General features: G+C 33.9%; 39 protein-coding genes, 3 long non-coding RNA genes and 7 other non-coding genes across 60 annotated transcripts; 19 read left to right on the plus strand and 30 right to left on the minus strand.

Moving 5' to 3' along the window:
• Positions 1-4466: 4466 nt before the first annotated feature.
• Positions 4467-9365, minus strand: LOC103486360 (delta-1-pyrroline-5-carboxylate synthase-like). The gene is made up of 19 exons (XM_051084229.1): positions 9061-9365; positions 8905-8976; positions 8703-8806; positions 8164-8269; positions 7608-8047; positions 7364-7514; positions 7114-7278; positions 6947-7024; positions 6751-6840; positions 6580-6666; positions 6406-6492; positions 6206-6302; positions 6027-6130; positions 5878-5953; positions 5634-5784; positions 5411-5479; positions 5191-5257; positions 5035-5105; positions 4467-4943 (listed from the first exon to the last, which is right to left on the minus strand). The coding sequence occupies exons 1-19, from the start codon at positions 9118-9120 to the stop codon at positions 4862-4864; spliced, it is 2157 nt and encodes a 718-aa protein (XP_050940186.1). The 5' UTR covers positions 9121-9365; the 3' UTR covers positions 4467-4861.
• Positions 9366-12806: 3441 nt separating this feature from the next.
• On the minus strand, positions 12807-15598 carry LOC127149110 (glycine-rich protein DOT1-like). The gene is made up of 2 exons (XM_051084230.1): positions 15091-15598; positions 12807-13318 (listed from the first exon to the last, which is right to left on the minus strand). Exons 1-2 carry the CDS (start codon positions 15094-15096, stop codon positions 13049-13051), a joined length of 276 nt encoding a protein of 91 aa, XP_050940187.1. The 5' UTR covers positions 15097-15598; the 3' UTR covers positions 12807-13048.
• A 2705-nt stretch (positions 15599-18303) lies between these two features.
• On the minus strand, positions 18304-22522 carry LOC103486359 (PRA1 family protein A1-like). 2 transcript variants are annotated; one of them, XM_008444287.3, is made up of 8 exons: positions 22160-22522; positions 21602-21642; positions 21435-21513; positions 20723-20809; positions 20558-20646; positions 20335-20406; positions 20126-20249; positions 18304-18646 (listed from the first exon to the last, which is right to left on the minus strand). In XM_008444287.3, exons 1-7 carry the CDS (start codon positions 22315-22317, stop codon positions 20146-20148), a joined length of 630 nt encoding a protein of 209 aa, XP_008442509.1. In that variant the 5' UTR covers positions 22318-22522; the 3' UTR covers positions 18304-18646; positions 20126-20145. The 2 variants fall into 2 exon arrangements, with proteins under 2 accessions (XP_008442509.1, XP_050940188.1); XM_051084231.1 differs by having other exon boundaries at positions 18304-20249; positions 22160-22520.
• Positions 22523-22594: 72 nt separating this feature from the next.
• Positions 22595-22669, minus strand: TRNAV-CAC (transfer RNA valine (anticodon CAC)). The gene has a single exon. It is a non-coding gene; the product is annotated as a tRNA-Val (tRNA).
• A 922-nt stretch (positions 22670-23591) lies between these two features.
• On the plus strand, positions 23592-29571 carry LOC103486358 (serine/threonine-protein kinase ATG1c). Of its 2 annotated transcripts, none has more exons than XM_008444286.3 (13): positions 23592-24116; positions 24861-24981; positions 25103-25161; positions 25432-25496; positions 25802-25895; positions 26013-26093; positions 26190-26298; positions 26697-26769; positions 26851-27224; positions 27331-27686; positions 28189-28483; positions 28861-28931; positions 29112-29571. In XM_008444286.3, exons 1-13 carry the CDS (start codon positions 23874-23876, stop codon positions 29349-29351), a joined length of 2181 nt encoding a protein of 726 aa, XP_008442508.2. In that variant the 5' UTR covers positions 23592-23873; the 3' UTR covers positions 29352-29571. The 2 variants fall into 2 exon arrangements, with proteins under 2 accessions (XP_008442508.2, XP_050940189.1); XM_051084232.1 differs by having other exon boundaries at positions 23970-24116; positions 24847-24981.
• On the plus strand, positions 29465-33502 carry LOC103486357 (putative receptor protein kinase ZmPK1). The gene is made up of 2 exons (XM_008444284.3): positions 29465-29597; positions 30876-33502. The coding sequence occupies exon 2, from the start codon at positions 30984-30986 to the stop codon at positions 33402-33404; it is 2421 nt and encodes an 806-aa protein (XP_008442506.1). The 5' UTR covers positions 29465-29597; positions 30876-30983; the 3' UTR covers positions 33405-33502.
• Positions 33503-36218: 2716 nt separating this feature from the next.
• Positions 36219-38747, plus strand: LOC103486356 (putative receptor protein kinase ZmPK1). Its single transcript, XM_008444283.3, has one exon. It carries the CDS (start codon positions 36236-36238, stop codon positions 38660-38662), a length of 2427 nt encoding a protein of 808 aa, XP_008442505.2. The 5' UTR covers positions 36219-36235; the 3' UTR covers positions 38663-38747.
• An 850-nt stretch (positions 38748-39597) lies between these two features.
• LOC103486355 (putative receptor protein kinase ZmPK1) lies at positions 39598-42529 on the plus strand. Its single transcript, XM_008444282.3, has one exon. The coding sequence runs from the start codon at positions 39995-39997 to the stop codon at positions 42362-42364; it is 2370 nt and encodes a 789-aa protein (XP_008442504.2). The 5' UTR covers positions 39598-39994; the 3' UTR covers positions 42365-42529.
• A 1560-nt stretch (positions 42530-44089) lies between these two features.
• On the plus strand, positions 44090-48066 carry LOC103486354 (protein RETICULATA, chloroplastic-like). Its single transcript, XM_008444281.3, has 7 exons — positions 44090-45237; positions 45322-45420; positions 45841-46061; positions 46250-46319; positions 46402-46481; positions 46941-47005; positions 47640-48066. Exons 1-7 carry the CDS (start codon positions 44641-44643, stop codon positions 47831-47833), a joined length of 1326 nt encoding a protein of 441 aa, XP_008442503.2. The 5' UTR covers positions 44090-44640; the 3' UTR covers positions 47834-48066.
• Positions 48067-49793: 1727 nt separating this feature from the next.
• On the minus strand, positions 49794-50696 carry LOC127149111 (uncharacterized). Its single transcript, XR_007820460.1, has 2 exons — positions 50172-50696; positions 49794-50068 (listed from the first exon to the last, which is right to left on the minus strand). It is a non-coding gene; the product is annotated as an uncharacterized LOC127149111 (long non-coding RNA).
• MIR2111A (microRNA MIR2111a) lies at positions 50222-50321 on the minus strand. The gene has a single exon (NR_120771.1). It is a non-coding gene; the product is annotated as a microRNA MIR2111a (primary transcript).
• Positions 50697-53479: 2783 nt separating the features above from the next.
• Positions 53480-57493, minus strand: LOC103486352 (BEL1-like homeodomain protein 9). Its single transcript, XM_008444279.3, has 4 exons — positions 56622-57493; positions 54710-55026; positions 54520-54580; positions 53480-54415 (listed from the first exon to the last, which is right to left on the minus strand). The coding sequence occupies exons 1-4, from the start codon at positions 57147-57149 to the stop codon at positions 53882-53884; spliced, it is 1440 nt and encodes a 479-aa protein (XP_008442501.1). The 5' UTR covers positions 57150-57493; the 3' UTR covers positions 53480-53881.
• A 10157-nt stretch (positions 57494-67650) lies between these two features.
• LOC103486350 (aldehyde oxidase GLOX) lies at positions 67651-69635 on the plus strand. The gene has a single exon (XM_008444276.3). The coding sequence runs from the start codon at positions 67836-67838 to the stop codon at positions 69522-69524; it is 1689 nt and encodes a 562-aa protein (XP_008442498.2). The 5' UTR covers positions 67651-67835; the 3' UTR covers positions 69525-69635.
• On the minus strand, positions 69611-74194 carry LOC103486351 (protein NRT1/ PTR FAMILY 5.6). Its single transcript, XM_008444277.3, has 4 exons — positions 73873-74194; positions 72013-72230; positions 71378-71922; positions 69611-70656 (listed from the first exon to the last, which is right to left on the minus strand). Exons 1-4 carry the CDS (start codon positions 74024-74026, stop codon positions 69807-69809), a joined length of 1767 nt encoding a protein of 588 aa, XP_008442499.2. The 5' UTR covers positions 74027-74194; the 3' UTR covers positions 69611-69806.
• Positions 74195-83872: 9678 nt separating this feature from the next.
• Positions 83873-85510, plus strand: LOC103486348 (uncharacterized). Of its 4 annotated transcripts, XM_051084233.1 has the most exons (7): positions 83875-83967; positions 84107-84373; positions 84493-84553; positions 84667-84836; positions 84908-84968; positions 85082-85119; positions 85216-85510. In XM_051084233.1, the coding sequence occupies exons 2-6, from the start codon at positions 84242-84244 to the stop codon at positions 85096-85098; spliced, it is 441 nt and encodes a 146-aa protein (XP_050940190.1). In that variant the 5' UTR covers positions 83875-83967; positions 84107-84241; the 3' UTR covers positions 85099-85119; positions 85216-85510. The 4 variants fall into 4 exon arrangements, with proteins under 4 accessions (XP_008442496.2, XP_050940190.1, XP_008442497.2 ...); XM_008444274.3 differs by having other exon boundaries at positions 83873-84373; XM_051084234.1 differs by lacking the exon at positions 83875-83967 and having other exon boundaries at positions 84077-84373; positions 84670-84836.
• A 1002-nt stretch (positions 85511-86512) lies between these two features.
• Positions 86513-95568, minus strand: LOC103486343 (rop guanine nucleotide exchange factor 7-like). Its single transcript, XM_008444268.3, has 7 exons — positions 94677-95568; positions 89272-89388; positions 88222-88376; positions 88055-88129; positions 87689-87982; positions 87274-87609; positions 86513-87196 (listed from the first exon to the last, which is right to left on the minus strand). The coding sequence occupies exons 1-7, from the start codon at positions 95176-95178 to the stop codon at positions 86852-86854; spliced, it is 1824 nt and encodes a 607-aa protein (XP_008442490.2). The 5' UTR covers positions 95179-95568; the 3' UTR covers positions 86513-86851.
• Positions 86631-86702, minus strand: TRNAD-GUC (transfer RNA aspartic acid (anticodon GUC)). Its single transcript has one exon. It is a non-coding gene; the product is annotated as a tRNA-Asp (tRNA).
• A 1638-nt stretch (positions 95569-97206) lies between the features above and the next one.
• On the minus strand, positions 97207-98361 carry LOC103486344 (universal stress protein PHOS32). Of its 2 annotated transcripts, none has more exons than XM_008444269.3 (4): positions 97992-98361; positions 97779-97888; positions 97577-97695; positions 97207-97472 (listed from the first exon to the last, which is right to left on the minus strand). In XM_008444269.3, exons 1-4 carry the CDS (start codon positions 98164-98166, stop codon positions 97382-97384), a joined length of 495 nt encoding a protein of 164 aa, XP_008442491.1. In that variant the 5' UTR covers positions 98167-98361; the 3' UTR covers positions 97207-97381. The 2 variants fall into 2 exon arrangements, with proteins under 2 accessions (XP_008442491.1, XP_050940192.1); XM_051084235.1 differs by having other exon boundaries at positions 97988-98329.
• Positions 98362-102049: 3688 nt separating this feature from the next.
• Positions 102050-104189, plus strand: LOC103486345 (uncharacterized). The gene is made up of 5 exons (XM_008444270.3): positions 102050-102482; positions 102580-102864; positions 102979-103261; positions 103369-103488; positions 103594-104189. The coding sequence occupies exons 1-5, from the start codon at positions 102177-102179 to the stop codon at positions 103704-103706; spliced, it is 1107 nt and encodes a 368-aa protein (XP_008442492.2). The 5' UTR covers positions 102050-102176; the 3' UTR covers positions 103707-104189.
• A 3860-nt stretch (positions 104190-108049) lies between these two features.
• LOC103486346 (uncharacterized) lies at positions 108050-109748 on the plus strand. The gene is made up of 5 exons (XM_008444271.3): positions 108050-108361; positions 108458-108745; positions 108847-109078; positions 109156-109278; positions 109376-109748. Exons 1-5 carry the CDS (start codon positions 108161-108163, stop codon positions 109486-109488), a joined length of 957 nt encoding a protein of 318 aa, XP_008442493.2. The 5' UTR covers positions 108050-108160; the 3' UTR covers positions 109489-109748.
• Positions 109749-112261: 2513 nt separating this feature from the next.
• LOC103486347 (18.1 kDa class I heat shock protein-like) lies at positions 112262-113607 on the minus strand. Its single transcript, XM_008444272.3, has one exon. It carries the CDS (start codon positions 113053-113055, stop codon positions 112453-112455), a length of 603 nt encoding a protein of 200 aa, XP_008442494.1. The 5' UTR covers positions 113056-113607; the 3' UTR covers positions 112262-112452.
• A 1916-nt stretch (positions 113608-115523) lies between these two features.
• LOC103486342 (uncharacterized) lies at positions 115524-120001 on the plus strand. Of its 2 annotated transcripts, none has more exons than XM_008444267.3 (3): positions 115524-115948; positions 116710-119435; positions 119521-120001. In XM_008444267.3, exons 2-3 carry the CDS (start codon positions 116730-116732, stop codon positions 119803-119805), a joined length of 2991 nt encoding a protein of 996 aa, XP_008442489.2. In that variant the 5' UTR covers positions 115524-115948; positions 116710-116729; the 3' UTR covers positions 119806-120001. The 2 variants fall into 2 exon arrangements, with proteins under 2 accessions (XP_008442489.2, XP_050940193.1); XM_051084236.1 differs by lacking the exon at positions 115524-115948 and adding an exon at positions 115992-116110 and having other exon boundaries at positions 116195-119435.
• Positions 120002-120179: 178 nt separating this feature from the next.
• LOC103486341 (uncharacterized) lies at positions 120180-121486 on the minus strand. Its single transcript, XM_008444265.3, has 3 exons — positions 121319-121486; positions 120974-121160; positions 120180-120806 (listed from the first exon to the last, which is right to left on the minus strand). Exons 1-3 carry the CDS (start codon positions 121349-121351, stop codon positions 120244-120246), a joined length of 783 nt encoding a protein of 260 aa, XP_008442487.2. The 5' UTR covers positions 121352-121486; the 3' UTR covers positions 120180-120243.
• A 3109-nt stretch (positions 121487-124595) lies between these two features.
• Positions 124596-128718, plus strand: LOC103486340 (phosphatidylinositol:ceramide inositolphosphotransferase 1). The gene is made up of 12 exons (XM_008444264.3): positions 124596-125180; positions 125319-125408; positions 126224-126310; positions 126399-126467; positions 127083-127163; positions 127327-127398; positions 127593-127653; positions 127753-127852; positions 127934-128029; positions 128117-128163; positions 128252-128373; positions 128474-128718. Exons 1-12 carry the CDS (start codon positions 125148-125150, stop codon positions 128555-128557), a joined length of 942 nt encoding a protein of 313 aa, XP_008442486.1. The 5' UTR covers positions 124596-125147; the 3' UTR covers positions 128558-128718.
• Positions 128719-130131: 1413 nt separating this feature from the next.
• On the minus strand, positions 130132-133493 carry LOC103486339 (uncharacterized). 2 transcript variants are annotated; one of them, XM_008444263.3, is made up of 3 exons: positions 133417-133493; positions 132333-133066; positions 130132-130850 (listed from the first exon to the last, which is right to left on the minus strand). In XM_008444263.3, exons 2-3 carry the CDS (start codon positions 132788-132790, stop codon positions 130613-130615), a joined length of 696 nt encoding a protein of 231 aa, XP_008442485.1. In that variant the 5' UTR covers positions 132791-133066; positions 133417-133493; the 3' UTR covers positions 130132-130612. The 2 variants fall into 2 exon arrangements, with proteins under 2 accessions (XP_008442485.1, XP_050940194.1); XM_051084237.1 differs by lacking the exon at positions 133417-133493 and adding an exon at positions 133307-133407.
• A 12549-nt stretch (positions 133494-146042) lies between these two features.
• Positions 146043-147447, minus strand: LOC103486338 (uncharacterized). The gene is made up of 3 exons (XM_008444262.2): positions 147172-147447; positions 146761-147087; positions 146043-146506 (listed from the first exon to the last, which is right to left on the minus strand). The coding sequence occupies exons 1-3, from the start codon at positions 147236-147238 to the stop codon at positions 146355-146357; spliced, it is 546 nt and encodes a 181-aa protein (XP_008442484.1). The 5' UTR covers positions 147239-147447; the 3' UTR covers positions 146043-146354.
• A 4131-nt stretch (positions 147448-151578) lies between these two features.
• On the minus strand, positions 151579-154598 carry LOC103486335 (uncharacterized). The gene is made up of 7 exons (XM_008444259.3): positions 154196-154598; positions 153852-154095; positions 153133-153333; positions 152357-153047; positions 152167-152273; positions 152030-152089; positions 151579-151939 (listed from the first exon to the last, which is right to left on the minus strand). The coding sequence occupies exons 1-7, from the start codon at positions 154373-154375 to the stop codon at positions 151926-151928; spliced, it is 1497 nt and encodes a 498-aa protein (XP_008442481.2). The 5' UTR covers positions 154376-154598; the 3' UTR covers positions 151579-151925.
• Positions 154599-155082: 484 nt separating this feature from the next.
• LOC103486336 (uncharacterized) lies at positions 155083-158538 on the plus strand. Of its 2 annotated transcripts, XR_007820461.1 has the most exons (4): positions 155083-155421; positions 155677-156081; positions 156362-156859; positions 158013-158538. It is a non-coding gene; the product is annotated as an uncharacterized LOC103486336 (long non-coding RNA). The 2 variants fall into 2 exon arrangements; XR_537077.3 differs by having other exon boundaries at positions 155677-156859.
• A 611-nt stretch (positions 158539-159149) lies between these two features.
• LOC103486337 (tubulin beta chain-like) lies at positions 159150-163707 on the minus strand. The gene is made up of 3 exons (XM_008444261.3): positions 160503-163707; positions 160135-160404; positions 159150-160047 (listed from the first exon to the last, which is right to left on the minus strand). The coding sequence occupies exons 1-3, from the start codon at positions 160894-160896 to the stop codon at positions 159371-159373; spliced, it is 1341 nt and encodes a 446-aa protein (XP_008442483.1). The 5' UTR covers positions 160897-163707; the 3' UTR covers positions 159150-159370.
• Positions 162985-163073, minus strand: LOC127149155 (small nucleolar RNA snoR27). The gene has a single exon (XR_007820559.1). It is a non-coding gene; the product is annotated as a small nucleolar RNA snoR27 (small nucleolar RNA).
• Positions 163222-163312, minus strand: LOC127149154 (small nucleolar RNA snoR27). The gene has a single exon (XR_007820558.1). It is a non-coding gene; the product is annotated as a small nucleolar RNA snoR27 (small nucleolar RNA).
• On the minus strand, positions 163395-163486 carry LOC127149153 (small nucleolar RNA snoR26). Its single transcript, XR_007820557.1, has one exon. It is a non-coding gene; the product is annotated as a small nucleolar RNA snoR26 (small nucleolar RNA).
• A 1088-nt stretch (positions 163708-164795) lies between the features above and the next one.
• Positions 164796-166304, minus strand: LOC103486333 (protein transport protein yos1-like). The gene has a single exon (XM_008444257.3). It carries the CDS (start codon positions 166302-166304, stop codon positions 166071-166073), a length of 234 nt encoding a protein of 77 aa, XP_008442479.1. The 3' UTR covers positions 164796-166070.
• Positions 165105-165822, plus strand: LOC107990617 (heme-binding-like protein At3g10130, chloroplastic). The gene has a single exon (XM_017044204.2). It carries the CDS (start codon positions 165105-165107, stop codon positions 165699-165701), a length of 597 nt encoding a protein of 198 aa, XP_016899693.1. The 3' UTR covers positions 165702-165822.
• A 541-nt stretch (positions 166305-166845) lies between the features above and the next one.
• LOC103486334 (fructokinase-like 1, chloroplastic) lies at positions 166846-168596 on the plus strand. The gene is made up of 2 exons (XM_017044203.2): positions 166846-167688; positions 167780-168596. Exons 1-2 carry the CDS (start codon positions 166846-166848, stop codon positions 168470-168472), a joined length of 1536 nt encoding a protein of 511 aa, XP_016899692.2. The 3' UTR covers positions 168473-168596.
• Positions 168597-168718: 122 nt separating this feature from the next.
• LOC103486332 (O-fucosyltransferase 19-like) lies at positions 168719-172434 on the minus strand. Of its 2 annotated transcripts, none has more exons than XM_008444256.3 (8): positions 171544-172434; positions 170976-171048; positions 170817-170887; positions 170641-170729; positions 170421-170553; positions 170087-170319; positions 169525-170001; positions 168719-169420 (listed from the first exon to the last, which is right to left on the minus strand). In XM_008444256.3, exons 1-8 carry the CDS (start codon positions 172099-172101, stop codon positions 169165-169167), a joined length of 1890 nt encoding a protein of 629 aa, XP_008442478.2. In that variant the 5' UTR covers positions 172102-172434; the 3' UTR covers positions 168719-169164. The 2 variants fall into 2 exon arrangements, with proteins under 2 accessions (XP_008442478.2, XP_008442477.2); XM_008444255.3 differs by having other exon boundaries at positions 170976-171051; positions 171544-172357.
• Positions 172435-179464: 7030 nt separating this feature from the next.
• On the plus strand, positions 179465-179558 carry TRNAY-GUA (transfer RNA tyrosine (anticodon GUA)). The gene is made up of 2 exons: positions 179465-179501; positions 179523-179558. It is a non-coding gene; the product is annotated as a tRNA-Tyr (tRNA).
• Positions 179559-179671: 113 nt separating this feature from the next.
• Positions 179672-182582, plus strand: LOC103486330 (E3 ubiquitin-protein ligase HAKAI homolog). Its single transcript, XM_008444251.3, has 4 exons — positions 179672-179826; positions 180084-180424; positions 180726-180784; positions 181339-182582. The coding sequence occupies exons 2-4, from the start codon at positions 180167-180169 to the stop codon at positions 182435-182437; spliced, it is 1416 nt and encodes a 471-aa protein (XP_008442473.2). The 5' UTR covers positions 179672-179826; positions 180084-180166; the 3' UTR covers positions 182438-182582.
• A 248-nt stretch (positions 182583-182830) lies between these two features.
• On the minus strand, positions 182831-185193 carry LOC103486331 (reticulon-like protein B12). 2 transcript variants are annotated; one of them, XM_008444254.3, is made up of 4 exons: positions 184661-185193; positions 184195-184375; positions 183405-183616; positions 182831-183327 (listed from the first exon to the last, which is right to left on the minus strand). In XM_008444254.3, the coding sequence occupies exons 1-4, from the start codon at positions 184725-184727 to the stop codon at positions 183158-183160; spliced, it is 630 nt and encodes a 209-aa protein (XP_008442476.1). In that variant the 5' UTR covers positions 184728-185193; the 3' UTR covers positions 182831-183157. The 2 variants fall into 2 exon arrangements, with proteins under 2 accessions (XP_008442476.1, XP_016899688.1); XM_017044199.2 differs by having other exon boundaries at positions 184195-184369; positions 184661-185070.
• Positions 185194-185543: 350 nt separating this feature from the next.
• On the minus strand, positions 185544-188500 carry LOC103486329 (ataxin-3 homolog). The gene is made up of 2 exons (XM_008444250.3): positions 188115-188500; positions 185544-186881 (listed from the first exon to the last, which is right to left on the minus strand). Exons 1-2 carry the CDS (start codon positions 188352-188354, stop codon positions 185841-185843), a joined length of 1281 nt encoding a protein of 426 aa, XP_008442472.2. The 5' UTR covers positions 188355-188500; the 3' UTR covers positions 185544-185840.
• Positions 188501-189320: 820 nt separating this feature from the next.
• Positions 189321-192782, minus strand: LOC103486327 (OVARIAN TUMOR DOMAIN-containing deubiquitinating enzyme 3). The gene is made up of 8 exons (XM_008444248.3): positions 192598-192782; positions 192349-192502; positions 192175-192262; positions 191683-191746; positions 190870-190975; positions 190708-190762; positions 190512-190565; positions 189321-189851 (listed from the first exon to the last, which is right to left on the minus strand). Exons 1-8 carry the CDS (start codon positions 192626-192628, stop codon positions 189720-189722), a joined length of 684 nt encoding a protein of 227 aa, XP_008442470.1. The 5' UTR covers positions 192629-192782; the 3' UTR covers positions 189321-189719.
• Positions 192783-192910: 128 nt separating this feature from the next.
• On the minus strand, positions 192911-193879 carry LOC103486328 (steroid 5-alpha-reductase DET2). The gene has a single exon (XM_008444249.3). It carries the CDS (start codon positions 193859-193861, stop codon positions 192986-192988), a length of 876 nt encoding a protein of 291 aa, XP_008442471.1. The 5' UTR covers positions 193862-193879; the 3' UTR covers positions 192911-192985.
• Positions 193880-195188: 1309 nt separating this feature from the next.
• On the minus strand, positions 195189-196647 carry LOC103486326 (uncharacterized). The gene is made up of 2 exons (XM_008444247.3): positions 196302-196647; positions 195189-195641 (listed from the first exon to the last, which is right to left on the minus strand). The coding sequence occupies exon 1, from the start codon at positions 196645-196647 to the stop codon at positions 196309-196311; it is 339 nt and encodes a 112-aa protein (XP_008442469.1). The 3' UTR covers positions 195189-195641; positions 196302-196308.
• A 1400-nt stretch (positions 196648-198047) lies between these two features.
• Positions 198048-201516, minus strand: LOC103486325 (probable anion transporter 3, chloroplastic). Its single transcript, XM_008444246.3, has 8 exons — positions 200941-201516; positions 199758-199984; positions 199312-199660; positions 199187-199231; positions 198932-199078; positions 198708-198845; positions 198597-198630; positions 198048-198513 (listed from the first exon to the last, which is right to left on the minus strand). Exons 1-8 carry the CDS (start codon positions 201385-201387, stop codon positions 198344-198346), a joined length of 1557 nt encoding a protein of 518 aa, XP_008442468.1. The 5' UTR covers positions 201388-201516; the 3' UTR covers positions 198048-198343.
• Positions 201517-211533: 10017 nt separating this feature from the next.
• On the plus strand, positions 211534-213882 carry LOC103486324 (protein OCTOPUS). Its single transcript, XM_008444245.3, has one exon. The coding sequence runs from the start codon at positions 211766-211768 to the stop codon at positions 213662-213664; it is 1899 nt and encodes a 632-aa protein (XP_008442467.2). The 5' UTR covers positions 211534-211765; the 3' UTR covers positions 213665-213882.
• Positions 213883-214782: 900 nt separating this feature from the next.
• LOC103486323 (protein NRT1/ PTR FAMILY 8.1) lies at positions 214783-217825 on the minus strand. The gene is made up of 5 exons (XM_008444243.3): positions 217643-217825; positions 217062-217205; positions 216763-216980; positions 216121-216674; positions 214783-215932 (listed from the first exon to the last, which is right to left on the minus strand). Exons 2-5 carry the CDS (start codon positions 217165-217167, stop codon positions 215101-215103), a joined length of 1710 nt encoding a protein of 569 aa, XP_008442465.3. The 5' UTR covers positions 217168-217205; positions 217643-217825; the 3' UTR covers positions 214783-215100.
• Positions 217826-220273: 2448 nt separating this feature from the next.
• On the minus strand, positions 220274-221383 carry LOC127149112 (uncharacterized). Its single transcript, XR_007820462.1, has 2 exons — positions 221237-221383; positions 220274-220747 (listed from the first exon to the last, which is right to left on the minus strand). It is a non-coding gene; the product is annotated as an uncharacterized LOC127149112 (long non-coding RNA).
• Positions 220628-223205, plus strand: LOC103486322 (laccase-4-like). The gene is made up of 6 exons (XM_008444242.3): positions 220628-220773; positions 221031-221182; positions 221266-221510; positions 221609-221737; positions 221832-222758; positions 222844-223205. The coding sequence occupies exons 1-6, from the start codon at positions 220678-220680 to the stop codon at positions 222972-222974; spliced, it is 1680 nt and encodes a 559-aa protein (XP_008442464.3). The 5' UTR covers positions 220628-220677; the 3' UTR covers positions 222975-223205.
• An 867-nt stretch (positions 223206-224072) lies between these two features.
• LOC103486321 (transcription factor DIVARICATA-like) lies at positions 224073-226456 on the plus strand. The gene is made up of 2 exons (XM_008444241.3): positions 224073-225144; positions 225928-226456. Exons 1-2 carry the CDS (start codon positions 224744-224746, stop codon positions 226322-226324), a joined length of 798 nt encoding a protein of 265 aa, XP_008442463.2. The 5' UTR covers positions 224073-224743; the 3' UTR covers positions 226325-226456.
• Positions 226457-239033: the final 12577 nt, after the last annotated feature.

Genomic DNA, 239033 nt, shown 5'->3' on the forward strand with positions numbered 1-239033 from the left:
TATTCGTCTCAAAGCAATAGTGATAAAAGAGATTTTTTTTTAGAGAGAAGAAGAATGAAATTTTTAATAGGTATAGGGGATCTAAGATGAATTGGAGACACGTATGGAGGAAAACCCAAGAGGGAATTAAAAGAAAGGAAGGTGGAAGGAGGGGGTCCGTAACGTTGGAGGGGGTTTAGGGTTTAGGGTACCCCACAAAGAAAGGGAGAGGTCTACTTTTATGTAGCGTACGGCGGGGGACCATTTTAACATTTGATAGGAGAGGAATGCATAAGGGACATAATTCAAAAGCATCAAAATCAGACATATTTCCCCCATTTTTTTCTTTCTTTTTTTGCTTTTAAGAGGGTTTTGAGTGAACTTTAAGCCACATACCAATACATCATTTAATAGTAAAAGCAACATGCCCACTCCACCACCCCCCCCCCCCCCCCCCCTCCCCCCTTTTTTTCGTCTTTCTCTACTTTTACTTCATCATTTAATACTACCTTTGTTTCACCGTTTTTTAGGAGCTAGTTTGTTTAATATAGTGTTACCTCCATGGATACAAGATTATCATTTATATTTGAAGTGCTTAATATGTTGTTTTTTTATTATTATTTAATTATTCTTTTACGGTTGTCTTATTAATAAAAAAAATAGTTTTAAAATATGTAAACAAAATTTGATATAGAAAGACAAACATAATTTTATGTTTTTGACGAGGAGTTTATTGATTTTGATTTTTAAAATTGTTAAATATGGAAATGTAGTGTTTCATTTATGTTTTTGTGTTTTGTCATTTGTTGGAGCATGAAACAATGGCCACGATCACTATCATAAAATAAAGAGAAAAAAGGTTAAAGAAAGAAGGAATAAGTACTTAATGGCCGTTCTTTTCACACCTAACACCAATACTTCCCTTATGAAATTCCCAACTCCTTTGACTTTTCTTTTTAATTTCTCTCTCTTTTTTTTTTTAAATCTAAATTTAGTCATTCAATTCTTTAAATAATTTTATTATATATTTTTCATAAATATTGTCTTCAAATTAGTTTTACAAAAATTAATTTTTCTCCAAATTAGTAAACTATAAATAATAACAATAACAATTTTCTTAACTAATACAAAAACTACAATTTTACCGTTACAAGAGATGGTTTTTATTAATATAAGTATCGATGGAGAGATTGAACTTACTACCTTTGTCGATAATACTAATTAAAAGAAAAAAGAAACTTAACAACATTGACTAATTTAAAGATTTATCGAAAAGAAAAGAGGAAAAAAAGTATGAGAAATAAATAGAACAAAATCTCAAGGAGAAAAATGTTAATTTTCACACCAATCAACACTACGTCCATAGTGTGGTGCTTCGTTATTGTTTGGTGCCTTATCAATAACAATAGCCCAAAACTTGAAACTCGTCAAGAAAATTCAATTTAGTACTATTCCCTACTATTCTATTAGACATACGACTAAAATTCAATCCAACAATATTTCAAAAAACTGATAAGATAATATAAAATATCCAAGCAAAACTTAGCCAATATCTTTTTAGTTTCGATCGATCTCTATAGTAACAATGATACTGTTAATTTTACATTTAGAATCATTAGAAAGATCTCATACTTAATAAAGAAAAATATGTGAATGGCCTCTTTATATTGGGCCTAATCTCACGGGCTGAATGTTTAAGAAAATGGGCCGGATTTAGACCCACACGCCTCTCTTAGCTCCAAAATGGGCCGGGTTTGAGCTCAAGAGTATTTGTATTATCGTACGGGACACTTGCAAATGTAATGAATAATAATAATAATATCAATAGTTTAGAAATTTATAAGAGTAAACAATTATAGTGTCAAACATCAAGGTAAGATAGATATCTATCCAACATGCCAGTTAAAGCTATATACATGTACCAATAAGTCCACCAAATTTAATATTATTTAAATTTCATATTCCTTTTGTATATATATAGAAATATACATCAAGTGAAGATATTAGTTTTAAAATAATGGATCTAGAAACAACTAAATTCAAACACATGACATAAAAAAGTAAGTTTTCTATTATTATAGAAACGGACTAAACGAGATGAATTATTACTATCAATATTATTATTCATTTATCATTGGAATTGACCATTTTATCCCTTTTAAGAAAAACTATGGCAATGGCAAACCGGTTTTTCTCATCACTTGAGATTTAGAATTCTTTTTTTTTTTTTTTTTTTTTCTGCAGCCGTTGGATTATCCCATGAGGTCAACAATGACTTCATCTACCTGCCCATGGCTTAGGACCACTCTCCCCCATTGGATTTATTTCACCCTTTTAACTATACATACACACATTCAAACAAATATCATATTAATTTTAAATTACCAATTTAATTTGACTAAGGCTCTCAATTTTCATCACTATTCATTGAGTTAGCAAATTAATAAGTTTTATCTAGAAAATTGGATTTTTTTTGTTTGGTTGGAATAGGATTAAAAGAAAAAAAAAAAAAAGAAGGAAAAAAACGCATTTGAAGATGACAAATTAGGTAATGGGAGTCATGTTAATCATGTTAAGCACCAACAATGAACCATAATTAAAAAAAATGTTTGGCGGTGAGATGCTTCATTTATACACCATTAATCAAACACAGAAACCTTTATTTTAATATTATCATGATTATCGTTAATATTATTATTTTAGTACATCAAAATCAAATCACTAACCTTACTACCTTACTTTAAAGCTACCTCTCTCCAAACCCTCCATTTTGTTTTAACCCTAAAAACCACAAACGCCCACATGTTTTCTTTTTCCAACTAAAGTCCATTGCTTCACTTCTTTTTAAATCACCAAAACAATTTTCCCCTTTATTATTTTTTAAATCCAAGTTTTAAGCTAATAATAATAATAATAATAATAATAATAATAATAATAATAATAATAATAATAATAATAATAACAAAAGAAAGAAGCATATGATTAATTAAAAAAGAAGTCAAATTGAAGATTAGAGTAAGATTTGGTGGGAGTGGGATAATATTGGGAGAGGATAAGGGTTGTAGTTTAGATAGAGCTTTCAATATTACTTTTACCAATGGCTTTGGCCTCTCGATTTATTTCTTTGTCTTAATCTTACGTGGCTTAGCGTAAACAGCTGGCCTCCTAACTATTACGCCACGTCATCACAACCCCCCCTTCTCTTCCATTTTAAACCAATCCCCCTCTCTTCCATTTTCCCTTCAACTTTCAAAATTCAAATCTCTCTCTCTCTCTTCCCTTTTTTCTCCTCTCCTCTCTGTGTCTCGCAAATGGAAGGTCTAATTCCCTTTGTTTACAAAGCTATTGTTCAATACAAGAACGAAAAACAAGTACCGGCCATCCGATCTTGGCTTTGCGATTCTCCTTCCACGTCCTACATCAGACTTCCCAGTGGTGATTCCGGCCGATTTCAATTCCAATCCGACGCCTCTCCTTCTTCAAAATCACCTACCTCTTCCACCACCGCCACCCAGATTCTGGTTTCTACCGGAGTTCAATCGCCGCTCCGCCATCTCACAACTCGACGGGTTGCTGCCTAATCCGATCGCCGGAGGTGGGTTTTTATCACAAAAATGAAAAGGAAAAAAGTGTTTAATTTGTAATATTTGGATTATATTTTGTCTGATTTAAACAAAAAAAAAAAAAGAAAAAAGAATGGAGTCTTGAAGTGTACGGAAAGCCGAAAGGCACCGACGCTTGGGATATGATGTGTAAATTGTGAATATTGATGAATCTATGGAAGTTTGGTTAATTGGGTTGTTATTATTTTGTTTTGGATATTATGCTTGGGACTGGGAGTAGTTAGATGTCAAATCCAAATGAAGCCATCAACAATAATAAAGAAGAAAAGAATATATAGTAAGCAATGGGGGAGAGTTGTTGAAAAATCAAAGGGAATATTAAATTGTATATGTACATGGAAGAAAAGCGATGGGATGTGTAGCTTATAGAGTGGCCCATGGGGGATGAGAGGCCTTTATGGGAGCTTTTGAGATATCTTTTTAGTGTAAAATGATCGAGCCAAGAGATATTTTTTGTTCTGTTTCCAATTGTAATTACCTCTAATTGGAGATCTTCATCCATCTCCCTGTTTGCATCAATGTACTGTGGTTGAAATTTCATTATCCTTGTGGGGTTCAACAATATTAAATAAACTTTTATAGAAGTAACGAATCTAATGTGTATATATAGGAGTATAAATACTACATGGTAACACAAATTTATCTGCCTAACCCAAGTATTTTCTTATTTTGTCCCCCTCTTAATTTTGATTTTAATGAAATCAAACTTTTCTTTTCTTCTTTTATTTTATTTTTGGTGTATTTGGTAGATGGGCAAATTTAGAACTAAATTTATATTAAGGGTCGGTGCTTAGTGATTGGTTTAGGAATAAGGTTAAAGGATGCAAACTACAAAGGAAGGGAAAAGTACATGGAAACTTTGACTTAAAATGAGAATACGAATGTATTAACTGTAGCAGTTTGCCTACGATTCTCAGAACTGTATAAAAAGTAAACCATTCTTTTTAAAAGGATTACACTTTTATCTATTTACAACAACAGTTTAGGATGCAGCTGTTGTTTCCAAGTGCATGGGCTTTTGTAAATTTGAATCTGATCATATATGTTTTACGATCAATAAATAAAACATGTAAGTAAAGGAAAAGAACCGTGACAAAGACTCTAATGTTGAGATATTAGCTCAATCTCTAGTTAACCATAAAATTTATTAAATTAAAAGGAAATGACTGACAAAAATAAATGTTTGGCAAGGTAGTGGAGAAGAAGATAACATATGAAACTTCAAGACCAAGACCATTGTTGTATATGTGACTACTTCATCAATTTTTCAGGGTGAGATCCCTGTGGATGTAAGCCACTCCTTTATCGCCATTCACTACTTGCCCACTTCCCCTCAAAATCCTACATTCACAGAACACAAAACATCACTACAATGGAATTTAAACTTAACCAAACCATATTTCTTTTAATATCATATTTAGAAATCATCTACCATCTTGTTGTTAACAGTCCTTCAACTCCTACTGGGCCTCGAGCATGAATTCTGCTGGTACTTATTCCTACCTGTCCAACCAAAACACTCAGAAATAAGAAAGTGGTAAAGATTTGATCTTGGTTTTTTGGCTATGAATATAAAGGAATGCCTTACCTCTGCCCCAAGTCCAAACCGAGCGCCATCGCAAAATCGTGTACTGGCATTGTGGAATACAGCAGCACTGTTGCAAAAAACAAGTCAGAGTGAGAAACAATGTGAAAAGTTCATAGATGAGGAATGGCTTACATGAAACACCCTTACACTCTAACCTCCTCTTGAACAATTTAAGGGTACTACTAAAAAGGTAGATGTAACTCGCAAGTTAGAACTATACCTGTCGACTTGATTCAAGAAAATTTCAGCAACTTCCTGATCTTCGGCGATGATACAGTCGGTATGTGAGCTGCCAAGATAAGAGTGCAATTTTATTAGATTTATTGTATATTTGTTCAGATTATTCAGATTGCGTATCTTTCTACATGTACAATAAATTTATTAATTTTGAGTTCAGTAGTTCAGGGAAGAAACAAAGTTAAAGATATGGGAAACTTGGTTACCTTCCATGTTCGTGTATATGGTCAATGGCAGCAAAGACATCATCCACAATTTCAACCGTGCAGGTCAGTGCATTATACTCATGGTGGAATGAACTTGCCTCATTGATCTTAAGTAATGCACTAGCTCGTTTTCCTCCATATAGAGACACACCTGTATGAAAAACCAATTTAACAACGAGAGCTTATTACCAAGACTTCCGACAATCCATACAAGATCCATTAAAAAAGAATTATTCATCTATACCTTCTTTCCGCAGTTCGGTAATGAGTTCAATAAGTCCTCCATTGTTTGCTAAATCTTCATGTACCAAGAGTGTTTCCTGAAAAACCAGAGGGAATGCAAATTATAGATAGCCCTTTGAAACTTCCTGTAAGAGCAAGAAACAAACAAACCATTGCATTGCAGGCGGCTGGATAATCAACTTTTGCATCAGACACTATCCGCTTCGCCATCTCTATATCAGCCGATTTGTCAACGTAGACATGACAGATTCCATCTATGTAGAGAAAAGTTAGAGAAATACTAAATAAGGGTTTGAAGATTCTATGATAGTGATGTCTTAATCTCTCACCCGAATGGCCAAGAACAGGAATCTTTGTGGACTCTTTAATCTGAGACACGAGCTTGTTGCTTCCTCTTGGAATCACAAGGTCTATCACATTGTCAAGCTGTTTGCATCAACAAGTTATAAGAAAGAACAAACAATCCATCAATATTCATTCATTGCTAACAAGCAACATCTAGTATAATCAACGTGTTTCCTCATCTCACCTTGAGTAGATCAGGGATCTCTTCTCTTGATGTTACAAGTCCAATAAGTTTTTCGCCAACAGTATCGGGGATGACTGAAGTGATGACCTAACAGAGATAGAAACTAATGTATTAACAGGAAGGGACTTTGAAATAATCTAATAATCAATCTCAAATGAACAGGCGAAAATAAACCTTATGCAAAGCTGCATTTGATCGTCCGGCTTCTTTTCCTCCTTTAAGAAGTAGACCATTTCCACTTCGTATTGCCAACGCAGCTATCTGTAAAGCAATCACAATGTGCTTAATTGCACTACTTCTAACAAGCAGAAAGATTGAACTGAAGGATGTGATATTCATCATTACCTGCACTAGAGCATCAGGCCGAGACTCGAAAACAACTAGGAGGACACCCAAAGAACATGAAACACTTTCTAAAACAAGGTCGCTCGCAAGCTGAATGGAATTACAGTAATATCATTATCCATAGTAGAGAAGCATCACAAATTCAAATAAAGTGGTAAATAAAGAAAAAGAAACAAGATTCGAGTATAAATCCTACCTCACTTCTTTTTAAAATGCGACCAATTGGTTCTTCCATGTCTGCAAGTTTACGAACAGAGTTTGCAAGAAGCTTAATCTGTAAGACCAAAAAAAAAAAAAAAAAACCTTTCTCAGAAGTCTTATTTTCATAGGCAAAAGAAGAAAGAATGGATGAAAAATGAGTACCCTTCCAGGCTTTAGAGCCAAACGAGATATCAGAGGCTTCTCATATCCAGCCTCCTCTGCAGCTTCAATATCAGCAGAATTCTCAGCCAAAATCATATTTTCATTCTCTTCAAGAGCATCAGCAACATCCATCAATATCTTTCTCCTATCTTCAGATTTGAGAGCCTGCACAGAAATAACAAAACATAAGTCCAAACCAAACACATATAAGAAAAGTGTTTATATAATATAAATTTACTTCTTTCACTACCTGAAGCCGTCTAGAACTTTCCCGTGCAGAGATCGCCATCTCTCTTGCAGAAACCTCTTTAACCAAAGTCCACAGATGGGCATCTTTGTGAAAGAGAGTTCCTTTCATCTCACCTTGGAGTACTTTTATTATGTTATCAGTGGCAAAACCACTGCAAGTGAAGAATTTAAATTGATAAAGCAAGGAGAGGAGTAAGGACATTAATTAATGGGTGAATTGAGAAGGATGGGATTGGATTAAAAACCTGGTAATGACAACAGGAATGCCAGCACAAGAAGCATAAACAGCAGCATTAACTTTAGCAGTCATACCACCTCTTCCAACTCTGGATTTGGCCCCAAATGTAATTTGGCCTAAATGTTTCTCTTTAACAAAAGTCTGGATTAGCTTTGAATTTGGGTCACTTGGAGGGCCACTATACAAGCCTTCAACATCACTAAGTAACACAAGAAGATCAGCTTTGAGTTCTAAAGCTAATAGACCTGCCAAACTGTCATTGTCCCAAAAGATACCAGAAGAATCCTCGTATGGAGTTTTCCTAGTACTAACTGCATCATTTTCATTAAAAATGGGAATGACCCTAAGATCTAACAATGCATTAACTGTTTCAGAAAGTTGTTGTCTAAACCCAGTATCACTAAAAACTGAATCTGTCACTAGAAGTTGAGAAGACGTCACATCAAGCTGCAAAATTGGAATTTACAAAACATTAGTTTAACAAATATATAGAGTATTGATTAATTTGTATCAATAAAGTCGTTGATTTAGTTTAGATCAACAAATTTATTTGTATATTATACCTGGCTAAACATCGTATCATAAAGAGCCATGAGGCTACTCTGCCCAACAGCTGCACATGCCTTACCATCAAAATCACCTTGTGGATTCGTCTGAAGATCAGCAAAGCTGGAAAAACATTCACTTTCAACAACAGCAAAAATATATCAAAATCACCAATCTCCTGTCTTTATTTGGTGATTTTGAAATAATTAAAATCACTTGCATTTTCAAAATTAGTCCACAGCATGCCTTTGATCTTTCCTAATCAATTTTAACGATATGAAAATTGTATTATAAAAAAAAAAAAAAAGTAATATCAAATATTAAGTGATTATAAGGTAATCCAAAATTTGAAAATCATTCCAAACATGATCTCAACTGGTTGAGTTATATATTCAGATTATTCCTTATAAATGATTAAAATGGCAGATCAGCAAAATCAAAATTAACAGTAATGATTTTAATTAAATTACAAGTGAGAAGGATAGGTTAAGTTAGGGGGATGGGTTGAGGTATTGAGTTAAGAGAGGAAAAGGAAAGAAAAGGAAGAGAGAAAAACCTGCTATTGGCCAATCTTCGATATCTGAGCCTTTGGCGACCAAGGCCCACAGCACCTGATGTTACCAAAATAACCTCGTACCCTCGAGAGTTCAATTCCTTCAGCTGTTCACCAATTCAAATTCATCTTTTTTTGTTAATTTAAAATTTTAATCTCAAAACAATAAATAAAAACAAAACAAAACCAAAGTTTAATTAATGACCTGCTCACAAAGAGCTCCAAGTCTTCCCAATGCCAGCCTTCCATCTCCACGAGTAACAACAGCCGTTCCAACCTATTTTTCATTCATTAGAAAATCCCAAAATGGAGAATGTATATATATATATATATATATATAGATATAATTAATGGATTGTACCTTAACGACCAGACGCTTCACTTTTCTAATGAAGGTTCTGGTAGGATCTATTGAACCCATAGATAGTATATATGTTTCAAAACAATAAAATAACGAGTTGGAACCGGGTCGACTCGGGACATACGAGGCGACCCAGGAGAGGAACACAACCCCTCCGCCACCCCAAAAAGAAAAGAAAAAAAAAAGGAAAAACGAAAACTAGAGAGAAGCCAAAAGTAGTGTATGTGATTTTATGAAGAAGCTGTTTATATATTATTATATAGACAATAAAAGAGAGCGTAGAGCAAAAAGTGGAAGGTTGAATTGAAACCCAGTCGTTTCTGGAGAATTTCAGGGCTTAAAAAGTGCAACTACTTATAAGATTTGAATGGATAGTGTTGTTTACCGATTGATGTCCATTCCTCAAATAAATACGAAAATAAAAGAGTAAAAATTATATATATATATATATATATATATATATATATATATATATTTTTTTTTTCATTAAAATAAACAACAAATACATTATAATTTTTAAAATAGAATCTTCAATAACCTTAAAAAAAGAGAAAGAGAAAGAGAAGATAGAATTTGAACCTTAACGACGATACGCCTAGCATTCTTCGTAAAAACTCGAGAAGGGTCCATTGGAGATCAGTGAGTGAAGTTAGAGTACTGAGAGTGTTGAGTTGTGAACTGCGCGGAGAAATATGGAGAGGATATTTAAAGGGTTTTTAAGTTTAATTAATGAAAATTAAAAGAGAGGGAAAGTTATATGAATGCAAAAAACCAAAGAAAGGGCTAACAGAAAAAAAGATAGGATTGGAGAAGAAGACAAATGGGGCTCCCAAGATTCGACCTCTCTCCTGCCTTTCAACGTGAAACTCTTCCTTCTTCCATTCTTAAAATTCTTTTTTTTTTTTTTTTTTTTTTTTTTTACTAATCCTCTTAATATATATATATATATATAAATATATATTATATAGATATATATTCATAAAACAATGAGATCAAAACCCTAATTTGAAAGATCGGAACTGAAGTTCAACTACTACGACTTCTTCTAAAATCGAAGAGTGTCATAAAAACCAAAGGAATTTGCTAACCGAACGATACAGTGAGCAACACAATTGCTTCCGATGATAGCTTGAGCTTCAAGTAACTTTATAGACTATTATTCATGGTGAATATATCTTCCTATAATTTTTTTTATTCCATTGTTTTGCTAATTTCCACTTTTTTGTATTAGAAATAATGAAAATAGTAGGAATCTATAGGTAAATATAATATCCATTTAAATTTAATTTGTTTGAATCAATCATCATTTTCATAATTACAACTCATACTTCCTAATCCTATTTCTATTTCGATTTCACCCGATATATAACTATCAGTTCATTTTAAAACTTTGTTATTTTAAGCGTATAAATATAACAAATTATTAAAATATTACTTAGTTATATTTAAAAAAAAAATATCTTATTTTAACTTGAAAAAGTTTTAACCCTCTCATCAAAATTAAACTCTTTTTTAAAAAAAACTTATGAAAGCACCATTTTAATTTTTCCTTATTCAATGCTCTTTTTTTGAAAAAAGAAAAAAATTATCCTATTCTAATATAACCTTTTTTAATTGAAAATTAGGAGAATTTTAATATATTCCAATTCTTAGGAAAAAAAAAACTATTTTTATTGTCTAAAAAAACTATATATTTCCACGAGTTACGTTGATAGATAATAAATTATTTTTAAAAATAAAATCAAATAAACCTATTAATTTCTGTTTGAATTTATTAATTAATTTATTTATTAATATAATCTAATAAGTGTTTTAGATTATATGGTTAGATATCATTAATTTGAATTAGTAGATATATTGGAGAGGTTAAGATAATTGTTTCTTTGGATTCTCTCTTATTTATTTATTATTTAAAAGAAATAGCAACTAAAGCATACATAGAGTATTACAATATAACATAGCATGTGTGTGTTAAGAGGATTTGGTTTGGTCCATTATTTGAAAATGAAATATATAAAGATGGAAGTCATTTTCGATTTATTAGTTTTGACCTCAAAGACAATATAGCTTTAAAAATAGCATGTGCTTTTTGGCTTTGAATTTGAGAGGGCAGGAGATTATTTGTGGTTGTGTGTACCATTGGATACACTAAATTTGTGGCTAATATTAACGAGAGGGATACCAAACCAATAATTATTTGCATCTACTTCTCTGCATGTTCATGTTAAAATGTGGATCTTTTTCCACGTGTCTCTCATCAAATTTAAACCCTTTACTGTCCAATTTTACATAAAATCCTACATATTATAATTCAAAATAACCAATTCCATCTTTATACGAAACATCTTTGCCCATAATATATACAGCTGAAATAAATTTGAAGAACGTTACATAAAAATCATTTTTCTTTATAATTATTAAGCTAGCTTATAATATAATTTCCTTTTTCCAACCTTATGTATTATTGATCAGCTTCGTAAAATTATTATAAAGTTTCACCTCACCAGCTTCTTGTTTTAAAAATCTGTATGGACACAGATTTAATTAAGAACAATGTCTTCCTTAGTAATTGTCTTGAAATCGTGGCGATGATGGAGGTTTGTAATTATGGTAACTCAATTAGAATTTGGCTATACAATATAGATAATTATTGTATTTGAATGGTGTTTAACGATACTTTGTTTAAGGGAAGATTGTTATTAGCAAATCCATATAAGAAAGTTATATATACTCCCATATATATCTTTATCCATAGTTGTCATCCATATAAGGGTATTGCAATTTTGAACTCAAAAAAAATATCTAACCTTAATTTATATTTATAACATATATTATTCTATTCTGAATGATTAGGTATATAGAATGGTTTTCAAGTGTCATTTTAGGAAATCACAAAATCACGTTTCTTTTGATTTTTAGCTAAACAATCATTTTATCTAATTCAATCTACACTTTTTCCATTATATTGTGATGGCTGTAGCGGTCCGTTGCAACAATTTTATTAGGTCGTTGTCATTTCTTTTCTATTCCTCATCTAATGATATTTCTGTATCTTGCAAAAGGGAGGGTGGAGATCATTAGAATTTGCCCACTTCAAGGGCAAAAGGGAGGGTAGATATTAGGGTTTGCCCACCTCAAGGAAGAAATATTAGGGTTTGCCTTTTCTGAAAATGAAGATGATTGCAAGGGTTCTGTACAATGAAGAAGGAAGATGAAAGATTTTGAGTTGGATTAGATAAATACATCATAATTGATTAAAATATAATTATGTTATGGGTTTTTGCAAATTTCTATTCAGTGTATTTTAAATTTATTTTGTCGTTTTTGAAAAAGAAAAACTATTTTTTCAAATCACAACCTGTGGAATGCTATGACCCTTTCCTGTTCTTCCCAACAAACCGGCCATACGTTAATAACAACATTTTGGGCCTAAGCTCATTGAAATTGGTAAGTATCATCAAGGCCCAATTACTTTCTAGCCCGTTAAAATGGGCAAAAATGTATTATAGCCCAATTATGACCCAAGGGAAAAATGAAATAAAATCCAATTATGGGCCAGCCCAATGAAAAAATCGATATCCAAAGAGAAATTACATAAATAGCCATATTGAAATATGCCACAGAAGTTCAAACCTATTTTCTATGCAAAGTGACAAATTCCTAATAAGTAGCCGTAAACTAGATTATGTGAGTTTGATTTAAATTTTCATACTTGATGTGCTTAGTCCCACTAAAAAAATTCATCCTTGATAAAATGAGTTTATAATTCGGATCTTTACCTTTTCTTAATACATAATTTGTTGTCCAACCACATTCATTTAGTTAATTTTTTAATTTGTGAGAAAAATTTGGGTTGAACATCAAGATATTAAAGTAATAATAATTACACCATTCTTGTTATATACAAAATACTCGATAATATATTATATATGCCAATAAAAAGAAGGCTATGAGGATGATCTCGATGAACGGCCGCACCGGCACAATCTCAACCACCACCACAGCCACCACCGCCGCACTCTCCACCACCACAGCTTCCGCCATGTTCCCCAGCATCAACTAACGCAGCTGCAGCAACCGCAAAACCAAGCGTCGTCGCCGCCAAGGCAACACCACCATCATGATCAGTCAGAACAGCCAAATTACCATTTCCAGAGCCGGAACCACCACCTGCCGCTCTCCCTCCGTGTCCTCTCGGCGGTCTGAATTTCCGGCCACCTTTGTGCCCATCTGTTTGATTATTGCTCTTTTTCTTCTTCTGCGCTCCAAAACAAATACAGTAATTCATTGGTGACATTACTCCAAATTTGAAACACCCAAAAGGATCGTTAATGTTTGAAGATTCAGAAATGAGAGCACAAACTTATATGTGAAATTTGAAGTGGTCTTTTAAGAAAAAAAGTAAAGGTATACGAGTGGAGTTGATTTGAACTTTTCGTTAGTTGACTTTTTTGCGTTGAAATTTCTTGGGTTTCAAGGAATGTCACCTCTGACTTGGCAGCCGGTCAACCCTGAATTTGATTCATCGAAGGATTTCCATAATTAAACCCTTAAAATTTATGATCAATCAATGGCTTCCATTTTATTCTTAAATAACTTTTGGAAGGAAGGATGATTAAATATTTCAATGTAATGAAGGCATGTAAAGAAATTTAATTTAATTGCTTCCATTTCTCATTTGGGAAATCTTGAGTTATTATTCTTATTATTATCCTTAATGTGGTTAGGTGTGTGAGTAATTATCGATTTAATGTTAAAATTAATTCAAGAGTGGATAGGAAAATTTCAACCCTTAATTAAAGAGAATTTTGGGATCTGTCAGAATATATTTATTCATTTGAGAACAGTCAAATTTGGATTGTATATTGAAACAATACATTTTTGGCATTTCATATACCCAAAAAAATCTTCAAACATTATAGTGACTAATTAAGGTTTTTCTTTACTTCCTAAAATAATAAAATTTCTCCTCACCCATTTTTCTTACCATATACCTTTAATTTCTATTTTATTTATTACCAAAACAATTATTTAGGTGCATCTAAATAATTCTAACCAAAATTTAAAAAAAAAAAAAATTGAATCAAAGAATTAAGAAACACAATACTTTGTAGTCAACCTTTTGTTATCCAAAATATTCCTAAGAAATATATAGTACTTAAAAAGATGATTATACTTAATAATGAAATAGAGAGAAAAATAACTTAATAGTTAAGAATGGATACAGAAAGGTATTTTGTTTCTTTTGTTTTTGAAAAGTTCATTTGACACTCCAATTTTGTCTATTAGCATATCACCCAGCCTGGAGACTTTGGCTAACCTCCTCCTTACTTTATATTATTATTTATACACAAATTAACCCCAAATCACTCATCACTCATCACTCATCACTCATGTCTCATCACTCTATTCTATTTTAACCCTCCATTCAAACATCTAACTTTTTGAGAAAAATAGTATAGCATCCTTGTCTATTTGATCAACAATGGTTAAAGAATAGAGTATTGAATTTGAATTATCAATCTAAATCAAATGTTTTATATAGAAAGGTTTTTTTCGACCATAAGACTTGGAAAATAGAAGTATTTAGGGAAATAACTTAGGCCTTAGGGCCATTGGCAATTGAGTGGGTGCAAGTGGTTGGTTCCAAATCAATCAGCTTTCAGTTCAAAATCATTGAAATTCAAGGCGGCTGATCAGCTCCCGGAGCCACTCTGTTCTTTTGGCTGTAAAGGTGTCAAACAATTCCGGCCTTCAAATTGAATTGATTACAATAATCTTTTTCGTTTATTTCAATCTGGTAATTAGAAGTGAAGCAATTCTATGCAGATGGTGTCACCATCAAGAGGAAAAGCGAAGGAAAAAGAAAAAAGATGACTCTGAATTCCGGTTTCTATTTACAATAGATAATAATCAACAAACCAAAACACCCCATCACAGCAAAACAAAAACAAAAGAATCAGATATGAAACTGAAAAAGAAAAACATATCTATTTCTGTATCTATATCCGTGTTGTAAAATTCAAACACCTGCATAACCGCCGTCGCAAGTGCAGCTAGAATTAGCGGCGGAGGAGTCGTGGTGGTGGCGAGGATTGGTGCTTAGACAACAACACAAAAGGCCTAACAACATCATGAAACACCAAGCAGTGGCCACAGCCTGTGCCCAATTTGAGTAATTCTTGTCCATAGGCTTGCTTCTTGTTTGTGAATGATGTTGGTTTTGAGTGTTTCATAGTGATGGCGTCGAAACAAGTGTGAAGATGGGTTTATTGCTATCGCTGCTCATTACAAATAGAAGGTTTAAATGAATCAAATGGAAATAGGAATGGGGGAAGAAATAAAGAAGGAATCTGTGCTGTTTATAAAAAGGGAGAAAGATGGAGTAAATAGAAATGGATGCTGTCTGCTCAAAAAGAGAGAGAGAACATGGGCTTTAGCTCAAAGAGGCTGAAATTAACATGGCCCAGCCTGTGCAAACTTTGTTTGTTGGCACCCCATTCATGTATAACTCAACTGATTCTAACATATATTTTCGATCGGGATAAAAAATTTGTGTTCAATTGATTTAAATACACTCTCGTCCGAGTTTAGAATCTTTTACACACATAACTCCCTAACGAGAGTGTTCATCTTTTAGTTAGTGTAATATGTAAACACATTTTTTTAATGAATATTTTTCCCTTTTGGGATTCTTATTTATGATTTGGTATAAATATAAATACATGAGGTTTGTTGGAGTGAAGTATGGAATTGAAGTTTATATCATTGCATCGATAACATTAGAATGATAACAAACGTTTTACTAATGGGATATCGAATCATAGAGCTCGCGAATTTAAGTTGATTCTTCTATAAATGTTGCTTATGGATTCTTGATGGGAATAATCTGAACATAAATATGTATTAAGCATCAAGATCTTTTTAGTGCGATCATAGGTTAAATGGTAGTAATTATTACTTAAATTTGAAATTTTAATGTAAGGTATTATTACTATATATTTCTTTAAAAAATAATAATAAAAATAACCACACACACAGCTTGCAAATGGGAACTTACTTTTTAATGGTACTTTACACCCATGGAGGAGACTTGACCCAAACAACTCTTTTTTCTTTTATCACTCATACCATAACTTTATTGATGGGAAGAATTATTCAGATAGGGAAGATTCATTGCAAAAATCCCCTTTCCATTTTGTTCTTTGCTGGAAAGCTTTTAAAGCATCATTATTTGAAGTGAATAAAAAAAAACAGGGATTTATTTACAACAAGGATCTACAAATTTGTTATCATTGTAACTCTTTTTTTAAAAAATAAAAATAAAAACAGAAGAGTAGAATTTAGACAAAAAAAATTCAAAGTTTGCTAAAAATTTAAAACTAAACTAGATAAATACGAGCAAATTGGTTGGTTTCTTTGATGTATTAATTAATTGGAAAACGAACAATAATAATAATAAGGGGTTGTTGCCTTAGTATGTGAATTAACACGTGACACCCATTTACTTCTTCTTGTTGGATATCCTTTCCATTTGCTACAAGAAGTCTATGTCTAGAAGAAGGAAGAACTTCTGATATTAAAAATAATGGAACTTTGTTATGGTTTTTAACTTTCAGTAAGTTTACGGGATGGGTTTCTTGAAAGCAAACGTTTAATCAACTTGCCAATTGATACTTGGCTATGGCTTGCCTGTAAGAACATAAAAGGGGAGACGAAGTAAAGAAGAAGATATTCTTTTATTATATTATATTTTTCAAGTTATTAAACCAAATCAAATGAAATCACACTCTGCTCCTCATTGGCAACGATGTCTAGTATTTGGGCACCTAGTAAAAACTTCAAGAGATTTTTCTATGCTCTTAGTTTTGACAATCATAAACTCTCACCATTTTAATCAGAAATAATTAATCACGTCTTATTTTAGACTCGTAAACCACAAAATAAGTTACCAAGGATGTAAAGGAAAAACACATTTGAGGAGTGGGAAACAGAGAAGAGTATGCCTATTTAGACAAGAAAAAAAGTTTGCCACAGTTCTAGTACTTTCTTTCCCTCCAAAGTTGGAAGGGGGAAAAGATATATTTTTAATAAAAAATAATTATGTTCCCTCCAACGAAGAATTATTCAGTACCATGAGAATAGTTGTAAAAGAAAATGGAGCTCAAGTTGAGGATAAAGCCAAGATAGCATAAAACTTTCCCGACCACACTAGAATGCAAGAACGAGCCAACTCACAGAACAAAGATTTTGAGAATTGAATGAATGAATCACGTGGCAGGTCCTCGTGGCTACTTCTCAGCATCAAGGTGGACCTCGATGCACAGTTTTTGTTTATGAAGCACAATTGAAGAACGACAGACAGGCAATGTCGTAACGCAAAAGGAAACCAAGAAATAAAATAATAATAATAATAATAATAATAAAGCAACTCTTTGAATAATATTTTTATATACAAATTCTGAAGATTACACTGTTAAAAGTTTAAACAGCATTCCACAGATGTCAGCTACTAAAACTAATTATTGTATTCTTCAATTTAAGGTAGGTAACCAGGACCATAGTTTTAGTGCGAGTGTGACGGTCTCGGGAATAAAAGGAGATAGCTTTTACTTAAAATATTCACTCACTAGCTTTCGGTATAAAGGTAACGGAATAACCTTCTTCCATACATTGGAGAACAAGTGTCATGGTTTCAACCCAGATCCTTTTAAGAAAAAAGTAACAATAATCGAAGCTTTGGACTTTTCAGCCCCGAGAAATTTTCATTTTTTTCCTAATGGTCGAGAAATGACAGGAAAATGACTAAATTTAAGATAAAATAATAAGGGTAAACATAGTGAATTGATGTCCAAGTTTGCTCAACCTCAGAAATGAATTTCTTAAAATCTGCCTTTTGAAACTTCAATTTTTTTAAAGAAAGGAAACTAGAGATATTATTAGTTACCTGGTCTCCGTCAAGCCAGCCGTTGTCATAGTTCACTATTGGAAGGGCCTTTCTGCAAGAGACAAAATACAAATAGCAATCTCGAGAAACACGTAACCAAAATATCAAGTATGCAGGATGTAGTTGTACCTTAACACGCTGGGAGATCAAAGGAGGAACTATCCAATGAAATATAATCCCATCGATAGTTTAGAGTTTTTAGAAGCTTAAAGGTCCTTGAGCTTGAATCACAAGAAATGGAAATGGGAGGCATGTAAAGGTACACATGTTATAGTTATTCAACCATAATTCGCTCATGAAATGAACCGTTCTTTTACTTTTTAGTGAAGAAATAAGAAAGTAATAAAATTCATAACTAAATGGGCCATTTTGTGTTTTCTTTCTAAGAATATTCACTCTGCTTCACTGAAAATCTTCCACTGTATCTAATTCTTAGTCTTTTCACAATACAGATGACAAATGAAACAATTACATCCCCAGAAACATGAGCCAAAATTTACAAAATTTGCAAAATCTGGCATATTTTGGCAGTCGTCACTTCAGACTTTCCATCCCAGCAAATTGTTCTTAGAGACAGCAGCGTAGCAATCAGGTGAAGCACAGATTTACAGTATGAACACCATAATTAACAAAGGACGCCTGTACAGAAAAATTGATAATACCAATCTTAGTAGCAGCAAAAGCAATATAATACAAAATAAATATTAGAAGAAACAGCAGAATACATAGTTGATCTATAATTATGATACTTGACTGATGAACTATGTTCAAGTTGGAATCACGTTATTAAGTTGTACAAAACATTACGGGAAATACATTGTTGGAGGACAAGGTGACATCTCGGATAAATGGTCAAGCCACATACAGTTTTTAATCACAGCATTTTGCTCACTGTAGGTCACCAAAATCATATGCAAGTAAAAGAATCAATAGCAAAGATCCATAGGCGAATTTTACTGGTAATTTGTCAAGAAGATGCGAAAAGTATGGGTAAATATAGATGGCTCTTTCTGTAGATGAAAGCTTACTTCAGCTTCATAAATTATCAATCCCCCAACTAAGAGGTGGGAAACATTGTACAACGTGTATATCAAAAATTCGGTATGAAGTTTGACTGTTTGAGTATGATAGAATCAAACGATTAAATATAGTACCGCTACTGCAAAAACTAAATGGGATTAACACACGTTCAAACCTAAGCTTCCTTTTAAGTGCCTCAAAATTTCATCCTATCACAACTATCTTCAACCCCATCGATTATTAGCAAATACAGCTACCCATAACATTTTCTAATGAGCAGCCTAACAATTAGATACGGCCTCACATAAGGAAGAAGATAATAAAGGTTATAACATATTTCAGTTCTAACATAATTAAGGGCCACTATAATGAAGATCGCATCTCACAAATTGACAGTTCTTGGACCAAAAGATCCGGACGCATATTTAGTATTTGTTTCAAAAATCATTTTTGGATCCCGTAATATAAACAGTAGAAACTCTTCACATTCAAAATTCCAAAAAGCAGAATTATACCCAAAAGAAAATTGATCTTCTAAATTTAGTTTTATGAATAACTATTTTATGCTATAAACTTATTTCATCTTTGTTACAATTAAAACACGTGTTACATAACATATCATAAATTATACCGATATAGTTATTTTACAACATGTCAACATTGATGTTTTGTAATGTTAATATGATAATATATTAATTACTAGTATTTGAGATTCAGCTAGATAGTTAGCCTGACTACCATTATGAGTTCAACATGTGGGATGGAGATTTGAACCTCTTGATCTTTTGCTAAAAAAAAAGCATGCTTTAACCAACTGAGCTGTATTCAAATTACAAATACTTGCTTAAAAATTTATCACTAAACACACTGAACAACTTCTTAAAATTGAGATTCAATTTCTGTGAACCATAAAAAGGGTTTTCAGAAGCACTTGGAACATAGAATATTAATTTTTTTTTCCAATTCCATTGAATCCCTTGTAGAAATTAACAAAATAAATTTAATAACACACGCCCTTGGAGATGCAATAGAAGCAACAAAAGAACAAAGGTAGTACACCAAATCACAAATATAAAACTGAAGACAGAATATACTCACATTCTACAAAGTCCAGGTAACTACAGTTCACTATAATTGCGCCAAACAGCACGGAATTCCTCACGGAATGTGTTTAGACGTGCTTTCAAATTAGGTGTTCTGAAGCTTGCATGAAGCAACGTTGCTGAGAAATTTGTTTTGGGGGGTGTGAGAAATCAACCATGAAGACTTAGAAAAACAGACAGATTCTTTATATGAAGCTAACATACCGAGAAGTCCAAATGAAAGTGACCAAAGTACAGTCAAAAGGCCACAAGAAATGAACCAGAGTAGGAAACTCACTACATCAAATGGGGAAAAAGTTCATAAGATGTCTAGCATAAAAGATAGATAACGTTAAAGTTCAAATTCAAAATAACATAAAAAGTCTGATCGAATTATGCACTCCAAGATGATACAAAAACTTAAAACACAGATAAAAAGTATCCTTACCAGAAGAGAACACCAAGACAAAAACCCATCGAGGACGTCCGCATATGTATATTGCTCTTTTAGCTGATGGACGTCCACGGATAACAGGCCTGAAAGATTATTTAACAAATATGAGATCAAAAGTGATGACTAATTGTATTCATGTAAATTGATGAGGATGCATACGTAAGAGGAGGCCTCATCTTTGCAGCCATGTGCGGAGAGAATTGTCTAACAGTTCTGGTTACTTTTTCACTGAATGTGCCTGCAAAACTATGGTAAAAAAAATTTATTAAACAATACATAGCAATCATGAAAATTCACAAAGAATTAAAACAAAGGATCCATGCACGTCATTACGTTATCTACATTTCAACACATGACTCCTTGATCAACAGATACAAAGAGCATAATAATACATTAGCAAAAAATTTATACCTGCATTCTTGCTGACCTGGTTAACAGTGTCATCAAGACCTCTAAAACTATAAGCTACATCTTCTAGATTTTTTAAACATTAATTTATTGGTGCATTTCTTTCAAGCTTGAATTTGTTGATGGATTAACCAACAAATGACTGAACCAGAAAATCCCACTTTGAAATAAATGGAAAGGCACGAGAAACAATAATTTACCTTGATATTTCACAAGGATCATCAATGTTCAGACATATTGTGAAAATAAAATAATTAAGCAATTAACAAAACGTATAGTTAGTATGTCATTAAGTACAATCAGTTTACCCAGGTATTTTGATGAAAACGACGCAAAAAGAATAAAGATGAAAATTCCGTGTGCAAGGAAACTTGAAGCCAAAGAATAAACGACATTCCCATCACAAGAAAGGCTGATGATATTAATTGCCAACCACTGTGTCTATATGAGGCTATCAGCTCACCTGTCGTTTAGAAAAGCGATGCTGAGTGCTGTGAGAAAAGCAGCAACAATAGCAAGTGGCCTTCGTAGAAAACCCAGGGCTGTTTCAACAATCCACACTTGAGAAAAAGCTATACTGATAAATAAATAAATGTACACATGCATGCAGATATAAGACAGATTTCTCACCAAGAATGAAAACGATCATAATGAAATAGTTGGTTCGGTAACTGCGAGTGCAAGAAATTAAGATTCAAAATTAGTAGGGTGAACAAAGCACAGAACCGCAACCAGTTTATAAATGAAACGAAGTGACACAAATTTCAGTATGGTCGCCTAACTAAGTTTTGGAACGCATCAGAACACGATTTCCGAGGAAAACTGAAAGAAAAATAGAATAAGCAACGCAAATATAGATTTCAGCGTCTTTGGCTAATAAGTAAGTTCACAAACTCAAACAGATGAACCGAACACGTCAGTCATATAACTTGATTTTCCCTTTACAAGTTGGAGATTGTGTAATCATATTCCATTTCGCTTTCAGAGCATATAATTCCGTGCGGACTTGATTCGTGAAAAGCGAACTAAACCGATATGTTAGACGTTACCATTAAAAAAAACCTTTTAGTTTAATCAGACTCACTCAAACAATCGTGGCTCTCAGGAAAAGTTCATGCCAAAAAGTACACATATATACAAAAAGATATGCAGTTAACTCAAATGAATTGAAGGAGAGAGTGATCGTACTAATAGAGATTGCACTTGAGACGGCTGTTCCACTTGGCGGAAGATCGGGGGATGGTGAACCTGGAGAAGAACTCGGAGATAGGGCGAGGAGGCGATGACCAATCGACTTCTCGAAGCGCATCGACGAGATCCTCGGCAGTAACGTTTCCCCAATCCATAGGTGGCTATCTCGAATTAGGGAATTGGTGAAACGATCTGATTCTGAGCTGCTATTGAGGGCGTCGTAAACCCTAAAAGGAAAGCAAGTGCTCGATGATAAGAAAGAAAATTGTTGAAGCAATTGAGAAAGACAATTATAGTTTGGACTGTGCAATAAAAAGAAGGGAAGAAATTGGAGTTTTTCCTTCCTTTACCAAAATGAAACCCACCAGGTTAAGAAATTGGTAGCGTTTAATCAAGAAAGACACGCGCGCCAAAAAAGAGAGGGAAAAAAAATGTCTGAAGCCCGGGTTCGAACCGGGGACCTCTAGTGTGTGAGACTAGCGTGATAACCAACTACACCACCCAGACGTTGATGAAATAAATGTTGAGCTCAGCCAATTTCATCCGCTGGTTTACCGCATTGCGAAAAAATTACTCTAAACATAATTTTTTAATCATTCAAAATTAATTTAATATTATATTTTATATTTTTAAATACAATTTTCATATCATCAAATTAATTGTGTGATTGATATTGTTTTTGAAAATAACATTTAATTATTTTAACCATTTTATGTTCTTATTTTTACCTCTCATATAATTGTATTTCGAATTTGTGCTAATTAAGAAAGATAATTTTATCTTTTAGATGAGGTTTTAAACTTTGGTACATAACGAAATATGTATCTTAGATTCTATGTAACAAATGAAAAATTTTAAAATTGAAACGTGAGGGGTTAATCTTTAAAAAAATATTAACAAAATTTGAAAAATTGAATTGAAAATAAATAACAATGAACACACATGTATATTCTGAAGCACTTTTGAAATGATTTACTTTTGGACCAAGCTGATGGTGGTCAAAATTAGAATTTTTCCGTAAAAAGAAAAAAAAAATAAAACTTTGTTTCTTTATTTAGACAAAGATATTTCAACTAAAAACAAAAACAAATAAATAAGTGACGTTAGGAAAGTTTCAATTTACTTTGACAAAGAATTTGGTCGGAAAAATAGGCAGAAAGAAGAAGAGTGTCTGGATGCCGTTGGATTGGGAGATGACACGGACGAAACGGTGGAGGTGGGTGTAGAATATAATTGGCGTAATGCCCGTTCTTTCATCTAATCTAATGAATCAAATATAATCTAACAATTAATAATCTAAACTTATGTGTTTCAGTTAAATCGAGAAATTAAAAAAGAAAAAAAGGGCGCCATCAAATCGAGGAAGTCGCTGATCATTAGTGATCGGCGATTAAATAAAAGAAGGAAAAATGTTTTATCATTACACGTCAAGTTAATCATCAATTACTGTCTGTTTATGCTTTAAACAAAGCCTTCCATCATCAACCAACCCCCCCTCCCCCTCCTCTCTCTCTCTCTCTCTCTATATCGCTCTAGTTCCACGTTTCCTTTCAAAGTTCAAACTACGAATTTGATTTGATCCATTTGGAAATCCGTGCACGGTTCTTCAAATTTCATCTTCAACCTGCAACTTTGGTGGTTGGGAGGAGGAGGAGGGAGTTTTTATTCCGGTTTCGAGTCTTGGGATTTCAATCTGCTAGGGCTTGGCCGTATGGCTCATTCTACAGGGAGAACTCGGGTGGTGGCGGACTATTTGGTTGGTCGGCAAATTGGGTCTGGTTCATTCTCGGTGGTCTGGCATGCGAGGCATCGAGTTCATGGAACGGAGGTGGCGATCAAGGAAATTTCTATGAGCCGCCTCAGTAAGAAATTGCAGGATAGTCTTATGTCCGAGATCTTTATCTTGAAGAGGATTAATCATCCTAATATCATCCGATTGTTCGATATCATTGAGGTCAGTGTTTAGCTCTTCAAGTTCTTTTTGTGGATGCTTAGAAAACATATAGATGGTGTTGAAAAGTTCATGTTTTACTCTGTATTTTTTCTCAAATTTGTGTGCTTTTAGAGAAGCTTTAGATAACATTTTCAAGGATAAGAAACAAGTTTTTACAAGATTGTGCTTGGTTTCTGTTGACATTAAATGCTTCTGAGCACATTATACTGACAAGGGTTGTTCGTGTTTGGGGTTCCAATTTGATTAACCCCTGATGTAGAAGGCAGTTGGTCAATAAGAGTTTTTGGAAAGTTGCTGAGTACACTATTATTTATGAATCTTTGCAGTATGCAAAAGTTCTTGCATGCTAGCTAACTATAATAATATGGAGTAGGAGGGAAATGTTTAGTTTTTCGAGCTGTTCAGCTTCCTCGCTTTATAGGTGGGATACGGAGCAGTTTCTTGGCTGAGCTGATTTGGTGTTGGGTAAAAAGGTGTGGACGGTCCAATGTGTGTCATCATTTATAGGGAATTAGTATTATTTATTTTCCGCTTCACGACAATCCGTTGCACCAGTTCATGCAGTCTTACCTGGAACATTATGGTTTTATTTTGTAATTTGTTATTTGGGGGAGGATTTGGAGTGGAGGTCGTAGGAATTGGTGATTTTTGAGCCCTTCGCAATCTTCATCAGCTGAAAGAGAAGGCTTGAGAGAAATTTATTGTGTTCTTTCGCATTTCGTTGAGACAGTTATCTCCATTCAGGTTCCTGGGAAGATACATCTGGTACTGGAGTACTGTAGAGGTGGGGACCTTTCTTTTTATATTCAGCAGCGCCATGGAAGAATCCCTGAAGCCGTTGCTAAGCACTTCTTGCAGCAGCTTGGTACGTTTAACACCCCCCCCCCCCCTTTTTGTCGTCGTCGTCGTTGGGATTTGGGATGTGTGGTGGGATTTTTTTGCAGCTTCCTTGAAGTATTGATAATAGATATTTTTGCAAATGGCAGCGGCTGGCTTAAAAATTCTTCGTGACAATAATCTTATACACAGAGATCTTAAACCACAGGTAAGACATGAGTAAACTTCATTTTAAAGTTTTGTTGAGCTTATGCATATCATAGCAAGATAACGATGGCAAGCTAGCCTTGTGGAATGCCCGGGGGTTTTCTATGTGAATAAAGGACAAGTGGTGTTTATTTTGGCCAAATGTTCAATCCCTACGTGTCATTGTTTTGTTTCTTAATAAATATTCAGCACGTAAGATTTATGATGGGTGAGTATGCTTTTTAGTTGTTTCATTGTTGACATGCCTCAATTTCTTTTTGTTGGGGGGCAGAATCTCCTGCTTTCTACAAGTGAAGAGAATTCGGTTTTGAAGATTGCTGATTTTGGATTTGCAAGGTAGAATAGATTCTTCCCCCACTTACCCTCTACAAATTTATTTAATTTTTATTTTCTTTCTGTGAAATGGAACTATGTCATATTTTATGTACTGGTCTGCGCATATTCACATCCAGAAGAGCAAGAGAAAGATAATTGTGAATGTCTGTTATCAGTCTCACCTGAGAAGTACTCCACTTGTCATCAAGATAAAGATTGTTGCTTTAAATAATGTTGGTCACTCGTTGAAATGTATCATGTCCACATCAGATGATTGTACGATGATCCTATCATCTGAGCCCTATGTTCTCCAATTTCTTTTGTAGATCTCTGCAACCTAGAGGACTTGCAGAAACCTTGTGTGGCTCACCACTTTACATGGCTCCAGAGATCATGCAACTTCAGAAGTATGATGCCAAGGTAATGCCCATGCATTTGCATTCTTTATGAATTTGTTATATATTTTATAAGAAAAGAAAAGAAGAGTCATTATAGGTAATCAAACTTCATTCTATCAACCGTGAACTGCATACGCAGGCAGATCTCTGGAGCGTTGGTGCTATATTATTCCAGCTTGTAACAGGAAGAACTCCATTCACAGGCAACAACCAAATACAGGTATGATTCGTTTTGTGTTCTCTTTTTCTGCATGCCTGGAGTCTTCATTATTTCGGAGTACCATCTCATACTATATTTTTATTACGAATTTGGCAGTTGCTTCAGAACATTGTCAAATCAACCGAATTACATTTCCCTTCGGATATTAATGACTTGAGTAATGACTGCAAGGATCTGTGCAGGAAATTGCTGCGTCGTAATCCAGGTATATAACTTTTTTGAAAACTTATTCTGACTTTTTAAGGGTTTTGCCATCTGAAGAGCAAATGTGTCTGCAGCGTGATGAAATTATCTGTCTCTTTTCATACTAATGGAATAGAGTATGACGTGAATATTATTCACTTTTCCTGAATTTGGTCAATTTTCTTGCCAGAATTCTCCCTCTTTTGTTGGTTGCAATTCCCTCCCGTTACCTTCTTTTTAGTAGCTCTAGTAGACATTTCTTGACTTATGTTATATGGAAAGGAAGTCGTATATTGATTTGATGGAATTAAACTCTATTTGTATTACATGCCTATATCCATATGTATGCTAAACTCCTACTAACTTTATAGGATTTCTTCTCATTTAGTTTTATTCTGTTCGTTCTCATTTTATATGTAGTGGAGCGATTGACATTTGAAGAATTTTTTAAACACCCCTTCCTGTGTGCTAATCAAGCTGATGAGTCGTTGAGGTAAGTCAAGAAAGATCTTCGTTTTTTTCAATCTATGTTTATGTTATCAAAATAATAGAATTTAAATCCATATCCTTACAGAAGTAAGAGGTCATCGAGATTACTGGATGAATTTCCTTTTTCAGAATCTGATCCTGCTAGTAAAATGGAGGAAAATTCACAAGATGAATATCTACCTTTCTCTCTAGATGATGACTCTAGTGGTCCTGAAGGGAGTCCCTCCTTAAGGAGGATGTCGTCAATGAAGTCTACTTATGGATTTTCCCCTGATAAAAAAGTTGATAGAGGGACCAGAGGTACTACTTCCAGGCACAGCAGCGTTCCAGATAAAATGGAAAGTGCTACTCTGATTTCAGATACGCGTGTTCAGTTGGAAAGAGATGTACATTCTGATAGAAGTTTGAACAGTGTTTTAGGATCTGTGAACCCACGATCAGTGAACAATCGGCCTAGAGGTGAGAAGTATATTGTTTCTCATCATCTTTTTGGGATTTATTTGTCTAGGTCCAGAATGTCTTAATATGTACTTTCTCCCTTTAAATTCTATTTCCTGAATCACAGTTGTGGATTCGGTGGAGTCGATCGATCAAGATTATGTTATTGTATCTGGACCCCCCATGGATGATCCCTCATCAACCTTGCCAAGTGCTTCTAGGCCAATCCCTTCTCACAAATCACAGAGTCCCCCACAAACATCAATAAGTTTAGGTACCGCATTAACTGCACCGATGCCCATAATTGGCAGAGCTACTACTACTACTAGTAGTTACCGAATGGGAAGCTTGGGAAGTCAAAGTTCTGCTCCAGGGTCAATGGATATAGAAGATACTTTGGAACAGCCATCTGCAAATTGCAGAGCAAGGGTCAAGTCATTGCAGCAGTCTGCTTCCACCATTACAGAATTAGTGAAGGAAAAGGTAAGTTGATTTCTACGTGCAGCAACTAAATTCTTCCTTTTACCATTCAATTGTGAAGTCTGAGAGATGCTTGTCTTTTCTGTTTGGATGCGGTGGGGAGAGAAATAAGATATCTGAGACATGTATTTATTTTTTAATAAGAATTAACTGTCTGAGATATATTATTTACAAAGAGTGGAGGGGAGAGCGTAACTACGCTATTTTCCAGTCTCCTTAAGACTGGAGTACGCAATCCAATGCACTAAATTGTTGCAAATATCATGTTCCTCCCAGTTGTTCAACAGATTTTCTCATGTATTTTTGTTTGCTATGCAAGAATCTCTTTCATTCTCCCAGTTCCACGGATGAGTAATTAAAACTAGCTCCAAATGCCCTTACGTTTTTTTTCTTTCTTTGATGTGCCAATATGTGGACTATCACTTTGTATCATGCAATGCTAAAATATAATTAAAAGTACTACATATGACATAAGAAACTTACAGGATCATATTTCTTTAAAAAGATCACTGCAGGTAGACAGCTTGAAGCATTCTCAATTCAGCTTGTTATTCTTGCAATATGGAAAAAAGCTTTGGACATATGCCATACACAGGCTGCTTCAGCTTTAGAAGGAAGTCCCGGCCAAGGCTCTGCAGAATTTAGGAGAAGCCTTAGCAAGAAGCAAGGAAGTCCTCTTGGAAAGGAATCTCGTCTTATTGTTAGCCCACATCAGCCAGTGGACATCTCTTCTCAAGTTGAGAGGGAGTTTCTTCGGGAAGTTGAATATGCTGAAGAACTTGCCAAGGTTGTTGAGCCCGGTAAGTTTTTTTCTGTGAATTTTTTCCACTAGTACTGAAAGGGTCTGCTAGGATTGTACTTCATTTGCCAGCCTTGGATTTAGCTGATCTAAATTTCAGATAAAACAGCCAAGCTACTGAACCCCAAAATTCAACCACAAACTATATATCACACCAACAATAAATAAACAACAGAATGCAAGAGTGCAACGTGTGCTCTCCAAGAATTGGTTGGAATGCAATAGTGCAGATCTTATGCACATTTTCTGTTCTTCTGTTAGCTGCATGGCAGAGACTCAATTTGTCCTCGTCTACTATGAATTGTTATTGATCTTGGTATTGCAAGCATATCACGAGAGTCAAGAAAGCTGACTTTGTTTTGTTACCGGTTATTATAGGTAAGACAGAAATGCCAGATGCAATAGAGACGGTATTTCAATCAGCTCTAGCTTTTGGGAGGCATGGAGGCGTGAGTACTCATAGTCCTAATCTCGATGAATTTTGAATCAACAGTTTTGCTAATATAGCATATCAGAAAGCATTCCTATTATAATACCATCATTGCGTTCCTTTGTTAGTAACAGCTGAGGATGCGATGCCAATTAAATCTTTTGACTGATTTCTGGATGTAATGCATCAATTGGCACAGGTTGAGGAGCTCATGGGTGAAATGGAAAGTGCAGCTGCCTTGTATTCAAAAGCTGCACAATTACTAGTTTTCCTTCTCGTGGAAGCACCATCTCTCATTCTAAATCCACCATTTTCACTTACGAATTCGGACCGATACAGGCTGCGAAGTTACATTGAAATTCTTTATAATAGGCAAGGTTACTTGAGGTCTCAAAGATTGGCTCTTTTGAAGTGTGAGAGTCAACAAAGTCCTCCCTGAAAGAAAGCAGCCAGAAACTTTGATTCTGTTCAGCAACGAGAGCATGGTGTGTTGTAAAATCATTTCTTTGTACAGTGTAAACAGTATTGACTATTCTTTTGAGTGATAGGGAGGAGGTGGGGGCTGTGTTTCTTGGGGTGATTGGATCTCTACAAGACTGTAACGCAACGCTCGACTCTTTGTATTAGTGCCATAAAGAATGGTGTTCAAATTCATTTCATCTCTCTTTGTCTCGACTATTTTGAGGTATATATCATCACAAGTACTTCAATATCAACACTTTCTTATAGAATTTTGGATATACTCGAATTTTGCCATTTTTTAAAAATTAAAAAATAACCATATACTCTTTCTAAAAACTTATAATATTAACCATGATCTTTTTATAAACGGTGTAGTAGAAATCTTTTAGAATTTTGGACATAATTGGCCCTTAGAATGATGTGACGATGACTATAAATAATGTTGCTCTATTATGTGTTAATTGAATGTTGCTCGATTAACATAAAATTTACATTATTGATCTTGAGATTAAATGTTTGATTTTTTTCTTGTCAAAAAAAATATTTGTAAGGTTTTTTTATTTTTAATCGTGTGCGTGGATAACTCTAAACACAAATTTCTTACATTATGATTGCTTTGGTAAACTCTAAACACAAATCTCTTAAATTATGATTGCTTTGGTGAAAGAATTAGTATTATAGTTGAAAAATGATAAAAATACGTAATAAATAACAAAAGTAAAAGTATATATTTTTTTAATTTATAAATTTGTTGTTTAGTTTAAAGTCAAATCTCAATTTCGATAATATCACATTAAAAAAAATGCAACAAAATGTACAGAAACTAAACTAATTTTAAACACAACTTTTTTTGTGCGTATAAAAAAAGGTGTAAAATATAATTTCAAATAGTTTATTCCCAATAATCGAGGGTTAGGATCAACTATCCTATACATAAATTATATACAATAAAATATTATTCATCAAGTGGCTCAAGTGGATCATCAAGTGGAGTACTTTTCCCACCTCTTTTTGACATCTTTACCCAATTTAAACCTCTCTGTTTGATTTTTTAAAAAAATTCAAAAGCACAAGAAACACTTTTTATAAGATAATAGATAATTATCTATCTCATTTTCAATTGATTCATACTATTATGGTAATTCAAACTACATATTGTACGTATACGATTCATGCTGCTTCAATTTATTTATAATTGGGCTGGTTTTGACGTTGGTCGCTATCTAGGAAGGGAGGGGATGGGTTTTCTTTTTTTGAAATCATGATCCTCTTGAATATTTAACAAATCTTTTAGTTGACTTTGATGATTGTAGCCCATTGGAAACCAATTCTTATTAAATTACTCATATATATATATATATATATATATATATATATTTTAATATGAATCCATTGCTGCAAGTGGCAATGGATCGATATGAAGTTCTTATGTAAAACGTTCCAAACATAAATTATTAAGACAGAGCAGCCATGTCTGACGTTTTACCTCATTTTGTTCCAGGCGGCCAATGCTAATGCCCATCCCATTGACCCCAATACGACCAATGTTCGTTTTATTTCTTCTTGTCTCTCCAAATTCTTTCCTCAATTCTTTACTAACTTGACCAAAATGTTCTTTTCTTTTCCGTTTCTTTCTTCATTACTTCTTGCATCCACCGCCGTTTGGGCGGCTGCTCCGGCGGGGTTGCAGAGTCTGACTCCTGGAAACTTCATAGCCGTTGAGGACGAGAATCAGTTCTTAATATCCCCAAATGGAACTTTTTCATCTGGGTTTTATCCTGTGGGCAGCAATTCTTATTGCTATTCAATTTGGTACACAAATAGCTTCGAAAAAACTGTTGTATGGATGGCCAACAGAGACAAACCAGTTAACGGCGAGAAATCCAGATTGACACTCAACGTCGATTCCAATTTGGTTTTAACCGATGCAGATGGCACAATTGTTTGGTCCACCGATACAACTTCTAATGGTGAAATTCAACTCCAACTTCTTGAAACTGGAAATCTCGTGGTAACGAATCAATCCCAAAATTTCATTTGGCAGAGCTTTGATTTCCCTACAGATACTCTGCTTCCACAACAGAGGTTCCTCAAGACATCAACTTTAATCTCAAAGCAAAATCGAGGTGTATATTTATCAGGATTTTACTGCTTCAAATTCAACGATTACAATGTATTGAATCTTTTGTACAACAGTCCTTCCCTTTCCGGTATCTATTGGCCTGATACAATGGTGACAGTTTTCGTCAATGGTCGATCTCCATATAACAGCTCCAGAATTGCAATTCTAGACGAAATGGGTGGGTTTGAATCCAGTGACAAATTGAAATTCAATGCCACGGATTATGGGTTAGGTCCGAAGAGGAGATTAACGGTTGATTTTGATGGGGTTTTGAGATTATATAGCTTGGATGAATCAACTGGCAACTGGACAGTCACGTGGATTCCTTCAGGTGCGCGTATCGATCCTTGTATGGTTCATGGGTTATGTGGGGATTATGGTATTTGTGAATATGACCCATTACCGGCTTGTTCTTGTCCTCCCGGTTTCATTAGAAACGATCCTTCAGATTGGACTAAAGGGTGTAAACCACTTATGAATTTGACTTGTAATTCTATTAATCCTTCCAAAGAAATGGATTTCATTGCTCTTCCTAATACGGATTACTTTGGGCATGATTGGGGTTATGCAGATAAATTCTCCATTGAAATGTGTAAGAATTGGTGTCTTAGTAGCTGCGAGTGTACAGGATTTGGATATGCACTCGATGGTACAGGACAATGTTATCCCAAAATGGGTCTTCGTAATGGGTATCGAAAGCCCAGTACGGCTGTGCGTATGTTTATTAAGGTCACGAAAGATGAGTACTCATCGTCGTTGGCGCTACGACATACAACAAACGAATTGAATTGCTCTGCTTCACAGATTGTTTTAGGAACAGAGCATATGTATGCAGAGAAGAGTAATAAGTTTCGATCAATGGGGTTGTTAGTTGGAGTGGTGGTTGCTATTGGGATTAGTGAACTCATTTTCGTTGGCTTTGGTTGGTGGAATGTCTTCCGTCAACGAGTGAATGAAGAATTGGTTAATATGGGTTACATCGTATTAGCCATGGGGTTCAAAAGATTTTCATACGATGAATTGAAGAGAGCTACTAAAAATTTCAAGCAAGAGATTGGGAAAGGAGGGTTTGGAACTGTTTACAAAGGAGAATTAGATGATGGAAGAGTTGTAGCAGTGAAGAGATTGGATGGTGTTTTACAAGGAGAAGCAGAGTTTTGGGCTGAAGTTAGCATAATTGGGAAGATTAATCACAAAAACTTAGTGAAATTATGGGGTTTTTGTGCTGATAAACACCATAAAATGTTGGTTTATGAGTATGTAAAAAATGGGTCATTGGACAAATTTCTATTCTCTGATTCATCTCAAGTGTTGGGATTAGAACAGAGATATGAGATTGCAGTTGGAACAGCAAAAGGGTTGTCTTATTTACATGAAGAATGTCTTGAATGGGTTCTTCATTGTGATGTCAAGCCTCAAAATATACTTCTTGATGAATCCATGGAGCCAAAAGTTGCTGATTTTGGGATGTCGAAGCTGTTTCGAGAGATTAGTGAAAGTGGTTTCTCAAAGGTGAGAGGGACCAGGGGTTATTTAGCTCCAGAGTGGATGATGAATCTTAAAATTGATGCAAAGGCAGATGTTTACAGTTATGGGATTGTTGTATTGGAACTTTTAAGTGGAAAGAACGCATATGGTTTTGAATCGTCTACTGTTTGTAAAGATGGTGGAAGGGATACAGATATGGTGAAATGGGTAATGGAAAGAGCAGAGAAAGGTGAGGTTGAGAAAGTGATGGATCCGAGATTGAAGGTGGAAGATAAGCAAAATAAGAAGAAGATTGAAATATTGTTGAAAGTGGCTTTGTTATGTGTGAAGGAAGATAGAAATATGAGGCCTGCTATGAGTAGAGTTGTTGAACTCCTTACTGGCTATGAAGAACCAAGCTCACATGGAGATGTTTGTTGATCCAAAAAATCATTGGAAAAGCATTTAATACTTCCAATTAGTAACTTTTGTCTAACAAAAGCTCTATTCATTTAATTTCAAAGTGCTTACCTTTTATTTCTTTGGTATCAATATCTCTTAGAAAAACAACATTGTTTTAAGGATTTGATTATCAATAGTAACAGAAGAAATGATATCGACAAGTCAAGTTGAAGGTAATTCATCTGGTCAAACATTTATACTCTGATTTAAAACTTGGTAGACTCACAAAACACATACTTTACTTAAAATGGCATAATGTAGTTAATTAAGTTCTAGACATATTGGATTTGGATTTTGAGCTCTACTTTGACTTTGGGCTTCTTTCAAGTGCTCTACTGTTTCGGGCCTGTTTATTGTGTAAAAAGAATGTTCAAAATCATACTTTTTAAAAATCAAAATTAAAGGAAGAACTAAGACAATTCATGACTAAATCATGGTGCAACACGTATTCGTTTGTAATTTTTTGGATACGTCGTTATTCGTACTATTAATCTTGAACTTAAAAGTTCGATTTCTTCTAATCAAATATCATAGAGAAACGATAATAGACAAACATACATCAAATCATGTATGAACGTATGGCAACTCATCGTTAGATTCGATCTTGGATATAAAATATATATATATAAATAATCTCTCAATTTATCGGTAAGATGGTAAATAAATATCTTACAATAAAAATCGCTTTTTAACTTTTTTCAAGTTTGAAAGATTTACATAATTCACGTGTAGTTTGATTTTTTTTTTTTTGACGTGAGATTTTCAAGGAAAGTTAGTGAGATGTTGTGATTTATAAGGTTCAACAATAAATAACACTTTAGTTGTGTTTGTATCAGTAAATAAGACATAATATTCTATCATTTATCTTATAAATAATCGGAGATTTCTTTATATTTTTGGCTAGTTGTTCCGAGATTTTTTTTTTTAATTTAAAGAAAAAACATCATTGATTTGTTGATTTGAATGGAAAATTGCATAGTTTATTGGTAAGAAAAATAACACGCTATTTTATTTATATAAAAAAAAGGAAAATAGCAATATTAAAAGTTCTAATTTGTTTTCATATTATTGGATGTGATTCAATTGATGATACTAAAATATTATTAATGAGAATTTCTCTTAACCATTTAATAATATGTCCTGTACAACTGTTAATAATTTGTTAGTCAATAAAAAAAAGTGGATTTGTCATTTGCATCTCTTTCATATGAGAATTTCCAATTCCAATTAAGAGGTTTGAATAATAATAATAATAATTGAAAATTCTAATTTTATCGATCAGCCTTTGAATATAAATAAATAAAATAAATAACAAAAACTAAAATTTGACCGTTGACTTCATTTAGTCTTGTAGATGGGAGATGTAGTGAAATTAGGACTTCCTAATTAATTATATAGTTAAGATAATTACATACATGCAACTAATTTTTTTAGGATAGCAAAACTTATTATTTGATTAAGATGTTTTATTATAAGGAACTTTAGATCTTAATAAATAACCTGAGAGGATTTTTCTTTTTAATATAATTTTATTAATGATTTATTTTCTTATTTACTTTTTTTTTTTTAATAAATTTGGGTCTATTTAACTAAAGTCTAATCTTTAGAAATATCATATAAACTCTCTAATCTAATGATATGTATTATTTGATATTCTTCTCTTTAATAAAAATAATATCCTCCTACCAATTAACACACTATTAGTAATTAATTACGTAATGAAGAAAAAGATTTGTTAAAAAAAAAAAAACATAATTCATCTAAGGTAGTTCTTATACGATCAAATTCAAGATCAAAATTTTAGTCCTAATACCTTGGTAAAAAAACACTTTTTGTTCATAAACCTTTACGAAAATAATACTTTATTTGTCAAACTTTAAGTCTAGAGATTTGGTCTTTTAATTTTTAATTTGATGGTAATTTAATTTCCAAATTTAACACGTAACAATTTAGTTCTTATACTTTTTACGAGGAGAATTATATTACATTTAAGTACTTTTGATTATCTATTTTGGATATAAAACATCGGCGCTTTTGTGATAATACTCTCTCTAAGATCAATTTTCTTTTTGTTGGGCTATTGGTTAAAAAAAAAATAGCTGCATCACTCTCAAAGTTGTAACAAATTAATTCGTACACAAAATTTCATCAAAATTAAATGTTAACATTTACTATTTGATTTTGTAAACTTAGTAACAAGTCTATCGAGTCTCTAATTAGATTATTTCAACCAATTTTATTTACTATCCTCTTGAGTTAAATAGCTTTTTTTTATTATTATTTAAAAAAAAAACTACTTTATTAAATCCTAAAACCAAATTTCACCATAAATACCAAATTGGTATAAATTTATAAATAATCGGATATTAAAATTCAAAAGTCTAAATTGTTACCAAATTTAAAATTATATCCAAGGGAAGAACTAGGGGAAGAACTTGCAAGAACTTGCATCAGTATCTCGGTTTGATTCACACTCCATGAAAAATATTTACCATCGGAAAAGAGGAAAAAACCAAGTCTTTGTAATGCCTTGAGAAAGGGCAGATGTATAGAAGAAGAAGAAGAAACAGCATCAATCTCTGATCTGTCCATCAATCCTTCAAAATATGAATTTTTGTGGAAAGTCAGCCATTAGTGACAATGGCTGCCTCAAGTTTGACATGATTTTTGTTCCAACTTTTTGCCGTTTCCTTCCCGTCATTGACCAAGAAATAATATCAAACTCTCAAGTTTCGCACTCAGAAACACGTCTATAATAACGCTGAATCTTTGTTCACAGAACAACCCATCTTCACAATCCTCATAATATAATGTTGCCTTCGTATTTCTTGCTTTCTCTTCTTGCTGCATTCTCCTCTGCTTTTGCAACTCCATCTTTAATGGGGATGAAGAGGCTAACTTCAGGAAACTCCATTGCCGTTGACAACGAAAACCAGTTCCTAATTTCTCCAAGTGGAACTTTTTCATCTGGGTTTTACCGTGTTGGCAACAATTCGTATTGTTTCTCAATATGGTTCACAAATAGCTTCGATAAAACTGTCGTATGGATGGCAAACAGAGACAAACCCGTTAATGGAGAAAAATCTCGATTGACCCTCAATTTCGATTCCAATTTGGTTTTAACCGATGCAGACGACACTGTCATTTGGTCAACCGACACAACTTCCGACGGCGAAATCGAGCTTCGACTTCTCGAAACGGGAAATCTCGTAGTGATGAATCAATCACAACATTTCATTTGGCAGAGCTTCGATTTCCCTACAGATACTCTTCTTCCAACTCAACGTTTTCTCAAGACATCAACTTTGATCTCAATGAGAAGCCGAGGAACGTATTTATCAGGCTTTTATTACTTCAAATTCAACGACGACAACATTCTGAATCTCATTTTCAATGGCCCTTCACTCTCCAGTATCTATTGGCCTTATACATTGGTACTCGCCTTTGTAAACGGCCGAAATCCTTACAATAGTTCAAGAATAGCAATTCTTGACGAAACAGGAAGCTTTGAATCCAGCGATGGATTCCAATTCAATGCTACAGATGATGGGGTTGGTCCAAAGAGGAGATTAACGATGGATTATGATGGGGTTTTGAGATTATACAGCCTTGATGAATCAACTGGAAATTGGAAGATCACTTGGCTTCCTGGTGGGCGAATTGATGCATGTATGGTTCATGGGTTATGTGGAGATTATGGAATTTGTGAATATAATCCATTCCCAACTTGTACTTGTCCACCTGGTTTTTCTAGAAACGATCCTTCAGATTGGACAAAAGGGTGTAAACCCCCTTTTAATTTCACCTGTGATTCAAATTATAATTCCAGTTCTTCCAAGGAATTTGATTTCATTCCCCTGCCTAACACAGACTACTTCGGATATGATTGGGGTTATGCACCAGGTGTGCCTATTGAAATATGCAAGAACATTTGTCTTACTAATTGTGAGTGCGCTGGTTTTGGATATGCAATGGATGGGTCAGCACAATGTTATCCCAAAACCGCTCTGCGTAATGGGTATCGAAAGCCCGACACGGCGGTGCAAATGTTTATGAAGGTTCCGGAAAGTTTGGGGAGGAGTTGGCTGGAGTTAAAATCTTCTAGTGAATTGAATTGTTCGGATTCGGAGCTTTTTTTGAATACTCATGTGTATGGAGAGAGAGGTGATAGGTTTCGATATATGGGTTTGTTAATTGGATTAGTAGTAACTGTTGGAGCGAGTGAGCTTATTTTCATTGGTTTTGGTTGGTGGTTCATTTTTCGAAAGCGAGTGAATGAAGAATTGGTTAATATGGGTTACATAGTATTAGCCATGGGGTTTAAAAGATTCTCATACTATGAAATGAAGAGAGCTACCAAAAATTTCAAGCAAGAGATTGGGAAAGGAGGATTTGGAACAGTTTACAAAGGAGAATTGGAAGATGGAAGAATTGTAGCTGTGAAGAGATTAGAAGGTGTTTTACAAGGCGATGCAGAGTTTTGGGCAGAGGTTAGTATAATTGGAAAGATAAACCACAAAAACTTAGTGAAATTATGGGGCTTTTGCGCTGACAAGCACCATAAAATGTTGGTTTATGAGTATGTGGAAAATGGGTCATTGGACAAACATTTGTTCTCAAATGATTCAAATGAAGAATTATCGTTGGGATTGGAACAAAGATACGAAATTGCAGTTGGAACTGCAAAAGGTTTGTCATATTTGCATGAAGAATGTCTAGAATGGGTTCTACATTGTGATATCAAACCTCAAAACATACTTCTTGACGAAGATTTGGAAGCGAAGGTAGCAGATTTCGGAATGTCGAAACTGTTTCGAGAAATCAATGAAAGTGGATTCTCAAAGGTAAGGGGAACAAGAGGTTACTTAGCTCCTGAATGGATGATGAATCTTAAGATTGATGCAAAGGCAGATGTTTATAGTTATGGGATTGTTGTGTTGGAGCTTATTAGTGGGAAAAATGCATCTATTTTTCGATGGTTAGGGAGTGAGGAAGAAGAGGAATGTACAGATTTAGTAAAATGGATAATGAAGAGGATTGAAAAAGGAGAGGTTAAGAAAGTGGTGGATCCGAGATTGAAAGTGGAAAACGAAGAGCAAAACAAAAAGATGGAGATATTGTTGAAAGTGGCCGTTGAATGTGTAAGAGAAGATCGAAATTCGAGGCCTGCTATGAGTCAAATTGTGGAACTCCTTACTTCCTACGAACAATCCAACTTCCATGGAGATATTGAATAATGTTTAGTTATCTTGTATAAAACATTTCAAATCTTACAAATATATAAAAACTATCAATATGCATGGATATTGTGTTTGTATTTAGTGTGTTATGTTTTATTTGTAAAATAGATATCAGTGATATTGGTTTCTTCAATAAAGACATCGAAAATTGATAAACATCAACAAATGTTTTTGACTGTATCCGATAATTATATAAAGTTTTTGTTAAAATCCTTCTCTACATCTCTATCATACTAAAAAATTGCTATTCATCAAAAGAAAGTTCTCTAAATCTATATGACCGAGTGGATAAATACATAAAATTTACTGTGTTATTCAAAAACTTATAATACATGGTTTTTTTCTAAAAAAAATTCTTCCTATTATTTTTATTCAAAGACTTAGAGAATAAAATTTTAAAATATAAATAAGTGAATGTTCTCTACTGACCTATGCATATATCATATTAATATGAAAGATATTAGATATGAACTAACTGTATCATCATATCAATGTGATGTGATACACATTTATATTATTATATATCATTATGTTAGTTAGTAGGAGAGAATAATAATTATCTTAACCTCCAAATTATATTATCAGTTTTGGAAAATATATTTAAACATTGGAACAGTAAGTTTTATTTTCAGAATTGGAATGAAATAAATGGAGAAAGAGTAGTAGCAGTAAAAGTCGATACAAATCCTGGGATTGCAAGAAGGTTAAGATTTGTAATTTTTTTCCCCATTTAGTTCATAATGTCAGAATATCGTCACATTGATTTAATAAATATACATACATACATACATATATATGGATTTGAGAGGAAGAAAAGGACGTCCAAACAGAAGAATGATCATATATCATACAAAATAAAAGTGGCCCTAGACCCTAATAAATATAATGTAGCTTTCTTCCTCCAGAAGTGGATATGACACTCATAAATGTTACCATTTGAGAACAAAATATCAAATGCTATTAACTTGACCTAAGTTAACGGTATTATAAATATTTTGTTATCAAGAAGACAATGTAATGATATTGTTGTACATTTTGTGTACAATCTTCGCAGTTTTGGTCTTATTTTACCAAAAGACATAGTGGGAGACAATGGTTCTCATGTCTCAACCAACGAGTCTTGGTCTGTTTGCATTCTTAAACCTAAACTTAAGCCTAATCTAAAATAGAAAATTAACATGAGTCAATCCAATTGAATGAAGTTTAGTTTTGCTTCTTCCCGACGGTGACGGACATTGACCCACAAGAAAGAAAGTCAAGCTCTCGCATGGATATAATTCCAAAACTCCCAAGTTCGTGCTTCCAAGTTCTAAATTTAGTAATCTCACAATGTTTATCTCTGCCCTTCTAATTTCTCTCCTTCTTTCACCATCGTCGGCTTGGGCTGAAGCAACGACCCTAACTCAAGGAAACTCCATAGACGTTGAGGATGAGAATCAGTTCCTAACTTCCCCAAATGGAATCTTTTCTTCAGGGTTTTACAAAGTGGGCAACAATTCCTTCTCCTTTTCAATATGGTTCACAAAATCTGCTGATAAAACCGTCGTTTGGATGGCAAACAGAGACAACCCAGTTAACGGAAAGAAATCCAAATTGAACCTCAACTTCAACGGCAATTTGGTACTCATCGATGCCGATGGTTCGTTGACATGGTCTACAAACACCATCACTACACAGCAAGTTGAGCTTAAGCTTCTTGACAATGGAAATCTTGTACTGGTGAATCAAATTGGAATTTTTCTTTGGCAGAGCTTCGACTTCCCAACAGATACTCTTCTCCCACAGCAACAATTTCTCAAGAATTCCACTTTAGTCTCCATTAAAGCTCCAGGTACTTACTCATCTGGGTTTTATTTCTTCAAGTTCAATGACGACAATGTTCTAAACATCATTTATAACAGTCCTTCGCTTTCTAGTATCTACTGGCCTGATCCTGGTAAGAATGTGTTTGAGAATGGTCGAACTCGTTATAACAGTTCCAGAATAGCCATTTTGAACGATATGGGGAGGTTTGAATCCACTGATAACTTGAATTTCAATGCTACTGATTACGGGTTTGGTCCAAAGAGGAGATTAACCATGGATTTCGATGGAGTTTTGAGATTGTACAGCCTTGTTGAATCAACTGGCAATTGGGAGATCACTTGGCTTCCTAGTGGACAGTTAGATGCTTGTTTGGTTCATGGGTTGTGTGGAGAATTTGGGATTTGTTCGTATAATCCATTACCTACTTGTACTTGCCCCCCGGGTTTCATTAGAAACCATCCATCAGATTGGAGTAAGGGCTGCAAACCTTCTTTTAATTTGAGCTGTGATTCCAAGGATTTGGATTTCATTCATCTTCCTCGTACGGATTATTATGGTTATGATTTGGTGGGTTACGCCAGAGGAGTCAGTGTTGAAACTTGTCGGAACTCTTGTCTCAACAGTTGTCAATGTTTGGGGTTTGGATATTCAATGGATGGCTTTGGAGTATGCTTTCCTAAAGGAGCTCTTCGTAATGGGAATCGAAAACCCGATACCATGATTCTAATGCATATCAAAATTCCAAAAGGCAGACCAAAAACGGAGTTGAAGGAAGAATTTTCAAATGATTTGAAATGCTCTGCTTCAGAGATTGTTCTAAACACAGAAATATTCCTAGAAAACAAAATTAGATTTCGGTATATGGGATTATTGATTGCGTTTGTAGCCATTGTTGGGTTCATTGAGTTAATTTTCTTCGGTTTCGGGTGGTGGAATGTCTTTCGAAAGCGAGTTAACGAAGAGTTGGTTAACATGGGTTACATTGTTTTAGCCATGGGATTCAAAAGATTCACATACACAGAAATGAAGAGAGCAACAAGAAATTTCAAACAAGTAATAGGAAAAGGAGGGTTTGGAACAGTTTATAGAGGAGAATTAGACGATGGAAGAATCGTGGCAGTGAAGAGATTGGAAGGCATTTTACAAGGAGATGCAGAGTTTTGGGCAGAAGTAAGCATAATCGGAAAGATAAACCACAAGAACTTAGTGAAATTATGGGGTTTTTGTGCTGAGAAAAATCATAAGATATTAGTTTATGAGTACGTGAAAAATGGGTCTTTGGATAAACTTCTATTCTCCAATTCATCAGAACCATTGGGATTGGAACAGAGATATGAAATAGCAGTTGGAACAGCAAAGGGTTTATCGTATTTACACGAAGAATGTCTAGAATGGGTTCTTCATTGTGACGTGAAACCTCAAAACATACTTCTTGATGAAGATTTAGAACCAAAAGTGGCAGATTTTGGAATGTCAAAGCTATTTAAGGAGATCAATGAAAATGGATTCTCAAGAGTGAGAGGGACAAGGGGTTATTTAGCTCCAGAATGGATGATGGATCAAAAAATTGATGCAAAGGCAGATGTTTACAGTTATGGGATTGTTTTGTTGGAGCTTGTGAGTGGAAAATCTGCATCTAACTTCCAATCATCTTCAAATTCTAGGGATTGTAGATACAGTAATTTGGTGAGTTGGATGATTGATAATGTAGAGAAAGGGAAGATGGAGGATGTGATTGATCCCAGATTGGAAGAAAGTGAGAAGGATGTTAGAAAGATTGAGATGTTGGTGAGAGCGGGTTTACTGTGTGTGAAGGAAGATAGAAATTTGAGGCCTGCAATGAGTAGAGTTGTGGAACTTCTCACATCCTTTCATGGAACAAGCCCATTTTGATGATACCATTCCATAGTGGCCCCCAAGAAAAATACTTGTAATCACTCTCCTCCTAATGAATCCATTCTTCTTGTACCTTAGGCTATGTATAATATTTATTATTATTTTTTGAAGTTACTAATATGCTAGACCATCTTAATTGATACTAAATACTTATATTTAAAATTCAAGACTCAGAAACTCCTTCGTCTCTAGCAAGAAGTGACAACATAATTGTATCAAAACGAGAGATTATGTTGATGTATCATATAGTTTGATGCATGTTCATTCCCATCCAAAGCCCTGAGATGGCTTTTCATTACTTTCTAAAAACGTAGGGTTTTCTTTTTCTTATGACTTTTCAATTGCTCCAAAGGAGAAAATAGATTGTGATTCCATGTCGAAAGCAAAGAAAAAGAAGAAGAGAAAAGGATATTATTGGGAACATCAATTCAATGTTGGCAACTTGGCATTTTTGGTGGCTATTCCGCTGGCACAACTTGGCCCTTTGCAATGCTATCTGCCAATTTCTTCTCTCCAATGTCACACTCAGTTATCTTTTCTTTCTCTTTTTAATTTAATATTCAATATTCTAATTACATTCTTAAATTATTCAATGCTTGTAACATCAAAGTGACGTGGTTAATATCTCTTAAATAAATCTACAAAGCTAACATAGCAATGTAGCATCAATATAACGTTAATAGGTTCAATTTCTCCTAAAAAATAAAATAAAATATCTATTTGGTAAGTAACTTTGAGATTGAGATTCAATTTCATTGCAATTAAAAATTTTCCAAAACAACAAAAAAATAAAATGGTGAGATTTGTGTTCGAGATACAAATTATTTTAGTTTGAAAAAAAAAATAATAAACATTATAATAAATAGTAATAATAAAAGAAATATTATACAATAACAAAACTATAAAAATAGAATTTTTGAAATAGTGTTGATTATTAGTTAAAGTTGAGAGATTATTTAATGTAACAAAAAATAATTATTATACTTTAAAAATAATTTTAGTCTTGAACATACTTTAGTATATATAATTTAAATTCATTTGGGTTTGATACATGTAGTACAAAAACTATCAAATTTTTATCAAAAAATAATAATAAACTTTCAATTTGATGGTTCTTTAATAGTTTGCTCTTTTTTATATTGTACTTTTTATTCTAAAAAGAGTTATGAAAATTTAAACTTTTTGACATTTAAAGATGCAAACAATATTTTAATATATATATATATATATATAAGTTAAGTTATACTTTACATTTGTAAGGATTGTGTTAGTCAAATATATTAAAATAACTATTTAAAAAGGTTATGATTTCAACTAAAAATTATCTTTTTATTAATATAGTTAATTAAATTTTAAAAATGATAATTGATAAATAATCGAGACTAATATTACAACTTTATTAATATTAATACATGACCTAACACATTGATAATACTTCATTAGAAATCAGTAAGGTTTTCGATGTAAACGACAATCAATAGGTAATTTATGAGGTCTGACCAAATCTTTTTATATTTCTTAGGTATGATTGAAACAAGAAAGAAATAACAATAAATAAAAAGAAAATTATTATAAATGATAAAACCATAGAAAATATTAAATTTTTTTAAAGAAAATTAATAAATAAATATATATAAATTTAGAAACTAAATTTATAATTGAAGAAAAAAATAATAATAAAAAGGTATGATGGCATGCAGCGGGACCGCAAGGCATGTTGCGATTGCCACTCAACAAACAAATAGCGCCACTTTTTGGAGTTAAAAATAGAGGCGGAGGAAAAACTAGAATCTCATCGCATATCTATTTCATATAACTTCTTAATACCTTTTCCGGCTTTCCTCCGACGTCTCCCCCACCGCCACCGCCGATATAGTTTATTCTATTCGCTCATTGTATAGCGGCGACTTCCGTTATCGAATTTGTAATCGCTACTGCTCTTTTTTTTTTTTTTTTTTTTTGGCTTCTTTGGGGAAGCAGAGGTATACTGACTGTCTGCATAACTTATACTCTAATTTCATTTACTTTCTTAGCTATGTGTCTTTATTTTCCCGTTCGAGTTCTTCGCGTCAGTGTTTATCGGAAGAAGAACTATAATCTGAATGTCTGATCCTACTAACTACACCGTGATGGTTAAAGAATTTTATATTCTATTGCATGTTGATTAGAAGTTTAGGCGTGATTGTATTCGTTAGTCTGGAATTTTTCTTGGCTTTTGGTTCTCTCTGCTGAAGTTATAGATTAGTCGATATTTCGTAGTTGAATTCTCTTACATGGCGGTATTTGGAACATCGTGTTCTGTGGAATTCGGGAATGAAGTAGTTTTGGGGAAGATGATGTGGAGTAAGGGGGTGGCTTTCGGCTGTGGAAGCTTTAGAAGTGTGGTGAAGGAAGTTGGATATCCATTATCGGATCGAAAAGGTATTGGAAGGAGCATAACTGTAAAAAGGAAAAACAAGTTCTCGGTTGTGATGAATTTTTCGCAGTCGCATTTGAATTCGGACGCTCCAGCAGCTGCTGTTAGTGTTACTCTGTCGAAGGAAGAAGAGGACGCCATTAGAGGAAAGGATTTTAGAAGTATGGAGATGTCAGAAGTGGACAAGGATAAACATGACGGAGAGTTAATTGATGGCGACGGTGGCAATGGAACTTATAATAACGGTGGAGGAGGTGGTGGTGGCGGCGGTGGTGATGGCGGGGATGACAGCAGAGGAGACAAAGAAGAAGAGGAATTTGGTCCAATTATGAAATTTGAGGAAGTGATGAAAGAGTTGGAATCACGAGGGGTGACTCTTCCTTCTGATATGTTAGAGGCAGCTAAGAGCGAGGGAATTCGCAAGTTGCTGCTGCTTAGATATTTGGAGATGCAGGTATTTAAAAAAAGAAGAAGAAGAAGAATCTGTATTACATGTTTTACCATTTCTGCTTAATAATGTCCTTGTTGATTATTGAAGGGTTTAGGCTGGCCTCTCGGCTTTTTGATGAGATCCTGCGCTTTGATTCGAAACAGGGTTCTGGCGGATCCATCATTTTTCTTCAAAGTCGGTGTGGAGGTCGATTAGCTCATCCTCTTACCATATTTCAGTATTTCTTGCAAATTTTTATCTGATAAATTCAGAGATATGAATATGACGTCAGCAAAAATAATATAAATTGAGAAAGTTGATATCTTAATTGAATGATCTGATTTAGTCTGATAGTTAAAGCTAAGGCCAAATCTTGAAGGTCCTACATAGCAAATTCTACATACCATGACTTCTGGAAGTAGAAAAAATTGGGAATTTAATTGGAAAAGCATACAGATGTTAAATGAGATAGATTAGGTTTGCATCGTTGATTGGAGATTTACATGATCGCGTTTCACAAATATGGTCGGTCCTTCTTTACTTTTTTTTCTTTTTTGTCTAATATTAGTTTCGGTATAACTCTTGATGTCACACAGATTTTTAAAATTACTGATTTAATATGGGCAGTTAGTTATTGATTCTTGCTGTGCTACTTTTGCGGAAGTTCAAAAGAGAGGCAAAGATTTCTGGACAGAATTTGAGCTTTATCTTGCTGATATTTTGGTTGGCGTGGCAGTTAACTTTGCTTTGGTTGCCCTGTTGGCACCTTATGCTCGTTTTGGGCAACCATCTGTGTCGAAAGGTTTCCTTGGACGCATTCAACATGCTTGTGAAGCACTACCTAGCAGGTTCCTAAGTTATCTTATAGTATAAAATCGTTATATTGCAAATTTGGTCCCTATTGTGTTTGGAGCTAGTTAGAATTTAGTCCATAAAATCCTGTAACATTGTAGATCTCTGATGCTGAGTTGTGTTTCTTATAAATTGTTTTATTACTTTTGAAATCAATAGGTTTAGAATTTATCTTTATGTGTAGTGTTTTTGAAGCTGAACGACCAGGATGTAGATTTTCTGTACAACAAAGAATTGCCACATTTTTCTATAAGGTGAGGTTTACATATACTATTATACTATTAGCCAGATCTATTTTTATCTCTTAGCAGCTTATTTTGATACTTTTCTTTTTAGGGACTCGTGTATGGCGTAGTAGGATTTGGATGTGGTATAATCGGTCAAGGCATTGCAAATTTAATAATGACTGCAAAAAGGTTATATCTACTCTTTACTAATGTTATTGTTATTATTTGTTACATGATGATAATTTAAGGCATTTCATAAACTACTGCTCCTTTTTCATATCAGACACATGTAGTATTATTACTTGTTGCATGATGATAATTTAAGGCATTTCATCAACTGCCGCTCCTTTTCATAACAGACACATGTATAGGTTTATGCATATATATAGTCCGTACTATGCTATTGAAGTGTTCCATACAAGGTTTGGCATAATAACTGGATGTAAGACTGATACTAGAGAGATTATTTGTATAGATTCACGAGATCTATTTAGGACCCTAGCCATACATTTTTTTCATCTACATTGGCATCACTGAGCTTTTTCCTCAAATTTCTTTTCATTTACGCAGATTTTGGCACATTTCTTTTGCATCATTGAGTGTTTTGTATTTTTATTTGACCCTTACCCTTTTCCTTTTCTATATCAGGAGCATAAAGAAATCTGAAGATGAAGTACCAGTGCCCCCTCTCTTTAAGAGCGCAGCTCTTTGGGGTATATTCTTTCAACTATATACTATCGTATTTCCCTGGGTCTGAATGTTGCTACTTTGCTTATTTCTATACCCTCACTAGATAATGGCTTTGTATGTCTACAATGATATGTTGCATGTTTATCATTTGTTTATCTTGCGTTCCACATATGTGAAGCTTGTGACAGCTACTTCTTTCAGACGCAAGAACTTATCTGATATTCTGATTTGATCACATGCACTCTTTACTTCGGTTAACATTTTCAAATTTGGATAAGATTTTATTTACTCAGCTGAGATATGAGTTCTTGATATACTGTTGGATCCGTTAGCTTGTGAAAGCTTAAGTATGGTTTCCGTATTTCACTTGACATACATACTAAACAGAGAAGTTAACCTCTCTAGCCAGTGGGATTTATCCAAGTTTCTTATGGGGTCCATAATGTTCATGCCAATTCCCTTGGAGTTTTGAGATTGTTTTTCATTTAGAGTTCTCTCATTCTTGGTATTCTTCCATTTGTAAATTTGTGTTTTGTTTGTTTCCCACTAAAATTTGTTTTCTTGACCCGAACCTTTCATTCTTTGTATTTTTCTATTTGTAAAGTAGTCTTTTGTTATTTCTCACTCAAATATGTTCTCGTACACCCAAATTTGCAGGTGTTTTTCTCGCATTATCTTCAAACACGCGATACCAGATCATCAATGGACTGGAACGTGTAGTGGAATCATCTCCACTAGCAAAGAATATTCCAGCAGTTGCAATGGCTTTCACAGTTGGCATTCGATTTGGCAATAACGTGTATGCTGGAATGCAATTTATCGACTGGGCTAGATGGAGTGGAGTACAGTAAGACCATCTAAACAACAATAAGATACCATTTATGTCTCCTAGGAGCCAAGAAAATAGTTCACAGGAAAAAAAAGGGTGCTGCACTCTAATCGCCTATAATCTCAATTCATGAAGACCATCCCCTCAACCCCACAGGTGTAACTTATGCTTTTGACATTTACTGTAATATCTCCGGAGAACTACTGTAAAATTAATATCTTCCAGCAATAAAAAGGTTAGCGTAATTCACGAACAGCCAACTTGGTTCATTGCATTCTTTGTTGTTAGCATGCTGACATCAAAGCTATGATCATCAAAACATCTGCTTGAAAAACTTTTGCTGCATGAATGGCTCGAGAGATTTCCACGCACACATTTTAAGATTCTAATTTCTCATATATTTTTCTTAAGAATATACTTTCAAGATGTTTGGTATGTCTCGTGTCTTGACTTATAGCACTGAGTTGTGAGGTGCAGCAACTCTCAACACAAACGCAAACCCAAGTAAAACAAACATCCCTTTCTGTGATTTATGAGGCCACCAATCAAAACGTCCAAGAATTAAATCCCAACATAGATTAGTATGTTGTTGTATTGTATCACACAAAAAGTATATTTCTCCGAAGATATTTTTTGTGTCACAACTGTATTGATTTAACTCCTACTAATGCGAACAAAGTTTGCTAATTTTGTTGTTTTAAAGGTGAAAGAAAGGGGGTTTTATGAGCAGAGCAGAGAGCAACCACGGAAATATCATCATTTGGCTTTGAAGCACAGCCACCAGATTACTCAAGTATCCTCCTTCTATTCAAAAAAACATACTTAATTTCCCTGACATTAGGCTATAAATTTGTAGAGCTTCGTGCTCGCAGGCTTTTGCAGGCTGATTTGGTACATAGAGAAAAGCCAACTTGTCATTGCTTTTGAAAATGTTGGAGGGCAAAGCTGTGGTCCGCGAAACAGACATGCCACAGGGGATCCAGAGCCATGTCCTTGAGTTGGCTTATAAAGCACTTGATCAACACGAAGTTTCTGACTGTCAATCTATTGCACATTTCATCAAACAGGTTTATTTTCTTTTAACATTCAGAATCTTCTTTATGTAGTGGTTTAAATTTATATTTTATTAAATTAATTATATGCTCTTTTCCCCCTTCTTTTTTTTTTTTTTTTTTTCATAAAAGGAAGACATGTCCTTTCGTTGCAATAATAGTTTGAAAAGATTCATTTTTGTAACCTGTAAAAAGTTGTAGATACCCTTTTATGATATAAAGAAGATATGCCTCATCATTCACAGTAAACACATCAATAAACAAAGTTACCTTTTCCTTTTAAAATATTCGAGTGTGCCTCATTTTCAGATACTATAAATTTCTACTCACACAACACGTAGATGATCTATGTACACGTCATCCACTATCTGATCCGATGAGATTAAATCTGGAATATACTTTGTGTGGATGATGTTTGAATCGATTTGTCTGAAGAGTAAAGGGACATCGTTTTGAATGAAATGACTCAGGAAGTTCCCATGTTCATCATTTCTTCCTTTTTGCTGGTCTGTGAACAATCTCAGTATGATAATGAGAAAAAGTTGCTCGATATCAAATTACGAACTAACAAGTGGACCGACCCACGACACGTTAATGAAAGACTACCAAATACTATCTATATTAAATTGCATAGTTATACGACTTTGTGCTTTGATAATTAGAGGTTTGATGAAGCTTATGGCCCAGCATGGCATTGTGTGGCCGGCAAAGCGTTTGGAGGTTGCATTACACATCTATGTGGGAGTTTCATCTTCTTCCATGTGGATACGATGGAGTTTCTCGTCTTCAAGGACGGAAGAGACTGCTCCAAAAGTGTCGAAGAGACTGTTGGAGTTTGCCGGAAATATTAATCTCAGTGATCTTTATTTACATCTTGTGATATCATCCATTTGCAGAGACAAAGGATAACGAGTTTACACACACAGTAAGTAGGGTATGAAATTTGAATCTCCAATCTCAAGAGGGGCACGTGTGAGTTACCGCTTGAGTTATGTTCACCTTAGCTTTATTTTGTGTTTGTTTATTGCATTAAAAGTGGAACGAGTAATAATATAGAGGTAATACATGTTGATGTGGCTGTAAGTGAAAGTATTCGAGTCTTCTAAGCAAAGATGCTTAATAAAACAAGCTAATTAGCAAAGAAAACAACAATCATGTGGTGTAACAAATTAAACCATTACATCAACATTTGAATCAGCAAAATCCTACAAGGGTATAGAAGAAGAAGAATCATCACATCACCATCACCATGTTCAAATGTTGAGAGAACATAATTTAATAGAAGAAGAGAAGGAAAAGCAGAGTTACCTTGAGGAAGAGCAGTGATAATCTGATTGCCAAAATCCAACATTGTCAGCAAGGAAGAGGTAATCTGCGACCCGAGGGCTAGAAAAGAAAAGCCATTTTTTAAAATTCATTATTCTGATCTAAACCTCAGGATGCAGATTACCTTATCCTTACCCAATAGAAATTACAAAATCTAAGATCACACAACAGAAAACTATTTTTTAAGAAGAAAAAAAAAGATGGCAGAGTAGAGAGTAGAGAGTTTTGACTGAAGAAGAAGGTTTGGTTTTAGAAAGGGCTGAACTTCATATGGTAAATTCATTTGTATTTATAATGGGTTTTCCAAGCTTGAAAAATATATTCCAAAGCATATAAAATTTAAATTTTTATTTTTTAGGAAAAGGTGCATGATAAGGTGCTCTATAAAATTATGAGTTGGGTTCTCATGTTCTTCCCTAAACCAATTGTAAGGAGCAAGAAGCTTTCCTTTTTCATTTTTTTTTGGGACAGTGATTGTTCTTTCTTTGACCACATCTTTTGAAAAAGAGAAGAAAAAAAATTATGGAGATCAGAGAGATCTTTACCCTATTTATCAACAAAAGATTTCTCTACATTTTTTCTTCACTATTTTTTTTTTCTTTTTCTTTTTCCTTTTCCTATTTTCAAAGTTAATGTTATCTTATTCATCTTCGCATTCAATTGCTAATTGTTCATGTGATTGTGGTTTGGTTCGCATACATACGTCATGTTATAATTGGAGAGTTTTAATTCCTTAAGGAAATCACAACCACATAATAATAGAAATTAATTTTCAATGTGAAAACGATCATCGACAGAATATTCTAACTATTTTTAGATGACATGTTGATATTTTTCTTTTGTTTTTTTAGTTATTCTAAGCCATTTCATCAAAAAAAAAAAAAAGTTGTTTATTTATTGAAAATGTCTCTATAAAAATGGGAGCTAAAAGCTTATTTTACCCGACCTTTTCCCATAGGCAATGAAGACATTTTCAATAAAGATACATTTTCAAACTGCAACGTTAAAAAGATTTTGATTCTTTAACTTTACCGTCGACGATATAATCCAAAAATAAATAAAAAATGTTCAAGTTCTTTGACTTCGACGTTAAGTCAAGCTAATTTTGACTAAAAAAAGTCTTAGACATCATAAACCATCAACTATAAATACTCTAGTCATTTAGACTCCTTTAACCAAATTAACCGTTAAAGCTCCAAAACCTACCATTTTATACTAAAATATGGATTCATTATTACAAATTGTTGTATGTATTGAACGACAGATGTTGAGTTGTTGAATTAAAATATTTATTGATCAAATTATTTTAAGACTATGGTAGTACAATTTGTTGGATATGCTTTTTTTCTTTATTAGTTGCCAAAAAGTACAAATTAGTAGGAAAAAAGTTAGCTTTTTCTTTTTTCATTTTTTTTTTTGTTCTTAGCTCATTGATTGGGTTGAATAGTGAATTAAAGTTGATTTGTGGTTGTTATGTTAATACACCAACGTAAAGAATAGAGATTCGACATATCTTTGGTTCAAGCAGTAAAGAGAGCGAGCTAGCTAGGCCCACTCTTCTTTAATGAAAGAAGGCCCAAATTCCTTTTACCACACTATGAAACTGAACCTATCAGCCCAATAAATGGGTTCGACTCGCTCACCATACCTCAAACTCTATCGACGATATATTTTTATCAACGGTTGTTGTTACTAAATTTAATATTTTAAAAATATTACTATACGTATCAATATTTCAAATCTAATTGTTATATTTACTAGAATATAACGTGGATGTTCTTATTGTTAGAATCAATTACAAATGCATAATAGTACATATAGAACATATCTACATATACACTATTGTCATTATACGAAGATATGATGATATGGTAATTTACATTACATTAAACATTACTTGGCCCTCAGTTGTTTTATAGGATTTCATATTATTGTTTATTTCATAGAATTGGAATTTTACATTTTAAAATTCATTAAAACCTATAAGACAGAACTCTTTTTTTCAATATTTTGCAAAAATATAAGATTTTTATGTCTGAGAAATTGAATAACGAAATTATAGCTTAATTAATTTATAAATTAATATAAATTGTTTATTATTATTATTAATTTTAATTAATTATTAATGTAAATATATTACGTAGACCTAATAAATTTCAACTAATATTTCTATCAATAATATTGTATGTTATCTTAACTATTTAATATAAGTTATTATTATTAATTTTCAATATTCTAGTTACTTTAATTATTTTTAATAATTAGGTATGTTTGAATGTTTTGCTATCTTTTAAAATGATCCTAATTTAAATATATTTAGTTAAAATGTAATTCTTTAATTTTTATTTTATTTACTAAATAATTAATTAATATAACAATAAATTGATTTAGGCTAAAATTTAATTGACCTCTAGCTTTTAGTTAAATGATTATTTAATTTGACTTTCCCCTAGTCATTGGATTAAACATAAATATTTAACTTTTAGATATTAATTATCATTCAAATAGGGACATTAATTTTCAAGACCTTTAAATTTCAATTATTCAAATTTTAGATATTTAATATTTTATACCTATAAAAATATATCTACAATCCAAACGTCCTCTATATATATTATAAAAATAAAAAAAGAAAAAAAATGTCAGGCTATCCAATTTGAAGTAGGGTTAAGAAAAACTGTCAACATTTTCTATCATCACTTAGAGTACCTGCTCTATCTTAAAAGTTTAATAATGTAAACCATGCTTCTAAGTACTTTTGAATATAAAGATGATTGATGTCTTGAATAACATTTTGACAAATGATACTATGATCGTAACCAAAAACTTTATATTCTAACTTTTACCCAAAGTATGTACTTAATCATAAACCCACACATACATCCCCATCACCCATCAAGAACAAAACAAGCGTATATAAGACATGAAAAATACCCACATTTTCCACCAACAGTTTGAAACCCTAATTATGGGGGTTTAGATGAGCACTACTATGAATTCTCAGTTTCTAACCAAACCAGCAGTAAAAAAGTATACTTTATTCAAAAAGTATTTTAAGCATATGGATTGATTCAAAAGTGGGAAGCTTTTCCATTGGTGCTTTGTTGCCACCAATTCAAATACCTATGATTACCCATAAGCGAAAGAATATATATATATATATATATATATATATATATATATATATATATATATATATATATATATATAATTCAACTCCACGAGTAACCATAATATGAAACTTTCAAATCCCAATCATAAATGCATAGAACACAAACAGCAAGTTAGGGTTGAAAATTCTAACAACCATTACTGTTATTAATATATATATTATATAATTGATCCAATAATAGGCAAAGGCAGTGCACAAATGCCAATGAACTCACACCACCTACTCATGTTCATAACCCTTTTCTTTTGTTCTCTCATTCATTTCCAAATTGTTACACAATGGCAAACAATGGCATTTTGGGTCATTGCAATTCTCCTTTTTGTTTTAAATTTCTTTTTCTGGTAGGACTTTGGAGGTAAGCCATTTACAGGTTTTGAATTTCTTTTGCTTATGCTTCTTCTCTAGCAGTGCTCATCTAAACCCCCATAACTTTTATATGTTATATAATACAACATCACTACCAAATAATATTCAACTTCTCGTTTCCTCTATCATATTAAACTCCAAATACCACATTCAATCAGCCCACAAAGTCATGTAAGAGCTGACCTCCAAGAACATCTCGACTAAAATGTCCACCCATCACATACCCATCGCTGTTTCCTTGTATTCCTAGGCCAAAATGTCGAGTGGCTGCAACAGGGAACCCTACAGGGAAGGGTTCAGAAAAGCCACCTATACCATTATTCTGATGAAGACCAAGAGTTAAGGAAACTCCACCATTGTTACCCGCCATGTTTACGTTTGCTCCAACATGGGGATGGCTTGATAAGTTGTAGGATACATTCAAGGGCTCGTCTTGGTTTCCCATTGGCATGTCGGGAGGTTCATTCCGAGTGCGCTTGGGAGGAGTGTCTTGAATTTGTTGAGTAGATGTAGAAGGGTGTTCCACCGTGAGCGAGTTCGATGGATGATGATCGTTTGCTCTGGTGGTGGTTCGATCTTCTTTATGTAAATTCTTCTGTGTTTGTTGCTGCTTGGTTTCAAGCATGTATATTTCTTCAACCATTGGCTTCCAAAGCCTCACTCTTGCATTAATGAACCAGTTAGATACCTGTCTCAAAGAGTACAATTATTGTCTTTTTAGAGCCAAAAATAAATAAATAATGCAAAAATAAACATGACAGAAATTTTGAAATGACAATATATAAAGCGGACCTGACTACGAGACAGACCAGTCTGTTTTGCCAACATAAGCTTGTCTGTATCAGAAGGATAACTGTCCCCGAAAATACAAAACAAAAGCAATCAAAATTCTTCATAGCCAAAAGACTAAACCCATATATTCACATACTTGAGATACAAAAAAAAAGAACTATAGTTAGAGTTAGAAGAAGAAGAGTCTCACGGATGCAAGAAATGTTCGAACAACCAAGCACGTAGAACAGTTACTGCTCGTTCAGGAAGCCCTCTTTGTGGTCGCCAAACAGGCTGATGGTCGAGAAATCCAGGGTTCTGAACGGACCTTTGATTGTAGTCACCATGAGTCTTTTTATTGAATTGAAGTTGGTCTAGAATTGCATTTTTCAAGCACTTGAAATGTTTGTACATGGCTTTTATAGCCTGGTTGGCATATGGCGCAGCATTCCCGAGCCCCGAGATGTACTCAAATGATGTCATTACTTCCTGGATTTGTTGATAGTACTGCTTATATTTTCTGTAAACCTAGATGATGAACATCAAAAAGACACTGTTAATTTTCTATTAACTTACAGATGATGGAAAAATAAGAATTAAAAGGGTTCAAAGAACCTAATTTCACTCATTACTCTACTTGGGGTAAAGACACATCAGTCCCTTTGAATGCTTACTTACGTTGTACAAGCCATGAGCAAGAAATTGGTCAACAGATTATCAAAAGTACATATGGAAGTAACAGTACACTAAAAATAAACAGTATTCTTTTTTTTTTTTTGTGTGTGTGTATGTGTTTGTGTGTGTGTGTGTGAACTTTTATTCTTCTGTTTGGATGTCATAAATTTGACCAGACGAAAATTTATGATATTCAATATATTTAGATATATTATAAATCAACCCTTATCAGAAAAGGAGAAATATTAACTCTTGAGAGATAAAAATGCATTAAATGAAAAACAAGGGATTTAATGCTCGGTATAAATGGAAAAATCATGTGAAATAGTGCTAATTAGTCTTAAAATTATAAGACCCAAATTATGTATAGAATTTATGGTATATAACCAGTTTCATGATACTCATAAATCTAACCCCACAAATATGTTATTGAGAAATGTACAAGTATTACCACATTGAATCCAAACGTATGTATAGTATATTTCTCCATAGTATATAGAAAATAGGAATATATTTATGCTCAGACCCTAAAGTAAATAGATAATAGTGAGTAAAACATATAGAAAGTTATTATCCCCAAAGAAAAAAATAAAGAATAATGGAGTGTAAATATAACATTCGGTATATTGTTCATCGTAATTATTTTGTAAAAAGGGGGGGAAGAAAAAAAATAGGAATATATAAATGCTAATAACAGCTTTAAAGAAGTATAAATCTTTATAGAAAATGGATTCCACCAATCACTTTGATTAAGCACATTATGCCCAGACTTGGTAAAAAGAAAAATATCCTTAGAGGGTAGCAACTTAGTCAGACACACTTTAGAAGGCCAACAATACTCATTTGTGCATATATTCCTTCTAATCACCTTTTTCAAAAAGATAAAAACTACGTGAATGAAGAAGCTGCTACAACTACAACATTAATCAATCCTTTTTTAATAGAAGAATCTAATGCATAATAACTAAAGCAGAGAATACAAAAATATTAATAATAAATAAATAATAATAATAAGTTTTGCATCTTGCATGTTAATCTAGTCATAAACAAAAGATTGACATCAACATCACATAATCAAAGGAATCATTTCCATTTCCCTTAATTAATTAATTAATGCCTAAAAAAAACATGCAATCCCCCCCCCCCTCCTCATCCTCTTGAATTGAAAAAAAAAAATAGTGCTTATTGGGCTCCATGAAGAAACAACAATAATAATAAAATAATAAGTGGTAATACTTATTTGGAAAAAGAGGGGGGGGGGGGGGGGGAGTAAGTAATTAGTGATTAGCTAGTAGTGATATGCACTAAGCAAACATGATAATTGCAGATTAAAGGCAAGGCAAAAGTCCCTATCTGATGTTTAAAGGAAGAAAGGGGGGAAAACCCCCAAATTAGAAAAGAAAAACCCCAAGTTAAAGTAAAAGGTGTGAAAGATAAAGGAACAGTACCTCATCAAGCATTGAGAGAAGGGTTGATTTATGAGGAGGAGTAGAAGAATCGGAGGAAGAAGGAAGAGGGTAGTGATGGTCAAGAATTGGAGAATGGGGGAAGGAATCAGAGGAAGGATCATGGATGAAAGAAGAGGAAGAGGAAAAATGAACAGAATCACAGAGGTCTTGAAGCAAGTGATGAGCAGGCTTAAGGAACCTGGAGCCTTTTAAAATGGAAGCGTAGCCGGTGAAAGGGCCGAGAGGGAGAGGAGGGGTAATAGGAGAAGCGAGAAGATTAGGGTGAGAGGAGAGGGAAAGGGAAAGAGGTTCGGTGGGGAAGGAGTGGATTTCAGGAAAAAGAGGGGATTGGATTTGGGGGTCGAAAAAAGGGTGGTGGTGAAATTGGAAGCGATTGGAAGAGTCGGACGAAGAAGGGTCGTAAAAAGGTAGGAAATTGGAACGGTGGTGGTGGTCGGGATGTTCACGGAGCTTGTCACGGCGGCTCTGTTGAGGGACATGGTCGTAGGATTCAATACCCTCAGCCATCAAAAACAAATTTTTACCCTTTTTTTTTTTTTTGCTTATCTTTGAGAAGTGTGTGTGGGGGTGTGTGTGTGTGTATGTGTTTTGCACAAAAATAAAGATCTTTCTTTTTCACTCTGCAAACTTTTTCAACTCTTAAAAAGAAGGAGAAGAAAAAAAAATGGTTTGGGATTGAGGAGTAAGTGTGTTTGTGTGTTGGGAGTGGGAGTGGGAGTGGGAGTTTTGTGGGTTTGAGGGAAGGAAGAGGAAAGAAGAGCATAGGGTTTGGAGGAAACCGGAGGGAGACCGGGTAATGCCGGTAATTAATGAACTAACCTGCGCGGCAGATGTTTCTGACACACCCTTTGAGGTTTTTTGTCGTTTTTTATATTTTTTTTTTTTCTTATTTTAATTTTGGAGGGTTATGTTATGGTGGGTTTTCCTATTTAATTATTTGGTTGGATGTCTATGAGAGGGTGGGTGTGGGTTTTGTGGGTCATTCTTTCTTCTTCTTCTTCTTCTTCTTCTTCTTTTCTCTATGCTTCTTTTCTTTTTTCCTCTTTTCTTTTTTTAAATTAACCCTTTATAAAATATATTTTCACTATTTAATTTTAACACTGTTCATATTTTCATCTCTATCTTATGTCAAAAGAGTATAATTCAATTGCATTTGTCTTGTACTACTTCTTTTGGAGTTATAATTTCAACATTTTCAAACCCACTTCTTAATTTATGCACATAACTTCACAAAGGTTATTTTTCATTTTCATTCTACACTTTTTAATTACTTTGATGCTATGCTCTTATTTACCTTATTTATCTTATGTAAAAACAACAATTTTGATTTTTTTTTTTTAATTATAGTCCTCGACATTGAGAATAATCAGCAATTATTTGTTTTTAATATTGATATAGATTAGTACGGGCCTTGATCACTTCGATGTTGTAATCAATTCGTAGTCAAATTAAAAAAAATAAGAAAACAATGGTGTGAACAACAAAATTTAGTTAATAAAACTACCGTTTAAATGTTTAGTTTTTAAAAAAGAAAAGTATTATCAAACTATACCTAATATACAACTTTTTATATGTATACTTTTATCCAGATTATTGAGACGTTTTCAAAATTGAAGTTAATTAAAAGAGAAATTAAAGATTAAAAACTTGTTTTATCTTTAAACTTCGACTGTCAATTCAAATTCTTTTCTAAAAAGGGTTGAAAACAAATATAAAAAATGTCGTGTGAAAACATATACAATTTTCAATGTCCAGTGATTTTAAGACTTGAATAGTTACTTTAAAAAGTTCACTTTTATAGATAAATGCAAAAGGACCGAAAATAGAAAATGGTTGAAATTTAAGAAAATTAACACACATAATGCTAGTTTGAGCAATAAACTTTCTATGATTCATCTATAGTTTTGACAAACTTTATGATGTTTTAGTTATCCATACAAATAGAAGTTAAAGATTTTATATATATATATATATATATATATATATATATATATATATATATATATATATAACAAAATAAAAGCTAAAGTTACACCATAGAAGAAGATACTATATATCACTTTACTTATTTCCAAATTTCTAGAAATTTTGTGCACAATAATTATCGTATGGTAATGAAATAACACAATCACTGTAGTGATAGAAATAGTGATATTTACTACATAAATAATTTCAGTAATGGAATCTTTACGTGAAAAAAAGAAAAAGAAAGAGAAAAAGAAAAAACAGAATTTGCTGTGTTACAATTTCTCTCTTTAATCATTTTCAAACAATAATGTCCTCAATCGAAATTCAATAATATGAACAACCTTTCAACTCTTTACCTTCACTTTTGTAACCATCTTTTCTTTACATCCATCTTCACTCAAAATCTTCTTTCCTTCCTGCAAACAGTACATAGAAAGGGGGAAATTTATAGGAAATATGCATTGAATTGTATAATTGAAATATTATATTTACCTAAACATTGATATATAAAAGAATATAATATATAATATTATTAGAAGAGGCATTAAGTTAGAGAAAGTTTCAAGACAGCGATGTGATAGCTTGACTAAAACTAAAACTCCATACTAAAAAACCAGAATATATGGAAAATGAAAGTAATAAATAAATTAAACAATGGGTCCCTTGAAAAGTAGTCTATAACTGGATTGATGGAGATTAGAAAATTTTAATTATGTATTGATGAAAATTTTTGAAATTTACTTATATTGTGTAATGTAATTCCTAATCAGCCAGAAAACTAAAGTAGGGCTAGTTTGGTTTAATTGGTGTTCTATATTAAAGTGACAACCTTTTTCCTTGTCAATCACACTCAAACAAAACCCTTCTTCAAAAAACCTCTGTGTCTTTCTTTTCTATTTTGTTTTTCTCTTCTAATATAAACTTGTGTGTATTTCAATTCCTCTATTATTTTTTATTTCTTTGGAAAGATACCAGCCTTTGTTTCTTTTACTTTTTATGTTTGTTGGAGAATATTTAGATTTACTTTTTATAAAAGTGTATTTTCCCACAAATAATCTGACTTCATTACTTACTGTCTCCATTTTTTGTTAAATTGATGATATCAGATGTTGTCTTACTTCCTTTCTAATCTAAGTGCTCTTGTTTTGCAATTATGTCGTTGAAAAACGATTTATATTAAACCTCTTGATTACAGTAACTAAATAGTAATATCTTGAGATTATGGATTCAAAATATAGATTAGGGTTGCATTATTTTCCACTCTCTCAGAGATCGCTAGATCCAATATATAAAAAAGGTGTAAAAAGATATAAGTTTGAAAAGGAATTAAATTTGGATGGAAGATTTCCAACCAATTACCCACCTTACCAAAAAAGAACAGAGAATCATAAAGGAAAAAAGATGGGCCAAAATCTAAACATATATGATAGAGATAGATACACACTTTTAGTCCCCTTTCTTTCACTCTCAAAGTCTCAACTCATTTTTACCCTAAAAAGATTGAAAGAAATTTTAGTACTTACAAGATATCTCCCTTTCTTTTTACCCAAGTGAAATCTGTGTCAGCTTTTGATATCTAAACCCCATCAAATTATGAAGTAAAATTAGGAAGGATTATTAAATATAAATGAGAATGAATTAAGGGGTGTGGTCAAAATTCAAAATAATGATGATTAAGAGAGAGAAAATATGGGAAAGTGTGAGATATATTATAGGGTTTAGGGTTGATCAGTACACTGTTATTCAATATTGGGAGAAGAGTTATAGGGATGTTCAGGTGATATCGTCATTTATATATATATCTATATATTCTTTCTTCCTATCTTTCTTTCTTTATTTCTTTCTTTCTTGGATTGCAAATCTTTTGCTTACGGATGAGCGCCCGAATTTAGCGCCTTTCCACGGAACGGCGTTTCAATTTTCATGCACATACACTTCTTTCAACTTTACTTACCATCCAACAGTTTCTTCTCTCTTTTCCATACTGTGTTTTAACTGAAATAGTTTTAAATTCTACTTTCGTTTCTTACACATAGTATATAATATATTTTTACTTTAGAGTTATGTTTTATAGTTAATCCTTTATAAGAATTACTATGAATCAAGTTCTACATCCATCCTATTAAATAAATCGATAAATAACCAAGAAATTTTGTCAATTTATTAAATAAGTTTATGTCAACATATAAATATAATCAATACATTGAGTAGGTGGGCTAAAATGTTAATGCATCAAAATGGTAAGATCAAAATCTTAAAAGCAAACCAAACTTTTTTTAGTTAACTAATAAAATATTAATTTATCATTTAATCTTAGATTAAAAATTAAAACTCTAAATTTTTAAACATGATTATCTTATTTAACAATTTAGTCATTCAAATATAAAAACTACACATTAATAAAAGTAACGAAATCATACTAATATAAACAAAATTATGTTTTTAAAAATTCAAAACTAAGACAAACATAAACAAAATTATGTTTTCAAAAAAATTCAAAGATTAAAATAAACATTTTTTAAAATGTATGAACAGAAATAGAACAAAATATGAAACATTGAAAGAAACGAAAACAACCCGATCTTCTTAAATCATGATTATCCATTTTAATATCTCTCTCGGAAATCCAAACACACAACAATTCATTTTGCTTTGTTATTTTTGTTTTAGCTTTACGCCATCCACTTTGCTGTCAAAACTTTTATTACACTTCTTTTACCACCTACTTCCCTTCATCCATGGATCAATCTATGCCTTCTTATCTCTCACTTACACCTGCTTTAATACTAAAATCTTTTCTCTTCATAATCCTTTTACGCTTTGAACAACCCTTTACCACACTAAAATAATTAATTAATTAATCTCGTTACGATATAATGAAGAATGTTAATTAATCTAATTATGTCATCGTCGTGAAATGGAGATTTAACATGTAGCACATACTATAAAGATGAGGATATCACATGTTATATAACAAGGGTAGGAGAGCTCAAGTGTCATAACAAATACCATAACAAAGAAAAAATTGTAATTACTTAATCGTGTATGTTAAGTTTTAAGGTAAATTGTATTTGGGTGGCAAAATGGTTTAGGTATTTTGCAAAAAAATGTCTTTAAGGTTTGTGATTTTGCAAATATAGCAAAAATAATAAAATTTAGACTTGTATATTTTTTAATTCCAATTTTTCTCTCTTTTCCTTTTGGAGCATCTCAGTTCAGATCTCGGTGATCCTTGTGGGAAGTGTATACACTGTCGTTTCCATCTCCGGTGATCCTTGCGGGAAGTCGAAGCATAAGACTCTGATAGCTAAAGAAGGCGGTACGGATCCTTGTTGGAATAACTATTCGATGAAGTTGACAACCGATGAGGCTGTAACCATTTCTTTGACGATTAATTTTTCCAGATTGTTGGCTAGTCATAATGTGCTAGTGTCTGAATTTGATGTTCTAAATGATGGGCCATCAAAGGGAACACATGTAGTGGATGACACTGGTGTTCTTAGTTGGGTTACGAAATCGAAATTGAAGAGGTTGTTGACGGATTTGGAGATAAGGAAGAATTTTCATATTGATTTCGCCCCTATAAGTTATTTTCTTTTATCTCCCTTCAAAATTCTTGAGAGAGAAACTAAATTCTTGAGGTTTGAGAAAACTAATGGGTCTTGAATGTTCATTTTACTCTCTTGTGAATCCAAGTGTATAACTATTTTCTTAAAGAGTATCCTTTACAGTGGAATAATTCTAATTTAGAGGAATTTGTCGATGAACTTAATAGATGTTTATGAAATTTTGAAAATGTATATAATGTGCATTATCAAAAGGTAGGCATCATTTAGATTTGTAATGTCTTGATTTACCTTAGCTATTCTAAGGTGATCTTGGTTTGAGATTTGAAAGAAACACCCAAATTTTGTGTATCAAAGTTGTGATATTCTTATATTATATGTATTAGTTAACTAATACGCTTACTACATGTCTTTTATTTTTCTAAAATTGTTGCAGTTCATTGTAGTTGTGGTTAACCTTGCAATAATTGTGTTTTCATAGTGGTCAATGAGATGAGTAACATTGCTGTGTGGATTACAAATCAAATTGTGTTTTGGTTGATGAAATGATATCATTGTTTGATTCTTTTGTGAACTTGATATGTATTGAAATTCAAGTCAAGTCATGTATTGAACTTTTGAGTTTTAATTTGTTGCCTATATGTAGTAATTATGTTACAGTTTTTTAAGATTGTAAACATACCCATAACAGCTGTATCAACAATACATAAAGTGTATCATGCTTAGTGCATCAAGTGTATTTCATTAATTGAGTGTATCAACAGTTTAGCAAGTGTCTCAACAACATATTAAAGGTTTCAAACTAATAATATGTATTAATGAAGTTTAGCAAATAATTAAATGTATTAAATCTATCTAGTGTATCAGCAAACCACAACAAGTTTATCAACGATATATAAAGTGTATCATTCTTAGTGCATCAAGTGTATTTAATTAATTGAGTGTATCAACATTGACCAAGTGTATCAACAACATATAAAACGTGTCAAACTAATAATATGTATTAGTGAAGTATTAGAGAGTAAAAAAAAAATGTATGAGTAGTATATCATTGAAACAAATCAAGTGTATCAACGGTACATATTGATATATTAACCGTATGTATTGGTATTAGTAATTATCTTAAATTTTAGAAAGAAAAAAACATGAAGTGACTAAAGGATACTTCGAAATTTTATATTTTTTAAATGTGGGTTGAATTTCAATTTTGCTATTTTTACAAATATAAAAATAATATACTATGAACCTAATTTATGATACTATAATCACCATATTTGCTACAGCGACAAATTTTAAATACTATAGGATAAGATTTAGTTTTGTGATAAATTTTGGTAAGCACACAAACTAATTATTTATTAAATATAAAGAGAACTATATAGTATATATATAGATATATATAGAAGGGGAAAAGAAATACTGTTGTGACGGCTGGAGATAGGGGAAGTGATGGCGTCAGAAGGGAGGGATCTGAGGGACTGTGTAGTACTCCTAAATATTCACACACACACCGAAATTATTTTTCGAATCAATTCTAACCTTTTTTTTTTCTGACTCCAATCGTACTTACTTCTCTCCTTTGGGACCGTCCGATTTTTCACTCTTCGGTTTTCCAACTCCCAATCACCTTTTTTTCAATAATAACAACAATAATAATAATCTGCTCACCTTAATTACAACAAATTAAAAAGATGAAACTGCTTGCAAAAAATTAATACCAACTCTCTATTATTCTATGTACAAACATGCAGTTCCAAGTTAATTGCAAAGGGAGAGAATAATGATGATAAAACTTGGTTGTCAATACAAATGGTAGAAGGTAATAAAAGGGACTCAACCCAACTCTATAAAGAAAAAAAAAAAAGAAAAAGAAAAGCTTTATTCTTAACATAAATAGGTGCTTCAAAAAATTTGAAATGGATAGCAATTAATTATTGTTAATGATATATTGGGGGTGTGCGAGGCCCCATATGTTATCATAATCATAATAATCTTAATATTAATCTATCATTATAGGCCTCAGGTCTGACACTCTGTCCACCCCTTTTCAATGGTTATCATTATATAATACTTTTTCCTAATTTCCCTTTTCTCTCTTTTTCTTTTTAATCACTCCCCCTATTAATTACTTTCACCATCACCTCTAACCATCAAATCAAATTGAATGCGAGGTCACGTGTAATTGAGATCAGCTGATCAACCTAGAGTCTCGTGATAAATATGAGCTTCAACATTTTATCATTTTTTCTATCGGCCCAATCAATCTCCCCTAATTTTAATGGGCTCCTTCAATTCCCCATAAAAGAAACTAAGCCCAATTTGAAAACATGTTCTGGTCTTCTATGATTGACCTACACGAAGGTTTTCAATTGGGTTTTAATTAATTTCTCCATTTCTGTCATTTTCCCTTTGAAACGATGAGATACTGTATTTCAGATGGAAGTATTCATAACGAAGATACGGTCTCATCGATCTACCGCTGTAATATTTTATCGATAGGAAAACTTGATTGTGTAACAGTGGTGGTTCAATTAAGCCTCATGCATATGAATTTATTAGTTCCTTACATACTCATGCAATCCCACAAATTAGATATTGATGAATGAAAGAAATAAAAATTTGTAGACAATCAAAGTAGAAGCATTCATTTCATTTCTAGAAAAAAAAAAAAAAAAAAAAAGTTAAATACAAAATGAGTGGACGATCACTCAAAAGAGAGTTGATGGTAGTTTTGTCATTTTTGTTTCACATTTTGATTGATTATTTGAAATAAACAGGCTCGGTTACAATTATATTACTTCTGAAAATTTCGATGAGTAAATACCAACAATCACTCTAGTTTACAATTTTGAGGCATGCTTCCATTGTTGGTGAAGGAGAGATTGGGTTTGGACTTCCTAAAATAGAGATCTCAATTCTGTACTACTCTCAACTCTCAACACACTCCTTCCCTTTTTCTCTCTTCTCTGCATGTTGCAATCATTATAATTATAAGAACAGTGGGAAAACAAAAAGAACAGCAGGAGCTCTAATGAATCTGTGCTTATTCTTTGATTATGATTAATTTCATTAATTAATTACAATCCTTCTCCTAAATCAAGAACGTATATGCACTCCAAAAAGAATGTTCAACTTCGTACAGTGGAAGCAAAAAGAAGGGTGATTAACGATCTCTGTAAATCTTAGTGCACTATATAAATCTTGGGGAAAAAGGATATTATTTTTTAAAAATTGGTTACCAACGATGAAAAGGGAAGATTTTGGAACGCCGGTGGAAGCTTTCGAAGAGGAAGATTTTCTTTATGATCGACAGAAGAATCATTCACTCAAACTTGATCATCAATATTATATATATCCTTCATTCTCTTCTTTTTTCCACCTCATTTGTTTTCATCTCCGTTGGAAATATGACAAAAGTTACACATTGGTTAGAGAAAATATGATGTATTTGACACACATATATATATTGGTGAAAAAAATAGATAACCCTTTATCCGGTGAAAGACAGAAATTAATAAGATCCTTTTCTGTTGAAATTTGCTTAGGAAAAAGAAGCAGATTTCACTGCAAGAAGACAAAACTTGGTGATATTCTTTTCAACAACTTTTAGATTTGGATCCTCCTTAAGTGAAAGCCTTGGTACTATTTTATCTTAACAACACTTTCCTCATCACATCCAAACCATCAAATCAAATTCAATGGCACGTCACGTGCAATTATGTCACCCTACATTCTCGTCTAAATATGGGCTCAATGAATGAAAGAACTAAGCCCAACGTTGTATTATCAAAATAGACAAGAACATGGATCCTAACGCTATAAACTAGAATCTAAAGGAATATGTGGAAGGAAAATTTAAAAACTCAACCAACCACCACGATCCATCAAGTTTAGGGTTGAGCGCTTCGGTTGGTATTACTGCTAGTAGGTATGGTATTGGAAGTCTATGTGACTTTAAAATTAATGATTCTTAATTGTAAGTTTGTGGCCGGCGGGGAGCGCCTTTATGCAAATCAGAACAAAGTCCTTTTAAATCCACAAACTGACTTCCTCTACTCTTTAGAATTCGGTTCCATTCCGTTTAAAGCAATATAACATTTCGTCGGTTCTCAAAGCATTGTAGGACAAAAATACCAAAAGCATCCTCCATTATCCCTTTTCTTTTCTTAAATCAATTAATTCACCAACAGCCACACCCAGTTGACTTATAATAATATTTGAAATTACTAAGAAAACATAAACTCACTTAATTAGATGACATTTTCTAGATAATCATAATTAATATAAATACCTTAATTAAATCGATTTCCCTTAGGTTCTACGATTCCCACATGACATCAAGTAAAAAGGAAAAAGAAAAAGAAAAGGGTCTTACTGCCCATAGCTTTATGCAAAGAAGAAAAGTTATGGGGAAAGGGTTTCGATGATTATTTAATAAATTGGGTGATGGAAGCTTAAATTTGAAGGGGGACGAGAAATGATTGGGATTTGTGATTATGAGTAAGGTGGTGAGGCCCCAATCCAGTTGTATGACGGCTGGATAAGCACTTTCATTCATTAATTTATTTAAGGACGGTTCTTCTTCTTGTTTTTTTTATTAATCATGACAAATATAACGGTAATTAGCAAGTTTATTCCATGAAAATGTAAAATCTCCCGAGGACAAAACGCCCCTGAATTTCTATAAGGATGAAGGGGACTACTTTGATAAATGGAACATGTTTTGAACAATTGCAATTGGGCAGTCCTCCCTCCCTTACTCATTCTCAATCATTTTCCCACCCTATCCTTCCCATCCCTTTTGTTGGGATGATACACCTACATTTCTCCTTGACTAACATCCACACATTTTCATTTTCTTTTCCATCCCTAGCTATCTAACACATACACATATAAGTCTCTCTAATCTAAATCAGGTCCTTTCAATATTTCAATTATCAAATTTGTAAAATATATTCATATTTCATTCTTAGAATATTAATTACCATCCATATCATTTCATGATCACCATATCCTTCCCTTTTTGAAGGGGAGAGATGAGTTTGTGTGATAAAAGAAAACAGGAGTTAAGTCATATAAACTTTTGATAGTATTGTATGTTCGTATGAGAATAAAACCTCTACATTTCTACTTAATTGTATTACTTTCAGGACTTTACTAAAAGTATATATTCAACCCATTAAAAGGATGCTTTTTTCTTTTTCTTTTTTCTTCCACATATATATAGACAAGGAACTAATTAACCATCGTTTCCATTCACAAAAATAGATAAAAAGAAAATGGACGTTTAAATGTTACAAACATACAAATGAGTGTAATTTGGAAGTTGTTTTGGATCAATAGCTACTGTATAATATATGAAGATGAAGAAGATATCTTTAGAGACTTTAATTACCTTATCTCCGAAATCATGCAAAATAATAATAAATTGTAAATAGTGGCAGCCGCCTAGGTGTCATTTTCAGGGTTTACTGTCTGACGTGTCATATTAAGTAACTTCAATGGACAGGGACCCACATTTCTAACCGTTTGTAAGTGAAACGAGGAATTTTCAACGCCACCAACGGTCCACATTTGATGACATATTATAATATAATAACTAATAAGATATAGATGACATGTTATTTAAATAATAATAACAAAACTTCAATTTTCCATTATGAGTCCTTTTTTTTTTAAGTCTCGAGTTACTCAATTTTGTCACTCTGTTATCGCACTTTTCACTCTCTCTTCTTCAATGGATTTTCCTCTCTCCCTCCCCTTTCTTCTTCTTCTTCTCTTTAGTTTCTTCATTCTCAATACACGTGCTGACCTCCCTGGCACGTGGGAACTTCTCATTCCCAACGCCGGTATCGCCTCCATGCACACTGCCGTCACAAGGTTCAACACCGTCGTTCTCTTAGATCGAACTAACATCGGCCCAACACGCAAAATGCTCCGCAAAGGCCATTGTCGCAATGATCGGTATGACGCCGTTCTCAAGCACGATTGCTACGCCCATTCCGTCGTCCTCGACCTTCAAACCAACCAAATCCGTCCTTTAACCATCCTTACAGACACATGGTGCTCCTCCGGCCAATTCCTCCCCGACGGCACTCTCTTGCACACCGGTGGCGATATCGACGGCCTCAGAAAATTCCGGAAGTTTCAACCCTGCGAACCAAATGGCGCTTGTGATTGGATTGAGCTCTCGGAACCGGAGTTAGCCGATGGGAGATGGTACGCTACGAATCAGATTTTACCGGATGGCTCTGTCATAATCGTCGGCGGCAGGGGAGCCAATACGGTCGAGTATTATCCTCCGAGGAAAAATGGGGCGGTGAATTTCCCTTTTTTGCGTGACGTGGAGGACGGTCAGATGGATAATTTATACCCTTATGTTCATCTTCTTCCAAATGGGCATCTCTTCATCTTCGCAAATAACAGAGCAGTTTTGTACGATCACCAGACTAATCAAGTGGTGAGGGATTATCCACCGTTGGATGGTGGGCCTAGGAATTACCCATCCGCTGGATCCTCGGTTATGCTCGCTCACCAAGGAGATCATTCAAGTGCCGTGATCGTGATTTGCGGAGGAGCTCAATACGGCGCGTTTATCCAGAGAAGCACCGACACTCCGGCTCACGGAAGCTGCGGACGAATCGAGGCAACCGGTTTGAACCCGGTTTGGGAATTGGAGGATATGCCATTTGGAAGAATCATGGGGGATATGGTGATGCTTCCCACCGGCGACGTGGTGATTATCAATGGAGCTCAAGCCGGTACTCAAGGGTTCGAACAGGCTTCGAACCCTTGTTTGCATCCGGTTCTATATCGACCCGATCAACCAGTCGGGTTGCGGTTCATGACTTTGAACCCCGGAAGCGTTCCGAGAATGTACCACTCTACGGCCAATCTACTTCCCGATGGAAGGATTTTAATTGCCGGCAGTAATCCTCATTTCTTCTATAAATTCGAAGCGGAATTTCCGACAGAGTTGCGAATTGAAGCGTTCTCGCCGGAATATTTATCGGCTGAGAAAGCCAATATCCGACCCAATATTGAGACAATTCCGGAAACGATAAGCTACGGCGCCGTTTTCGACGTATTGGTGTCGGTTCAACTACCCGTAGTGGGAATTGTGGAAGTGAATTTAGCTAGTGCGCCGTTTGCTACACATTCTTTCTCTCAAGGTCAACGGTTGGTCAAATTAGCCGTCACGGCCAGCGTCCCCAACGGCGATGGGCAGTATCGTGTCGGTTGTACAGCTCCAGCAAATGGAATGGTGGCTCCACCAGGTTATTACATGGCGTTTGCGGTCAATCAAGGCGTGCCAAGTGTCGCTCGCTGGATTCATCTATCTCTCTAAAAGTATTTTTAACAAAAAAAATTTATATATATTTATATTATAACAAATGTAAAAATAAATGTAAGTTTATGTTCTCCGCTCAAACATTTAATCAAATATTGTTCAATGCCATTACTATTAAATTTTTTACGAGGAAGAAAAATTGCATACATCTAGATGAGATTAACCAGAAATCTAATTAGCCTTCACATTCACATAATTAGAAAACGAAAAGCAAACATTTTTTTTTTTCTGAAAATAATAAGTTACTAAAAAGCAATAACATATAGCACCGAATCTTTTTCAAACCGCTGAGTCGGCGTTTGGACCCTTGTCGTCGTAGCAATCACCCACCGCAGTTTTTTGCACAGATTTGTATGTATAACGATGAGCCAAGAATACGTATACACACAAATCAACAGCCACAATCCCTGCAATTAGCCAATAGAAATTATCTAAACGACTACTGTTCAAATCATCCCCAAACCAACTCTTGCCACTACTCTTCTTAGTGATCCGATCCACAATTGTAATGATGAAACTACTAAGAAAATTTGCTGCACCATTGACACTTAAATAAAACGCTATCCCAAGGCTTCTCATTGAATCAGGAACTTGATCATAAAAGTATTCTTGTAGCCCCACAAGAGCAAACCCATCTCCAATTCCAATTATAAAAAATTGGGGGGCCAACCAAAAGACGCTCATTGGATGGGTGGTATGGCTGAGTCGCTTTCGCTCGACAAGGGCAGAGACAACCATGGTGGTGAAAGAGAAAACCATTCCAATTCCTATCCTTTGGAGGATGGAGATGCCTCGCTCGTTGCCTGTGGTTTTTCGTAGGAGTGGAACGAGGAGCTTGTCGTAGATGGCGACAGAAATGATCATGCCTGCAGCGGCCAAACAGTACATGGAGGATACAGGAATAACAAAGGTGTTTCCAATTTTTCTATCTAGTGTTCCGCATTGTTTGATGAAGAATGTGGATGCTTGTGCTACGCAGATTGAAAATGGTAAAGAAGTAATCCAAATTGGGATCATATTCAGAACGAGCTTTAATTCCTCCACTCTTGTAACAGTTGCAAGCCTCCATGCTCCTTCTTTCTCTTTTGAATTACCTCTCTCCTCAACGATAGCAGCTTTGTCCAAAAATCTGTACATTTACAATCTTTTGGATTACCCCACATGATCATACTAATTTCTTTTCATAATATTTTGAATTAGCTACCATAATTTTTTTTTTGGTAAATTTCAAAAATCAAACACAATTATAGGTCTATTCAAAGGTTAAAATTCAATCCTCCAACTTACTTAATATTGTTGAAATTATAACCTTTGTATAAGTTTGTAAGATCAATTTTTTATAAATTGGAGGTCTCATTTCTACCTTTATTATAAATTTGTAGATTCTATTTTAAAACTTAAAAGAAAAATTAGCCTATAAATACAACTACCAACATACTTGTTTTTTTATTTCTTGAATTTTGAACTTCAATGTCTAACTCTAATTTTTTTTTTTTTTTTTTAAGAACTTATAGATGTACAAAATATAGAATTTAAAAATTCATTTTAAGTCTGTGATTTATTAGTTTTAAATTAAAGAATTAAAATTGTAATCTAACAAATTAAACCGTAAGCTTTTGCTTTTGGTGGTGTTGTGTGGGAAGGGACTTTATCTTTGGTGGATGAGTAGCACTTAATTAAACTGGTGGCTTTTTTAGAAAAAGAAAAGTCACTTTTCTCTTTTCCTTTCATCTACTTGAAGATTCCTTTAATAAAGCTTTACCACCAAATTAATTAACTTTTAAACTTAAGGATTTAATAAAGTAAATGGTAAAAATAATAGAAATTATGTGTGCAGGGTGAGGTCTTACCTGAGATTCTTGGTATGGGACAAGAGCCTCCCCTGAAACTTATCCCCACTTTGAACTTCATGAAGTTGAGAAGAATGTGAAGGGTAATCCAATTTCCTCTTCCTAAAAGCAGCAACGATAACCTGAAGCAGAGGAGTTAAAGGGCTTCCTGATGGTGCCCTGTACCTATAAACTGGCCTTCCAAGAAGGAAGATTGCAAGAGAAATAGCCATAACCGAAGTGAGAATCACGCCACCCATTCCCCATCCCACATGTTCTTGAACGTACACAATTAAAGTGACTCCAAAGATAACACCAGCGCAAAGACCAGAGTTCCACCAATTGAAAAACGACATCTTTTGCTTTCTCTCTTCGGGGTGGTCGTCGTCGAATTGGTCGGCCCCGAAACTCTCCAGAGATGGTTTGTGACCTCCCGTTCCTATGGAGATTAAGTAAATTGCTGTGAAGAATAGAATTTCATGTACTTTTCTGGGCTCCTGACATGTTTCACCATCGCATGGCTTCAAACTTGGTACCAAAGTTGACATTGTAAGCAAAGATAACCCCTGTATTTTTACACATCCAATATCAAAGCCCAATTCATCACTAATGTTTAAAGATAATTTCATTACAAAAGAGAGGGAAAAAAGAGTTACCAAAAGATAAATGACAGTGGAAATGAGGACAGTGGAGAAACGACCCAAATAAGCATCGGCTAAGAAGCCACCAAGCAAAGGCATTAAAGTGGTGACACCTGTCCAATAATTCACATTTCTTGCTGCTGTTTTAAGGTCTTCATGTATGACTCTTGTAAGATATATTACCAAACTTGTTGCTATTCCAAAGTAACTCAACCTCTCGCTAAATTCAATAGCTGCAAATTATTCATCCAACAAAAAACAATATCCATAAATATATAATAGGCCAATGATCATGTTTCATTTTTCTTGTTTTTTAGTAATTGACTAACAATGTAAGAGAAATGTGTGTGTTACGTATCATGCCCTTGTCAAACACACAATGAATACTTTAAAAGATGATATGCTAAAGAATTGTATGATGTCATAAATGGCTACCCTCCTGTTTAGAGAAATTATTGGGGTTATTGTTTTTGTTTTTGAATGGTTGAAATAAGAATAGAGAAAAGTTAAAATCTAATCGATAGTCATATCCAAGATTATTCTTAATAAAGAGAGGGTGAAAATGTGTTTTTTTTTTTTAATTAAAAAAAAAAATACTCTGATCCATCAATCTCTATTTCAATTTCTCCACCTAAATAATTAAAATAAAGTTTCCAAACTATTGTTTTTTCAGTGCTGACGAATAATAAAACTTTATGAAAAATACAGTTTTGCTTTTAATTTTACCTTTTTATCTTTCATCTAAATTTCTAGTTTTGTTTTTTATTTGACTACTAATTTAAAATTGTTATATTCTCAATTTTTTTTTATTTTAATACTATATTTAAGTTTCAAATTTTAAACTTTTTTGAAACTTGATTTTGACGAGATACTAAAATAGTTGTCACTAATTTTCTATCATTATCAAAGTTAATTACAATTTTGAAATCATAATTATTTTAACTAAAACTTAATGTAAAAAACTAAAACGACAGTTAAAATTCAGAGATGAAAAGAATAAAATATTGATAGTGAAAAGACCAATTGAAAGGTAAATTAAAAATTCAAGGATAAAAATGTAAATTTTAAACCAAAGAGATTAGGTCAAGATTGAAGGTAAAATTGCAATGTTTAAAAAAAATCTATAAACTAAAAACCTCGAGAATAAAGAAGAAGAAAAGAAAGCATTTTTTTCCCAAAAACTTAACATTGACTCTTACTAAAAATTTGATAGATATTTGTTGTTCTCTTTATGATGCTTGTCGGAATAAGAATATTTGAAGACTTTAAGAACAGTTGAATGAAAAGATTAAGACAGCAGAGGCTCCAACACACTTTGATGTGATTAAATCTTTAATTATGATTAGCTTCATCAATTAATTATAACCCTTCTACTAATTAATTAAATCAAGAACTTTTGCACTCCAGAAAAGAAAGACTGCCCAACTTGGTAGGTCGTTGAAAGGAAAAAGATGTTTGTAAATCTAGAAACCACCTTAGGGAAAAAGGATATTATAAAATAATAAAAGAAAAAACGTAACATAGAATTAATAGAAGCATTCATTATTTGAATATTTAGCATATTTCCGAGGAATCCACTTGAGATTAATAAACTTATAAAAAAAAGAAAAAAAAAAAAGGGGAAGAAGAAAAGCAAGAATTTCAAACAACTTGACCTATTAAATAAAAAATAAAGAATGGGGTCTGTGTTGATGAGGTTTAGAAGTGAAACATATGGATTATGCAGAGAAGAAAAGAAGAGAAGCCAATAAAGAAAAATCATAAAGAAGTAAAGGATATATATTGGTTTAGACATTACGTGAAGTTTAGTTTTTTCTCTTTTTTTTTTTTTTTTTTTGTTTATAATAATAAATAAATAAAGATTAATTATTATACCGATGATGAAGAGGGAGGATTTCCAAACGCCGGTGGAAGCACGAAGGGGAAGGTTTCCTTTATGATCAACAGAAGAATCATAAACCCAAATTTGATCATCTTCTTCTGATAATTGATCTCTTTTCATCTTTTCCAACTGATTATTTGTTTTCATCTTTCTTTAGTATTGGGTTTAGAGAGAGAGAGAGAGAGAGAGAGATGTGGAATGGAAGTGTGGGAGATGTTGGTGAAGGAGAGATTGGGTTTGGACTTCCTTAAATAGAGATCTCAATTCTGTACTACTCTCAACTCTCAACTCTCAACTCACTCCCTTCCCCTTTTTATAAATCTTCAATTACTCATGCTCTTTTTCTTTTTATTTTCTATATTTTACACACCTACCCCTCAATTTCAATATTTCGTTAGTATTTTGTGAAGAATTTTTCGAAAAGATGAGGGACTTTGGTGTCTTTTTTTTTTTTTTTTTGAATATATATATATATATATATACATTGATTTTAGGTATATAGTTTTATGAAATAAATTTGGAGGACCCTAAAATTAGCAGAAACGTCATTTAAAAAGGGAACAGTGTTCTATATGCCGTTTTAATTTGTAGCTTTTTATTTCCCATTAGAATTTTGCATTTGGTTAGAGGGTGGGGGGCCATGGCATGACCATTAGAAATGAAGCATTGGACTTTCGCAAAAGAAAAAGATAACCAAACACCATTATTCCGACCAGAAAAATCAGACCCAGCCGAAAAGATTGAGTAATATTTCTTCATTTTTTTTTCATCACTATTCTTTGACCCTTTTCATGCCGACTTCCTCACTTAAGTTTTCAATCATTTAAATATTTTAAATAACAAAGTATTTATAAATATATATATATATATATATAAATATCATCAGTTATCTGTGTCACGATAAATTAGAAAAATACTTTATGTTTTTTTTTAAAAAAAAATATTAGGTACTAAAATAAAATAGAATGTTCGGAAAAAGTTTAAGAACCCAAAACTTTTAATTGAATAATACTTCTTCGATCTAAAAAAAGTAATTTGAAATTTTATTTGCTGCATGGTGTGTTCATATTTCAAATTATGAAATACAAAAAATGTGTATTTTTGCATCCTCGATTTCGCATTCCAACCCCATTACTCATATTCTGTAGAATCGAATCCCTATGTATATATTTTTATTATTAAATTTATATATAGAGTCAACTAATTAATATACATAATAATGTCCCTAACATCTATTTTCTTATAATTGAATAGTTGTTTTTATAAGCCATCGTCATTTTAGTCAAAATCAGCAACTAATATTTTTCTATATTTTCATCATCATGATATGAATATGATACACATTGTAAGATTTTGGAATTAATCATTAAATTTTTGACCTTAATCTATATACTAATTAAGTAATTTTGGTTTCCGAATTTTGAACCCTAAATTGGTGGGAAAAGAACAATTAGATTATTTATTAATTGATACGACAAGGGCTTTGTTGGTCAACTTTGAAAATAGGAGGAATATTTTGGAACATATGTTGAAATGGGAGATTTTAATTTGTTGTCACCATCATTAAATTTTAATAACTATGTGTTCTGCCGAACCCATGCACACCCCACATGCTAAATGAGCTAAAACACCCACTTTTTAATATATATTATCGTAGAGAATCCTCCTTCTATCATAAGAGAATTTCGTTTTAGAAAATGGAAAATGAAACAAAAAGGTATGAAGAAGATATTTGAACTAATAATGAATTATCCTAATGGCCTTGCTAACCCCTAATTCTAAACCCTAATCTAACAAGTTACAAATTTTGGAATTTAATTAATTGTGCTCTATATTAATTTTTTGAAGTACTAAAACATCAGTTTAAGTTTATAATTTGATAATTAAATTTTGTTATTATCGAAATAAGTTTCAAATATTTATTATTAATATTTCTAATTATACTGTATTGATGACTATTTATGATTATTTAAATCTATATTTAGGGGATATCGTTATAATTTGGTATTGATATCAAACTTTCTGATTTATGAATATATCGATTTATTAACAAATACTTAGACCCTTTTCTTAGACTTCCATTTTTTTAAAATTTTTCGGTATAGTCTAGTTACGTGTAGGTTCGGGATACAGAATCACATGTTTGTTTCAATCCCACGTAATATTCTAAATATTAAATTTCAATTTTAGCTTTTTTAACTCTTAACTTTGTAAAATTATGTCAAATAGATTTCAAAGCTTTTTCAATTTTGTATTTTTTTTAATTAAGTTGGTCTTTTGACCTATTTCAACCTTTTAAAAATTTCATAAGACTATCAAACATACACATGAAACTTTCTCGTCCTATTATACACACAAAGACCAAATATATATCTTAATTAATAGTTTTGTTAATATGATAATATGTGCACCCACATGCTTTATCTAAAAGAAAAAAGAAAGTTGAAAGTTGAAGTGGTCTATTTTGACATTTTTAAGTTTTAAAAAAATTATTAGATTCGAAAAAAAAAGATTTAGTAAATAAAAAATAAAAGTTTAAAGACACAATTAGTAGAAAAAAATAGAGTTAATATGGGTAATTTGACATGTAATTTAAATTAATTAGAACAAAATGCAATTTTCACATGGCAGATATGAATTTAATATAAATACGTACACATATACAATTTAGTGGACAACAAAGCCTTTTTTTTTTTTTTTTTTTTTTCATGATGGCCACACAAGATCTTTCCAATTTAGATATCAAATCGTGATTCAACATTCATAAAACACCGGAAAAAACCAGTTTGCGTCAACTCTAATTCACCACTAACATCACATTATTTCATTTCCTAATTTTATCATCTTCTTCCAATATTTTCCCTTTTAGTGCTCAGCCCTTCATCAACCCAATTTCTTCATCTTATTATTTAATATTTGATCCCATTAATAACATATGTTTCTATTCAATTATAAGAGTAGTCATAGAGTAATTAAGTTCGTTTGGTTGGGTTAAGGGGATTGTTTGGAATTAATCCTAATGTCAATTGAGTTTGTTTTAATATATTAAATGAACAACTACCACTAATTTCAATAATAAACTAGGAATCCAATAATACTTCTGTTATACATGCATTACTTTAGTCTACGTCGGGTTCATCTTTTTAATTGTTCTATGTATATCAACGTTGAAATGTAACCAATAAGCAAAAAAAGGTTTAGATTTTTAAGTTGAAGTGTTGTGATAGGAGTTGTAATAAAGAAATTAAGGCATGTGAATTTAATGTCTCTCTAGTTTCATCTTTATAGGTAGCTTTGAAGGGGTGACTGTCTACGAATGAGTGAATCAAATCATATCACAAAGAGAGAATAATAAAGTATATATCATATTAAAAGAAGAGAGGAAAGAAAAACTAAAGCCCCATCTTCTCAAGTTGAGTGGGAGATCCATTTCAGTCACAATCCACAACTTATTATTCTTGGATTAATTAGAATCTGTTGAAGGGAGAATCAAGTTGACAATATTGCTGTTATTATTATTATTATTCATTGGATTAATTCCAAATGTGTGTATATATATATATAAAAGAAAAGGAAAAAAAAAACAAATATGAAGATTGAAGTTTCGTTTTCAAATTAGAGAATCGTTTGAGAGGTAATGAGTTAATGGGGAGAGAATTTGAAATGTTTGGGTAATAATAATGGATGAAACATGTGGTTGGATTTGATCTATATATCTATGTTTGTTAAGATTTAGGGTTTTGGGCTTTATTTCTTTGCTTTGATTCTAACTTTACAGTTCACTGAAAATGAAACAACACTTTCAAATCTTAATTACCATTTCTCAATTGGTGAATTGATTCCCTCTTTCTTTTCTTATAATTCAAAATCAATCTTTTCTAATATACTGTATACTTATAGTACTCATTCACATTTATCTCCCCACATAAGCACCATGGCGAGTGTTTTATGAATTCTTTTTATTAGTACAAACTATTAGAGGTATGTTAATAATATGTATATTGGTTATTATTTTGGAATGAAGCATTACTTTTTCTATTAATAAAAGAAAATGTGAATTACTAATTTTACTAACTATTTATATCGATTCGACGGAGATCTCTTTCAACCTAATTCAAAATATTATTTTTAAACGTGAGTTTGTTATTTTGAATAACGTGGGTGACAACAATAATCCTTTTTTATTCTTTTGTATGGTTGCGATTATCATTTACTTTAAAAAAGAAAACGATACAATGTGAATACTATAAATATATCAACCTTAAATAAATATTTGAGTTCATCTACTAATTTTACTTTTCCATGGGTGACTTTTTTTCTTTAAATTGTCAATTTTGGGCAGATATTTGTGATATTTCCTAAAATGACAGCAAACAAATATCATTACAAGCAGAAACTTTTTGTGGGTACTCAAGAAATTTAATTTTCAACCATATCCAATTTCTAAAAATTTTGGTTTGTTATATATATAATTTTAATTAGTTTCAATTTTTCCTAAGAATAATAATATAATATAATATTGATATATTTTGAATAATGGATTTAAATATTAATATACATGTGTAGTAAGATTTTTTATATTGAATATGATTTGTTAAGTATAGATTTGAGAAAAATAATAATAATTAAGGAGGCTTTTTAAGAGGGAAAAAAAAAAAAAAAAAAAAAAAGAAAGAAGTGGATGACATGATTTGGACTTGGGGTCTTTTACATTTTGTCTTTATTGTTTGTTGAGTGAATTGACGAGGGATCATATCAATTCAGATTGAGAGATGGACCTAATGAATTAGATATAGAAAAAAGTAGAAAACAAAATTAAATGTACTTCTCCTTTTTAAAGTTCATAACACTCAACTAAACTAAATTAAAACTATTTTTTATTTTAAAAAAATTATTGATTTTTTGTCTTTAAAAATTAATAATCTATTGATTTATAAATGTTTAGAAGTCTAATTCACTTAAATTATAAATTTTACGTGATATTAGCCAGACAAAATACGTAGAAAGTGTGTATATTGTTGTATACTCTGTGGTTTAAATTGCGTTCATTTAATTTCAGATAAATTAACATGTAATGACCTAGTTACCCATGTCATTTTAGATGTGTTATGATAATTGCAACTAAATTAAAGTGATCCTTCATCTCATAATTTTTGTACTAATAGAAAAGTAAAAGCAATTATCTTTATTGGTAGGAATTTTTCTGATAAAAATGAAAACAAAATCATGAGAACTTATATTCCAAGTGGATATTACGATCTAGTTTTTAAAGATATATGTCACGTTCTAGGCGTTTATGTTGTCCTTAACAATAAAAACATGCAATTTTTTTTTCTTCTTTTCACCAACTTTTATCTCTGAAATGAAAAGACAGAATAAATATGTCAAATTTTAAACGAGCGTCTTTCTTATTTGGAAAGCTCTACAAATTTAAAACGAAAAGGTTGGAACACGTACACTGTTGGGTCATCAAACTAAATTTGGACATCGCATTATCTTCCGTTATATCGGTTTCTTTCTTGATACAAAAAGTTAGGGAAAGCTTGTATGTTTTTTTTTATATAAAGACAAGAAAAGATTAAAAAAAAAGAAGAAAAGTTCACAATGTTTTTTAACACACGTGATAAATACATACAAACTTACTCATTACTTCAATCGTAAAAGGCAATACTTTACCTCTTTTAATATTCATAATTTTCAATAATTTATTCATCCACACAATATAATAATTAATGTCATTGAAAAGTTCACCCCTACAAACATATACCATTCATTAACACTATTTTATTATCTATTAATCTGTTTTGATTACTAAACTAAGAGTGGGAATAACTTTCCCAAAAAAGATTTGGTTAATTTACTATTTTCTCGAAATATTTTGGGTTTCAATCACAGCCAAACATTTTCCATTTAAATATATGAAGAGCTCTTTAAACAAAAAAGAAATGGTTAATAAATTAAAAGATGTATATGAAAAGCTCGACAATGGATTAAAGAAAAAGAAAAGAGGGTGTTAATGGGTTGTTGTTTTTAATAACGTAAAAGGCAGACGACAGATAAAATTTATGTGTAGACTTAAAAGTGATATTTGAATTTTCTTTTAGAGGTGATAGGATATGATCATATGTGGTGGGAAGCAATGGAATGGATTGAATAGTTGAAAGAAAGAAAAAATAGATCAGAAGCACGAGGGTGAATTGAGTTTTGTGTGTTAGTGAGTGTTATTTGAACCCATTGGAGGGTTCGTCAATATTTGGTCTAAGGCCCCCACTTCCCTTCATATCAAAACCTTCTTTAATATTTTGACTAAGACATTAACCACTTCACCTATACCCACATGGACTGCCTTTTCTATCTTTTCTCTTTTTATTTTCACTTTTGCTGTCCCCTATAATTTTTTTTTTTATATGGTTAATTACATTTAATCACCTAATTTCAAAAGTTATAATTCATTCTATTGGTATAAATGAAATCCTCAAGATTTTGTATGTTTTTTAGAGTTTTGTTTTCCCTTTTTGATAGAGATTACGATTCTCTTTAGGGTTTCATTGATGGATGATAAATAAAATATATGAATTAAATTTTTTAAAAAAGAAACAAGTGGATTTACTCAATTATCAATCATTATGCACGTTAAGGAATTTGAATTCTCATATTCAATAAGAAAGGAAGCTACAACAACCAAAAGGAAAAAGCACAAAGATGAATTTATTAAGAGAAGTGGGTTTAACATGAGAGAGAGAGAGAGAGAGAGAGAGAGAGAGAGAGAGAGAGAGAGAGAGAGAGAGTTTTTAAATTTAATGAAGAAGAGTGGAAAAAAACACAACACAAGTAGTGTTCAAGTTGTTCGGACAGTTGAAGACCAACTATGCAAACAAAGGGAGAGTTATTACAAAATAACACATATGAGTTTTCCCCCAATTGGGCCACATACAAGGTTGACTATATGTAAGTATATGATTAAAAAAATCTAATTGCTATATTTCACACTTATCCCTTTCAACTATTTATTTGAATTATGTGGACTTTTGAGAATGTTCATGAGCAAGGAAGGACGCCGTGATGGGCCATTAGAGAAAAAGAACCCACTTCCTAAGCCCATTCTCACGGCCCACTTTGTTTTCTCCGGCAAGTTATTGGGCCTCATCACTACTATTTGTCGCGAAGGTGGCCATCCACTTTGGTGGGCTTCATAACTCAGGCCCACTTTTCGAACTCCTAACGCTTTGCATTACGAGCAATTAACCGAAAATTAATAAGAATTTCAGCAAAAACTACTTTTGGTTTTTGTCTTTTCCGTTTTGTTTCATCTTTTATTTATTTATTTTTTTTCCTGTAAGATCAAGTTTTGTGCAATTTGATTGATGTATTTTCAAAATATTTATAAAATTTTTAACATCATTTATACATAATAGAAACTCTTTTCTATCTAACATTTTTATTTTTATTTTATTTTGTGCAATAGAGAGATAGATAAGGGTTGCATGCACCAAGTTCTTTTTGAATATGAAGAGATATTGGGAAGAAGCAAATTGGGAATTGGAGTGTTGAGTGTCGTTTATAATTAATTTGTCCCATTCAACTCATAAACAACACCCATCATGTCCACCACCACCACCACCACCACCACCACCACCACCACCACCCCTTTTTTTCCTTTTTTTTTTTTTTTTTTTTTTTTTTTTTGACCTTTTCCCAGGTAGGCTGTTGTGTATGTAACGCTCTCCATACTTTTACCCATATTTTATATTTTATGAGATTCACATTAATCCCACCCTATATATTCCAAATTAATTCTAATCATTTCTTAAATTAACTTAAAAATACATGTTTTTAATGATTAATAAGCTTTTTTTTTTATTATTATTATTATTAGATGAAAAATTGAGTTTAAAAGGGTCAGAAATGTGAGACGAAGTGAAATGAAATAAAATTTCATTATAAACATGAATATATTTTAAATTATAAAAAAATTTAACTCATGAATAAGGAGCTAATGATTTAATTTTAAAATCTTTTTAGAATTATTTATGTCAAAACCATTATGAATAGCAAGAACAATTAAAACTATTTTTACCAATGAGCTATATAGAATTAGATAGGTTTTGTTATATCATCCATATTATCATTGATATTCTCAATGACTATTTTGAGATGAACTTTTTTTTTCTGTCATAAGATTGTTGCCGACTAATAAACAAAGAAGTGTAACCTTTTTACTATTATAAAAAAATGCATCCTATCTGTCAGATATCTATCAGTCCCTCGTGATTTTAGTGAGTGCAAAATTAAGGTATTTGTTACAGTAATGTATATGTTTCACATGCTAGGACTCTTCCTCAATCTTGTATTATTCACACTTGCCACTCTGTACTATCTTTCTTGATGGTGTGTTAGCTAGGAACAATGTGAATTAGTAAAAAGAAAATGCTTGCAACTAGTGCATTATGCACTCTATCTACCAAATGATAGATGGCGGTCATTTTTTATTATTCCCAAAGTGAGGTAAACGTTACTGTTATATATTCATTTGGAATTTAGATCATAGGTCGCGCACACAGAAGAAAAACCGAGATAGTAATGTGCACCTATTAATGAAAGTGATTTTTGAGAGAAAGGGTGAGGAATAGAAAGATGGAGAGATAGGGTTTTGTAAGTATGCGTTTAAAGGGAGGGACAGTGCATGTGACTGATTGAAAATAAGTTGAACACTTGTAACTCATGCATGCCCTCGAACCTTCTTCATCCCCTCCATTTTCAAATACCATGTGACCCCTCTTTCCCTTTCTTTGCTAAAAAAGCAGATTCTCTTTTCAAATGTTTGATTTCCCATTAACGTATGACCATCTAATGTTATTGTACAACGTCACCTTCTTCATTATATGTGTTGTAGGTAGTTCCTTTCTTTCCTCTAACTAATGATAATATTATTTTAGGACATCAATTATTTAGTTTGGTTGAAAGAATAGTAAAGAAAATTTATATTATTATTGGAGAGGGAAAAATATGATATGGGGGTGAAAGGAGTTTGTAATGAATTATCACATCACCGACGAAATAAAGAAATAATGAAAGAGAGTTGTTTGTACATAAAACTACCGACTTAAATTGGCATGTAACCAAAGACATGCAATTAAAGAAAAAATATAGACTCTCTAATCTGCATGTAACCGAAAACATGTAATGGTTAACCTTTTTCTTTTATATATAATAATGTTTAGGTTACTTGAGGTAAGACCCAAATTTTATGGGCTGACATTCGAGAGTTACTTTTGAAAGTTAAAAATGTCAGTGATTCTCAATTTAAACCGACAAGTTGAGTCAATAAATACATATCAATCGAAAAATAAATTGACCCCTCTATAACTTCAAGCATCGAAAATATTGATAACACCTCCATCCTCTCAAGTAACCGTAAGTGCATGGTAGAGAAAAAATTTATAGATGATTCTACTCACGACAATCTAAGTGGGAGAATAAGTAATCTCCGCCATATTCGTGTGGAGTACAATGATAAACCGACACTATATTACATTCGTGCTATCTATTTTCGGTACTTTCCTTAAAATGAGACTACTCTTTTTAAACAATCATTTATTATTTGAAAACGTTGTTTCAATTTTTACGTCATCACAAGAAAGTTTGAAAATAAATAGAATTTACCATATATACAAGAAAAAGTTAATTATTGATTGATTGATTGATTGAAGATGGAATCTAAAAACTTGTTAGGATTGAAATTATTGATACAAATTATATTTGATGTTTCCATCTTTTTAGATATGTATTGTGTTTGATAATATCTTGATAATGTCTCAATCATTATTAATTAGTTCTTCTCGGGACAATTATTATTATTAGTCAATTATAATCTATGGACATATGAGTTAGACAAATTTTTTATTTGAAAAATAAAGTACCTAATTTGAAGACACTCAACAAACTTGATTACATACAAAAATAATTTATTCAATCTCTTCCCACTCTCAAAATTCAGATTTCAATTACTATAATTTTTGAATGTCAAGGAGGAAAAAAAAATATCAAATGATCCAATTTAAAAAATTGTGAGATTGAGTACCAAAATTGTCAGTTATATATCTTAAGACTTATAAGTTTGAAATAGATTTTTTCATAACATTAAGAAAATTTGAATTTTCAACGTTCGTTGTGAACAGTTTGTAGATTTGAAATGAATAATGACAAAATTTATGCATATAATAATAGGTCGGTGGGTTGCTCTGCTCCAATTTGTTTTGTATAAATAGGTGGGTATGCATTACAATGGCTTTCACTAATCCTCTTCTTCTTCCCTACTTGTTATTTTGTTCCGGCGACGGCAAGTGATTCCTTTTCTGAAAAATGTCGGAGAAGAAAGCATCTGATGGCTCATCTTTTTCCTTCACTTCTGATCTCTTCGGGATCAGAGACACTTCTTCGCTCTCTTCTAATCACATTTTTGGCCCTGTTTTCTCTTCTTCTTCTTCTTTCAAGGTATATTATTATTATTCTTTTTGATCTAATTACTACTTTAATTCCCGTCGTTCTTTCTATATTCATGCACTTTTAAGCAGCGGGTTTAACTTAATTTTGGGGTTTTGTCTTTGGGGAAGGCCTCCCAGAACTCCGAAGTCGGTGGTAAATCACATGCTGTTTCGTACTCCCCCAAAACTGGTTAGTTGCATCACAAAAATTGTTGGACGAATTTATTGGAGATAAACTTTGTAAAATGTATCTCGCACCTAAATTATTGCTAACCCTGTTTGTTTGTTTGTTTGTTTGTTTAGAAGGCAGTTCCAAATATAAGGAATGCAAGAATGGGAGCACATCAAGCAGAGAGGTGGGTTCGTTTTATCAAGAACAGAGAACAAACCCATGTCATCTTAGTTCTTCAATCTACTATGGCGGTCAGGATATCTATACTGATCAAAATCCGGGAACTGGGTTCAACTCTTCTGTGAGTGTTGCATTATTTTCTGTCAAAATTATCCGTTGTTTGTTCTGAACAATAATCTTCTATGTTGCCAGTTGAAGAGAGATGGGGGAGAAGATGATTCTGGTGGTGCTTCCAGAGGAAATTGGTGGCAAGGTATATGCCAATAAGATGTTTGATTAAATGTCACAACCATTTCAAAATATTTCCTGTCTTTTTTTTTATGGAAACCGACTTTCGCTTATTTATTTTCATTCTATTGAATGCAGGGTCTCTTTACTATTAAGAATCTCACCCTGCCATCAAGGTTTTACTACAAATCCTTTGGTTAACAGCAAATCTTAAGCTCAAAATGCAAGTTAAATTAGCTATTTGATCCTCTTATTCACATGCTCTTTTGCAGATGCAAGATACATTCTATTACCATTAATATAATATATGGAGATCAATTATACAGGATTTTACCAGCCAAAATGATAGTCAGGACGTCTAATTTTAAAGTTAGAGAGGTTCAAAATTTTATACGTAACATTTGTGGATGTTACACTATCATGATATTGGTTATTAACATCATTCCAGCAAAGAACTAGAATGTTGTTTATCAAGTTGTATTTGAAGTCTGTATATAATATATATATATATATATTTGGTAAGAAATGGATATGAAGACGAGGGAATCTGGAATTGTTTGCGCATAAGATATAGTCTTATCCTTATCTTCATATACCCTCATCTCAGCTTTTCTTATACTTTAATGACTTTATCCATTGTATAATTCTCAGATGTTTCTTCTATTGGTGTAAATGTGCATAAATGTGTTTTGAGGTAATTTACCAACATCAGCATATACATTCTTTTAAAGTAAAAAAGGTTGCGTTTTGAAATTCTACCTCCAATTAAAAATACCGCCAGATGTTAAAAGACATCTTTACGTGTGAATTGGACTGATGTGGGTTGTGCTTTACATGATAAAGTTGAATATGAGGTCAATTCGTCTCTTATATCGATCGTTGAGAATGTGAACATATCGATGTCGATTGATGGGAGTGTAGAGGTATAGATCGATAAGAATGTGAACATATCGATGTCGATATTCATTGATTATATTTTCTAAGAGATTATGATTTGGTTGAATTAAAGGTAAAAGAAAGAAAAAAAGAAGTTCAAATTGTATCGTGTGATGTTTGCATGCTTACAAATTATATCTTCTAAAAGAATTTTATAAATACATTATTCGTAATCATATAAAAGCAAAAACAATAAAGTAGTGTTCCCTATGAAAGAGTTTAAGCTCTTTAACAAAATGAAACTTGACATAATGGAAAAAGAACTGCAGTTGTTATATAAAGGGATTTGTATTTGGTGAAGGAGGTGTTTATGGTTTTCAATTTAAATTTACTGATTGTTTATAAAATTAAAAAAGAAAAGTTATGAGGTACAAAATAATAGTTATATGAAATGATAAGAAGAAAAATTAGGAATCAAAGAAAAATGTAACATAAAAAAGAGACGTAAAATTTAATAGTAAAAAGGCAAAAAGGAGGAAAGGCATAAAAGGGGATACGTACAAAACTTGGAAAGATGTGATTTTGGAGGGCAAAATAAATGGAGATTATTGAAAATGTGAAGGGCAAAAAGAAAGTCCTTTGAAGTATAATTTAGACTAAATACTTAAAAATATATAGTATACATTAAAGAAATAAAAAAGAATAATAATAAAGTGAACAATTGTAGATTTTAACATTTGGCACTTGGGAGGGTCGAACCCGTCTCCTACAACTTCGAGATTATAAGAAGGAAGATAAATATAAAAAGAAACGCCGTTGCCGGGGATCGAACCCGGGTCACCCGCGTGACAGGCGGGAATACTTACCACTATACTACAACGACCGCTTGAAATTGGAGGGTGCATTTAACGTAATAATGAAGTATATTTCTTAAACAAATATTCATAATGATAACCCAAATTTACAGCAGATGGAGTGTGGTTTTCCTTGAACCTTTGTGTTGTGTTATTCTACAGAGAATTTAGTAATTAGTCAGTTCGTCAAATCTTGTGGTTTGTTCAACTCAGATTTCTCAGATTCTTCAAGACCACATTGGGGAGGTTTGGGTGTAGGCGATCTGGTTCCAACAAGATCGACGGCCGAAAAACTGGGTTTTATGAATTTTGTGTTGTAAGGAGAAGTAGAAAATGGCACGGAGATTTGTATTCGATTACTGCTATTATGAGCAACAATTCCCAGTTGGGAAATCCCAGGAATTTGATCTGAATGCTTCGTCAATTCATTCACATAAAGCAGATCCTCAATACGTGCCACAATGTTATAAGCCAAGCTCTCCAGCACTCTCGAATAGCTCTCTAAAATAGCCTTCCCAACATCCTAAACAGAAAAAATGAAACCAAAATTTATTTGAAAATTCTCAGAATGGTAACAGAGAAAGAAAGAAACACACCCACCTTGTTGTATTGGATTTTGCTCATGTCTAGGCTTGTCTGAGGGAGATTAGGAAACTGTTGCTTGAGACAAAGAAGTACTAATTCTGCTCTTTCAGCTAATACTTCGCTCTTGTCTGCATCGATCATTAGTTCTTTAAGCATTTCCCAAGATGATTTTGAATTATTGGAGGCTATTCCTTTGCTGCGCCATGCATACATTGCGCTCTCAACTCGGTTGGCTATCTCTATGGCTTGGTGTTCGGAAGATATGTCTAGACATTCCAATAACCAAGCAGGGGAAAATTCATCTGAAGAAATGTACTTGTAAATCGCTTCTCCCAAGCTAGCTCTTCCATTCTGAAACAGGGTATCGATGATGTTGATGTTGATGTTGCATTAAATGATATAATTTGTTTAAAATATACAATTGGCTTACTTTTGGAAGAGCTTCCAAATATGAAATGGGGACGTCCATGTCAGCTAAAGTAACAGAGTTGATGGCCATGGCAGCTTTAAGAATTTGGTTAGTGCAGTCTCGCTTGTGGTGTAGGTGCCTTGTTGAAGCTTCAGAGAGGCCTCCATTGGGAACTCTTGGAATGGGGAGCCACCATTTGTCGTCTTGGCGCTCGAGAAGTTTACGGAAAGAGGAAGAGGCATCGGCCTGATCCGTGGCAAGGATCCCTTGATCAATGTACCAGAACTCAGAATCAACAAAACTGTCCAACATATCCTGCAGTGGAAATTATGAAAACTTTAGTAAAGAAGACTCAAAAGTGGGTATTTAGTTTAAATATGAACTTACGAGGAGCATGTGGTCTAGTTTGCGAAGAGCTGGGAGATTGACGTAAAGATCTGAACGGGGGCGGCAAGTCATGATCTGATGATGAAGAAAATAGAAAGAGTATTAAGTTTTTTTTTTGGTAATGAATAGAATAGAATAGAATAGATTAGAATTGAATTGAAATGAACCTCAAGCTTGGTTCCATCTGGGAATGTCTGCCAAATGGGAATCAATTCAACAATGTGATTACTAACACAAAGCAAAAATTCCATTTCTCTTCCCCACATTGCTTTTCTCTCTGCCTCCAAAGGTTCTAATCTCCATAACTGTCCGAATACACTGCCTTCAAGTTCAACAACCCAACCATCAGAATTTTCTTCTTTATTTTTGGGTTAAAACTTTTATTATTTTGATAAACAAAATCATATGATATTCTTGACCTTTTAAGTTGAAGTATACATTTTAACCAATTCTCACTTACTTTATCAGAATCAGAACATAGTCACAAAATAAGTTGGCAAAATTATTCGCTGAGCTGAAGAAGAAAACAGTTTACTAATAGTATCCTAATAGGACAAAACATATTCATAAAAATTATAAATAATTAAAAACTCAAAGCTCATTTCTCAGACAGAAGTAAATAAGTTCGCAAAGATTTTTCAAATCTACAAACAAATAGACAATAATAGGTGGGTTTCAAATTTGAACTCATCCATTCATCCCTGTATACTTTAACTAGAAAAAAATAAACCTAACCAAACAATAATAATTGACATGCATTCCTTTCTTTGACGTAGAAGATTCAAATTTTAAAAATTGTCATAGAATTTTGAGTATAGTTTTTATTTAGTCCAAAAATTTCTAGTCATATTTTTGTACGTGAAGTTTTATTTGGTTAGTTTAAAAAATGTTATATTTTTACTTTAGAGTTCGGTAAGAGTCATTCGTGTCTTTTTTTTTAATCACTCTTTGGGTTTATTTCAATTAATTAATTTAAAATAACTACAATTATATATTTAGTGAAAACTAGTGAATGGTAAGAGATTTTTAGTCTTGACATGTTTTTAAAAGTAGTGTGTGAGTTTAGTAGAAATTGAGAATACGATTATATTGCAACAAGGCGTTTTTGGAATGGAATGCCCTGAAATTAAAAATTCAAGAATAAACACGAGTTGACTTGGGAAACTTTTTGATAAAAATATATTTTTGCATGAAAAGATTTAAAGGTGTTGGCATACCACAGAGGTTAGTAATGGCATTGGATATAGCCAAAGCAGTACAGACTCCATTTCCACTCCCTGACATATCTTCACCCAGCAACAGCTTTGAAAACCTCTCTTTCATCATCTCCATTTCTAAAATTCATCATCAAATTTCATCACCACTGTAACTTTATTGATGTTTCTGTATTTCTCATATAAAATATTACAGCATACAAGTATATTTATACACAAAATTAAGGTTAAATAAGGGAAGAATAATAGTGTTAAATACAGCATAATCTCCTCCATGATATTTGAGCATAATCTCCTCCATGATATTTGAGCATAATCTACTCCATAATATTTGCTCTAATTTCATTAATACCCTCCCTCAAACTCAAGATGGGAGTGTCGAGACCACCTTGAGTTTGTGAATTAACTGAGTGAAACGAGGAGAATGGAGAGCTTTGGTGAATATATCCGCAGGTTGATCGGTGGTAGAGATGGGTTGGAGATGAAGTGTGTTGCTCTGTAGGTGGTGGCGAACAAAGTGACAGTCATTCTCAATATGCTTTGTTCGTTCATGGAATACATCATTGTGTGCAATCTGAATAGCACTGTGATTATCACAATGAAGAATAGTGGGTGATGTCTGTGGGGCCCCCATATCAGTAAGAAGCCAACGCAGCCAAATTAATTCTGAAGTAGCATCAGCCAGTGCACGATATTCAGACTCTGTGCTGGAACGGGAAACAACAGATTGTTTCTTACTTCGCCAGGAGATAAGAGCGTCACCTAGATAGAAGCAATAGCCAGTGGTAGACCGTCTATCAGTAGGATCACCCGCCCAATCAGCATCAGAGAAACCAGAGAGAACCAGGGAGGATTGGGAGGAGAACTGTAGACCATGACCCAAAGTACCTTTGATGTAGCGAAGAATGCGAAGGACGGCAGTGAAGTGAATTGTACGAGGGGCAGCCATGAACTGACTAACAATATGAACTGCATACGCAATATCTGGACGAGTCACAGTTAGGTAAATTAGGCTGCCAACTAGTTGCCTATACAAAGTGGGATCTTCAAGGGGAACACCATCAAAAGGAGTGAGACGCACATTCGGATCCAGAGGTGTTGAGAAAGTGGCAGAATCAGTAATACCAGATCGATTGAGGAGGTCAGACGCATATTTTGCTTGAGATAAATAGTAGCCACTAGATGATGAGGAGATCTCAAGACCAAGAAAATAGTTGAGATTTCCTAAGTCCTTCATCTCAAAATGCTTACCCAGGTAACATTGCAAATCAGATATGGCTTGAGGGTCATCACCTGTAATAATCATGTCATCCACATATAAGAGAAGGAGAACAATACCATTAGGCGTCTGACGAGTAAATAAGGCGGAATCATGAGAACTGGAGGTGAACCCGAGTTGTGTAATGGTTGAACTAAAGGTTGCAAACCAAGCTCGAGGAGCCTGTTTGAGGCCGTAGAGAGCACGACGAAGAAGGCATACTTTCTGTGGTGGTGGAGTAGTGCCAGGTGGTGGTTTCATATAGACTTCTTCAGATAGGGTTCCATTTAGAAACGCATTTTTAACATCCATTTGAAGAAGGGGCCATTGTTTTGCAGCTGCAATGGCTAGAAGACTACGGACAGATGTCATTCGAGCTACTGGAGCAAACGTTTCTTCATAATCAATCCCATATTCCTGAGAATATCCTTTAGCAACAAGACGTGCTTTGTATCGTTCAATAGAGCCATCAGAGTGCGTTTTTATTTTAAAAATCCACTTACAGCCAATAGGTTTCTTACCAGGAGGTAGGTCAACATAATCCCAGGTGTGAGTTTTGGCTAAGGCTTGAAGTTCATTATCCATTGCTTGCTGCCACAAAGGGTTAGTACTGGCTTCTTTATACGAGGAGGGTTCAACTAAAGACATGATAGTAGAAAAACAATGGTACTCTTTGAGATGAGAAGGAGTTTCTCTTACCCGGGTGGATCGTCGGACAGGTGCATGTTCAGGTTCCTCACAGGGGACAGATGGGAGTTCCGGGAGTGCGGAGGTAGTGTGCGATTCAGTGAGCTCAGATGTGAGTGGGGGACAAGATGTAGTGTTGGATGGTGAATCAGGAGTGGGAAATAGAGGGGTAGAGGGATCAGTAAAGAATGAGTGCGGACTAGATAGAGAGGCATGAAATGAAGAAAGACTAGAAAACATACGATGTTCCCAAAAGGTGACATGGCGAGAAATACGTAATCGTTGAGAGATAGGATCCCAACAACGAAAACCTTTATGTTCGGTGCCATAACCCAAGAAACAACAGAGACGAGCACGAGGTTCCAGTTTGGTATGTTCATGGGAATGTAATAACACAAAGCATGCACACCCAAAGACTTTGAGATGAGAGTAAGTTGGAGGAGTACCGTATAGTCGTTCAAATGGGGAAATATTGTGTATGACCTGAGATGGAAGGCGATTGATGACATAAACAGAGGTGAGGGCAGCCTCTCCCCAAAATTTTTCAGGACAGGATCCAGAAAGGAGTTGGGCACGAACAGAGTCTAAAATGTGACGGTGTTTGCGTTCCGCTCGTCCATTTTGCTGGGAAGTGTGAGGACATGAGCGTTGAATCAAAGTGCCTTGTTGTGCAAGGAAGGAAAGAAAACGAGAGTCCTTATATTCCATTGCATTATCTGTGCGAAGAATTTTGATTTTGCTAGAAAATTGTGTTTGAATCATATTTGCAAAATCAACATATATTTGATATAAGGAGGAACGGTTTCTGAGAAAGTAAATCCAAGTGAATCGAGAATAATCATCAATAAATAACACAAAATATCGATAACCATTAACAGTAGGACATGGAGCAGGTCCCCAAATATCAGAGTGAATTAGGCCAAAAGGTTTATCACATAAAGAAGCAGACTTAGGAAAGGACAAAGCAGGTTGTTTCGCCATTTTGCAATGTAAACAATCAAAAGTATTAAACTGAGAAACATTGTTTAAAAGACCAGTAGAAGTTAAACTACGAAGTTTATTAGAGGATGCATGACCTAAACGAAGATGCCACTGAAATAGAGTGTTATCAGTGACGGGAGCAGAGATGGCTGGAAACACAGGAGAATGTAGGGATGTGAGCTCAAATAATCGACCCACCTTCCGTCCCGTACCAATCACTTGTCCTGTCTGAGAATCCTGAACCTGACAACCATGAGAAGAAAAAATAATAGTAAGTCCGAGATCACATAATTGACCAACAGAAGCTAGGTTGAATGTGAGATTTGGGACATGATAGGTGTTGGAAAGTTTGATGGTGGGTGTATTAACGGTGCCAATGTGGGAAATAGACATGGAATTACCATCAGCAGAGTGGATCGGGGGAAGTGATTGAACAGGAATATGAGATGATAATAAGGAAATGTCAGAAGTCATGTGATTACAACAGGCAGAGTCAAGGAGCCAAGAGGTACCTGGGGTGACAGCAAGAGCAGTAGATTGGGAAGAGATCACCTGTTTCAGTAAATCATGAAGATCAGTCAACTGAAGACTCGAAGGTTCAGTGATGTCAGATGTAGCAGCAGCAACAACAGATGAAGAACCGGCTTTATGGGAAAATTTGGGTTTGTGTGAATGACCAGGAGGGCGGGGTGGGCGTGTTGGACAATTATCCAAAATATGACCTCGTTTGTGACAATACCTGCACTCAATAGTAGGACAGTTAGCAAACTTATGACCATGAAGTTTGCAATTCTTACAGAAGATGGTCTCATTAGCTTGTCGGAGATGAGTAGTTGCAAGGGCGACATCAGAGTGCAGGGAGGAGACAATGCCAAGTCTTTTCTCCTCAAATAAGATTTCTTGAATAGCAGCATCAAGAGATGGCAGAGGATTACGATGTAACAGAGCAGCACGAACGGATTCATATTCTGGTCGGAGACCCATTAATACTTTGATGAGACGAATATGATCAGGGCTAATTTTTGCCTGATCCAACTGAGTCCAAATAGGCTGAAGAGTGGCGAGATATTCATTCACAGATTGTCCCATTTCCTGATTGAGACTAACAAGTGTAGAGTGCAGCTGATAATAATGAGCCAGTCCTATAGACTGAAAACGTGTGTATAGAAAATCCCAGAGTTCTTTTGCACTATCAAAGGCATCAAACTGAGTGTGGATGGCTGGAATAGAAGTATTACCTAACCAAGTGATAATTTGGTGATTTTTGCTGTCCCAATCCTCAAGTCTTTCAATGTACTGAATATCCTCTGCACTGGTTTCATGGACAATAGGTTTGACAGGTTTGGTAATATCTCCCGTGACGATACGCCATAATTTTCGACCTATTAGAAAACTCCTCATTTGGTGGGCCCAGGTAATATAGTTTGTGCCATCAAGGATGGTGCTAATGGGGCGAGCTACGTCATTTTTCTCCATCTCGTCGGATAGAGGGGGCGGAATTAATTTCACGACTGATTGGACGAAGAGGTATACAGGAACACAGATTTCAAGTGGGCTAGTGGAGAGGAGTGGGCTAGTGGGCTAGTGGGGGTGATGTTTTATATGGTTTATATAGTGGGCTAGGAAGGCAGAAGTGGGCTAGTGGGCTAGTGGGGGTGATGTTTTATATGGTTTATATAGTGGGCTAGGAAGGCAGAAGTGGGCTAGTGGGCTAGTGGGCTAGTGGGGGTGATTTCATAAACACCTGGATCTGCAATGAAATCCTTCAGATCGGCGTGACAGCGGCAGAAGTGAGGGTTTTGAAATGGCGCCTAGTACGATCCGGAAGGCGGTCGGAGCTCTGAAGGACCAGACGAGTATTGAATAGACTAGTATTGGCGAAGGTGTCGGACCTTGAGGTGGCGATTGTGAAGGTAGTGGAATAGATCGATGCTTGGCGGCAGAGTCCAAACCAATAAGGCGTGTTGGTCGGCCGACGGATGAAGAGACAAAGAGTGAAGGTTGGGAGGACTCGGAGGCGAAGACAGAAACAGGAAGGCCGCGGGAGGACTCGGAGGCGGAAGCTTCGACTGGATCTGCTGACAGAAGTCGACCGGCAGACAGAAATCGGACGAGGACGGATTCGCGGATGAGGACGGATTCGCGGACGAGGACGACCGGCAGAAACTGATTCGCGGATGAGGACGGCGGCGGCGGCTAGGTTAGAAACTTGGCTCTGATACCATGTAACTTTATTGATGTTTCTGTATTTCTCATATAAAATATTACAGCATACAAGTATATTTATACACAAAATTAAGGTTAAATAAGGGAAGAATAATAGTGTTAAATACAGCATAATCTCCTCCATGATATTTGAGCATAATCTCCTCCATGATATTTGAGCATAATCTACTCCATAATATTTGCTCTAATTTCATTAATAACCACAAATCCACAATCAATCATTCATCTTGTGTTATTAACAAACACATCACCATACCTGAATCTGTTGACACTTCTTTCTCCACTCCGTCTTCTTCACCTTCACCCACCCTTTTGTGAAGAGGCCATCCCATTGAAGCTGCCGATGTTGAAGAAGAAGAAGAAGAAGAAGAAGAAGACGACTCTTCATCTTTCGAACTCTGTTCCTCCACCTCCTCCGTTTCCACAGATTTCAACAAATCAGAACTTGAATTTGAAGCAGTCTTTTCATCAGACACCTTGTGGGCATTCTCAAACACATCGCACTTCTCTTCTTTTGCTTCGATTTCCATAGCAACAACTTCCAAAAACGCAGAGTTATTCACCACCATTCCCCTGTACTCCAGACCTCTGCAGCAAAACCCAGTTGAGGATCGAGCCCTGTGGCAGAGTTTTCGAGCGGACTTGGAAACCCAGTTGCCCAAATTGGAAAATGGGTTGAAGCAATCGGAGGGGGTGGGGGAATGATTTGTAAGTGGAATCGGTTCGATGTGTTGTTGGTGGGTGAAAGTTAAGTCCATCAGAGTTTTTAACCAAACCAGAATATTGTGGAGGTTAGAAGAAGCAGCAGCGCGGTAAGTTTATAGTTTATATGCGTGTAAAAGAGGAAGAAATGATTATTGATACTTGCTTCAACTCATGAAGAGCCTATTCCTCCATTAATGTCAATGTTGTTTTCTGGTCCCCAGTAGGAAGATTTGAAAAGAACAGAAAAAAATTAAATGGGATTTTAGTAATTACGGTTGCTTTACTTTGGAGTTTGATTTACTTAAGAAATGTAATTAGATGAAGTATATGATACATAGCATTTTCATTTTTATGTTCTTTTTAGGAAGTAATGTAGTCTTGCAATGGACGGATCGTCAAATTGGTGATTAAACTTAATACCAAAAAATGGATACAAATTAGTATGTCTTTCATCATTACGAATTAGGATGCGGTTTGGTTGAAGACAACAACTGCAAGCAAAATTCCCATTCTAAATGGTTCCCATTGGTCGTGGTGGTTTGGTGGTTGATTTTCAGAGTGGCTTAGCTTCATGCAAAAGGAATTTTGAGGAATTGTGTTTTGGTAATTATAATCATATACCAAAAACACTAATGATATATTATTTTCAATATATTACATTAATATTGTATTCTATCAATCTTTAATATTACACTTAATTGAGTCTTATTCATTTGAAAATATTATAAATTAAAACATTTTAACATGAAGTTTGTAGAGGTCTGAAATTCATCAAATTTAAATTCCCTTAAATTATTAGTTCCTAGTTAAAGTAATATCATTTGTGAAATGCCTATAAGTAGATTATTTTTGCCCAAAAAGTAAAAGGTTAGAGCGATTTCATACCAACCACTGTGATATTATGTTTGATTTTAAGTTGATTTAGGTGGGAAGTTAAACACAACTTTGAACCAATTTTCGTCTTTGAAAATACAAAATTGAAAGCAACCAATTCCAGTTTTGTTTTGGTCAAATTTTACAATAGATTTGAAATTTTCAAATGAATACAATATTTTTATTCAAATATTTTTATAAAAACCATTTACTCTACACTACAAAATTATTAAGAAAAATATTTATTTAATTAAACATTAGATGAAATTCCACAGATATCTATAAAAGTAAATTTTATCCAAAAACAAGACCTAAAAATCTCACATTTTATTTATATGTATGTAAAAGTAGTTTACTTGTATTTAGATTAGATAATTTCAAACATTAGTAGAAAAAAATGGAAAGTAACATCATTAATTAAATTGAACATATACACAACATAATCAAATTTGAGAATTTAGCCTGTGAGATCCCATCAGGATATTTATGTCATTTAATTTTCTCCAAATCCAATGGCTGAAATTTTCTATTTTTCCCTCCCACTTAAATTTCAATTTAAATGGTAGAGTGAGTGGGTCTATTAACACCTCAGCAAGTAGTAGATATATCAATATAAAGCAGCTATATCTAAATTAACATATTCATTCTTACCAATATTAAATACTTGTTATGTAAATAGAAATTTCTCAATCAATTCTAGCAGCTAAAATCCAAAACACCCAAATTCAAATCTATGAAAAATGACAATACATCACCCAAAGATTATATAATCGGAGGGTTCCAAACAAATTTGATGGTAATTTGAAAACTTACCTTCATGGAATTTAACCTTACAAATAGCTTACACTAAAAAAAAAAAAGCCTAATCAAACACAAAACTAGAATGTCAATTTAAATGTCTTCAATGAGTATAATCACAACCCTCTCTTTTCAGAAATGAACAAAAAAAAAACCAATCAATAGATGGGCAGTCCTAAAAAGACAGAGCACATGGGGAGACATCCATTATATCAATATCCTATTAGCTAATAAGATAATGCCATTCAGGAAAAATATTAAAATCTTGAACATGAAACATAATACATTTGATTAGTAAATTAATTGCCATCAAATCCGCTGGCTGCTAATCAATCAACAATTACCATTTAATTGAGCCCAAGATTCGCTCAACTTGCAATGGATTAAAGAATGAGGTGAAGGCAGAGATGAAAATTTCAAATTCTTCAAATATTTTATTATCCTCCAAACAGGGAAGCCAAGGTTTTCAAAGACGCAAACAGAATTTTTTTAGAATTTTCAGGAGTTCAGTAATTGAGGCATAATATTTAGTAAATAAGGTCACTCGATTTAAGAACAAAACCCCGTAATCAACGATTTCACGCCTTAATGATGCGGAAAGTTTGAATCCTTGACGACTGTAACAGGGCAAGGAGCATGAGTAATCACGTAGTTGCTAACACTTCCAAGAAGAATCCTGTTTTCCGATCAGCCACCAAACAGAAATTTTCCCACTAAGCAATGGTTCATAATTTACAATAACCGATTCATCGTTCTCAGAATAGGAAAAAGAAGACAAACCTTCGAATGGTGCTTAATCCTCTGCTTCCCATTACAAGAGAATCCAGCTTCAGATCTTCGATTGCATCAACGATCTTCTCCCTCGCATCTCCCCAGTACAGCTTCGACACAACCGTAATCTGAAATCGCAGTTTAATTTCAGAATCACACTCACTTAAATATAGAGTTCAAATTCAAAATCTAAACCCATTGTAGATTGTACCTCTTTCTGTCTAGCTCCAGTGTCGAGAATATCGAGGGCATCGATGTCGATTTTGACATCGTATTTCTTTAGAACTTCAGGCTCTCGGAATTCCGACAACGGAATCAAAGCTGGCAAAAAACCCAAACCGATGATCGAGATTTACAAAAAGAGTAAACGAGAAAAGCATTAAAAAAAAAAAAGAAATAAAGAAACAGAGGATTGATTACTGACGAGAACCGGATTCAGCCCAGAGGCGATGGGCAGATTCGTTGAGTGAATTGGGGTTAACGTAGATGATGTAGAGAGTGTCACCCTTGTCGGCCAAGTTGTCAATGGCCCATTTGAGAGCATTTTTGCTGCTGTCGGAGAAATCCAGAGCCACTCCTATCTTCCGATCCTTCACCATTTTTTAGGTTTCTGGTCGTTGCTTCTTCTTCTTTGAGGCGTTTTTGTTTTATTGGTGAAAGGAGGAGCAGTGGGATTGAAAGGAAAACGTGAGGGAAGAGACAACGCGGAGCTCGAATTGCTTTAAAACGAGCAATAACGGGACAAGCGTCAGAGGGAAAGAAGGAACAATTCCTTCGCAAAGTTGATGTCCAGCTTCATATTGCATCTCTACCGTCCACGTTTCACATCCACTAATTGGACTCCAATCGGCCGTACGTCCCCGTTTTCCCCACTGCGACAAATAGATTTGGATAATGATAAAAAAAAATTAAATTGAAGTGAGAATTAAACTTTTTTTAATTCATAAATTTATCTACTCATAATCTATGGGCACAATTTAAAATATTTACAAAATGTTATAATAAAAGTTTACAGAGTTATATCTACAAACTAAAATATTTGAGTAGTTAAATGAGCAAAATAACAAAACAGAGTAGGAATTCAAATTTTCAAAAACAAAAAATATTAGAACATGGGAAGACCACGTGCATATCACGTGAAGAGTATGGAAATTTCCGATAAATCAATTGAATAAATTAATGTAATTAATCAAAACATTTTATTAGATAACTTGTTGGTATATGCAAAAGGCAACTACTCGGAAACTTCCCGTGCTGTCCTTTCTCATCATCATCATTCCATATCCATCCATTTCCTCACCACCCCTAATGAACCTTTTTCCTTTTCCACACTTTTCTTTTCTTTGAAAAACGAGTCCTTCCCTTCTCTACTCGTTTCTCCTAGTCTTTACAGCTTTGGATCTAATTCCTTTATTATGTTCTCAATTTTGAATTCTTCTTCTTCATATTCCCTTCTTAACTTGTTGTAATTTTTCAACTTCATCTTATCCTCTCAACTTTTAAACTAAATTACGTTATTTTTATTCCATGTAATTAAATGAATGAACATGGTTCAACTTAAAAAAAAAAAAAAAAAAAGTATTATCCACTTTGAAGTTAGAGATTTTTTATTAGAATCCATAATTAAACTATAAAATGGGAGGTTTATAAGACATTATTTGATGATGGTGAAAATTCTGAATTAAAGATGATTTAAATATGAATGTAGACACACTAAGGAACTCGTTTAGGAAGTGGGCTTAACTTCATGGTCCATGCCCTTTATGTAGACAAATGTCCTTGACGGCCCATCAATTCATTATATAAATGGGCCTTCCCGACCCAACCCATTCATAATCTCCTTTAATTCCCATCCTGTTCGACTACATGCCCTTTTACAAATACTATTAATCACACACGTGCGAAGCCCGTGACTTTAATTTCGCAGAATACAAATAGAGAATCTTGTGGACATAAAAACAAAATAAAACGCATTTGAAATTTTGTCGTAATGGCAACAGGTGAATTTGCTTTGTCTTCATTTTTTTCTTTTCAACATTCAAATAAAGTTATATAGTTAAATTATGGAATGGGTGAATTCATATATCTTTTTTTTTTTTTTCTTTTTTTGACGTTCAAATAAAGTTTATAGTTAAATTATTTTCAACTTCAACAAATAGGAATTATTTTGACAGTGACACCTGCCAAGGAATCTTGATTATTATAGATGTAAACTTTTTTTATTTATTAAGAGAAAAAAAAAACACCACTAAAAATATTCTCAAGGAGTGCAAAGTATGTTGACTTTCATACAGGATAATCCAAAGGAGAAAAAAAATAAAAAAGTTTTCCAGATTGATGATTAATTTTGAAAATTAGGTTGATTATGAAATTCTCGAATAAAGCGACAATTTTTTTTTTTTTTTTTATCAAATACTTTTTTAGAAATTAAAATTTGATTCGGAAATTGGGTAAGAAATAAAGAAAGGAAGATGAAAACATTAGACATTAAGGAAAAGAAAGAGAAAACAAAGCAATGATTGAACTAAAAACAAAGTTTGTTACCAAACGTCTCACCGTCTCTCACTAACAACTAAATGTTACGAACTGTCGGCCACCGTCACTCACTCTACACATTCATAATCCACATTTAAACAGTACCATATACTAAGTAACGTAACACAAACTAAATGTAGAACGCAAAACCAAAAAAATAAAATACAAAATTACCACACCAAATATTGCTTCTTTTTTTTTTGGTTTGAAATCGTGAAATTTGAGTGGAGTGAGTCACGTGAGTGGAACGCGGACAGATAGTCAAATGATTTTATTTCCTAAATCAAAACAATCCTTTGAAGAGAAACTTAAAGTACTGTCCTAACAAAGATTTGTGCTTTTAATTTGATTTATAAGCTTAGTGTCGGCGACGTTTCATAAATTTAATGAACAAATTGGTACCTCCATGTGGCCCTCAACCTGGCGTTTTGTCCCCTCATTTCTTATAATTAGTGAATTAGTAAAAAGAAAAAGAAAAAGAAAAAAAATAATAAACCTCTTAGTTAGAAGCTTTAAAAAAAGAAATTAAATATGAAATGGGGAGCTGGCTTGTCAGATATACAACTATACCAATTTGACTAATGGGAAAATGGTAAAGAAAGCAATACAATATGAATTATCATAATTTAAATTCCTATGTGTATATGTGAATTTGAAAGAGCCACCGAAGGAAGAGCTGGACTCCACTTCAGTTTCAAATTCTTTTAATTCTTACCCTTTTCTTTTTCTTACCTATGCATAGAACATAGAACATAGTACATAGTACATAGTACATTCACATACATACAATTATATAAATATTTGTATATATATTATATGCTTTACCTTTTTCTAATATATATATATATATATATATATATATATATATATATATATATATATATTATGTTTTTATAAATTGAACACTGCGACAATCCTTAGATCTTGCAGGCACGAAGATCCACAAAATTACAACAACGACTATTGTACATTACTCCCACCCAAAAGTCAAGTCTATTGTGGATTCAATGTCCCAGTTTTCTAATATATTATGAATGTATGACATTAAATATTTATGTGTTCTACGTCATATGTGAGATGAATTGGTATTTTAATTAAATTAAAATAAAATTTTATGACATATTAAATGAAATGATAGAGATGTTACTCATATAAATATAATATTAATATTAATATTTTAACTTGTCAATTAAAAATTTTAAATGTTAAATTTATTTTTTTTAAAGATGTCACCAATTTTTTTTTTTATTGGGGTTAGGATTTACTCCAACCAAAGTCCAATTTGAAGGAAAATCGAAAGTCAATCATTGCAAACTAATTAACTACATAAAACGGAGGGGGAAATGCTCTCTCAAACGAAAGTGTTGATTTTATTAATTGGTGTGTGGTACAAAGAGTTTTAGTGTAGGTTAGGGAGACTAAATTGAAAAGAGAGAACCGACAGAAAGGTTGAGTAGAAGCTTAGAAGGATGAGAAATGCATGCAAGTTTTTTTTTTTATGTGGATGATGGTTATTCTTATCTGTAGTTACAGACAATTAAGATTGTTTTTTTAATATGGAGATGTCAAAGGTTGTTCAGGAAATTGAGGGTAGTGTGATTGTTGGAACTTGGAAGCCAGTAAGAGAGAGAGAGAAGGGGTTAAGGGGAGTTCGTGGCGTGGCGTGGCGTGGCGTGGCTACCATTTCTTCACTTTCTAGATGGGCCACCGAAAAACCGACCCGAAAACTGGCGCAAGCTTTGTGAAGGGACGCTTTACGATTAAATCTGCACGTACTTAACTAACCTTACATTCATCACTCCCTCTCTCATTACTTTCTTTTCTTTTCTTAATTTTTTTATTTTTATTTTTATATTATATTATATTATTTTATATTATTTTATTTTATATTATATTATTTTTTTCCTTTTTTCTATAAAAATTCGTACCTTTTTTTTTTTTTCCTATAAAGAATCCATCTCTTTCATATCTCTGCCCCCTTCACCTTCCTCAATTCCCTTAGGCTTCGCGTTACCTCTCTTTCTCATTCCCACCGAGTTCCATTTGTTCGGTGACTTTCTTTTCAACCGTGCTTATGGCTGAGAATCTAGACGACGGCGAGTTTTGGCTTCCTTCTCAGTTTCTTGTTGATGATGATAACATGTTACACCAAAAGCCTCGTGCTACCACCAACAAGAACATTGACCAAAACTGCTTGGGTTCCACTCCTTTCCAACCCCTTCGCTCTTCTTTTCCACTCGAGTTTGGGACTTTTGGTGGCTTTTCCGATTTCGGTTCTTCTGGTGAATCTTTGAAGGGTTCAAGCGAGACGGAGAGTGATGAGGAGGAGTCTGTCGCTGGCTTGACGACTCTCCGTGTGGCTCGTTCATCAATTGATGATGTAGGTTTTAATTCGAACCTGACTTCTCTCTTTCTTTACGGTTATTTGGCCTAATCTTGGGTTTTTTTTTTCGTTTTTTTTTTTTTTGTTTTTTCAGACAATGGTTTTGTCCAGATCTCCACAATCGACTCTGTGCGATATGGGGAGTGGAAGTGGTTGCAGTCAAGTTTCTAGTCGTGGAAGTCCAAAAGGAAACTGTAAGACTCAATCTCCTCCGGCTACGTGGGATCTGTTACATGCGGCTGCAGTGGAAGTTGCTAGGATGCGAATCAAGGAGAGCCATGGGGTTCTTCATCACAACAGAGGAGCATCTCAAGTCTCTGTTCCGGTGAAAACCTCGACGACCGGCACCGGGTTTTACCAGCAGTTGCAGGCTCTACAAGTAAATATCTCAACTCCTTTATGACGATTAAATTATTTGGTCAATTGGGTACCTGTACTTGCGTTGAATTATCAGCCAATTTTGATTCCTTATCGTATTAATATTCCTGGGCAGTTTCAGCACCTGCAACAGAAGGAAATTATGCAGCGACAAAACTTGACTGTCGGTGAGCAGATAAACTCTCCAGCGGGGTATCAACATCAACACATCCATCAAATGGTTCCGAATGGAGTGAGAGGCTGTAGGGGATTTTCGTCACCTGCTTGGCTTCCACCGCCTCAGGGCTCTGGAATGAGGACTCTGTTTCTAGGAACTGGTGGCAAAAGAGAATGCGCTGGAACTGGCGTCTTTTTGCCTCGACATACCACCACCCAATCTGAGCAACGCAGAAAGCCAGGTTCATACTCTCATCCTTATTCATAAACCTAAATTATCAAGCCTCATAAGTCATCAATTTGGTAATGAGTTAAAGAAAACCATGCGTTTCGTTTTTCGATCCCACAGCCTGTTCTACGGTTTTGGTTCCTGCAAGAGTGATGCAAGCCCTGAATCTTAACTACGACGACATTTGCAGTCAGCCCCACCTTCAACCCGTGGCTGGCGGACGATTCGATTCAAAGAACGGTAAATTTACACAACCTCCACCACTAATTGTTAGCAGAACAATCCTCTCCCCAGTTTCCAGAAACTTATCTTATTAGTTCTGTTTTGGTTATTGTGATGTTATAGATGTTCTGCTGAGATTGGAAATGAACCGTGGAGGAAATTATCAAAAACACAACAGCCGTCGGCAATCACCAACAGAGCATGAAATCAAGCTTCCCCAAGAATGGACTTACTGAAAGGAAGACGAAGATACATAGAAAGGGTTTTAGGATCGTTATGGAATTTGATGAAATTTAGATTTGGATAGTAAACATTACAAAATTGGGAAAAAGAAAAAAAAGAAAGTGGGAATGATTTGTGGTTAGATTTAGAAAGAATAAGAGTTTTAGTCTTCCAATTAGGAAGAGGAGATGAATTGCTAGGGTTAGCTAGCAAATATCAAGTATAAGGTACAACAGGTTTTTTTGTTCTTTGTTGGGTGAAGGGCTATGGTCACTCACTCAAAGTGATGAACAAGGGTGGATGGAAAAAAAATAAAATAAATGTATTTTCCATCTCTTTTGTGTCGATAAATATTTTTTCTTATAGATTCTATAGAAGTCATGTGCATAGGGGGGGCCATATGGGAACATTTTTGGGACTTTCACAAGTCCTCCCTCTCCCCATTTGTGTAATGCATATAACAAAATACATTTCAATAATAATATAGATTGATGATACACCCATTTGCAATTACTTTATTTCATTAGAATGAAAATGATTGATTTAGAATAAAGGGGGTTTTAATTAATTGAACAAATAATTTGGACTAACAAAGTAGGGAGTGGAGGGGAGAATAATAGTTTGCTTAAGAGAGAAGAATCTGTCACCACTTGGCTGCCCAACCCGTTAGGCCTTCGTTTCCTCCACTGCCTTTTGAAAGAAGAATCAATAAAAGTGTAGATATTCAAAGTTTGATTACGTAGCCCACGTAGTACGTGGCACTTACTTTTCCACGTGGTAGATATCAATCTTCACTTTCTTCTCTTCTTTTACCGGGGGATAAGACCACTTTTTCCTTTGATTTTTGTTGGAGATTTAAAGTAATTAGAAAAGGATGAAAATATTAATCAAAGCAATTAGATCAGAGAGAAAAGAAATAAAATAAAATAAAAAAATAATAAAAGGAGAGAGAATTTAGGGAGGTGGAAAAAGAAAAATAAAAAAAAGGGGGGGGGGGGGGGGGGGGGAGGGTAGTGGGGGCGTAGTAAGGTAGTTATTGGTGTGTTACGTGGACCGACATTAACTGTCATCTGTCACTTAAGAACGCGCACATGGCGCGCACTATGGATGTTGGCCATTTACGCGCATGCTGCCCCCTTTACTCCCTCTCCCCCTCTAGATTCCATTTCATCTCCTTCAAACTCCCTCTCCCCCTCTAGATTCCATTTCATCTCCTTCAAACTCCCTCTCCTCCAGACATATAAAACTCAATTCATTTTCTAGACTTAAATAAACTTAGATGTTCATATATACTTCGTTTTTAATTTTGAATTTATACCATTTCCCCCAAACTAACCTACAAATCATGTCACCCTCTCACTTTGTTTGATGCTCTAATTCTTTTCATTATTCTGGGGTCTCTTTTTATTATTTTTCTTCATCTCACCGCTTCCCACCTAACAAAAATGGAGTTTTCTGTGGAATAGACAACATTTTTTCTTTCTCTGTTAAACAAATAATTACGAGGATTTGGGCTTTATTTAGTGACAAGTACTAAAGAAAAGGGAATGAAATGGTGCAGCCTGGCTTCCTTGCCAACTACACAACTTAAAATCCGTACGACAATTTGACTGGTGGGAAAAGGGAAAAAAAAAAAAAAAAGAAAAAGAAGCCAACAAGATCAAGTTTTGGGAATTGGGATTTTAGATTTTCACATTCACATTATCATTATTATTATTATGATTATGATTATGATTATTATTATTATTATTCCATTTTCTTTACAAAATTAGAATCCTATGAGAATGAGAGAGCCACTGGATGCATGGCTGGACTCCATTTCATTCTCTCATCTTTTTAGAGATTTTGATAAACCTTTACAAGAGGGCGCAGTGAAAAGATATTTTTGTATTGAGAAAATAACAAAAATGGGTGTTAGTTATGTGTGGTGTTACACTGTTGGCAACGAAAAAGTCAAATCTAATCTAATTGTGGAGTGGAGTCAATGTCAGAGTGTAGTTGGACCCGACCCGAAAATTAATCCAAATTACGCGCCATTTATTTTGGCTAATTGGCGGGTAATATATATAAATGAGTTCCCGAAATTCCGGCGCCCTCTTTCCGGTTCCGTTTCGAGCGCGTTTTCGGTCATTTTAAGTGACCGACGACGATGCCTCCACTAAAAACAATAGAATTTGATGAGAAATGGAATCGGACGTTACAACTAACCTGAGAGTCATAATGGCCTAACCCAACATGTGTGTTTCTGAATATTATTGCTTTTGGCCCTTACTCTTTTTGCACAAATGCAATATAATTGACCATATTTTGGTGTAACCCAAATTCAATGCTTCTCTTTCCTTTTTCTTTTTTCTTTTATTCACTTCTTTGGAAAAAACTCGGTTTCGTGGAGAATCGTGCCATATGCTTAAGATTCCCACCTCATTACTTCCACATAATGAACTCCCTATCTCTAATCTCTATTTATCATTTTCATTTTCCATTCAATTAAATCTGATTCTTCTTTTTTCTTGTATGTGATGGGGGAATTAATTTACATATTGGTTTCAAATATTTTAATTATCACCCAAGTTGATATAATTGTGATGATAAATTTGAAAAACAACAACATCAAGTAGATGGCGCAACATAAGAGAATGTCAACTAATCACAAGGTTGCTATTTGTACTAAAAAAAAAAAAAAGACTATCACAAGGAGTGATTTAAAAAAGAAAGAACCTACATGAACTACTCTATTTATAACTCTATTTTCAATGCAAATATATTAAAACCAACCTTATTGTATACACCTTTGTAAATTTGTTAAAAGTTGGTCTCCCAATATAGAAAAATATCACATACTCCAATGTTATACAATTTACGTCTAAGGCAAGAGTGAGTCCACGCTCAAAAAGATATTGGAAAAAATACAGGAGGATTGTACATTCCACAAGAAAGATCTAAAGAAAGGATCTTTCATGCATATCAACTTATAAGATATCAAGGTCATATCAAAACATTAAACACTTCGTAATGAAATCCAAATTGAACAAGATCTAAACATCAACAAAAGGAATTAACGAAGAAAATATTGTTATTGTTTTGTCGGTCTTTTTATTTTTCTTTTGATTTTAAATGTTTTTTGTATACTTTCCCTTGAGAGTATCATTTTCCTTTTAAGAAAAATGACTTTTTGAAGAATGTTCTTTTGGCCAGTCAACTTCATGTGCCTAATAAGTTAGTTTCATGGGTCAAAACAAATTTTAAAGCAAAGGAAATTGTATATGTAAAAACGAAAGTTATTTATAAAATAAAATTAGCAAATAAGATTAAAAAAAAAATCTCCCAATAACCACTTTTATACGGTTATATAATGTGGTAATAGCTTATCCTTAATTATATATTTCACTTCTGAATGTACGTTTGTGTATAATATAATGAGCTAGTTAGAGAATAAGTTAAATTTTCTTACTTAATCAACGATATAAATTTTAATCCAATCTCAAGTAGTTTTTGTATTTCAACAAATGCATCATTAAAATGATCAAATGGCCGAATAATGACACTTTTTTCTATATAAAATATGATATTTAAGGTAATACAAAAGAAAAAAAATTGAAATCAAAACTAAACCTACAATTCATGCTTAAAAACTTAATGTTAACAAATTAGCAAAATCCCGAGACATAAATTCCAAACTCAAAATAGAATTATATACATCCCAAATACAGACTTTTACATGAAAAGTTATGCCATTCAAATGTTATATTCTAAATCTCCAACAAAGCAAACTTTATGTTTAGTCAACCGATGGGTTTAGAAGTTAGGGTGTCGGTGTTACATTGTACACCACATATTAAGTCTTCACTTTTTCCCAACGCCAATCTATCTTCATTCGAAATTATCTCCAAACATGATCATAATCAGTCATTCAAGAACAGAGCAAATTAAAAGTTATCAAAACACCAATCTGATTCATATCATAAAAATTAGTTTTGATTCGGTTGGGTAATAAAAGAGTCGGTTAGTATTAAACCCTTTGGTTTCGCTCAATTTGGACGCTTTTCCATCACAGGGTGCATTGGGTTTTTCTTTTCCTTCTTTTCTCTTGCAACACGCATAGCTCTCTCACATTTAATTCTATACCCACTTTTGCAGTATGAAGAATGATATAATTAAGCTTATTGCATATGTACTGGTATGGCACCCAATTTATCAATTTCTTGGGAATTAATTGTGGAAGAGAAGGAAGTGAAATACTTCGACTTATGTCTATGGGTCACATTCAAAAAAAAAAAAAAAAAAAAACTTTATGATGCCCCAATATACTTTTTTTTTAAAAAAAAAAAAAAAATAGCTTTTTTCTTCTTCTATAAAGAATCACTCTCTTTTCTATCTTTGTCCTCTTCACCTTCTTGTATTCCCTTCATAGGCTTCGCGTTTCCTCTGTTTCTGATTCGATAGTGTGTTCGAGTGTTTTCCTTAAACAATGGTCGTCATGGATGGGAGTTTGGACGACAATGAGTTTTGGCTTCCTCCTCAGTTTCTTGCTGATGATGATAACATGTTACACCAAAATGACCAAAACTGCTTGGATGAATCATTGAAGGGGTCGAGCGAGACGATAAGAGAAGAGGAGGATTCTGTCTCTGGTTTGATTCTTCGTATGGCTCGCTTCACCATTGATGACGTTGGTTTCAGTTTCCAACATAATTCCTCTGTTTCTTGTAGTTTTATTTTATCTGATCTTGGGTTTTCTTTTCTTTTCTTTTCTTTTCTTTTCCAGGGATGGGTTTTGTCTGGATCGCCACAATCTACTCTGTGTGATATGGAGAGTGGAAGTAGTTGTAGTCAAGTTTCTAGTCGTGGAAGTCCAAAAGGTAATTCGAAGGCTCAATCTCCTCCGCCTATAAGGGATTTATTGCATGCGGTTGCAGAGGAAGTTGCGAGGATGAGAGTCAATGAGAGCCATGGGGGGGTTCTTCATCAAAACAGAGGAATATCTCAAGTCTCTGTTCCGGTGAAAAACCCGACCACCGGTACCGGATTCTACCAGAAGTTGCATGGTCCGCAAGTAAATCTCTTAACTGCCTTATGGTGGTCAATTGGGGATTTGTATTTGTTTTGAATTAACAACTCTATTTGATTCCTCATTGGATTCAAATTCTTGTGCAGCGACAAAACTTGACTGTTGATGAGCAGATAAATTCTCGTACGAGAAATCAACAGCAACAAACCCATCAGATGGTTCAAAATGGAATAAGTGACTATAACGGATTGTCCTCATTGGAAAGGCTTCCACTGCCACAAGGTTATAGAACTGAAGGAGGCAAAAGGGAATTCGCTGGAACTGGTGTATTTTTGCCTCGACATACCAACGCAGAAGCTGACGAACGCCGAAAACCAGGTTGGTACGAATACAGAAAACATCTAAATTTGGTGATGAGTTAAATCAAATCATGAGTTTCTCTTTTTGATTCACAGCGTGTTCAACGGTGTTGGTTCCAGCAAAAGTAATGAAAGCTTTGAATCTTAAGCTTGACGACATTTGCAATAATAATCCCCATCTTGAACCCGTCGACGGTGGACGATTGAATTCAGGCAACGGTAAAATTAGGAACTCTTTATCACCAATTACGATCAAAATCGTTTCAAGAAATAAATAACGATTAGATGTATTTTTGTTGTCGTGATGATTTGCTAGATGTTCTATTGAGGCTGCAAATCAACCGTGATGGAAATCATCAAAAACGCAACCACCGTCGAGAGACATCAACGGACCAGGAAATCAAGCTTCCCCAAGAATGGATTTATTGAAATGATTCAAGAGTCATGGAATTTTATGAAAATGAAGATATATGTAAGTTGGAATAAGAATTTTGGTATTCTAATGAGGAAGAGAATTGCTAGGGATAGCTAGCAACTATAATGTACACATCAAGTTTTTTTTTCTCTTTTGTTCTTTGTTGGGCGAGGGATTATGGTCAGTCACTCATAGTTATGAACAAGGGTGGATGCAAAAATAAGTGTATTTTTCATCTCTTTCTATGTCAATAAATTGTTCTATATTCTATAAACAACAATATTGGGGATAGGCATCTCATTCTCTATGTGTATTAATTTGACATAAAAACTACGTTTTTTTTTGAGGGGGTTGGAAATATTTTTGGAAGTGTCTCAAGTAATCCGACTCCCCCATTCATAGTATTACACAAGAGGACATTTCAATAACTCTATCCTTCATATGTGCATATATATATTTAATTACGAGAAAAGATCATAATTAGAACATTTAAATATATGTTAGGATGAAGTGGATGAGGATATTGGGAGTTGACAGAAATTGGAATGAAAATGATTGATTTATTAAAATGGTTAATTAATTGTTTTGTGAGTAGAAAGGTGCATAATTGGTTAAGAAGAAGGAATATGAGAGGAAGAGAAGAATAGTATTAGTAAAAGAGGGAATACTCTCCACTTGCCTGCCCTCCCTCTTTGGCTTTCCTCAACTGCCCTTTTGCCTCTTTTGCCTTTTCAACAAGAATTAAATAAAAAGGTAGATATTCAATGTTGATGACGTACTCCACCTACGTGTCACCAACTTCTCCACGTGGCAGATATTACCATAGTAATGCCTTCCATTTTCTCTCCTCAACTCCTATGCTTTTTTTACATTTATGAATTGAATCCTCTGAATTTCTTTTTCTTTATTGTTCATGTTTACGTTTTGTTGCTTTTTTCGTTATTATATCCATTTTCGTAACATTCACATTTCCTCTTCTTTTACTAAGATAGATATCTTCTTTTCTCTCTCTCAATTTTAAAAATTTCCATAGATTTTTATTTGAGATTAGACAAATCTAAAGCAAAAAGGTGGAATCGAAATCCAAGCAACAACAATTCCCTTTTCTTTTTTTTTTTTTTTTTTATTATAAATAAATGTAAGTTTTTAAATTTATATGATAGATTATCGAAACTTTAAGTTAACCAAGACGAGTTGGGTGTCAAACGCACCGAAGTAATTATCACAAACTTGAGTTACATAAGGAAGAAAAAGTATGCATTTAGATGGTCAATGGGCTTTGTTATTGGGTTTGTGAGCATTACACATGAAAGCCCACAATCCAAGGCCCATTCGAGGATCTTATAGGACATCCTTTCTTTCGCCTCGCTTTTTGAAAAGAACGAAGCCCACAGCATGGCCACCCACCGCAGCCAAGAAGATCCCACCGTTGAACGACATCACTGCTAGCATCACCATGTAACTTAAACCCGTACGTACTGCGTGTATCGCCGTTTGCCCCACCACCTTCCACACACTCTCTCCGTTTTGTTTCATGAAGTTGCAGGAATTAAGCCATTCCACCATCACCGCCAGAACGAACACGAATATCACTGCCAATGCGTACATCCCCGAGTTCGTTCCGGGCCAACCGGTAAACAGAACTTGGGCATCGTGTCCCCAGTATAAAGACTTGTGCGCCCCTGTCTTTTCGGCCGGATTGGTCTCCGGTGACGGTGGCGGGACGGCACCCAGGTTATGATGGGACGTCGTTTTCATGTTCTCGAAGGATGAGACTATTTTAGGCGAAACAAATGGGGGGTTTTTAAGATCGAGATTTTAGAACTACGTCATACAGATGCCATTACTCACCTTCAAGCGATTCCCCTGCAAAGTTTAAATCAGCCTTCTTCCCTGCTGGAAATTTAAGTTAGGTTCCAATTTCGTTTTCTTTTTTTTTTTTTCCAAATATATATATATATATATATATATATATATATATATATATATATATTAAATTAAAGTGTAGAATAAACATAAAAATATATATTTTTTACATTTTTCAATCAGCTAAAGCATTGATGCTCAATTGGAACAACACAAATAATTCCCAATTCTAAGACTTTATAAAGAGAAAACATATTTTGAGTTATTTAAGTTTGGAACAAAGTAATTTGAGTTCACTTAACATAAACTTCTTATTTCAATAAAATACTTATTAATTAAAACATTAACGTGTAAATAGCCAATTTAGAGTTATATATTTTACATTCAATTAGTTATTTATCTTTTTTGGTGAGGCTAAAAATAGACAATTTAAGGTTGAGTTTAGTTCTTGTTTGGCCATCGACTTTACATAAATACGATCTCTCCCATCTTCATAGCACACATTGTACGGACCCAAAAAAAAAATTCGCTTGTGGTTAATTGATTATCCTTTATGGAAAGCAGGGTAAAATTGGAATTTTAACTGTGATTTATAACCATGTCATATTCGAGGTATTTTGAAAAGAACAATATTGGAGTTCCAAATCAGATTGAAATTTGAAATTCTGTTTCTTTTTACTAAAGCCAAAAGGCCGTAAATGATTTGAATTTTGTGGCCTAAATCAAAGATAGGGTTGGAAGCATAGGTAAGAAAATAACGTACCCCAGACATGGCAAGGAATGATTGGACTGTAGAATGGACTGAAAATGATGGTTGGGCATTGCACGCAAATGTTAGTGTACTCAATTTTACTTTATAAATTTTTGATCAGTTAAAAATTCATGATTAAAACTTACAAAAGCTTGGAATAGGCCGAAGCATATCTTAAGCGTCACATATTCTTTCATTCTTGAAAACACTCTTTGTAAGAGCAAACATAATCAAGATTTTATTAATTCCCTAAAAGCAGAACATAGTGATAATCATTTTATTGTTTTTCTTTTTCTTTCTTATTTCAACCTTTAGTATTATTATTATTGTTTTGATATGCTTCATATGATCTTATGAGATTTTAATGTCCAGAAATTTGGACAACTCTGGCCATGGGCTTCCTAAATTGGTATTTAGGCACAGTGACCGTCAATACTCCGTTATACATTTCTGCCCTCACCTTATCTACATCGGCACCCTCCGGCAACACAATACGCCGGTAGATCCTTCCACTGCTTCGTTCCACACGACGCCAAATATCGATTCTCTCCTCTCTCTCAGCCCTAATTTCAGTGCTGATACACAGAGCTCCATTGTCTTCAATCTCCAGTTTCATTTCATGTTTTTTCACTCCGGGAAGATCTAACTTGAAAACGTATGCATCAGCGGTTTCCTTCCAGTCAATCTGAGCGTTTATGGCAGCAGAGGAATTTGGAGCAATGGAAGATCGGAAGGAATCAACTGGAACCACATCTTTCTCCGGAAATTGCCTGTAAGAATGGCGGTCTTCCACGTAGTACCGTTCCTTTCGATCGTCAAAGAATTTGTCAAACGCTCGTCGATCCTCGCCCTGGTAGCGTTCTTTTCGATCTTCAGGGCACTTTTCGCAGCCGGATCGATCCTCAACGTAGTATTGTTCCTTGCGATTGGTGGGGAAGAAGCTGCTGATCAAACGCGTCGACATTTTTTTTTTTTAAAGAGATTCAAATGTGTTGTGTGTGTAGTGAATTTGTTGCTTGCAGGTGAAGAAGGGATTGAGGTGTTGAATTTATAGGAGAGGAGGGATTACAAAGAGATAACATAATTTAGTGAAGTGGAATCGATTCCAGTGTTGATGGAAATCGCAATCGATTGATTATTCTTTGAAGTTTCTTTTTTTCAAAGATGGGTTTCAATCAAATCAATTCATGAATTTGTTCCCTTTGGATTGAAGTGACTTTGCTCAACCTCCCACTCCCAATGTATTGAGTGTTGTAATGAAGATATATAGGAATGGAATGGCAGCGCGTCGGAAGAAGATTGGACATGAAAGGGAATTGAATTCATCAGGGGAAGAGAATTTTGATTCCGAGTGGTCATTCATGAGATCATTACGAATTTTTCTCACCACTTGCTCATCGTCAACACACCAACACGCTACCCATATTCACCTCTGTGCTTGTAGCTATGGTTTATCTCTTGCCCATGGGCCTTCCCATAAGTTCACATTCATATAATTGTTATTAATACTTTATTCTAAAAATCAATGCATAGTACAAATTTCAAATTTTTTTATTAGTTAGTATTTTAGATTGATTCAACTGTTTGTCTTAGTTTTGTTATAAGGTTAAAAATAGCACCTTTAACATACTGTAACAATGAATTGCTTTTTTTTTTTTTTTTTAATATAATCTTTGTAATAGAAAGTTGTACTTATAGAGCTCTCTCAAATAGTTTAGAGATAAACTTTCCTTCTATAGTGACAAATTTGGTAGAAAAAGAAAATATATACATATATTTTAAACACCAAAAAAGAAATGCCTACTTACTTACAAAAGTTCAATATAACTAAAATAAAAGACAATAAAGAAATGGGTACATAAATGGAGGGATTTTGATTTAAAACAAAGTCCTTTTTTTTTTTTTTTTTAAACAAAAATGTTGGAGTTTTTTAAAAATTGAGAAAATAAGATGGGAAAGTGTGAAAGTTGAAGCAATGGAATGAATAGGTTGGAATATTATGACATAGGAATGGAAAAATAGGAAAAGGAATATTATTGTGGAGAAAGGAGAGGGAAATGCATTTAAAAATTGTATACTCGTTTTTATGATTTAACAATAATGTAGAGTGTAGACACACCCTTTCTTTCGTCAATTTTGGCGTCTACTCTCTACACTAACTCATATCCCCATATATCCATTCTCTTTATTTAATTCAATCAATTGCTTCTTATAAAATAGTTAATCTAAATCAAATTCAAATTTGAAACATAATTAAAAGAAAAATCCCATATAGGAACAATAATAATAAATATATAGATAAGAAAGAAAAAGGTTGCATTGAAAAAAAAAAAAAAAGGATTATGAGGAGAAAGAAGAAGAAGAATAAGAATTAATGATTAAAAAGAGATGATGTTGGCTAAAGAGGCATATGGAAAAACAGTTTGACCACTTTTTTTTTTGTTGTTCTCACTCATAAATATTCTTTTTTACAACGTGAATAAATTTGGTACAAAACGTGGTTTCAAGCATCACAATGAAATTGGACGTTCTTTCCAATAAAATTGCATGACAATTGTATATGTTAAGTTGGACTTTTGAATAAAATCGTAAATAATTACTTCGAGCAAATATGATTCAATAATTTTCTGCCTCACTCCAAAGCTTATTTTCCAAATGGCATACAATTACTGTAACACATCAAGTTGTAAACCATATATGTCTTTTTTTTTCTTTCCCTTCGTCCTCCCACTCCCACCATAATATTTTACAATAATTACTAATTTTTTTTAATCCCACCTACTAAATGAAGACAAATTAAATTTGGAAGTATCGTTTTGAGCTAATCATTGGTATTTTAATCCTACTTTACTACCTCGGGTCGTAGTTAATCGATCTTTACTTTAGCAAACTCCTACAAAGTGTTAAAAGTTATGTCAATTGTTGCTAGATTGAGCTAACTAAATTTACTTTAATATAATGGATGAAAACAATATTTGAATGCTAGTCTTGGGGTAATCTTAATCGTAACATTATTCAATAGTCTTCCACTTCCAAATAATTTTTCGTCCTACTAATGTTAATGTTAATGGTACATTTATGATGATAGTGTTTGTTTTTATACATTTAAGAAGAAGAAGAAAAAACAAATGTTTAGTCCACAAGAAAAAGGAAAAAAAAAAGCAGATAGAGAGACATTGGCTTTAATGGACGAAAGCACCAATTGTTACACTGTAAACCCCAATAACGGAGACCTGCTGACGTTAGCAGTAGGGCCCATCGGGTTTTAGGGATTCGCAATAAAAAGAAATAAGTCGTATTGTGGGTCCTACCTTTTTTATTTATTTGTTTATTTGCCGAACCGGCTATAGTGGGTTTAGCCGGTAGTCTAGCCTAGTCTCTTACCTTTTCCACCGTTTGGATGAGATGAGAAAACGGTGCGTTTTATCTTCATGCACAATTTTCGCTTTCTCTCTCCTCTTCTATCTAAGAAACTTCTCTTTCTCACTCTCACTATCAGAAGGATGAATTGGAGTTGGCTGACTTTGCTTCCTTCCTCTCCATCTTCTTCCGCATGAAGCAGAAAAATCTGAGAACAATTAATGAATGATTCATTCAATGGCGTTTCAGCGTTTTCTCTCTTTATCTTTCTTTCTTCTCTGGTGCCGCAATTCTTTGCTTTGCTTATAATCCACAACAGATTACAAGGGATTTTTATTCCTTCTTTTCTTTCTTTTTTCTTTTTTCTTTTCTTTTTTAATTTCCCTTCTCACCTTCAGTCGTAATCACGCTTCGGATCTTTATCGGGATCCATGGGTTTCACTTCATCCTAATGCTATTCATCTTATGAACCGCTGCATTTTCCTGGATTTCTCAAGGTTTGTTTGTCTCTTCATCTTCTCCATCCTACATTTCTTTCGCTTTCTTTTTCCTTGTGATCTGTTTTGCATTTGCTTGCTTCACGAGATGTTCGGAACCCGAAGGATTATTGAGAATGTTTTGCTTTCTTTTGCGTGTTGCTTTCTTCTTGACGTTGATTGGTAATAATGCTGGCATTCCTCATTGCTTTTGTTTTCCCGAAACGGTGATGTTTGGTTGGTGCCTGACTCTGTAAATTATTTCAGGTTCTTTGTCTTTTTCCCGCGGAACTGCAGTCCCCCCTCTCTCTCTCTCTCTCTCTTTTTTTTTCTTTTTGTTATACACATTTTGGTTTCTGACGGTGCTAAGGCGGTGCTTGAAATTAGTAGTTTGTATAAGATTGAAAAATATTTAGATCTGCGAACTTTTCTGCTTTGACTTCAGATCATTGTTAGATTTTGTTTTAATCTTAAAGTATACTCAATGTGGTCAAGTAAGGGGTGAATTAGAGGAAATTATAACGAAATTTCTTTTTGGATTATCTGTTGGTAGATGAGAGAGAGATATCGACGTTGTAATTTCTGATAAAAACAAACTCAGAAACTGCAGATGTTCTCACGGTAAAATTGTTTTGTAATAGCTTTGACATGTTGTAGAAAGACGTTCTTGAGCTTTATGTTTCTGATGTAAAATAGAAGATAAGAATGTTTTAGAAATTTGTCCGTGAATGGGGTATGTTTTGGTCGTCCACGTCTTCTGACATCGTTTAATGATGTAATAGTTTTCAGCACCTGCTGTAGTATGGGATCCAGCTTGGAGCTCAGAAAGAGCTCAAGCCACCACCGACGTAACACAAGGGCTGGGAAGGAGGGGGTCCTTCTCCCTCAACCAAAGCGGTGTCCATGTCCAACAGTACCAGAACAGTTAAAGATGAAAAGTTCTGTTCGACCACGGAGCGATTTGTATTGTGTGTCAACGAAGGAGACCAAAATTGCTCGGGGCTCGCAGGGCAAGAGATTCGAAGGGAGTTCAATTGGAGAGGACGAACTTGTTAGGCATATGTCAAACTTGCCAGGCTTTCTCCTTCATCCGGAGAGAACAGAAAATCTCCAAGAGAAGGCTTTGAATGTTGGGGTTCTAGATTGGACACGGCTGGAAAATTGGAAACACAAACAGTTGGGTTGCCCAACTAAAGGTAGAGATGGTGCACTGTGCAGTGGAAGTCATTTGTCATTAAAACAAACTACTGGAATGTCAACTTTCCCTCGTTTAACTCGGAGTGAAACATCGGATAAAGCACACTGTTCACGTCACTCTGGTTTGATCTCATCACATAAGGCAGAGGGGGCTCATCCTGTCAACTCTCTCCAGAATGCCAGTCCGTCCCAAGATTTCGATAGTGGTTCAAAGAATATAATGAAGGTAGGGCAAAAAATGCAAAGGAATTGCACTTCATCCTCATCGGGGGGAAATGTTTCCAACATGATGCAAGAAAGAGAAAGAAAGAAGCCATCTGATCGGACGTGGAGTTTAGAAATGGTGGATTCTAATTGCACACCATCCTCATCAGGGAGAAATGTTTTGATGCAAGAAAGAGAAAGAACCAAGCATTCAGATCAGACGTCCTGTTTAGTGATGCAGGATTCTAATTGCACCTCATCCTCATCAGGGGGAAATGTTTCCAACATGAAGCAAGAAAGAGAAAGAACAAAGCGCTCAGATAGGATATCGAGTTTAGAAATGGTGGATTCTTCTTTTCACGTAAGACATTCGGGAGTCTTATCTTGTTCTGAAGGAAGAGCAGACACTGTAGGTGGTAAAATGAATCATAGGGCGGAGAAGCTGATTGAGTCAAATATCCGGAAAAAAGAAGCAGACGAGAGGATGGTTTTAGTGAAAGGAGCGGTACCATCAAAATCGAGTTATGGCACATCACTTGGTTTGAACGATCATAAAAAGGTTGAAAATGATGAAACAAAGGAGAGAGGGGGAATGCTGTGCTCAGATATTGATCTCCCTTACGATTATTTCACATATAAGCAAGATGCCAAACTCGTACTAAAACAGAAGCCGAAGGATTTAGAGGACAGATTTCACACCATGTATTCCAGAACATCATTTGACGAGAATATGACAGAGGTTAACTCGTGCACTTATTCAGAAATATTTTCTCCCGAGGATATTCTCTCTTCTGAATGCGGTTCCGACATTCCCTACTCAAGTCCATTGCCTTCTTTAGCTGAGGTTGATCCTTTGATGGGCAGAATGCAAGATTCTCTAGTCTGTGATACTAGTGCAGAACTTTCATGTTCCGCATCCCAATTGTCCCCTTCCTCAAATCAGAAGCCAAGTTTAAGACCTTCTGGAAGTAAACAAATGGGAAAAAAGGACTCAGATGCTAAGCTTACCCATTCCGACCTTGTTGATACTCTTGATACATTGGATGATAAAACCGCTGATCCAGGAGCTAGAAAAGGTAGGCATCCGTCACCAATTCGTCGTTTGAGCTTCAGTTTAGGACGGATGGGGAGAAGTTTCAGTTTCAAGGAGAGTTCGACTGTACCACAATTAAGTTCCACATATACTTGTCCAAAATCTGGTCCGGTGATTTCTGAAAACACTGGTTCCTCAGATAGTTCAGATAAAAAGAAGGTAAGCGGACATAATAGAACAAGGTCGAGTCCCTTAAGAAGGTGGATAGAGCCAATACTGAAGCATAAATCCTCAAATCCTCAACATCCTATAGAAGGAAACGTCAACTCATTAAGCCTTTGGCCAACCGGCCTTGGCAGCGCTCATGAAAAGAAGCACAACGAATCACCAATGCAAGCCCTTTTACAGTTCACGATAAGTAATGGTTTTCCCTTGTTTAAATTATTGGTGGATAACAATAGAAATGTCCTTGCAGCCACAGCTAAAGATTTAACCCCGTCTGGGAAGAATGGATCAGGGCAGACTTACACATTCTACCTAGTTAATGAAATAAAAAGAAAGACCAGTAGTTGGATACGACCAGGGAATAGGGATAGAAGTTTTGGCTATGCCTACAATGTCATTGGACAGATGAAAGTGAATTCTGATTATAAAACAAATGAACACAGCTATGATAAATGTATGTTAAGAGAATCAACTTTGTTTGGTGTTGAGATGAGACCAGGGGATCGAGAATCAGCAATCATAGTGAAAAATAGAGAACTTGCAGCCATTGTTCTAAAGATTCCTACCGACAACTCAAAACACGATGGGAAACAAAGTGGTAGCGTTTTGATGGATAACTGCATGGAGTCTTTGTCAGAGGATAATGCTGTTGTAATACTTCCGGGTGCGGCTCATGGGTCACCAAGCAGCGGAGAGCCTTCGCCATTGATCAATAGGTGGAGATCTGGCGGAGTTTGCGACTGTGGTGGTTGGGATGAAGGTTGCAAACTCCGTATACTTTCCATTCCAAACAAACAAATTACATCCAAGGCGTGTCCTATCTCCAAATGCCTTGAACTTTTTGTTCAGGTAAAACATAAAAATTTGACTATGAACATTTTGTCGATTTATTCTTGTCGTCAATTATTAATTTTGTCTCTCCATTATGTTTCAGGGTGATCAACAAGATAAGCCCGTCTTCAGCATGGCACCCTTGAAGGGTGGGTTCTTTGAGGTTCGTTTCGATTCATCAATCTCTATGTTACAGGCGTTTTTCATATGCGTTGCAGTTTTAAATGGTCAAAATCCAGCAGATCCCTCAGAAGCAAGCAAATTTGCACCTGATGTAAAAATGATCAATTATTCTGATTCTAAAGGAATTAATAGTGTGCACGAAAAGCAGCTTGCTAGTATTAGATATGCCTCAAACCCTCCCCACTCTCCCGTCGGAAGGGTCTAATCTCTCGTTTTATGTTCCCATCTTCCTTTGCAGTGGAACTGAATATTGTTCTCTCATCCTCCTCCCCATTTTGTAGAATCTATATTGGCTTTGGCCAAGTAATTTTGCACTGCCCGGTAGCACCATTAAATCACCATCTATGTATAAAGAAAATAACATGAGCAATATAGTGGAGAAATTAGACAATATTCTACAACTTTTTTCCTTGTGTCTAATCGTTACTTGGTTGTCAAAAAACCAAATCAAAATGCCTCTACTAGAAACCAAATTACCCTTTTATATGTAGATAAATCAAAACAGACTTCTCCTCGTTCTCCACTGGTTTACACATATTTTCAACCCCAACTCAAAAGACGTCCAGGAAAATGATGGAATGATACAAAAGAATTCAATCTTCTTGAAGCGTTTGAATTAAATGTATGATTTGGAAAAGTTTTGTTACAAATCTATAGGTGAAGCATGGTGAATACAGATGAACCATTGACCATTAATTCTCTCAAATACGTTAGTAACAAACTGTCCCCCCCAACTGCTACCTTTCGTCTTCACCAATTCCACGCATGTAACATATCCAACATCTCCTCGTGCATGAACTTGCATGTCCTTTAGCTGAATCTCCAGTGGGAACTCATAATTTGCCCATACATACTCCCAGCTCGTTATGACATCGTCATACCCAGATATCCCTCTCATGCCCGGGTGCACGCAGCAAACACTATTTCCTCGTGCCCAAAGAGTTTGCATTGCAGCAAGATCCCCAGTCCGAAATGATTCGTAAAACTTAGCATTGGCTGTCAATACTAGAGTTTTGCTATCCTCTTGAAGAGCTTTCAAGGTATCTCTGATTTCTGCAGCTCTTGCGTAGTCTTCATTTGCAATGGCGGTTTGAAGGTCCTGCTCCAAAGTTTCTGCATCAAGTGTGATGCTTTCACCACTAGAATTCTCAGCTTTCAATTGATAGGGTCCAAATGAGAGCTTCCTAGATGCTTGTTTGCAAGGCCCTGTACTAGATATTAAACAAAATGCTATTTAACTGAAGAAATTGGAAGAAAATTGAAATTCTGTATGAAAGTTCATATTTCATAAAGGAAAGTAATAAAAGCTCAAAGAAATTTTAAAAGCAAATGATTAGGGCTCATAAAAATTACAAAACTTCAAGGAAACTTACTGAAATTTCCATCTCTTGAAACGACATGACGAAGATTAGTGGGCAAAAGAAATCCAGATCCTCCATTAGACGATTTAACCAGCCGAATTTCACATTGCTTAGGAAGAGCTGAAGGAACATGATGAAACACCGAAAAACTCTGCGAACAGCGTACGCTCTTCCAATTGCTGATAAAGGTAACGTAATCCTACGAAATCATAACATCACCAAAATATTTCAACTCCATATACAGCTAACATGAAAGGAACAGAGAGAATCGATTACGTTACAGCAATTACTGCAATTGAGAAAGAAAAAATGATATAAAGTAGAAAGAGAAGACGAAAGAGGAGAAGCAGAACTCACATTGCAGCATAAATTAGATGTACGGAGTGCCATGGTGGAGAAGATTTACAGCATAACCAACTTAATTGCTGGAATTAGGGCTTTTCTTCTATCTTCAAAGAGCGTCTACAATAAGTTCAGAAACTGGAGAAAGAGGAGAGATCTGGAGCTGTAATGGTGTTGAGAGAGGAGGGTAGTTTTGGAAACTTGAAAAAAGAGAAGGCGGGCTCAGTTGGAATAGGCCTATTGCTATAGGGCCTGATTGGGCCCATATCATTTGGTGGGCTCAGTTGGAATAGGCCTATTGCTCAGTTGTAAATGGCTAAAAAGGTACGCAGATGACAAAGTGAGACATAAATAATTAGCTCAAAATTCCTATGAAATAGAGATAACATAGTAAATGACTAAACCACCATAGTTGATTTGGGGTTTGAATCACGTGGCTGTTCTTCATCTTCAGGGCTTCAGCATTTTACAGCTTTATTTATTAGTCAGAAAAAGAAGAAGCTAAAAACGAAGTCGTTTTGTACTTTTGAGCTGAAAAATTAACATTGGCCTCTAACTTGGTTGTATGTTGCTTGTCTTAGAATCATGCAATTAGATTTTGAGTGCTGTTGGTTGGGTTTTTTTGCCTTTTGGTGTTGTTTTGTGTCAGCCTCACCATTCCTTTTCTTTTCTTTTCTTTTCTTTTTTTACCTCATTGGATACAAATTATATATCTATATATATATATTTTTTTTTTTTGTTTCTTTTAAAAGTCTATCTTCTTTTAATACAATTGATCAGAGTTCCCTCTCTTTTTACTCTCTGACTTGTCATTGCCTTACAAATAACAAAATTCTTTGTCTTCTTCTTCCTTTTTTTTTTTTTTTTTTTAACACACTGTCTCTCACCATGTATGTACAGAAAGAATGTCCTGTTTCTTAAGCTATGTTTTTAAACTTGAGATTAGTGTTCAAGTAATGAGGATGAGGGGATAATTTAAGTTTAAGTTTTATTATTTAGTTGTTACAAAAATGTAGGAAAGGAATTGTGAATTAATTGGTTAGACCTCTCCTATTAAGGAAATATATATTCTATAAAATAAGTTATCTCATTATTGACTCAACCTTAGTCCACAACTAAAATTGTCAATATAATAATGACGAACAAGATTTCTGTTAATTTTTCTTTTATTTTCATATATTATTCAATTCTTGCTTAATTTTCCTTAATTCCTTGTTTGAAAAGCCACTCGTATGAGATAATAATGGAATCAAATGATGTAGATATATTATGTTTTTGCTGTTTATGATCATATATACAAATCACATAAAGAAATGGACCAAAATAACATATCAACAAATTTATCATTATAAGAAATAATAGTAGATTAGAAAACAATAACATATGTTTATTTATTTAGAAAAAAGAAAAGGGGCCGGCAGCGATGATCTCATCCTCATCCTCATCCTCATCATCTTCAGGCTGGCAGAAAGAAGCGTTTGGTTGGGTCCAACTTTCTTAACTCCATGAATGCATGCCTTCCCCTGGACTTTATGGCCCCTTCTTTTTAGTTCTTTTTTCTATCTAATACTTAACCAAAAAACAAAAAAGAGAGATGAACAGCAAAAGTACTATACGCTTACTTGATATAATCCATATATACTTTAACCGATAATGTATATCTTTAGGTTTGATAGTTATATCTATACTTTCTTTTGGTATATATATATATATATATAAATTGATTATGAAGTATTTTGAATCTTTAATCTCAATCTTCTTTACAAAATGTCATCATTAAAATAATCACTCCATGTTTGATGATTTTACAAAATCTTTTTGGCTACTTATTGGGGTTTGGTCAAAAGATTTATAATAATAATAATATCATTTCCTAAGGTTCCGAAGAATAGTGAGATATTTTTTTAAAAAAATAAATAAAATAGTAAATTCACACCTAAAAAAAAATACATATTTTGTATCTGTTATGTGATCAACAACCACATGTAGAAGAATTACAAAATATGTAATCACATGTTCAAATGTTTACAAGATCCATGTCTAGTACCGCAAGGAAAGAGTATACATAGTACTAAGTATGAAGTTATGTGGTTGATATATATTGTACTAATTTGATCGAGCTTCGTTAAAAACCGTGGTAGACTTAAATTTTGCCTAAATAAATCGTGTTTAAGAGATTCCTACCAAAACTTTGGTTCTAGTTATTAGGTAAAGGTTTTTATCACATTCAATGATACATAGAGTTAGAATTTGAACATTTTAGGTCAGGTACGTAGATTTTAGCTTTAACCATTTAGGATAACGTTCATATTGATAGTTACAAATGTTGCAAAAAGTTAAAGATGGAATTTGACAATTAATTTTAGGCGAAAATTATACACTTTTATTGAGTTATCAAGAGCGAGACTTGTGTGAGTAGTAATTAATGGACTCCACCAACAACCAACTCTAGACAAAATTAGTTAGATTTATTTGTGATTTCGAATGAGTCTTTGTTTTAGAAGTGTAAAGCTCTTGAAGGTTAAGAATTCAAGAATCTCTCTAATTCCAACACACAAGTTCAATCCTATTAAGAGTTCCAAAAAGTTAAGAGTGTTTTAACAAGATTTGATTGGATTTTGTTGGAAACGTAGGGTTAAATTGGGAATGTTATTGCATAAAGTATGTGGTAGATAATTGAGGAGGGAAGATTTAAGTGTTTTTTTTGTGTGTGTGTGTGTTTGGCATTAGTGGAGGCCCTAAACCCTTAAATGAGAAGCTAGTGTGCATTTTTTTTCTTTATAGTTTTTAATGCAGCATCCAATTATTAAATAAAAATGAGAGTAAGTAAAATTTTGTTGTTTCCTGTTTTAGTAGAGGATGTAAGTCTTTATGTAAACAATAGGTTGGGTGGGGAGTAGGGAGTTCCCCAACAATTTCTTATTGTTTTTTTTTTTCTTTTCTTTAGAGCTATATATTGGTTTTTATGAAGCTGTCAAGTTGGGGATATATATGCCACCAAAAGTAATCAACTTCCTTCTCAAAAGACTGAACTTTGGGAGAATATATGCTTTCTATTTTTATTATACATAAGATCATTATTATTATTATTATTATTGTATATTTAATTTGATACTTTCACGTGAATGTATTTATATAAGAAAGAAAGAAAGAAAGAAAGAAAGAAAGAAAGAAAGAAAAGAAAGGGTATTTGTAGAAGTGGGCGTAAATTTAGGTATTTTAATTTTGGGGGTTCCCCACATCGTGGGGTTATTTAATATTTTGTTAAGAGGGAGAAATGGAAGTAGTGGTAGTGGAAGAGGTCAGACCCAAAACGGCAAAATCTTTCTTTCAATTTTCATATTCTTTTCTGTAGTAACAAAATTTTATTAATTAAATCAAATAAGCAGCCTTTCCCCTTTCTTTCTTTCTTTCTTTCTTTCTTTTCCCCCTCTCTTCTTTCCTTTTCTCAACTGTCTTTCTCCATTTCTTCGATCAATTTCTTTCCCTTCTTCTTCTTCTTCTTCAGTTCTTCTTCTTCCATCTACTATCTTCCATTATTCTACAAACCCTCTTTCTTTTTTTTTCTAGTAATGCCTTTTTTTGTTTCTCATCCATCGCTTCCCCTTTTGATTTTCCATTCCAATCGCTGACTTCGGTCTTGATTTTCAACTGGATCTTTGATTTTCTCGAACCGCCATTTTCTTTTCTTTTTGCTTCCTTTTGACCCCAATTACGGAAGGGATTATTTATTTTGGGTTTTGATTGATTCTACGGATTGTTAACGAGATATCCAAGTTTGCGATGTTGACCTTCAGATTTTGGCTTTGAAGTAATATGGAACTGGTGGTTACGCGCATTCAAAATGAATCTTTACATTGGTCGCGAAGCGTCAAAGGTAGGTTTCTTTACTTTTTTTTTCTTTTTTCTTTTTCTGAATTCATAATTTCTGAATTTTTCTTGTTTGTTTGTGTGTGTGTGTGTTTTCGAAATGATCTTTTCTTATATTTCCTTTTTTCTTCTTCCTTGTGAGAAGCTATGGAAAAGATTCTGCGCAGAGATTAGTACGGAGATCAGCCTTCTCATCGAGAATTGGAAATACCTTCTTGGTGGACTTGTTTTTCAGGTATTTCTTTCAATCTCTATTTTCTTTGAATCATCTTCGCATTAAAGCATTTTTACTTTTTTCTTTCTATTTTTCCCTTCTTTTAAAAAAATGTTGGTCGGCTTGTTTGTGGGCCCTTCGCCACTCATCTTCTTCCTAATGGAAAGATTATTCTCTAATGTTAATCTTAAAAGAATTTGGAGTAAATCAGATCCTTTATATTGTTACGAATTTTTGAACAGGTAGCCTTTGTTTACCCACCACCCACTCTCTTTTAAATTTGAATTGGTTTTGGTACTTCGATGAATCTATGTGATTTGTTTTCTTATGCAACCAAACATTTGGAACCGGTAAAGTTTGAACACGTAATTTGCCCCACCTTTTAAAATTGAATAAAGTTTCATATCTAATATTTGCATCCAGTAAATCCAAAGTAGAGGTGACGACTGAACTTTTATTATCTCTTGGAAATGGAACTTTTTCTTTTTATGAATGGCTGAAGTATGTGGATGCCTTTAATATATAATTCTAGATTTTTGTTACTCTTGAAAATTTTATGGTATTTGGCATCTTTAATTTTCTGTCTGGAGGTACAATTATGTTTTCTACATTGTCCAGAAATTTAGGAAATGTCCATTCAGCCATGTTTGGTCTAGCTAACTGGTTTAGGTAGTTTCTTGGTTTTATCTTCTCCTTCTTATGACTTGAGAGATACATTATTCTAATTCTAGGAACTTAAATACCTTACATGGTTCTAAGTCTTCTATCCTAGTCTTTTTCTCATTTTGTCTTCTTATATGCCTAAGCCTAATGTATAGCTTTTTTCTTCTCATCAGTACATACATGGAGTTGCTGCTCATGGAGTTCACTACATACATCGGCCAGGTCCAATTCTTCAGGACGTTGGTTTCTTCCTTCTACCTGTCAGTATCGATCTTTCTCACTCTTACCTTTCCCATCTTTTATTTTATTCTCTTATTGTTGTTTAAGTTTGTGAATTTTAATGTGTAGGAGTTAGGTCCGGACAAAGCTTACCTAAGTGAGACACTTTTCACATTCATATTTCTATCCTTTGTTGCGGTAAGTGGTAACTTGATGGCGTTGTATTTCAATTGTTATTCTAATTTCTTCCTACCACCCTGCATTTCCTACGTTGCACAATCTTTTTCTCATTGCTGTGCAACTGTGATCAGCGTCCTTGGAAATTCAAATCCTTTACCAATGAATCATGAATCAATTTTCCAGTCTAATTACTCCCATTTGCATAAAGGAAATTATGATGGACTGTTTTAGTATTTTTATTTTCACCGATTCTGTTAGTGATGAATTGCCGTTTGTCTGTTCATCTTTTTTTTGTACAATCTCTTAAACAGTTAAGTTTACTGATCACTCTGAGCTAATGGTTTTCATCAGAACGTTCTTCTTTTCTTTTAATGTTAGCAAGGCATATAAGTATATCAAGCTCTTGAGGCTAGGCATAACAAACAATAATCCACGATTCTTTTTGTTGTACTTAATGAGCCTGTTTAACTGGTTCCCTGTTTGCAAAAGCCCACTCGTATGATATTATTGTGCATCAACGTAAGTTGCAAATTGCCATTTATTTGTTTCCCATTGATTGAATTACTTCCTCCTTTTCCCTTTTCTTTGCAGTTTAGCTGTACTAATTGATTTTTTAAATAAAAATAATTGCAGTGGTCTTTCCACCCATTTATTCTCAAGAGCAAAAGGATCTATACAGTTCTCTTATGGTGCAGGGTTCTAGCATTTTTAGTTGTGAGTATGAGTATTCATTCCTTTATCATATTGAATTTGTTATGTTATGCATTTTCATTTTCTACTCTCTCATCTCATCATTTCTCCAAGTTGGTTATCTTGCTTAAAAACATTAGAATTTTGTTGCATCCCCTAATTCAGTGATTGAATCTGTTTCCACCAGGGTTGTCAAATTCTTCGTATCCTAACATTCTATTCTACACAACTGCCTGGTCCAAACTATCACTGTCGTGAGGTACATTTTAACATAATAATAATTATTATTGAATGCTCTATGAGTTTCTTTCCTTCGCACCCCCTCTTGTGTTAATTATTTTCCTTTGTTAGAGGCATAATTCCTAAATCTTTCTTTATAAACTATTTGTGCAGTAGTTAAAGTTGATCATTGTTTTAGCGTTGTAATTTATTAACTCTGGCTGCATTATACAGGGTTCAAAACTTGCCACATTGCCTCCTCCAGATAATGCATATGAAGTACTATTGATGAATTGTAAGCGTCTTGATAGTAAAAAAAAGTTTCATTCTCTGGTATTTGTTCTTCCTTTGAAACTGATTTTTTTACAAGTATTACTTTGCTGGTTCAATGCAGTTAGAGGTGTATTATACGGTTGTGGTGATTTGATTTTTTCATCACACATGATCTTCACTCTTGTTTTTGTCCGGAGTTATCAGAAATATGGCACGCAAAGGTATTTATCTATCGATAATACTTTTGGTCTTGGTGCTGCCATGCGCACCTGTAAATTACTTTGTTTTGTTCATTACTACAGATTTATAAAGCAATTGGCATGGTTGCTTGCTGTGACTCAGAGTTTGTTGATTATAGCATCCCGCAAACATTACACCGTAGATGTGGTGGTTGCATGGTAAGACTGATGTGTTCTTGTTCAGATCTTTCCATATCCAGTACCATCTCTTTTACCACTAATACGAAAGCGGTTGATTCCCTGTAGGTACACTGTTAATTTGGTGGTCTTTTTCGTCGATAAGAATCTACCAGGTTAGTTTTGTAATCGTGGCTTTATTGAAGTCCTGATTTTGGGATCCTGTAGAAAGTTTAGTTTATCTACTGGGATTTCATTTTGCAGAGTTGCCTGATCGAACTAATGGGACTGCTCTATTGCCACTAAGCTCGAAAGAGAGAGATACGAAGACCCGAGATGAGAGTCACAAGCTCTTGAATGGGAATTCCGTGGACCCCACTGATAGGGTATGTATGGTGAATAGTTCCTTTCCCTTTTGGAGTTGGGATTCTAAGATTACTCGTCTTCATCTTACTCTATCTAACATGTACTTTGTTGTTTGTTCAGAGGCAAAGGACTCATCAAGTAAATGGCAAGATTCCCGAAGATGGGAACGCTGTCCATGTTAATACCACGATGAATGGGGCCTAGCATAAACAACACAACTGCTTGTGGAGGATTGTTTATTTCTTACAATGTAGAGACTAATGGCTTATCTTGCCTATGGTTGGCTCCTTTTCCCAAGACTGGTAATCTGTTATATATCTATTTTATTGGGAAACGCAGTACTTAGATTTTACTTTCTTTACCAATCCCATTCCTTTGTTTATTACTTCTTTTTTCTTATTTGTTCTGAAAATTGTCGTTTGCATATTGGCAATTATTTAGGCAGGAATTAAGAGGGACTTACTGGACCCTCTTCTTTTCTTTTAGTTGGATCAAGGAATTAACATCATCTAACCTCTAGTTCATAGTTTTCTGTAAAAAAATCAACACCTTTTATAGATTACTGAAAGTTTATTGATGTTTTAAAATTTTGATTGTTGACTTTTGAGACATGCGAGGGGGGGTTGTGGAAGGCTTTGTTATTAGTGGTTATTATATATATTTTAAAAGGTAGAAAGAGAAGTTAACAAGCTGTGTATCTGCTTTGGAATGGGTTTAAGATGTGTATACATATGGGAGCACATGGCATTGCCTTATGCAATGGGTATGATGCCCACATTAATAAAATAAATCAATCCCTTGGTCAACTATGAAATTGTGTCTCATTCCTCAAATCTATTTCTCTTTAAACCTGTATGTACAAAAATACCTGCAAAAGTCACTTTCATTCTGATTGAAAATAAATCTGCTTACACAAATGATGAAAATATGTCCACCTCTGCTAAATAGTCTATCTCCGTTGCAGATCGTATTTCTTTTTTTAATGGTTAAAATACCATCACGGTGTCCCCTATGCTTTTTTTGAAGTTGTTTTATCATTGCTAATATTTTTCCAACATTTTTAGTTTTTATTATTAAAATCAATAAGACAATAATGTTATATTCAAAGATATACAAGATTCAAGCAACTGATTTTAAATTGATTTCAAGTGTATGGACTAATATTGAACAAACTTTAAAACCAAATGATATTCCAACAACCCATTCAACTATCCAAAGTACAAATTTTCTACCGTGACATCACAAAGCTATACTTAAAGAAAAATGGTAAATTTTTGGAAGGGCGGTCAAGAAAGTGCGTTTGAAGAAGACAAATGTTAATGCCAAGTCTTTTTCACCAAAAATCTGAGTGAAAAGAAAATCAAATTCATTCCATTTGGCTCCTCATTAGGAAGGAATATTTACGCCAACATCATTGAAAGAGAAAGGACAAGTCTAGATCGGATTCATCAAAATCGAGGTCTCCAAAGTTTTCAAAATTTATCCTGTAGTTTTTCGAAAATAGTGGATATATGATGGTAGTTGGAAAGAAACATCTCTTTCTTTGAACAATAACAGTGTTAACAAAGAAGTCTCAAAATAAAAGCCACTTTAGTTTTTGTACAGTTTCGTAGCTATCGAAGTTCCAATAAAAAGGGTAACTCTCCACCCCACAGTTTGATGAGTTTTCCTGACAAAATTTTGTTTTCATTTGACAACAGACAGGTCCCATCCCAAACACGCCTCGTCTTCCCCGACACCAGGACGAAACATGTTCCTGTTCTGGTCCACAAGGAAAATTGTTTGCTTTACATTTGAGCAAAATAAAAAAGGACACTCTCTTAAATTCCAAGCTTTGCTTTACAAACATGGAGAGACCTTGAGAAAGCACAGAGCTTGTTGATGGGTTTCTCCTATACATTATCGTAATGCTCAATAAGCAAATAGTTTAAAAAGATATCATTCAGAGAAACCATATTGAAAACTTATAATAATAAGGAAAAAGAGAGAGGATGCTTGTTGGAAAACTTAGAATCATCGTGGATGTTCCCGACTGAGCCACATTTCTCTATAACTTGGAATTGAATGGAAGTGCAATGAAGAAAACAACTTTTGAGGGGAATGTTGGAGTAGGTACATGTGTATTGGATGATAATCTATGTGAAGTTATGGACACTCTGTAGGCAATTCTCTGGAGGGCCTTTTGCAGCTGTAAATTCTGCAAGTTCCTTGTTCTGATTTTCCCGTTTCGATACTACTTTCTTCTACACAACAATTTGTTTACGAGGGCACATTGAAGTGAAACAGCCAAGATATAACGAAAGCAAATACCATACAGGCGAGCAGAAAATTCAGAAACCGGTGCCCACGCCAGAAACTATGGCTATCTGATGAGGGAATTGATGCAGCAACTGTAGTTGTCGAGGAGGCGTTGTTGGATTCATTAGACTGCTCTGTTAGCTCAACCTCATTTGGTCCGAGAATATTTCGAGCAATGGAATGACAAATCTCGCATGTCCTGACAATAAGATTCAAGAAGGTTAGGAATAATGATTAAAGTAGCTAAAGGAACAAAATGCAAATGCCCTTGTCCATTTTCCAGCATCGAACAGAAACTGAAGAATTGTCATTTGTCAAAACAAAAATCACATGGTGTAAATCTATCATGTAATACAGCCCGGTCCCAATCCAATGTCACCAATTAATAAAACATTTGATCGAAACCCACAATAAATAGTTGATTAAAGATGGCTAAAATCACCTATGTTCAGAATCTTTGTCCAGGAATAACACTAGGAACCTTTTTCTGAGTGGAGTCGAATCAATTGTCATTGAAATTCAGAGCCAAGTGCAAGAAACAAATTGTCTGTTTGTTTCTCGGTGATTAAAAAATAACCCTATTTCCTATGTGTGCTGACATATTCTATTCATTATTGATATTGGAAAAGTAATTTAACATCAAAGGAAATATTGATCATCATCTTGCTTCCACAACAGATCGCATAACCCTTAACCTTACATCCTGACAGCCTTAAAACTCTTTATGGACATCTTTCTTTTGGCTATATATAACAGCAGACGTACGACATTCAACAAACTCTACAACATTGTTTTCCCTGGAGAAGCATTATGGATTGTGCGCTTCTAAAGCAGCTCAGTACAATGAACTCTTAAGTAGTGACTTGGATTGAGCCAAGCAATTGGAACGAAAACTATTGTACTGTAAGGAAAGTCAGATCAAGGGCATGAATCAGATCGATGAGAAATAGATTCACTAGAAATGTACTGAGACAAAGTTCCATGATCAATATTAGTGGGGGAACCGACAGTTGGTTAACAGAAGATGGACTGCCGTTTGTTAGGAACTGAAGGAGTTAATTGAGTGACTAAACAGGTTGGGAAAACTGCAAACTTGGCATATCAAGAAACTAGAGATCTTAAAGTGATCTGCTGAGTGATCAATATAACTTTTCTCCACTTCAACTGAATTATGCTTCCAACAATGGAGTACCCACTACACGGGGCGGGGGGTGAGAGAAAGAAAGAGATTCCTAAGCCATCAGAAAAACGCCAAGGAAGAAGGAATAATCAGTGTAACTTGCTTGGAGATGCATAAATGCACTTTCGTATGCTTTACTCTTATTACTTGTCATACGTCTAAGCTTTTCCTCTAAGTAAGAATCCTTATATCTGCAACATTCAAGCTCACTACACTGAGGGGTTTACCTTAAAGCTAAGAAAAGGTAATGTTTAAGTCTAAAATCTCTCTCTCTCTCTCTCTCTCTCTCTCTCATTTAAATTTGTGAATAGTCCAACCCCATGAGGATTAACACAGAAGATGCTCACCACAAGAACAGACCAAAGAAGAGCAGCAAGAAAATAATATGAACTCAAAAGAACTAAGAAGCATAGCATAAACATAGCCCGAGTGAAAAATGTGATCAGAATCCATGGAAAGAAAAAACATCAAAACTTAATGAAAATCAAGGATTAGACTTACTTATTTCCTTTAATTTTGAACCAGGTTTCAGCACAATGCTTGTGAGCAGCAGCTAAATCATCCTTGCACGAACAACCCAATTCGATTGGGATTCCAGATTCTTGGCTATTACTCTCCAAACCCAAATGACAAATCCTGCAATCCCTCTCTACTTTAGCTGAATGCACCTTAATTTCAGTAATCCCATTTTCATTTTCAACCTCCACAGAACGATCCGAAACCGACGAAACTCGCCGAGAATCCGGAACAACCCCAACCTCCGGCTGAGAAACGAAAGCAAACCTATACTCGTCGTAAGAACCACCGTTGGTCGAAAAAAACTGAGAATAACACGAACCCTCGTCGGCGTCAGAGAAATAGACGCTACAATCTGCGCTCAAATCACTACCGCTGACAGACCGCCGATGATTCCCCTGTTCCAAATCAATGTCGGACTGGGAAACTTCCTGAGGCCCCATTTTCTTAACCCACAAGCTAAAACTCTTTCACAACCCCTTCCAGCACATATCAGAGAAACAATCGTCGAGGGTTCCAATTAATTTCTCAAAAGTCCAAACTTTGGCATTTAAAGAAGTGGGCTATTGGATTTGGTAACAACCCTTCAACTCCATTAATTGAACCTTGCAATATAGAATTGAAGAGGGAGTTAGAATGGATTTGGTAAAGAAGAAGACAATGGTTGGAGAGACAGCGGTTCTGTGTGTAATGTTGGAGGGGTTGAACGGAAGTGAGGACTGCAAAGATTAACAGAAACGTGCAATGGGTCACCAGAGAATTCAGAGGAAATTAGTGAGAAGAAAAAGAAGGAAGTGGGGGACACAAATTACAAAACGAAAAATGAAAAGAAAAGAAAAATTCTGAAACTTGAAAATTGATAAAGAGAAAAAGAAAAAGAAAAAGAAAAAGAAAAAGGTTCTGGAAGATCTGTTAGCTACAAAATACACAAGAATCTATGTTCTCAGTTGATTCCATACGTTTGATGACATTCTATGTAATGCAAAAATGCAAATGCAATCCATTTCACTTTCATCAAACATCTTGTTGATGCGAATGCCAAATGGATCATCTCCCAAGTGAAGCTTACCGGTTTCTTTAATTTTGTCGCTAACATTACATGCTTGTCTAAATCTTAATTCGTACCAAATGTGTTAGTCAAGCTTCGAAATTGATTCAACTATCAGAATCCATATATACACTCCATGGAAATTTTTAAACTTTTTTTTTTTTTTATCAAAATAGACTAAAAGTTGTTATAATTGGTTGACGAAAATATTGATTGCGGCCTGATAAGACCATAATTTATCATTTTTATTCATCATTTCTATACACTAAACCATTTACTCTAAATTTGGATAGGACAACTTAAATTTAAGCTAGCTTTTCGAATATAGTAAAATAAATCAAATTATTTATAAATTATAACAAAGTTTATGACTTTTATTATAATTCAAATAAATGTTTCAATTATAGAAATCGATACAAGTTTATCAGGGTTGTTTATCGGTATTTATTAATGACAAAAACTAATATAGAAGAGTATCATTGATTCTACTGTTGAGAGTAATTGATATTGATCTTTGTCATTGATAAAAATTAATACAATCATTGATAACTTTTATATATATATATATATAAAATTTGTGTAAATAGTTCGACACTTATTATATCTATATAAAAACGTCTCTACAAAATAATATGAAGTTTGTTCTTAAGTGAAATGTGTATCCTATACAAAACTCTCAACAATTCAATTTTAAAGTTTGAATGAGTTTACTTTGTGTTTTCTTTTCAAACACAAATTAATTAGAGTCCATAAAAAGATAAAAATTCATTTTCTACGAAGTGTAAATATTTTGACAATTTCTAGAAAAATAAAAATAGCACTCAAGAATGGTATTGACATATAATTATATATAAGCCTATAAAACTATACAATTGTATGTAAATAGAATCATAAAACTGAAAAAAAAAAAAAAAAAACTCCAACTATATTAATATAGCTAATTATTTAAAAAATGAAATTTCATCTCAACGAAGAAAAAACAAAATTTCCTTGAGAACTATAAGAGATTGAAATGTATTATGTTTGGATTAAGCGTAAATTATAATATTAAACTCATTTTGTTTCGACGGTTTTCAGTTAACCTTTATTTTTCATCGTTTTTTACTGCAGACAAATCAGATTACATTCAATCTCTCTCAAAAGGAAGGTGGAGATGTGATTGTTTTTTTTTTTTTGTTGTTGGTGGGAAGAGGAAAACAAGTCTTAATGATTAAAGGGGAGAAAATGGATAACTTAATGAGGAAGCTGCAAGTTCGATGTGGAAAGTACAAAACAAAAAGGAAAAAAGAGTGTAATGTGTTATGTGTTATTTCATTTGTTTCGTATTTTAATTTTGTAACCCAACCAACCCGAAGACAACAAAAACAAACCCAAAGGCAAATTTCTTCCTCTGCTTTGCAGCCCTTACCAAACTCTCCTTTTCTTTTCTTCCTTTTTCCGATTCCATTCATCTCATCATTCACTACATCCCTCTCTTCCTGATGCTTCCACGTCTCCTATTTAGTATTTACAACAACAATTTCTTTCTTTCTTTCTTTCTTTCTTTCTTTCTTTCTTTCTTTCTTTCTTTTCTAAAGTAGAACAAACAAAACTTATTATATACATTTCCCTATGTCTAAAGTGAAAAGAATATATCACACAGTTTTTTGTTGAAAATATGTCATTTCTGGAGGAATCTTAACATTTCTGTTCTAGACTATCTAAACGTTTTTTTTTATCCCAAAATTTGGTACATTTCTATTAACATAAACGTAACACACACACATATATAGACCAAATTGATTAATGAACCATTATATTCAAGGGAGACTCAACTGCTTCTTTGTTTTAGGAGAGAGTTCTTGTAGATGCAAATATAAACTCAAAACTTACAGATTATACATACATATGATACCCTTACTTATTAATATAATAACCTTTTATGAAGTCTATAAGTAGAATCTAATATCATATCATCATCATGAAAATACAGAAAGATTTTTTTTTTTTTTCCTTTTTCTTTTTCTTTTTTGACATTTTAACTATAGGCACAAAAGTAATATGACTATTTTAGAAAAAGGATTTTGAATTTCACTTTAATTTTATTTACAATTGGTTTCAAATGAAACCAATTTCCTAATTTAAATATGAATTAGAAATTAAAAAAGAAAAATCAATTATAACAAAGATGTAACTTCCTAAATTGAATTAAATTAAATTATATATATATATATATGTGTGTGGGTTAAGTGGAGGTGGGCCGTTTATTATTAGGGGCCCAAAAGTAAAGGTGGTCCATATTTTGTTGAAACGTTTGTGTGGACGCGACGACGTAGAGAGCAATTTCTTGATTCTTTTATTCTTTTTAATAAATAAATAAATAAATAAATAAATATAATTTTACCCTTTTTATTTTTCCTTCAAATTTTCTATTCTCATCGAAAGAAGTTGACGCATGTGTGTGGGGCCTCACTGCAGTACCACAGCCACACACATATATATACACACAATATATAACAAAAATTTGGTTAAATTTAAACACTTGTATGTTTGGTTAAATTTTTTTATAAAGGTTTATATGTGAATTTTGTTTAGTTTGTCATATAACAAAAATGTTTATACTTAACTCAATTTACCAATTTGAACTATTAAACATTATTACCTAATTTCATTAAAAGAAAAATACGTATCTCGAAACTAATTGTTTTGAAATTTTGAAATTTTAAAATTAAAAAAAGTTAAAACCAAGCATTATTTCTTTTTTCATATTAAATTTTTTAGATAATTTTATTCTAGAAGTTGAAGTATTTTAATCTTTAAATTCTTAATCCTACAAATAATAATTGATCTCCAACCGCAAAATATAATAATAATAATTTTTCTTAAATTATATATGTTGAACAGGAAATTTTGACCAATTAAATCACGCCACGTCATCACAGCAAAATTGAGATAATTATAATTTGATTGGATTTAGGTAGTCAAGTTTTCTCATACCCAACCTAGTTCAAGGCCCTAAAAAAATTGGGCCAAAGAAATAATGGACCCGAGCTTGCGCAAATAAGTGGGTCGAGTTCGAGCCCACCAAGCAAATGGATCCAAGCCCAAACCGATCGAGCAAATGGGTCCGAGCCTAAGCCTGTCAAGAAAACAGGTCCAAGCTCAAGCCCAACAAGCAAATGGGTCCAAGCCCAAACCCAACAAGCAGATGGGCCCAGGCCTAAGCCCGCCCAATAAGCAAATGGGCCCAGGCCTAAGCCCGCCCAACAAGCAAATGGGCCCAAGCCCACCTAAAGCCCATCGAGATTCTCTATAAATAGAGACCTTCTCATTCATCTTGAGGGGGGACCTTTGATGGAAGAGAAGAATCGAAGCTCTGAAGAATTGAAGACAAAAACTTCTGAAGCCTCTCAAGACGTGCAAGTTATCATCAACCTCGAAATCAACCTTCTGAAAAATCGAAGACTTGGAAGATCAAACTTTCCTTGAATTCCAGAAGATTGAAGCTCGAACTGACTTGTAGTTACAACTTCTTGAAGATCGAAGACCACGAAGTTTTAAATCTTACTTTTTGTATCCAAGAGAAAGAATCAAAGGAGTAAATATTAGAGATTGTATCCGCAATACATAAATCAATACAAAGTTCGATTCCACGAATTAAATTTCTCTTGAAATCTCGTGTGAACAATTTGGCACGCCCAGTGGGACATTCTCTACCTTTCATCTCTTTCTCTTTTCGAAGAACATCCAAAGAAAATCATGACATCTCAAGGCAACACTTCCAAAGCTCTCAGTGACATCGGCAAACGGCCAAACACTCGTAGCCGCTCAAGGGAGATTCAGTCATCTGAAGATATGCCTCCTTTTGACGTTGCAAAGAATATTTGGGAGCAAATCTCTAAGCCACCAAAAGGTGGAATTGTAATCAAAGAGAATCCTGCGATGGACGAACACAACTTGTTGTCTGAGCGCTCAAACGAGGAGGTTCCACAGCCAAATATAATGTCAGTTATGGTAACTAATGTGGATACAAGCGAAGACAGAATGGCAGAGCTCGAAAAAAAGGTTAATATGCTCATGAAGGCGGTTGAAGAAAGGGATTTTGAGATCGCATTGTTGAAGAATCACATTGAAAGTCGTGACGCTGCTGAATCAAGTCACACACACACTATAAAAAATACTGACAAAGGGAAGGCAGTTATGCAAGAAAGTCAACCACAAAATTCGACCTCAATTGCATCGTTGTCTGTTCAACAATTACAGGAGATGATTGCAAGCTCCATCAAAACGCAATATGGTGGACCTGCTCAAACTTTCTCCTTGTACTCCAAACCATATACGAAGAGGATCGACAATCTCAGAATGCCGAATGGATACCAACCTCCCAAGTTCCAACAGTTTGATGGAAAAGGCAACCCAAAGCAACATGTTGCTCACTTCATCGAAACATGTGAAACTGCTGGTACGCGAGGAGATTTATTGGTCAAACAGTTCGTTCGAACTCTCAAAGGAAATGCCTTCGACTGGTACATCGATCTGGAGCCTGAATCCATTGATAATTGGGAGCAACTTGAGAGGGACTTTCTCAACCGTTTCTATAGCACCCGACGTATCGTCAGCATGATGGAGTTGACAAACACAAGACAACAAAAGGGAGAACTAGTCATCGACTACATCAACCGATGGAGAGCTCTGAGTCTTGACTGTAAGGATCGACTCACCGAACTGTCTGCAGTGGAGATGTGCACCCAAGGCATGCATTGGGGACTTCTTTATATTTTACAGGGAATAAAACCTCGCACGTTCGAAGAGTTGGCGACTCGTGCCCATGATATGGAATTGAGTATCGCCAATAGAGGAGCAAAAGATTTCTTGATTCCAAAATCGAGGAGTGACAAGAATGAACTTGATGACACTAAAAAGATTGTAAATAGTGTCATAAAAGAGTCAATGGTTGTTCATGCAACTCCTTTGAAATCTTTCTCTAAAAGAAAAGAAACAAAAATTGAAAGAAAGATGATGGCGAAGGATGGATAACAGTCACTCGTCAAAAAGGGAGTCAACCAAATTCCATTCAAAAGGAGTCGCGATTCCATCAAAAGTATGCAAAATGAAGCATCTCCTATAAAAAGAAAGGAAGAAGGAACAAGAAGATGTGGAATCCTAAGCCCATAAAAGGAAAAGATGAGGACTTCCTCCAACTTCGACGATCGATAACTTTGGCAGAATTCCTCCCAAGAAGTTTCCTTGAGGATCATCCAGAAGAAATACTTGAAGTCACTGCATGTCATGCTGCCAGCATAGTAGAAGTCGACAACAATTATGGATCTTCTAAAGAAGTCAACAATTCAAATGAAATTAATCAAAGGACCTCTGTCTTTGATCGTATCAAGCCTTCAACTACTCGATCTTCAGTCTTTCAAAGATTGAGTATGGCCACGAAAGAAGAGGAAAACCAATGTCCAACGTTTATTTACACTCGAACTTCAACTTTCAAAAGGTTGAGTATCTCCACATCGAAGAAAGATCGACCTTCAACATCTGCTTTTGATCGTCTAAAGATGACAAATGATCAACAACAAAGAGAGATGAAATCTTCGAAGGCAAAACCATTTCGTAAATAAAATGATGACGATAAGATTCACAGTTGTGTCCCGTCACGCATGAAGAGGAAGTTGTCTGTTGACATAAATACAAAAAGTTCCTTGACTGTGAAACCAAGATTTATTATCTTCACCAATCCTACAAACGAAGGAGATGAACAAATTCTTGTTGAAAATAAAAGTTGTTAAATATGCAAAGCTCCTTATCGCAAGAGCTTAAACTGCATGGTGCTTCTAGCCCACAAGAGCTTAAAAGGTGAATGGCGGAGAAAAAAAAATTGAACTACGTTATGACTTGATCCCTATGTTATAAAAAGGGTACGTAGGCAGCTTAAAATTCACTTTAAGTTCAGTCGCACGTAAAAAAAAAAATATTATTCTTCATTGTGATGATGTAAGCGCATAGTAAATGATGCGTAAACAGTATAAAATGAAATTTAGGAGCAGTCACACCAGAATAAGAACATTCTCATCACCATTCAACAAATTCTTGTATTTACAAGAATACAACTAAAGAAAAAAAAAAAAGAATGGGGGCAAAGGGGGCAAAGTTAAAGCCTCCACTTGAAGTTCTTAAATTCTTCGCGTGTAGCGTTCAGGCTCTTTTGAACCGTAGCTAGCGCCTCTGTGGCCTCTTTTGTGACAACAGAGATGTTTAATTGTTTACCTTCGTAAGGTGCGGTTTCGCCTCTTCTCCAAAATGTTGACCAGCGAACTCTACTCCTCTTTGATATGTTGCAGACAAGGATCTTTCCATGTGTTGTGCCCAAGAGGATCTTCATCTTCATCTTCTCCCATGTGTTGCAGCCGAAAGGATCTTCATCTTCATCATCTCAAATATGTTGCAGCCAAAAAGATTTTTGTCTCAAGTATATTGTAGCCGAGAAAGTCGTCGTCTCATATATATTGCAGCCGAGGATGTCGTCGTCTCAAATATGTTGGCGCCGAGGAGGTCGTCCCCACAAATATGTTGCAGCTGAGAAGATCGTCGTCTCAAATATGTTGCAGTCAAAAAGATTTTTGTCTCAAGTATATTGTAGTCGAGAAAGTCGTCGTCTCATATATATTGCAGCCGAGGATGTCGTCGTCTCAAATATGTTGCCGCCGAGGAGGTCGTCCCCTCAAATATGTTGCAACTGAGAAGATTGTCGTTCTTAAATATGTTGCAGCGGAGAAGATCGTCGTCTCAAATATGTTACAACCGAGAAGATCGTCGTCTCAAATATGTTGCAGCCAAAAATATTTTTGTCTCAAGTATATTGTAGCCGAGAAAGTCGTCGTCTCATATATATTGTAGCCGAGGATGTCGTCGTCTCAAATATGTTGCCATCGAGAAGGTCGTCCCCTCAAATATGTTGCAGCTGAGAAGATTGTTGTTCTTAAATATGTTGAAGCAGAGAAGATCATCGTCTCAAATATGTTACAACCAAGAAGATCATCGTCTCAAATATGTTGCAGCTGAGAAGATTATCGTTCTTAAATATGTTGTAACAGAGAAGATCATCGTCTCAAATATATTACAACCGAGAAGATCGTCGTCTCAAATACGTTGCAGCCAAAAAGGTCGTCGTCTCATATATGTTGCAGCCGAGGATGTCGTTGTCTCAAATATATTATCGTCGACAAGGTCGTCCCCTAAAATATGTTGCAGCTCAGAAGATTGCCGTTCTTAAATATGTTGAAGCAGAGAAGATCATCGTCTCAAATATGTTACAACCGAGAAGATCGTCGTCTCAAAAATGTTGCAGCCAAAAAGATTTTTGTCTCAAGTATATTGTAGCCGAGAAAGTCGTCGTCTCATATATATTGCAGCCGAGGATGTCGTCGTCTCAAATATGTTGCTGTCAAGAAGGTCGTCCCTTCAAATATGTTGCAGCTTGGAGGATCTTCACCATCATCATCATCTTCGATGTGTTGCAACAGAGAGGATCATCATCTTCATCTTCAATGTGTTGTAGCGGAGGAAATCATCAACTTCATCTTCTCACAAATGTTGCAGCCGAGAAAATCATCATCTTCATCTTCTCACATATGTTGCAGCCGAGAGGATCATCATCTTCATCTTCTCACATATGTTGCAGCCGAGAGGATCATCATCTTCATCTTCTCACATATGTTGCAGCCGAGAGGATCATCATCATCATTTTCATCTTCTCATATATATTGCAGTCGAGAGGATCATCATCTCATTTTCATCTTCTCACATATGTTGCAGCCGAGAGGATCATCATCTCATTTTCATTTTCTCACATATGTTGTAGCCGAGAGGATCTTCATCAGCATGTTCATCTTCTCACATATGTTGCAGCCGAGAGGATCTTCATCAGCATGTTCATCTTCTCACATATGTTGCAGCTGAGAGGATCTTCATCATCATCTTCATCTCACATATGTTGCAGTCGAGAGGATCTTCATCATCATCTTCATCTCACATATGTTGCAGCCGAGAGGATCTTCATCATCATCTTCATCTCACATATGTTGCAGCCGAGAGGATCTTCATCATCATCTTCATCTCACATATGTTGCAGCCGAGAGGATCTTCATCATCATCTTCATCTCACATATGTTGCAGCCGAGAGGATCTTCATCATCATCTTCATCTCACAAATGTTGCAGCCGAGACGATCTTCATCATCATCTTCATCTCACATATGTTGCAGCCGAGAGGATCTTCATCATCATCTTCATCTCACATATGTTGCAGCCGAGAGGATCTTCATCATCATCTTCATCTCACATATGTTGCCGAGAGGATCTTCATCATCATCTTCATCTTCAAAGCAGTGCAGCGAAACCATCATCATCTTCATCTTCAAGGCAGCGCAGCGAAATCATCATCAACTCCATCTTCAATGCGGCACACTCGATAAATCATCATCAACTCCATCTTCAATGCGGCACACTCGATAAATCATCATCGTCTATAGAACAATCATCGTCGTCTCCATGCGGTGTAGTCGATAGAACAATCATCGTCGTCTCCATGCGGTGTAGTCGATAGAACAATCATCGTCGTCTCCATGCGGTGTAGTCGATAGAACAATCATCGTCGTCTCCATGCGGTGTAGTCGATAGAACAATCATCGTCGTCTCCATGCGGTGTAGTCGATAGAACAATCATCGTCGTCTCCATGCGGTGTAGTCGATAGAACAATCATCGTCGTATTTGTTCAAGCGGCAATCCATCCTCAAATTTGTTCAAGCGGCATCTCGATCCTCAAATTTGTTCAAGCGCATCATCTACACACTTCACTCGTATGAAAAAAAAGAATTTGTGGAAAAAAAAAAGGTTTAGCTTCACTCCTATGAAAAAGAAGGGTAAGTAAGTAAAAAAAAATTGTTAAAAAACATTGGGGTAAAAAAAAAAAAATTGCAAAAGAAAAAAGTTTGGAAAAAATGGGGACAAAATGGTTGAATTTTCTTTTTAACAAAATTGTAGAAAAAAAAAAAGAAAGAAAGAAAAAGATAATAAAAAAAGAAAAAAATTGAAAAAAAAAAAAAGAAGATGAAAACGTGAAAAAAAAAAGAGGGGAAAAAGTAATTGAAAAAAAAAAAAGAAGTAAGAAAAAAAAAACAAAAAATGAAAAAGAAAAAAGAAAAAAAATATATATATATATATAGAAAAGAAAAGAAAAGAAAAGAAATAGAAGAAAAAAAAAAAAGAAAATAAGAAAAGAAAAAAAAAAAGAAAAGGAAAAGAAAAGAAATCTCTCCAAAATTTTAAAAAAAAAAAAGGGTTTTTTTTCTTCTCTCTTCTCTGTCTCCTTTTTCTTCTTCATCTGTGCTCTTCCTTACCAATTGAATGAAAAAAAAAAATCTGTTTTTTTTTTTTTATCTATCACCTCTTCTTCCAAATCATGAAAAAAAAAAAAAAGAAGCACATCGGATTTTTTTTTTCTCTCCCAAATAAAGAAAAAGAATTGGAGGATCAAACACATATGCAATGAAAAAAAAGTTAGAGAAGATGAATTGGTGTGAATTTTGTTTGCAAGCTTCTTCCCTATTTATAAAGGATGGAAGGTAGCAAATCAAATCTTTTCTCAACAAACTAAATAAAAATCTTCTTAACAAATAGTTAGATTAGGTGAGATTATAGGAGAGAATTCCTAACCTCCTCTATTCTTTTCCTTTATTAAATAATAAAAAAAAAAAACCTCCTCTATTGTTTTTTTTTTAAAGATTAATTAAGAAAAAAAAATGACATTCTGTTTTTTTTAAAAGCGTTAAAAAAATTTCAAGTCTTATCCCTCCCATATCCTCTTCATAATTAAACCTTAAAAAAAAAAAAAAAAAACCTCAAGTCTTGGAAAAAAAAAATCCCCCGATTTTCTTTTCTCATCTATTAAAAAAAAAATGTTTAAATTTTATCCCAAATCATAAATGGATTTGAAATGAAGTAAAAAAAAAAATGGCAAACTTTTCAAATTTTATCCCAATTCGCTAAAAATTCAAATTAAGAGAATATGCAAAAAAAAAAAAAAAAAAAAAAAAAAAAAAAAAAACTTTGACTTAAATTCATATTTTGATGAATTGGCAATATTCCAATTTTATAAATGTTAAGTCTCAATTCTTCCATTAAATTCATTGGTAAAAAAGAAAAGGTTCAATTTCATTCAAGTTTTGGCTATATTCCAAAATAAATAAATAAATTGTGAATTAAAATCAAAATTCACTACAAATTTGATATTGGGCTATATCAAAACTTCATTTTTAATCAAACTTATGTCCAAACGCATAGTTTGATTAATTCGACATATTAACTGGAGCAAAAGTCAAGAACAAGATCACTTGTATTTTTTGTTTCAGCTTATCATTTTCGAGATTCATCCACCCATACACGTGTACAAATCTCGAAAAGGGGGCATTTGTTGAACAGGAAATTTTGACCAATTAAATCACGCCACGTCATCACAGCAAAATTGAGATAATTATAATTTGATTGGATTTAGGTAGTCAAGTTTTCTCATACCCAACCTAGTTCAAGGCCCTAAAAAAATTGGGCCAAAGAAATAATGGACCCGAGCTTGCGCAAATAAGTGGGTCGAGTTCGAGCCCACCAAGCAAATGGATCCAAGCCCAAACCGATCGAGCAAATGGGTCCGAGCCTAAGCCTGTCAAGAAAACAGGTCCAAGCTCAAGCCCAACAAGCAAATGGGTCCAAGCCCAAACCCAACAAGCAGATGGGCCCAGGCCTAAGCCCGCCCAATAAGCAAATGGGCCCAGGCCTAAGCCCGCCCAACAAGCAAATGGGCCCAAGCCCACCTAAAGCCCATCGAGATTCTCTATAAATAGAGACCTTCTCATTCATCTTGAGGGGGGACCTTTGATGGAAGAGAAGAATCGAAGCTCTGAAGAATTGAAGACAAAAACTTCTGAAGCCTCTCAAGACGTGCAAGTTATCATCAACCTCGAAATCAACCTTCTGAAAAATCGAAGACTTGGAAGATCAAACTTTCCTTGAATTCCAGAAGATTGAAGCTCGAACTGACTTGTAGTTACAACTTCTTGAAGATCGAAGACCACGAAGTTTTAAATCTTACTTTTTGTATCCAAGAGAAAGAATCAAAGGAGTAAATATTAGAGATTGTATCCGCAATACATAAATCAATACAAAGTTCGATTCCACGAATTAAATTTCTCTTGAAATCTCGTGTGAACAATATACTCTATATATATATATATATATATATATATTGTAATCTAAGGCATTTTTGTAGGGGCATTATTATTAACAACCAGTAAAAATGAGAGAAACAAAACAATAATAGTTTCTTTAACAACAAATAATGACATTTTTGTAATTTTCATATAAAATGAAAAAAGTTATAATTTCCCGATCAATCTTTAAAATTCATTCGGTAAAAATATGGTTTTCAACGATTTCTCTGAAATTGATTATTTTTTAAATTATTTTTCTAAAAAATACATTATTTAAATTTACCAAACACTTGCAATTTTTTCCAAAATAGTTTTTTTTTTTTTTTTTTAATTAAACACTTCAAAATTCAAACCAAACACACACTTAATTGAGATCTAATTGGATTCATGTAATTCAGAAAATATTATGTCATTTCGTAAATTAATTTCTAAATTACAAGCCTTAAACGTGATGTTAATTAAAAAGTTGAAACATGTAGAATAATGAAATTGAAGATAAAAGTTAGTTGCATTGGACATGCTTGTTCCTGGGCTTGAACCTACCCAATTTAAACCAACTCCGTAGACTGGCCCAATTATTATGGGCCGGACCAACGTCTCAACTTCAAATGGGAGTTGAAACAGGTTGAGCCCATTCATAACTATTATCCCTTTTGTTTTTGTTTTTTTTTTTTTTTTTTTTTTGTTAGGGGTAATTGTAATGTATCACACTTATAAAAGTTTGTAAATATAGAAAATCTATTATCATGAATGTTATTGTTAATAGATTATTGTAAAAAATAGTATTTAGAAGCTTAACTTTTAAAATAAAATTTAAACCATCCAAATTAAAGAACATTCAGAAAGTACAACATAATTCATTGAATTATAAAATAGAAAGAGTTTTTTCCTTAAGATAATTCACAATCGAAACTTCTTAATCATCGTGAATTAAGCTAAATTGTTAGTTGACAAGAATTTTAAAAAATTTGGTTATAATTATATTGTTAGAACTAAAACTAAAGTATAAGTTAAAAATAATAAATGAAAAGAAGAAATTAAATGGTTGTAAAAAATAAAATAAGAGATTGTAATTATTTGGGTATATAAAAGAATAATGATGGGGGCAGTTGTGTATAAGAAATGGGCAAGTTGGAATGAAGTGAGAAGCAGTCAAAAGATCCATCCGTGTCGACTTGGAATCGGTCAATCTCTTAAACATGAGTTGACATTCAACATTAATACAATATTCATAAAAACACTAATTTTAAACTTAGTTACTTGTATGACAAGAAATTTATGTATTCTTCAAACCCTTTTTTAAACAAAAACAGTACAAGTTAATTTGATCGGTATTTTTCTTATACAGCAACTTGTCTTTAGAGTCAATGGATTTAATTGGAGAAGAAAATAATAAAACAAAAATAAATCAAACAACGTTTTATTACACAACTCACTCTATGTGTGTATATATATATGTGGGGGGGGGGGGGGAATATTGAAAAGAAAAATAGTATATGGAAAAAGACGTAAATACATCGTCACGTCTCACGTATAGTGATATCAAAATAAAAGTGAATTTTAAAGAAATTCACTCGTTTTTTTAATTTCTCCCTCACAACCCATTTACCCATTCTATTTTATTTCCTCAGCTGTGTGTGTGTGTATACAAAGGAAAATTAAATTAACAATAATGACGAAACAATAACCAACCAAATAATGAAATTAACTTTCTTTTCACATCGGAGCTGGGGCTTCAGCTGCCGGGAATACTGCATTGATTTCTGCTGACGACATTGGAGCTGCCGCGATACCGGAGCTCAACAGCTCTGCCATGGCACGGTGTGGGTTCGTACGTTGTTTCTCACAAAGGTCGGGCAAGAATACTCCTGCAATACAAATTCAAAAATTTAACATATTTTTTTCTATGGTATATAAGTGTTATTGCAATTGAATTGAAGCAAGGTATTATGAAGCTTTCCCAATGCATGCAGAAAAGAAAAGTAAAAAGTAAAATTGATCGTGAAGGAATTTTTTTTCAAATCAAGAAATTTAGTTCTTTCCTTTTATCTCAAGTTAAAGGTATAAGAGATTGAAAAAGAAGAAGAAGAAGAAGAAGAAGAAGAAGAAAATATTGGCTGACCTTCTCCTGCGGCCATGTTAAAGTAGAGGTCAACAATGTTGGGACATTTCTGGTAGCAGGAAGGGGAGCAAAGCTTGGCAGTGAATTGAGGCTCGAGGAGGGCATCAGAGGCGATACCAACGGAGTTGCGGTCGAGGCCACAAGCATTGATGCATTGATCAGTCTCAATGTAATCAGCCATCCATTCAACCATAACCTCAGAGGTTCTACATTGATATTCAAATTTTCCTTCTTTCGTCTCTGATGTCTCCAACAAACATCTCTTTCCCGATGAGGCTATTGAGAATGCACAAACATCCACGGACAATTCCTCACACACAATCTCCCCTGTTAATAATAATCATCAATCAATTAATTATATATGAAAACAAATTTAGGTGATCATCAAAACTTAAAGAAATGGTAACGTACCAAAGGCTGCAGAGACGAAGAGAGATGAGATGAAAAGGAGGAAAGCCAATTTGTTGGGGATAGCCATTGAGAATATAGAGATGTTTGTGTGTGGCTAAGAAATATAAATATGGAGGGAGGAATTTGAGAGAGGGGGTTTTGTTTTGTGTATATATATATAAAAAGGAAAAAAAAAGGGGAATTTAATTGTGGAGAAAAAGAAGGAAAGATGAGTGTTGTTACGATATTCCAAGGAAAGAACTATAAATAGAGAGAAACAGAGCAACGCCGGCTTATAAAGGGCGGTTGGTCTTTGCCTTTTAGTTCCCATACCAAACGACGCGTTTTACAGGAACACGTTTGTGGAACACCCAATTTTATTTCTTTTATTTTATTTATTTATTTATTTATTTATTTATTATTATTATTATTATTATTATGTTTATATATATATATATATATAAATATATATTTAATAAAGTCTTGAAAGTCAAATTTTAATACTTATTTTCAAGCCATTCACGTTTCTTTGGCATTTGGGGTTTTTTCTTAAAAAAAAAATTGAACAAAAAAGATGAAACTGGAAGAATCACTTTCTTGAAGGCTTCCACGTCGAAGAAGCTTCCAGGGTGTACCATAATGCCTTCTCTTTTTCCTTTTTATTTTAATTTATTTATCAAAATAATTCTTGAATACAATATTTATCACCATTATCAAATGTAATTAATAATTTAATAAAATCTTCTTCTTCTTCTTCTTTTTTTTTTTCAAGTAATACCATACACTAGTACGAGAGAAAAAGAGTATTAATTAGTTTTTAATTTAGACATATAGTTTGTTTATTTATGTTAAGGATGTATTATGAGTTTTATACGAATTTAAACACACGTGAAAGTCGTGGATGTTTAATATCTTATTATTGATATATATTTAGTTAGCTTTTTGTTGATTTTGGACTATATTTTCTTAAATAAAGCCCATTTTAATTGACAACATAACTTCAAACAACTATATTTAACCCTTCTTGAAATATAAGAAATACATTTGGTTCAATAATTGTGAATTATTTTTCATTGGACCATATCAACTCTTGTCAATATATTTATAACTCCCACAAAATTTAGAGACTAATTTAGCCTCCATTTCCAAAACAAAAATGTAACTTACCTGCTTTTTTTAATTAAATAAATAAATATACACCTACTAGGTCTTTTTATATATATATATATATATATATATATATATACATATATAGCACCTACTAGGTTATTAAATATTATAAAAACTTGATTAACTTTATAAAACTCTTTTCATTTATCTTTAATATCTTTCTTTTCTTAAAAAAATGTCAAGTAGTGAAAGACTTTATCTAACATGGTAAAATTTTTGATGTATTGTTAAAAAAAAAACGTAAATTCAAGTGATTTATTTTACGTAGTTTTAATAATGAAAATCTAATATTATAGAATATTTTTTCTTTTAAATGTTATAATCTTAATAAATGTTCTTAATGATGAATAAAATTTGAAAACATATTGTGTGAGAGCTTTGTTTTGACTTCAAATTTTAGTGGTTCTTAAATTTAATATCATTATTCCCTTTTCAATGAAAAGCAAAATATTTTATATTAATAATATATATATATATTGTTTCCTTTTCTCCCTTCCATAAATTTTAGAGTTCCCTAATTGAACAATTGAAGTCCAAGAAATATTGTAACTTTTTTTTCTTTAACCTACGTACTAGACTTTGGTATAGAAGTTGTTTTAGCAAAATACTAAAGGGATATTTTGTCAATTATTTTGACTTTACATGTAATTGAAATTTGACGCTAAATTTTTTTTCTTCCAACTTAAAATCTATACGAATGGATGTCATTAGCATGTAGCAAATATTTCTAAGAATAAAATTGTTGAAATATGACTAAACTTATAACCTATGAGATAAAAAAACCTTGCTAATTACAACTAAACTAGGTACGTTTTAAAAAAGAAAATTCTAGAAACACATTTATCTTAATAGAAAACTTTTTTTTTTTCTTCCTCGTTTTGTCGATACATATATATACATCTCAACTAAATGAAGAATAATTAAGAAATATGATAAGATAGATTAAACATAGGTTGAATTAATTATGTTTGCATGTTTCTAATTGAGTGAATTTCAAGATTAAAATTCCTCTTTTGGTTGTTAAAATTTAAATTTTGTAACATTTTAATTGTTATCGTTGAGGATCATATATATATATATATATATATATATATAATAATAATAATAATAATGATAATAATAATAATAATAATAATAATAATAATAATAATAATAATAATAATAAAAGAAAATTAATGGCTTACCAAATCTATGCCTAATGGGTTATTTTCAAACTTACGTTGAATAGGTCCCTAAATTTAAAGAAAAAGAATTCTCATATATACTTAAGTTTTCAATTTCATGTCAATTACTTAGCTTCCTAAACTCTAATTGATAGTATCACAACTAATTCTTTTTTATACAAAGTATCAAATAAATTTTTAAACTTTGAATGTTGTATCTTTAATATATTCATAATATTTTTAATTTTGTATATGATGAATCTTTACCCATTCGACATATTTTTTTAATTCACAACTCATTAACACAATTTTAAAATTACGGTAAAATTTAATTTTCATGATCAAACTACTTTTTATAAAAAAAATAAAAATATAAAGAATTATTAAATACAAAATTAAAAGTTGATGAATTTATGAGACGAAAATTTTAAAATTTGAAACTTCTTAAATAGAATAAATAAATAAAATACATTGATATATTAAACATTTTTAAAAATCTAAAGATCGAATGGATACAAACTTGAAAGATCGAGATTAGACTTGTAATTCAAGTATTTTTATTTTTAACTTTTTAAATAAAAAAAATCATCTTCTCTCACCCATGGAACTAATATGAACTATTTTCACTTATTCCATTTAAAGTCATCTCTATGAGTCAACCAAATTGATAAACCAAAATATATATATATATATATATATATATATATATATATATATATATATATATATATTATTGATAGACACGTTGAGAAACTATGAGTATGTTTGAATTACCTTTTAAAGTGTTCAAATTTAAAATAAAAAAATTTAAATTATGTATCCTCCAAAGTTGGAATAATTTAATTTCCCTTTCCTTCCCATTTTTTCCTTTCTTCTTTTGGCACATGTTGATTAACGACTAAATGACTAAAATACACTATTTTTTAAATCTAACTAATGATAATATAAAACTATACCAAATAAAAAAAATATCTTTTGAAATTTAGACGTTAAAGGAATGTTTTTTTTTTTTTTTTATGAATTCAACCATATATAAGAATAGAGATTCAAACTTCTAATATTTTGTTCTATGATATCTCTTTCCTTAACTAGTTGAATTATATTAAATTAACAAATAAATACATAATTATAATGAATTAATCTAGTCGTAAATAAAGAACATAAGTTTATTAATTTAGTTATAAATAAACGACATAAGTTGTCTAAAAAAAGCAATAACATAAATTTATTAAAAACATAAACCTAAAGAGAATGAGTTCAATTAAAAATAACTACTTATTTAAAACTTAATATCATACAAAATTGAAAATTTATTATAAATGATAAAAAATATTAAAAATATTTACAAAATATAACAAAATTTAGAATTCAGAGATAATAAACACTATTCATTTGAATTAAGTATAATAATGTTTTATCAAATATCTATCATTCATAAATCTCATTGATAGATTCTAAATTTTTACTATATATTAATTTATTTTACTATATTTCAAAATAGTTGTACAAATTTCTTTAAAATTTGGGATTGTATTACAAGATTAATTAAATGGCATGAAATTTCATATTCTTATAGATGTTATTAAAAAATACCACTAAACTTGTAACGTATCTATAATTTTACTTGGTCTAAATTCACATAATTTATGGAAATAAGAAATGCAACCATTAATTATGCTCAATATTTAAAAGAAAATAAGGTTCAACCTCCAAACTTAAAATGAAGAAAAAAATAGTTGTTGACCGCAAACCTTAGATGGGCAGCCGGTTATGATGATATGCATTCGTTAGTTTGGATATAGCTTATAAGTTATAACAAAGGAGGCAAAGTTTTGACCTGTTATACAATTAGAAGACGGCATAGGCTTTTTATAATATGGGTATAAACATGGTTTCGACTATATGCAAGATGAAACATATGGCATTATATTATATGCTTTCAATATCATTTTATGAAGATTCATTCAGATGTCACTTTCTAGTTTCTCCACATGTAGAATTCCATATCGAAAATGACCAAGTCAATATCCAAGTTGATCATTCCTGTGGTAAAGTCTATCTTGTCCTTCGGTCAGGGAAATATCAAAGAAATCTCTTATCTAACTCATATGTACTGCATTTACATAATTTCATCGGAAAGCTCCATTTGGAAATTTACATTTCATATATTTCAAATTATGGAATGTAAGCACGATGAAACTACTCTTGCATATACAGATCATTGCATCAGTATTTCCAAAATTAAAGGGGAAAAGAATGCCTAGCTACGATGGGACTAATAATACAGATGAATGGTAATTTAATCTTACCAAACAACTTTCTGAAAGTGAAAAGATAGATATTTCCTTAGTAGGTTAAGAGTAAGTTTCTTGTCAGCTTCGGTTATCCCCAGTCGGTTTCTAGCAGAAGCAGTTGGGTTATGTCGATCACGGATTTAGGGAACTACAATTTCTTGGCTGTAATATCAAAAGGTAAGGATTTAACTATATGCATAATTTAACTAACACCATATAATGCACATAAATATAGGTTGCATATGGTTATACCTGGGCTTAAAATTCTTATGCATTTTGTTGTGGACTTCACTGCTGTCAAAGAGTCCATGCCTACAATGTTAAAAAATTTCCCTTAAACTTATGCATTGCTTAATGGAACTTCATGTATAGAAGATGAACTATATTACCTTCTGTATTTAACTCTTTTCCAGATAAAATTTGTGTCACGGTTGATGAATATTCTGACATCATTTGATTAGTCCCCACGTTACAGTCCATGGACTCGTGAGATGAGCTGGGAGAAGACATGAACAATTTATCAGATTAAGAGGTGAAGGATAGTTCGTGGGAATCGCTGTGTGATGAGCAGAAAATTACCCAGAAAGAGTGTCTGTAGAAGCACCCAAGGTTGGGACGGACGAACAACCAATTACTTCACAATCCATATCCAAATCAGCCAACATTTCAGTAAAAGAGAAGTCTTCTCCAAAAACATCTAGAGAAGGCAAGTCAATGTCAAATATGTCCAATTGCTTTTCAGACTCGGATGCATAAATTTCATTTTCAATCCCTTTGTCGGAGCTGATGGGTACATCTGAGACATCAAAATCTAGCCGCCCCTTCACTTGATCTCTCTTACCTTGCCTTTTAGCGTTTGTCTTGACAGGGGAAGGAGATAAAATGCTATGGTTCCTTTCCACGGAATAGTAAGCAACTTGTTTGTAAGGACTTATTGTCACTCTTTTTGAAGATGAAATTACAGTGCAACAAGTAGGACTAACGTCTTGTGGGGTATTGATGTTGCTGCAATCAGCAGCAGAGGAAATCTCATGGGGAGATGTAGACTTGTCACTTTGACAAGAATTGGCACGGGGCGGAGTCTTTGGACCAGAAGAATTGGTTGGAATAGAGAATGAAGGCTGATTAAATAAACATTTTACAACACTCGATCCTTGAACCACAGTCTCAGTAGGAGGACAGGTAGGAGACGACGACTGAATTTCGTTAGAGTGCCGAACCGTTGGTTGATCATTGCCAGCTTCCGTTGATTGGGAAAGCGCATCTGCATCTGCAATTGACATGAATTTCATTAGATATGATTGGAAAAGATGCGCCTCAATCATATTCACAAACAAATTGTAAAAAAAACTTGCCTTTGCTAGCCGACTTCTTGGTAGATAATTTATTTCGAGATCTCTTAGAAGCCGGAGGAACAACAATGGAAGTCTTGGAACTTTTTCTCTTGTTTGCTTCCAAGTCATTATAAACGGGTGTAATGAAACTTTGAGGTCCGCCATTTGAATTCTGAGGTGTGACCTCTGGACGAACAGGTTGTTTGATGTTAATGGGACAACCTGAGAGAAGTAGGTCTCATTAAAATTCACACAAACGTTTCAAGCTCACAATTTCCTAACAAAAGATAGCTTGCAGATTTTGCTGAATTAGGTGGGGAAATTAGTATAGAACAGTCTTAGAATGTTCTTCTGTGTACACAATTCACCAGCAGTTGGAAGCTCGCACAGACAATTAAAAACCTGCTTAGCAACCCAGTTATGACTGAAAAATTGTAGAAAAACCCACTCCCTAAAAGCCTCCAAGAAAACAAAGAACAACAGGCAGCCACCTAGAACTAGATTATAGCTTAAGTTAATAATGTTTAGAGGACTAAACGCATGATTCCACTACTGATGAGTTCAGAAATCATTTATGTCATTCTCTCCTGTACTGATCCAATTGAGTAACCCAATAAGGGAATTCCCAAATAATATCCATAGATTCAAACGTTTAATTAACCCTGACAATATTTCAGTGGTTCTTCCATTTCCAGAAAACAAATACTTTCCATTTAACTCAGAAAGTTTTAGGGCATTACCTACTGGAGATTCAGATTGACCAACAACGCCAACTTTATCTGGAGCAGCTGAAATCGAAGGCGTTGAAGACCTTCCACTGGAATTATAAGCACTCATGACAGTCTGCATACCCTGCAGAAGAGCGTGGACACGGATCTTCTCTTGCTCCAGATAACTTCTTTCTTGATCCAGAATCACCTTTTGCTCTTTCAAACTGATGTACTCGTCCAACATCGCTTCTAAGCTCAGCAAGCTCTTCGGAGCCTGAAAATCAAAACAATCAAATCACATACGGCGAATATAGAGGCAAACCCCAAGTAATGGGGGAAAAATCCTAGATCTCAAAATAAGCAGAAACAGGTACCTCTTGGATGGGAGATTTTGCAATAAGTGATGAAGCTTCAACTCTGAAAACAGAGCGGGTTTCCACGTAACTGTTATCGGAGAGATATCTATCAACAATGAAAGCGACCTGAATAGGAGTTACGTTGCGAATCCCCTTGGCAGCATTGTCGGATTTTCTAGCTTTGGTTTGCTTCCCCATTGTGGTCAGAAGCTGAAGGTTTGAGATGCAGATTGGAGAGAGGGATTGAAAGAAGATGAAGATCCGGCGATGGGAATCGGAGGGAAATAAAAAAGGGAAGTGGAAGATTTACATAAGATCGAAAATGGAGGGAAGCAAAAATTGGGGGTTTCTTCTCTTAAAGGAAAATGGAAAACGCGGGAGATTTTGAAATTTTTTGCGGGTAAGGTGTACGGGCGGTTACATCAACTCCCTTCCCGCGCACTGCTCTTTCCTTTCATCGGCCGAGCTTAAATTTTAAATTAAATAATAATAATAATAATAATAATAAGTTGCCTTTTTATTTCATTCTTAAATCTTAATAAATAAATAAACTACCTTTCTTATATTTTAATTTTTCAACTTTAGAACATGTAGGATAAATTTCTATACTGTTATTTTTTTTAATTCTATCGATTGTTTAATAGATTAACCTGGTCTATTTAGCAAGCATTTTGTTTTGAAAAAATTAAGTTTATTTTTTTCCTAATTTCTTATAATTAATTGTATATTTCTTTCTTAAAATAAAATAGTTTAATTCTTAACCATAACAAAATTCTAAAAGAGAAAAAAATAAAATAAAAAATATAGATGCTACTTTTTCTAATAGGTGTGGCCCTTGAAGAAGTCCACGAGCTCATTTGGTTCTATAAAGACTTGGTTGGGTTTTTTTTCCACCATGGGATGTGCGGGATTGGGATTGCTATGGAAATTTTATTTGAGGCCCAATAGTGGCCCATAGCGGGAAATTAGAGAGAAATTCACTGGCGGAGTACTGCACCAGGTCGCTGCTCCACCGTCGGAACCTCCGTCTCCGTCGTCGACACTCTCTTCTGATGTGGAAGCTCATCTTCTGTCCTCCGGTCCTCGCGCCGTTCAAATTCAACGTTACTATGCGAAGAGTGGGTGCAGAGACTAGCAAATCAAAGTTCGTCACAGGTCAGCAGGATGTTATTATGAAATTATGAGTTTTAGAGTGTAGTGAAATTGCTATGGCTTCTTCCACGGACGAATGTGTATTTGTAGAGGTATTTATTTACACACTTACACATATTTTAGAGAAGTCTAATTTTTACATTTTTGCTTCTAAAATAGTTAGCATGGTCTTTTAGTTTAACATTAAATACCAAATGAAGGCAATAATGATCTCTGTTGAGCCAATGCTTGCAGTGCCAAGTTTTTAAGTTCATTTGAAGGCATTGAAGATCTCTCATGATTGGCTAGATAACACGATTAACTTCGTGTTCCTAATTCAAATGCTTAAGTTGTTCCTCCATTTCCAGGTAGCAATAAGAGGAAGAAGGGTCAAAATTGAATCCCTGATCTGTGTAAACTGCATCATGGAGCTCTCAGTGAAACTTTGCCATCTTCACTATTTTAGCTACACTGGGAAATGACGGTTAGGGAGGTGTCCTCTCAATATGAAACATTTATGTTTTCTTATGTTTAAGATTTTCCTATATAAACTGATTTGTCAAGATGAATAATAGGTTGGTGCTCTATTATAAGATCAAAGAATTAAATGTGTTGCTTGGCACTTGATATATTTTTATTTCTGTGCTGTTAATGATATCATACCTCACCAGTGTTCAAAGAATTATGAAATTTATTTACCACTCGAGATTAATAATTGTCCTTGTTCTAGAGTTCTGCCTTACAGTAAGGAATAAGCTGTAATCTCAGGTAAGGTCAGTAAATAACTTATAAGCTTTTTTACTATACCGTCAGTTACTTCTATGTGTATAAGGAGAAGAACATGTTGACGGGTTTTGAATTCAAGAGGCATATAATCGCTATTGATTTTATGTGCACGAATGGCGTAATAAATTGACTAGAGAAAAGAACATTTAAAGTCGTCTGAACTCTCTTTCACTTGTACGGACAGTTATATGATATGATGTTAAAATTTACTTCACCCTTTAGTTTAAGCTTTTGTCCCTCCAATTAATATTGAATTTCATTTTTTAGGTCTTTGTTAGGAACCAAGATAGCATGGATGCTTTTGTCCCACGTTGATTAGAACCTAACGGTATTCCTCATATTTCAACTCACTCAAAAGTGAGGGGAGTGTTAGATGATGTCATATTAAACTTGCCTTCACTCATTAAGTTTTTAAGTTAATCGGTGATTTAAGATCATTCTTAAAATTTTGATGGGCTAAATTCTTGGTCTCGGAGTGCCAGATGTCTGAGTTGAATAGCTGATTTCTTGAAACATGTCCTGAAAAATGTTCTATCTCACAAATCATACCGGGCTGATCAAATAATTATTGTTATATCACTGTTTTAGTGCACTTTTCAAGTGTTGCAATTAATAGTTAAAAGCGTTACACCGTTCTTCCATGTAGTTATCAATGTGATCAGCTACTGCTCGTGCCTAATTTATGGATGTCCATCTCCTTGCAGTGTAGAAATAAAAAGTTAAATCAGTTGATGTTGGAAGAATTTATTGGAGCTAAGCATCCAGGTGAGCTACCTGCATTTTCTTCTTTTATCTTCTTGAGCCTGCAAGTTTGTGATCCTTGCATCATCGCATGTCTTTCTTTTTAACATCACAAAAAAGTTTAACAAACCCAAGCCAGTTGCATGTGCATAAGGTTTTCATGGACCTACAAAAAAAAGGTGTACGATTAGAATTATTTTGATCTCAAGAATATCAAAAGTCTATGAATAAGATTAGATATATACTTTTGTGACCTTATAATTTGAGTACCACTAGGAATGTTGTGATAGGAATGCTCACAATAATTAAAGTGTTAAGGGCATATTAGCAATTAGTTAAGGAGTTTGTTAGGGAACTTTGGTTATAAATACAACGACTGGGGAAGGACGAGGGTAAGCATTATTTTGTAAATCCCTTAACCTTGGTTTATTTTGTATTTTGGTTATCTTTTATAGTTCAATATATTTGAGTTCTATCATATTGCTTATTTGAATGGAATATTGGGATTTAGAAGCATTCGCAAATGGATATGTATCCCCAAATCAGTAGACAAAATTGCAGTAATTGGATGGGGAAAGCTTAGTGGTCCCTTCAGTCTATTTTTGGTTCACATGCAAATGTATTCCCTTGTCTTACTTTTTGAGATGTGTGACATTAAAGGTGTGGTTTCTCTTTGTCGAAGCAATTTATTTCAATACTTGTATGTTTCCCCTGATGTGTTTGAGTGTTGCTTCTTCCCGTGTTTCACCGTCTCAAATAAGTCCTATGGGTGGGGACTTCTTATTTCCAAATTTGATTAACAAATTGTTGTTATATTACAACGAGTTAAGCTTCAAATGCAACTTTTCTAAAGAAATTTATTTCCTTGTACTATTTGGGTCAAACCCCAACTTCTGTTCTGCATTTATTAAGGAACAGAAATGGGACTATGGTTGGTGCAATCAAGACAATTAGGATAGTTAGGTAGCACCTTCTTATTAATTTTCCTGTACTAAACTGTGAAAACATTTCCTCCTCTTATTGGTATATAGTAGCAACCTGTGTCTCGAGGTTCTACTTCTTAATCATATTTAGCACCATACATACTACTTTGGACTACTGCAACATTAATCTGATGTAATTTAGTTATCATATTGATGTGAATATCTGACTTGTTGCGACTTGTTTATATCCCCAGATACCTAAGAAGAACCTGGTTTACATCCCAATATATAGTTGTGGGTGTGAAACCGACCATTTGAAAGACAAGTGCCATTGAAGAGTTAGAGAAAAGGTTGAAGAAAAGCAAGGGCATCCCCTGCAGATAGCAGTTTTGTGATATTTTGTCAACAGTCAACAAAGACCGATAAAGTGAACTTTTTCTTCTTTCTGAAGAAAGTATTATATAAAAGTGAGATTGAAAGTGAGCTATCCAGGATAAACAGAAAAGACATGGAGCTCGTCCAAGAAAGAAAGCAAATCTGATTAACTTCAGAAGACGCTTGACGAGCAATGTGATGAGCATTGAGGTTGCTCAACCTTGGACAATTGGTGAACGTTTGAAATCTTCATAAGATCACTTGACACGTTTAAGCAAATAAATCCTTGTGGATAAGAGTTAAGTGACTCAACTGATCCTTTTGCTTTATTCTTGTAGAAAGGAATATCATTGCTTTATCTCCATGAATATACACACAATAATTGTAAATATCATTGCCCAAGCATTTCAGTGCCCTCTCTTTTTTCTCCTGTTATTTTCCCTCAAATTTAGCGACATGGTGAAAATCTCTGCTTTGCTTTCTTAAAGATCATCAGAAGTGGGTAGATCTGATCCAAAACAATCCAACACTGGTTGTGCTGTTCTCAACTCGCAGTTCCACTGAGTTAAAAAGTTAAGAACAACTTCTGAAGGAAAGAACCCACGTCAAGCTTATTTTTTAAGGCAACCCCATGAAATTATTGCCACTTTCGTCACACACTTTATATCGCTGGAAACAGCAAATGGGAATAGACTGGCATTCATAATAATTGTACACAGGACAACATACTACATGTAAACACAAATATGTTTGAAATAAACTTAAAATTGAATTTAAGAGTGCAAAACCAAAGAATGAACTAATACGTTCATACTTTCAGTGGGGTTTCCAATTCCCATATCAAATCCCCATATTTGCACGTTAGCAATTTCAAACAGGTTTCCAACTCCAATCCTTCAACAACAAACAACAGTTGAATGAATCATTGCAGAATTCATACATATGAATGAACGGAACCAAAGCCTACCTGTGGTGAAGTAACACACTTAAAATAGGAAATTTTTAAACAGAGAAACTTGCAGAATAACAAATTATACGAGCATATGTAACTGATATTCTTCATATTCCATTATCCAGATGACACAATTAAGAACCAAAAAGGAAAATGCAATCTTAATTGACGATATAAGGGCCTAAAACATTCTACAGCTATGAATTGATTTAGGCCTCCATAAATCCAACCCACAAACTTGCCAGAGACTGGCAATTGAAAGTTTAACACACATCTTCACAACATTCATTCATCTTGATCCGCAACATCATCTTCATCGTAGTATTCATCATCTTCAGCCGTAGCGTCTTGATACTGCTGATACTCAGAAACCAAATCATTCATATTGCTTTCAGCCTCAGTGAACTCCATCTCATCCATACCCTCCCCTGTGTACCAATGCAAGAAAGCCTTCCTCCTAAACATAGCAGTAAACTGCTCACTAACACGGCGAAACATCTCTTGGATCGATGTTGAGTTCCCAAGGAAAGTCGAGGCCATTTTCAACCCAGTTGGAGGAATGTCACAGACTGTAGATTTCACGTTGTTGGGGATCCATTCTACAAAGTATGAAGAGTTCTTGTTTTGAACATTGATCATCTGTTCATCAACTTCCTTGGTGCTCATCTTACCCCTAAACATAGCAGAGGCAGTAAGATATCGACCATGTCGGGGATCAGCAGCACACATCATGTTCTTAGCATCCCACATTTGCTGAGTGAGCTCAGGTACTGTAAGAGCTCTGTATTGCTGAGATCCACGGGAAGTGAGTGGAGCAAAACCCACCATGAAAAAGTGGAGACGCGGGAATGGGATAAGATTGACGGCAAGCTTCCTAAGATCTGAGTTGAGCTGTCCCGGGAATCGCAAACAGCAGGTCACACCGGACATAGTCGCAGAAATCAGATGGTTCAGATCACCGACTGCCCAACAAAACGAGAAACTATAAGAGAGAGAACTAAAAGAATGAGGAGACAGTGTAGATCTGAGATCTATTAATAAAAGCTTACAGCTTGGAGTGGAGAGCTTCAAGGTCCGGAAGCAAATATCGTAGAGAGCCTCGTTATCAAGTACCATACACTCGTCGGCGTTTTCAACCAATTGATGAACGGAGAGAGTTGCGTTGTAAGGCTCAACAACAGTATCAGAAACTTTAGGAGATGGGAAAACGGAGAACGTGAGCATCATTCTATCAGGGTACTCTTCTCTGATCTTGGAAATCAGCAGAGTTCCCATTCCAGATCCAGTACCTCCTCCCAAAGAATGGCACACCTGAAACCCTAAAAACCAGATCCAAACCATCTTGAGCAACTATAAACATACAAGAACAAAAAAAGAAAAGGAAAAAAAACCAAAAGTGTCGGTAAATTAAAAATACCTTGCAAGCAGTCACAGTTTTCAGCCTCCTTACGAACAACATCAAGAACAGAATCAATAAGCTCGGCACCTTCGGTGTAATGACCTTTAGCCCAGTTGTTTCCAGCACCAGACTGACCAAAAACAAAGTTATCAGGTCTGAAAACCTGACCGTAAGGTCCAGATCTGATACTGTCCATAACACCAGGCTCAAGATCCATAAGCACAGCACGAGGAACAAATCGACCGCAACTGGCTTCATTGTAATATACATTAATCCGGTCAAGTTGAAGATCGGAATCACCAGTGTACTTACCGATGGGATCGATTCCATGCTCAGCACAAACCACTTCCCAGAACTTGGCACCGATCTGGTTGCCACATTGTCCACCTTGGATGTGAAGAATCTCACGCATCTTTACAAGAAATGGGAAGTGAAATTGAAATCGAAACTGAAAACGAGAGAGAAAACAGAAAAAAAGTTGAAGGAAACCCTAGAGAGAGAGAGAGAGAGAGAGAGAGAGAGAGAGAGAGAGAGAGAGGAAGGGAGGTAGAGAGAGGGAAAAGGGGAGAAATGAAGAGTTAAAGAGAAAAGTGGGGACGGAGGGATCTTTATAGAAATAAAAGGAAATAACGGTTAAAATTATAATTAGGGGAATTTGAAAGAAATGAGCGGGAAAGAAGTTAGGGTTAATGCAAAGAAACAAAAAAGAATTAGTGAAGAAAGAGGAAGCCACATGCATCAACGGCGTTTGGTAAAAGTAACGGTCTGCCGTTGGGGTTTGCCTTCAAATTTTGAAAATAAAAATATCTGGAAACAGCTGGACTCCACCAATACCAAAATTATATTTATAATTTTTGAGAATTTGACGGACAAAATTTGGTAATATTTTAAAGGCCGCGCCCCGCTGTTGCTCGTAGCCCCACACCATTCATTTTTTCTTTTGACGTTTTCTCCCTCCTCTTTCTCTTTCTCTTTCTCTTTCTCTTTCTCTTTTGTATTTGATTTTGATTTTGATTTTTTTTTAGGTTGGAAAATATGTTTTCTTTATTTTTATGAATTTAACAATTTAACAATATATCTGTGATGTGTTAATTCATTAATTGTGACCGCACAACCAAACGATTCCTTCAACACTTTTTAACAAATCTCGATCTGTCATAAAACTATTTTTAAGCAAATTACTTTTATGGTAACATAGTTGAACGGTAGATCTGCTTCCAGATTCTTTCTTTTTCTTTTTTTCTTTTCTTTTATTAATCCAAGAATTTGTTGATGTAAGGGATGAAAAAGGGCAAAAAGAAAAAAAAAAAAAAAAACATAAGTGGGTGCATTGAGTTGTAATATTGATTTGTTACATTTGATATATATTTATATATATAAGAAGCATTAGACCTTCATAAATTATATTTTATTAGCAGATTCATGCCCGATACAAGTCCATAGTTTATAAAGTAATGTTATAACTATAGTACTAAATTATCTTGAACTTCTAAATGCATACGACATGAACAAAATATTGTTTTCTATTATCAAGCTCAAATTAAATGATACACATGAGCTCCGTTGATAACTATTTGTGAATTATAAGGTGACCAAAATCAAAGGTTGGAAGACTATAAAGTAATTATAATAACAAATTATATACTTAGGATTGTAAGATCTAAAGCTTGATTGGTCTTCAGATTTGTTTCCACTTGGCTTACAAAAGCTACGAACTGAGGGGAAGAAATATCTTCACTTCCCGAGGGTGTTGGAATCGCTTGTAAATACATACATAACCTATTGTTTCTTCCTTGATTAAGTAAAAAAATTCCTCATTTGTTTACAATAATAATACATGAAAGGTAACCAACCTAATAAACAATTTTCAAAAAGCTTATCTAAGCCTTGATTTAACAAAAACACAAAACCCTGCCTCCTTCCTATATTGGCCTCGCATCATAGGTGATCGATGTCAATGTCATACCGACAAAATCAAATAGCAAACCCTCAAACGGAAGAAAATGGAAAAGGGAAAAGAAACCCAAAGTACATACATTGGCACCAAGAATCAAGTAGGAACAAAAATAAAACTGATAAGTAAAACGTTTCTTTTGAATATTCAATCACAAACCCGGGAAGCAATAAAAACCATAGCCAGCTTCAAAATGGCACCAAAACCCATCGGCCACAAAATAACACAAGCATCTACAAATAACCTATCTCTTGACAATGGTGGATGTGGAGCCGTTGGTCATTAGATAACCATTCTTGATCCGATACTAGTTTATATTTTTTTATACACCGACATAAATTTCATCTTTAAACTAACCAAGTATTAAGAGTGTGAGGTCGTCTAACTCAACCTAGTGGAGGGACAAGGTTGTGGCCAAAAAGAAAAATTATGTTCAATCACAATTGGCCACAGTACCCACCAGAGTCACCAACCGACATAGATATGAAAAAAGATGTTTTAAAATGAAACTCATTCACCTAAAACTATACAACAAAACAATACAAGTTTGGATCTCAGAAATCATGGTATCATCAACTCCATATAGGAACTTACAGATAGATAACGCAGATTTCCATTAACATCACGGATCCAGGGTTTGCTTTAGTAAACAAACACACATAAAAAATAAACCAAAGGAACAAAAATGCCCAGATCTCTGAGATGCAATGAAACTCAGAAGGGAGACAGTTCAAACAGCCCAACCCCAACTACAGAAAATGAAGCAAACAATCGCGTAAGATAAACAGATCTCAGAGATGATCAGTTATCTTCAATTCCTAAAAGGAAATTGCAGATAGATAACGCAGATTTGAAATCGCATCATCGATCCAGATTAAAAAAAAAAAAAAAAAAAAAAAAAAAAAAAGCAATGCCTAATCTACGCAATCGAAGCTACTGACTCTTCTAAACAACAAATGCATCTCAGGAACAATATTCCCCATGATTTTCTTCACTGTAAATCAAAGTGCAAGGATAACAAAATAGATTGTTTCATCATCGATGCCACCGGAAAACATAAGATTAAAAGTCGGATTAACAGTAAAATACGGAATAGAAGAAACATAAATAACTTAAAAGGACCGTTGATAGCCAACTATTCGAAAAGAAATGTCGGCGACGACGTAGCTGTTTAGAAGAAAAAATGAAGACGGACGGTGGCGCCAACAAAACAAACCCTAACACTGTTATCCGAATTTATTTACTAGTGACGATCGAAGAAGGAAGCATTACATAAGGTGCCATGAGGGCAGGGGCGTCATTTTACCCTTGGGATTTAGGGCTTTTTTCTTTTTCCTAAAAATTTGTTTTGTGTTTGTTTCGATATAATAATAATCGAAATTTAAAAATGAGTTTTTTCAAAAATAATAATAAAAAAAATACAAACTAATTATATTAAAAAAAACATCTTTACCAACAAAAATTTATTATACTTTATTTTATTGTTCGTTTGATTATTTTTGACAATTATTTTTATATTAAAGATAAATTTAATATTAATAATGAAAATAAACTTCTTAGGTATCTATATCCATAAAATCGTAACAATTTGAATAAACAAAATCTGGGTATATTAAATACATTCTGGTTATAAGCTGGGCTTCAATCAATAGTTTATATACAGAGATGTGCAGATTGTAGTTAAGGTTTCATCGATCCGAGCTAGCAGATATTATTTTCTCCCTCGCCATGTTTACAAATTAACTTATTTCATTTGTTTTTCATTTGTTCAAAAGTTCGTCCAAAGCCATGGGTTGTTCAAATAAGCCTTTTGCAGAGTTTCATCGACTCGTGGGAAGTAAGCCCATCATCTTTCCTGTAAAATAGATGCACAACATAGCTCATTTTCCATAATATCCTTACAGCCTCTTGGAATTTCATTAACACATATATTGCAATGATGTGGCTTCCTCTTTTCCTTCCATTTTTTTGTACATCTTCTTAACTGTCCTTTAAGAAAAATTATATTATCGTCTTCTTCATGCCTCTCTTCAAAAGTCTGACTGTTGAGTTATTGGGGAAGGATTGCTGGAAAGGTATGAGATATGCCAAACGTACTTTGCATGCATAAATTAAAGATGGAAGGGTTTTATAAACCAAGATAGCATCTAAATGAGATGGATGGAGATAATATGAGAGTATAGATAACTAAGGTGTAGAAGAAGTTACAATATTATATTATACTTTCATCATTTCATGAATATTTCAAAACTATATCAAACCAAAATCAAATGATGAGGACTAGCAATGAATGTACAACAATTTTACTCCAAACATTGTGAGAAGTTAAGATACTATGTCATAGTCCGATTCCAATGTGATTCCAACATTCAATTTCCATACTTGAATGAAACAGCTTCAAAAAGTTCTCAAACACAATTGATTCTAAACAATTCCATTGGAATTATTATACAAGAAAACTCTCAGTCGTCTTCTTCGGGACAGCAGATCCATTTGCAAGCAAAGTAGTCGTGGACGAATAAAAGCCACACACACACTCCTCCAACTTCCACCACTTATTCCATGGCTGAACTTCCCAATTCCAACCCCTTCTTCAAGCAACCGCCTTTCTTCTCAATGTATAAAATCAGCCACCCCTTGACCATCAATAACTTAAATTTCCAAACATGGGTTTGATTCTCGGAAAGATCAGTGTTGAAACCCCCAAATACGAGCTCATTCAATCCACTTCCGACTACGAAATCCGCAAATACGAGCCATCGGTGGTGGCTGAAGTCGCCTACGATCCGACCCAGTTCAGAGGCAACAAAGACGGTGGCTTCACCGTATTAGCAAAATACATCGGAGCCATTGGTGAGCCACAGAACATCAAGTCCGAGAAAGTGGCCATGACGGCGCCGGTGATCACCAAATCGGAGAAGATTTCGATGACAGCTCCGGTGGTGACGGGGGGTGGCGGCAGCGAAGGGAAGCCGGTGACGATGCAGTTTGTGCTACCTAGCAAGTACAAGAAAGCAGAGGAGGCTCCTAAACCGGCGGATGAAAGGGTTGTGATAAAGGAAGAAGGGGAGAGAAAACTAGCCGTAGTGAGATTTAGCGGAATTGCAACGGAGGGAGTGGTGGCGGAGAAGGTGGAGCAGCTAAAGAAAAGCTTGGAGAAAGATGGACACAAGGTGATTGGGGATTATGTATTGGCAAGATATAACCCACCTTGGACATTGCCTTCTTTGAGAACCAACGAAGTTATGATACCAGTAGAGTAGAGTGAATTGATTTGTTTTCTAGTGTTTTAAGACATTCTGTGTTTGACATATTGATGTATTACTATCATTTAAGGGGCTCTGTTTCTTTCTTCTAAGTAATACTTTCATTTGTTGAGATCAACTGGATTGCTTCAAACTTGTTTCTTAGAACATATAGATCACTTCATGTGCTTACAAACAGAGGATTTTAAGGTCACTAAATATGCTGGATGATACTTAGAAATGTACTCAGAAAGTGGGTTGATAACGAAAATGAAAGCTAAAATTAAGAGCAAAAGCTGGAGTCAAACCTATTACTAGTGAAATACGAATACGTAATGCTTCAAGATACAGTAATATACAGGGTTTTCTTTCACGTTATATACTGAATCAACCAGAGAAGAGCTTGACGATGATGGTGATGATATTGAAAAGAATGAGTGGAAGTCTCAAGAATTGACATGCATGGATGAGCCCAACTACCTGGCCTTTGAGCGTGCTTCTTCTTTCTCTCGACATCTCTGCTAATGTCCATCCTCTTCGAGCTAGAAAACGATCTTCGTTCAGAATTGCGAAGGCATTTGTAAACAGCAGAATCCCTTGAAAGAAGGTCCAGAACCACATATCTGTTTCATGAGCGGAAACGAGAAAGCTTGTTTAATCATGAACCGATCAACTTTACAACAGAAAAAGCAAAGGGGGTTTCCAATATCTTGAAGGAAATATCATGATTTGGGAATATACATCACGAATTTTGAGACCCAGAAGAAGAAATTCACTAAAGAGAAATTAAAACTTAACATAATCAAATAGAGATTCTCGTTTTCTCACCTTTCTTTTTATGAATTCTGAGAGCGAGCAATACAGAGGGTTTCAGCTTTGGAGAACAGAGGTGAAATATTAGTCAAACACAAACAAACAGCCTGTTGAGCTTAGTGGAAGAAAGGAATTGTAGGGGACGATCAGATCGAGCGGCTGACAGATATTTTTTGATGAAGAAGTGGAGTTATAGCCGTCGGATGAACTTCAAGCTTTGATGACTCCGACTCTATTTAGAGAGAAAAAGACAAACCACCTCGACAGACAGTAAATTTCTTTTTGAGGTTTTGGGTTTCAAGATAAGTTTGTTAGCAAATTTGGATAAACCCTAAAAATTGAAGCAGCCATGGCTTCATTTCATCTCCTTCCTTCAACACTTCCTCTCCCCCATGTACAATTTTCCTGTTTTCTTCCTTTCTACTCATCAACTTACAGAGCTAAACCTATAGATTTATCTCTGATTTTCAACTTGCGTCATTTTCAGAGCTCGTCTAAAACGCTGAAACTAAACCCACCAAGAGCTTCCACCAATGGTGAAGGCAATGGGGTTGTTGAAACTCCCAGTCCCACTCGCCGAGGGAGGAAAAAGGGAACTGCGTCTCCATCTTCTTCTACATCTGCTCAAAAGAAAACAAAGCGTTCTAAGAAACCCCAAATCACAGATAAAACCACAGTAGCGAACCCATTTGATCATATCTCCGAAGACGAGTCAATTGATTCAATAGCAGATAATTACGACGATGGAATGGACATACCATACGAAGATCCTCCATTGATCTGTTGCTTCGGCGCTGCACAGAAAGAATTTGTTCCTTCAATTCGTGTACACGATAACCAAATGGATGCTGATAAGTACTCGGAATGGAAAATGCTCCAATGGGATCCGCCGGAGTTTGCTAGGGCGCCCGGGGGATCGCCTTCTAATGTCGCTATAGCTCACGTTAGGCTCGGTGGACGAGCTGCGTTCATGGGGAAAGTAGGGAAGGACGATTTTGGGGACGAACTCGTGTTGATGATGAACAAAGAGAAGGTACAGACTCGAGCTGTGAAGTTCGATTTGAATTCTAAAACTGCCTGTACTTACATGAAGATCAAGTTTGAAGATGGAAAGTTGAAGATGGAAACGGTGAAGGAACCGGCCGAAGATTCTCTACTTAGCTCTGAACTCAACCTTGCGGTGCTCAAAGAGGTAAATTAGTTAATGTTCATTCAAACTTCTTGTTTCATTGTTTGAGTTTAGAGATTTGTTGACAAGAGAAATTGTGTATGTTTCATCGCAGGCAAGGATCTTCCATTTCAATTCAGAAGCTTTGTTGTCCACTGTAATTGAACCAACGCTCTTCAAGGCAATCCAGTTGTCCAAGAAGTTTGGTGGGCTTATCTTCTTTGATTTAAATTTGCCATTGCCGTTGTGGAAATCACGCGACGAAACTCGAGAATACATTAAGAAAGCCTGGAATGAAGCTGACATCATTGAGGTTTCAAGGCAAGAACTGGAGTTTCTCCTAGATGAAGAATACTATGAAAAGAAAAGAAACTACAGGCCTCAATACTATGCTCAAACTATTGAACAAACCAAGAATCGACGAGACCATTATCATTACACGCCGGAGGAGATATCACCCTTGTGGCACGATCACCTCAAGTTATTGTTCGTGACGGATGGAACACTGCGGATTCATTACTATTCTCCTTCATTTCATGGTGTGGCAATCGGTACAGAAGATGTTCTCATCACACCCTTCACCTGTGATAGAACGGGTTCTGGTGATGCTGTTGTGGCTGGGATCATGAGAAAGCTAACTACTTTCCCTGAAATGCTTGAAAACCAAGATGTTTTGGAAAGGCAGCTTCGATTCGCAATCGCAGCTGGGATTATTTCTCAGTGGACAATTGGTGCAGTGAGAGGATTTCCCACCGAAAGTGCAACACAGAATCTGAAAGAGCAGGTTTACGTACCATCAATGTGGTAGGATGCAGATGTCTCTCTTGTAGCATATTGGTTTCAAAAGAAGTAAGTTTATTGGGTTTGCATTTATATAATTTGAGTTATAGAACAATCCATTGAATGTATAGTAATTCTTTCCTCTCTGGTTATCTACCTCTGTTCTTAGTAAAAAATTAGCAGTTTGGATGATATAGGAAAGGTTGCTGGACATTAACTAGGCATTAGAGTTGGAAGTGTATAAAAAAATGAACACGAGAGAGAGAGAGAATCATGGAAGAAATGGCAATTTACCTTTCCCTTTCCAAATGTTTACATTATGAATCAAGGGGGATGATAATAGCAAAGAATAACGAATGGAATGAATAATTTTTCTCCACTATTGACAGGGAAGCTGTCTGTGTAAAAACTAACCTGATTTACTATTAAAAAGAAAAACTACATCTGAACCGACTCTAATTCACCTACCACAATCCTATTATCCATTCATTTACCTAAAAAAATGTGAAGAAAAAATATTTGAACTTCTGCTTTTGAAGCCAAAGGAAGCTAGCAAGACCTCGGTATTACCCTCCTTCTGGGTTATGCATTGAACTCATGGCTTGGAAAATGCCAGTCGAATTTGAGGAACGCATGGCAGCGTGGTGTGCACCCTGGAGCAATGGGCACATATCATCAATTTAGCAGAAGAAGCAACGAGTTTGCAGTAAAATCGTAATTCTATCTCTGCAGTGAAGCCTGAAGATCTTGTTTGTCGTCGGTTTTTAGTCTTAATGTTCGATTCTGGGCCTTGTTGCAAAGACAGCCAGGGTACGGGTTAGCGTAAAAATTCTCCTCTAGCCTTGGAGTCTCTCCAGCTTGTCTGAAATATGGAGCACCCAGTCTGTCTTTATGTAACTCCTTCACTTCTTTGGAGAATTCTTCCCAAGAGATGGCTTCCTCCTCCAACTGATCAATCAACCTCACTAGATTTAGCCTGAAAAACGAAAAAAAAGTCTATATTTAGACTCCGTAGTCAGACCAACAGAGATGATGTTAGTGCCTTTTGAAAGGCTCTGTGCTTGAGAACTACTAACAAACCTGTCAGGATTTATTGTCTTCCTGAATCCGTCAAACCTCCTATGGCCCTGAACTGCTTTAGCCATGTTTCCATCATAGGTATAAACAAAGACATCACTCTCTACTGCCACTATATAATCCAAGGCGGCCATGCGATTCTGATATGGCTTAAATGGCTCCAGTTCCTCCACTGTTGCAAGAGTTGAATGAGAGAAAACATTGGGGTATTCAGATCGAAAAGCCCCCATGCTATCGCTGCCATAAATCTCCCCCGCAACAATGTAGATTTTCGTCGTGGAAGGGTAACCCAAGGCTTTCAGTAACATGGCTGCTTCCATAGGGGTCATTGGGCAGCCCCCTAGAAGTCGCTTTTCTTTTGCATCTATCTCTTTCTCCTTCCAATGCTTGACATTGTATCTCATAGCTTTGAGCTCCTCAGTTTCCTCTGCCGTCAGGTTGTAGCTGCAGCCTGTGAATGCAAGCATATCTTTCTCATACCTGAAATCAACATTTGCATAGTTTGGCGTTACTCTATGCATATCAAATGACACAGTAATGCAAGTACTTGAACAGGTGAGAGTACCTCAGATGAAGAGCAATATATGGTTCATCATCCTTTCTTAATCTATCAACCAAGACCTTCCCAAGATCCTCAATCTCTTTAGTGAACCGTAGAGCCTCATAATTGGCACGGCATCGAAGCTTCTGAATGTAAGATGGTAAACCATTGTTGGCTATACGAGAATCAGTGTGGGTGAGCATTAACACTTTGTGTCTCTTTAACAAATGTAGCATCTCTCCTCGGTAATAACTAGCCTGAATTTAAACAGACTGTGAGAAATAACATCCAAATAGTTTGCAAAAATCATCAAAGAATTATGATTGACATTTAAACTGTAATTGATGTATTCTTAAACCTTGGACCAGGAAACTGGAGCCTTGACAAAGGGTTTCACCGATTCCCACCGGTGAGGCAGGGTCTCAATAATTTCAATATCATCTGTTAGAACATTGATGAAGTGCTTCCAGTCAAAAATATCTTTAAAATCACTGCAAAAACCAGAGTTTACAAGTTGTATGCAAAATCATCAGCTACCAAAGACTTGGGAGTAAGAATGAAATGAAAAACAAAAGTACCTTGGATCTGTCCAAAACGACTCATGATCAAGGGAAGGAAGAACAAGGGTTGCATTCATAATCCTAGCAACAGCAACCATATCACATATCTGGAAGCAAGTTGAGGCATATCTCAGTCAGAAAAAGAAAACATGGCTTAGCTGACAAATTTTGAAAAAACAGTAAGAACATCTCACCCCTGTTCTCATCTGATTCAATCCCCCATTGGCATGAACAAGAAGATATCCGTTTGTTTTACCTCGAGGTCCTACCAGTATCAAGTTTAAAAATTAGAAATGAACTCAAATGGGTTCTAAAATCCTTGCTTTACAAAATAAAGAAACGGTTAAACCTACTTATTCGATTCCTGGGTCGAATAATGCATTGATGGAAATTGTCGCTTTTTGGTTTCATCCAAATTTCAGGCGTCTGCTAAAAACATAATAGCAAACAACCTCAACATAATCAGTAATGAATCTCATAAATTCCCAACTGTAACTTAAACATATAATTTAGAATTTCTTTAATTACATTTAATGAATTTGAGTTGTTCAAAGTACAAGAAAACGAAAATAGGATGCATTTATTACCAACCCCATTACTGTTAATTGGAGTCAAAAACTTTACCGGAAGATTAAAAGAACCCAACGATATCACCAACATACAATTCCAGAAACAGTTCCAGAATGAATGAGATGCAAAATAAAATAGAAAAACAAGAGGAATTTTTATTCCATAAAAGGAAAAAATGTAGAAAAAAAAATATTAATAAAAGTTCAATTCCTCGACAAGGGCCACACATCACGCCATCTTCCCCTTTGACTAAGATTAGATATCATTTAATTCTAGAAGGCGATGGAATATTTTCCAGTGGATGAATAAGGAAAAAGGGTTTTTAAAATAAAATAAAATAAAATTACTCACAGAGATTTTTTCGAGACGGCGTTTGGGGACGACGGCTTCGTCCTCGGCGACGGCTCTTTGCGCCAAAGCCCAATCCTCTTTGAAAGTCTGTATGATCAATTGTCCTTTATCGATCATCTTACCATTAATTTCCACATGTGTATTAAGGAAGGAGAATTTGAAGAAGACGGTTAAAACAGCCATGAACATCAAAATCCCAAAAATCTTACGGCCGAAGTTCCTTCCGGATCCTAAGGACTGGAGAATCATGACCGTCAATAAAAACCCTTCTTCTATCTTGAGAAGCCAAGGCTCAGGGACCCAACACAAGGCCCGAGTACGAAACAAAAAATGCCTAACCACCGGATGATGGTGGTGATGGAGATGGTGATTGTGAAGGTGAAGGTGGGACCCAACAATAGAGCCGTTGGAATTGTCTTCTTCGTCATACAAATCTGAAGAGTTGGAAAGTCGGGTATCAAGGTCCATAAAGTCTGCTACGCGTCGTCTTGTTTTGGTGGCCGGACCGCCGTGTCGTGGACTTCCATTGCAGGAATTATTAGGACCGCCGGATGCCATCGCCGGTGAGATTTCAAACAAATGGTTAATGGGTATGGATTGTTTATTGGATCGAAAAGAAGAGAGATTGTGAAAGAAAAGAAAGAGATTTCAAAATCGCAAAATGGTATATGAATATGATTTGGAAAAAGAAGAGGCCGCCCGAATTGTATGGCCGGCAAGGGCGTGAATATAATTTCGGGTGTTTATATATAGCTCTGAAAATATATCCGACGATGCCGAATCCTCTCTCCCTCTCTCTCTCAAACCAAATGATTACATTTGGATTTATAGGCCACATTCTAATTCCTTATTAAAAAGGTTTCCTTTTCTATATTCCTTTTTTTTTTTTTTTTTTTAACCCAATTCTCCTTCAATCTTTTTTCTTTCTCTTTATAACTAAATTTATAATTTTATATTACCAACAAAAATACCAAAGTTTTTTAACTCTTTCATTTTTATCCACCAATTTTTGAAAATAAATTGGCACGACAATATCTATTATCTATTATGCAACATATATCACATAGTTTACATTCATCAAACCTCTCAAATTAGTGCAAATATTAATCTCTAAATTATTCTCCAACTATAGTTTAAAACGAATTAAATTGCCATATAGCTTTTTATGTTACGTTTATACACTAATTATCATGCAAATTTTCTATCTTTTACCTAATAAAATTTTTAATTTTTTATTAGAAATTAGATGAAGAAAATAAATTTACCAAAATTACAGTTTGATATTGCAAGTATCGTGCTACTTCGGTTAGGTTTATTTTGGAGAGAGAAAAAAAAATGTTGAAAACTGTTTTTTCTATAATTAAATTTAATTATGTCTAATTAGTTGATGTGTTAACTGATAAACATTGGTTTAATTTTTTTAATTCCTTTTTTATTTGCAAGTTATCTAATTTATCCAATTAAATAATGAAGGGATTATGACATCAAAGATTATTTGTTATGGTTTATTGCTATTTAATTTCATAGTCAAAATGAAAGATTGAATTTCAGTATTTTCATTATGGACGATTTTTATAAAAAAAATAATAAGATAAGCTTGATGTTATTTTTTATTTAAAAGAAAATCTGTTTGAAATTTTGAATAGAAAATATATATATATAAAGGATGGAAATTTAGATGGAATTCGTAGATATTATTTTTCGGATTGTATAAAGGGTAAAATATATTTCAATATAATATATAATTTTAACTAATTATGTTGGTCATCACATTCATAGATATAAATAAAATAAATATAATATAATATACAGTTTTAACTAATCTTGGATTGTATTTTTCATTAGGGGAAATTTTATGTTTTTTTTTTCTGTCAAAACATTTATTGAAAAAAATTGAACTTCCAAAAGTAACTTTTATTTCCTTGTTGGCCTATTACTTAATTCAATATCACTAAATTTTTTTTAAAAAAAATTTGAAAAAAAAAAAGAAAAAAAAAGGAACAATTTCATGGCTGATTCCATAAATTAAAAAAAAAAAAAAGAAAGAAAAAAAAAGGCAATTTTATTGCCTTCAAGAAACTGTAGTTACTTTGATTTTGATTAACCATACATTATACAAAACATGCCTTCTCTTTTAAGTCATACTATATAGAATGAAGAACAAAAAAAATTATAATACAATTACTTTGTAAATAAAAAAACAATCAAAATTAGATTAAATCGGTTTTTCTATATATTAAAACGGTATTATCTAAAACACAAAGGAATTTATATTAAAGTAAAATTTAAAAGAAAATTGATTTGATTTTAGTAAGGGGAATAATGTTCCTAAATAGAGCATCTTCAAACTCACTCCAGCCTTGAGAATCAGCTAAAATAGGAAAAGACATCTCAATTCAAATATTGTATAATAGTTTATAGTTACCATTTATGAAATTAAAACAAACAACAAAAAATTATAAAAAATCATAAAAAAACGAACTTTCATATTTTAAAATTATGAAAATAGAAAATGGAATCATTATCAAACAGCTAAAACAGGAGTAATAATGAATTAGAAAGAATAAAATCAAACGAAAGGGACGGAAATTGCAAAGGGGGAGTTTTTATACTTTTATGTTTCCAAAGATTAACTCCCACCAGATTAATTTAATCATAATTAATCAAACTTAAAACTCTCACTTCGGTGTAAAACGACAGCACTTTGGTAATATAAATTAAGAAATTCACTTAATGGTGAGACCCATACTTTTTTTGGATTACCGTTTGGATGAATATTCACATATATAATCAAAGGGTGTTTTAGTAAATTCACCTTAAATAAAAAAAAATATATAATTTTAAATGTGGTATAAAGTGGGCAGATATTAATTAAGCAATGGAACGTTCCTTTTTAATTCGGCTGTTGCCAGTTCCACACAAAAGCCGGTGCGCGGCACGAGATCTGAACCGACGTTCTACATTAAGAAAATGAAGCAACACGTGGCGCGATCAGGTTAATGGAGGCCGTTTTTGGTCTAACTTTTTATAGCAATCGGATGGTATTGGCGTTGTTGATTAATGATGAGTTTTGGGTTGCCGTTGGATGGAATGATGGTGAGGTGTAGGAGGGGATGTAGAAAATGAAGGACGTTTAAGTGCGGTGGAAATAGAAGTGGGAACGAGGGGGGTTTGTTTAGGCCAAACGACAGTTCAACGCGGATAGTTTCGTCGTATCAAGAATCATATTGTAGGGCTGCACGATGTGTGTATTCGTGCTTTGATTTGATTGGTCCGTCGTGGGACTAATTATTATGTCCGGCAAATTAAATTTAATAAATGGAATTTGAATCCTATAAACCAAACTTCAATTTTACATCTTATTATACTCTCAATCACAAGGCATGTGCCAATCATAACTCTTCTACATCACTTATGAGTCTTCTAATATTATTTTTCTTAAAATAAATTAATAATCACTAAACTTTCCGACCTCTATTAGTTGATTAATCGAGTTAGAATGGTTATTTATCTTAAGTTTAAGATAAATTTGAAATCAAAATCCTCTATAAATATGTTATAACGGTTTTCATAAAAAAGATAACTTAAACTTGACTTATTTTATATTATTAATTTTCTTAATGATCGAAACCATGAAGGTTAGGTGTACTTTCTCTTAGCCAAAATTTTAGTTTCCAAGACTTTCATAAACATGTACATTTAGCTAATAACAACAACTTGATTTGTAATCTTTTAATTGATGTGTTCTCGAATTTTGTAACAATTTAATCGGTTAATGTTGAATTTAAAATGAAGAAAATGGTTGACATGATTTATACTCATCAATTTTCTCTTATTCGCTAAATATTTTTTTTTTTTTAAATACCCCTAATGTATACTTTGATTAATTAGTCAAATGGTGACAGGTTTTCTTCCACTCTAGATGTAAAAAAAAAAAAACACACATAGTCAAATTCTACATAACTGGTTTTAGTTGGAAATTTATGGCAAAAGTGTTTTAGTGAAGAAGTCAAGTGAAAAAGTTTGGTGAAATTTGACATAGAAAAGGTGGTTTAAAGAAAAGAAAATGTGGGTGGAAAAGGGTGATTTAAAGAAAACTTGGGGAAGAAACAGAATTGTTCATCATTCAAATTTATAAATTTCATTTTTTTTAATTAAATTAAAGGCCTTGTTTAATTTCTACCTAGTTGGAAAAACAATGATGTTGTTTTCATTTGTGTAATGCAATGACTCCTAACTTAGTTTAGTTGGGAGGATATATAGGTTGGACACTTAATAATATATATGCTACTTATTGATTTTGATACTTATACTTCTGCAACCCAAATGAACATTGGTTTATGGTTCACGAGAGTTCGTTTGTTATTCACGAGAATTCATTTGTTAAAAGAAAAAAGTTAATATTTACTACATTCACATATATCCCTATTGTAAAATTTTATAGTATAGTATAAATATTTCATTTTTAAATGGTATCTATATGAAATAAACTTATTTTTTAATATAGTTATTTTCAAATATAACCAAATGTACCAAAATATTTTCAAAAATGGTAAAACTTTAAATCTTATCGGTGTCGATCAACACGAATTGGTAGATGTTGATAGTAAATACTCAAAAGGTAAAACCGTTTCGATTTAAATATATACGAACCTCAACGTTGATAAAATAACTTTTATTATAAGCTACTAAAATAAAGGAGGAAGATAGTTTTAAGAGTATGACATCCACATTTATTTTCTTAACAATTTTGGAAATTATGTACACGTAATAAAATAAGTCTAACATTTTATATTTGATATAAAATCGAGCAAAATACATTATACTAAACTTGAATGAGAAATCAAACATCACAAAAGAAAATAATATTTAAATGCTTATATAGTTTCTATGACATAGTATACAAATAAATTATGTCACACTTGTTTTTTTTAAATGTCACAATTGCATTTAGATTGGATTTTATATAACAGAAAATAGTGTGACAAAGTTATTGTAAATAGGAAGAAAGTTAGGATTAGTCAACAAGAGTTTATCTTATTTATTCAATGAATTCTTAAGTCTAAACAAATAAATCAAGATTTTTTTTGGAAAAAATAACTATGGCATCAACAATTAGAAGAAGTTTTAACCCAAATTAGTATGAATAACATAGTTAAATTAACATAGTATTTGGATATAAACCTCATAGTTAAGGGTTGGATTCTTCGTTTTATCTATTAATTTAATATTTTAGAAAAAGAAAAACTAAAAAAAATCCGTAAGAAATTATTAAAACTGATATGGTCAATGAGACCACTTTTAAATTAAGGCCTCGCAATGGTCATGCGACCATGACTTTGTCAGCATGACGTTACTAAGCTAACCATAAAATAGTAATTACACAAACAAAATTGACTAATTTATTTGTTTTTCTATATAAATGTTTGTTTTCTTATTGGAAACGATATTTCTTCTTTGTCTTAAATATCTCAACATGTAAGATGAGATCCTAACCTTTCATATATATTGTTAATTATTATCGAGTTAAGCTTACTTTAAATTAGTTTTTAAGATACCTTAAATATACACATATATTTTTTAACTTTTAAACTGTCAAAAAAACACTACCATTTTTGTAGTTTAATCTCACCTACACGTGGAGTGAAAGATAGGACAAATCAATTGGTTTTTGTTTAGCCCCATGGCTCGAGGGTTGTTTGCTTTGCCTCTCGAAGGCGAGGTTGCGAGCATCTTTCCTCGGTCTTTGAACTATTATCTAGCACCTCTTGCAACCCAATCTAGCATTGATCATAACCCTATTACTAGAAAATCAAAGAAAATTTGAGTTGTTCCACAGAAAAAACGAAGGAAATCATCATAAATTCAACATCACTAGAGAAAGCCTCATAAAATTCATAATATGTAAATCAATTCTCTTAAAAATTAGCTTTGATTCCTATACTAAAAAATTAACACAAACTTGTTGTTATTTTAATTGTTTTGCACACACGATATCTTCTTGAAAAGTATAAATCGATAATACGTAAATGGTAGACGAGTCTCGGCCAAATTTTATCAACAATGATCATAATAAATTACAAGTTGTTTGATTTTTTTTTTTCTCTTTTTGGGTAATATTTTATTTGTAGAAAAGTGAGAAAAAAAATTAAACAAAGGGTTTCTCTACTTGCAATTACTTTTTTGGATAATGGTAACAGAATTGAGTACAATACAAGAAAAGTGTTTTTGAGTATAAAGAGCATGCGTTATATATGTTCATATAAATTTTAGAATGACCTAAAAAAACACCAAAACAAAAGTTTATAAGCTTTAAAATATATATATAGTAAATAAGAAAATAATGTGGTTCATAATTTATTATATTTCCCATTTTCCAAAATGGTAAGTTGGTGCAGATTGTAGAATGAGCTTATTGAAGTTGTCAAAAAAAACAAAATTTATATTTACAAACTTTTCTTATAATTAATTAAACATTAATTCTCAACTAATTTCTAAATTCATAAGGCATTTCCACCACTTTAGTTTAGAAGTAATTATAATTATGTATGGTATTAAATTAAAGATACGAGTCAATAAACAAATGAAATAACACATGGTGTACTAAACAAGTCTAATTAATTTAAAACTATCGGTCAAAAGAGGTCGACAACCATATTTTATTCTAAAACTAACCCAAAATTTATAAACACTAAATTTTGGGATGTGAATTGGGATGAGGTTTTAGGGGGAAAAAGATTAGGAAATTGGGCCAAACACGGATTATAATAAATAATCCTAATCCCTAAATAAACCTATCTTATCCTCTCTTTTACTTTTTTACAACCCTGCATTACCTTATCCAACTAACCCAATCCAAATTCCATTATTATTTTTTAAATTATTACAATCATAACCTTTTTTCCAAACACATATTATTATAACACTGCTATCATAATCTCTCCTCCAAACAGATACTATCATAACACTACATTTTATATTCTTTCCCCCGAACACATATTACTTTAACACTACCAATAATAACCTTTCCTCCAAACACATATTATTATAATACTAAGATTATCATAATCCTAGGATTATTATAATCATTTTCCTTCATAACTCTTTCCTTCCCCCAAACACACCATTAACGTTATAGGTGGTTGGTTTGTGCAAAAGAAGATATAGATGCGGCTTTAATGAAAAATGGAAGAAAAATTATTCGGATTTAAAAGGATTTTTTTATTTAAAAAGAATTCTTATTTAAACGATTATATTTGATATTTAGTCCGTGATAAGTAAATCAAAAAAATTCTTGATGCCATGTATATATTTTTCTTTTCCATTTCTTTTGACCTTTTTCTTAAAAACAATATTTTACTTGATATTACTTCTTTTATTTTTCTTAACTCGTGTTAAGAAATGTAATTTTTCTTACTGTACTCATACCCAAAATGAATATTAAAAAAGAAAATAAAACATTTGTATGAAAAAGGATTGGGTGGCAATGACATAATTAAAAAAAGATTGACTAAAGAAATTTGGTAGCCAAAAAGAAGCTTCAATGCACTTTCCCCTAATAAAATGTATTGCCATTATGGAATGGAAATTTAACTTAAAAATCAGTGCCCATCAAAGACCCTTATTGGTCAGCGTTGTTGGTTACTCTTTCACAAACATACCATTCTAAAATATATAATTTTTTCAATGAGGGGGACAATGAAACCAATTACTTATACAAAACTTCTAGTTGCCAAATATGGTGACCAAAAACAGAAGTTTAGATACGTTTGATAGTGATGAAAGGTTCATTAGGGATGTGACGAAGTTTAATTTTGTGAAAATTGTATTAATTATTAAATACCAGAGGTTTGTACAAAAAGGAGAGAAATTTAAATTTGAATTACAATGAATATTTTGAAAGTGATTTGTTGTCAACAAACCGACCTTAGCTCAGTTGGTAGAGCGGAGGACTGTAGTTGGTTAAAAGCCGTCAGGTAATCCTTAGGTCGCTGGTTCGAATCCGGCAGGTCGGATTTTTTATCCCTTCATTTGGTTTTTTGTTTTGTTTATTATTTTCTCATTGTTCGGCCCACGGCCCAACAAACTTCTTAAGACGACACGTCGTATATAAGTTTAGTGGCGCCAGAAAGTTGAACGACGTGTCGTTCTATTTACTCATATATCGGAATCGGACAACCCTTCTTCTTCCATTTTGGGAGCGAAGAAGCGAAAGACGAAGGGCGGACGGACTGAGTGACGACTGTTCGGAGGAAGCGAATCTGATAGTTATCCTCTTCGCAGGTTAGCTCCTTTCTGAATGTAATGTTGAATCTTGAAGATTTCCAATTTGTGAATGCCACAATTAATTAGGGTTTTATGGCAAAACTTCACTTTCGTTTCGATCTCAGAATTCTTCTCCCCAAAATGGGATGTTTCTGCATTTCGTTTGAATTATTCGGACTGCTTCAGTTATGAGCCTTCTCTGTTGTTTTCTTGTTTCCATATATTTTTTGCTTTTGCGCCACTGACAATTTCTCGTCACACTTTGTTTCTTTAAGATTGGGTTTCTAAAGAGGGAGGCATCTAGGTTGATTCTTGTTTGGGGAAATAATTGGAGGGGGAATTTTCAAAGGGGATAAATATGCTTCAGATCCGGCTTAGCAAAGTTCCACAGGCTGAAAGTGGTGGTGGGGCAGTGAAGCCCTTGCCGGCGGAGTCTGTGACGGTCGCATGCCCTGACCACCTCGTTCTTGCTGATCTTCCTGTAGCGAAGGGCATTGGTGCGGCTACTGCTGCTTCCATTGTGAAGTCTGTGGGTCGTAGGTCTCGCCGGCAGCTTGGAGAACGAGTTCATTTTTGTGTCAGATGCGATTTTCCTATTGCAATTTATGGTCGCCTGGTATTTTTCTCCCCTAACTTCTTGTTATTTTGGTTAGTTGCTTTGTTTACTTTTGATCCATGGAATCATTCATATGTAAAACACTGTTTTTGTTTTTATTTTTCCAAATTGTTTTGCATCACTTTTATCTAATATATGGGTACTGGCTGCTGTCAATTTGTACCAATATAATGGAGGAGGCTAAGAGCTATGTCAATTCGATGTGGTCATTTTATTCATATCTTGCAATGTCCTTGCCCTATTGATTGGAGGCCTTTGACATGCTTCTTAAGAGCTAAATAGTGGTTTTCCTTTCTTGCAGAGTCCTTGTGACCATGCTTTCTGTCTTGATTGTGCAAGGAGCGATTCTTTATGCTACCTGTAAGTAAAAAGGCTTTCAATGTCGCAACGAGACCATCAAAAGATTCTCTGGTTTTCAGAATGTCAAAAATGATTGCTTATATTTAGTGCATTACTCTTATAAAAAAAAATTAGTACTTTGTATTTTTTCCTCGGCTATTGCAAAAACTTTCCCTCTTTAAGTATCAGTCGTTTTCTTTGCTGATTAGTTACTATACTACACAGTTTTCTAATGAAAGCAGGATTCTGCGTTTCCTTTTGTCTTACTAAGAGAATTTATGGACCAAAAATTTAAAGCACCAAATTGAAGATCAGTCAATGATGTTTGTAATGGACATACTCGTGTCTGTTTGAATTGAAATTTGATCAACAAAGAATCCTATATATAATATACTCAAAGTCATCCTTGTGGCATTTCAATGTTAAAAACGAAGATGCTGTGACTGACAGATCAGCAATAGTTACACTGTGAACCATCAAGTCTCGTTTTATTGTAATTTTTACAGATATTGATACTTGTGTACTTCATTGTAATGTTCTGAAGATGACATTAGAAATTGATTTTTGTGACACAGCTGTGATGATCGTATCCAGAAGATTCAAACTATAAAATTGATGGAGGGGATCTTCATTTGTGCAGCCCCACACTGTCTCAAGTCTTTTCTTAAGAGGACTGAATTTGAATCTCATATACACGAGAGCCATGCTGACCTTCTTAAGCCAAATGCGGACAAGGAAGATGGAAATGAAATTGAGGCTAATAGCGCCAAACAATCTACAGCTTCTGAATCCACCGTCCGAGGTCCATTGAGACCACTCATATCTCCGGGTTCCAATTCCCAGCCTCAAGAACGTGATGAAAAGTTTCATCGACAACAATCTAGAGACCAACCCAGATCTGGTATGCAGCAAAAGCAAACACCAAGTTTTGGTCAGAACCAAAACACTACATCTGAGTCTCAACAAGACAGCGGTCATTCACAAGGCTTTGATCGACATGGCTCTCATGGCCGTTTTCCCCCTCAAAACTTTGATGCACAGGGTGCTCCACATCAGGACTCCAGCCAGTTTCTAGAGAAGCAGCAAGGAATTCTATCCGATACTCCATATTCTCAGTATCCTCCTTTACAAACAATTCCACCACCAAATTATGTGGTTCCGGCCAACTCCAATCCAATGTTGACCCCCCCTCTGCCATTTGGTTATCCCCCTTTTCCAATTGAGGGAGCACAACAATATTACAATACACCTTATGAAGTATCACGGCAAGACACTGCAGCAGAGACCGGATCTGAGCAAGGGTCACTCCTAGGGTTTCCACCAGGTGCGCCAGGAGGAATGAATTTCTCAGCAACGTATCCACAGTCCTGGAATACTGGGCAAGCTGGCATTCCTTATGAGCATGCTGGTGGAGGTCAAGGAGATTATAGACGCAGCCCTGGACGTATGCCTGTGAATTCTTCAGCAGGTAATGCAATGGACATAAGGGATGGTAAAGGTATATTGGCACCACAGCCTCTAATACAATTGCCTCCACCGCCTCCGCCCCCACCGTACATGTCACATAACAAGCGTGGTAAGTTTTATTCAGGCGATATGGATCATGATGGGCAAAGCCTTGGATGGCAGAATGACAGCCATAGTCGAGATAGCTTTGGAAGTGGCCAAGATTGAATTTTTTTCCCCATGGTATTCTTTGTGTCCTTTGCCATATAGTTCCTATCATTGTTTTGATAAAAATTTGCATCAGCTTGATAATGTCTGTATTTGAACTTGATGCTCAATGGTAAAAGTTCTGCCCTTGGAGGCCTTTTTGAGAGGTTCGAGATCAATATTATATGCAATAGTGTGTAGATAAGAGTATTATCACCATTGAAGGAGTTCTGAAAAGTTTAGTAAAAGTATCCTATTGTTTATCAACTCTGAAATTGCTTACTGAATAAGATTTATAGGAAATTGTCGCAATCATTATTTGATATTAAAAAACTTGGAGATACAAATTGTATTTACCATCATTCACAATCACAATGAAACAACCTAGAGCATAGGATGGCAAGGAAACATCAATTATAGTTGCTGCTGTTAAGGCTACATATATATAATAAATATATCGACTTGCCTGTAAACCCCCAATCACCCAATTGGGAAAGAAAAAGATTCAAAATTCTTAATATGCCGTTTCTAAATACATTTCTCTAGCAGCAATCAGAGAATGAAAACAAAGTTATGAACAAAATACGATCATTTCTCTCACACTTCTGTCACTCATGAGGTGCTAGCCATTAGCCAAAGTGGGTTGAAAGAACCCCATAAACACATCCAAAATGGAACAAGAAGAAAGAGCGAGCGAGAGAGAGAGAGAGAGAGGAAGCCATGAACAAGAAAGATTGCTGATCAGCTCAGTTTTTCTTTCTCCAAAATCCATTGTTGGTATGTCAGAACTCGCATCTCATCCAATTTCACATAGAACTGATACAATTTTCTGTACATCAATATGGCATGTTTATCTACATAATCTTCATACTTTTCATACAATGCGGGGATTGTAAGCACGAGTAGAAGGCCTGTCATCGAGAGAAAAAATGTCTATGAAACCCATTGATCATCGTCCAATTATGGAAACTGAAGATTGAAAACTTACTGGTGTAACCCAAAGTAATAATATCAGTCAAGCCACTGATAACAGAGATCAGCCACAGGCAAGCAGCTACTTTGAAGAACAATTTGGGGTCCTTTCCCATGGCTATATCTTGTGAAACAGACAGCAAAGTATTCACATGGGAACGGATGAAAGATGCAGCTTCGTTTACCATATCTTCTGAGAGATACAACTCAGGAAGAGGCGGCGCTGGTCTGCTCAGGAAGAAAAGTAGCAGATTTAGAAGTAACCTTAATCCAAGTACTTAGAAGTTAAGCTACATTTGATTATTATGGAACTAAGGAAACCTGGAAAGACAGAGAAATTTAAGAGAGAGCAGTGGAACAAAAACTAAACACTATATTTTTAATTGATAAGTATTTGAATGCTCGAAAACTACTGAGTTGTTTCATCTCTAAGCTTATTACGCTCAGAAGAACATGTGAAGATCTAACTATTGTCTCACACTCAATCAGGTTCATCATCTTTCCCAAATGCATGTACATATCTCATAATATTACTAAGTGAATGAAACTCAAGGAAGTAAAAATCCCAAAATGTTCGTCAAATGTAAAAGAAAGCGAGGACAAATTATCAGATTAAGTAGTTGAAAATCTAGAGAACTTGAAACCGGACCTAATCATTATTCAAGACCATTGTCAAATCCAATAGGGAAATGCCTCTTTATCTATTAAAGAAAATGCATTCTCAAACTTATATATCAGTTTACCATTCATCGTTGATATTCAAATTGAAGAGATAGCAAGTCAAGAGGCAATTTCCGATTAGTTACCTATTGAGAATGGAAGCAGATTTGGCCCAGAGAAAAATAATGGTAACAAGAAGAAGTAGAACACTGGAAATTAAAGACAAAAGGGTGTAACCACATCTCTCAAACACCAGCCAAGTCGCCAGCGTTATTAACAATATCCCCGCAGTTAGATTCTTCCGTCTCCAAAGAATTACATCTGCAACTGAACAGATTAAACACTCGACAGTTAAATCAAATCCTTAGTGATTTTATAGCAAAAGAAATGGATCCTAGAACTCTAGCAGCTGCAGTGAAAAGCAGAATCCACAGCAAGAATTTCATTTGCGATGAAGAAAAGAAGAAAATAATTCAAGGATTAAAATTTTCCCATCACTGCTACGAAATTCAATAGCAAAATCAATAGAGAACCGAAATAGAGCAATCCAAAAGACATTTAAAAGGATCCATCAAGGAAAAAAAACCCAGAAATGAGAAGATCTTAACATACCAATACCGCCGCCAACAATTTCATGAAGGGTTCGCTGCCTACAAAATAAACGATCGGAGGAACCCATCAAAAGAATTGAAAAGAGAGGATCTTGATTTCAAAAATACCCTAAAGAAACAGAAACAGAGAGGTCTGAAGCAGCCAGCCAACAGAAAAGGAAAAACAGAAGTTTGTGTGTTTAACTTTTATTTGTTGTCCACTCAGTGTGTTGAGAGGCAGACTATTTGGAATGGTAAGAAATGAAATGGGCCAGCTGACAGGTCAAAAGCGCCATGCCCCTCGTGCCTTTTCATTCCTCTCCTTCTTCTATTCCCCATTGGAATTGGTATTGACCTTCATTTCCTTTTTCCTTTTTTTACTGGTTACAAAGAGAGAGTGAGAGGAAGAGGATGTTTTTTTGTATAATCCTCTGATCAAATGAATTATTTCACATGGGCATTAATAAAAGATTGGTCCTTTTATTTTATTAGAGTACGCCCATAAGAATTGCCTTCATATAATAATAGTTCCCAAGTAACAAATTCTAGATTTACACAAAAATTCATGAGTCAAGTGGATCCAATCAAGTTAATTACACATCTTTATATGTTGGATTCTGTGGAATTGAAAAGCTTGTTCTTTTTTGCAACCATATGGTTTGAATTGTGAATTATTGTATATTTATTTGAGTGATAGACTCTAACCTAAACCCAACCAAAAAAAAAAAAAAACTATTTAAATTAGGTTGGTTGAAATTTACTTAAATCCAACCCGACCAACAAGAATACTACACTAATAATGAGATCAGATAATTTGATACGAGTTGGGGCTACTCATAACAAAGGTGGAATATGAGATTAGATTTTGACATATAATGGGGATGGCTTTGAGAACTCTAAAAATATTTTCGAAGACAAATGCAGCTGTGTAAATCGAACAGTTGTGACAATCCGGGCCGAGCGACGGCTTATTTTTTAAAAGTTTATACATTATCAATCTGAAAATTAAAAAAGTTGAAAATAGTTACACTGCACAGAACCATTGTAAAGCATGAGAATTCGACTGCTACTAGCTAACCTCAACTTCAATAAGGATCTGGGTTCCCATTCTCCTCAAAACTCTCTTATTCTTGTTTATGAGCCTATCCGGTTCTTGTCCGTCTTGAACCAAAAATCATATTCAAGGCAGAAAGTATTCTTCCTCACGCAGCTCCCTCGTTCGTACGACTAATTTTCTTTCGAGGGCTGGAAATGGCACATTCTGTATTATCTGCAGATCCGCTTTCACAGAAGGCTGTGTCTGCATTGCCTACAGATTCATTTCCAGACTCATTTTGATGAATGACGACTTCCGTGCAGACTGCAGATTTATCATTGCGGGTGGCAGCTTTGGTGGTGGAAACTGCATGTAAATCTTGAGGGGTATCAGCGGCATCGGGAGGAAGTGCACGTACATCCTGGGAGGTGGAAGCTTCAGGAGAAACATTAGGTACATTTTGGGGGGAGGCAGCTTTGGCTGAAATTGCAGGTACATCTTGCAGAGTGGCAGCTTTTGTAGAGACTGCAGTAACATCTTGGAGGATGGAGGCATTTGGGGAAACAGCGAGTACATCTTGGGTGTTGGCAGTTTCAAGAGAAACAGCAGGTACATTCTGAGGGGAGCCAGCTTGGGTGGAGGAAACTACAGGTTCATTTGGAGGGTTAGCAACTCCTGCTGCCATGACTGCTGAGGAGTCCATAAGGCTGGCAGCTATGGCAGCCTTCAAATCCTCATCCTCCATGTCTATTAGCATTTCTGTTTCTCCAGATGAAAGAAACGTATCTTGCTGCTCTGTCCAGTTTGCTCTTTGAGGAGGAGGGGGGGCTTGGGTGGAGTTGCACGATTTGGTTATCCTCTCAGCATCCTCAGGAGAAAGCCACTGACCATACCCGTTGGATGCTTCAGAGGATGAGATGGGAAAATCCTTAGGGAAGTTACCCCTAACAATAAAAATGCTCCAACCAAAGCCCTTTAGAGAGTCCAAGTAAGCTGAAAGGTAAAACTTCGAAAGATGCTGAGGGGCTGCATATAAACTATCAAAATTGTACCATTCCCCATTCACTTTCCTAATACAAAACCAATGGTCTTGCAAGTGACATATAAATGCATTCTCCAGTTGAGGATCAATCTGCGCAGGCTCAGCAACTGGTGAGTTGAGAGGAATGACTTGGAGATCCCATACCTCCAAAGCCTTTTGTAAGACCTGCAAGCAAATATATTGTGGCTTAGAAAAATAAGATCATCCCAACAAGTTTTACGTTTTGTTTGCTTTATATACACACAGGAAAAAATGATCTATACAAAATGAACTGTGATCCCACCGAATACTACACTGCTTTACATCAAAACATTACCCAAGAAACAAAAAAGAAAAGAAAGAAGAGATATAGGGTGCAAATTCAAGTATCCAAAACAAGATATCAAGTTTCATCAGTCTAATATCCACAAAATTCATAAGCAACGTGCCTTGTCTGGGGTAATTAACAGGAAACAAAGGTTTGGGATCCCCATCCTCGCTTGCCACTTTCAGTCTTGTTTGAGAACTCACTAAATCTTTGTCTACTCCCTCAGTTCACCCCTCAATGGTGTATTTCTCTTACTTCTTTTAGAAAGAAAGGGTTTTCTTAAATAGAAGTACCCAATACAAATTAGGAAAATACAAATAAGTGAAAAATAAACACACAAATATATCTTAAATACAATGAAAACATTGACAATAAAGATAATAATCAACACTCCCCTGCAAGCTGGTTTGAAGATATCATCCATAGTTAGTTTGTCAATTAAGTTATTGAAGTGCCACTTTGGAAGATCTTTAGTTAACATATCTACGATTTGTTCTACTGTCGGAAGATAAGGGATGCATATTATTCCTTGTACAACCTTCTCCTTTATGAAGTGTTTATCAACAGAAATCTTTCAAGTGATTTCTAACCATCCCATGTGCTAATTCAAGTTAAATTCAAGAATTAATGCCCGTCTAGTAACTCGTAGGTCATTTGGATTTGAAAACTAACAAATGTCATGCATTGGAATGTTATTCATCAACACAGCTACCTCAGGCAGATGACATTGGGACATAGGGGAGAATAGGAGCTATGGGTTTGTGCAAGTAGGGAACAAACATTGTCTTGAGAAATAGTCATGCAGTGGCTTAAACCGGTTAGCCTATTCCTACTGTAAAAAGAATACATAACTGTAACATCAGAATCACAATTCAATCCCTTTCCGTAAGATATTATATATATTCACAAACCACTGTTCCTGAATGCAATTGAGATATTCAATAAAAACCTAGAATTCGAGTGGTGAAGAGAGATGCTAAATGGAATTCAAATGAAATGAAGAAAATTCCAGAGAGGAAGAAGCGTAATTAGTAAAAGTAAAGCGATCATAGTAGTTGAGTAGAAGGAAGAAGAAGAAGAAGAAAGGAAACCTGGATGCTGAAATCACCGTCTAAGGAGACATTGTGAGACTCTTCGGAGAGGAAATCACCGGTGGTGGAACCAGAAAGCATCATCTGGCGCTCTTTGCGGTCAAGATCGGAAGCGAGAGCAGCCAAATCGAATTCGGAGAAGAAAGGACCTTGTAAGACGGTGTTGACGCAATGCACAGCGCAGAGCTTGGATTCCTGAACCTCGTGATACAACATGCCGCCATTGCAGGCTCCGTCCATAGTCGGAGGAAAGAGAGGGGGGAGGAGGAAAAGGAAGAGAAATTATAAACCCTAGATTAGATTAGATTAGATTAGAATAGATTAGAAGGAAGAAGAAAGGAATGCGTGTAACTTTTGGTGAATTATTATTATTATTATTATTATTATTATTATTATTATTATTATTCTCTCTCTCTCTCTCTCTCTCTCTCTCTATGAGTATTTGGAAAGGAAGTAAAAGGAAGAAAGGGAAATGCGGTAATAAGGAAGAAAGAGGCGTTGGGATCTTTTTCCCTTTTGTCAGTTTCTACGATGGAATCGGAAGTTGAAATTCCACACGTGTTCCCAAACTGTTTCAAGCGTGTCCATCTTTTTTTTAGTAATAATAAATAGGAATATTACAAACTTAAACGTTGAAATGCCAAACACACATATATATATAATAATAATAATAATAATATTTAAAATTATATTAAAGTCAGATATGGAAATAAACTAAATTTTGTTATATTTTATAACAAGTCTATTTGTAAAACTATATTTAAATTATATAATTCTATTAATGTAAATAAAGTTTAAAATATATAATTATATAAAAATAACCGATTATTTCTAACTATAAAGTCATTTTTTTAGCACACCATCTTTACCAAAAAGAATACTAAATTGTTTTTATTGAATTAAAATGTTTAATATTTAATGTAGTATATTATATGATATCACCAAATAAGAATTAATATAAAACTAGTTTATAAATTAAGTAGTAGCCGTGTCTTTAGTAGTTCAAAAGGAAAAAAATTAGTGTTTAGTGATTAACTATAATTGGTTTATAAATATATTTTCTAAACACATTTTAAACAAAAATAAATTGAAATTTAATGTATGAATTTGTTGTCTAACACATGGTTTGGAAACAAATAAAAGAAATTCCCTCTTATCTTATCGTGGAATGCAGTTGAACCGTTCCAATATAAATTAAAATAACCATTTTAAAAGTGTCCTTTCTCCAATTATTTATATGTAAAGTGCCTTACTCTCCCCATCAATCCTCACGAAATACAATACTTATTAAAACTAAATGCAACAGCTTTTACAAACAAAAAGGGCGACGCCTTGGCATTCTACAAGCAATTGATTGCCCATAAGAGAGCTTCGGTTGTTGTGTTGTTGAGCTTCTCCTACCATTGTTGATGTGCTAATTGTACCCTGTCAAGCATGCCTCAATTTCTTTTGTTATGCTTAGATAGCATTAGCAACATCGGCAAGACTCGATTGACGTTTGTATATGTTAAAAATCAAGTCGTCTTTGATTCAAATCTATGGCCTCATTTTTACTCGAAACTCGAAAAAACAAGATGGGAATGGGATGGCCTTCAGATAAGATTCTCAAACAAGTAGATCGTAGTGGTTTCTACCGCTGTAAAGCAACCTCACAGGTTTCTTGGGCTTTCCTCCCTTGAACTCAGCTCCATATTCTGCAATGGGAATAAAGCTATGGCCCCGACAACCCATTTTGTGCTGCAAATCAGGTACAGAAACCAAAATCCAAGTAAACAGGAGCGAATTAAAACCCTGTATATAAGTTCCTTTGTTTTGCTATTCACTCCCTACCAAAGTTTTTTAAGAACCAAGCCAAGATCTAAAAACTAAGTCCCTCCTCATCTTTGGTAACAATTTTGTTTTTTGTTTTTTTAAATTAAGACTATAATAACCACTTTTATATATTGATTTGTGTGTTCTGTGATTTAATGTTTTCAAAATTCAAACCAATTTTGAAAACTAAAATAATAATATTTTTTTTTTTTAATTTGTTTTGCTTTTTGAAATTTGGCGAAAGATACATATGTGTGTTTACATAGAAAATATGATCAAGGAATTGTGTGAAACAAGCACAATATTATATAACCAAATATCAAAAGGATTACCAAACATAACTAAAAAAATTTAGTTTTTATATTTAGAGTTTGCCTAAAAATATTAGTTTTTGTTTTTAAAACAGGAAACTAAAAACGGAAGTGTAATCAAATGAGACTAAGTAAATTTATCAAAGTTAAACTTAAAAAGTGTAACATCACCAAATCTAGTTCCTACTCTGTTAATAACCCAGGACACTATCAGAGGATATAATCAACCTCAGTTAACAAACCAACACTTTTATGGTCATTAATAAAAGAATACCTCATGCCCTGGTATGTAGACAATGATAGGTTGCTTGCAGAGCTTTGACAATACCTGACGGAGATTAAAACAGATCATGATTCATTATGTCAACAAAGAGTGCCTTCACACATTATAAAGCATACATGAACAAGAAATCAATAAAATTCTGAGTATTCCTTGTGAAAACGCTAGTGGAAGAGAATAGAGAACTAACCAATAGCTCTGACTCTCCACCCCAGAAATCAGGTGTCCGAATTCGTTGGCAATAGCTGAAATTTACTTTTGGAAGTTCTCATTATCAGACCGCAAGCAAAAACTACTAAAATCTAAAAGGACAATTTCACAGAATGAAAAAGTAATGGGCAAACAAACTAACCGTTCTAATGGCTCCTCCACAGTAATTGCTATAAGGGCTTCTTCATACTGCCGTCTTTCTTTGCCATTGTCACAAATGACTTCTTTCACAGCCATGCGTAAATCATCTGCATGCTTAAATCTACCAGCATCAATCATTTATGAAATAACATAGCACAAACCGATTGATACAAATTTAGGTAGTATATCATTTTCCTCTTGACATTTTTTTGCCAAGCTATTTAATTAGAAACTTCATCAGAATCTCGAACATGATCCACACAAATATGAACAAAAAAAGGCCCTTGCTTGTAAAGTAAGCAGTGCTACAAGCACAAACTCACTTGAATAACTCAAGAGTGATATAAGGACATTCATAGAAAAATCCTAAAAGAGAATTTGAACTTAATCAAATTAAACACTTGAAAACAATTAGAAAGAAGAGAGAAGCACATGGTCCGACACATCTTTTGTTGTGTAACAGATAAAGCAAGCATTTTTTTGTGCTACAAGGACAATTCACTAGTCAAGGTAACCGAGTGTCAAAGTGCTTATGTCAAAATGAAACACTATATAAAGAAAAAAAAACCCTTTTATTTCTAGATTTTGAAGTTCTTTTTTTTTTTCAAGATTCTAGCTCTGATGCTGAAATACGTAGCTAGTCTACAACCGGAGCACCTTCCGAAGACATTTGGTTGTCATAGTAAACAGAATATTTGGACAATCCTCCTGCTTGTTCTATCAACTTGAACATTATGTTCCGCACTCAAGTATCCAAAATAATATATGTTTAGACTAGCAATGTACCTACTAGAGATGATATATCAGAGCTAACCTGCATCATTTTTCTCCTCAAATGGACGAAGAGGAATCCCCCTGTTGAAAGCCATTCCTTTAGCCTGATTTTATCAAGAGGAAGTTAGTTTAATAGGCAAGAAAATTAGCTTTCAATCCCTTGCTGCATCAAGTAAGCGGGAACACAAATACTATGACAGTAATTAAGAATGAAATGACTGCCTTTAATCTTCTGTTTCTATTCAATACCCTTGTTTCTAACAATTTATTTGTCTTCCACTTCATAAAAGTTGAATAAAATTTCAGAAGCAAAAACATGTGATCATAATAATAAGAAATATATCAAAAAATAAATTAACTATTAACAAACAAATTTGATTCACAGAAACATATAACTGAAGATGAAGTGGCTATCAAAATCATAAATACACGATTAGATAATTTGAAACATGAATTAGAATAAACAGAGTAAATCACAAAATAAGTTCAGTTCAGGAGTGAACAACAGAATAAATAGGGGAATGAAGGTTACAAGCGCACGGAAAAGGCAGCGTCCATCTCCAGTAACTTTTTGGACTTTGTATTGCTCAGCTTTCCTCAATGCAGGCGATTCAATCCCCCTAAGAATAGCAATTTATGAAGTTGAAAAAACAATAATGGCGTTCAAAAACTCTACCAGAAATTAAAAGAGAAGGAATGAACTTACAGCACGGGTCCAATTTTAGCAAAGAGTGGATGACCACGATTCATAGACAAAGGGAAAGAAGAAGCAACTGAGTTCGAAGGTGAAATTGAACTTACAGGAGAAGATGAGAACTCAAACCGAGCAATTCCTAGTTGCAATTGCTCGAGAATTGACGCTACAAAGATGAACAAACAGACAACGAACTTAAAATAAAGGAAGAGATAGGAAGCATAAGAATGAAGAAAGAAGAAACTGGTTGAGGTTTCTCACCATTTCGAGGCTTCTCCGCCATAATATCCATCGGAGAAGAACGAAGAGAGAGTCGCTACTTGCTTGCCTATTATATTCGAACACGCCTGACGCTCTCCCACGACAGCTATCCCCGCCTTTGATATATTATGTAATTTAAATATATGTTTTTTTCTCATTGTTAGAAATAAGAAAATATAAATGAATTGTGAATTTTGTAAATATAATTAAATGGTTAATATGTTTCATCAAATTAAAAAAAAAAAAAAAAAAAAAAAAAAAACTTACTTAGTAATTTTTTGACTTATTGAACACTAAAAAATGTATTTGAATATAAAAAAAAATTCTCTTTTAAAACAAGGCAAAAGGAATTTATTTTATTTTAATATGAAATATGATAGACATAGAGTTAATACAAGAAGGGAATTACAGCCTTCCTATTTATGGGATAATCCTCTCCAAACTTGTTCAAGTACCACGTGTGGTTTGCACGTGCCCTAGGCACTAAATTTGCACACGTATAAAGGAAAAACCCTAGCCCAGCCCATGACCCGCACATCACCCCCCAGCCCAGCCACTCCATAATCTCTCCCAAATAGTTAGGACAACTCACCAACTCAAACCACCCTCCCTTCGGCACCTTATAACCGCCGCCGCTCCTCTTCAGTCCGACCAGAACACCATCCGACCATATATTCACCGCCATCCCCATCACAAAAACCACTCCTCCACCAAAAAACCGCCACCAAAACCACCCATCTCCCTCGTACTTCACGTAATGAGACACAGATCTGGTCTGCACGTAAGCATTGAGCAAGTTGAATCCGAATGCCATGATAGCCACAATCACCGGAAAACCGGCGGTGGCATTCCGTCGAGTCCCACTCCAGAGAAGACGAATTGGGTAGAAGCAGGTGCGATTGAGGTAGTGAAGGAGGAAGGGGGAGATGAGAAGGAGAGCCTTGGAATCGGAGGAGTGATCGCCGGATGGAAAGAGGAGGAGGGTCAACCATAAGGTGGGACTTTCCATCAGGAACCAGGCCAATGGAGCCGACATGGTTGGACCCCACCCGGGTCGGATGTGCTTCCCGTACGGCGCCTGGAGAAACCTCAGGGAGACGACGGTCGGTGGTCCAATGAGGTACAGGGCGAGAAGACTGTTGCGGAACAGAGCCTGATCCCAACCCATCACGGTAGGCGATGGATTCGAGGATTCCGGTTGTAGGTTTGAATCAAGTTGAGAAATTTGTGGCTGATCTGTTTTCAAATTTGTAACATATCTCATTAAAATCCAGATCTACATACCTAAAAGGAAGAAGCTGACAGAGGGAAGGAAGCCTATTGAATCTCATAGTGAAGTCACCTTCTCCACTATGGTAATAGACTTGGGACACTTTTTGGTGACTTTGTGGAGTAATTTCGATTAATAAAGTTCCGTAAAAATTGAAGGGTGAAAATCAATAATCATTATTCAATATGTAATCCATGGATCTAAAACTATATAATAAAAGGGGAGAAGGTTTATTCTCTATTTTTCATTAGAGTAATTATCCTTTTTCAATTTGGAAAGAGATGACTGGGTGTTCCTCTCTTTTTTGTATTTCTTTTTATAGATGAGGAAAGATGTTGAATATATAAAATGTTAAGAACATTTCAAAATCAAGTAAGGAAAAAAAATCAGACTTTTTTTTATTCTTCACGAGATAGAAATTTAATTCGAAAATGGAAAGAGAAACAAAGAATATCACTACTGTATAAACAAATAGTTTGATAGTAAACATTACTCAATCTCCAATATCAATTGTTATCATTTCTTTTATTTGACACCAAGAAACGTAGTGAAATGATTTCCAGAAATGAGTCCTTGATTACTAAAAATTGGATTTCATAAACACAATTATATACTGTGGGGACTCTTCTTTCAAAGAAAAAAAAAATTAAGAATAACAAATTGAGAGTGATCCAAATTTATCACAATTTGATCTTATAACTAGTTAGAATCTTTTTTTTCTTCTTTCCTAGTAAATCATGAATTTTTCTCAGAACTGTTTAAAAGCTCACAACAGCTTGCCAAACAAAAGCTAATAGAAAAAAGAATAGGGGTATTACTAGCACAGAACATCCATCTACTATTGGATTCATACTGGCATAACATGTACTATTGGATTCAGAAAAGCTTAGCCCTCAGGCAATTTGGCGACAAAAAATACCATGCAAGCTATTCTTGAAGTAACAAAGTTTTGGCTATTCTTCAAGAAATATCAGAAGTAAAACAGATTCCTTAAATGCATACAGGCTTCTAAACATCTAACTCTTGTATCTATCACATGCTCACATGATGATGTTCCCTTTTCTCTTACTTTTCCCTCTCACCTTTAATTCCCCATTGTTCACAGTATTTTCTTGTGCTCCTGTTTGAATTACTAAATCACTTGCCTTTGTTCTAAAATATAAACTGCCAAGAGATTCGCATAAGATTCTGGTTGAACAAGGATGCCTATATAAGATAATATGTGATAAGAGCCCTGATCATATCCTACGCAATCAACTTTTCTATATGATGCTACTTGACATGGATTGATTAGGGTTGGAGAAGACATATCTCAGGAAAGTAAGATTCCAATCATAAAGGATAACTTTGTTGATGCACTTCATTGTACAAAATAAACATAAATATGGGTTTACAGAATACCATTAGATGCACTATTGCAGTTCGTAAGCCAACTTTCAGAATCAAATTTGGGAGCATCAATGAGCCTTAGAATGGGTTTTGCTGGTTATATTTTCCAAGTTAAGCATCCCAACCTGAGGGAGGTAAATGGTCTGCAGAGAATTCTAAGGTTGAGAGGAAGAAAAATGCCTCCAAACCATCCAAAGCAGCAAACGAAGCATACAACATTAATAGCAGAACTGCTGGAAGTGACTCAAACGGCCAACTGTGGTGGGAACGATCCTGTATGATGAAGCAAGCTGTACATGTGGATGAAAGAGATGCTGGGGAGGTGAACTGATTCTCCAACCGGAATGCAAAAACAATATTGTGGTAATTCTTATCAGATGAACTTCTGTCAGATGAAAAATAACAGGCACGTCAGTTGTTAATTCGTGATTTGATGATACCAAGCAGAAAGCAGAACAATTCTAAGAAAGAACGTCCGACAGTGGAATCACTTGAGACTCCATTTGAAACAAGAGATTTCGAGAGTTACTAATGTAACTCCAATTAAAGGACTTAAATTTTGAACTTGATATCAATATTTTCAAGGTAGAGAAAAGGATATAGGCTACAAATCAATCTATTGTCAATCAAAAAGGGCGTAGAACAAATAAACCGATTCTCTCAAAACTTTTTTAAGTGAGCTTGAAGAATATATTCTAAGTCATAGTCCTCAAGAGATAAGAATAGATTAGTCTCTCTCCTATCCTTTATGGCTTCTAAGAGAGTTGGTTGATCTATCCTCCGTTAATAAACTTGTCAATCGAGCATTCTTCAAAACTACGAACTTTGTAATTTCAGTTTCAAAGAATAAAACTACAAAGATCAGTTAACTGTAATAAAAGAAGCCAATGTACAATTGCACATGCTTGAGCTTCAGCTTGATTTACATTACAGCAGATATTATCCATTTCAACCAGAAAACAGAGCAAAATTCTAATCAAGCTATTCTAACGATTCAACTTGAGTTTATCTTACAGAACCAGAAGCAAAGAATGGAGAAGCTTACATTAGAATTAAAAAGCTTGCAACACAGGTCTTTTTCCCAGCCTCTTTATTTCTCTATCCATGTTCCCCGTAAGCATCAATCCAAACATCTTGAAATCACAAAGAAGAGACCAAAATGGATGGCCAAAGGTGGCGGGAACATTTTCCTCAACAAAGAAATGGCTGTACCAGGCGAACCCATAACCAGTTAATGGAACAAGGAACAGAAACCACCAGCTAAACAATAAGGAGCATAGAAAGAAGAAGATAGCAGAAAGAGTTCCAATGAAGTGCCAACGTCTCGTCGATGGTTTAGAGTGCTGGTTCATGTAGAAAACCCAGAACTCATCTAAACTCCTGAAATTCATAAATCCAGAGTTGAAAAACGAAAAACCAGAAACTGATTTTCTTGAGGATTCTGAAGAAACCCCGATCAAGAATTTCAAAACCCAAGTCAGAAATGGATGGATCGGTGTTGAAAACCTAATTGAGGCAACAAGGTATACGAATCACCAACTCTACCAACATGGATTTTATTTATGCCGATTGGCTTGGTTTGAAAGGGTGATGGAAAACTGAAGGTGGGTTATGGCGTCTGGTTCACTTCACACGCGCAACCAAATGGAATAATAATGAAAAACTCTTTGAAGCCATAAATTTTTCAGAGGTTTGAAGTTTTGAATAGAATTGAATCAAAATGTCGGCAAAAATGATTTTGGGCCTCGGATCACTACACAATGCTAAATCTAGGGTTTACATTAGATTTGGTTTGAGGGATATGGGATCATACAAAACTTCAGCCCACTTTTTCTCTATTAAATTCTCATAATGAAGTACACCAACAAAATTTTTTATTCAGAAAGAAATCTCTTTTAATCAATTGGAAATATTCACTTTCCTGTTTCATGAATGTACAAGAATATTGCATTAATTAACAACCCAAAACACTAACAAACAAAATTGATCTAAATAGAGTAATGGAATAGTACAAATTCCTCGTTTTTCCTTCATAAGTGTGAAAAAAAAAATAAAGGAAAAATGAAAAATTTTAACACCATGCAAATTTTTGATGTGATGTGAGCAGTAAGAAAGGAAGATGCATTTTTTTTTTCTTCAGTAATGAGTTGTAAAAAGGAAGGTAGAAAAATAGATGTCTTTGGAAATGCACTAAATATAGTCCTTAACAAGTTTATGGAATTTGATGTTCTTCAAATCATGAAATTTTTTGTTCACACTATGATTACTACTTTCAATTAACATGTTAGTAATGGTTTCAAAATGATGTGTAGAGCTTACAACATTAAATCAATTTATTATAAAATAACAAAAAATCAAATGTGAATATAGAAAGTTGGTAGGAGTACTAGGAATTTTCTCCAAATGATGTTAAAGTAGAAACTTAAATCAAAACTTTAAGATTCGTAGAATAGAATAAAAGAACATTAAAGTTAAAAGCAAATCAAAATGAATGGTAGGATCTATCCAAACTCGATGGTCTTTGTGCCACATTCAAGAGCTTCCAAAACAACAAGCAAGGAAGCTAGATCATAAGCAACCGAATTACAACCATAAGGTGTGCTTGGTTTAAACTTTCAACGTTAGATTTTGAAAACAAGTCATTTTCGAAAAGATCAAAAAATAAGTTATACTCTTAATATCGATCTTAATAAACTGTTTAATCTAACCAAGTTTAAATAAAAACTGACTTTTCTCGAAAATATTTTTTTCCCTAGCAGGTAATAGCACATACTATCGGTCACAATGAACAGTAGTTTCAAATCTTCATGGAGTATACTATTTTATTTACATCTACATCCAATTAACTTTTAAGTTACAATGTGAGTAAAGTACACTTATTTTTCATACATATATTAAAAGAAAAACAAAAAGAACAAAAAGATGGGCAACATTAACCCCAGGAAAAAAGAATAAACAACTTAATTCTAACTTATAAAAGAAAAAGAATATATATATCAAAATGGCTCAATCCATACTAATCTCTCCTCTACCCATTCCACACAGGTTTCAGCAGCCAAAGAATATGGCATTTTGAACTGATGAGCCCTAAAAGACTTGCTCCCCTGTAGCAAACAGATTCCAGAAAATAGCTGCCATGAAGTAAACCATTGCTGTAACAGTCAAGAATGCTTGGAACGAACCAAGCCACTCTACAAAATACCCTGTTCCAATTGTGCTCACAATTGCTGCTAAAGTTCCTGCTGAGTTTGAGATTCCTGCAGTTCAACACAAGTTTGATTATGTCATGTTTCTTCACAAATGAAATTTCTTATCCACTGACAAGTAACAAGAAGCTTACCGTGGAGAAAGCCTGCATGTTGAGGAGCTATGTCCTGATTGAACCAACAAACACATAAGAAGGAATCATTTCAAACAGTTGTTTATGAGGAACGGTTGTTTGAGACCTTACCTGCATATTTAGAAGAAAGCCGGCTTGGCTGAATGAGCTCAAGCTCAATGCTACTGTCATCAAAACTGCTGCAACTGTTGGTGTGGTCGCGAAATTCAAACAAAGTAATCCTAATCCGGGTCCGATGAAGCCAATTGACTGTTGTTAAGCACCAATGAATACTTCAATGATTGAATAAAAAAAAGTTGTGCATGCATTACTACAACATGGGAATGGAACAAAACCTGCATTATTTTCCGGACTAATGTTACAGGGTACCCTGATTTAATTAGAGCATCGGACGTAGTGCCTGCAAAGTAGCCAGAAACCGCCATTGTTCCCCATGGAATGGCGCTAAACCATGCTGCTTGTTTCAAGTTCACATTAAACACCTGCATAAACCCAACAAGTAGAGAAGTTCATTACAACTTTTCAGTACAAAACTTCACTTTTCAAAACCTTTTCATATGAGAGCAACACTATAAATTTAGGTTGCTTACAGTCTTGAAGTAAACAGGCATCCATGAGAGAAGAACAAAATACCCCTGTTATATAAACCATCAAATTCAAGAGTTAGAACATGAATCAGCAGCAGCAACTCAATTCAAACACAGTAAATACTCACCCAATTATTAGTCATATTGGCAAATATAATAGCCCATGTTGGCAACTTGGATAGAAGGCGGCTAAGAGGTAGATGTGTGGCATTATGACGAGTAGAATCGACTTTCCCAGCTTCGATTAATCTCAACTCTGATGTGCTGATATTTTGACTATCTCTGGGGTTATTCGCAACTCCCGGAATCCAAGACATCAGCCAGACAAGCCCAAGTGAGGAGAATAACAAGAAGGGGCCGGTGACACCAATGGACGATAGCATGATGGGGGTTAATAACAATCCTACAACATTGCCAAGATGAAAACCAGCCATTGACATCCCAACTGCACTTGCTCGTTCATGGCCAGGAAACCACCTGATCAAACACAACTTCTTTCAAAGTTAAGTTGGTATATTGAAGTGAGCCTAATCACAAAGAATCATTCTTTATGGTTGGTGAAATAGAGTGAGACCTTGACAAGAGGGTGCTCATGGATGGCAAAGCAACACCTTCAGCAAGTCCAAAGAAAGCACGAATAGCCAAGAGACTGGTTGTGGAGTGGTTGGCCGCCATAGGAGTAAGAAGAGTAGCAAGAGACCAAAGGGCCACTCCCCAAGCCATCACTCGTTTTCCTCCATATCTGTCAACCAACGCTCCTCCAACCACCGACGAGAATATGTATCCCCATAGAAACGATGACTTCAACAAAAAGAATATTTACAACTTTCAGCCTAAAATATTCAAAAGTTAAAATAAATGTTCTTCTTCCTAAATTACAAGTTTGGTTCACCAACTTTCAGATTGTATTTATGTAAGCCTACTTCTAATAATCTATATATCACTTGATACATGATCCACGTATTTTAAGAAGTTTCTAAAAGGGTAATCAACTTCCAAAATTGTGTCCTTACCATTAACCCTATCAAATCAACACCCACATGTTCCTAATGTTCATAGAACTAAAGAAGCTACACAAACACAACTTGAAAGTTCGAACTCAAAAAAGGTTTTAACTTTTTTTTCCTTTTCCTATACTTGAAGCTAAAGGCATTACATTATTGGGGTTTGGTTGGGCCTAGAAATGAAAGAAGGCCCAAATGGCAAAAATAAAAGCTCATGTGGGCCAAACCAGAGCACTTGGTGAACCAAATTGCTCGAGTGAGAGAGGGTTGGTAAGAAAAAGGTAAAAACCCTCCTTCCTGGCTTCACCCCTTCCACAGATTAGTGTAATTCTAAGGACGCGGCGGCGAGGCTAAGGCAGTTGGGTCAAACTTCAAAGCAAACTTAATCACAGCCCTACAATACAAATCCCCATTCCTCAAACCACAAACACACATCAGCTTTAAAACAAATTTTATCATAACTCATCCACTTAAACTTTTTGATCAATCGGTGATTCCAATACTAAACGCATTTTCAACGAGAACCCATCAAACAATCATAAAAGCAAAACAGCTGCCGTTTGTGCATTTGTGGTTCTATATATGACGAAAGAGAGATAAGTGCAAATTAAACAAATAAATAGCTAGCTGTTCTCATAAACAAGGTGAATACTGTAATCCCTTGATTGATTGAATACCAAAACAAGACAAGACAATATAAGGAAGAAGAATGAAGGGGTGAAGAATCGAGTAGAGTTTCATTTTTTTTTTCACCTGAACGATGCCGAGGAAAGAACTAGACCAACCATATTTGGCGGCAAGAGGAACAATTGCAACCGACATAACAACTCTATCAGCATTACAAAGACACATAACGAATGCTGTTAATGCAACCACTTTAAACCTCTCCGGCAAGCCAAATACAACTCCACCGACAGCGGCAGCTCGGTCTTCAGCGGTGGATCCAATTGATCTTCGACCAAAAGGAATGCTTCTTTCTATCCCCTCCGCCGTGCACCGAACCACCGCCGACCCCCTTCTGTCTCCGGCCACTCGTACACAATCAAACCCCAGCTGATTCCTCCATTTAGATTGAAACACGGAATGGAAAGTGGAAAAATTGATAAAGGTGGGGTTTTTGGTTGAAAAACGAGATGGGTATTTAGGAGAAAGGTAGTTTATGGCAGTGGTGGAAGGTTTAGGCAGAGAGGAAACGGCCATTAGAGAAGCTGTAAAATACAACCCACTAAACAAAGAGGAAGAAAAATGTGTGAAATGCGCTGTTTAAATAGACGTTTGATTGAATAAAAATATAAATCAACTTCGCCAAACAATACTACTTCACAAGACAACTTATTTCTAATGTTTATATATATAAAATATGATTTAAGGTCTCATTCCATGGATGAGTTGGAATCCGAATGAAATCAAATATATTCAACGTTGATACTTTTTGTGTTTTCGTATAAGCAGAGAAAAAAATTGAGATCTAATTACAATATAATTAATATGTCAATTGCAATTGTTAATTAAAGGCTAATGATAATAATTATTATGATGATGATGATGATCAATAATGTATTTTTATTGCTAAAAAACAAAATGATTAATAGTTAAATGCTTAGACAAATGAAATAGAATCTTTTTTTTTTTCATTTTATAAAAGAATAGAAGAAGACATATTAAATTAAATGTGAAAAACATGGGAGACAAAAGAAAAGGGTATGTATATATAAAACAAATAATAAAAATTCTATGAAATTTATTTATAGATGAGAGAGGGGAGATTAAGAATGTAAAGTTACCCATAAAAATGTAATGTGTTACTACACAACAAAGAATAAGAATGAGATTCATAGATATCTAATAGAGGAATGAGAGTAAATTTTATGGAATTTGAAATAAACAAATTGATGGTAGGTCCTACTTGAAATATACGCGCTTTTCTCCCCAGGAGTTTAAGAGTTGTTTGCAATTATAATCTACAATAACGGTAGGGACGAGAAATCGAACCTCTCACATTTAGAATGAAAGAATATATCAATTATTATTGAGCTAAACTCACTTGGACTTAGATCATAATCTTAGGGTTATAAAGCTCGAAAATCAAGTTTAGGTGTAGTATTTTCAACTGTTTCATTTATTTGTTTATTTTAGTTTGTTTTTGTTTTATTATTTTTTTAGTGGATGTTTTGTGAATTGTAGAGGTCCTTGTATGACATGTTTTTTTTTTTTCGTGAAATGTAGGAAAGCAATAATTACCGTAAATGACATAATTGTTAAAATTATTTACAAATACAACAAAACATTACTATATATCGATAAATACTGAATAGACATTTAATGTTTATGAATGTCTATCATTGTCTATCATCGATAAATTAATATTGTCGTTTTACTATATCTATAAATATTTTTTTATTCATTTTGTTATATTTAAAAACGTTGTATCGAAAAAAGTTACACACATAGGTTTAGTTATTAAGATACATTCATATATCGGAAAAACATTCTTCATATTTTGTAATCCTCAAAAAGTTTATGAAAACTACAAGAAATGTCTGTATGCATTATGAAAAGTTATAAACAGCTTGTAGTATTGTTTATGAAAACTACAAGAAAAAAGATTGTATGTATTGTGAAAAAGTAGAAATAAAAATAAAGAAAAGATGGCATTGTTTATGAAGACTACAAGGATAAAAGATATGATATTTAATTTATTATGAAAGAAAAAAACTTGAAATATATAGTTTTTGTTCTTGTGGGAAAAAAGTTGATACTCATACTCATTAGAGTACATTGGCTTTTTACACTAAAAAATTAACTTCGTAGATTTTTCTTTAACTGTATTGATTATATAGTCGATATTATTTAGCTTTTTTATTTGGCCAACACCCTATTTTTGTAAGATATTTGCATACAATTCTACACGAGATGTTTGGTAGACGATAAAAGCACATGATTGAGTAGTTGACGAGAGAATAATAAGGACTCTCTATACAAAGGGGAGGAAGGAAAGAGGAAGAACAAAGTTGTAGCAATGGTCAATATTGGTGGTTGTCGACATATGACAGTGGTTAGCCGCAAGTGGTTACCATGCACTGATAATCACAGCCTCCTAATTTTGTTAAGATATTGATTACATAGCTTTTTCATAGTGTAGTAGTTAAAGCGATGAGATAAAAAAAGATGCAACTTAGAATATATCGAGATATTGGTTCTTTACTATTTCTTTTAGATAAAGAGGAACACATTGATTGTTTGATCATTAAATATCTAAGGTAACCTTAGCTCAACTTCAATTAATATACAATTATAACTATTGTGGTTTAGAAGTACTTTAACATTTATGAGAGGATTAATGATTAATGTGGGAAAGTTATAAGTGTAGGAGTGTGGAAAATGGTATGGAAATGACTAAATATTATGATATAGTAAGGAAAGGATAGCACTCATCTAAATAATGAATTTGGGTGTGGTTGGAGTATAGGGTGAATAAAAGTATGTTGTTGGGTGGATTTTTGTTGAAAGAAAATGAATAAACTTAGAAAGTTTAAGGAAAGGAAATAAAGAGTCTCAATTTCACCTACCAAATGCCAATGACGCCTACCTACCACCATCGTTGTGGATACACCATCCTAATTTTTCCCCCGCAGTTGGTGAGGTTGTTGACGACAACGACTCGATCCTATTTACATTCAAACTATATTACATATTTGTTTGAAAGTGATTTTAAAATCATTCTATTAATGATAAAAATTAATAGACTTTCTATCATTGTTATAAAAATTTTACTATATGTTATAAATATTTAGCTAAATGATACAACCAGAGCCAATCTCGTGATGCACAGACAAATTATATAATAACGGTTAATGAGCTACGACTACAAAAGCAACAAACAAACACCATAATAACCAACATTTTGTATATCTAGGAAAAAGTCAAATTTTCATTTAGTTTCAAATATGGTTTAAATTTAATGAATTTCTTACATATGGGGCATTAATATTAAACTTGTTGATTAATAACAAAGGCATTTACATTTAATTTTCTTAACAAGAGTTAAATTGTTGCCAACTTTAAAGAATAGAACTACATTATATTATTGTACAACAACACAACCAATCATGTGATCCACAAGAAGATCAATAAATTATTTTTAAAAGAGATTATAGATTATGTTTTGATTGTGAAATATTAAAAGAAATAACCAAAAAAAAAAAAAGATGAGGTAGAAAATAAATCTAAAGATTTTTGTATTCATATGATAATGATATTCCAACTTCGTATGACGTGTCATATATATATATATATATATATATATATATAATGAATTAAAAAAGTCAATATTTCCAATTGGAAATGTCAATTACACAAAAAAAAAAAAAAGAAAAAAGAGGAGTGAGTGAGAACTCCAATTTTGAAGGTCCAATTCAAAATGGAAGAGTTTGAAGTTGAACAAACATGTTAAAAAAATTAAAACAAGGTTTTAAATATCTATATCTATCATTTATGAACACTCAAACAAAAAATATAATAACACAAAGTTCAAAATATATATATATATATATATATATATATATATATATATATTTTGAAAATTTTAATAAATTTTTTACGGTACATATATTATATTACATTACATTACCAACGTTTTAATTTGTCACTAATTCTTTCTATTTTATGTTTCGAAAGTAAAGTTAACTGATAAAATTTGTAGAAGTTTAGAAATTATACAATTTGTGAAATATAAACAACTATTCATTAATTTAAGAACTTGTTTTGTGTTAAATTATTATTATTTTTTTCTTCTTTTTTTAGGTAAGAAAATAAGAAAGTTTTGTATTTTTCAACCTTTGAAATGTCTTTGGCCTCAAAAGAAGAAAAAGAGAAATTTATTTATTTATTTATTTATTATTATTATAAAAACAAAATAGGTATTCCTTGAGAGGGTGTGATGTTTGGTTTCGGGTGAGAAAATAATTTGTGTGATTAATGAAGCATTCAATTATTGATTACTAAGAAACGTAAACAACACCAACAAGTAGTATATTATTATCATTATTAAGTCTCACATTCGTTTGTTACGTTTTTAGTGATCAATCTTTCTTATCCAAAATAAATGACGATACTTAGAGTTAATCGTAAGATAATAACCCTGTCCTCGAGTTTTTGGGCCTTCAAATGGGGGAACGGGCCTCGGCCCAAATATTATTGGTAAACTTTAATAAAGCCCAATAATATTTTTTAAGGGCTTCTTATTGATATTGTATTGTAATCCTATCATATGCACATAATAGGTTTAATTCATACCCATCAATAATCAATACTTCCCATCTCCTTTCATTTAATTAAATGGTTTGACAATCTCTATCATTTTTTTCACCATAAATTTATAATATTATATATTATTTATTTCAATACATTTTCTATCCACAAGTTTTTAAGTCTAATTTCTTTTTTTTTTTTTTTTTTTTTACTTTAGGGACCAAGTAAAAGCTATACACAAAACTCGTTTACGGTTATTATAATTACTACAACTATATAAATTTGAATGTTTGAGGGTATAATCGTATCCGTTAACTTGATTTGTGGGTTTTTTTTTTTTTTGAAAGATACTTAGGGGTCTTTGTCATATGGAATTAAAAAAAAAAATGATAAGATGTTAATTAGAAGTGTTATGTCTATGGTGGGGTTTTATTAAATTTTTGTCTATTAGTGTTACTTTAAATGCATAAATGTAAATGCCAAATTCTACATTCTTATTCTTGGGATTCCACACATCATCTTGTTCCTTCATGGAGTTTCTCTCACTATCATCGTCACTTCCATCTTTCAGCATCCTAAGGCTACTATTTTGCCACGTTGCTTGATTATCTACACCGAAAGCAGAATATTTCCTGTACCTTCTCTCTATTACTTCTTTCCGTACGGACTCATTCCTCTCTCTTCTTCATAAAATCTATTTTCCTTTCGTCTTTTCTTTTGTTAAAATATTTATATATATACAACAAAATTTTAAAATCTGTTAACGATAGGTATCTACGAAATTTTTATTATCAAAATTTCAAAATTTAGCATAACGATTAATGTTTTGATACCAATTTCAATTATTCTTAACTATAGGAATAACGAAGAGTGAATCTCAGACGAAAAATAAATACTTAAAAAAAAATTGTAAATTGTTTCAAATTGTAGCTTCAAAATTTCAAAATCATATCAATATTGTGTCACGGAAGATCCACTATTTTAAAAATAAAAATCGTTCTAATTTTGATGCTATCAAATGCTTCCGAGGGTTGCATTGATTAAAAGTATTATATCTGTTTTATTCCGTTTAAAGTTATCTGAAAACCAATTAAATAAATAATTACTCTCCTAAAATTTCATGAAAAGTAGAAAGAAAAAAAAAAAGATACGAGAACATGATTGTATTTAGTTTAAGAACACATTTGTCGCTACTTTGAGTAGATTCTCATTTATAAATTTATTGTCAACAAAATTTATAGATCTACTACAATTCATACATAGAAGCGATAGAAAGACTTTAAAACGGAATTCTAACCCAATAAATATTATCATATTTAGTAATGGTTTGGTTCTTTTTCAAACTAAGTCTATATATAAACATTAACTCTAATTTTAAATTTCATGTCTTATTATAAAATTCTCACTAGTATTTAGAAAGAAAAAAAAGAAGTTAAAATTTGAAACTAAGATTAATTTTTAACCTTTTCTTCGTATCTTAAATTTGGTTAAGAATTCAAATTCGATATTTAAAAAGAAAAAAAAGTGGACAATTATAAATTAATATCATTGAGCTATTGGGGGGAATTTTGGTAGGGGATATAATTATGGAAGATAATGATATAGGAAGGTAATTAGGTAACATTAATAATGAACTTAAGAAAAGAAGAAGAAGAAGAAGAAGAGAACGGTGGGGTTTGATTGATTGCAATATTTTTGGTATCAATGGGGTGCGCTGCGCATGTTTATCTTTTATATTATTACCTTATTAATTACCACTTCACCTTTTATTTCTTTCTTTCTTTATTTAAATATTCATTCATTCATAATCTCCATTTTTTTTTAATTAATTACTTGATTTCCATCATTCATTAATTAAGAAAAAGAAAAAAAAAGAAGCTAACTTTTAATATCATCTCAATTATAAAAATTGAGAGATGGATTTTCAAAATTAATTAATGAAATGTGTGAAGAGAGATTGGAATGATTGAATTGAAAAGGAGAGACAAAAGAAAGAAGAAAAATGTACAAAAATTTGGTGGGGACTTTATAGGTTGGAATAAAACAGGAACATTAGATTTGGGAAAGAAAAAAAACATTAAAGTGGAGTACATAGAGAGATATATAGATATCTCTCTTTCAAAACAATACTCACATTTATGTTTGTTGCTGCACCAAAGATGCTAGGCAAACTACCCCTTATAATTATAATTTATGCCCCCCACCTTTGCCCTTCTCCATTATTTATCTTCTCATTCTTCTTTCAATCTTTCAATTTCCCTACGTGATGTTATATAGTTTATATCGATCGATTTTTTAAAAAAGTTATGTTAACTTCATAATATATTTTCTTTAGATGATATAGTAATACAAAGACATGTCATTTCAACCAAAATAGGTAATTTCAATATATGTTTTTTTTACAAAAAGAAGCATACATAATTGTGTTAGTGAGGGATAATTTACGTATTTAATGTCACATCCAATAGAACATAGAAACAAGCAAACAAAGTAACCAAATCTCTAAACATGCTATTTGATAATGGACAATGATCTTAGTAAGCTCTACTAAACCAATGGAAGGTCGGGCCTTTTCCATGACCAAAAGGGTTTTCGTTGTTAGAAATCAAGAATAACAACAACATCAAGTGTAAAAGTTTACTATTATAGTATCGACTACGATATCAATACTATAATTGTGAATTTTTATGTTTTGTTCACTATTTCAAATGTAAAATTAGTCATTAAATAATGGATCATTAAATTTTAAATGTATCTAATGCACATCATTAGATTTTCAGGATTACGTTCAATAACAAATCTATGGTAAACACGAACTTTTGTGTCTTAAAAAAATGATAAAAAAACTATAAAATTGTTTGATAACAAATTGATTGAGTTTTAGTTGTCTACTACTACGTATGAATGTCTTTGTGGAAAATTAAACATTATAATATTAAGAAGGTAACAACATACATCTTATTTTGGTTAGCCGTATTCAACTTGACTAGCTCTACAGTTTTGCCTCTCGGATTTAGTAAATCAAATCAGTTTTATTCTTTCAAGAGTTCGTTTAGAAATTGAAAATTTAAAATTAGATCATTTAATCAAAGACATATGCATTAATTCGTTGAATCAAATAAAACGAGTGATATTTTGAATGAGCTATTATAATGAGTTCGGTAAAGGAGGAAGCGTTAACATTTGAGGCAACAAAGTATAGAAAACCCTAGAAAGACAAAACCATAATTCAGGTATTTCATTTCTCACTGTAAATTAATTAAAAAGACTGAGACAAACCCACAAGCCTTTTGTCCTTCGAAAAACAAACATTTTCATCAATAAATATAGAGCCCTGGATTTGGCCTCACCCGATCATTACCCCAAATCAAAACTAATCATATCGTACCACGTGTATTCCTCTGATTGGTAACCTCTATTATTTCGTTTCTAAATTATTATTATTATTCCTTTTCCTTTATTTCTTTTTATTTTTATTTTAATAGGTCTCTATAATTAGTGAATTTATTTTCAATAAATATAAAATGTTATTACATACATACATACATCTTACAGAAATGATTGATATTTAGATAATTGAAAAGTATAAGGTTGATAATTTAATTAAACAAAAAGATATTTGTTAGTACAACAATTATAGATCGATGAAAAATTATGTATGTTAAATCTATTTTATCAATTTTTTTTTTAAATTAACAAAATATACACACACGTTAGGATCTTACCTATCGTATTTCAAATTACAAATTAAAGATAATCGTTTTTGTATTTGTTAATGTGAAAGGGATTTTAGGAATTAAGATTCTCCTTTTTGGCATCTTTGGGATTCGGAGCCAACAATAATACATTGCAATGTACCTTATTCATTTGCTCTTTTAATCACTTTTCAACTCATTACTACTACTTCCACACTAAGAAATAACCCCACCAAAACACACACAATAATTTATTTTATTCAAACAAATCGTTAAACTTTTATTTTATATTTAATACATATTTGATATTTCTAAATTTAAATGATGGCTAATGATATCCTAAACATTCAATTATTCACGAGTTACGATTTTTTAATATATTGAATAGGTCATGATTTGTCGGACACAAATTTACAAATTCAACAATTTATTGACACACATCTACATGTAGTTTAGAAATTATAGACATTTTTTACCGTAATATGTTGGATTTGAGATCAAATGTTCATGAAATTATTAGAGATTTTTTAAGTTTATAAACTAAATAAAATACAAATAACTTGGTTATTTTTTTTAATATTTTTTAAAAATTAATTTTTATTTTAAATTGTTGTTATCTATTTTAGTATTTTCACCGATACTTTAAGAAATGAAGCTAGAAATTAAAAAATATATATAGTTTTAAAAAAGTTGTATTTATTTTTAGAATTGGATTAAAAGACCATATAATGGAATTTTTTAAAAAGAAAAACAATAATATTTTGTTTACCTGAAAAACTTATATTTTGATTTAATTTAATGAAAATAACAAGAAAATGACAAATTTACCCTAAAAGTCAGAGGGAATTTGGTTAGTTCGCAGATTCTAGAGGGTCATAAATGTAAATTCGAACCCATAAATATTATCTACTAAGTTATAGCTCCACATGATTATAGTATTTAAATAAATGGTTTGAAATTCATTATATTCTAATAAAAATTTGAGAAATTAAAAAATCCATACTATAAATTAAAATAATATTCCTTTAGAAAATAATATATATATTATTGTACTTTACTTTTTTTTTTTTGAAGGGGAAAATCAATTTGTAGTTGTGAAATTAATAAGTAAGCAATAATGAAAATTTTCTCATCATTTTTATTTATTTTTCCTTTTCTATGAAAAGGTCATTATTTTTCTTTTTTTTTCACAAAACCGAACAGTGAGATCCCTTTTCTTTTTCACGAATCATTTTCTTTTTCAAAACTTAATATTTAATTCAAAAGAATAAAACAATTGCAAAATTTTAGTTTAAACAAAAACAACTTATAAATGCAATTTGATTCGATGATATTGACATAACCTCAACGAAACAAAATGGTTATTTGATTACTAACTTCAATTGGAAAGAGTGGGCAATTATATGCCAATTTATGTAAAGTTGTAGTTATTTGATTAGACACCAAAATGTAGAAATAAAATCACGAGTTTTTTTTTTTTGTCTATTTGTTTAAAATATCATTATCGACTTATTTGAAATCCTATCTTAAAATTTAATAAGTTATTAAATACAAAGTTAATAAAATTTGAAAATAGATATAGGGAGACATGGATTAAAAAAAAAAAAAAAGGAAAGAAATATAATTTGAAGGTAACATGTGTGAGTTTGGTTGGGCAAAGAAAAGAGAGAGATGGGAAAAACAAAAACAAAAAGAAAAGAAAACCCCAACATAACACATCACTCAAACAGGAAAAAGCAAAAAAACAAAAGAACCAAAGCACTCAGAGAGAAAGCGAAATGTGAGGGAGAAAAGAGTGAGAGATTACAACAATTATATTACTTACACATCACAACCCCACATTCACTTTTTTTTTTCTTCTTCTTTTCTAATTCCAACTATAATACATTTTATTTGATCTATGTTTATTTTGACATTTTATAATCATTTTTACATAACGTAAAAAAGAAAAGACAACACGACACTTGTAGTATAGACATTAATGGTTAAATATAATATGGTTAAATTTAGAAGGGTATTAAAAAAGAGATATAATGTTTGAGAATTTCATAATTGGAAAGAAAATAACCACAAATTTGTTTGACTACAACCAATGTGAGTTTGAGTAATGAAGAACTAAAATTCAGATAAATTTTGGTTGTGAAATATAAGGATGATAAATGGAAATTAAAAAAGTGTAGAGGATTGAATGGAAAGGGTTTAGGGTGTAGAATAGTAATTTGACAGGCGACTCCCCCTAGAAAAAGAAATTAAATCTTAATTAATAATTAAATAAGGTTAAGATTTAAAAAAAGCTTTTTAATGTATTACGAAATTGAAATAATAATAAATAAAAAAAAGCATTTTGTGGGGCCAACCCAATTGGAGCTGCAAAATCTCTCTCTTCGTCTTTGTGTGTCCGTTGAAACCAAACACTACAATGTTGAATATTTTTTATGTGCAGAGGGTAAAGAAAGAAGAAAGAAAGAGAGGCTATGGCTATGCTTCTCTTTTTCTAACCCTTTTTCCTCTCTCTTTCTTTCACTTTCTTCTCTCCTAAATTTCTCAATATTCTATCATGACCTTCTTCTTCTTCTTCTTCTTCTTCTTCTTTTTCTTCTTCTTCATTCTCTCATAGTTTCTTCTTCTCTGTTATGAATCCCTCCACCGACGGACAACCACTTCCTCCTCCCTTGCCGCCGTTGCCTCACCGTCCTTCCGCCACCTGCCCACGTCACCCACAAGAGCATTTCACTGCTTTCTGTCCTTTATGTCTCTGTGAGCGTCTCTCTCTTCTTGATTCTTCCTCTGCTGCTGCTGCTTCTTCTTCTTCTTCTTCTTCCCGGAAACCCCATTCCACTGCTGCCTCTGCTCTTAAAGCTATTTTCAGACCTCCCCCTCCTAATCGACCCTCTTCCTTTTTTCCTGAGCTTCGTCGGACTAAATCATTCTCTGCTTCTAAGAACGAAGCCTTCTCTACGGTTTTTGAACCACAGAGGAAATCTTGTGACGTTCGCCTTCGTAACACTCTCTGCTCTCTCATTTCGCAGGACGCTTCTTCCTCTTCTAAGGTTCTTGCTCCTGCTGCTCCTGAAATTGTTGTTGAGACTAAGAATTTGGAGGATCCCTGTTCGTCCTGGGTTGAACCGATCCCCGACGGTGACGGAGATATTAGGGTTTCTGGACAACCCAATGTGGGGGATTTTGTGATTGAAAACAGTGTTCAGGAGATTGTTGAAGAAGAAATTCAGGTTGAATTAGAGTCAGAATCGGTGCACCTACAAGAGGAGTTCAAAACCATGAAGGATCATATAGATCTCGATTCACACACGAAGAAGCCATCCGGAAGAGGAAGCTTTTGGTCGGCTGCTTCGGTCTTCAGTAAGAAGCTGCAGAAATGGAGGGATAAGCAGAAGGAGAAGAAGCAGAGAAACGGCGGTGGATCTACGACATTGCCGGTGGAGAAGCCAATCGGACGTCATTTCAGAGAAACCCAGTCGGAAATTGCTGATTATGGATTTGGCCGACGCTCTTGCGATATTGATCCGAGATTCTCTCTCGATGCTGGCCGAATGTCCTTCGACGATCCCCGTTATTCCTTCGACGAACCTAGGGCATCCTGGGACGGGTATTTGATCAGTAGAACGTTCCCAAGAATGCCCACCATGCTTTCCGTCGTTGAAGATGCCCCTATCCATGTTTTCCGTTCCGATACCCAAATTCCCGTCGAAGACTCCATAAATTCAACCAATGAAGAAGAAAATATCCCCGGCGGGTCTTCTCAGACCCGGGAGTACTATTCAGACTCTTCTTCTCGTCGACGGAAGAGCCTCGACCGGTCCAACTCCATCAGAAAGACTGCCGCGGCGGTGGTGGCTGAGATTGATGACATGAAATCCTCTGTTTCAAACGCCAAAGTTTCTCCTGCAACCACAGATGTCTGTCATGTTCCAAAACTAGGCCTCCCAGATAGAGATTCGAATTCCAATTCATTGCGAGATGACTATTCCGGGTCGTTCGAGGATGCTGCCTCAGTGGTCGGGACGGCAAATCGGAAAGAAGAGTCGAAAAAGTCCAAAGGGTGGGGGAAGGGTTGGAAAATCTGGGGATTGATTAACCGGCGAGGTGGAAACAAAGATGAGGAGGAAGATAGAGAGAGTAGTAGACCCAATGGCGTGGAGCGGTCGTATTCGGAGTCGTGGCCAGAGCTGCGCGGAGATCGAAATGGGGATGTCAAAGCAGGAGGATTCAATCCCAAAATGTTTAGGAGTAACAGCAGTGTTAGTTGGAGGAGTGCAAGTATGATGGGTGGATCTTTTAGTAGTTCAAGGAAAAGCAATGCAGAATCTAATGGTAATGGGAAGAGGAAGAAAGAGGAGCCACAGCCAGTGTTGGAGAGGAATCGAAGTGCTCGACATTCTCCAACAAACGTCGACAATGGACTTCTTCGATTCTACTTGACGCCATTGCGGGGCAGCCGGAGAGGCGGGTCGGGGAAGGTGAAACCAAGTCAAGCTCAGTCGATTGCTAGAAGTGTTCTTCGACTGTATTAAGACTCTGATATTGGCTGAGGGAAGGATTCAATTCAAGAACATGTTTTCTAGTTCAAAGTTGCTATATATTAATTTTTTTTCTTTTTTGTTCAAGTGTTTTCTTTACTGGGTTTATTGGAAATGGATGAAGAAACAGTTTCATAATTTTATTTAATTTTCCATTTGAGTAGAATGGAGAATGGATCAACGAAAAATGAAGAGGAATGCTTCTTAATTTACACAAACATTTTCATTGCAACTGTGATTTGATTTCATTGTTGTTTTGGCTAAGCTAAGCAAAATCACACTTTAGAATGAGACAGGCAATGCCCAAGAGAAAAGGAAAAATGATGAAACTATTGATTCTTGGTTTTGTTTCTTGTTATCAATATCACTGATGTGACATCAATATCTTGATATAAATGAAGTCAAAAGCATTGTTGCAAGAATTGTGAATTTAATTTGTAGGGTAGAGTACCTTTGTTTTGAAAGAAAAATTCCAAAAAATAAAAAACAGCATGCCCATTTCAATCAAATACACATGTATTGGAAAAAAAAAAAAAAAAAAAAAGAAAAAAGTTCCACCTCTCATTTTCACACATTATTAGTAGATCAGCCAATAAACAAATCAATTCTTAAATATGTCAAAAGGAAGTGTGAACTTGGAGTTGATTAGTCCAAAAAAGAGAATAGATTTTAGGGACAATTTTGGAACATAATCATAAAAAAAAAAAAAAAAGAATAATAATAATAATAAATAAATAAATAAATAAAGAAATAAAAACTCTTGTGGTTGGTATCCTTAATATGCTAAATAGGTGGGAACAATTTAAGGTTGAGATATGAGCCATCATCTCTCTCAAGAAAAAATAGTGCAAAATTTCTCTTTTTGAAGATTAGCAATGATTATTCACCTAATAATAATATTACAATAGCCAAAACAAACATATTCATTAATCAAACCACACATTTAATTAACACTTTAATCCTTTTCCTTAACACTGTTTTTTTAAAAACCAAACAATAATTTACCCTCAAAGTCAAAAAAGCAACCAATGAAAAAGAAAAGAGAAGAAAAAGAAACAATCCCAACAAGCCTCATGCAAGCAAAGGAAGTGAAGCAAAGACAGTCAGAAAAATAAGTGGAAGACAAAGCAGAGGCTCATTACCCAAAAAGCCAAACAAATAACAAAGCCATATTACACAACAAATCCTTCAAAGTCAAATCAGCTTTGAAACACCCGACGATAATAAGTTTGTCAAACTTTTATTCTTCCATCCACACTTTTTGACTATTCAACAAAATAGTTTTTGGAGGAAGAAAGATAAAAGCAACCAACAGTTAGACCAATATCTATTTGCTCTACTACTTCTTAACACAGCCACTTGAATTATTCAACTAAAATGTAGTTAAAAGCTAAGAATTGAGAATGTTAAACAGCATAAAGGATGGATTTTTAATGCAAATGACCTGTTACCCTTTTGTAACTGTAGCATTTAGCTACTAAGAGATAGACAAAGAAATTAACCACGCTGAGAATGGCCAACAGCCAGAAGAAATAGTCCAGATGTCCCATGTTTAAGTTACTAGGAATCCACCCGAGCTTCCCGTGTCTCGTCGTCACTTTCGTCACGATCGTAACAAGCAATGTGCTTAAGTAGTTTCCCAATCCTACAGTTGTGAGAGACAGAGCAGCCATCATGCTTCTCATTGCATCGGGTGCTTGGTCATAGAAAAACTCTAACTGTCCGATAAATGTGAAAACTTCTGCACAACCAATGAAAAAGTACTGTGGAACTTGCCAGAATATCGACATGGGAATGTTCTCAACATCGTAGAGGTTGTTCACTCTAACGTAGTTGAGCCTGACAACTTCCAAAGCACCTGCTGTAACCATGGAGAAAACAGAGATGGCGAGTCCTATTCCCATTCGTTGTAGCTGCGTGAAGCCACGCTCATTGTTGGTGAACTTCCTCGCGATTGGGACTATGAATCGATCGTATACAGGAGCCCAGAAGAGCACGCTGATGGTATCGAAGATGGAAAGGGAGGCTGATGGGATTTTGAAACTTGGGCCAATGTGCTGGTCCAATGTATTGCCCTGTAGAACGAACATGGTGCTCATTTGGCTATAGACTGCTGCAAATACTATTCCGGAGGCCCACACAGGCAACAACCGGACAATGCTCTTCAACTCCTCAACTTGAGTTACCGTACAGAGTCTCCATTCATTCTGTAAGCCCTTGATCCGATCATTTTCGGTCTCTACACAAGCCTTGTCTAGGAACCTAAATGATAGAGGTAATGCAACACCAATTAGGATAATATAACAACCTATCCACAATAGTCAAGGATGCTAATTAGCTTCTTCCAAGCATTGATCACGAAATAGTAGAATCATAAATGGAGGTTTTATTTTAAGATAATATATAGTTGAAACTCAAATGTCAGTAACTATATTGATGAATGTACTTACTTAAAATTGTTTGTGTGCTCAAGCTTGCGACTTCCTTCGATTTTCGACTCAATGTCATCAGCGGTCTCATGAAGAAGAGACTTATCTTCTGGAACTTGTACCCGGTGTTTCCGACAGGCTGCAACTATAACTTGCAAAATTCTCGTGAGAGGACTTCCTGCAGGCTTTTGAAGACGATACAATGAGCTACCGGAAAAGAAAAACACTACGGCAATAGCCATAGCTACTGCAGGAACTCCAAATCCCCACCCCCAGCCTACATTCATTTGTATCCACACCAAAACTGAGGAGGCAATCATTGCACCCACGTTGATTGAAAAGTAAAACCAATTGAAGAAGGAGCTCTTCTTCTTCCTTTCAGCTTCATCATTTTCATCGAATTGGTCAGCCCCAAAAGACGAAACACAGGGCTTGATTCCCCCGGTTCCGAGTGCAATCAAGTAAAGCGCTATGAAAGTGGCAGCGGTTTGCCCTCCACTTGGATGGCAACCACTACTATCACACGATGGCTTTAATCCCGGGATTGAAGCAGCCAATGTCAACAACGTCATGCCCTGCAGACCATACATCAAAACATAATATCATTACAAGGCAGCCGCTAATAAAAAAAAAAAATTGTTCTTTTTTGCAAGAAAAGCTTACAAAGACATAGATTATTGAGAAACTGGCAATTGTCCAAAATCTTCCCAAGTAAGCATCAGCCAAGAAAGCTCCAATCAATGGCGTAAGGTAGCAAGTTCCTGACCAACTAGTGACAGTATTTGAAGCAGCTACATTGTCCATATTGAGACGTATTTGAAGATAGTTCACTAGATTGGTACTCATCCCATAATATGCCAATCTTTCACAGCATTCATTCCCTAAATTTACAATTACCATCATTATAAATTTCAACATATAGTAATTAAAATTTGAATGTTAAGAACAAAGGAAAAACATACCAAGAATGAAACGGCAGGCCTTCCAATTTCCAGTTTTTTTCTTAACAGCAGGCTTCTTATGAATATCAACAGTACCATCTTTTGTATATATATCATCTTCTGCCATTGTAAGGCTCTTTCTTGATATGTTAAAACCAATTTGACCTGTTAATCCAAACTAAACCTCAGAAATTTCATGTCACCAAATATTTCAGAGAAACAAATGATTTGCTTCTTCATATAATAATAATATAAGTTTTCAACTGGATTAAAATAATCGAAGGGTACGGATCAACTTGCCCTTTTTCCTCCAATGAATTTTATAATCAACACACTTAAATTTTTTAATCACTCCTAGATTTGAGTGTCGCAATCAAATAACAAAAATAAAAAACAAAAGAGAGAATATGGAATCTTATTAAACGCTTGAACAGAGTGATACCCAATGAAGAAATTGAAACACAAAGCAATCAAAATCAAAACAAAGTAATTTTCTCGAAGACCCAGAACGAGGAATCTGGTTGTAGAGTGAAAGAAAGAAAGAAACCTCCACTTCAAAGAATGGAAAAATAAAAGAAGGGTTGAAGTGTAGAATCAAAAACCTTGGAGAAAAAAAGGGAGTGAGGGATCGGAGCAATGGATTGAAGAAGATGAAAGAGCGAGAAAAACTAGGACAGAAGAGCAGCCCGCTTCCTTCTCGTCACACCCAAGCAATCAACATTTATAAACATACAAAAAATCAATAAAATCAAACGTGGGTTGACTCTTCGTTCTTCAATTCATTTTGTATTGGGAAAAAGCGAACAAAAGTTTTAACCTTTTTTTGCCTAATAAAATAACAATTATCTAACCATTTTATTTTTATTTAACCGAATAGAAAAGGAAAAGTTATTATTATATCAAATCTAATTTTCTTTTTTTATACCTAAGTCTAAAATTTTTTTAAATTAAAATATGTACATTTTCATTTTATAGAAACATTGATGTCAAAATGTGAGCATTGATGAATATTTCTAAAAAAAACATTATAGGAACAAAAAAGTTCAAAAATTGTAAGAGTATATTAAAATTTTATATTTTTCAAAAAGTCAAAAAAGAAATTTGAAGTTTAAAGATGATAATATTTAATATTAAAAATTTAATTATATTTTATCATTAGAATTTAAGAAAGGTGATAAAAATTGTTTAACAAAAAATGAGAAGCCTAATCTAAAATTCAATTAAACACAAAATTATAAAAGACATTTGAAAATTGGAAAACTATATTCATATTTAGAAAAATGATGTGATATTTTCTTTATATATAAAAAAGTGTTTTTGTTTCTTCTAAAACTGAATGTATAAAAATCCAAAACGGATCTCTATCCTCCACACATTCATAACTGAAAAGTTACACTTTTTATATACAAATTTCAATTTCACAAGAATTCCCAATATTGGATAACACCTTAACTTCTTCTTCTTCTTCTTTTTAATTTCAATATTTTCTTTTTGGTTGAGAAAATCATAATTATAAGAAACAAACCTGATTTAGATAATCACTCTTAGTTATTCAATCATTTTGATTTTGTCTCAAATACCTTTTAATATTTAAATTATAATTTAACTTGAATACGATAACGATGGAGCCTTTAGCTAATTGAAGTCATTTGCAAATTTTATATGTTTGGTATTTTGATATTTTGGAGTGGTAGCACTCCATTTTATAACGTCGCTTAACTCTATAGGTATTAGAGTTCGACAATTTATACGACTCTTTTGGTTGCCATTCTTCTACCCTAATAGATATGTAAAAGTTAATTTACTGACTCATTGTTCAAGGACTCCTTTTTTTCTCTTATGTTAGCATGGGCTTGAAGGTCGCATAGAACACAATTTTTTCCTCGGTATATGGCCCGCAACAAGTTTTGTTCCTATAAAGTTAGAAGTTCCGAATAACTTATGGGTCAAACATCACCTATGATGTTTGCAACAATAGCAATATATATGATTTATGGTTGAGTAAAAGGAATGGTTAGAAAAGTGAGATTTTTGTTGGGGGGGTGGACTGATTGAAAGGGGAAGATCATATTTGGAAGCAAATAATAAGATGGAAAGAAGTCATAATCATTGTTAGGCTCAAAACTCTTCCATTAACTCAGCCCAAATTCTAAGCTATCGATTTCAAATCCCTTTTTCTAAAACATTAAACAAATTATTTTCTCTCAACTTTAAATAACCAATCTACATATTCTACTACTTAATTAATATAGCCTAAAGGATTATAATCAGTATTCAGGTTAGTATTAATAATAAAGAATAAACTATATCAAGAGAATAATGTAATTGATTACTTAGATTTAATATCTCAAAAATATAGGGAATGTTTTAACAAATAAAGAAACCAAATTTGAAGTTTAGTTGGAGAATGAGATAAGGGAGTGAGTGAGTGATTATGATTTATGAACAATTTCCAAACCACTTCTGGTAAATAACTGATTTAAAACCCAACATATAAAGAATTGAATGATCCAATTATTATTATTTATATATATATATATATATATATAATAAATTAATTTGAAAACAGAAGTGCTTTCTATGCTTGAAAGCCATTTCTTACCTATTTGCCCACTGGAACCATATCCCATTATTCACTTCCCCAACCGATTCATCTTAGTTTTATACATTTTATCTCTCATTTCTAAAACCTTCTGAAATTGAAAGGAAAGTCAAAATGTTTAATTTTGAATTTAATAGTTTTTTGATAGAGATATCAAACATTATAACTTATATAACTTGTTCTACCATACTATCCGATAGATCTTTAAAATTTTAATTTTTACGTTGAATAGGCCGTTAACACACTCAAACTTTTCTTAAATTAATTGACTTATTAGTTATAAATTTGAATTCACATTTAAGCAAAATCCTAGAACTTCCAATTTTGTGTCTAGTAGATTCGTAAATTTTAAAATTTTCCTAAGCCTGTGGATCGAACTACGTTTTTTATTTTTAGAAATCAAGAACCAAATTGACTAACTTCTAAATTTGTAATCTTACAAAATACATGCATGCATGCACATATATATATACCAACATAATAACTGAGAGAAAATGTAATCATAATTAGACGATGGTTAAAAAAATGAAGCTTTTCCATTAACGAGTAAAGAATAACAAGCTATAATATTAGAAGTGAACCTTCCATAACAACTGAGGGAAAAAGAGGGAAAATGAATGATAACAAGGAAGACGCTAAAGGTGAAGCTTTTGATTATATGGAGTATTAAAAGGTGTCCATAATTGCTTCTCATAGACATACATACACAACACAGAAGAGTTGAGGAAAAAAAAAAAAAAAAGAATTTTAAAAAATGAAAAACATAAACTTAAAATGTAAGATATATAAAAGAAAATGGCGGATCTGATTCTGGTTTCATCTGAAAATCCTTTGGTACGAAGACTTGTTTAACTCATCACCTAACTAAGAAAAAACGACATAGCAACAACACAGAGAGCTTAATCAGCCATTTAACCCATTTGGTGTTTCTCTTTATAAGGATGAGTTGCATGGCCATCAATTCTCACCCATCTTCTTCATTTCTCACACATCAAAATAACTCAGAAACCCCAGAAAAGGAAAGAAAAGATACCAATGGGGTCTTCGGGTGTTCGAGCTTTTGTCTTGTTGGCATTTTGCTGCCTTCTTCCTGGTTTGGCAGAGTCTACAGTTCGCCATTACAAATTCAATGTGAGTTTCTCTTTTAACTTTCTCAGCAAAAATGTTAGTTGTATATGTTTCTTTATTAAACAGATGTTAAAAGGAAAAGAAAAAAAAAAACAAAGGATTTCCAATAATAGGTTTCTTTTGGTGTCCCGTAGCTAGCTTTCCTTTTCTTTAGAAAGAGAGCTTTTCTGTGGCCTATTACTTTTATGGCTTGGACCACCGAATCCATTGTCGGTTTGGTTTGATTTTATTGAGTGATATTGATCTATATCCGTTGGCAGGTGGTGTTGAGAAAAGCAACCAGACTTTGCTCAAGCAAGCCCATTGTTACCGTCAATGGACAGTTCCCTGGACCAACCCTTTACGCTAGGGAGGGCGACAATGTGCTGATCAAAGTTGTCAACCATGTCAAATATAACCTTTCCATTCACTGGTAAATAACCACATAATCAAATTCTTTGTAACTTTAAAGTGTTTCAAAACTTACAATCTAATGAGTGCACGATGTGGTGGTAGGCATGGAATCAGGCAACTCCGAACAGGCTGGGCTGATGGTCCGGCATACATTACACAATGTCCTATCCAGCCGGGGCAAAGCTATGTGTACAACTTCACCATCACCGGCCAAAGAGGTACACTCTTCTGGCATGCTCACATTCTTTGGCTGAGAGCCACTGTCCATGGTGGTCTCGTCATCTTGCCGAAGCTCGGTGTGCCTTATCCATTTCCTACACCCAACAAAGAAACTGTCCTCGTGCTTGGTATGAGCCTCAAAAGTTCACTAATTATCCTTTCCCGTCTACAAAGTGGTGATGATTTTAACTTGCTTTGTAAATAAATGGTGATTTGAATTGTACAGCCGAGTGGTGGAAATCAGACACTGAAGCTGTGATCAACGAAGCACTTAAGTCAGGATTAGCACCAAATGTCTCTGATGCTCACACCATCAACGGCCTTCCCGGATCCATATCAAATTGCCCTTCACAAAGTAATTAAACTAAAAAATCTAACCTTTTGGGAAGCAATACAAACTTTATACTGTTCTAATTGGTCGTATAATTTTCTTCTTTTTTGGAAATTAGGGGGCTTCACATTGCCTGTTCAAAGAGGGAAAACCTATTTACTACGCATAATCAACGCTGCACTGAATGAAGAACTGTTTTTCAAAGTCGCAGGCCACAAGTTAACAGTTGTAGAAGTCGACGCCACATATGTTAAACCATTCAAAACAGACACAGTTATAATTGCTCCTGGCCAAACCACCAACGTCCTCTTAACCGCCAACCAAAACTCTGGAAAATACATGGTGGCCGTCTCTCCTTTCATGGACGCTCCAGTGGCAGTCGATAACAAGACAGCGACCGCCACTGTGCACTACACCGGCACATTGGCCACATCCCTTACAACAAGCACCAACCCCCCTCCCCAAAACGCAACCCAAATTGCCAACGCCTTCATAAACTCCCTCAGAAGCTTGAACTCCAAAAAGTACCCCGCCAATGTTCCATTGACAATCGATCACCATCTCTTCTTCACCGTTGGGCTAGGAATTAACCCATGTCCCACTTGCAAGGCCGCCAATGGAAGCAGAGTAGTAGCCAGTATCAACAACGTAACTTTTGTAATGCCCACCACCGCTCTCTTACAAGCACATTTCTTCAAAACTAAAGGCGTTTTCACCACAGATTTCCCAGGAAACCCCCCCCACAAATTCAACTATTCAGGACCTGGGCCTAAAAATTTGCAAACTACAACTGCAACTAAGCTCTACAAATTACAATACAACTCTACAGTGGAACTAGTTCTACAAGATACAGGAATCATAGCCCCAGAAAATCACCCCATCCATCTCCATGGATTCAATTTCTTCGAAGTCGGACGAGGGATCGGCAATTTCAACCCTAAAACCGACCCTAAGAAATTCAATCTCGTGGATCCAGTAGAGAGGAACACAATTGGAGTTCCGTCCGGTGGATGGACAGCGATAAGATTCCGTGCAGACAATCCAGGTAAAAAGAGATTGAATTCCTCTTGAGATTATTTGATCAAGATCTTCTTAAACCATTAAAATGAAATTATGATTTCACCTTTCAGGAGTATGGTTTATGCATTGCCATTTGGAAATTCATACGACTTGGGGATTGAAGATGGCGTTCTTGGTGGAAAACGGCAAAGGCCCCAACCAATCGCTTCTGCCGCCGCCGAGGGACCTCCCAAAATGTTAAATCCACCGGACACAACGACCAATAATAAAAGTAAACAAATTGAAATTTTGTTTTTATACACACAATTATGTAAAAATTGAGAATTTTTATACTTTATTATATACATTATCATATATACGAAATAAATCCATATTAAGATTGTATGGAAATTTTTTTTTGTAGTGTTTCTTTGCATTTGTTCTTCTTGAGAAATGTAATCCAATTATATTATTAATCATCCTATTTTATTCATAATAACATTCTTTAGGGGGATTTTTTTTTCATCGTTGAAAGATACTAATAAAGTAATTGAGGTTACACACATTCAATTACTATTCTTTTTACCACTGTCTCCCTCCAAAATATGAACTATATTCATATAACTTCATTTAGAAATGTTTTAATTAAAGCTCTATAATATGAATTTGCCTTTGATGTTAATGTAAGGTAGTAATCACATATATGTTTTCCATGCCCATAAGAATAAAATTAAAACTTCTAAAATTATAGGTAGAGGTGTTCTTAGAGTGGGGTCTAGGATGACTTCCACCTCCCATTATTGCCCCCTAATTCATTTTCCATCATTCAAATCTTTGCATTAAATTTTCCAATAATCCTGTTGAGAATTATCTCTCGTAGTACTTTCTTTTAAAACGTTGGTTGAACTAAATAATTTCAAAAATATTTTTAAATATGATAAAATGAATCAAAATATCGAACTATAATTTATTTGATTGAAACCACAAATTTGGTTTGACAGTTGAGAGAATAGGTGAGATGATTATTTGTTTAATCTCATGTATTCAATTCAAACACCAATAAAAAAAAATTATCTGATTGGTCCGTACAACCAAAGCCATGGACACGTGTCAAAAATTCGGAAAAGTCAAGAAAAAAATTGGCAATGAAATATATATAAATAAATAAAGGTATAAAATAATTAATTAATCAATGAATTTTAAAAAAAATGGTACAATCACAAGCAGTTGTACTTGTTGGTCTCATTATTTATTTCTTCTAATGATAGAGACCTTGAAATAATCCCCAATTTGTGTCATATAGACATATATTTGAAATTTGTATCAAATTTCTAATTCATTAGTACTTTGAGTTGGTAATTAGAAACACTGTTTTCTTTCCCATCTCTCAAAGTGATTTTATTTCATTTAATTATAGATTTTTCAGCAATAAAGTTGAATTAATTATATAAATTAGAAAAAGTATTGTAATGAACATTTTAAGCCAATCAAAGATCGGTCTTCTTCTAAACTCTCCTGCAATCTCTGTTCTTCTCTAGTTCTTGCTTTTAACCTCAAATGTCCCTACAAATACCAAATCCACCAATCACAATTCGACAGCCTTTATTCTCTATTTCTCTATCTCTTTTCATTATATGCCTTGTTCTTGTCCCATAGATCTTGATCCCACCGGCCATACCAATCACTGTTATTCCTCTTCTCTTCCTCCACAAAAACAATAACCAATTTTCTTTTCTTTTCCTTTTCCTTTTTATATTGAAAAATCTTCGATTTCCAGAATTTTTCTTGTTTAATATCTTTCTGAGAAATTCCCATATTGTTATATGTAAGGATCAATCCAGTTCTTTGGTTAATTTTGACTTCTCTGCAATTTGTCTCTGTTTTTCTTCCTGTTTCTATTCTTGCGATCTGTGTAGTTTTCGACCTAGTTTGTGTTGAATTCTTCAAATTCACTGCATTTCCTCAACTGGGTTTCCGATTTTCTTCAACTTCTATGTGTTTTATTTTTTAATTGTTTTTGAAATTGGGCTGATGAAACGAGGAATTGGGATTCTGTCTCCGGCAACCTACCTACGAAATTCCGGCTGCTCCAAATGGACGCCGGAGGAAAACAAGCGGTTCGAAAATGCTTTGGCTTTGTTTGATAGAGATACGCCGGACCGGTGGGTGAAAGTCGCCGCCATGATTCCCGGAAAAACCGTAGGCGATGTGGTGAAACAGTACAGAGAGTTAGTGGAGGACGTGAGTGATATTGAAGCAGGGCTTGTTCCGGTTCCGGGGTATGGCGTTGGGAATTCTTTTGTGTTGGAGTGGTCGAATGATGGCGGCGAGTTTGCGCCGATGTATATCGGCGCCGGGAAGAGAGGCGGTTCCGTTCGGGCTTCCGATCAGGAAAGGAAAAAGGGAGTGCCTTGGACTGAGGAAGAACACAGGTTTGAAACAAAAGTGATCTATTGGTTTATTACTTTGTGAGAAAATTTGCTCTAATTTTTGGCTAATCAAATTAAAATGTGGAAATTACTTCAATTTTCCTTTCGCTTCTAATTTTGTTTTAGATTTAAAATTATAATCAAATCCAATTTGGATTTACTTTAATTTTGAAAATGCAATATATAAATCACGATTGTCGTAGTTATTTATTTGACTTTTTAGTTGAATTAATTAACACCGACAAAACAAATTAAAATGAAAAATTAGTTTGATTTGGGTTTATCAATGTTGATATGCATCATGAAAACAAAAATGCTAAATAAATAAATGCTATATCTATATCTAGAAAAGTAGTTTTCTTTTAAGCAACTTTTGGATTGTTGTGTGGGAAAAGGTGAACTGAAAAGCAATAAACAAAAGTTTTATATGAGCTTTTTACCTAATGAAGTTTCTTATATTTATATTTTTTTTGCATTTAAATATTAGTTTTACTTCAAAAATTTTAAACTCTAATTCTGTCCATTCATTCTCAGAAATTAGTTGTGTTGACTTGCATGAAATTTATATATAAATGTACGGATTGATTAAAGGAAAAGAAATGTTTTTTTCAAACTACATGTCGGATGGATTTGAATTTAGTTTGATGTTTAATGTGTGTGTATATATGCATATAATTAAGTGGAAAGTGAGACTTCTAGAACTACAAATCACTACCGAAACCAAATTTGAGAATAGAGATTAAAGATTTTGTAGAATTTATGATATTTGTTTTTGTTGAATGCCAGACAATTCTTGATGGGGTTGAAGAAGTATGGTAAAGGGGATTGGCGAAACATCTCTCGTAGCTTTGTCATGACAAGGACTCCAACACAAGTGGCTAGTCACGCTCAAAAATACTTCATTAGACAACTCACAGGAGGAAAAGACAAAAGAAGATCAAGCATCCACGATATCACCACTACCCATCTTTTCGATAACCCAATTCAACCCAACCATGATAAAATCTCCCCACCTTCTTACGTCGAAGTTACAATGGCTCCGCTTTGTGGGATCTCTTCACTTCGACCCAAACTACTGCAAGACCAAATATTTCTTAGAAGCAATAACTTTCATGGCTGCCAAAATGTTAGTCCTTACAGCCCCAATGCTTTTCAAGTGCAAAGGGAGCAACAATATCAGTGAGCTTTACTATATGGTTAGAATTTGGTAAATAAATGAGTGTGAAGTTGGAATGTGAATGTGTGGATTAATGAATTAATTGAACCTCTTTTTTTTTTTTTTGTTGAATATAAAGAAGTATTTAGTTGTGTAAAATTACTTTATTTCTTCTTCTTCTTCTTTTTTCTTTTAGTGGAAATCTCAAGGTGGCAACTGGCAAGGCCTAAAACATTCCAATTCTCTAAAGAAATTAAGTGCTCCACAAAACCTTTGAAAGAGGGGAAAAAGATTATTGTAAATATTATTATTATTGTTATTTTTTTTTTAATTTTGTTATTATTCCATTGGAAATGAGAGATCTATGTGTATCTATGTGGCTTTTGATGACATTTTTAAATCTGTACTTCTTTTCTTCATTTTTCTTTTGTTACTTAAGATCACATTTTATATATTACTTTTAGAAAGGCTTTTATATTATGGACTTTTTTAGATTCTCCCTTTTGAAATCATTTTTAATTAAAAAGACTAATGGGGATTTCACAAATAGAAAAAAAAAAGTATTTTTGGACTAATTTGGACAAAAAAAAAATGAAAGTTAAAAGTATCAAACACTTGGAGAAATAATTATTTTTACAATTAAAAGATTGAAATTCAATGTTGGATTTCTTTTTTTTTTTTTTTTTTTCTTTTAGTTTTCAACCTACTCAAGATGGTACGAAAAGGAAGAAAAAATGATCATCTTTATTATCTATAGAGCATCAAAATTATAAATATAGAATAGGGAAATTCGAAATTATAGATCTTTTAATTGCTAATTAATATTATACAACAACTAAATGTTATATTTGTTTCAAAACCATAGAGTAATAGTTTATATTGTTAAATTTGAACAAATCTCTCAGTTCCACTATAATTATGATTATGAGGTTTGGGCTGACTATTTTAGATGGTGAGGTTTGCGTATGGGCCTGGGCCTGGGTCTGGGTCTGGGTCTGGGCTTGGGCTTGGTGTAGAATGTGTTAGTATGGTATGCACAAAATGAAGTGAGTATGAAGGCATAGCCATAATTGATTATTGGTGATACCAACTCGAAGAATATCAAATCAAAGCAAACACATGTGCAGCTAAATGGTTGCTCTTTTTAGTTTGGTGTCGAAATTATTTTTATTTGAGTTTCTCTCTATTTTGAAATTTGTTTACTTGTTTCTTACTTTCTTTTTTGTTATATTGTTTTGTATTTTTCTACTGTGAGGTTCTTTTTCTTTTTATATATAAAAAAACTTACTATATTTGCAAATAAATGAATAAAACATCAAAGTGAGGTTTGATAAAAGAATTTTGATACCTTCCTTAGAAAACTATACTTTCGTTTTTGTTGGGTGTAATAATATATTTTTAGTTAAATGATTTATTTCTTAAACTTTACAAAGTGCTCGTAAACTTTCAATTTTATTTCAATCATAAAATTTCAAGTAAATTTTAATAAATAAGTCTTCAAAATTTTAATTTAATTTGAAGTTTAATTCGGATTAAATATCTTTTTTTTTTTTATAACTAATCAATCATCTAACTTTTGTCAATTCTATTTATGATGGTACCGAATATAAAAACAAATTTGTAAAAAGTATATGAGTTTTCTCTTTTATTTTTCCTTTTAATTTTTTTTGAAAATTTAATATTAAAAAATTCATATTTTTAGTAATAAAAAACATTTACTTTTTTCTAGTATTCTTAACTTTTTTTCAAATGTTAAAGTATATGTAAATATCACTCGATATTTTAAAAACGTCAACAAAGGTGACAATGCGAAATTTTTTCAAAAATCTAGTCACCTTCGCTTTTTCAAAAAACAAAATCATAAAAATTCTTAAAGTTTTAAAAACATCAAGAATTTAATAGATATTATTTGACGTTTTTTAAACATTAAAAAAGGTTCCATAGTGAAAACTTTCTGAAAATTCGTCTCACCTCCGTTTATTCATAAAAAAGATATTACTTAAGAAAAATACAAATCACTTGACATTTTAAAAAAATCAAGAAAGTCGAAAATTGTCCTAACTCCTCCGTGTTTTTTATAAAAATTATTGACGTAAAATCACAAAATTTCTTGATTTCTTTTCCAAAGAACCGTCAAATACTTAAAATCACAATAGTCCATTTTTCTAACAGTGGAGTAAGCATTAAATCTTACACAAAATCGTGTCTCTGCCATAAAATCGTAGATTCGATACCGGTAGTGATGTTGGCGTAAAATAGAATTTAAAGATGAGAAAGAGAAAAGAAAGAGATTTTTGTGTCGTGGTTGGGTTTTGTAAAATCCCACATGCATTGTACGGGGAAATAAAGAAAGTTTGTTGCTTTAGTTGATGTCCATTGAGATATCACTATCTGCACAATACACACTCACACAACCTGCCCAAACACAATCATTATATCCATTTCCCCCCCACTTACCCTTTTCTTTTTTCTTCTACAATATCATTTTATTTACCCTCTCCCCTTTAATCAAAACACACACATCCATATGTAAATCAAAACACGCAACTTGCAGTGGCACACATACTTCTTCGATCGTGTCAACATAAACTTACAAAGCGTCTAGTACTTGTCATACCAACTCTAATACTTAGGTCAATAAATTTAGGATTTGATGTTCAATTTAACAAAGTGTTATGTTATCATGATTTATTTATTCCACTGTGTTGACTTAAAGCTTTTTTTTATTTTTTTTTTCCTCTGGAAGTAATAGATCAAGCGTGCTTGAGGCACCTAGGGTTAGGTCATCTCAACTTGATCAAGGTGGCTAAAATAGGTTTTTGGTCTTTCTATGGTGATCTCTCCACTCTCCAAAACGTATACTTAAATATTAGGCTTAATTTATGTGTGTTGTTTATGGAGAATGAGGATATATGTTGAAGAAATTGGTAAAAGGAAAAAAAGAAAGAAAGACAATCATTTGAAAGAAGGAAAACTTTATTGGAGAAGTACGAAAATGAATTTTTTCAGTATTCTTTGATCAATTTACACATTCACTCATGACTCACTAACTTTCTTTTTACCTTCTTTACTATATAACTCCAATTTATAAACGTGAAATTCACGGGGATAAAAAAACAATAGGATTTTTCTAAATTTTTCTAAGATATACGTAAACTATTTAAGATATATTTATGAGGCTTAACGTCATACAAACAATATGCTTAAGAGTAATTTGAAGGTTTGAAATTTCATTTATAATGTCTGTTTTTGAAGGTTAAATAATTAACTTAGCTTTTGAGCTTTAATTCAACAAAAACCCTTATCCGAAAGCCATACTATAAATGGTAGAGATGAAAAGGACAAAAACCTTTCCTTTTGTCGTAACTAAAACGAAATCTTAATTGAAAAAATATACCCACAAACTTTTCCTGTTTTCTCTTTTTTCTCTTTAGTTTTTGTGGTTTTTTCTCCTTATCCCCATCTCTTATTGTCGGGTTGTTTCTGATACTTCTTCTTCTTCACTTCCTCCATGGCTAAGCCATTTCTTCCTTTTGAGAGTTATATTCATCAAAATAAATGGGTTTCTCTTAGCTAGCTCTTAGCTGCTTCAAGTTGTCACCTTTTTTTTTTTCTTTTTTTTTTCTTTCTTTTGCCAGTTCAATAATAATATTCCTCCCCTGATCTCTCAATAATGCCTCATTCCAAGAGAGAAATAGCTGTGGGAATATTCCAACTTAATATTATTATATAAACCTTTAGTCTCACTACACACCCAATATCTCTTACTTTTAGTTTATTTTAATCCGTTCTTTACACTCTCATAATGTTTATGCTTCTTCCTTTCTTATACTTTAAGTCTGTTTTAGTACTTGTATTTTCCATATACGTAGCTCTGTTAAGAAAGTGCTTTAGGATTGAAACATGCTCATGTGTGTTTATCTTTGTTAAGTTAATTTAGTCCAAGTTTGTTCCTATTTCTTAGGAATTAGTCATTCATGATTTGTAATCATGGAGAAAGTCTAGGGTCATGTTGATTAGTGGAGAAAGTTTAGGGTCATGATGTTAGTGGAGAAAGTTTAGGGTCATGATGTTAGTGGGTAGTTATTTTTAAGACTTTAAATACTGTATTTTTCTTTGAATGCAAAGGAAATGAATTTGTCTTCAATTTTCCATTGCAATATTTATTTTTACTCTAGAAAATAACAATTGGTATCAGAGCTCTCTTCTTAAGGGATCTGTGAGTGTGAGTTGTTGTGTCATGGACGCCATAACAAGTTCTAGTTTCACTTCAATTTCTCCATTGATATTTGATGGAGACAACTACCAAGTTTGGGCAGTTCGTATGGAAGCTTATATGGAAGCTTTGGATATTTGGGAAGCAGTGGAAGAGGATTATGAAATTCCTGCTCTTCCAGACAATCCTACCATGGCACAAATCAAAGCGCAAAAGGAGAAGAAGACAAAGAAATCCAAGGCAAAGGCATGTCTGTTTGCTGCAGTCTCATCTACTATCTTCACTAGAATTATGACTCTGAGATCAGCATATGAGATATGGAATTATCTCAAGTCAGAATATGAGGGAGATGAAAGAATCAAAGGAATGCGTGTGCTAAACTTGATTCGAGAATTCGAGTTGCAGAAGATGAAGGAAACAGAATCAATTAAAGAGTATTCTGTTAGGTTATTGGACATTGCAAACCAAATCAGATTACTTGGTTCTGTGTTCAAGGACTCAAGAATTGTAGAAAAAATTCTTGTATCAGTGCCTGAAAAATTTGAGGCATCTATTTCTGCCTTAGAAAATACCAAAGATTTGACTCAAATCACTCTTGCAGAGATACTCAATGCTTTGCAAGCGCAGGAACAAAGAAGAGCCATGAGGCAAGAAGGTGCTGTTGAAGGAGCCTTGCCAGCGAAGCATCATGAGAACGTTAGGAACAATAAGAAGAAGAAGTTTTTCAAGAAGAATCAAATTTCTACTAGAGAATCTTCAACTTACAACAAAGCAGGAGTCAAGAAGGGATCCTATCCTCCCTGTTCACATTGCAATAAACAGGGTCATCCTCCTTTTAAATGCTGGAGGAGACCAAACGCCAAGTGCACCAAATGTAACCAAATGGGGCATGAAGCTGTAATTTGCAGGAACAATAATCAACAACAAGGTGTAGAGGCCAAAATTGCTTATCAGGAGGAGGAGGAGGAGGATCAATTGTTTGTGGCAACATGCTTCGTGGGTGGTGAGTCAAATGAAAGCTGGCTGATTGACAGTGGATGTACCAACCATATGACTCATGACAAGGAGTTGTTTAAAGATCTGAAGCCAACAAATATCACCAAAGTCAGAATTGGCAATGGAGACTACATCTCAGTCAAAGGAAAGGGGACTATTGCGATTGCCAGTTGTAAAGGTACAAAGCATATACAAGATGTTCTTTTTGTACCTGACATTAACCAAAATTTGTTGAGTGTGGGTCAACTTATTGAAAAAGGTTTTAAAGTTACTTTTGAAAATGAATATTGCTTGATTAAGGATGCAGCAAATCAAGATATTTTCAAAGTAAAAATGAAAGGAAAAAGTTTTTCACTTAATCCTTTAGAGGAGAAGCAATCTGTTTTTGCTCTCAAAGAAGATGAAACACAGCTTTGGCACAAAAGAGTCGGTCACTATCATCATCAAGGGCTGCTACAACTAACGGAGTTGGCACTTGATTTTCCCAAGCTTAGTGAAGAAATCTCAAGCTGCAAAGCGTGTCATTTTGGAAAGCAAAATAGGAAGTCATTTCCCAAGTCATCTTGGAGAGCCACTCAAAAATTGCAGCTCATTCACACAGATGTTGCAGGTCCTCAGAGAACACCTTCTTTAAAAGGTAGTCTCTATTATATTGCTTTTATTGATGACTTCACCAGAATGTGCTGGATTTTTTTTCTTGAAGTTTAAATCAGAGGTTGCTCATGTCTTTTGGAAGTTCAAGGCAAGAGTTGAAAATGAAAGTGGTTGCAAAATTCAAATGGTAAGGTCTGACAATGGGAAGGAGTATGTTTCGGCAGAATTTGACAAGTTTTGTGAAGATTCAGGCATAAAACATCAACTTACAGCTCCTTACACTCCTCAACAAAATGGAGTTAGTGAGAGGAGAAATAGATACATCATGGAGATGACAAGATGCATGCTGCATGAAAAGAGTTTGCCAAAGAAGTTTTGGGCAGAGGCAGCAAATACAGCTGTATTTCTTCAAAATAGGCTTCCCACAAAAGCATTGAAGGAAAAGACACCATTTGAGGCATGGTATGGGTACAAACCATCATTGAAATTTCTCAAAGTATTTGGTTGTTTGTGTTTCACTCATGTTCCACAGAGCAAGCGTGACAAACTTGATAGGAGAGCTTCACCGGGTGTCTTTATAGGCTATAGTTCTATCAGCAAAGCCTATAAAATTTTCCAACCACAAACTGGAAAGATTGTCGTGAGCAGGGATGTTCACTTCGAGGAAGATGAAGAGTGGAACTTTGATGATGCAGAGAAGAAAGGTCAGACCTTGGAAAAGATGAAATTCAAGTTTTTTGATTCAAGCATTGAAGAGGAAGATGACAGGCAGAATGAAATAGTAGATGATGCTTCCGTGAGAGGAACAAGGTTGCTTTCTGATATTTATGAAAGGTGCAATGTTGCTGTGTGTGAACCTGCAAATTATGCAGAAGCAAAGAAAGATCAAAGGTGGATAGCTGCAATGGAGGAGGAGTTGTCAATGATAGAGAAGAACAAAACTTGGATCCTTGTTGACAGACCTCAAGATAGGAAGGTAATTGGAGTTAAATGGGTGTTTAGAACCAAGCTTAATGCTGATGGCTCGATTAACAAGCACAAAGCCAGGCTTGTGGTTAAAGGGTATGCTCAAATCTTTGGTGTTGATTACTCTGATACTTTTGCTCCTGTTGCTAGAATGGACACAATCAGGTTACTATTTGCAATAGCTGCACAAAAGGGGTGGAAATTGTATCAGTTGGATGTCAAATCAGCTTTTTTGAATGGTGTCTTACAAGAAGAAATTTATGTTGAGCAGCCCGAAGGATGTGAGAAGCAAGGTGAAAGAAATAAAGTCTATCTTCTCAAGAAGGCTCTTTATGGTTTAAAACAAGCTCCAAGAGCTTGGTATAGCAAAATTGATGAACATTTACTGAGCTTGGGATTTTTGAAAAGTCTATCAGAATCAACCTTATATGTTAAGCACAATGGTACTAACATTCTTATTGTTTCACTGTATGTTGATGACCTACTGGTTACAGGAAACAATGCAGATCATATTCAAAATTTCAAATGGGAGATGATGAAGATGTTTGAAATGACAGATCTCGGGCTCATGTCCTACTTCCTTGGCATAGAGATCAAGCAAGGGCAAGGTGAAGTTTTCATTTGCCAGAAAAAATATGCAAAGGAAATACTAAAGAAGTTTAAGATGGATGAGTGTAAGGCTGTAAGCACTCCAATGAATCAAAAAGAGAAGTTGTGCAAAGAAGATGGTGCTGACAAAGTTGATGAAGGATATTTTAGGAGTTTAATTGGTTGCTTGATGTATCTCACAGCAACAAGACCTGATATTTTGAATGCTGTGAGTATTTTGTCTCGTTTCATGCATTGTGCAAGTGAATTACATCTTAAGGCAGCAAAAAGAGTGATACGATATGTCAAAGGCACAAGTGATTTTGGTGTTAAGTTCACTAGGGGCAAGGAGTTCAAACTGATTGGTTTTTCTGATAGTGATTGGGGAGGTTCCATTGATGATATGAGAAGCACTTTAGGTTACTGTTTTACTCTTAGCTCTGGTGTTTTCTCTTGGAGCTCGAAAAAGCAAGAGATTGTAGCCCAATCCACTGCTGAAGCAGAATTTATTGCTGCAACAGCTACTGCCAATCAAGCTTTATGGCTGAGGAAAATTTTACTTGACCTTGATCTGGAGCAGAAGAAAAGCACGGAGATTCTTGTTGATAACAAAGCGGCTATTGCTATTTCTCATAATCCTGTGTTTTATAAGAAGACTAAACATTTTAACATCAAGTTATTTTTTTTAAGGGAAGTGCAGAAAAGTGGAGAGGTGATTCTTGTCTACTGCAAAACAGAAGATCAAGTTGCAGACATATTAACTAAACCGTTGCCTACTTGCAAGTTCGAGTTTCTAAGGTCAAAACTTGGTGTTTGCAACTCCTAAAGCAAGGAGGAGTGTTAAGAAAGTGCTTTAGGATTGAAACATGCTCATGTGTGTTTATCTTTGTTAAGTTAATTTAGTCCAAGTTTGTTCCTATTTCTTAGGAATTAGTCATTCATGATTTGTAATCATGGAGAAAGTCTAGGGTCATGTTGATTAGTGGAGAAAGTTTAGGGTCATGATGTTAGTGGAGAAAGTTTAGGGTCATGATGTTAGTGGGTAGTTATTTTTAAGACTTTAAATACTGTATTTTTCTTTGAATGCAAAGGAAATGAATTTGTCTTCAATTTTCCATTGCAATATTTATTTTTACTCTAGAAAATAACAAGCTCCGATGTCTAGATCCATGGACACATCAAGGATCTTTGGTATAGCTAGCTAGCAGGAACAAGATGGTCCCCTAATCATTATATAAACAAATATCTCACACAAAACCAATATCCAATCTGAGCTTAACAAATAATCCCCCTCATCTTCTTGTCACAGTTTTAGTTGCAGTTTAGTACCTAAGTTTTCAAGAGTAGTAATCGTCTTTAGGGTAAAATTGGATTACCTTATTTTAGAAACACTAGATCCTAAAGAAAGTAGATCAAACTTGGCTTCAATAAACTTTTTAGATGGGAGAAACATCTTTTATGGATGAAGAAAATGTAAATAAGAAAAAATGTTCATCTATAGACCAATTTCTTTCTTCAAGTTGGTTAATATTTGAAAAGCCACATTTATTCATAAAAAAAATGGAATACATGAAATCGAAAGAATGGAAACCAATGAAAAAAAGTTGTTAATTATTACAAGAATCAATTATTACAAAGGCAAAATTCTAAAAGGGAAGCAATTTGATTTGCTTTACAAAATTGTATGAACTCTATAATACTTACCTACCTTTTTATAGGATAAAATGTTACGTTAAAAGTATACAATAAACATCGTTAAATAGCGAAGGATAATGAAAGCACATGTAAAAATAGAAAGTAAGAAATATCAAAAGAGTACTATTTAAAGGTCATGAAGAAACATACACAAGAAAAGGGCAATGATTTCTTTTTTAATCAAAAAGGAAAAAGGAAAGTGAAAAATAGAAAAGATATATATGTGTGTGTGAGTGTGTGTGTGATAGATATGAACATGATATTTCCTTGTCTAATTGGTTGTTCAATGTATATAGTGAAGGTAACAAGATTGGACCCAAAATATATGTGATGTCTTTGTAAAAAAACAAACCATTTTAATGCAAATCCAACCACTTCACTTTATGCACTAAATATTACTCATAATATATATCTCAAAATTAAAAAAAAAATTAAAAAGAAGAAGAAGATGAAGAAGAAATTAAAGAGAAAAAGATAGAAATAAAAATGAATTATTGTTGTTTTTATGTACTGGGAGTTTGCATTTTGTGTCTGGTTGTTGGTCGTCAAAGTGTGGCGACACACCCACCTTTGTCTCTAAATTCCCAACCCAAATTTAAACCCTTTCATCATAAACAAAAAAACATTTACCTTAATTACAAATAATATTAACTAACCCAAACCCTCCATTTCTTTTTTTTATCTTTTTTTATTTCTCTTTCTTTTGTTTCCTTCTTTATGGCTGATAACTTGTATTTGCAAAACAACACTCCAACCAAATCCACCAGATTTTACTCTTTTTATTCGATTATCCATATCAATATCTTATTGAAGTAATAGCAATTGAGATATTATATCATATGTTAGGATTATGAGTAAATGGTTAAACGTGTCCATCAAAATAAGTAACCCTTGAGGTTCCAACAGTGCAGGAAAGATCATAAGTAAAATGACTTCTTTTTGGAGTAGGAGAGCTTGGATTAGCTCTGTGCAATTGGTAACTATGGCAATGTGTAGAAGACTTGTATTTGTCTTTATCATCGATCTTCTATGTCCATCTCACCATTATTTAGCCACTTAAACTTTTAATGAAAGATAGTTTAGAAAAGTTTTATAATTAAAACTTACCCAAATATATAATTTACGCAATGAACATTATCTATGAGACTTTTTTTAAAAAAATATATATATAAGAAGAAAAAAATTAACTTTAAAACGTTTGAAAAAAAAGACCTTCAAATTTATTCATTTCATTAAAAAGATATTGCAATAAGATGGAGATGAGATTCTCGTTATGATTCAAAATCAGATTCCAGATTCAGATCAGATTGATTTCATGAAAGAAAAAGAAAGCATTCAAAAGTCTTTTTTTATGGTTGCTTTTATGATGAAATTCACGTGGGTTCTTAAGTTTAGAAATCTTTCTTCTCCCCTATCATCATTTTCCTGCAGAATTATTATTCCTACACATTTTCATGTCACAAGACCCCTAACAAACGTTGGTATGGAGTTATTTATAGGGTTCAGACTCCTTTGATTCTCTCACTTGGAGATACGTGCATTATATCCTCAAAGTTGCAAAGAGTCAAAAGAAGTTTTTGTCTCGATATCATTCTTCTTTGGTGAAACTTCATAACACAACATTGTCAAAGATGCATTATAGACATACTATATATGGTCTAAAAAAGTTGTAATCAAACAAAAATTAAAAAAGGAAAAGAAAAAAAGAAAGAAGAATTTGAATTTGGATGAACATTATTATTTGGAGGGGTATGAGGTTGAAGCTTCCTTTGTCTTGTCCAACCAACAGTTAACTCCCACCAATTTAATTTCATAATTGTTGTGGATCTTGTTCTAAACATGAACAATTTTTTTAATATCTTTCTACCAGACATATATCATATCATTTACCCCATTGAATATATTCATCAATTTCCCTTTTCTTTCCTATATATAAAATTATTTTGATTATGATAATTTCTGTTCCATATACAATAATGTTCTTAACACACACAAAGACACACATACATATTCTCTATTGATCAATAGAAAAAATAAGTTGTAACAAATTACAAAATAATTGAGATTCTTGATTCCCACACACCACACTCATCATGATCAACATTATTATTATTATTTTGAAGGCTCAATAGGATTCCCACCGATGATTAATTAAGGTTGAGATTAAAATATATTCAGATTCATGCACCCATATAAGAGAGTCAAATAATTAATCAATTAGGCATCTTTCTTAATTCATTAATTAATCCAGGGAATTAAAGAAGAAAGTGAGAGTTATTGGTGGGAGTTTTTAGCTGATTGCTAAATTTTACACATTTTAGTAGTTATTCAATTATGATAATTTTTAATATCATCGAGATATTAAAGAAAAAAAAAATCAAAAAGGGTTTTTTTTTTTCTTTTTTATTATTTGAATTTGAATTTGAATTTGTGGAGGGATTTGAATTAGCATTTATTATTATTATTATTATTTTTTTTTTTTTATCTTCTCCCATTATGTTTTGTCTCCCCCTTAATTATTTTATATATCCAAACTCAAAATGCCAAACAATATATAACAACAATTACATAATGGAAACCCAACTTTGAGGAAAAAAACTACTTGTCACTTTGTAATCTCTTTTATGGCTCTATATGTTGATGGTAAGTCACCAAATCAAATAATGTTGCCCCCAATATCTATAAAAATATAATCTCTTCACAATTATTATTCATTAATTATCACTTTTTTAAATTATTATTGTTTTTATTTGTTTAGAAATATATATATATATATATAACAATATCCATCATATCCTATTGTCTCATACTCCAATTTTTGTTTAGTTGGCATAATTAAAATAGTTTTAGAATCATTTCATTTTAATTTTATTAGGAGGAATATAACAAAACTATAAAGTTCATTTATGGTATATAAATCTAATAATTGTGGCCAAATGTTTTATAATGATTATCAATAATAAAAGGACATTTCTTGTTCCTATAATTAATTTAAGCGTATTTGAGAAAGAAGGTGATGATAGATGAGTCTTCCCATTCCATTCCATTCCATTTCCTTTCATTTAATGATTAAGTTGAATTCATAATGACGAAATAATAAAGTAAACGAAATGATTTAAACCTAGGATCTGAATGATCGATCGTGATGTTGAACAACAGTATTAGAGTCGGCAAGAGTCGAACAACAAACGAAAGGACGAGAAAGGAAGTAAGGGAGCGAGGCGGGACCGGAGATGTGTTAAAAAGTAAATAGATTGGTGAAGAGAGGGGGGGAAGAGACAAGGGGATGTGTTGTTTGGTTTAGGTGCATGAATGCAAGAACATTAAAGGGTGTGGTGTAGTGATGTTTTTGAGTTATGTCTTGTCAATGTAGGCCTCTCTATACACCTCTGGGTTTTATTCATTCATTCTCCAACCAATTTTTTTCTCCCTCCCATGGGCTCACCTTAGGCCCATCTTTCTTCCCCCCCTCCATATCCCCCACTAGTAAAATAGTCAAACCAATTCTCTCTTCATTATTATGTGAGTATGTCTATAATATATACATATAGAAACATACATACACATTCGTTACCACATGAATCTTTCACGATTAAACTTGTAATTTAACCTAATTTTTTTTTCGGTTGACGACGGTTACATGATCACTTACAAAATTTTTCCTTTTGACTCTCTTAGCTT

Source organism: Cucumis melo, chromosome 4 (genome assembly GCF_025177605.1).
Source record: "Cucumis melo cultivar AY chromosome 4, USDA_Cmelo_AY_1.0, whole genome shotgun sequence".
In the NCBI taxonomy this organism is placed as follows: domain Eukaryota; kingdom Viridiplantae; phylum Streptophyta; class Magnoliopsida; order Cucurbitales; family Cucurbitaceae; genus Cucumis; species Cucumis melo.

What these genes read in the sequence shown, in the direction of transcription:
- LOC103486348 (XM_008444274.3), top strand. Translation starts at nt 84,242, where the DNA reads ATGTCGGAGAAGAAAGCATCTGATGGCTCATCTTTTTCCTTCACTTCT. An exon ending in CTTCTTCTTCTTCTTTCAAG is followed by an intron (nt 84,374 to 84,492) that starts GTATATTATTAT and finishes TCTTTGGGGAAG; the next exon opens with GCCTCCCAGAACTCCGAAGT. An exon ending in GAACTGGGTTCAACTCTTCT is followed by an intron (nt 84,837 to 84,907) that starts GTGAGTGTTGCA and finishes CTATGTTGCCAG; the next exon opens with TTGAAGAGAGATGGGGGAGA.
- LOC103486338 (XM_008444262.2), bottom strand. Translation starts at nt 147,238, where the DNA reads ATGGCTATCCCCAACAAATTGGCTTTCCTCCTTTTCATCTCATCTCTC. An exon ending in CTTCGTCTCTGCAGCCTTTG is followed by an intron (nt 147,088 to 147,171) that starts GTACGTTACCAT and finishes TATTATTAACAG; the next exon opens with GGGAGATTGTGTGTGAGGAA. An exon ending in TAACATGGCCGCAGGAGAAG is followed by an intron (nt 146,507 to 146,760) that starts GTCAGCCAATAT and finishes TTTGTATTGCAG; the next exon opens with GAGTATTCTTGCCCGACCTT.
- LOC103486343 (XM_008444268.3), bottom strand. Translation starts at nt 95,178, where the DNA reads ATGGACTTAACTTTCACCCACCAACAACACATCGAACCGATTCCACTT. An exon ending in CAGATGGAACCAAGCTTGAG is followed by an intron (nt 88,130 to 88,221) that starts GTTCATTTCAAT and finishes CTTCATCATCAG; the next exon opens with ATCATGACTTGCCGCCCCCG. An exon ending in ATTTGGAAGCTCTTCCAAAA is followed by an intron (nt 87,610 to 87,688) that starts GTAAGCCAATTG and finishes ACCCTGTTTCAG; the next exon opens with AATGGAAGAGCTAGCTTGGG.
- LOC103486323 (XM_008444243.3), bottom strand. Translation starts at nt 217,167, where the DNA reads ATGGCAGAAGATGATATATATACAAAAGATGGTACTGTTGATATTCAT. An exon ending in GGCCTGCCGTTTCATTCTTG is followed by an intron (nt 216,981 to 217,061) that starts GTATGTTTTTCC and finishes TTGTAAATTTAG; the next exon opens with GGAATGAATGCTGTGAAAGA. An exon ending in TCTCAATAATCTATGTCTTT is followed by an intron (nt 216,675 to 216,762) that starts GTAAGCTTTTCT and finishes TATGGTCTGCAG; the next exon opens with GGCATGACGTTGTTGACATT.
- LOC103486347 (XM_008444272.3), bottom strand. Translation starts at nt 113,055, where the DNA reads ATGTCGACGCGTTTGATCAGCAGCTTCTTCCCCACCAATCGCAAGGAA.
- LOC103486333 (XM_008444257.3), bottom strand. Translation starts at nt 166,304, where the DNA reads ATGTGGTTCTGGACCTTCTTTCAAGGGATTCTGCTGTTTACAAATGCC.
- LOC103486340 (XM_008444264.3), top strand. Translation starts at nt 125,148, where the DNA reads ATGAATCTTTACATTGGTCGCGAAGCGTCAAAG. An exon ending in CAAACTATCACTGTCGTGAG is followed by an intron (nt 127,399 to 127,592) that starts GTACATTTTAAC and finishes TGCATTATACAG; the next exon opens with GGTTCAAAACTTGCCACATT. An exon ending in CGTCGATAAGAATCTACCAG is followed by an intron (nt 128,164 to 128,251) that starts GTTAGTTTTGTA and finishes TTCATTTTGCAG; the next exon opens with AGTTGCCTGATCGAACTAAT.
- LOC107990617 (XM_017044204.2), top strand. Translation starts at nt 165,105, where the DNA reads ATGGGTTTGATTCTCGGAAAGATCAGTGTTGAAACCCCCAAATACGAG.
- LOC103486351 (XM_008444277.3), bottom strand. Translation starts at nt 74,026, where the DNA reads ATGAAAACAAATAATCAGTTGGAAAAGATGAAAAGAGATCAATTATCA. An exon ending in ATCCTCCCTCTTCATCATCG is followed by an intron (nt 72,231 to 73,872) that starts GTATAATAATTA and finishes AATAATTTGCAG; the next exon opens with CTATTGAATTTAGCGAGAGG. An exon ending in TCCCATACCAAGAATCTCAG is followed by an intron (nt 70,657 to 71,377) that starts GTAAGACCTCAC and finishes GTAAATGTACAG; the next exon opens with ATTTTTGGACAAAGCTGCTA.
- LOC103486359 (XM_008444287.3), bottom strand. Translation starts at nt 22,317, where the DNA reads ATGGATTGGGGAAACGTTACTGCCGAGGATCTCGTCGATGCGCTTCGA. An exon ending in TATGATCGTTTTCATTCTTG is followed by an intron (nt 21,514 to 21,601) that starts GTGAGAAATCTG and finishes TTGTTGAAACAG; the next exon opens with CCCTGGGTTTTCTACGAAGG. An exon ending in TGTCTTGGTGTTCTCTTCTG is followed by an intron (nt 20,407 to 20,557) that starts GTAAGGATACTT and finishes CATTTGATGTAG; the next exon opens with TGAGTTTCCTACTCTGGTTC.
- LOC103486355 (XM_008444282.3), top strand. Translation starts at nt 39,995, where the DNA reads ATGTTTATCTCTGCCCTTCTAATTTCTCTCCTTCTTTCACCATCGTCG.
- LOC103486334 (XM_017044203.2), top strand. Translation starts at nt 166,846, where the DNA reads ATGGCTTCATTTCATCTCCTTCCTTCAACACTTCCTCTCCCCCATGTA. An exon ending in ACCTTGCGGTGCTCAAAGAG is followed by an intron (nt 167,689 to 167,779) that starts GTAAATTAGTTA and finishes GTTTCATCGCAG; the next exon opens with GCAAGGATCTTCCATTTCAA.
- LOC103486330 (XM_008444251.3), top strand. Translation starts at nt 180,167, where the DNA reads ATGCTTCAGATCCGGCTTAGCAAAGTTCCACAGGCTGAAAGTGGTGGT. An exon ending in TTGCAATTTATGGTCGCCTG is followed by an intron (nt 180,425 to 180,725) that starts GTATTTTTCTCC and finishes CCTTTCTTGCAG; the next exon opens with AGTCCTTGTGACCATGCTTT. An exon ending in AGCGATTCTTTATGCTACCT is followed by an intron (nt 180,785 to 181,338) that starts GTAAGTAAAAAG and finishes TTTGTGACACAG; the next exon opens with CTGTGATGATCGTATCCAGA.
- LOC103486341 (XM_008444265.3), bottom strand. Translation starts at nt 121,351, where the DNA reads ATGGCACTCCGTACATCTAATTTATGCTGCAAT. An exon ending in CATCTAATTTATGCTGCAAT is followed by an intron (nt 121,161 to 121,318) that starts GTGAGTTCTGCT and finishes ATGATTTCGTAG; the next exon opens with GATTACGTTACCTTTATCAG. An exon ending in TTCAAGAGATGGAAATTTCA is followed by an intron (nt 120,807 to 120,973) that starts GTAAGTTTCCTT and finishes TATCTAGTACAG; the next exon opens with GGCCTTGCAAACAAGCATCT.
- LOC103486345 (XM_008444270.3), top strand. Translation starts at nt 102,177, where the DNA reads ATGGCTGAGAATCTAGACGACGGCGAGTTTTGGCTTCCTTCTCAGTTT. An exon ending in AGCAGTTGCAGGCTCTACAA is followed by an intron (nt 102,865 to 102,978) that starts GTAAATATCTCA and finishes ATTCCTGGGCAG; the next exon opens with TTTCAGCACCTGCAACAGAA. An exon ending in TGAGCAACGCAGAAAGCCAG is followed by an intron (nt 103,262 to 103,368) that starts GTTCATACTCTC and finishes TCGATCCCACAG; the next exon opens with CCTGTTCTACGGTTTTGGTT.
- LOC103486346 (XM_008444271.3), top strand. Translation starts at nt 108,161, where the DNA reads ATGGTCGTCATGGATGGGAGTTTGGACGACAATGAGTTTTGGCTTCCT. An exon ending in TGACGAACGCCGAAAACCAG is followed by an intron (nt 109,079 to 109,155) that starts GTTGGTACGAAT and finishes TTTGATTCACAG; the next exon opens with CGTGTTCAACGGTGTTGGTT. An exon ending in ACGATTGAATTCAGGCAACG is followed by an intron (nt 109,279 to 109,375) that starts GTAAAATTAGGA and finishes ATGATTTGCTAG; the next exon opens with ATGTTCTATTGAGGCTGCAA.
- LOC103486335 (XM_008444259.3), bottom strand. Translation starts at nt 154,375, where the DNA reads ATGGGGAAGCAAACCAAAGCTAGAAAATCCGACAATGCTGCCAAGGGG. An exon ending in TCAATCTGAATCTCCAGTAG is followed by an intron (nt 153,334 to 153,851) that starts GTAATGCCCTAA and finishes TACTTCTCTCAG; the next exon opens with GTTGTCCCATTAACATCAAA. An exon ending in AAAAGAGTTAAATACAGAAG is followed by an intron (nt 152,090 to 152,166) that starts GTAATATAGTTC and finishes TTAACATTGTAG; the next exon opens with GCATGGACTCTTTGACAGCA.
- LOC103486326 (XM_008444247.3), bottom strand. Translation starts at nt 196,647, where the DNA reads ATGAATTTCAGGAGTTTAGATGAGTTCTGGGTTTTCTACATGAACCAG.
- LOC103486325 (XM_008444246.3), bottom strand. Translation starts at nt 201,387, where the DNA reads ATGGCCGTTTCCTCTCTGCCTAAACCTTCCACCACTGCCATAAACTAC. An exon ending in TAGTCCGGAAAATAATGCAG is followed by an intron (nt 198,846 to 198,931) that starts GTTTTGTTCCAT and finishes GCTTAACAACAG; the next exon opens with TCAATTGGCTTCATCGGACC. An exon ending in ACATGCAGGCTTTCTCCACG is followed by an intron (nt 198,514 to 198,596) that starts GTAAGCTTCTTG and finishes GTTGAACTGCAG; the next exon opens with GAATCTCAAACTCAGCAGGA.
- LOC103486332 (XM_008444255.3), bottom strand. Translation starts at nt 172,101, where the DNA reads ATGGCATCCGGCGGTCCTAATAATTCCTGCAATGGAAGTCCACGACAC. An exon ending in GCCGTCTCGAAAAAATCTCT is followed by an intron (nt 171,052 to 171,543) that starts GTGAGTAATTTT and finishes TTATGTTTTTAG; the next exon opens with CAGACGCCTGAAATTTGGAT. An exon ending in CTCCAGTTTCCTGGTCCAAG is followed by an intron (nt 170,320 to 170,420) that starts GTTTAAGAATAC and finishes GTTTAAATTCAG; the next exon opens with GCTAGTTATTACCGAGGAGA.
- LOC103486337 (XM_008444261.3), bottom strand. Translation starts at nt 160,896, where the DNA reads ATGCGTGAGATTCTTCACATCCAAGGTGGACAATGTGGCAACCAGATC. An exon ending in AAACTGTGACTGCTTGCAAG is followed by an intron (nt 160,405 to 160,502) that starts GTATTTTTAATT and finishes TCTGGTTTTTAG; the next exon opens with GGTTTCAGGTGTGCCATTCT. An exon ending in GAAGCTCTCCACTCCAAGCT is followed by an intron (nt 160,048 to 160,134) that starts GTAAGCTTTTAT and finishes TTTGTTGGGCAG; the next exon opens with TCGGTGATCTGAACCATCTG.
- LOC103486328 (XM_008444249.3), bottom strand. Translation starts at nt 193,861, where the DNA reads ATGAGATATGTTACAAATTTGAAAACAGATCAGCCACAAATTTCTCAA.
- LOC103486350 (XM_008444276.3), top strand. Translation starts at nt 67,836, where the DNA reads ATGAGTCCTTTTTTTTTTAAGTCTCGAGTTACTCAATTTTGTCACTCT.
- LOC103486342 (XM_008444267.3), top strand. Translation starts at nt 116,730, where the DNA reads ATGGGATCCAGCTTGGAGCTCAGAAAGAGCTCAAGCCACCACCGACGT. An exon ending in GCCTTGAACTTTTTGTTCAG is followed by an intron (nt 119,436 to 119,520) that starts GTAAAACATAAA and finishes ATTATGTTTCAG; the next exon opens with GGTGATCAACAAGATAAGCC.
- LOC103486357 (XM_008444284.3), top strand. Translation starts at nt 30,984, where the DNA reads ATGTTCTTTTCTTTTCCGTTTCTTTCTTCATTACTTCTTGCATCCACC.
- LOC103486329 (XM_008444250.3), bottom strand. Translation starts at nt 188,354, where the DNA reads ATGGACGGAGCCTGCAATGGCGGCATGTTGTATCACGAGGTTCAGGAA. An exon ending in ACGGTGATTTCAGCATCCAG is followed by an intron (nt 186,882 to 188,114) that starts GTTTCCTTTCTT and finishes ATTTGCTTGCAG; the next exon opens with GTCTTACAAAAGGCTTTGGA.
- LOC103486354 (XM_008444281.3), top strand. Translation starts at nt 44,641, where the DNA reads ATGGCGGTATTTGGAACATCGTGTTCTGTGGAATTCGGGAATGAAGTA. An exon ending in TTGCCACATTTTTCTATAAG is followed by an intron (nt 46,320 to 46,401) that starts GTGAGGTTTACA and finishes TTTTCTTTTTAG; the next exon opens with GGACTCGTGTATGGCGTAGT. An exon ending in TTAATAATGACTGCAAAAAG is followed by an intron (nt 46,482 to 46,940) that starts GTTATATCTACT and finishes TTTCTATATCAG; the next exon opens with GAGCATAAAGAAATCTGAAG.
- LOC103486339 (XM_008444263.3), bottom strand. Translation starts at nt 132,790, where the DNA reads ATGGGGCCTCAGGAAGTTTCCCAGTCCGACATTGATTTGGAACAGGGG. An exon ending in TTCAAAATTAAAGGAAATAA is followed by an intron (nt 130,851 to 132,332) that starts GTAAGTCTAATC and finishes TCTTATTGTCAG; the next exon opens with GACATGCGAGATTTGTCATT.
- LOC103486344 (XM_008444269.3), bottom strand. Translation starts at nt 98,166, where the DNA reads ATGGTGAAGGATCGGAAGATAGGAGTGGCTCTGGATTTCTCCGACAGC. An exon ending in CTGGGCTGAATCCGGTTCTC is followed by an intron (nt 97,889 to 97,991) that starts GTCAGTAATCAA and finishes GTTTTTTGCCAG; the next exon opens with CTTTGATTCCGTTGTCGGAA. An exon ending in CTGGAGCTAGACAGAAAGAG is followed by an intron (nt 97,696 to 97,778) that starts GTACAATCTACA and finishes CTGCGATTTCAG; the next exon opens with ATTACGGTTGTGTCGAAGCT.
- LOC103486324 (XM_008444245.3), top strand. Translation starts at nt 211,766, where the DNA reads ATGAATCCCTCCACCGACGGACAACCACTTCCTCCTCCCTTGCCGCCG.
- LOC103486358 (XM_008444286.3), top strand. Translation starts at nt 23,874, where the DNA reads ATGGCTCATTCTACAGGGAGAACTCGGGTGGTGGCGGACTATTTGGTT. An exon ending in AGTGAACAATCGGCCTAGAG is followed by an intron (nt 27,225 to 27,330) that starts GTGAGAAGTATA and finishes CCTGAATCACAG; the next exon opens with TTGTGGATTCGGTGGAGTCG. An exon ending in CAGAATTAGTGAAGGAAAAG is followed by an intron (nt 27,687 to 28,188) that starts GTAAGTTGATTT and finishes TTCTTTAAAAAG; the next exon opens with ATCACTGCAGGTAGACAGCT.
- LOC103486352 (XM_008444279.3), bottom strand. Translation starts at nt 57,149, where the DNA reads ATGGCTGAGGGTATTGAATCCTACGACCATGTCCCTCAACAGAGCCGC. An exon ending in TTCTCTCAATGCTTGATGAG is followed by an intron (nt 55,027 to 56,621) that starts GTACTGTTCCTT and finishes TTCATCATCTAG; the next exon opens with GTTTACAGAAAATATAAGCA. An exon ending in TTCGAACATTTCTTGCATCC is followed by an intron (nt 54,581 to 54,709) that starts GTGAGACTCTTC and finishes TTTCGGGGACAG; the next exon opens with TTATCCTTCTGATACAGACA.
- LOC103486327 (XM_008444248.3), bottom strand. Translation starts at nt 192,628, where the DNA reads ATGGATATTATGGCGGAGAAGCCTCGAAATG. An exon ending in GCTAAAATTGGACCCGTGCT is followed by an intron (nt 192,263 to 192,348) that starts GTAAGTTCATTC and finishes TGCTATTCTTAG; the next exon opens with GGGGATTGAATCGCCTGCAT. An exon ending in GTGGAGGAGCCATTAGAACG is followed by an intron (nt 190,763 to 190,869) that starts GTTAGTTTGTTT and finishes AGTAAATTTCAG; the next exon opens with CTATTGCCAACGAATTCGGA.
- LOC103486331 (XM_008444254.3), bottom strand. Translation starts at nt 184,727, where the DNA reads ATGGGTTCCTCCGATCGTTTATTTTGTAGGCAGCGAACCCTTCATGAA. An exon ending in AATTGTTGGCGGCGGTATTG is followed by an intron (nt 184,376 to 184,660) that starts GTATGTTAAGAT and finishes TAATCTGTTCAG; the next exon opens with TTGCAGATGTAATTCTTTGG. An exon ending in TATTACTTTGGGTTACACCA is followed by an intron (nt 183,328 to 183,404) that starts GTAAGTTTTCAA and finishes TCTCGATGACAG; the next exon opens with GCCTTCTACTCGTGCTTACA.
- LOC103486360 (XM_051084229.1), bottom strand. Translation starts at nt 9,120, where the DNA reads ATGGGTTCAATAGATCCTACCAGAACCTTCATTAGAAAAGTGAAGCGT. An exon ending in AAAGTTCTAGACGGCTTCAG is followed by an intron (nt 7,279 to 7,363) that starts GTAGTGAAAGAA and finishes ATTTCTGTGCAG; the next exon opens with GCTCTCAAATCTGAAGATAG. An exon ending in CAGCCGCCTGCAATGCAATG is followed by an intron (nt 5,954 to 6,026) that starts GTTTGTTTGTTT and finishes CTGGTTTTTCAG; the next exon opens with GAAACACTCTTGGTACATGA.
- LOC103486321 (XM_008444241.3), top strand. Translation starts at nt 224,744, where the DNA reads ATGAAACGAGGAATTGGGATTCTGTCTCCGGCAACCTACCTACGAAAT. An exon ending in TGGACTGAGGAAGAACACAG is followed by an intron (nt 225,145 to 225,927) that starts GTTTGAAACAAA and finishes GTTGAATGCCAG; the next exon opens with ACAATTCTTGATGGGGTTGA.
- LOC103486322 (XM_008444242.3), top strand. Translation starts at nt 220,678, where the DNA reads ATGGGGTCTTCGGGTGTTCGAGCTTTTGTCTTGTTGGCATTTTGCTGC. An exon ending in TTCGCCATTACAAATTCAAT is followed by an intron (nt 220,774 to 221,030) that starts GTGAGTTTCTCT and finishes ATCCGTTGGCAG; the next exon opens with GTGGTGTTGAGAAAAGCAAC. An exon ending in AGAAACTGTCCTCGTGCTTG is followed by an intron (nt 221,511 to 221,608) that starts GTATGAGCCTCA and finishes TGAATTGTACAG; the next exon opens with CCGAGTGGTGGAAATCAGAC.
- LOC103486356 (XM_008444283.3), top strand. Translation starts at nt 36,236, where the DNA reads ATGTTGCCTTCGTATTTCTTGCTTTCTCTTCTTGCTGCATTCTCCTCT.